General features: G+C 38.2%; 4 protein-coding genes, 1 long non-coding RNA gene and 3 pseudogenes across 9 annotated transcripts; 3 read left to right on the top strand and 5 right to left on the bottom strand.

Annotated features, from left to right (window-relative positions):
- Positions 1 to 18,698: 18,698 nt before the first annotated feature.
- Positions 18,699 to 60,167, bottom strand: ZNF570 (zinc finger protein 570). Of its 3 annotated transcripts, XM_037820236.1 has the most exons (6): positions 59,741 to 60,167; positions 58,861 to 58,944; positions 57,338 to 57,393; positions 54,982 to 55,108; positions 54,573 to 54,662; positions 18,699 to 22,509 (listed from the first exon to the last, which is right to left on the bottom strand). In XM_037820236.1, exons 4-6 carry the CDS (start codon positions 55,013 to 55,015, stop codon positions 21,155 to 21,157), a joined length of 1,479 nt encoding a protein of 492 aa, XP_037676164.1. In that variant the 5' UTR covers positions 55,016 to 55,108; positions 57,338 to 57,393; positions 58,861 to 58,944; positions 59,741 to 60,167; the 3' UTR covers positions 18,699 to 21,154. The 3 variants fall into 3 exon arrangements, with proteins under 3 accessions (XP_037676164.1, XP_037676163.1, XP_037676165.1); XM_037820235.1 differs by lacking the exon at positions 57,338 to 57,393; XM_037820237.1 differs by lacking the exons at positions 54,573 to 54,662; positions 54,982 to 55,108; positions 57,338 to 57,393; positions 58,861 to 58,944; positions 59,741 to 60,167 and adding an exon at positions 52,725 to 52,791.
- A 22,200-nt stretch (positions 60,168 to 82,367) lies between these two features.
- On the top strand, positions 82,368 to 82,616 carry LOC119521706 (DPH3 homolog). 2 transcript variants are annotated; one of them, XM_037820288.1, is made up of 2 exons: positions 82,368 to 82,471; positions 82,547 to 82,616. In XM_037820288.1, the coding sequence occupies exons 1-2, from the start codon at positions 82,368 to 82,370 to the stop codon at positions 82,614 to 82,616; spliced, it is 174 nt and encodes a 57-aa protein (XP_037676216.1). The 2 variants fall into 2 exon arrangements, with proteins under 2 accessions (XP_037676216.1, XP_037676215.1); XM_037820287.1 differs by having other exon boundaries at positions 82,368 to 82,616.
- A 9,275-nt stretch (positions 82,617 to 91,891) lies between these two features.
- On the bottom strand, positions 91,892 to 99,296 carry LOC119521710. Its single transcript, XR_005214405.1, has 3 exons — positions 97,401 to 99,296; positions 95,511 to 95,634; positions 91,892 to 92,289 (listed from the first exon to the last, which is right to left on the bottom strand). It is a non-coding gene; the product is annotated as an uncharacterized LOC119521710 (long non-coding RNA).
- LOC119521670 (zinc finger protein 569) lies at positions 98,801 to 189,365 on the top strand. Its single transcript, XM_037820217.1, has 6 exons — positions 98,801 to 99,175; positions 100,461 to 100,622; positions 129,838 to 129,895; positions 178,651 to 178,777; positions 179,037 to 179,132; positions 185,510 to 189,365. The coding sequence occupies exons 3-6, from the start codon at positions 129,881 to 129,883 to the stop codon at positions 187,330 to 187,332; spliced, it is 2,061 nt and encodes a 686-aa protein (XP_037676145.1). The 5' UTR covers positions 98,801 to 99,175; positions 100,461 to 100,622; positions 129,838 to 129,880; the 3' UTR covers positions 187,333 to 189,365.
- Positions 107,599 to 111,757, bottom strand: LOC119521182 (annotated as a pseudogene).
- Positions 156,466 to 156,955, bottom strand: LOC119521806 (annotated as a pseudogene).
- Positions 189,366 to 219,688: 30,323 nt separating the features above from the next.
- Positions 219,689 to 220,832, top strand: LOC119521699 (annotated as a pseudogene).
- Positions 220,833 to 261,377: 40,545 nt separating this feature from the next.
- ZNF527 (zinc finger protein 527) lies at positions 261,378 to 285,876 on the bottom strand. 2 transcript variants are annotated; one of them, XM_037820219.1, is made up of 5 exons: positions 285,717 to 285,876; positions 280,991 to 281,068; positions 277,356 to 277,482; positions 276,624 to 276,719; positions 261,378 to 263,569 (listed from the first exon to the last, which is right to left on the bottom strand). In XM_037820219.1, exons 1-5 carry the CDS (start codon positions 285,864 to 285,866, stop codon positions 261,996 to 261,998), a joined length of 2,025 nt encoding a protein of 674 aa, XP_037676147.1. In that variant the 5' UTR covers positions 285,867 to 285,876; the 3' UTR covers positions 261,378 to 261,995. The 2 variants fall into 2 exon arrangements, with proteins under 2 accessions (XP_037676147.1, XP_037676148.1); XM_037820220.1 differs by lacking the exon at positions 285,717 to 285,876 and having other exon boundaries at positions 277,366 to 277,482; positions 280,991 to 281,070.
- Between the last annotated feature and the right edge of the window lie 2,482 nt (positions 285,877 to 288,358).

Below are 288,358 nucleotides of genomic sequence, written 5' to 3' on the forward strand. Positions count from 1 at the left end.
TCCTTCAGGGACATCCCAGAAAGGGGCTGCAGTGCTGCAGCTGTCCACTTTTGGGTGGTGCCTGCATATCATGCAGAACCGTCTGTAAACCAGGCCCGAGTTTTCTCTTCCTCAGTCAACAGATTGTAAGGAACTCCTCAAGATGCCATAGCTATGGGCTGGGATAGAGAAGGTAAGGTGGAAGGAGTGGGGGACATGGGCATTTGGGCCATTTCCTCATGTAACTGACTTGTACCTTCAGGATCCACTCGAGCTCTATCTCGTATATACCATTTCCATTTTATGATGGAGTGCTGCTATGCACGCCCAACTTTATGGCTTGGTGGGTCGGAAAACACCCAGCTCATATAAGTCACTCAGGTCTCATGGTAACTTGGTGGCCCATGGTTAAGCATTCTATCTCTACTAAGGCCCAATAGCAGGCCAACAGCTGTTTCTCAAATGGAGAGTAGTTATCTGCAGAGGATGGTAAAGCTTTACTCCAAAATCCCAAGGGCCTTCATTGTGATTCTCTTATAGGAGCATGCCAAAGGCTCCAAACAGCATCTCTGTTTGCCGCTGACACTTCCAGCACCACTGGGTCACCTGGATCATACGGTCCAAGCAGCAGAGCAGCTTGCACAGCAGCCTGGACCTGTTGCAGACACTCATCTTGTTCTGGTCCCCACTCAAAACTAGAAGCTTTTCTGGTCACTTGGTAAATGGGCCGGAGTAGCACACCCAAATGAGGAATATGTTGTCTCCGAAATCCAAAGAGCCAACTAAGCATTCCTCTTTTTTGGTCATAGGAGGGGCCAGATGCAATAGCTTATCCTTCACCTTAGAAGGAATATCTCAACAGGCCCTCAGACAATATTACGATATAGGACTGGAGAGTTGATATAACCCTGAAGTAGCTTAGTGAATATAAACTGCTGGCCTTGCAGCTGAATGCAAACTGTTTCTGGTGGTCCTTACTAACAGCACTTGAGAAAAAAGCATTTGCCAGATCAATAACTGCATATCAGGTACCAGGGGATGTGTTGATTTGCTCAAGCAATGATACCACATCTGGAACAGCAGCTGCAATTGGAGTCACCACTTGATTAAGCTTATGATAACCCACTGTCATCCTCCAAGATCCATTTGGTGGATACCAATCAGCTTGAGTTTACTGAGGTTGGATTTATCTCCCATCCTCTGCCATGCAAATACCTTACCAACAAATCTAGAATGTTGCTACTTCTTGCTCACTAGGTCCAATCAACATGATAACATCATTATAATGGACCAGTGTGATGTCTTGTGGGAGGAAGAAATGATCAAGTTCCTTGTGGACAACATTATAACATAGGGCTGGAGAGTTGATATAACCCTGAGGTAGCACAGTGAATGTAAACTGCTGGCCTTGCCAGCTGAATGCAAACCGTTTCTTATCCTTACTAACAGCAATTGAGAAAAAAGCATTTGCCAGATCAACAGCTGCATACCAGGTACCGGGGATGTGTTGATTTGCTCAAGCAATGATACCACATCTGAAACAGCAGCTGCAGTTGGAGTCACCACCTGGTTAAGCTTATGATAATCCACTGTCATCTTCCAAGACCCATCTGTTTTCTGCACTGGCCAAACAGGAGAGTTAACTGGGGATGTGGTGGGAATCACCACCCCTGCATCCTTCAAGTCCTTAAGAGTGGCATTAATCTCTGCAATCCTCCAGAAATCCAGTATTGCTTCTGGTTTACTGTTTTGCTAGGCAGGGGCAGTTCTAGAGGCTTCCACTTGGCCTTTCCCACCATAATAGCCCTCACTCCATGAGTCAGGAAACCAATGTGAGGATTCTGCCAGTTGCTAGGAATGTCTATTCCAATTATGCATTCTGGCACTGGGGAAATAACCAAAGAATGGGTCCAGAGAGCCACTGGACCCACTGTGAGATGGACCTGAGTTAAACTCCATCAATCACCTGACCTCCATAAGCCCCAACTCTGACTGGTGGACCAGAGTGATCTTTTGGGTCTCCTGGAACCAGTGTCTAATCATCCATGAAATATCTGACCATTTCCTTTTCTCCAATGCACAGTTACCCTAGTAAAAGGCTGTAGGTCCCCCTGGGGAAGGCTGGGAGGAAGATTAATACTATAAATTTTTGGCAGTGTAACAGTGTCCTTTCCCAAGGGTACCTGGCCTTCCCTTCATTCAAGGGGCTCTGGATTGTAAACTGTCTCAAATCTGGGAATTGATTAAGGGGCTGTGACTCTCTGTTTTTGTAATTCAAGGGAGACTTTTGTACACTTGCCCTAGAATTCTTCTGCCTATATAGTTCAAACAAGAATTTAGTCAATTGCCCATCTATTTTACTACTTGGTACTCCATGATCTACTAGCCAATGCCATAAGTCTCTGTGAATCATATTATTTTGATTGCTGCTTTAAGCCTGTTTTCCATTATGGTAGCCATGCCCACGTTGTCTGTAGCAATTAACTGCAGCCACTTGGCTTCTGCCAACTCGGAACCTGATTATCTCCATTGTGTTTAAGGATTCCAGCTCAGTGACAGCAGTTCCCACAGTAATATCTGACCTACAGAGAAGGGCAACTACAGAGCTCTTCAGGGATGATGGAGCTAGTCTCACATATTTATTCCTCACAGCCCTGGTAAAAGGTGTGTCCTCTGGACATTCCAGGGGTGTGTGAGCAGGTCTTCCATGATAAATCCATTCTAACATTCCAGTCTCTCTAAGCCTTTGAATCCCCTCCTCCACATTATACCAGGGCAGTTCTGGCATTTCAACCTCCAGTAATGCCGGCCACCTTTTGATCCATGTTTCAGTCAACCACCCAAACTGTTAATGCCCTTTCTAATCCCTCGAGCTACAACATTGAATGCAGAATCTCTGCTTAGTGGGCCCATACCAGTAAATTCAGCCTGATCCAACCTTATATTCTTTCCACCATTATCCCACAACCTTAATATCTATTCCCACACATATTCCCCTGGTTTCTGTCTGTATAAGTTGGAAAACTCATACAGTTCTTTTGGAGTATTGCATACTTCCTCATTGGTCACACTTCGTACCTCACCCTTTGGGGCCTGTTGGGACTTTAGTTATAGGTCTTGAAGCAAAGACTGGTGGTGGGGGTGGGTCATGAAAAGAGTTAGAATTATCCGTCAAGGCATTTACCTCAGGACATTCTGTTGCCTTTTCATCTTTTAAAACAGGATTAATCTCTCCAGATAGAGGAGTGAGGGCTGCTTCCTCAGTAGAGGTGATTACATGATTAGCAGGCACTGAAGGGTTAATCTCTTTAGGTGGAAGATGGATAGCAGACTCCTTAGGGAAGACTGGAGGTGAGGAAGCTGTTTCCTCAGAACAGCCCTCTACAGGTAAATTTAACAATGACTCAGCAGAATCCAGGGTTCTAATGTCCTCACTGCCATTATTATCAATCCATATGTCCCCATCCCAAGTTTTGGGATCCCATTCTTTTCCAATCAATGCTTTTACTTTAACAGCAGACACCATAAGAGGTTGAGATTTTAGTTTACATTGTAAATCTGCTACTTGAACAATGAGAGTCTGCATCTGGTTTTCAGAAATCTCAAGTCTGTGGGCGCAGGAAATAAGATTTTCAGGGCACACATAGAAACTTTTACATGCCATATGGCGTTTCACTTTTAAATTTGAAGCCTTTAGCTCATCCCTTTCTCTTACAACTTTATCCAATGTATCTAAGAGCAGCCAGCCAACATCATTATACCTCTTAATTCTGCAAAACTCTGTGAAGGTGTTGAAAACACTGTCACCCAGAGCCTTGCTTTGTACAAGAGTATGATTTGGAGATTCAAACAGTGCTATTTTGCGTATCTCCTTTGCCAACACATGCCATGGACTGTCAGTGCCCTCTTGATTATTAATGGAGTCATTACTGCCTCTGAATCTAATCAGAGTAGAAAACAAATTGTAAAAGCCCATTTTAAGATTCTGTTTCTCAAGAACCACACCCAGTACCAAGTTGTATTAGTTAGGGTCTTCTAGGGAAACAGAATCAATGAGAGATATTTATGAATATAAGATTTATAAAAGTGACTCACACAACTGTGGGTATGTACAAGTCCAAATTTCATAGGGCAGTGAGCAAACTGGCAACGCCAATGAAGATGTTCGACGAACTCCTCAGGAAACGAACTGGCAACTTTGAAGAACTCCTCAGGAAATGAACTGGGATCTTAGACAAATGTGTTTGATGAATTCCTCAAGAAATGAACTGGCAACTTCGACAAACTCCTCAGGAAACACTTTGCTGGTCAGCCAAAGAAGAAGTGAAAGTCCTCTATCTGTCTCACTTAAAAGTCTTCAACTGATTGATTGGATTAAATCCAGCCAACTGCATTCTCTCATTGTGGAAGACACACCCTCTGTTGAGTCATCAGTCACAACTGCAGTCAATTGACTGATTTAATAAACCAGCCTGTTGGTTTATTAACCAGCCACAAAAGTCCTCACAGCAATGGTTAGGCCAGTGCTTGCTTGACCAGACAGCTGGGTACCATCACCTGGCCAAGTTGACACGTGAACCTAACCATCACAGTCATGGTGTATAATTCTTTAATGTGCTGCTGGATTCGATTTGTGAGTATTTTTTTCAGCAGTTTTATATCTATATTCATTAAAGGGATTGGTCAATAATTTTCTTTTCTTTGTAGCATCTTTGACTTTGGTATTAGGGTGATGTTGGCTTCATAGAATGAGTTAGGAAACTTTCCCTCCTCTTCAAATTTTTTAAGACGTTGAGCAGGATTAGTACTAGTTCTTTCTAGAATGCTTGGTAGAATTACATGTGAAGCCATCTTTTCCTGGGCTTTTCTTTTTTGGGAGCTTTTTGATGACTGAGTCAATCACTTTACTTGTGATTAGTTTGTTGAGATCATCTATTTCTTCTTGAGTCAATTTTGGTTGTTCATGCTTTCCTAGGAAGTTGTCCATTTCATCGAAGTTGTCTAGTTTATAACATATATTTCCTCATAGTATCCTCTCATTACCTCCTTTATTTCTGCAGGGTCAGTATTTATGTCCTCTTTCCCATTTATGATTGTATTTATTTTCATCAGCTCTCTTTTTTTTTTCATTAGCCTAGACAGGGTCTATCAATTTTATTGATTTTCTTGAAGACCAACTTCTGTTTATGTTGATTCTCTCTATTGTTTTCCTCTTCTCAATTTCATTTATTTCTGTTCTAATCTTTGTTATTTTTTTTCTTCTGCTTGCTTTGGGGTTTTTTCTTTATCTTGTTCCTCCAAGTGAAGAGTTAATGCCTCATTTCTTGCTCTTTTGTTCCTTTTAATATAGGATTTATGGCAATAAATTTCCCACTCAATACCACCTTTGCTGCATCCCATAAATTTTGATATGTTGTGTTTTTATTCTCATTTGCCACAATGCATTTACTAATTTCTCTTGTAATTTCTTCATTTACCCACTGGTTGTTTACAGTGTGTTTTTTATTCTCTATATATCTGTGAATTTTCTGAACTTCTGCCTGTTATTGATTTCCAACTTCATTCCATTATGGCCCAAAAAAGTGTTTTGTATAATATCTGTTCCAGTTTGAATGTATTGTGTCCCCCAAAATGCCATTATCTTTGATACAGTCTTGTGTGGGCAGGAAACGTATTGGGGTTGATTGGGTTGGAGACTTTTGATTGGATGTTTCCGTGGAGATGTGATCACTCAACTGAGGGTGAGATTTTTCACTGGAAAATTTCCATGGAGGTGTGGCCCTGCCCATTCAGCATCAGCCTTGATTAGTTTATTGGAGCACTATATAAGCTCAGAGAGAAGGAGTGAGCTTGCTACAGCCAACAGGGACACTTTGAAGAATGTATAGGAGGTGAGAGAGGAGCTGCAGATGAGGGACAGTTTGAAGATGGCCACTGAAAGCAGACTCTTGCTCCAGAGAAGCTAAGAGAGGACAAATGCCCCAAGAGCAACTAAGAATGACATTTTGAAGAGGAGCTGTGGCCTAGAGAGGAACATCCTGGAAGAAGGCCATTTTGAAACCAGAACTTGGAGCAGACACCAGCCACGTGCCTTCCCAGCTAACAGAGGTCTTCTGGACACCATTGGCCATCCCCCAGTGAAGGTACCCAATTGTTGATGCATTACCTTTGACATTTTATGGCCTTAAAACTGTAACTGTGAAACCAAATAAACCCCCTTTGTAAAAGCCAGTCCATTTCTAGTGTTTTGCATCCTGGCAGCATTAGCAAACTAGAAAAATATCAGTATTTTTAAATTTGTTGAGACTTGCTTTGTAACCTTACATGTGGACTATCACAGAGAATGATCCATGAGCAGTGTTCTATAAGTGTCTGTCATCTAATTCATTTATTGTACAATTCAACATCTCTGTTTCCTTATTGGTCCTCTATCTAGATGTTCTATCCTTTGATGAGTGCAATGTATTGAGTTCTCTATCTATCATTGTAAAGGGATTGACTTCTCCCTTCAGTGTTGCCTGTGTTTGCCTCATGTATTTTGGGGCACTTTGGGTCAGTGCATAAATATTTATGATTGTTATGTCTTCTTGATAAATTGTACCTTTTATTAATATATAGTGTTCTTCTTTGTCTAATTGTTTTACATTTGAAGTCTAATTTTTCTGATATTAATATAGCTACTCCTGCTTTTTTTCTGCTTTTGGTTTGCATGTGGTTTTCTTACATAAACTCTTTCAAAACATTGAAAAAAATGGAACACTACCTAACTCATTTTATGAAGCTAACACCAATCTAATACCAAAACCAGGCAAAGATGCTACAAAAAAGGAAAACTACAGGCCTATCTCCATAATGAATATAGATGCAAAAATTCTCAACAAAATACTTGCAAATCGAATCCAAAGACAAATAAAAAAACTCATACACCATGACCAAGTGGGGTTCATTCCAGGCAGGCAAGGATGGTTCAACATAAGAAAATCAATCAATGTATTACAATACATTAACAAATCAAGAGAAAAATCAAATGATCATCTTAATAGATGCTGAAAAAGCATTCAACGAAATCCAACATCCCTTTTTGATAAAAACACTTCAAAAGGTAGGAATTGAAGGAAACTTCCTCAATATGATAAAGAGCATATATGAAAAACCCAGAGCCAGCATAGTACTCAATGGTAAGAGACTGAAAGCCTTCCCTCTAAGACCAGGAACAAGACAAGGATGCCTGCTATCACCACTGTTATTCAACATTGTGCTGGAAGTGCTAACCAGGGCAATCCGGCAAGATAAAGAAATAAAAGGCAACCAAATTGGAAATGAAAAAGTAAAACTGTCATTGTTTTCAGATGATATGATCTTATATCTGGAACACCCTGAGAAATCAATGATACAGCTACTAGAGCTAATAAACAAATTTAGCAAATTAGCAGGATACAAAATTAATACACATAAGTCAGCAATGTTTCTATATGCTAGAAATGAACAAATTGAAGAGACACTCAATAAAAAGGTACCATTTTCAATAGCAACTAAAAAAATCAAGTACCTAGGAATAAACTTAACCCAAGATGTAAAAGAACTATACAAAGAAAACTACGTAACTCTACTAAAAGAAATAGAAGGGGAACTTAAAAGATGGAAAAATATTCCATGTTCATGGATAGGAAGTCTAAATGTCATTAAGATGTCAATTCTACCCAAACTCATCTACAGATTCAGTGCAATCCCAATCAAAATTCCAACAACCTATTTTGCAGACTTGGAAAAGCTAATAATCAAATTTATATGGAAAGGAAAGATACCTCAAATTGCTAAAGACACTCTAAAAAAGAAAAACGAAGTGGGAGGACTTACATTCTCTGACTTTTAAGATTATAAAGCCACAGTTGTCAAAACAGCATGGTACTGGCACAAAGATAAACATATTGATCAATGGAATTGAATTGAGAATTCAGAGGTAGACCCCCAGCTATGGCTGACTGATCTTTGATAAGGCTCCCAAAGCCACTTAACTGGGACATAATAGTCTTTTCAACAAATGGGGCTGGGAGAGTTGCATATCCATTTCCAAAAGAATGAAAGAGGACCCCTACCTCACACCCTACACAAAAATTAACTCAAAGTGGATCAAAGATCTCAATATAAAAGACAGTACCATAAAACTCCTAGAAGATAATGTAGGGAAACATCTTCAAGACCTTGTATTAGGCGGCCACTTCCTAGACTTTACACCCAAAGCACAAGCAACAAAAGAAAAAACAGATAAATGGGAACTCCTCAAGCTTAGAAGTTTCTGCACCTCAAAGGAATTTTTCCAAAAGGTAAAGAGGCAGCCAAATCAATTGGAAAAAATTTTTGGAAACCATGTATCTGACAGAAGACTGATATCTTGCATATATAAAGAAATCCCACAACTCAAAGACAAGAGTACAGACAGCCCAATTATAAAATTGGCAAAAGATATGAAAAGATAGTTCTCTGAAGAGGAAATACAAATGGCCAAGAAACACATGAAAAATTGTTCAGCTTCACTAGTTATTAGAGAGATGCAAATTAAGACCACAATGAGATACCATCTCACACCAATTAGAATGGCTGCCATTAAACAAACAGGAAACTACAAATGCTGGAGAGGATGTGGAGAAATTGGAACTCTTATTCATTGTTGGTGGGACTGTATAATGGTTCAGCCACTCTGGAAGTCAGTCTGGCAGTTCCTTAGAAAACTAAATATAGAGTTACCCTTCAATCCAGCAATTGCACTTCTTGGTATATACCTGGAAGATCTGAAAGTAGTGACACGAACAGATATCTGCACGCTAATGTTCATAACAGCATTATTCACAATTGCCAAGAGATGGAAACAATCCAAATGTCCTTCAACAGATGAATGGATAAATAAAATGTGGTATATGTACACAATGGAATACTATGTGGCAGTAAGAAGGAACAATGTTGTGAAACATATGACAACACGGATGAACCTTGAAGACACAATGCTGAGCGAAATAAGCCAGGCACAAAAAGAGAAATATTATATGCTACCACTAATGTGAACATTGAAAAATGTAAAACAAATGGTTTATAATGTAGAACGTAGGGGAACTAGCGATAGAGAGCAATTTAAGGAAGGGGGAATGATAACCCAATAAGAACAGATAAGTTATTGTGGGTAAAGTTAACGTTCTGGGAATGCCCAGGAAAGACTATTGTCTGTTAATTTCTGATGGGCATGGTAGGAACAAGTTCACAGAAATGTTGCTATATTAGGTTATTTTCTTGGAGTAGAGTAGGAACATGTTGTAGTAACATGTATAAAGTAGTTATCTTAGGTTAGTTGTCTTTTTCTTACTCTCTTGTTATGGTCTCTTTGAAATGTTTTTTTATTGTATGTTTTAAAATTTTTTTTTTTTTATATAGTTGATTTTAAAAAAAAAGCTAAAAAAAAAACAATGAAAAAATATGCAGAGCCCCGTTGAGCTGGTGGACAATGCAGGGGTATTGGCCTGCCCTACCTCGAGGGTTGCTAACATGCCCACAGACATAGGGGACTGGTGGTTTGATGAGCTGAGCCCTCTACCACAGGACTTGCCCTTGAGAAGACTGTTGCTGCAAAGGAGAGGCTAGGCCTCCCTAAAATTGTGCCTAAGAGCCTCCTCCTGAATACCTCTTTGTTTCTCAGATGTGGCCCTCTCTCTAGCTAAGCCAACTTGGCAGGTGAAATCACTGCCCTCCCCCCTTCATGGGATCAGACACCCAGGGGAGTGAATCTCACTGGCAATGTGGAATATGACTCCAGGGGAGGAATATAGACCCAGCAACATGGGATGGAGAACATCTTCTTCACCAAAAGGGGAAAGCTTCAGTGGGAGAGAGATTCCAAAAGGAGCCGAGAGGTCACTCTGGTGGGCACTCTGATGCACAATATAGACAGCCCTTTTTAGGTTCTAATGAATTGGAATAGCTGGCAGTAAATACCTGAAACTATCAAACTACAACCCAGAACCCATGAATCTTGAAGACGATTGTAAAGAAATGTAGCTTAAGAGGGGTGACAATGTGATTGGGAAAGCCATATGGACCACACTCCCCTTTGTCTAGTTTATGGATGGATAAGTAGAAAAATGGGGGAAGAAAAAAAAGGCACTCAGTGTTCTTTTTTACTTTAATTGTTCTTTTCCATTTTAATTTATATTCTTATTATTTTTGTGTGTGTGCAATGAAAATGTCAAAAATTAATTTTGGTGATGAATGCACAACTGTATAATGGTACTGTAAACAACTGAATGTTTTGTATGACTGCATGGTATGTAAATATATCTCAATAAAAATGAATTTTTAAAAAAGTTTACATAGAGGCAGGGAAAGAACCATAAAAACAAGAGGTGAAGAAGTCTGATGTGCTAAACAGAAGGTATGTTAGAGGTATAGAATAAGTTGAATGGAACACCAAAGAACAGATAGAGAACAAGACAACCAACAAGACAAGCCTAGGTAAAAGAGTAAAAACAAGCTACTTAATAAACTAATCAAGAAAATCATATGCCTGGACAACTAAAAAATAATGATCCATACTAGGAAACATAAAAATATGGACCAGGCAAAGGAAAAACTAACAGTTCAACTTGAGATACAGGAATTGAAACAACTAATTAAATATGTTCAACCAAATCTCCTAATCCAAATCAATGAGCTGAAGGAAAATGGGGCAAAAGAGATGAAGAACATAAAGAAGACACGGGATAAACATAAAGAAGAATTCATAAGCTTGGAAAAAAAAAATAAATGGCAGAACTTTGACAATGAAAGGCACAATAGAAGAGATGAAAAACACAATGGAGACATACAATAGTAGATCTGAAGAGACAGAAGAAGGGATCAGTGAATTGGAGGACAGGATATTTGAAAGCATACACACAAAAGAACATATAGGGAAAAGAATGGAATAATATGAGCAGGGTCTTAGGGAACTGAATGACAACATGAAGAGCACAAAAATATGTGTTATGGGTGTCCTAGTAGAAGAAGAGAAGGGAAAAGGGGCAGAAAGAATAAGAGAAGAAATAATCACTGAAAATTTCCCAAATCTTATGAGACATAAAATTACAGATTTAAGAAGTACACTGTACCCCAAACAGAAAAGATCCCAATAGAACTACTCTAAGACACTTACTGATCAGATTGTCCAATGTCAAAGACAAAGAATTCTGAAAGCAGCAAGAGAAAAGTGAACCATCACATACAAGGGAAGCTTGATAAGGCTACATACATATTTCTCTGCAGATACCATGGAGGTGAGAAGGAAGTGGTATGATATATTTAAGATACTGAAAGAGAAAAACTACCAACCAAGAATTCCATATGCAACAAAGCTGTCCTTCAAAAATGAGGGAGAGATTAAAGTATTTTCAGACAAATCAACACCAAGAGTTTGTGAATAAAACACAGGTGCTACAACAAGTACTAAAGGAGTGCTACAGGCTGATAGGAAAAGACAGGAGAGAGGGATCTGGAGAATAGTGTAGCAATGAAGACTATCAGGAAGGGTAAAAGGAGAGAGAAAAATATAAGATATGGCATATAAAATCCAAAAGACAAAATGGTAGAAGAAAGTACTGCCCTTACAGTAATAACTCTAAATGCTAATGGATTACACTCCCCAGTAAAAAGAGATAGACCGGCAGAATGGATTAAAAAATGACCCATCTATATGCTCTCTACAAGAAACTCACTTTAGACACAAGGACAAACATAGACTGAAGTGTAAGGCTGGAAAAGGATATTTCACACAAATATCAATCAGAAAAGAGCAGGAGTAGCTATACTAATAAAAGACTAATTAGACTTCAAAAGTAAAACAATTTAAAGGGACAAAGAAGGACACTATATATTAATAAAAGGGTCAATTCATCAAGAAAACATAACAATCATATTTATGCACCAAACCAGAGTTCCCCAAAGCACATGAGGCAAACACTGAGAACAATGGAGCAGTAAATACCTCTACAATAACAGTCGGAGACTTCAATACACAGCTCTCGTCAATGGAGAAAACATCTAGAAAGCGATCAATAAGAAACAGAGATGCTGAATTCTACAATAAATGAACTAGAGCTGACAGACATTTATAGAACACTACACCCCATAACAGGAGGACACACATTTTTCTCAAGTGCTCATTGAAAATTCTCTGGCATAGACCACATTTTGGGTCACAAAGCAAGTGTCAACAAATTAAAAAATACTGATATTATACAAAACAGTCTCTTGGGTCATAATGGAATGAAGTTGGAAATCAATAACAGGCAGAAGGTCATAAAATTCACAAATATATGGGAGCTAAACATCACACTCTTAGACTATATGTGGGTGAAGGGAGAAATTACCAGACATTAGTAAATACTTAAAAGTAAATGACAATGAAAACACAACCTATCAAAACTTATGTGATGCAACAAAGGCAGTGCTGAGACAGAAATTTATTGCCCTAAACGCCTATATTAAAAGAGAAGAGAGCAAAAATGGAGAAATTAACTGTTCACCTGGTGAAACTGGAGAAATAACAGCAAACTAGCCCCAAAGCAAACATCAGGAAACAAATAAAGATTAGACAGAAATAAATGAATTGAGAACAGGAAAACAATAGAATCAACAAAATCAGAGGTTGGTTCTTTCAGAAAATCAATAAAATTGATGGACCCTTATCAAGGCTAAGAAAAAAAGAGAGCAGATGCAAACAAATAAAATCAGAAATGGGAAAGAGGCCGTAACTACTGACCCTGCAGAAACAAAGGAGATAATGACAAGATACTATGAGCAAATACATGCTAACAAACTAGAAAACTTAGATGAAATGTACAATTACCTAGAAAAGCATGAACCCACGTTGACTTGAGAAGAAATAGATGACCTCAACAAACAAATCACAAGTAAAGAGATTGACTCAGTCATCAAAAAGCTCCCAAAAAAGAAAAGCCCAGGACCAGAAGGCTTCACATGTAAATTCTACTAAGCATTCAGAATTATACCAATCCTGCTCAAACTCTTCAAAAAAACTCAAACTGCTCAAACTCTTCAAAAAAACTGAAGAGGAGGGAAAGCTACTTAATTCATTCTATGAAGCCATCATCACCCCAATACCAAAGTCAGACAAAGCTAGTACAAAAAACGAAAATTACAGATCACTCTTTTAATGAATATAGATGCAAAAATCCTCAATAAAATCAACAAAATACTCACAAATTGAATCCAGCAGCACATTAAAAGAATTATACCCCATAGCCAGGTGGGATTTATTCCAGGTATGCAAGGCTGGTTCAACTCAAGAAAATCAATTGACGTAATACAGCACATCAATAAATCAAAGCAGAAGAACCACATGATCATCTATATTGATAGAGAAAAGGCATTTGACAAAATTAAACATCCTTTCTTGATGAAAAAGCTTCAAAGGATAGGAATAGAAGGGAACTTTCTCAATATGATAAAGACAATATATGAAAAACCCACAGCTAACATCATACTCAATGGGGAAAGACTGAAAGCTTTCCCTCTAAGATCAGGATCAAGACAGGGATACTCACTGTCACCACTGTTATTCAAAATTCTATTGGAAGTTCCAGCAAGAGCAATTAGGCAAGAAAAAGAAATAAAAGCATCCAAACTGGAGAGGAAGAAGTAAAATTTCACTGTTTGCAGATGACAGGATCCTATATGTAGAAAATCCAGAAAAATCTAAAGCAAAGTTACTGCAGCTAATAAGTGAATACAGCAAAGTGGCAGGGTATATGGTCAACATGTAAAAAAGAGTAGTTTTCCTCTACACCAGTAATGAGTAACAGGAAGAAGAAATCAAGAAAAAACATTCCATTTACAAGAGCAACCAAAAGAATTAAGTATTTAGGAATAAATATAACCAAGGCCACAAAAGACTTACACAGAGAAAACCACAATAAACTGCTAAAAGAAATCAAATTGGACTTTAAAAAATGGAAGGACATACCGTGTTCATGAATAGGAAGAGTAAATATCATTAAGATGTCAGTTCTATCTAAACTGATTTATAGATTCAATGCAATACCAATTAAAATCCCAACAACTTATTTTGCAGAAATAGAAAAAACAATAACCAAATTTATTTGGAAGGGCACAGTGCCCTGAATGAACCAAAAATGCCTTAAGAGGAGCGAAGCATGAGGTCTCACACTACCTGACTTTGAAGCATACTACAAAGCTACAGTGGTCAAAACAGCATGGTACTGGCAGAATAGATATACTGACCATGGAATGGAATTGAGTGTTCAGAAATAGATTCTCACATCTACGGACAACTGATCTTTAATAAGGCAGTCAAGCCAAAGCAACTGGGACAGAGCAGCCTCTTCAATAAACGGTGTTTGGAGATCTGGGTATCCATACCCAAAAGAATGAAAGAGGACTCCTAGTTCACACCTTATATAAAAATTAATTTGAAATGGATCAAAGACATATTTCTAGTGCTAAGAACATAAGACTTTTAGAAGAAAATGTAGGGAAATTTCTTAAATATCTTGTGATAGGAGGTGGTTTCCTTGACCTTACACCCAAAGCATGAGCAACAAAAGAATAGATAAATGGGATCTCCTCAAAATTGAACACTTTTGTACATCAAAGGACTTTGCCAGAAAAGTAAAGGCAGCCTACACAATGGGAGACAATATTTGGAAACCACATATCAGATAAGGGTTTAATATCCCGAATATATAAAGCAATCCTACGTATCAACAACAGAAAGACAAAGAACCCAATTAAAAAATGGGCAAAAGACATGCACAGACACTTTTCTGAAGAGGAAATACAAATGGATCAAAAACATATGAAATGATGCTCAACTTCACCGGCTATTAGAGAAATTCAAATCAATACCACAATAAGATATCATCTGACACCTACCAGAATGGCCATTATCCCAAAAACAGAACATTACTAGTGATGTGGAGAAGGAAGCACACTTATTCACTGTTGGTGGGAATGTAGATTGGTGCTGCCACTCTGTAAGGCAGTGTGGTGGTTCCTCAGGAAGCTAAGCATAGATATGCCATATGATCCAGCAATTCCATTACTACATATATACTTGGAGGAACTGAAAGCTAGGAAATGAATGGACATTTGTAAACTGATGTTTACAGCGGCATTCATGTTTGTCAAGAAATGGAAACAGCCCAAATGTCCCTCAACAAACAAGTGTATAAACAAGCTGTGATATATATGCATGATGGAATATTATACAGGTGTAAGACAGAACAAAGTCACAGAACATATAATAACATGGATGAACCTTGAACACATTATGTCGAGCAAAGTTAGCCAGAAACAAAGGACAAATACTGAATGGTGTTACTAATATGAACTAACATTAATGAGCAAACTTTTAGAGGTAAAGCTGAGAATACGGGTTATCAGGAAATAGAAAGAGGGTAGAGATCGTGCGTCTGATGCTGAAGGAGTATAGAATGATCAACAAGATGGATTGTGTAGATCCAGAAATGGATAGCATAATACTGTGTGGTGGTAGCACAATATTGTAGGAACACTGAACAAAGACGTCTGTGAGTAAAGCTGAAGGAGGGCTAGGGGCACGTATGACACCAGAAGGAAAGACAGAAGATTAAGACTGGGACTGTATAACTTACTGAAACCTAGAGTGCTCACTGATTGTGACTAAATGTACAAATATAAAAATGTTTTTATATGTAGAACAAATGAATGTCAACATTGCAAGGTGTTGAAAAGGGGATGGTATTGGGGAAAAACTATAATCAAAGCAAAAGGGGGTCTACGATTAAGAGCAACATTGTAATATGCTTCCATTAAATGTAATAAAGGCAATATACCAAACCTAGATGTCTATGAGAGGGGGATATAAGAGAGGAGTATGCGATTCTTGGTAGTGGTGTTGTTGTCTGGCCTTATTATTACATTGCATTATATGGTATTTTTTCATTATCTTAAAATTTTTTTCATAGTAATGAATATGTTTAAGTGCTGATCGTGATGATGAATGCACAACTATACGATGATAATGTGAACTGATTGTACACTGTGGATGATTGTATGGTATGCGAATATATCTATAAAATTGCAGGGAAAAATATAAACAGGGATACAAGTGCTGGAGAAAACATGGAGAGAGGTTATGTACCTATTTACTGTTGGTGGGGAAGCAGAATGGTGTAGCCTGTCTTATGTTGGTTCCACAAGAAGCTGAGTATGTGGGTGCCAAAAGGTCCTGCAACCTCATTATGAGGTATATACTTGGAAGATTTGTGAGCAGGGACACGAATGGACATTTGCACACTGGTGTTTATGGAGGTAATATTCACGATTTTCAATGGATGGGGGTGGCCTAAGGGTATATCAACAGATGAACAGAATGGTGAACTGTGGTGTATGCATACAATGGAATATTGAGCAACTGTGAGGAGTGAAGCTGTGAGACACATAATGAGGTGAATGGATCTCGGGGACAGCATTTGAGTGAAGTATGCCAGAAACGAAAAGAAAAACATTATAATGCCTCACCAATATGGACTAACTACAATGTGTAAATTCTGAGAACTGAATCTTAGCACACAGCTTATCAGGGGAATGCTTATTGTTAATGGTCCCTAGATATTAATCTCTTACACCAGTCACATTTATTCCTGAGTTGTAATGATTATGTTCAAATTCTGAGATGCTGAGCTCTTGGTGTATAACCTGGTCAGTCTCTGGAACTTTGGGTATCTGTGTGACACCTGAAACTCAGAGCTAGAGCTCGGCAGCTATGAATGTTAGTATTACTGCATACAGCAACTGTTAAAAAAGCTGAAAAAGAGTCCAGACTTCAATTAGAGATATGAATGAAGCAGATCTGGTTAGAACTAATGCAAATCAGGCAAAAGGGTAAACGATAATACTGACTGTATTTTAAAACATCAATGTCTGTGTGAGATCAAAGAGATGTTTACTTGGTGCAGGATATGTATTTTGGCAGCACAATAAATAATTTGACTTGTATGGTCAGTTAATTCAAACACTGTAATTACATGGAACTTTAAATAGGAAGTGAGATTTGGTAGGTTTGTACAGGTTAGTGTGAAATACTGATACATCCTAAAGTAATTTGGGCAAAAAATAAAAACATATTTGCAGGGCCCCCCTGTGGAACCAGAGAAATGCAGAAATTTTGTCCTTCCCCACCTGAGTTATTATGGATATTCTCACAATTGTTGAGGACTAACAATTTGGTAGGTTGAGCTGTCAACCTTGGGGTTTGCCCTTTTGAAGCTTGTTACGGCAAATGAGAGGCTAAGTCTACTTACAATTTTGCCCAAGTGTCTCCGCAAGAGAACCTCTTTGCTACTCAGATGTGGCTCTGTCTCTCTCTATGCCCACCTGGCAGGTGAACTCACTGCCTTCTCCCCTATGTGGGATATGACTCCCAGGGGTGTAAATCTCCCTGGCAATGCAGGATATGACTCCCAGGAATGAGCCTGGACCTGGCCTTGTGGGGTTGAAAAAATCTTCTTGACCAAAAGGAAGAAGTAAAATGAAACAAAATAAAGTTTCAGTGGCTGAGAGATCTCAAATGGAGTCGAGAGGTCACTCTGGAGGGCATTCTTATGTGCTATATAGATATCCCTTTTTAGGCTTTAGTGTATTGGAATATCTAGAAGGAAATACCTCAAACTGCTGAACTGCAGTAGCCTTGATTCTTGAAGAGGACTGTATAACTATGTAGCTTATATGGTGTGACTGTGTGATTGTGAAAACCTTGTGGTTCACACTTCCTTTATCCAGGTTATGGATGGATTAGAAAGATGGGTACAAAAACTAAATGAAAAATAGGGTGGGATGGGGGGGGATGATTTGGGTGTTCTTTTTACTTTTATTTTTTATTCTCATTTTTCACTCTTTTTGGTTTAATGAAAATGTTCAAAAATTGATTGTGGTGATGAATACATAACTATATGATGGAACTGTGGACAGCTGATTGTACATCATGGATGACTGTATGGTGTGTGAATATATCTCAATAAAACAATTTTAAAAAAGAAAACTACAACTAAAAAATAAATCATTAAAAATAATCCTGCTGAATATTGAGTACCATCATGGTGACTGAGTTACTCTTTTTTCCTTATGCTACCTACTTGTCTGAAGTAAAACGCAATCTCTACTCACTGTTTCTTCTGTAATGACCTCACAGCATCCATTCCCCAGTTTCCTCCCCCACCCCATTTATTTTCTAAAGTAAAGACAGCTACCATTAATTATTGCTAGGCATTTAATAAATATTCTGACAAGTTCATGTAACAGTTCTATGACAGATGTAGAATTATCTCCCTTTAATAGCTGAGAAAACTGAGTTCAGGTAGTAATTGGTCCATGAATAATGTAGATTATTAGATTGGAAATAATAGGGAATTGATTAATAAATCATAGTTCATACAGAATGGAGCCCTACAAACCTTAAAAATGATAGAAAAAAAGTGTAAAAAACAGGTAATGAAACCTTCTAGGCAACCATATAGTCATTTTAAAAAACTCAAACATGGAGTGACAGTCACACCAAACTGTTAAAAGTTGTTGCTTCTGAAATTCATTGTAAGTGAGCTTCTTTCTGAAGAAAATGGTGAAAATTATAGGAACAAATGCCTGGGCTATAGTAAGGAAATGACTGACAAAATCAAGTATCATTTAAATGTTCTTTCTTTAATTATGAAAGTTTAAATATACAGAAAGGTACAGAGAATAATAATCAATGCCCATATATCCACAATCATCTTTATCAAAACATAAGAATTGGCCAGCTTTGCTTATTTTTTAAAGAATAAAATGTTAAAGATATATATATCTTCCTTGTACCCTTTCCCCAATCCCATTTTTCTCCCTCCCCAGAAGTCAACACTGTTCCAAATTTGCTGATTATTTCCATGAATGTATTTACACTATTTCTATATAGCATTTAGCCATGGGGAAAAAAAAACCCACATAGAATTGATTTGCTTGTTTTCAACCTTTACATAAATAAGTGGTATTATATAATACAAATACTGTCTAGCTCAATTTAACATTTTATTGAGATTTATCCATGTTGACACAAATATCTCTAATTCATCTGTTCTACCTTGTATTCTAACATATTCAGCCTAATAGTTATTAGATTTCTTTCAATTTTTCATTCTCAAAAACAGTGCTGGAGTGGACTTTCATGTACATCTCCCTCACATCTCTAGAGGTATATTTTTAAGTGAGGAATTGCTGGGTCAAAGAGTATTCACATCTTCAACTTTACCAGATATTGCCACATTGTTAGGAATGCAAAGTTCCTAGTGCTCCATGTCTTTCCAATAAATGGCACTATTTTAATTTTTGCCAATGTAATGCTTTTGAAATAGTTCACTGTGGCTCTATTTTGTATTTCCCTTACTACTAGTGATGTACATAGTAAATTATTTGAGCACACCAAATCTATCCTTTTTACACTGTTATGAAGTACCATCTTTATCAAAAGCAAAATTCTTACAAATAAATCAGATTCAATAATTTTCTTGCTGTTCTCAAGAATTTTCATTTCAGAGATGAATTTCAAAACAAACTTGTGAAATTAAAGGGAAAAAAAGGCCCATTCAGGAATTTTGGTTGGAATTTCAATGAATTCGTGAATTAGGAAGAACTGCCAACTGTATTACATTGAGCTTCTTCAGTCTGGGCTGTATAATGATTATTGATTTATTTTCTTATTATCTTTCAGTTTTCTGGGTTTAGAATGCCCACTGTTTTATATTACAGTATGAATTAACTGTCTCAGCCTCTAGAATTTAGTTCCACGGAGGAATGGTCTTTTTATTTCTTATTGTTGTCTCCTCTTGCCTTAACAGTGCCTGGCAAATAGTAATCAATATTCACTGAATCAATGAAAGCCTATGTTAAGATATAAATTTGCCTGTAGTTTTCCTCCCTCAATCCCTTTTTGATTTCCATTTTGCAACCACTGGATAAAAACTTTAGGAACTTTCTCCTTTTTCTATGACCTGGAATAGTTTAAATGCTTCACAATCATGAATTTGCCCACACAAATACCTGCGTCTCATGGCTATACACAGAACATGAATTTCTATGTTGGTTTTTTAGAATTGTGTGTATTTCTATTTTCTCTCTGATCTAAAAGTAAGTCCTGCATTCTTCTTAGTGAATCCTAATTTATTTCAATTGGTTTATCCAATTCATTCTCTTTAGAAACTTCCCAAAATGGTTAATTTTTGTTTTACCACTTATGTATATTTTGATTACTCACCTAGAGTACAAAGATGCCCACTTATGTTCTCAAATATTTAAGTTTTCCCCGTTCTGACCTGATGCTTCCCAGGGATGTTCCACTTTGGTCACCAAGGAATCTTGATTTGTGAGAAGTAAATGAGCTAATGTAAGTTGAGTACTTAAAACAGTGTCTGGTGCATAGTAGGCACTCCATACATGTTAGCTATTATTATGGTTATTATTATTATTATTATTGAATTATTATTATTATTATTGTATTATTATTCACTGAACATCTGCTATATGTGAAGCACTATTTGAAGTACTTTACATGCAAATTTCTCATTTAATATGCATCAATTTACAAGACTATTATTTCATTTAATACTCATTTCTATAATACAGTATTCTTTATTATCTAAATTTTAAAATTAAAGAAAATCCTGAGGTTTAGATAAGCTGAGAAAATTGCTCAAAGTTACACAACGCCACAGTAGTGGCAGAACTATGATTTTCCAGAATCTAAGCTTTTAGTATTGGGAAGTGTCAAGCTTCCAGACAGGGAGACTGGAATAAAATAGGGCTCAAAGGAATTTAAGAACTAAATAATGGAAAGCCTCAGATAATTTTAAAGGCTGTGGATATTAACCTAAGAAAAACAGCAAGCCAAAAAAGGTTTAACTGGAGACAGTGATGTGTGTGTTCTCATACTTTAAAAAAGTCAGTTTAAATACACTGTAAAAAATGGATTTAAGGAGAGCAAAAGGGGATACAGGAAGACTTGATAGAAAGCTATAGCAGTGGTCCAGAGGTGATGAATCTTAGACTAGGGTGACAACATTGGAGTTGGAGGAAAGAGGACAGATTTCAGAAATTTGAAAAGACAGTACTACAGGACTTGGTGATTGACTGGATTGGGCGGTGACAGTGACTCCCCAATATGAATTCTCTGGTGATGCGCAAGGTGTGCACGCTGCCTGAAGGTTTTCTTGCATTCCTTACATTCATAGGGTCTTTCTCCAGTATGAATTCTCTGATGTTGTGCAAGGGATCCACAGTAACTAAAGGCCTTCCCACACACATTACATTCATAAGGTTTCTCCCCAGTATGAACTCTCTGATGTTGGGTGAGGGATGAGTCATTGCTAAAAGCCTTCCCACATTTAACACATTCATAGGGTTTCTCTCCAGTATGAACTCTTTGATGTTGAGCAAGGTAGGCAATCTGGCTAAATGCTTTCCTACATTCCTGACATTTATAAGGTTTTTCTCCAGTATGAATTCTCTGATGTTGAGCAAGATGTGAATTCTGGCTGAAGGCCTTCCCACATTCTTTACATTCATAGGGTCTCTCTCCAGTATGTATTCTCTGATGTACAGTAAGGTATGCACGAAGGCTAAATGCTTTCCCACAGACATCACATTCATAAGGTTTCTCTCCAGTATGAACTCGCTGGTGTTGAGCAATGGATGACCTATTGCTAAATGCTTTCCCACATTCAATACATTCATAGGGTTTCTCTCCAGTATGAACTCTCTGATGTTGAGCAAGGTAGGCAAACTGGCTGAAGGCTTTCCTACATACCTTACATTCATAAGGTTTTTCTCCAGTGTGAACTCTCAGATGTTGAATTAGATGTGCATTCTGACTGAAGGCTTTCCTACATTCTTTACATTCATAGGGTTTCTCTCCAGTATGAATTCTCTGATGTTGAACAAGATTTGATCTCTGGCTGAAGGCTTTCCCACATTCTACACATTTATAGGGTTTCTCTCCAGTATGAATTCTTTGATGAAGAGTAAGGGATGAGCTCTGGCTGAAGACTTTTTCACAGTCATTACATTTCAGAAGTTTCTTCTCTGCATAGATACTTTTGGGTTTAAAGGCCATTAATTTTTTTTTAAAGCTTTTCTTATGTGTGTCATGTTTATGAACTTTCTCCTCTTTGGGGATTATCTGTTGTGTATGAAGCAGTATGTTATGATGGAAGCTTCCCCAAGATTTGTTATATTCTTGGTCTCTTTCATTAACAAAGGCTTCTTCACGAGTAATTATTTCTTCCTTGAAAAATGCCTTCTGATTGTTTGACTGCCTCTCAAAATGGTCCTCACATTTCCAATTTTCTCTCAAACTGGAGTACTCAAGCCCATAGCTTGTAAATTTTTCTATCTTCTGGGATGATTCATCTTCGTAAATGTCCTTCTTTGGGGTTATTTCTTTAGTCTCACACATAGATTCCCAGCCTGAAAAGTACAAGTACAAAAAGTCTCCTCTATTAGTACTGGAAGAACATTCATGAAGTGAAGTATGTGAATTTAATAGCAAAGAAAACCCACAGGAACACTGCTTTCATGGTTCTTACACGTGGAGGAACAGAAAGTGAAAATAGCTGTTGTAAAAATCCGAGAAGGAATGATTAGAATTATGACAATCAGTACGGTAAATCTCAGGGCAAGAAGGAATAATAAAGGTGGTCTGGATTCAGTTATAATTTTATGCCTGTGTTAATATTACAGGCACTGAAATAATCTCCATCCGCATAGATACTTCATTCAAGTACATTCAATGAACAAATATTTACATTACGCCAGGTTCTAGATATTTTCAATACCCAAGCAAACAAAATAAAGATCCTTACCTTCATGGACCTTATATTCTTGGGAAAGAGAAAATAAATGACAAATAAGTATATTTTATTGTACATTAAAAGGTACTAAGTGCCAAAGAAACAGAAAGAGAAAATCAGGGTAAGGGAGATCAGCAGTGTGGGGGAAGTCGAAGATAGGAATCATTAATAAATTAACATTTATGCAAAGTTTGAAGAGAATTAAGAAGTTAGTCACTTAGATATTTGCGGAAAGAACATTCTGGATAGAAGAAACACTTAGTTTAAAGGTCAAAAATCAAAGGTATGCCTGTATGTTTGAAGACAGTAGGGAAGCCAGTATAGCTGGAGAGTTCTGAGTGGTAGGAGATGAAGTCAGGGAGGACAGACAATAACCTTATAAGCCTTACAGGCCTTCTAAGGAATTTGGCTTTTACTCCCAGTGAGATGAAAAGCCACTTAAGTGTTCTGAGGAGTGATATCTGGTTGCTGTTTTATGAATATAATGGAAGATGGGGGACATGGGGAGAAGCAAAGAGACCTGTTATAGTAATCTAGGTGAGAGAAGACAGTGATTCAGATCAGAGAGATGTCAACAGAGGTATGGTGAGCGTGTAAGATTCTGGATATATTTCATAGATAGAGCCAAGAGGATATCCTGATAGCTTGAATGTGGGATGTGACAGGAAGAGAGGAGACAAGCATGCCTTCAAAGTTTGTGGTATGAGAAATGGAAGGATGATGGAGAAGGCCATGGGTACAGCAGGTTTGTGGGTAGAATGTGGAAGATGTGGAATTCAGTTTTGAACACAAACTTGAGGTGTCTTTTAGACTTTAGTCTCTGAGTAGACAGCTGGACATATGAGACTGGAGTTTAGGAGAGAGGCTTGGATTACAGATTTATAACTGGGAATTGTCATAAAATATATGGTATTTAAAGAGACTACATAACCATATCTGAGTATAAAGAGGAAAGCAGAAAAGGACTGAACCCTAGAGCATGGCAACATTACAATATTTGGGAAAAGAGAAGAAATCAGCAAAATAGATTAATAAGGAGTAAATGTAAACAAAAGGAAATCAGGGCTTAGAAAATTAATACCACAGGATAATAATTTAAAGATTAAAATTAACTTCTTATTTAATGCTTTATATTGAAAAAGGGTAAAATCCATTACCACTATAAACATGGAATTGAAAAATGTTATAAAAATAGTAACAACAGGTAATAACAGTAGGCATTAAAAAGAGTTAGGCATATGTAGTCACTTAGAAAAAAACAACCAATGAATCAGTTAAGAAAAGGCACATAATAGCATTGCAGGGTCTCTGGGAAAGATTACTATATTGTTGTACATCTAAGGTTTTTTAAATAAGAACATATTGTTTTGGTATTTTAGAATCAATTTTAAAAATTAATAGAAAGCATAAACAAAATATGTAACATTAGAAAGATGCCATTGACAATTAACAATGGCAACAACAACAAAAGGGGGAAAAACCCTAGAAATTTACAAGTGAGCAAAACCTTCAAAATTCTAAAGACCAAAAAAAAGAAGAAAAGATTTGAATAAAGGAAGATGCACAGCTTGTTTTGGAATATAAGAATCAATAATGTTAATGTAAAGCCAGTAATTATCACTAAATTCATCTATTATTACCATTTACCATTCAATGCCAATCAAAGCCTAATTGTGATTTTTAAAGAAAAAAATCCTGAAGCTGACTGAAAAAATAAACATGAAAGAACTGCCTGAAAAATTCCAAAAAAAGAATGAGGAAGGACTATAAACTTTTTTTATGAAGCAGGAGAAATGAAACAACATGGTTCTGGTACTGTAACATCATCAGTAATAGAAAATTTTGAAACAGATCAAAGAATACAAAAGCAGTCCTTCTCCTTACATTTGGGGAACCCAGAAAAGAGTACAAATGGAGGCCCACATACCATATATCTAAATACTGAAAACTTGTAAATCATGCTGGAAAACAAATACAATCTATCCTACTCTAACTTAAAATATATACTTCGATAATGACATGGAATGCCAGATTTGAATTTAGAATTCTTTGCTAATCTCCTTGTCTTTACTCTGACAACATCCTACCCCATGGGGACATCACAGTCTGCAGCCCAAGTCCTATGAATACCCTTAACACAGAGCCACCTGTTATCCAGCCATGGGCTAGTGATGCACACACTGTGCAGCAGTGACCTTCAGGAAGGTGTACCAGAAGAAGCCCATATAAATACAGGAAGCAGGCTTGGGCTGTTTTGTTAGGGAATTCTGAGTTGCAGCTACTAAGAACATGTCAAAAAGGATGGGTGCAAATTCTGGAGGAGTCTGTCCCCTTGGTCCTATCGATTTCTCACCTTGCAATGAGGGTGTCACTAGAGGTGGTACAGAGTAGGGTCCTTTAAGGCCAGGGCCCACGGCAAGAAATGCTCTTGCCTATGACTAAATAGTATTATATATAGGAATTAAGTTCAAATATTCCTTGCAATCCAAGCTCTCAGTACTCATAATCTAAAACTCGGGAACCAACTCTGAAAATGTGGTATTCTCTGCTATCCAAATTCCTGTTCTCTGAACCTAAGTGGCAAACAGACTTGAATATCAAGGTGCACTTATATATATGATAATAGAGGCATTTAAAATTGCTAAAATATGAACAGATAACGAAGAATCACCAGACATTTAATAAAATCCCGAAACATGATAGAAATAGAAAACAACCAAAAAAAAAAAAAGCAGAAAAGAAATAATCATAGAGGGAAAAGACTGGAATGTAGAGAACTAAATAAAAATAACTGATAAATTAGTATCCTCAGAAAAATTTTTAATTAATTACATTAATAAAACAAAATTCTCTGAAAAAAATCAATTAGAGAATAAGGAAGCACTTTACTAAAAACTTTAGAAATTTAAAACTTTAGTAAAGTGAAAAGTTCAGTAGGACGGTTGAACATTAAAAGTTGAAGAGGTCTCCTAGAGCTTTGAACCAGAAGAGAAAAGGTAGGGTGATTTGAAAGAAAAGGTGAGGAGAATAACAAATCAATTCAGGACCAGACTAAACAATCAATGAGAAATGCAGAGAAAAGAGAAGTGAGAAAATCATCAATAAAATAACTTCCGCAGAAGAGTAGGGACATGAGAAGCCTTACTATGTACTAAGGATGATGAATTTTAAAACAGACATATTGCTGAAAAATTTTAGAATGCCTAGGACACAAAGAAGGCTTTAAAAGTTTCTAGAAGGAAAAAAAAAATAACAGATCACCAATAAAAGATCTGATGTCTTACCATAAGCAACACCAGATGCTAAATAAAAAGCTTTTAAAATTCTGAGGGAAAATTGTTACCATTCTAGAATTCTGGATGAAATCAAATTATCAATTAGGTAAAGGGCAGTAAAAAATCATTTTCTAACATTCAATAAATGAGAATGTTTACTTCTTATACACTCTTTCCAAGGAAGTTAAGATTGTTCCAGCAAAACAAGGTGAAAAAATTAGGAAAGTAAGAAGAGGATCAGGAAATAGAGGCTATAACCTAAGAGAATGGTGACAAGAAATCCCAAGATTAATAGCTGTGCAATACACAGGAGATAAATCAATTTCTAATTGTTAGAGTAAAACAAAGAGCTCTGGGCACTATTTCTGGGACAAAAAGGAGACTCAATAGACCATTTATTTTGATTGAGACTCCGCTAGAGGTTGAGGATATGTTATGGAACATAAGGAAATAAAGAAAAAAATTGGAAAATAATACAGTTTAAATATAATAAAGTCAGAGGGCTTTGATAAGAATGTAAGAAATTTCAAGTAAGAGGCAAGAATTAGTAACAAGCTGGGGGATATTAGAAATTATAAAGGAAGCTATATGATTTTTCTGCTAACAGGAAAAAGAAAAACAATCATACTCCAGGAGAAAGAAAGAAAACTAAAAGAAAGGCACAATTCAAATATAAATCAAACTAAAATACAGGATAATTTTGAACAAGTCATGAAATGTAAGATACAAGAATCTATTTCTCATTCTTCTGGAGTGGTATACTTCATGGCATTAGAATTACAGAGAAGAAAATGTAATCCCTCTTTAATCCTTGGAATTACAGTGAACAATTTTATATAGTCATAATGGAATAATTTCAAAAATTTTAATCCATTATAGACAAAGCATGGACTATCCCATTATGCAAATGCAATCAACCATAACAGGATATGGAGAAAGAAGAAAAGTGAAAGGATGAGTAGGTGTGCTGAAAAGCTCACCTTACAAAGTCGAGAGTCAAGACACACTGTTCGTAGTTGATATATGAAATAAGGCATATGGTCTAACATTTTGAAGTTAAAAACATGAGCATTTTGGAATGTATAACTGTGTCACAGAGAAGGCTGGAGAAGGTAGAAAGGAGATGTTGTATCAGTTACTGCAGCCTTAAAACAAAATTGATGTCTCTTTGGACTTTAAAATTGTTCCTATGAAGTTTTATTTTATTTTTGTTTAATCAAATAAACAAGAGGGTTATTTTTACCATGGGGGAAAAAAAAGAACATGGCCTTTTCTAGGGTACATAACAGCTTCAAACTACAACAGTTACAAAGTAGAATGCATATGTTATCTTATCAGCTTTAATAATGTAAAAAAGTATTGTTGACAGATGGGAATATCAAAGGGAGAGGAGAAAAAGTAAATAGAATGATAGTGGTGTCCTTGTAAACTGGGAAATTAAGAGGTACTGTGTGTTGCTGAAGGAAAAAAAGATACACATTTTGCTTTCCACCTAAAGGGTAGCCACAAAGTCTAAAGTAGTATATAACTATATTAAACAGGGAGGAGAGTAGGGCAGAATAGCATGAAATAAACAGGAAATGCCTAAAAAATGAAGAGTTCAGGTGGGTTGTCTCAAAAAGAAAAATGGTAAGAGTATTTGATGTATTTGCATGTACAAATAGGAGATTTTTGAAGTTTCCCAAGAGTTTAGAGATAAATTAATGATCTGCAGATATAAAAAAATGAAGAAAACAAAACTGAGACAAATATGAACCTCAAGAAAAATTAAAAGTTGTTAAATGCTGCAGACCTCAACTGTGAATAACACTATTCATACACAGTCAATTATTATTTTGTAAACACTGAATATTTATTTGATTTATCAAGAAATGATTATATAATATTGCAGGAATGGGAATGAGGAGAGATGTGTGTGTAATTGGAAAGAGTCAATCAAAATCTAATATAAAAAATGTCCCCCTAAAAAGCACTATAAACATGGTATTTGGAGAAATGGAGGTGACTACAATAAGAAATAGCTAAGCAATAAATGGTTGCCCTTGGTAAAAGGAAATCAGGGATAGGTAGAGAAAAAGTAGAGGAACACTGTATTTCACTACCAGTTTGACATTATTTGATTTTTTTGAACTTTGCATATGTATTTCTTTAATTAAAAGTTAATTTAAATAAATTTCATTTTTAAAAGTTCCCCAGGTAATTAAAAGTATAACACCACTGGTTAAGATACACCAGAGTAGAATGGGATTGGATTTTTAAATCAGGCAGATCTCTGTTAAAATACAAACTAGCAGTGAGATGGAAAAAGATGGCGGCATAAAGAGGAGTGGAAGCTAGTTTGTCCCCCTGGAACAACTAATAAAGAAACAGGAATAATTGGTAAATAATCTGGAACAACTGCGGGGGGACAAACGTAACTTTCCACTCATCAAACACCAACCTGAATTGAGAGGAATGCCCAATTTCGCAGCATAAAATCTGTAAGTAAAAACTGTGGATACAAGCTGGAGCCAGAGAGCAGCTCTCTCCGAGCAAGTGAATATAGCACAGCTGAGCTCCAACTGGGGTTTTAATTAACAAGTGTGGACTGCTCCATACAAATTGCCAACAAGCAGAAAGAGGCTATAGGTGAAGAGTGACCTTGGAGAGCTGGAGGGTGGCTGTGGACTGGCCTTGAAGGGGGCTTTCTGTCCCTGCTTTGGCTCAGTGGACAAAGCCTCAGCCATTTTCAGTTCCCAGCACTCTGACCCAGACAAAGGTGGAGATAGCACAGGCAGAGAGAGACCACTGAAATGCTAATGACCTCTCCCTAGGGGGTCTATCTTCCCTAAGAGGAAAGGGGTAAGGCCCAGCTCTACTACCCGCTTTCCATTCAGAACCAGACCCCAGAGCCTGGGGGAAAAGAGCCACAGGCCATACCTCTTTACAACAGTCTGAAGCTATAGGCTGACAGGCACCACCTGCTGGACAGAAAAGCACAGTGACTTGAGGCCTCACAGGGTGTACCAATCTTCTGAGACACACCCTCAGGGAAACCTGATACTATCGTCTCCTGAGACTTGAGCCCATTTTAGTCTGGGAAATCCTGATTGGGGTAACCAAGGAAATTAGATGCCTAGAAAACAGAAAACTAAACCTACACTAAGAAAAATGAAATTATGGCCCAAAGGAACAAACTTACACTTCAGTTGAGATACAGGAATTTAAACTAATACTACATCAATTCAAAAAGTTTAGGGAAGATATGGCAAAAGAGATGAAGTGTATAATGAAAACACTGGGTGTACATAAGGTAGAAATTGAAAGTTCAAAAAAACAACTGGCAGAATCTGTGGAAATGAAAGGCAGAACACAAGAGATGAAAGACACAATGGAAATATACAACAGCAGATCTCAAGAGGCAGAAGAAAACAATCAGGAACTGGAGAACAAGGCACCTGAAAGCCTACATACAAAAGAACAGATAGGGAAAAGAATGGAAAAATGCGAGCAATGTCTCCAGGAACTTAAGGACAAAATGAAATGCAGGAATGTAGGTGTCATTGATGTCCCAGAAGAAGAGAAGGGAAAAGGGGCAGAAGCAATAATAGAGGAAATAATCAATGAAAATTTCCCATCTCTTATAGAAGACATAAAATTACGGATCCAAGAAGCACAGTGTACCCCAAACAAAATAGATCTGAATAGGCCTATGCCAAGACACTTAATAATCAGATTATCAAATGTCAAAGATAAAGAGAGAATCCTGAAAGCAGCAAGAGAAAAGCAATCCAACATATACAAAGGAAGCTTGATAAGACTCTGTTTGCATTTCTCAATAGAAACCATGGAGGCAAGAAGTAAGTGGGGTGATATATTTAAGATACTGAAAGAGAAAAGCCACCAACCAAAAATCCTGTATCTGGCAAAACTGTCCTTCAAATATGAGAGAGAGCTTAAAATATTCTCTGACAAACAGACAATGACAGTTTGTGAACAAGATACCTGCTCTACAGGAAACTAAAGGAAGTGCTGTAGACAGAAAGGAAAAGACAGGAGTGAGAGGTATGGAAAACAATTTTGGGAAATAGTAGCACAGCAATGTAAGTACACTGAACAAAGATGACTGTGAGTATGGTTGAAAGACGAAAGTTAGGAGCATGTGGGACACCAGAAGAAAAGAGGAAAGATAAAGACTGGGACTGTATAACTCAGTGAAACCCAGGGTGCTCAATGACTTTAATAAAAGGTACAAATATGTTTTTATATGAGGTAGAACAAATGAATGTCAACATTGCAAGGTGTTAAAAATAGGGTGGGATTGGGAGAAAAATACAATCAATGCCCACTAGAAACTATATTTAACAGAAACATTGCATTACGTTTCCTTTAATATAACAAAGGCAATATACCAAAACTAAATGCATATGGGGGCGGCGGGACATGGGGAAGGGTATGGGACTCCTGGCATTGGTGATGTTTTGACTCTTTATTCCACTTTAGTTTAATGCTATCTTTCCTTTTGTTGCTTTCTGTCATTTTTTTTTCCTCTCTCTCTCTTTTTTCTTTTTCTTTTTTCCCTCTACCTTCTTTGACTCTTCCCTCCTTCTTTGTGGAAGAAATGGAGATGTCCTTACATAGATAGTGGCGATGGTGCTGAATACATAAATACGTGACTATACAGGGAACCAACAATTGTTTACTTAGGACGGCATGTATGGTGTATGAACAAAACTGTCTTAAAAAATGGGTTGATGAAGAAACAGTGAGGACAATACATTGAGTGAAACAAGTCAGACACATAAGGACAAATATTGGAGGGTCTCACTGAGATGAACTAATTATAATATGTATACTCATAGACATGAAATATAAGTTACCAGAATACAGAATGAGGTAAAGAATGGGGAGCGGTTGCTTATTATGAGCAGAATGCTCAAGTAGGGTGAACTTAAATGTTTGGAAATGGACAGGGGTAATGGTAGCACATTGTGAGAATAACTAAGAGTGCTGAATGGTGTGTGAAGGTGGTGGAAAGGGTATGCTCAGAGTCATGTATATCACCAGAAGGAAAGCTGGGAGTTAAAAGATGGGAATGTATAAATACAAACAGTGACTCTTGTGGTAGACAATGTCCATGATTAACTGTACAAATATAAGAAATCCCTCTCATGAACTAGAACAAATTTATGACACTGTAACTAGAAGGTAATAATAGAGGGGCATATAGGAAAAATATATATACCTATTGCAAACTATGTACTACAGTTAGTAGTATTTTAACATTCTTTCATCAACAGTAACAAATGTAATATAGCAAAACTATGAATCAGTAATGGAGGGGGGTTGGTTAGGGGTATGGGAGGATGTGAATTTCCTTTTTTTGTCCTTATTTCTTTTCTGGAGTAATGAAAATGTTCTAAAAATTGAAAAAAAAATTAATTGTGGTGATGTATGCACAGCTGTATGATGGTACCAAGGGAAACCGATTGTACACTTTGGATCTCTGGATAGTTGTATGGTATGTGAACAATCTCAAAAAAAAAAAAAAAATAAAAAAATACAAACTAGTTTTTTGGCCTTAGGTGAGTCTATTCATCTACCTAAACCTTGGTTTCTTAAGCTGGTAAATGAGGGTAAAAAAATCCACCTTAAAAGTCAGTTTGAGAATTATAATAAGTCTGTCTTAGTGTCTGTTATATATACAATAAGCATTATATGTTATAACAGAGTATCACATTAAGATGTGAATGAAACTTAAAACTCACATACACACACAAATCAGTGAGAATATATTATTCAGTGAATAAATTGATATAACAATTTAGGCATATTGAAAAACATAAGCTGCATTGCTATAGCACTCCTTTATACTAATATATCTCCAGAAGATTAATGACTGGAAGGTTTTATAAGGAAACAAGGATCATACTGCAAGAATACATAAGTGAATAATCATATGAGGATGGACTTTCCTAGCCTGATGGAATTCGGTTACAAAGGAAAAGATTAAAATATTTGACTACAAATACGTTCAAGAAAACTTCTATTTGGCAAAGATACCATAAACACAAAACTAATTACCACTAACATGTAAAAGAATTATATTATTTATTTATAATTAAATATATTAAACATATGCAACAGTGAATAATAAAAAATTTCAAACATACATACAGGATATAAGCAAAGATTTAAAACAATAACCAAAGGAAAGGGTTGAGAGGCGGGTTGGTGAAGGCAAGTAAGAGAAATGGGCAGTGGGAGCTTTTAATTATGTGATACTTTGGAGACTAATTCTTTAGCATTTATTATACCAATCATAAAAAAGGAAATTGTTTTTAAAATTATGATAGATTTGTATAACACTAAACAGTTGTTACAGTAATAGAACAGTTTTAAACATAATAACATGGAGAAGCAAAGCCCCATTTTATAAAAACAATATGACTGCTACTAATAATATATAAGCATTAAAAACCCCTCAAAGAACTATATATTAAAATATTAACAGTGTGATTTCTAGGAGTTAAATTTATATGGGTATTTTCATATATTCTACACTTTTGTACTTTTAAAAATATTTGTGACATGCATGCATTTCCTTTGTAATCACATAAAGTAAGTCCAATGGAAAAAATCATAAAGTAAATCATGGACAAAAACAAAAAGTAGTGGGAGCCCTGGGCCCAGGGCCTTCCCCAAGTGCTTTGAAGACTGCACACAGCAGTTTGCCTGACCTAGGACAGCTAAGGTTTGACCTATTCTCCCTGTAAAATCAGGCCTCCAGTGCTAAATGTAATCTATAACTACCTCCTCTCTGAGACTCTCTGAGATACTGTTATCTGCAAGATAATCTATAATCCTCCCCTCCTTCCTGTTGATTACAATCAATTCCTCCTTACATTGCAAGACCCCCGCTCCTGCCTTATGCTCTTATACCCAGTGGAATGTCAAGCCCTTATCACCAGCTTATTCAGCACCGCCCCCCCCCCCCCAAAGGGCAGAGTATCTTCACACTAAGCTCTGAACCTGCTGCCACTCAGAGCAGCTTCTGAATCCATTCAGAGAAGCTCCTAAATTCAGGGCAACGTGACAATTTCCCACCCTGTAGGTAAGCCCCAAAAATAAAAGCTCATGTCGCAGAAAGTGTCCAGTGCTTTCTTTTGTCCTTTGGTTCAAAAGCCCTCTTGGGCCATGACAGAAGCACACCCACTTCCTAAGAGTAAAAGTTTTGGCCATATTCTTTCTTCCTTACCCCAGAATAAATTCCAGGTAGTTAAAAGATTCAAAGAGGAAAAAACATGATAGAAAAAAGCAAAATGATATATATATAGGTAAATGTATTTATGATGAAAAATTAAGGTTTAGAAGCATGAAAAGAAAAACTCTTAAGAACCAGATTACAGATATGATTTCCATAAGGCTCAGAGAAACAGTCAAGTTACAATTAAAAACTAATATATATATGTGTGTATGTGTATGTGTGTGTGTGTGTAACATAAGGCAAAGGAGTAAAATCCTTAAGGAAGAGATCATTCAAATAAAAATAAAGGGCAAACAGCCCATTAAAAAAAGGCAAAGGATATGAAGAGACAATTTTAAAAGAAAGAACTGGGCAATAAATGCATGTAACAACGTTCAACCTCTTAAAAATTCAAAGAAATGTGAGGGGAAAATATATTGGGATATTATATTTAATGTATCATATTATTAAAAGGTACAGAGGTACTCTTTCTTCTTCAGAGGAATAATATTAAAGGTAGCAACACAGCAGTGAGGAGCCAGAGGCTTTTAACAAGTGTGTAGGATCCCTGTCTGGCAGTATAGACTAGATACAATGACAAACCTGTCTAGTACAAAAAAAAAAAAAAAAACTTAAAATGTATAAAGTGTAGAAAACTTCTTTTTAGATTCATTGTCAAGTTGGCCAGAAATTAAACTCCCAGAATTCAAAAAGACTCCAAAGGTACATTTAGTAATTCCTGATGAGTAAGAAGAAGGTCTTGGGCACATCTAAACTGGAGTTTTTAGAAGAGAAAATACAGAGAATGGGGGAGTGGCAGTATGTGAAAAGATAATGGCTGAGAATTACCTAGAACCCATTAAAGACCAGAATCACAATAAATCCCAAACAGAGCAATTAAAAGGAAATTCACATCCAGATACATCACAGTGAAAATACAGAAGTTCAAGGACAAGGAAAAGGAAGTTCTTTAAAGTAGTGTATCTGAGAAGTTAATGATTATGATTACTGAATTAGTACATAGATGCCTTTTTTACCTTCTAGTCCAACAGTAAATACCTGAATCTACAGAAACTCACTGAACTGTAACCCAGCTGTGTTGATCTTTAGTAATGATTCTCTTTACCTTATGATTATAAAAGCCTTGTGATAACTTATTGACTGGCCTCGCTTTGTACCCCCTTATCCTGTTCTATAACTTTAAAGTCTTGTGATCACAAGATAGCCCTTTAAATATTTATTAATGAAGGAAGTCGAGTCAGCTCAGAACTCACACACCCTAATTCCTAAGTTATCTCACTAGACAAAACTAGATTTAACTAAAATTGGCTCGCCTGACAAGTACAGTAGCTTAAACTTTAACCTATAAGTGACTATACTTCATTACAATATTAAAAATCATGCCCATCATCATACTTAGGCCACAATTTTTCTTACATACATTCTGTCACTAGGCATGTAATCAATCTGCACATGCTTAATAATTAGATGATCTCTAATTTCATCATCTCAAGCCATTATACCCATTATCCTAAAACCTACCTATCTTTTGATACTACAAAACTATCAGAGTTACTGCAATTTGGGGAGACAGATTTCAGGCTAACAGGGCATCTGTTCTCCTTGCTTTACATGGCAATAAACTCTCCCTTTGAAACTTCAGTGTCATAGATTGGCTGTTACACACATCAGGCAGACAACTCCACATTTGATTGGCAACAGTAGCAAGGAAGAAAATATTAATAAAAACCTATTTCTCAACAGCAGCAACAGAAGCCAGAAATGTATGAAATGATATTTACAAAGTGCTTATAAAAGTAATAACCATCAACCTATGATTATATGTATGGAAAGGTTCTTATACACATGAAAGCAAAACAAATGAACAAAACAATCAATGACAAAACAGTTTATATGAATACTATTCCTAAGGAATTTATAAAAGATTTACTTCTGGAAAAATTATGAGATGCAGAAAAGAATGGTGCACAAAGATAAACAGGTAGGTAAATCTAAACAATGACCAAATAGAATAACAATCTAATTTTATAACTTTAAACAAACAATACTTTATGGGATTAAAAGAAACAAGAAAACTGAAATAAATGGAGTCAAAACATTCTAACATTATTGTATTTCTAAGGTGATTAGAAATGTTAAAAGTTCTAAGGTAACCAGTAAAAGAACAGAAATAAGTTGTATAACTTTCAAATTAGGAAATGGAAAAAAGTTAAGGAATAAGAAAAAAATGAAAAAGAATTCATAAAAGAAAAAGAGATGGTGGAAATAAATCCAACTCTACTAGTAATAACAAAAAATATAAATAACCACCATCACCTAGTTGAAAGATGAAGATTAAACTGGACTAAAAAATATTTATCTATATATTGTTTACAAGAGAAATACATAGAAAGTAAGAGAGTAAATGAGAAGAAAAATATGCCAGGTAAATAATAACAAAAGAAGGCTGACATAGCTTTATCAATATGAAGTAAAATATTTAAGGGAAGAAGCATTACTAAGGTTTAATGATAATAATATAAGAATTCACTGGCAAGACAAAATAATTCTGAAAACACCTGACCTAAAAAAATACCTTCAAAATATAAAGACTGTGTTGTCAGATTTATAAGAAAAAAATGTATGTATTCACCTTTATAGAAGATTTTAACATGTCTCTCAATAATTGATTATTCAATGAGATTTTTAAAAAGCTGTAAGGATGCAGAAGATTTGACCAACACAATTAATTTAATCCAATAATCACATACCAAATATTGTTCTCAAAAAACAGAAAATACATATTATTTTTAAGGACAAATAGAATATTTACCAAAATTGAGTACCAAGACATAAAACAAGTCTCAAAAAACTGCAAAGAATACATATTAAAGAGAGTACCTTCTCTAACTATGATGCAATGATTTAGAAATCATTAACAAAAATCTTCCAAATAATTGATGGGTCCAGAAGAAATCAATGAGAAAACCAGAAAATGCATAGAGCTACATGATAACAAAAAGACTACGTACCAAAACATGTGGATTACTGCTAACATATCCTTAAATGCTTATAATAAAAAAGAAAGCCTGAAAACCAATGAAGTATGCATCTAACTTTAAAAGTTAAAAACAAAATAGGAAAAATAAATTTAAATGGATGAAATAATAAAGAAAAAATACTTAATTTTAAAAAGATAAATTTGAGAGGATCAGTTAAATAAAAAGTATCTGAAAACACTAAAAAATGTATAATGCTAGGCAAGATTTGTTTCTCCTTTTTTAGTAGGAAAAAGGAATTAACTTATGCAGACATTAGATGACAGACGATGATGGACAACTTCATTCAATAAATCTGAAGTTATGTGAAAGGAATAATTCTTAGGAAAATATACCTTAGGGGAAAAATATCATAAGACTACAGGATAAATGCAATACCTAGGGTCTTATATCATAAAAGAAATTGAATCATTATTTTAAATTGTTTTCACAGAGAAAATATCAGTCCTGGGTGGACAAAGTTCTAACAAACATTCAAAACACAAATAATTCCAATTTTGCAGAAATTCTTCTAAAGTAGTTAAAAGAGAAATACTAACAAATTTTATAAGACTAGCATGACCTCAATGCCAAATCTGATAAGAAGAGTAGATAAAGGGGAAAGAGAAGGCCAAACTCATGGATAAATATAGATTTAAAAAAAAACAAAACTAAATGAAATACTGGTGTGCCGGTTTGTATATGTTATGTCCCCCAGAAAAAGTCATATTCTTTAATGCACTCTTGTGGGGGCATATTGATTAATCTTTTTGATTAGAGTATGACCTCTTGATTAAATGTTTCCATGGTGATTTGACCCCGCCCATTCAGGGTAGGTCTTGATTAGTTTACTGGAGTCCTTTAAAGGGAACTCACACAGAGAGCAGAAAGGTGAAAATGCCCTGGGATATGCTGAGCCAGGAGACCCAGATGCTTGCTGATGCTTTGAGATGCTAGACCAGAGTTTGCTCTGGAGAAGCAAATAGAAGAAAAAAACACTCCAAGAGATGCTTGCTGATGCTTAGAGATACTTGGAGATGCAGACAGAAGGATGTTTGGAGATGCCAAGCTAAGAGAAACCCAGAGACATTTCGAAGAAAGCCATTTCAAAACTAGAACCCCAGAGCAAAGCATCAGCAGACACTAGCCATGTGCCTTTCCAGCTAACAGAAGTTTTCCAGATGCCATTGGCCTTCCTTTGGTGAAAGTATACTCACATTGATGCCTTAATTTGGATACTTTCACGGCCTTAGGACTGTAAATTTGTAACCAAATAAACCCCCTTTATAAAAACCAGTCCATTTCCAGTACTTGGCATAATGGTAGCATTAGCAAACCAGAACAACTGGTAAATAGCAACCAGCAATGAATGGAAAAGGTAAAAGAGATGGATTTATCCAGGAATGCAAGGCTGGCTCAAAATTAGAAAATGTAGTATGTAATTCACCATATTAACAGATGAAAAACTAAAAACTACCAAATCGATAGATGCGGAAAACATCTGTTGAAACTCAAAAGCCATTCAGAAGCAAAACTCTAGTGAATAGGAAAGAAAGGGTATCTATCAAAACCTTTTAAAATCACAATTGTTAATAATGTATTAAAAGCATGAGACCAGAATAAACAAGAATGCCTGTTATCAACCATTTTGGCTCATACTACACTGGAGATCCAAGATAGGGCAATAAAACAAAGATATTAAGGTATAAGAATTAAAAATGAAGAAACTGCCATTATTAACATATATGTCTGCCCACAAAGAAAGTTCAAAGAAATCTACAAATTATTAGAATTAACAGGAGAGCTTGGCAAGGTTGGTGGATATAAGACCAAGATATAAAACTTAACTTCAACTCTATGTATAAGAAACAAACATAAAATATAGATAGCATTTAATATAGCAACAAAACTAAGGTGCCTAGGAATTATCTAACAGAAGATATTCATGGCCATTATGGAGAAAATTATAAAATGTTATTGACAGAAATAAAGACCCTAAGTAAATGGAGAGATATAACATGTTAAGGAACAGAAAAGCCTCAAAACGCTCAGAATGAAATTAATAAGTGTAAATGCCCACATTAAAAAAGATCTCAAGTCAACAATCTAACTTCATATATTGAGAAAAGAGAAATGGAAAACAAACTAAACTGAAAGTGGGAGGAAGTAAATAATAAAGATTAGAGCAGAGATAAATGAAATAGAGAACAGAAAACCAATAGAGGATCAATGAAACTAAAAGTTGGTTCTTTGAAATATCACTAAAATTGACAAACCTTTAGCTAGACTGACAAAGAAAATGACAGAGAAGACACAACCAAATCAGAAATGGAAGAGGGAACATTAATAATGACCTTACAGAAATAAAAAGAACTGTCACATGAACAACTGCATGCCAACAAACTAGATAATCTGGATGAACTGGAAAAATTCCTCAAAACATCAAGTACCAAAACTGAATCAAGAATAAACAGAAGATCTCAACGAATCAGTAAAAAGTGAAGATATTGAATCAGTAATCAAAAACCTTCCAAGAAAAAGTAAACTCTAGGACCAGATGGATTTACATAGGAATTTTACCACATATACACAGAAAAATTAACACAAATCCTCCTCAAACTTTCTAAAAATCTGAAGAGGAGGGAACCCTTGCTAATTCATTCTATGTGGCCAGAAGCACCCTGGCACTAAAACCAGATAAACACATCACAAGAAAAGAAAATTACACACCAATATTCCTTATGTATAGAGATGTAAACATACTAAATGAAATACTCACAAACCAAATCCAACAGCACACTAAATGGATTATATGCTCAAATGTATACCCATATACCCAACTGAGATTTATCCCAGGAATGCAAGTGTCCCCGTCTGGATGTATTATGTCCCCCAAAACACCATGTTCTTTGATACAATCTTGTGGGGCAGACGTATTAGTGTTGATTAGGTTGGACTCCTTTGATTGTTTCCATGGAGATGTGACTCAATCAACTGTGGGCGAGACTTTTTGGTTAGATAATTTCCATGGAGGTGTTACCCCACTCGTCCAGGGTATGTCTGAATTAAATCAGTGGAGCCATATAAAAGAGCTCACAAACAGAAGGATCTCAGAGCTGCAGCTGAGAGACACATTTTGAAGACGGCCACTGAAAGCTGACATTTTGGAGAACACCATTTTGAAAAGCAACCTGGGAGCAAGCATTTGCCATCCACGTGCCTTCAGAGCTAACAGAGGTTTTCTGGATGCCACTGACCATCCTTCAACAAGGTACCCTATTGTCAATGCCTTACCTTGAACACTTTATGGCTTTAAGACCATAACTCTGTAACCAAATAAACCCCCTTTATAAAAGCCAGTCCATTTCTGGTATTTTGCATAATGGGCAGCATTATCAAACCAGAACAGTAAGTGTAGTTCAAATAAAGAAAATCAAACCATATAATAAACCACATTAATAGAATGAAGGATGAAACAACTAACACATGATCATCTCAATGTATCCAGAAAAGACATATGACAAAATCCAGCACTTTTCATAAAAACACTCAGAAAACCAGGCATAGGAGGAAACTTCCCCAACATGATAAATGTCCTCAGGCAACCTCATACTAAACAGTGGAGAGACTGAAAGCTTTACCCCTAAGATCAGGAACAAGACAGGATGCCCATTTTCACTACTGTGTTAAACGTTGTACTGAAAGTTCTAGCCAGAATGATTAGGCAAGAAAAAGAAATAAAAGTTATCTGAATGGGAAACAAAGAAGTACAATTATCTTCATTAGGAGACAGCATGGTCCTATATATAGAAAATCCCAAAGAATTCACAAGTAAGCAACTAGTGTTAATAAAAAGATTCATCAAAGTTACAGGGTACAAGATCAACACCTAAAAATCAGTTGTGTTTCTTTACACAACAATGAACAATTCAAAAAAGAAATCAAGTTAACAATCCATGTACAATAGCACCTGTTCTGGTTTGCTAATACTGCCATTATGCAAAACACCAAAAATGGACTGGCTTTTATATTGCAGACCATAATCTTTTGCAGAGCAACTTTTCATATGCTGAAATGTCTATTCAAGTCCTTGACCCATTAAAAAAATTTTTTTTTCTTTCTGTTGTTGAGTGGTAAGAGTTCTTTACGTATTTTGGATTTTAAACCTTTATCAGATATATGATTTATAACTGTTTTCTCTCCTTCTGTAGGTTGTCTTTTCACTTTCTTGCTAATGTTCTTTGATGCACAAAAGTTTTTAATACTGATAGAATCCAATTTATCTATTTTTTTCTTCTGATGCTCATGTTTTTGGTGTCATATTAAGAATCCATTGCTAAATCAAATGTCATGAGATTTTTTTCCCTATGTTTTATCTTTACAATTAGATCCCTTTGGAGTTGTTTTTATATGTGGTGTGAGGTTGGGCTCCAACTTCATTCTTTTGCATGCGTAAATCCAGTTTCCCCAGCACCCTCTGTTGAAGAGAATATTCTTTCCCTATTTTGTGGACTTAGCACTCTTGTCAAAAAATCAGTTAGCCATAGTTGTGTGGATTTATTTCTGAACCCTATTCTCTATTCCATATTCCTATTTGTCTATCCTTATGACAGTATCACACTGTGTTTGTTTTGTTTTGGTTTAATGCAATTCTATTGAGATATACTCATACACTATATAATCCATCTAATCCACAATCAGTGGCACATAAGTATCATAATATAGTTGTGCATTCATTGCCACATCAATTTGCGAACACTTTCATTATTCCAAAATAAAGAAAAAATTTTTTTAATTTAAAAAAGAAAATTAAAAAGAGTACCCAAACCATTCCATACCCTTTTCCCCCCTATTATTTATATATATTTTTGTCATTATTTTATTACTAATCTGCCCATACACTGGTTAAAGGGACTGTCACTCACCAGGTTTTCACTATCATATGGTCACACGATAAAAGCTATATAGTTATACAATTATCACCAAAAATCAAGTCTACTGGATTACTGTTCAACAGACTCAGGTGTTTCCTTCTAACTATTCTAATATACTAGAAACTAAAAAGGAATACCTGTATAATGTATAAGAATAACCTCCAGATTGACCCTTGACTCTATTTGAGATCTCTCAGCCACTGGAACTTTATTTTCTTTAATTTTTTCCCCCTTTTGGTCAAGATGGCATTCTCAATCCCATGATGCCAGGGCCCCTGTGAGTCATGTCCCATGTAGGGGGAAGGTAGTAACTTTATTTGTAGTGTTGGCTGAGAGAAAGTGGCAACATCTTGAGCAACAAAAGAGTTTCTGGGGCGAGGGGGTGACTCTTAGGTATAATTACAAGGAGGCTTAGCTTCTCCTGTTCAAGAATAAGTTTCATAAGAGCAAGCCCCAAGATTGAGGGCTTGACTTATTAAATTGGGATTTCCTAATGCTTGCAGCAATATCAGGAATTCCCCAGGTGAGGAAATCTAATATTTCAACATGTTTCCCCAGTCCTTCAATGGGACTTTGCAAATACTTTTTATTTTCTGCCTGAAGTACTCTGAGTACCACACTGTTTTGATTTCTGTATCTTTCTAGTAAGTTTTTAAATCAGTATGTATATATCATCCAACTTTGTTCTTCTTTTTCAAGATTGTTTTGGCTATACAGGGCCCCTTGCAATTCCAAATCAATTTGAGGGTTGGCTTTTCTAGTTCTGCAAAAATGGCTGCTAGAATTTTGATAAGGATTGTGTTGAATCTGTGGGTCACCCTGGGTAGTACTGACATCTTGACACTGTCTTCCAATCTATGAACAAGAGGTGTCTTTCCATTTAATTAGGTCTTTAATTTCTTTCAACATTGTTTTTTAGTTTTCAGTGTGAAAGTCTTTCACCTCCTTGGTTCAATGTATTCCTAGATATTTTATTTTTTTTACATGCTGTACCAGTTTGGATACATTATGTCCCCCAAAACGCCATTATCTTGGATGCCATCTTGTGGGGGCAGATGTATTAGTGTTGATTAGGTTGGAACCTATTGATTGAGTGTTTCCATGGAAATGTGACTCAATAAACTATGGGCAAGACCTTTGATTGGATAATTTACATGGAGATGTTACACCACCCATTCAGGATGGGTGTTAATTGGATCATGGGGAGTCATATAAAGGAGTTCACAAACAGAATGACCTCAGAGCAACTGAGAGTGACATTTTGAAGAAGAGCTGCAGCTAAGAGACATTTTGAAGATGGTCATTGAAAGCTGATGTTTTGGAGAACACCATTTTGAAATGTAACCTGGGAGCAAGCAGACACCAGCCACGTGCCTTCCCAGCTAACAGAGGTTTTCTGGATTCCAGAGGCCATCCTCCAGTGAAGGTACCTGATTGCTGATGTGTTACCTTCGACACTTTATGGCCTTAAGACTGTAACTATGTAACCAAATAAACCCCCTTTTATAAAAGCCAATCCATCTCTGGTGTTTTGCATTCCTGCAGCATTAGCAAACTAGAACAACAAGCATATTCTTAAAGACAAAACACTGATTACAGGTTTCAAGGGGCTTAGGAAGGAGGGAATAGGGAGTTATTGCTTAATGGGTCATGGAAAAGTTTTGGAAATAGATGTAGTGACAGTAGCACAACACTGTGAATGTCATTAATGCCACTGAATTATACACTTAAAAACAGCTAAAATGGCAACATTCATGTTGTATGTGTTACTACAATAGAATTAAATTTTAAAAAACCTACCAACTTTTTATGTTTTCTGGTAGAACTTGACAAGGTGACCCTAAACCTTATTTACAAGGCCAAAGAGCACACAAGTAACTCTGAAGAATATAAACAAGGTATAGGAACTTGCCTTAACAATAGTCAATCTTACAATAAAGTATTTTTATTAAGATAGTGCAATGCTGGCATAATGAAATAAAATACAGACCAATGGAATGGAATATAGCTCAAAATCAGACCCATGAATATACTAAACTCTTCCAGTTTGCTGAAGCTGCCATTATGCAAAAACACCAGAAATGGATTGGCTTTTATAAAGGGATTTATTAGGTTACAGATTTACAGTTCTAAGGCCAAAAAGATGTCCAAACTAAGGCATCAGCAAGAGGATACTTTCACTGAAAAAAGGCCAATGGTGTCTGGAACACGTCTGTCAGCTGGGAAGGCATGTGGCTGGTGTCTGCTGGTCCTTTGCTCCCAGGTTGCATTTCAAAATGGCTTTCTCCAAAATGTCTCTGGGATTCTGTCTCTCTTAGCTTCTCTCAGTTCTCCTGGGGCATTTCTCTCTAAGCATCTGGAAGTCCTCTCTTAGCTTCTCCATGGCAAACATGGCTTCATCTCTTAGCTTAGCATCTCCAAATGTCTTTCTGTCTGCATCTCCCAGCGTCTCCAAGGGTCAGCATCTGTGTCGGCTCTTCAGCTCTCTTAAGTACTCCAGTGAACTAATCAAGACCCACGCTGAATGGGTGGGGTCCAAACCTCCATGGAAGTAATTTAATCAAAGGTCTCACCCACAGTTGGGTGAGTCACATCTGCATGGAAACACTCAATCAAAAGGTTCCACCCTAATCAAAAGACTAATAAGTCTGCCCCCACAAGACTGCATTAAAGAACATGGCTTTTGTGGGGGACATAATAGATACAAACTAGCATATAAACCTATATATATTTAGAGGTATTAATGAAGAACAGTGAGCAAAGAGAGATAATTCATTCAATAAATATATGAGACTCATGTTTTACCATAAGACTAAAGAGGTGGCTCCTTGGATTCTACAAGCTGAGAGACTGGTATCCATTGGGGTTTCCACTGCCCACGCTCCACCCTGAGGCCAGCAGACAAACCAGTTGTCTGGGCAAATTCTTGGCTAGAGAAGAGGAGCCTTACAGTCCAGCAGCCTAGAGCCTTTCCATGAGGCTCCTGGCTCCACTGATTTCACAAACTGAAAGACTGAAGTGAGAGATTAATCTCCACTGCTGTTCCTGTCACACACACCCCACTCCCGAGAATCATGGATGTAGTGCGGTCCTAGGCAAGCTGTTGGCCAGTGAGGTTGGCCCTCTCAGTCCCGCAGCCTAGAGCCTTTCCACATGGCAGCTCAGGAGCCCATGGCTTCATTAGCTCTACAAACTCAAGAGACTGTGGGGAGAGATTAATCAGCACTGGGGGACTGGCACCCATCCCTGAACCCCAAGACCAGCAGATCTGTGCACATCTAGCTCTCATCCAGCTGGCTGCAGAGGGCTAGAAGAGACAGGGAGCCCCTCCCTTCAGGCTCCCTCTGGGTCTCACAGCTTTGAACCTATCTGTACAGAAGCCCAAGGCGCTCATACTTCCACTATTTCCACAAACAGAGAAGCTGCAGAAAATGACTGAGATCCACTGCAGCCCCAGATGTCCTTCCCCCACCCCTGAGACCAACAGCCTGGAGTGTGCCTGAGTCTCGCCAAGTGCGCTACAGCAGTCTGAGAGAGACAGGGAGGCCCCTGTCTCAGCTGTTGGCTGGTGAAATAAAACAGTGGGAGCCACAGCCTTGGTCCTCTCTGGACAGGTACACAGAGCACCATGGGGCCTTTATCCCCACTCACTGTAGAAACAGAGGGATCAGAGGGATAAAAAATAAACTTACCTAGTAGGACCCATCTTCTGGGAAGACTGGGAAAGTACAGTCTGAGAAGCTACTTTCCTGACCCTTTCTCTAGGGCCCTTTGGTAGGGGTCTGCACCCCCTGCATGGGACAGTGGCCCTGGTTTGGCTATGAAATATTGATGAACCTAGAGCCAAAGGAAGCTTTCAACATGAACTGAATCAACAAAAAAATCTTAGATGAGATTTTCAAAACAACTTTCAAAATAATCCTGTCAAGATAATCAGATGCCTGGAAACCAACAAAATAGTACAAGACACATGAAGAAACAAGACACGGCCAAACCAAATGATCAAATTAAAAAGTCAGGAAATACAGAATTTGGAACAACCAATCAAAGACGGTCAAACAAATCTCCTAAATAATTTCAATGAGATGATTAAAGAGATAATGGTTATTAAGAAGTACTAGGAGACCATAAATAATTTGAAAGATTACGTATAAAAATAACATCTTACAGAAAATGAAAGATACATTAGATGAAATAAAACATATACTAGAGACACACAACTGCAGATTTGAAGAGGCAGAAGAAAGGATATGCAAATGAGAGGACAGAGCAACCGAAATCAAACATGCAAAAGAACGAATGGAGAAAAGAATGGAAAAATTTGAGATAGGTCTCAGGGAAATGACTGACAACATGAAGCACACAAATATATGCATTACAGGTGCCAAAGAAGAAGACAAAGGTAGAGGGCCAGGAAGAATATTTGAGGACATGATGGCAAAAATATTCTCAACACTTATAATTTATAAAAGATATAAATTTGCAAATCCAAGAAGCCCAATGTACTCCAAATAGAATAAATCTGAACAGACCTCCACTCCAAGACACATACTAATCAGACTGTCAAATGCCAAAAGGAGAGAATCCTGAAAGCAGCAAGAGAAAAGTGATTCACTGCATACAAGCAAAGCCACATAAGGCTCAGCGCAGACTTCTCATCTGACACTAAGGAGGTCAGAAGGCCTCCATGATATATTTAAGATACTGAAAAAGAAAAATTGCCAGCCAAGAATTCTTTATCCAGCAAAGCTGTCCTTCAAAAGTGAGGGAGAGCTTAAAATATTCACAGATAAACAAAAGCTGAGAAAATCTGTTAACAAGAGACTTGCCATACAAGAAATACTAAAGGGAGTTCTGTGAGCTGGAAAAAAAAAAAAAAGACAAGAGAGAGGCTTGGAGGAGAGTATAGAAATGATGACTATCAGTAAGGGTAACTAAAAGCTAAAAAGAGAATATAGATCTGACAAAGGATAAAATGGTCAAAATAAGATGGCTTTTAGAGTAATATCACTGACAATTAATGGAGTAAACTCCCCAATCAAAGACACACATTGGCATAATGGATTTAAATATATGGTCCAACTATATGCTGTTTGCAAGAGACACATTTTATACCCAAAGATACAAACAGGCTGAAAGTGAAAGGATGAAAAAAGATACTCCATGCAAACAGTATCAAAAACAGCTGGAGTAACTGTATATCAGACAAAATAGACTTCAAATGCAAAAATGTTTTAAGGGACAAAGAAGGACACTATATACTAATAAAAGGGGCAATTCACCAAGAAGAGTAACAATCATAAATATATATATTTTTAATCAAGGTGCCCCAAAGTACATGAGGCAAACACTGGCAAAACTGAAGGGAGTAATGGATGTCTATACAACAATAGTGGGAGATTTCAACAAACCATTCTCTTCAATAGACAGAACATCTATAGATAGGACCAATAAGGACACAGAGAACCTCAATAATATGATAAATGAACTAGATCTAACAGACATATATAGAATATTGCACCCCAAAACAGGAGTATATACATTCTTCTCAAGTATTCATGGAATATTCTTCAAGATAGACCATATACTGGGGCACAAAACATCCTAATACATTTAAAAGGATTTAAATAATACAAAGCACTTTCTCAGATCACAACGGAATGAAGCTGGAAATCAATAACAACTGAAGAATCAGAAATTTCACAAATACATGGAGGTTAACACATTCTTAAACAATCAATGGGTCAAAGAAGAAATTGCAGGAGATATCAATAAATAACCTGAGATGAATGAAAATAAGAACACAACATATCAAAAGCTATGGGATGCAGTGACGGCAGTGCTGAGAGGGAAATTTATAGCCCCAAATGTCTACATTAAAAAGGTAGAAAGAACTAAAAACAAAGAAACCAAAGACCAACTGAACAACTGGAGAAACTAAAGGAAAAAAAATAAAAAAACAAACAAACAGTAAACTAATCCTAAAGCATGCAGGAAGAAAGAAATAACAAAGATTAGAGCCAAAATCAATGAAATGGAGAACAAAAGAACAGAGAGAATCAACAAAACCAAAAGTTGGTTCTTTGAGAAGATCAATAAAGCTGACAAACCTTTAGCTAGACTGACAAAGACAAAATAGAAAAGATGCAAAGAACAAAATCAGAAATGAGAGGTGGTCATTACCACAGACCCCAAAGAAATAAAAGAGATCATAAGAGGATACTATGAACAACTGTATGCCAACAAATTAGACAACTTAGGTAAAACTGACAATTTCCTAGAAACACATGAACAATGTACACTGACTCTGGAAGAAACAGAAGACCTCAACAAACCAATCACAAGAGATTGACCCAGTCATCAAAAATCTTCCAACAAAGAAAAGCCCAGGTCCAGATGCCTTTGCAGGTGAATTTTACCAGCATTAATACTATTCCTGCTCCAACTCTTCCAAAAAATTGAAAAGGGAACAGAAACTCATTCCATGAAGCCAGTATCACTCTAATACCAAAGCCTGCTAAAGTTACTACAAGAAAAGAAAACTATAGAATAATCTCTCTAATGAAAATAGATGCAAAAATTCTCAACAAAATACTTCCAAATTGAATCCAGCAGCAAATTAAAGGAATTATACAACATGAACAAGTGGGTTTTATTCCAGGTATTCAAGGGTGGTTCAACACAAGAAAATCAATTAATGAAATACACTACATCAATAAATCAAAAGGGAAAACCACATGATTGATTGATACAGAAAATGCATTTGACAAAATTCAGCATTGTTTCTTGATAAAAACATTTCAGAAGATAGGAATGGAAGGAAACTTCCTCAATATGATAAAGGGCATATATGAAAAACCCATAGCTAACACTGTGCTCAATGGTGAGAGAAGTTCTAGTTAGAGCAATTAGGCAAGAAAAAGAAATAAAAGGCATCCAAATCAGAAAGGAAGAAGTAAAACTTTCATTATTTGCACACGACATGATCTGTATCTAGAAACTCCCAAAAAAATTTACAACAAAGCTACTTGAGCTAATAAACAAGTTCAGCAAGGTGGCAAAATACAAGAGCAACATGCAAAAATAAGTAGGGTTTCCCTTGATTTTGAGGCTTGTTTGGGTGAAACTTATGGTTGTAAAGGGAAGGCTAAGCCCACCTATAATTATGCTTGGGGTCACCCCCAGAGAACCTCTTTTGTTGCTCAAATGTGGACTTTCTCTCTCTAAGCATAACTCTGCAAATAAAATCATCATTCCCCCCAACGTGCGGCAGGACCCCCCAGATGAATGAGTCTTCCTGGCAATGTGGGACACAGATTCCGTGAATGTCCCTGGCATCAAGGGACTGAGAATGCCTTTTTGACCACAAGGGAGAAAAGAAAGGCAATAAAACAAGATTTCAGTGGCTAAGAGAGATATAGATGCAAACAGAATCAAGAGGCTGTCCTGGAGTTTACTCTTATGCAAGCTTCTCCTAGATATGCCAAATGACCACGGTATGATAAGCCCAAGTCAACAGCAGTCCTGAAAACCCTAAAGAATACCGGGACCCCTATCTGAGACTCTATAAGGTTTCACTCACTAAGTTTACTCTTAGAAACTTAAATTCTTCAGAGAACTCCTATGCCAGCTAAGTCCCAAAACCCAGAGACAATATCCTCTTCAAGAACATCAATTAGATGTGTCCCCTTTTCTCAAAAAGTTGGCACCCCTTTTTAACATGAAAAACATAGGGTGATTACTGCCTAGACATCCCCGAAGATCAGGAAAGTGATTAAACTAGAGGAAGGAATAGCAATAGACAAGGTGGAATTTAACAAAAGATTATGAATACTGAATTTTTAGATAAATTTTCTTTTTCTTAGTTGCTGAGGTATTAGAATAGCTAGAAGGAAAGAACTGAAATGGTAGAACTGTAACACATAGCATCCTTTGAAATGTGCTTTACAGCTACTTGTTAAATTATAATTTGAAAGCTATCACCTTTTTGAATATATGTTATATTTCACAATAAGGAATAACTGAAACTGTGGAACTGTAACCTATAATATTCTTTGAAATTTGTTCTCTAACTACTTGTTAAATTTCACTTGGAAAGTTATCACTTCTATGTATATATGTTATTGTGTCCATTTGGATATAATATGTCCCCACACATTCAATGCAATATCAATCAAAATTCCAACAGCCTACTTTACGGAAATGATAAAGCTAATTATCAAATTTATTTAGATAGGTAAGGGGCCTCAAATAGCCAAAAACATCTTAAATAAGAAGAATGAAGTAGGAGGACTCATGCTTCCTGACTTTAAAGCTTATTATAAAGCCACAGTGGTCAAAACACTGCATGGTACTGGCATAAAGACAGACATATTGATCAACAGAATCAAACTGAGAGTTCAGAAATAGATCCTCAGATCTATGGTCAATTGGTTTTTGACAAGGCCCCCAAGTCCACTCAAACTGGGACAGAACAGTCTCTTCAATAAATGTGTTGGGAGAACTGAAAATCCATATCTGAAAGAATGAAAGAGGACCCCTGTCTCACAAGCCATACAAAAATTAATTCAAAATGGATCAAAGACCTGAATATAAGAACCAGTACCATAAAACTCCTAGAAGAAAATACAGGGAAATATCTTCAAGATCTAGTAATAGGAGGTAGTTTCCTAGACCTTACAGCCAAAGCAAAAAAAAATCATGCAAAGAAAAAAATAAATAAATGGGACCTCCTCAAAACTGAATACTTCTGTGCTTCAGAGGACTTTGTCAAAAGAATAAAAATGCAGCAAACTCAATGTGAGAAAATATTTGGAAACCAAATATCTGATAAGAGTTCATAACCAGAATATATAAAGAAATACTACAACTCAACAATAAAAAGATGAACGCCAAATTTAAAAATGGGCAAAAGACATAAATAGACATTTTTTCCAAAGAGGAAATACAGATGGCTAAAAAGCACATGAAAAGATGCTCAAATTCACTAGCTATTAGGAAAATGCAGATCAAAACTACAATCAGATATCATCTCACACCTACAAGAATGGCTGATATTAAACAAACAGTAAACTACAAATGTTGGAGAGGATGTGATGAAATAGGAGCACTTACTCACTGCTTATGGGAATGTAAAATGTTACAGCTGCTGTGGACAACAGTTTGTGGGTTCCTCAGGAAGCTAAGTATAGAGTCGCCTTTTGATATGGAAATCCCGCTACTCGGGATAAGCCCAGAAGATTTGAAAGCAGGGTCGCAAACATACATTTGCACACCATTGTTCATAGCAGCATTATTTACAATTGCCAAAAAACGGAAACAACCCAAATATGCTTCAGCAGATGAATGGATAAACAATAAACGTGGTATACACATATGATGGAATATTATTCAGCAGTAAGAAGGAATGAAGGCCCGAAGCATGCGACAATATTGATGAACTTGGGGAACATTACGTTAAGTGAAATAAGTCAAACACAAAAGGAAAATATTGTATGATCTCACCGAAATGAACTAATTATATTATGTAAACTCATAGACATATAATATAGAATAAGGTTACCAGTATATAGAATGAGGCTAAAGAATGTGGAGCAGTTGCTTAATATTGGCAGAACGTTTAACTATGTTGAACTTAAATGTCTGGAAACAGATAAAGGTGATGGTAGCATGTTATTGTGAGAATAATTAATATTACTGAATGGTGTACAAATGTGGTGGAAAGGGAAAGTTTAGAATCATGTATTTCACCAGAAGAAAAGTTGGAGATTAAAACATAGGACTGCATAATACAGTGAATTTTGCGGTGGACTATGTGATTAACTGTCCAAATATAAAAAATATTAAAAAATTCTTTCATGAACCAGAACAAATGTACAACAAGGAGTTAATAACAGAGGAGTAAATGAGAAAAAAATGTACCTATTGCAAACTATGGACTAGAGTTCACAATAATATTTTAATATTCTTTCATCAACAGTATCAAATGTACTACACCAACACTATGGGTCAACAACGGGGGGGATAAGGGTATGGGAGTGTGCCCAATCGGATATATTGTGTCCCCCCAAAAGCCATATTCTTTAATGCAATCTTGTGGGAGCAGATTTATTAATCTTTCTGATTAGGGTGTGATGTCTTGATTGAATGTTTCCATGGAGATTTGACCCCACCCAATCAGGACAGGACTTGATTAGCTTACTGGAGTCCTTTAAAGAGAGCGCACAGACAGAAGGAGCTCAGAGCAGGTGAGAGGGACATTCTGGAGAGCAGTTGAGAGAGACTTCTGGAAAGACACTTGCTGATGCTTTGAGATGCTAGCCCAGAGTTTGTTCCAGAGAAGCTAAGAAAAGACAAAACACCCCGAGAGAACCTGGGAGAGACTTTTGGAGAAACACTTGGGAGCTGACAGAGATGTTCAGAGATGCTTGGAGTTGCGGACAGAAGGCTGTTTGGAGATGCTAAACTAAGGACATACAGGAGCTGAAAGGAGCTGAAATACAACCCAGGACAAACAGACGCCAGCCATGTGCCTTCCCAGCCGACAGAGGTGTTCCAGACACATCGACCAATCTTCAGTAAAGGTATCATTGTGTTGATGATGTTTGACACTTAGAACTATAAATCTGTAACTGAATAAATCCCCTTTATAAAATCCAATCCATTTCTGGTATTTGCATAATGGCAGCATTAGTAAACCGGAACAGGGAGGATTTGGGTTTTATTTTTTATTCTTATTTATTTTCTGGAGTAATGAAAATGTTCTAAAATTGATCATGGGGATGTATGCACAACTATGTGATGATAATGTGAGCCACTGATTGTACATCTGGATGGTTTGTATGGTGCGTGAATATATCACAATAAAATTACAAAAAATAAAAGTTGGCAAAGGGCGGATGGGTAAAGGAACAGGGCATGTGTGAAAAAAAAAAGATTAAAGAAATATAATTCTTACTTCAAATAATCCTCAAAATCAATTCCAGCTGGATTATAGACCTAAACATTAAAGGAAAATCTTTAAAATCTTCATAATACAATTTGGGAATATCTATATGACCTTGGAGTATAGAAAGATTTCTTAAAACAAAATATCAAAACATAAACTAAGAAGGAAAAAATTGAAAAATTCAACTCCATTAAAATATAATACACACAAACACACTTACATATATATACCCAGAAGTCCTATTAATTATTAAAGAAAAGACAACCTACCCCAAAATGGGGAAAGGACTTGAAAAGGCACTTTGCAAAAGAACAAACCCAAACAGCTAATTTAACATGAAAAGCTGTTCAATTTTTGTTAGTAATCATGAAATACAGATCACAATTAAAAGGAGGCAATATTTCATACTCACTGAGCTGGCAAAGATTTAAAAAATCTGTCAATTCTCAGTGTGGAGCAATGGGTACTTTCACACACAACTGTTGGAAATGTAAATTGGTAAAAGCACCTTACAAATTTATTAGATATAGCATTATCTAATAAATCCTGTTTTTTTTTTCTTTACATGAATTTCTTTACAGTCACATATAAAAAGGTTCATAACAGTAATATTTATAATAGCAAAAAATTTAAACAATTCAAATGGAGAATGGATAATTGAGAACTGTTGTAGAGAACTGTGGTCTACAGAACAGAATATATTAAATAAGGAGTGAAATAAAAATTAATGAACCCTAGCTACAAAAAATCAATATAGATGAACCTCAGGAACATAATTTGAATGGAAAAAAAAAGATGTTGAATTACATGCACAATATATTTCCATCCATATAAAGTTGAAACTATGCAAATATAAATACTTTGTTTAGGGATCCCTATATATGTGACACAACTACAAAGAAAAGCCAGGAAATGATAATCAAAATCATAGGATAATAGTTACCCCAGTGAGGGGTGGAGGATGAGCCATGGGTAGGGAGTGATGTTATCATCAGGGAGGGGCCCCCAAGGGCCCAAAATGGCATTGACAATTTTCTTTCTTAAGCTAAGAAGTAGGTAAATGGATTTTGTTCTATTATTATTTAAGCTGCATATATATCTTAATATATGTGTGTGATTTCTTTACTACTAATAATAAATAAAATATAACCATATACCCTTTGGCATTACAGTTCCACATCAAAAATTTTTCTTAGGAAATGAACAAGCATATGAAAGATTGAGGAAAGGTAGTGGACTGGGGTGCAGGGTGGTGGGGATAAGCTGGGGAGTGCTGTTGAAAGAGATGTTTACAATGACTCTGAGTTTTCTGAAGTTTAGACTTCCATTTAATCCCTCCTACACCACAAAACTGAACTCTTCATTTCTTCTCCCTCAAATGTTTTCCTACTTCCGACCTCTGTGTTTTTGATAAAGACCATTATCTTCCCAGTTACCCAGATTTCTTTTCTCTCATCTCCTTCTCTGAGCTTTCTTTCAGTTTTTTCTTCTTATGTACCATTTATTGCTACATACCATCTCTGCTACTAGCCTGTCAATTCTTTAATTACTCATACACATGTATAACACCCTAGCATTTCACAAGTATTTTGTTCAAAGTACAAATTCAATAAATGTTGGTTAAAGGAATGAAAGAGTGAATGAACTGATGATTCAGAGAAAAACATGGCATTTGGAGGTAAAATAATAAAAACATGAATAACATCAATAATAGCAGCTAACATCTATTGCATTCTTATTACGTGAGAGAATTTGTTCAAAGCGCTTGGTAAGTATTTCCCGTTTTACAGATGATAAAACAAAAGCACAGAGAGGTTAAATAACTTGTCCAAATTTGAACATGGTAATTCTGTTACAGTTGTTCTTGGAGCTCAAAAGTTTATCAGATAAACCCTTAACTTCTCTAAAAAAGAAAAAAAAATGTTTCAATGAAAAAAAATTTTATCAGATTAGGAAAAGGTTTTTTAAAGACTTGAAGAGGCTTATGAAACTGAGAAGGAGGGAAACTCAGACAATAGATAAATGAGTTATTAGAAAGAAGGGGGCAATAGATAAATGAGTTATTAGAAAGAAGGGGGCAAAGTGTGAGAGAGAGACAGCAAATAACAGCAAATTCGGGAGAATACCCTAAAAGGCACCAAGCCTCTACTACAGCATTTGAGAACATGCCAAAAAAAGAAAAGTGAAGAGGTGATACTTTTAAGTCAAGTTGAGCAGACATCTGCAAAGATATTTGCCTGCCTGTTTCTTTTTCACTTACCTGAGCCTTTTGATGGTTCTCTCTTCACCATCCAGGGCTCTTTCCCTTGCTCCAACAATAATATCACACTTGGCTTAGAAAAGCAAAGTCCTGCATACATGGAAAGAAAGAATTTAGTCATGCTGTAGAAATCCTAGAGCCCATACCCCATCTTTTGATTATCAAGGGACAGGGAGTTTATAGTAAAGCAGAGAAAATTATGTAAAGGACATGTATTAGGATAGGGAAGATGAAGATTAATAATAGACCTATCCAGTGCCAATTCCACAATATTAAATTCCACATCTCTTTGGCACAGGAAGCAGACATTCACTCAAGCACTGCAATGCTAACCCAAAAGTCACAATGGTGGTAGAAAAGGGCCCCTGCTGGGCAAATGCTGAATTTTGCAAGGGGACGATATCCTTACCTAGTGACACTAAGATCCTGTAGTTTTCCAGCATCACATTACTGTATAGACGCCTTTGAGAAGAATCCAGACAATCCCACTCCTCTTGGGAGAAGTCTATGGCCACATCTCTGAAAGTCACCAACTCCTGAAATGAAATAAGTAAAACAAAATAACCTCATCTCTTAACCATGCTCATCTTACTCACTCTGCCCCAGGCACACTGATCTCTCCCTGATATTACATCCTCAAATATGTCAAGTATGTTCCCCATCAGGGTCTTTGAAATTCTTATATCATAATATATAAGATAGCAATACCCCTACCCCAGGTCCCTATTTCCCTAACCCTGCTTTATTTTTCCCTATAGCACTTATTTATTTATTGTCTGCCCCACATGTCCACTAAAATATAAACCCCATGAGAGCAGATTATTTTTGTGTGTTGGTTATTGCTATATCCTAGTTACCAGAACAGTATCTGGCACAAATGAGGCATTCAAATATTTGTTGAATAAATTAAATTAATGAATGAATGATCTGAAAAGTTCAAAAAAGTACAAGGGGATCAAAAAATGACACCAGAAAGTGCTTGCTGTATCTCTGAAAATTATGCTAGACCAAGAAGAGCAAATCATCAATTCCATTTATAACTCAAACACTTTGATCCAAGAGTACCTACAATTTTATGCAAAGAAAGGGGTGCCCCACCTATAATGCTGCTTCAGTCCACCGGGGCCAGGCAAAGTTCTTATAAAACTTGGAGCTATGCTGTGATTCAGTTGGATTCCAGGTTTCTATAACACATCCACCTGCTGATGAAACTAGCACACATTTTCATGTGTTTGCGTGTGTGTATATTTTGTTATTTTTTTTTTCTTTTTTACAAATTTAAAGGAGGTGAAACTGTCAAGGGAATAGAAGATAAGCCTTTTTTTTTTCATTTGATACAATTTTGTCTTAGTTAAGGAAACTGTCTCTACAGAAGTAAAATTCTTCAAGTGATTTTCAACACTAAGTAACCCTTTTCCTTATTTAATTATATGAAATAGTAGGTGAATCTTTCTTTCCTTGTCCCAACAGTAACATTACTCAGATATTTTAGAAATGCTCTCCTGTTAACACTTTGGGTTGTATGGTACATATGTTCCCCAAAATGTTTTCCTATGCTTAAATAGATATATATATAGTAAATATAAAAATATATAATATATAAATATTTACATATGTATCCATGTGACATACATTTTTTTACTGGTTCTTTGATTAAGTTAATTTATACAGTCAACAAAAATAATTACAATGTCAAATAAAGAGCTTAAATTCTAATCTTAAAATATATGATCCCTAATAAACAACAATAATACTTGGTTTCAAAATCCATTCATAATTATAATAAAACCAGTCTGAAGCATAGCAACATTTATTTCCCTCTGCCTTTTTGCCCTTACAGAAATATGGCTCCCAGATGAGAGGACTACTTCCCCTGAAGCCCTGTCATGTGGTAAATGTCTGATTTCCCATATTACTTATACCATAGCACGTGGGGGTGAAACAGGTGATCTCTTTGCTCCTCACACTTGTTTCCAGATCATTTCCCCTGCCTTCTCCCTAAAAGGCATTTAATTTTAAATCTCATGAAATCAGACTATATCAATTACTCTCCCTCCTTTAGATTTCTACCAATTCCTGGTAGATACTAATTCTCTGCCATTCCTACAGCCCTGGCTCACTGTCATTTTCCCCAATGCTACTTCTATCAAATTCTGTGGTCATTTTAATATCCATCTAAATGATCTTCCCAACAACTTGGCCTCACAGTTCTCTGATCCCTTTTTCCTCCAATAATCTTGTTCTTACACTTCTAAAGTCATTCACTCCCATGGCATGCCCCAGACCTTGACATTACCAGTTAAGTTCCAAACCCTCCATATCAGTATCAATTATCCTACTCTGACTCCCCCTGCTCATATTCCAACTTTTGTCCTCTGGTGCCCAATTAGAACAATTCTTTGTTCCCACCACAACCTACAATCCACTGACCTTACCATGTTTTCACTGTTCCTCATCCCCACATAATACAATCATTTCTTACAATCACCCCATGCGTACACCTTCAACTTCCGAGCCCCTCTCACTTCACTGTGTTCACTTGGTAAAATCAGACATCTCTCAGCCTCCTCGGTGTGTCTGTACCTTGCAAAGCTGAATTTTTCTGAAGAAAATCATATCAACCACGCTGATAGGATCTTATTTTAAAGTCATGATCACTAACCTTAAGCAGGCCAAAATGCTGCTTATGTGATACATCTCCCTAGTCCATTCATTTTCCCAATCTCCTAAAGGTCCATGGAATACTTTCCCCCATTTCCTCATACCTCTATATCGTCTCTCCCAAGCTCGTTCTCAGCTGGTGATCCTGCTTTCTGTTTCACTAAGAAAACAAAAGGCATTCGAAGAAAATTTCCACAAATTCCCACAATATCTACACATCTACCTACATCTGTGCCCATAGACTCTAATTTGCCCTTATTATGAATGAACAGCCTACTTGCCTAGCAAGGGCTATCCCTTCCTCTTGTACACTAGATTTCAGCATCTCTCACCTACTCAAGCACATGGTTCCAGCAATTCCTTCCTCTCTCCTCTTCATCTTCAAATTTCTCTTGCATTACATCTTTAATATCAGCCTATGGACATACTCTCATTTTTATAAAATCTTGCCGACAACACTTACCTCTTAAGTTACCACCCATTTCTCTCCTTTCCTTACAGATAAACTATTTGAAAATCTTATCCACTCTGTTATTTCTATTCCATCTCTGGAATAGGAAAGACATAAATTGACTTAGGTGTTAACAGGATCACTCTGGCTGCTCCTTTAAGAATAGACTAAAAGAGGGCAAGGATAGAAGTAGAAAGAGCAGCTAGAAGAGGATGGCAATAATCCAGGTGAGAGATGACAGCTCAGACCAGAATTGAAGCAGTGTGTAGTGGTAAAAAGTGGTCAGATTCTGGATGTATTTTGAAGGTAGAAGAAACAGAACTTTCTCATGGAAAATTTTCAGCTTGAGACAGAGAAGTATGTAAGAGTTTCCTAATTGGCTTCCTCGTTATCATCCTTGTCCCCTTCAGTTTATTCTCAATAGCAGCCAGAGTGATCCTATTGAACTGAAAATTAGATCACGTCACTCCTAAGTCCCTCAAACCACCAATGGCTCATTTCACTCAGTTTTGAGATGTTTGAGTTTGAGGTATGTATTATGCAACCAAATGGAGATTCTGAGCAGGTAGTCAGATATACAAGTCTGGAGTTCAGGAGAGAGGTCCTGGCTATACACATGAGTTTAACAGTTGTTGGCATATAGACAGTATTTAAAACCATGAAGCAGGATGAGATCACCAAAGAAGTGAATATAGACAAGAGAGAAGAGAATTAAGGACTAAGCCCTGCATATCCAATGTTAATAGATGCTTAATAAAAAATTGTTGAATGAATGAATATTTGGACAGATACTAGAATGAAGCAGTTGGCCTGTATCTGTGTCTGGGGGAAAAGCATTCCAGGTAGAGGGAATAGCAAGTTCAAGGCCATGAATTCAGAATATACTCAATTCACTACAAGGAAGCCAGTGTAGCTGGAAGTGAATAAATGAGTTACAGACAGGGTGAGAGAAACTGGATGAGGTGACAGGGTTGATCAGTACCAGATTATGTAGGCCCTGAAGGCCAAGACAAGTACTTCAGCATTTTTCCTGAATGGGGTGGGAAGCCATTGGAGGGTTTTGAGAAGTTACATGATTAGTTACCTAGAGAAGTTTCAGCAGAAGTAAAGTTAATGTTTGCTTGTTTTGAAAAGCAGGAAGGTATTTCAGGGAAAAGAGAGAAAACACCAACTCACCTGGTACATGGTTTTAAAAAGTCCAACAGCCATTCCTTCCTCCTCCTGGTTCTTCTCTTGGGAAATGGCAGTGTCCTTAGATGACTGCGAGGGGGAAGAGAACACGGGGAAACTAGGTTTTCTTTACAGCAAACAGAATTACCAGCCTAGAATTTCTAGGTTTCTCTTTCTCTTTAACACTTCTCTTAAATAGAGAGTGTAATGGAGACCTGGGAACTTGTTTGCATGCAATTTAACCCTTCTTAAATCACATCTTATGTTTTAACAACACAGTTTCCTCTAGATTTTACAGGTAAAGGCTCTGAGGAACCTAGTCGTTTATGTAAAGACATACTAGTAATAACAGCATCAAGATCAAATAAAGGTCAGCTTGACTCGCCACTAGATCAGTGGTTCTGAAACTTGGCGGCATACTGGCATCACTTGGCTAGCTTTAAAAGACACTGGGTGACACATAGTCTCAGTCTCCCCATAAACCCACAGTATTAAAAACTGCATCACCAATCACTGCCTTATATACACTACAGTCAGAGGCCATGGGTATGGGCACAGTCTCGCACGGTCACCCTCTCCCATACCCCAGCCTCAAACATTAGGGTAGCACAACCGACCATCTCACTCACACACCCCAGTCACAGAAGCCGCGGGTACAGGCACACTGAGAGGACCCTCCACAACCACCCTTCCCCTAGCCCCACTCCGAGGTTCCAACCGCCGTCTCACTCGCACCCACAGTCACACGGATGCGAAGTGTACAGGCACATCGGATGACATCCTCACACTGTACGGTACCAACCACCGTCTCACACGTAGAGTCACTGAGGCCGCGGGGACATGCGTCCAAGTGACTCACAGGCCCCACCTCAGCCCACTCCTTTACCTGCAAAACTGAATTCCGGGAAGATCCGTTCCCGCCCGACTGCTCGGGGATAGCTCCAAACGGGCCTCACCACCTGCCCTCAGAGTCGGGCGGAACCCAGCCGGGGGCCCGGAAACAAGCGCCTCAGCTGCCTTGGACTCGGGAAGACACAAAGGGCCGCCAGCCCGGTGCCCGCGGGGACCGATGGGAAATGTAGTCCGGAGGAGGAAAAGCTGCTACACCGTCCTAACTCCGCTCCGGGTTCTTAACACCGCCCCCTCCGCTCTCTCCGCCCTCGGGTCCGCCCCGGCTTCTTTCTGGCCTTGCAGAACGGAGCCCAGAACCCCCGATGCCTCTCGGATCCGAGCCGGGTTCGGCCACGAGGACTGAGCCAACCCCTGCACAAGACAGCGCTGGAGCGAAGTGCGCAGGCACCAGCGCTCGGCCAGCCTTCCTTAGCAACTCCCGCAGGGAACTTAGGGCCGCGGGGTTACCCGCAGCGGGGGAGTGGACGGCCACGCGCTAGCGCACGCGCTTCGACACAAAGGGGTGCGGGGCGACTTCCTAGAATAGCGCCGGCGTACCCGAAAAAAGTTGTGGGTAGAGTGCGCAGGCGCATTAGGTTGTCTCCCAGTCCCGTATACTTCCAGGGCGTTCTTGCTTCTGGGGTGGTTACCTTGGATACGGAAGGGGAAGGGTTAGGCTAGAGAATGTCACCTTTTGCCTGTGGTTCTTGTATTTGTGATTTGGTGATGGTGGGTATGGTTGTGTTCCTACTTCCAAAAATGGCTCTTCTACCAGGTATCTTCAAAATTCCTTGCTCCCTACGTTCAGATACAAATGTCACAGATTCAAAGAGGCCTTTCTTGATCACACCTTTCCCCTGGCACTCCGTAGTTACTTGATCTGACATTCCAATTTCTTCATAGCATTTACCGTTTTAAAACTCACAGTATTTATATTTTAATTTCTTATTTGTTTATCATCTCCCTCCCTACAAGATTCCGTAACCTTAGACTGATTTTGTGAGTGGTGCATGATCCTCAGATTCTGTCATTGTGTGTGTTTCTGTGAGTGCGTGTAAAACTCTGTGTGTTGGGAGTGGGTGTGCTCTGTGTCTGTGACCATGTGTGTGATTTTGTTACTGAGTGTCTGGCATTTTTTGACCTGTGAGACTGGGCTAGGATAGAAAGGGACTGATTGTTGGAGAGTGGAATAGAAATGTGATGTGACGGAGTGTGTGACAGACTGTGACTAAGAGGATTAGATTAATGGATGTGGGTTTGTCTGTGGAATTCTGCCCTGTGCCCTTACTGTGTGCCAGATGCTGTTTTAGGTGCTGGGGTAGACACAGAGAAAAAAGACAAAAAAAGTAAATGGAATATTGTTAGTGAGCTGAAGGGCAACTTCAAGAGGCTTAATGTATGTGTAACTGGATGCTAGATGGAAATCTGGATCTAAACAAAGGAATGAAGAACACAAAAATGGTAACAGAGTAAACATATAAGCATTCTTCTTATTATTTATCTTTGCTAAAAAATAAATTACTGTTTAAACAAAAATAATACTATAGTGAAGGGTTTGTAACATATAGAGAGGCAAAATGTATGACAACAACAGAACAAAGTCTGGAAGGGGAGAAGTAAATGTAAATAACTATTGTAAGGTGCCTATTTCTATGTGAAGTAACATAATACTACTGGAATATACACTGTGATAAATAAAATATGTATATTATAAGATGTAAAATAACTACTTAACTAACAAAACAAAAAATTATAGCTAAAAATCCAACAAAGCAGAAAACATGGTATCATAAAAAGTACTCATACAAAAGAAGTCAGAAAGAGAAGAAAGGAACAAAGAATAAGTGGGAAATAAATAAGAAGACAGAAGGTTTATTTCAATAATCAGATTAAATATAAATGATCCAAATATCCCAATTGAGAGGGAAAGAGTGGAGACTGGATGAAAATGCAAGACTTGATTATATGCTGCCTATGAGAAATTCACTTTAAAAACACGAGTAGGTTAAAAGTAAGATGGAAAAAGATATATCATGCTAATACTAATCAAGAGAAAGCTGGAGTAGCCATATTAATATCATACAAAGTAGATTCCAGAACAAAGAATATTACAGGGATAAAGAAGGTCACTTCATAATAATAAAGAGGTCAATTTTTCAAGAGGAAGTAATCCTAAATTTTTATACAACTAATAACAGTATCAAAATGCATAAACAAAAACTGATAGAACTGCAACAAGAAAGAGCTAAATCCACAATTCTAAATTAGAGATTCCAGTGCCACTCTCAATAACTGCTAGAATGAGAAGACGGAAAGCCAATTGGAAAATGTAAGAGTTGAAAATGCTATCATTTGACCTAATGGATACTTTATATCACTTCATTCAACAACAGCAGAATATTCATTGTTTTCAAGTGTACATGGAACATATACTGATAGACCATACTCTGAGTGACAAAACAAACCTCTTTCCACAATGGAATTAAATGAGAAATCAATAACTAAATGATATCTGAAAAATTCCCCGCTATTGGAAACACATACATTCAATGCTCTGAGTATGCCATGGATTAAAGAAGAAATCAAAGAGAGATTATGAAGTATTTTGAACTGAATGAAGATGAAAACTCAATATATAAAATTATGGTATTAGAGGGAAATTTATAGCACTAAATGCCAATATTAGCAGAAAAGAAAGTCAAATCAATGACTTCATCTTCCACTTTAAGAAACTAAAAAAATAGGTTCATCAAAAACCTCCCTACAGGAGGCGGGCCAAGATGGCAGACTGGTGAGCTTTAAGTTTTAGTTACTCCTCCAGGAAAGTAGGTAAAAAGCCAGGAACTGCGTGGACTGGACACCACAGAGCAATCTGTCTTTGGGCATACTTCATACAACACTCATGAAAATGTCGAACTGCTGAGATCAGCGAAATCTGTAAGTTTTTGCGGCCAGGGGACCCGCGCCCCTCCCTGCCAGGCTCAGTCCCGTGGGAGGAGGGGCTGCCAGCTCCGGGAAGGAGAAGGGAGAACTGCAGTGGTAGCCCTTCTCGGAAACTCATTCTACTGATCCATACTCCAACCATAGACAGACTGAGACCAGACACCAGAGAATCTGAGAGCTGCCAGCCCAGCAGAGAGGAGACAGGCATAGAAAAAAAAAAAAAAACACGAAAAACTCCAAAATAAAAGCAGAGGATTTTTGGAGTTCTGGTGAACACAGAAAGGGGAAGGGCGGAGCTCAGGCCTTGAGGCGCATATGCAAATCCCGAAGAAAAGCTGATCTCTCTGCCCTGTGGACCTTTCCTTAATGGCCCTGGTTGCTTTGTCTATTAGCATTTCAATAACCCATTAGATCTCTGAGGAGGGCCCTTTTTTTTTTTTTTTTTTTTAATCCTTTTTTCTTTTTCTAAAACAATTACTCTAAGAAGCCCAATACAGAAAGCTTCAAAGAATTGCAATTTGGGCACGTCAAGTCAAGAGCAGAACTAAGAGACCTCTGAGACAAAACGCAATAATCCAGTGGCTGAGAAAATTCACTAAACACCACAACTTCCCAAGAAAAGGGGGGTGTCCGCTCACAGCCACCATCCTGGTGGACAGGAAACACTCCTGCCCATCGCCAGCCCCATAGCCCAGAGCTGCCCCAGACAACCCAGTGTGACGAAAGTGCTTCAAATAACAGGCACACACCACAAAACTGGGCGTGGACATTAGCCTTCCCTGCAACCGCAGCTGATTGTCCCAGAGTTGGGAAGGTGGAGCAGTGTGAATTAACAAAGCCCCATTCAGCCATCATTTGAGCAGACTGGGAGCCTCCCTACACAGCCCAGCAGCCCAGAACCGCCCTGGGGGGACGGCACTCACCTGTGACATAGCACAGTCATCCCTCAACAGAGGACCCGGGGTGCACAGCCTGGAAGAGGGGCCCACTTGCAAGTCTCAGGAGCCATACGCCAATACCAAGGACTTCTGGGTCAGTGGCAGAGACAAACTGTGGCAGGACTGAACTGAAGGATTAGACTATTGCAGCAGCTTTAAAACTCTAGGATCATCAGGGAGATTTGATTGTTAGGGCCACCCCCCCTCCCCGACTGCCCAGAAACACGCCCCACATACACGGCAGGCAACACCAACTACACACGCAAGCTTGGTACACCAATTGGGCCCCACAAGACTCACTCCCCCACTCACCAAAAAGGCTAAGCAGGGGAGAACTGGCTTGTGGAGAACAGGTGGCTCGTGGACACCACCTGCTGGTTAGTTAGAGAAAGTGTACTCAACGAAGCTGTAGATCTGATAAATTAGAGATAAGGACTTCAATAGGTCTACAAACCCTAAAAGAACCCTATCAAGTTCAGCAAATGCCACAAGGCCAAAAACAACAGAAAATTCTAAAGCATATGAAAAAACCAGACGATATGGATAACCCAAGCCCAAGCACCCAAATCAAAAGACCAGAAGAGACACAGCACCTAGAGCAGCTACTCAAAGAACTAAAGATGAACAATGAGACCATAGTACGGGATATGAAGGAAATCAAGAAGACTCTAGAAGAGCATAAAGAAGACATTGCAAGACTAAATAAAAAAATGGATGATCTTATGGAAATTAAAGAAACTGTTGACCAAATTAAAAAGATTCTGGACACTCATAGTACAAGACTAGAGGAAGTTGAACAACGAATCAGTGACCTGGAAGATGACAGAATGGAAAATGAAAGCATAAAAGAAAAAATGGGGAAAAAAATTGAAAAAATCGAAATGGACCTCAGGGATATGATAGATAATATGAAACGTCCAAATATAAGACTCATTGGTGTCCCAGAAGGGGAAGAAAAGGGTAAAGGTCTAGGAAGAGTATTCAAAGAAATTGTTGGGGAAAACTTCCCAAATCTTCAAAACAACATAAATACACAAATCATAAATGCTCAGCGAACTCCAAATAGAATAAATCCAAATAAACCCACTCCGAGACATATACTGATCACACTGTCAAACACAGAAGAGAAGGAGCAAGTTCTGAAAGCAGCAAGAGAAAAGCAATTCACCACATACAAAGGAAACAGCATAAGACTAAGTAGTGACTACTCAGCAGCCACCATGGAGGCAAGAAGGCAGTGGCACGATATATTTAAAATTCTGAGTGAGAAAAATTTCCAGCCAAGAATACTTTATCCAGCAAAGCTCTCCTTCAAATTTGAGGGAGAGCTTAAATTTTTCACAGACAAACAAATGCCGAGAGAATTTGCTAACAAGAGACCTGCCCTACTGGAGATACTCAAGGGAACCCTACAGACAGAGAAACAAAGACAGGAAAGAGAGACTTGGAGAAAGGTTCAGTACTAAAGAGATTCGGTATGGGTACAATAAAGGATATTAGTAGAGAGAGGGAAAAATATGGCAAACATAAACCAAAGGATAAGATGGCCGATTCAAGAAATGCCTTCACGGTTTTAACGTTGAATGTAAATGGATTAAACTCCCCAATTAAAAGGTATAGATTAGCAGAATGGATCAAAAAAAATGAACCATCAATATGTTGCATACAAGAGACTCATCTTAGACACAGGGACACAAAGAAACTGAAAGTGAAAGGATGGAAAAAAATATTTCATGCAAGCTACAGCCAAAAGAAAGCAGGTGTAGCAATATTAATCTCAGATAAAATAGACTTCAAATGCAGGGATGTTTTGAGAGACAAAGAAGGCCACTACATACTAATAAAAGGGGCAATTCAGCAAGAAGAAATAACAATCGTAAACGTCTATGCACCCAATCAAGGTGCCACAAAATACATGAGAGAAACACTGGCAAAACTAAAGGAAGCAATTGATGTTTCCACAATAATTGTGGGAGACTTCAACACATCACTCTCTCCTATAGATAGATCAACCAGACAGAAGACCAATAAGGAAATTGAAAACCTAAACAATCTGATAAATGAATTAGATTTAACAGACATATACAGGACATTACATCCCAAATCACCAGGATACACATACTTTTCTAGTGCTCATGGAACTTTCTCCAGAATAGATCATATGCTGCGACATAAAACAAGCCTCAATAAATTTAAAAAGATTGAAATTATTCAAAGCACATTCTCTGACCACAATGGAATACAATTAGAAGTCAATAACCATCAGAGACTTAGAAAATCCACAAATACCTGGAGGTTAAACAACACACTCCTAAACAATCAGTGGGTTAAAGAAGAAATAGCAAGAGAAATTGCTAAATATATAGAGACGAATGAAAATGAGAACACAACATACCAAAACCTATGGGATGCAGCAAAAGCAGTGCTAAGGGGGAAATTTATAGCACTAAATGCATATATTAAAAAGGAAGAAAGAGCCAAAATCAAAGAACTAATGGATCAACTGAAGAAGCTAGAAAATGAACAGCAAACCAATCCTAAACCAAGTAGAAGAAAAGAAATCACAAGGAGTAAAGCAGAAATAAATGACATAGAGAATAAAAAAACAATAGAGAGGATAAATATCACCAAAAGTTGGTTCTTTGAGAAGATCAACAAGATTGACAAGCCCCTAGCTAGACTGACAAAATCAAAAAGAGAGAAGACCCATATCAACAAAATAATGAATGAAAAAGGTGACATAACTGCAGATCCTGAAGAAATTAAAAAAATTATAAGAGGATATTATGAACAACTGTATGGCAACAAACTGGATAATGTAGAAGAAATGGACAATTTCCTGGAAACATATGAACAACCTAGACTGACCAGAGAAGAAATAGAAGACCTCAACCAACCCATCACAAGCAAAGAGATCCAATCAGTCATCAAAAATCTTCCCACAAATAAATGCCCAGGGCCAGATGGCTTCACAGGGGAATTCTACCAAACTTTCCAGAAAGAACTGACACCAATCTTACTCAAACTCTTTCAAAACATTGAAGAAAATGGAACACTACCTAACTCATTTTATGAAGCTAATATCAGTCTAATACCAAAACCAGGCAAAGGTGCTACAAAAAAGGAAAACTACCGGCCAATCTCCCTAATGAATATAGATGCAAAAATCCTCAACAAAATACTTGCAAATCGAATCCAAAGACACATTAAAAAAATCATACACCATGACAAAGTGGGGTTCATTCCAGGCACGCAAGGATGGTTCAACATAAGAAAAACAATCAATGTATTACAACACATTAAAAACTCGAAAGGGAAAAATCAATTGATCATCTCAATAGATGCTGAAAAAGCATTTGACAAAATCCAACATCCCTTTTTGATAAAAACACTTCAAAAGGTAGGAATTGAAGGAAACTTCCTCAACATGATAAAGAGCATATATGAAAAACCCACAGCCAGCATAGTACTCAATGGTGAGAGACTGAAAGCCTTCCCTCTAAGATCAGGAACAAGACAAGGATGCCCGCTGTCACCACTGTTATTCAACATTGTGCTGGAAGTGCTAGCCAGGGCAATCCGGCAACACAAAGAAATAAAAGGCATCCAAATTGGAAAAGAAGAAGTAAAACTGTCATTGTTTGCAGATGATATGATCTTATATCTAGAAAACCCTGAGAAATCAACGATACACCTACTAGAGCTAATAAACAAATTTAGCAAAGTAGCGGGATACAAGATTAATGCACATAAGTCAGTAATGTTTCTATATGCTAGAAATGAACAAACTGAAGAGACACTCAAGAAAAAGATACCATTTTCAATAGCAACTAAAAAAATCAAGTACCTAGGAATCAACTTAACCAAAGATGTAAAAGACCTATACAAAGAAAACTACATAACTCTACTAAAAGAAATAGAAGGGGACCTTAAAAGATGGAAAAATATTCCATGTTCATGGATAGGAACGCTAAATGTCATTAAGATGTCAATTCTACCCAAACTCATCTACAGATTCAATGCAATCCCAATCAAAATTCCAACAACCTACTTTGCAGACTTGGAAAAGCTATTTATCAAATTTATTTGGAAAGGGAAGATGCCTCGAATTGCTAAAGACACTCTAAAAAAGAAAAACGAAGTGGGAGGACTTACACTCCCTGACTTTGAAGCTTATTATAAAGCCACAGTTGCCAAAACAGCATGGTACTGGCACAAAGATAGACATATAGATCAATGGAATCGAATTGAGAATTCAGAGATATACCCTCAGATCTATGGCCGACTGATTTTTGATAAGGCCCCCAAAGTCACTGAACTGAGTCATAATGGTCTTTTCAACAAATGGGGCTGGGAGAGTTGGATATCCATATCCAAAAGAATGAAAGAGGACCCCTACCTCACCCCCTACACAAAAATTAACTCAAAATGGACCAAAGATCTCAATATAAAAGAAAGTACCATAAAACTCCTAGAAGATAATGTAGGAAAACATCTTCAAGACCTTGTATTAGGCGGCCACTTCCTAGACTTTACACCCAAAGCACAAGCAACAAAAGAGAAAATAGATAAATGGGAACTCCTCAAGCTTAGTAGTTTCTGCACCTCAAAGGAATTTCTCAAAAAGGTAAAGAGGCAGCCAACTCAATGGGAAAAAATTTTTGGAAACCATGTATCTGACAAAAGACTGATATCTTGCATATATAAAGAAATCCTACAACTCAATGACAATAGTACAGACAGCCCAATTATAAAATGGGCAAAAGATATGAAAAGACAGTTCTCTGAAGAGGAAATACAAATGGCCAAGAAACACATGAAAAAATGTTCAGCTTCACTAGCTATTAGAGAGATGCAAATTAAGAGCACAATGAGATACCATCTAACACCGGTTAGAATGGCTGCCATTAAACAAACAGGAAACTACAAATGCTGGAGGGGATGTGGAGAAATTGGAACTCTTATTCATTGTTGGTGGGACTGTATAATGGTTCAGCCACTCTGGAAGTCAGTCTGGCAGTTCCTTAGAAAACTAGATATAGAGCTACCATTCGATCCAGCGATTGCACTTCTCGGTATATACCCGGAAGATCGGAAAGCAGTGACACGAACAGATATCTGCACGCCAATGTTCATAGCAGCATTATTCACAATTGCCAAGAGATGGAAACAACCCAAATGTCCTTCAACAGATGAGTGGATACATAAAATGTGGTATATACACACGATGGAATACTACGCGGCAGTAAGAAGGAACGATCTCGTGAAACATATGACAACATGGATGAACCTTGAAGACGGAATGCTAAGCGAAATAAGCCAGGCACAAAAAGAGAAATATTATATGCTACCACTAATGTGAACTTTGAAAAATGTAAAACAAATGGTTTATAATGTAGAATGTAGGGGAACTAGCAGTAGAGAGCAATTAAGGAAGGGGGAACAATAATCCAAGAAGAACAGATAAGCTATTTAACGTTCTGGGGATGCCCAGAAATGACTATGGTCTGTTAATTTCTGATGGATATAGTAGGAACAAGTTCACAGAAAGGTTGCTGTATTATGTAACTTTCTTGGGGTAAAGTAGGAACATGTTGGAAGTTAAGCAGTTATCTTAGGTTAGTTGTCTTTTTCTTACTCCCTTGTTATGGTCTCTTTGAAATGTTCTTTTATTGTATGTTTGTTTTGTTTTTAAATTTTTTTTTCATACAGTTGATTTAAAAAAGAAGGGAAAGTTAAAAAAAAAAAAAAAAGAAAAACAAGGAAAAAAAAAAAGATGTAGTGCCCCCTTGAGGAGCCTGTGGAGAATGCAGGGGTATTCGCCTACCCCACCTCGATGGTTGCTAACATGACCACAGACATAGGGGACTGGTGGTTTGATGGGTTGATCCCTCTACCATAAGTTTTACCCTTGGGAAGACGGTTGATGCAAAGGAGAGGCTAGACCTCCCTATATTTGTGCCTAAGAGTCTCCTCCTGAATGCCTCTTTGTTGCTCAGATGTGGCCCTCTCTCTCTGGCTAAGCCAACTTGAAAGGTGAAATCACTGCCCTCCCCCCTACGTGGGATCAGACACCCAGGGGAGTGAATCTCCCTGGCAACGTGGAATATGACTCCCGGGGAGGAATGTAGACCCGGCATCGTGGGACGGAGAACATCTTCTTGACCAAAAGGGGGATGTGAAAGGAAATGAAATAAGCTTCAGTGGCAGAGAGATTCCAAAACGAGCCGAGAGGTCACTCTGGTGGGCACTCTTACGCACACTTTAGACAACCCTTTTTAGGTTCTAAAGAATTGGGGTAGCTGGTGGTGGATACCTGAAACTATCAAACTACAACCCAGAACCCATGAATCTCGAAGACAGTTGTATAAAAATGTGGCTTATGAGGGGTGACAATGGGATTGGGAAAGCCATAAGGACCACACTCCACTTTGTCTAGTTTATGGATGGATGAATAGAAAAATAGGGGAAGGAAACAAACAGACAAAGGTACCCAGTGTTCTTTTTTACTTCAATTGCTCTTTTTCACTCTAATTATTATTCTTGTTATTTTTGTGTGTGTGCTAATGAAGGTGCCAGGGATTGATTTAGGTGATGAATGTACAACTATGTAATGGTACTGTAAACAATCGAAAGTACAATTTGTTTTGTATGACTGCATGGTATGTGAATATATCTCAATAAAATGATGATTAAAAAAAAAAAACCTCCCTTCAAAGAAAAGCCAAGGATGGGGTGACTCCACAGGCAAATTTTACCAAACATTCCAAGAATAATTAACACCATTCCTGGTCAAAAAATTGAAGAAGAGGGAACACTACCTAGCTCATTACATAAAGCCAACATCTTGAAGATACTTTAAGAAAACTACAGATAAATCTCCCTAATGAATATGATGCAAACATTCTCAACAAAATATTTGCAAATTGAATCTAACAGCACATTTAAAAAATTATATATCAAGACCAAGTGGGTTTTATTGCAGGTATACAAGGGTGGTTCAACACAAGAAAATCAACTAATGTAATAAAACACATTAAGACAAATCAAAAGGGAAAAACACACATGATAATTTCGATTGACACATAAAAGGCTTTTGACAAAACCCAGCATCCTTTCTTGATAAAAACCCTTTAAAATGTAGGAATTGAAGGAAACTTCCTCAACACGATAAAGGGCATATATGAAAAACTCAGAGCTAACATTGTACTCAGTGGTGAGAGACTGAAAACCTTCCCTATAAGATTGGGAATGAGACAAGGATGCCCACTGTCACCACTCTTACTCAGCATTGTGCTAGAAGTTCTAGCTAGTGCAATTAGGCAAGAAAAAGAAATAAAAGATATCCTAATTAGAAAGGAAGAAGTAAAACTCTCATTATTTTCAGATGACATGATCCTATTTTTGGAACCCCCCCCCCAAATATGATAAAGCTACTTGAACAAATAAATGAATTCAGCAAAGTGGCAGAATACAAGATCAACATGCAAAAATCAGTGGTGTTTCTATACACTAGTAATGCACTATCTGAGGAGGTAACTAAGAAAAAAATTCCATTCACAATAGCAACTAAAGGAGTCAAGTATCTAGGAATAAACTTAACCAAGGATGTAAAGTACATATACACACAAAACTACAAAACATTCCTAAAAGGTATCAAAGAAGACCTAAATGATTGGAAAGACATCCTGTATTGTCATGGATTGGAAGAGCAATGTCATTAAGATGTCAATTCTCCCTAATTGATTTGTAGAATCAATATAATATCAATCAAAATTCCAACAACCTGCTCTGTAGAATTGGAAAAGCTAGTTATCAGATTGATCTGGAAGGGAAGGGGGCCTTGAATAGCCAAAAATATCTTGACTAAGAAGAATTAAGTGGAGGACACAGGCTTCCTGACTTTAAAGCATATTATAAAGCCACATTGTTCAAAACACTGCATGGTACTGGCGTAAAGACAGACATATTGATCAATGGAATCAAGTTGAGAGTTCATGTCTATGGTCAGTTGATTTTTGGCAAGGTCCCCAAATCCACTCTACTTAGGACAGAACAGTTTCGTCAATACATGTTATTGGGAGAACTGGATATCCATATCTGAAAGAATGAAGAGGGCCCCCTATCTCACACACTAAGCAAAAATTAATTAAAAATGGATCAAAGAACTAAATATAAGAACCAGGACCATAAAACTCCTAGAAGAAAATATAGGGAATCATCTTCCCTATAGAGATAAGAGGTACCTTCTAAGACCTTATACCCAAAGCATAAGCAATGAAATAAAAAATAGATAAATGGGACCTCCTCAAAATTGAATACTTTTGTGCTTCAAAGTACATTGTCAAAAGGGTGAAAAGGCAGCCAGCTCAATGGGAGGAAATATTTCGTGACCAAATATCTGATAAGTGTTTGATATTCAGAATATATAAAGATATCCTACAACTCAACAATAAAAAGACAAAACCCAATTATAAAATGGGAAAAGGTCATGAGTAGACATTTTCCCAAAGAGGAAATACAAATGGCTAAAAAGCACATGAAAAGATGCTCAGCTTCAATAGCTATTAGGGAAATGCAAAGCAAAACCACAACAAGATATCATCTCACACCTACTAGAATAGCCACTACTAAACCAACAGGAAACTATAAGTATTGGAGAGGATGTGGTGAAATAGGAGCACTTATTCACTGCTGGTGGGAATGTAAAATGGTACAGCCACTGTGGAAGACTGTTTGGCAGTTCCTCAGTAAACTAAGTGTTGAGTTGCCCTATGACCCAGCAATTCTGTTACTCCATATATATCCAGAAGATATAAAAGCAAGGGCACAAACAGATTGGCTTTTATAAAGGGGGTTTATTTGGTTACACAGTTACGGTCTTAAGGCCATAAAGTGTCCAAGGTAATGCATCAGCAATCAGGTACCTTCACTGGAGGATCGCCCGTGGTGTCCGGAAAACCTCTGTTAGCTGGGAAGCACATGGCTGGTGTCTGCTCCGAAGTTCTGGTTTCAAAATGGCTTTGTCCCAAGACGTTCCTCTCTAGGCCGCAGTTCCTCAAAAATGTCACTCTTAGTTGCACTTGGGGTATATGTCCTCTCTTAGCTTCTCCAGAGCAAGAGTCTGCTTTCAACGGCCGTCTTCAAACTGTCTCATCTGCAGCTCCTGTGCTTTCTTCAAAGTGTCCCTCTTGGCTGTAGCAAGCTCTCTCCTTCTGTCTGATCTTATATAGTGCACAAGTAATTAAATTCAGACCCACCCAATGGGCGGGCCAACACCTCCATGGAAATTATCCGATCAGAGTCATCACCCACATTTGGGTGGGGCGCATCTCCATGGAAACACTCAAAGAATTACAATCTAATTAACACTGATAGGTCTGCCCACACAAGATTACATCAAACATAATGGCGTTGGGGGGGCATAATACATTCAAACTTGCACAAGACCCAAGACTGAAAGTGAAAGGTTGGAAAAAGATAGTTCATGCAAACAGCAACCAGAAAAAAGTGGAAGTAGCTATATTAATATCAGACAAATTAGACTTCAAATGTAAAACAACTAAAAAAGACAAAGAAGGACACTATATATTAATAAAAGGGACAATTCATCAGGAAAAAATATCAATCATAAGTATTTATGCACCGAGTCAGAGTTCCCCCAAAAAACATGAGGCAAACATGGACAACAATGAAGGGAGAATTAGATACCTCTACAGAAATAGTTGGAGACTTCAATACACCACTGTCATCAATGAATAGAACATCTAGACAGAGGGTCAATAAGGAAACAGTGTTGTTGAATTGTACAATAAATGAACTAGGCTTGGCAGAAATTTATAGGACATTACACGCAACAACAGTAAGACACATATTTTTCTGAAGTGCTTGTAGATCATTCTTTAGGATAGACCACATATTGGGGCACAAAGCAAGTCTCAACGAATTTCAGAATATTGATATTATACAAAACACTTAGATCATAATGGAATGAAGTTGGAAATCAATAACAGGCAGAAGATTGGAAAATTCACGAATATATGGAGGTTAAACAACACAATCTTAGACAACCAGTGGTTAAAGGAAGAAATTACAAGAGAAATTAGTAAATACTTCAAGACAAATAACAAGGAAAACATAACATATCAAAACTTATGTGATGCAGCAAAGGCAGTGCTGAGAGGGAAATTAATTGCCCTAAACACCTATATTAAAAGAGAAGAAAGAGCAAAAATTGAGGAATTAACTGTTCACCTGGAGGAACTAGATAAAGAACAGCAAACTGACTCCAAGCAAACAGAAGGAAGGAAATAACAAAGATCAGAGCAGAAATGGATAAAATTGAGAACAGGAAAACAATTGAGAATCATTAATGTCAGAAGTTGGTTCTTTCAGAAAATCAATAAAATCTTAGCTAGGCTAAAAACAAAACAACAAAAAAAATAGATGCTATAAATACAACCAGAAATGGGAAAAGGGACATAACCTCTGACCCCACAGAAATAAAGGAGATAATGAGATGATACTATGAGCAACTATATGCTAATAAACTAGAAAACTTACATGAAATGGACAGCTTCCTAGAAAAGCATAAACAACCAACACTGACTTGAGAAGAAATAGACAACCTCAAAAAGCCAATCACAAGTAAAGAGATTGAGTCAGTCATCAAAAACTCCCAATAAAAGTAAAGTCCAGGACTGGAGAGCTTCACATGTGAATTCTACCAAGCATTCAAGAAAGAATTAGTACCAATCCTGTTCAAACTCTTAAAAAAAAATTGAAGAGGAAGGAAAGCTACCTAACACATTCTATGAAGCCAACATCACCCTATCAAAGTCTGAGAAAGATACTACAGAAAAGGAAAATTATAGATCAATCCTGTGCTGGTTTGAATGTATTATGTCCCCCAGAAAAAGCCATATTCTTTGATGCACTCTTGTGGGGCAGACATATTATTGGGGATTAAGTTGGAACATTTGGATTAGGTTGTTTGCATGGAAATACGCCCCACCCAAATGTAGGTGATAATTCTGATGAGATATTCCCATAGAGACATGGCCCCACCCATTCAGGGTGGGCCTTGATCAGTGGAGCCATATAAATGAGCTGACAAACAGAAGGAACACAGTGTGGCTGAGAGTGACATTTTGAAGAGGAGCTACAGCCAAGAGGGACACTTTGAAGAAAGCAAAGGAGCTGCAGATGAGAAACATTTTGAAGACAGCCATTGAAAGCAGACTCTTGCTCCAGAGAAGCTAAGGGAGGACAAATACCCCAAGTGCAACTAAGACTGACATTTTTGAGGAACTGCAGCCTAGAGAGGAACATCCTGGGAGAAAGCCATTTTGAAACCAGAACTTTGGAGCAGACGCCAGCCACATGCTTTCCCAGCTAACAGAGGTTTTCTGGACACCATTGGCCATCCTCCAGTGAAGGTACCCAATTGCTAATGTGTTACCTTGGATGCTTTATGGCCTTAAGACTGTAACTGTGTAACCAAATAAACCCCCGTTTATAAAAGTCAATCCATCCCTGGTGTTTTGCATTCCAGCAGCATTAGCAAACTAGAACAAATCTCTTTAATGAGTATAGATAAAAAATCCTCAACATAATATTTGCAAATAAAATAAAGCAGCACATTAAGAGAATTATATGCCATGACTAGGTGGGATTTATTCCAGGTATTCAAAGCTGGTTCAACACAAGAAAATCAGTTAATGTAATACACCACATCAATAAATCAAAGCAGAAGAATCACATGACAAACTTGATCACTGCAGAAAAGGTATTTGACAAAATGTAACATTTTTTCTTGATGAAAACACTTCAAATGATAGGAATAGAAGGGAACTTTTTCAATATGATAAAGGAAATATATGAAAAACTCACAGGTAACATCATACTCAATATTGAAACACTGAAAGCTTTTCCTGTAAGATCAGGAACAAGACAGGGATGCTCACTGTCGCCACTGTTATTCAACATTGTGCTGGAAGTTCTAGCTAGAGCAGTTAAGCAAGAAAAAAAGTCATCCAAATTGGAGAATAAGTAAAACTTTCACTGCTTGCAGATGACATGATCCTATATAGAGAAAAATATACAGCAAATGTATTAGAGCTAATAAATGAATACAGCAAAGTGGCAGGCCACAAGATCAACACACAAAAATCAGCAGTGTTCCTATAAACCAGTAATGAGAAACATGAGGAGAAAATCAAGAAAAAATTTTATTTACAATAACAGACAAAGAATCAAGTATTTATGAATAAACTTAACCTAGCCACAAAAAGCTGTACACAGAAAAATATAAGAAACTGATAAAAGAAATCAAACAGGACCTAAAAAAAATGGAAGAACATACCATGTTCATGGACTGGGAAACTAAATATAGTTAAGATGTCAATTATACCTAAACTAATTTATAAATTCAATGCAATACCAATTAAAAACCCAACAAGTTACTTTGCAGAAATAGAAATCCAATAAAAATTTTATTTGGAAGAGCAGCGTACCCTGAATAGACAAAAATATTTTGAGAAAGAGGAATGAAGTAGGAGGTCTCACACTACCTGACTTTAAAGCATATTACAAAGCTACAGTGGTCAAAACAGCCTGGTGCTGGCATAAAGATAGATATACTGACCACTGGAATCAAATTGATTATTCCAAAATAGACCCTCTCATCTATGGACAATTGATCTTTGATAAGGAAGTCAAGTCAAAGCAACTGGGAAGAGCAGGCTCTTCAATAAATGGGTTTTGAAAACTGGATTTCCATATCCAAAAGAATGAAAGAGGACTCCTATCTCACACCTTATACAGAAATTAATTCAAAATGGATCAAAGACCTAAACATTATCACTAAGACTATAAGACATTTAGAAGAAAATGTAGGGGAAGATATTAAAGATCTTGCGATAGGAGATGGTTCCCTAGACCATGTACCCAACATGTGAGCAATCAAAGAAGAAATGGATAAATGGGATCTCCTCAAAATTAAGCATTTTTGTACATCTAAGGACTTTGTCAGAAAGGTAAAAAGGAAGCCTACACTATGGGAGACAATATTTGGCAGCCACGTATCAGATAAGGGCTTGTTATCCAGAATATATAAGGGGATCCTACAACTCAATACAGAAAGACAAACAACCCAATTTAAAAATGGGCAAAAGACATGGACAGACACTTTTCTGAAGAGGAAATACAAATGGCTCAAAAGTACATGAAAAGATGCTCAACTTCACTGGCTATTAGGGAAATGCAAATCAAAACCTCAATGAGACAGCATCTCATACCTGCTAGAATGGCCATGATAAAAAAAAAATAGAAAATTACAAGTGCTGGAGAGGGTGTGGAGAAAGTGGCACACTTATTCACACTTATTCACTGTTAGTGGGAATGTAGAATGGTGCAGTCATTCTGGAAGGCAGTGTGGCACTTCCTTAGGAAGCTAAGTATAGAATTGCCATATGATCCAGAAATTTCAACACTGGGTGTAAACTCAGAGGAACTGAAAGCTAAGACATGAATGGACATTTGTAAATGGATGTTTATAGTGGTATTATTCACAATTGCCAAGAGATGGAAACTGCCCAAATGTCCGTGTATGGACAAGTCAATAAACAAACTGTGGTATATACATATGATGGGATGCTACACAGCTGTAAGACAGAACAAAATCATGGAATCTTTAGGACATTATGTTGAGCAAAGTTAGCCAGAAACAAAATGACAAATACTGTATTGTCTCACTAATATGAACTAATATTAATGAGCAAACTTTGAGAATTAAAAGCTGGTAACACAGGTTATCAGGAGACAGGAAAAGGGTAGAGATCAGGCATTTGATGCTGAAGGAGTATGTTGACCAATCGGTCAACAGAATTGATTGTATAGATACAGAAATGTATAGCAAAATACTGTGTGATGGTAGCGTAATATTGTAAATACCCTGAACAAAGATGTCTGTGAGTCAACTTGAAAGAAGAAGGCTAGTGGCATGTATGACACCAGAAGGAAAGAGAGACAATAAAGTCTGGGGCTGTATAACTTAGTGAAACCTAGAGTGGTCAGTGATGGTGACTAAATGTGTAAATATCAAAATGATTTTACATGTGGGGTAACAAATGAATGTGAACTTTGCAAGGCACTGGAAAAAGGATGGTATTGGTGAAAAAAGCTATAATCAATGCAAGTGGAATCTATGGCTAACAGTAACATTGTAATATGCTCCCATTAAATATAACAAAGGCAATATATCAAAGTTAAATGTCTATGAGAGGGAAATATAAGGGACCAGTATGGGATTGTTGGAAGTGGTGTTGTTGTCTGACCTTATTATTTTTTTATTTTTATTATTCTTTTTTCAATTTGTTTTTGAGTAATGAATATGTTCTGTTGCTGACAGGGTGACGCTGAAATGAAACACAGACACAAAGTTAAGATTTAAGGGAGCAGGGGACCCACAGCATTGTATGCCAAGTGGGTGCTGATGTACCCGTGCTCCAGTTATTTATGCATTTGTTACACAAAGCTAGACTACACTATGTGATCAAAAGCATTCAGGGTCTCTCAGATATTAATCTTTACATCCTGCTGCAGATAAGAAGGAACAATCTGGGGTCAATGGTTAATGCTGCTGTCATAGTCACAAGACACACATCTTTACAAGGTGTGCCTGCACAGCGTTCCATGCAGGCTTGTGGCCCAGCATTCCAGGCCACCACCCCAGACATGGTCTAAGTGACATGAAAGGCTTGGTTCCCCACAGTGTTCAAGTGCTGATTGTGGTGATGAATGCACAATTATATGATGATTCTGTGAACAATTGATCGTACACTGTGGATGATTGAATGGTATGTTACTATATCTCTCTAAAATTACAGGGAAAAAATAAACAGAAGGATACCACTGCTGGAGAAAACATGGAAAGAGGAATGTACCTTTTCACAGTTGATGGGGAAGTAGAATGGTGTATCTTATCTGGAGGACAATGTGGTGGTTTCAAAGAAACTGAGTATGTGGGTGCCACAAAGTCCTGCAGCCTCGTTATTGGGTATACACTTGGAAGATCTGAGAGCAGGAACATGAATGGATATTTGCACACTGGTGTTTATGGTGGCAGCAATCACAATTTGCAATAGATGAGGGTGGCCTAAGGGTACATCAACTGATGAACAGAATGGTGAACTGTGGGTTATGCATAAAATAGAAAATTGAGCAACTACAAGAAAGAATGAAGTTGTGAGACAAGCAACTAGGTGAATGGATTTTGAGGACAGCATTTTGAGTGAAGTATTCCAGAAATGAAAAGACAAACATTATAACACCTCACTAATATGGACTAACTGTGATATGTACATTCTGAGAATTGACTCTTAGAGCACAGGTTATCAGGGGAATTTATTGTAAAGGTCCCTACATTGCAAGCTTTTACAGCAGTCGCATGCATGCATTCCTGAGTTGTAATGCTTAAGTACAAATTCTGAGATGCTGAGCTTTTTGTGTATAACTGGTCAGTCCCTGGAACATTGTGTGACACCTGAAATTCAGAGCTAGAGCTTGAGGTTATGAATGTCAGTATTACCCCATATGGCAATTGTTAAAAAAGTTGAAAAATAGTTCAGACTTCAATTAGAGATATGAATGAAGCAGATCTGGTTAGGACTAAGGCAAATTAGGCCAAACGGTGATTTAAAACTTCAATCTCTGTGTGAGACAAGGAACGAGATGCTTATCTGGTGCAGGATCTATATTTTTTGTAGCACACTAAATAATTTAACTTGTATGGTCAGTTTATTCAAACACCATAAATACAATGAACTGAATAAGATGTGAGTTTTGGTAGGTTTATACAGGTTAGGGTAATTTGGGCAGAGAATAAAAATGTATTTGCAGGGCCCTCCTGAGGAATTGGGGGGAAATGCAGAAATGCTGGACTTCCCCACCTGGGTTTTCACTGATAGTCTCATAAGCATTGAGGACTACCAGTTTAGTAGGCTGAGCGCTCGATCTGGGGCCTTTCCTGTATGAAGCACATTACTGCAAAGGAGAGGATAAGCCTACTCAAAATTGTGCCTGTCTCCCCCAGTGAACCTCTTTGTTGCTCAGTTGTGGCCTCTCTCTAAGCAAACTTGGCAGGTAAACTCACTGCCCTTCCCCCATGTGTGGGACCTGACTCCCAGTTGTGTAAATCCTCCTGGCAATGTGGGACATGACTCCTGGCAATGAGTCTGGATGTGGCATCATGGGATTGAGAAAATTTTCTTGACAAAAAGGGGAAAGAGAAATGAAACAAAATAAAGTTTCAGTGGCTGACAGATTTCAAATGGAGTCAAGAGGTCACTGTGCAGGGTATTCTTATGCACTAATGTAGATATCACTTTTTAGTTTTTAGTGTGTTGGAATGGCTAGAGGAAAATGCCTAAAGCTGTCAAACTGCAATCCAGTAGCTTTGATTCTTAAAGATGATTATATAACTATATAGTTTACATTGTGTGAATGTGTGATTGTGAAAACCTTTTGGCTCATATACCCTTTATTCAGTGCATGAACAGATGAGTAGAAAATGGGGACAAAAATTAAATGAAAAACAGGGTGGCATGGGGAGATGGAATGTTTTATGTGTCCTTTTCTCACTTTCATATTTATTTTTTTGAGTAAGGAAAATGTTCAAAAATTGTGATGAATACACAACTATATGATGGTACTGTGAACAACTGATTGTACACTGTGGATGACTGTAGGGTATGTGAATATATTTCAATAAAACTGTATAAAAATATAGAGTGTGAAGCTTAACAGAAATAAAAAGAAACAAATTTAACATTATAAAATGACTTTCACACACCTCTCTCAGCAATGGCAAACAAAAATATCACAAAGGATATAAAAGATCTGAACAAGGATATAAAAGATTTGAACAATGCAAATAAACAACTTGACTTCACTGACTAATACACAACATGCAAAATACAATAGAATTCACATTCATTTCAAGACCACACAGAATATTTTACAAACAAAAACCTCAACTAATTTCTTTTTTTTTATTTAAATCAATTCTTTTTTTTTCTTTTTTTAATCTTCATTTTATTGAGATATATTCACATACCACGCAGTCATACAAAACAAATTGTACATTCGATTGTTCACAGTACCATTACATAGTTGTACATTCATCACCTAAATCAATCCCTGACACCTTCATTAGCACACACACAAAAATAATAAGAATAATAATTAAAGTGAAAAAGAGCAATTGAAGTAAAAAAGAACACTGGGTACCTTTGTCTGTTTGTTTCTCAACTAATTTCAAATGATTGAAAACATTTGGAGTGTTCTTTGCGCACAATGAAATTGTGATAGAAGTAAATAATAAAAAATTGTAGGTAGAGAACTGCCTGGAAATTAAGCAACACAATTATAAATAATTCATGTGTCAAAGAAGTTAATAAAACAAAAATTTAAAAATATGTTGAACTGAATAGTAATAAAAATGTGAAATTAAAAAACTGATAGAGCTCAGCTAAATCAATATTAAGAGGGATTATAGCTGTAAATGCACATATTAGAAAAGGAATGATTAGAAAGTAAGAGATGATTCTTAATGCTTAAGATTTCATCTCAAGTAGCTGGAGGTGGAAGTGGGGAGAAAAAGTAAAACAGAAGGAACTATTTATAATGATAAGAGCTGAACTCAACAAAATAAAAAAGAAAAATATAATATAAAAATTAGCCAAGTGTGCTGTTTTGAATGTGGTGCCCCCCAAAACACCATTATCTTTGATGTAGTCTTGTGTGGGCAGACATGTTAGTGTTGATTAAATGGTAATTTTTTGATTGAGTATTTCCATGGAGATGTGACCCAACCAACAGTAAGTGATAACTCTGATTAGATAATTTCCACAGAGGTGTGGCCCTGCCAAAAGGGACATTTTGAAGAATGCACAGAAGCTGAGAGTAGCTGCAGAAGAGAGACAGTTTGAAGATGGCCATTGAAAGCAGACTCTTGCTCCGGAGAAGCTAAGAGAGGACAAACACCCCAAGAGCAACTAAGAAACTGCAGCCTAGAGAGGAACACCCTGGGAGAAAGCCATTTTGAAACCAGAACTTGGAGCAGACGCCAGCCACATGCCTTCCCAGCTAACAGAGGTTTTCTGGACACCATTGGCCATTCTCCAGTGAAGGTACCCTTTGTTGATGAACAATTTGTGGCCTTAAGAATGTAACTGTGTAACCAAATAAACCCCCTTTGTAAAAACCAATCCATTTCTAGTGTTTTGCATTCCAGCAGCATGAGCAAACTAGAACACCAAGCCAGAATCTGGTGAATTGAAAAAGATTAATGGAATGAATCACACACTAGACATATGAAGAATTTAAAAACTGACATCACTGTAGATCCTACAGACATCCAAAAGAGAGTAAGTGGAAATTAAGAACTTTACACAAGTTAATTTGATGAATTGGATAAAATATATAAATTCCTGGAAAAATACAAGTTACAAAAACCTGCAGACAAATAGAAAATCTGAAAACTCTTATTATAGTGAAGTAATCGAATCTGTTATTTAAAGAACAAAAAATCTTCTGGCAGAGGAATGCTACTAACCAGCAGGCTTTATCTGTAAACTAGTGCAAACCTCATCCCACACACAAAAATTAATTCTATATAGAGACCCAAGGAAGTGGTGTTGGACTGTGGGGGTAACAGCCCTTTGGCTGACCCCAGGGACAATGGTGGTGTTTCACAATGAGGTGGAGATTGAGGACTTCCAGTATGAGGAGGACTTGGAGATGTATTTATACCCCTGCCCATGCAGGGATACCTTTTCCATCACCAAGGAAGATTTGGAGAATGGAGAAGACATGGCAACATGTCCTAGCTGTTTTCTCATTACAAAAGTGATTTATTACAAAGATCAGTTTATGTGTGGAGAAAAATTCCCAGCACCTTCCACCAACAAAGAATTAGTTAAATGCTGAAGAAGGCTTTAAGAATCCAGATCTGGAACAGTTGAGAATGAGCCAAAATGGAAAAATCCAATGCAAAGCTACAGACCTCTTCCCAAGGACAACCTTTTTGTGGTTTGTTGTTCTGTTACAGAGTGTGGATTCATTCCAACAACTTCTATGTTCAACTTCAGTTAAAGAAGCAATCCACAACATGACATACCTGAATTTCATGCATAAAACTTTGAATTGCAAGTGTTCTTAATTTTCCAACCAATTTTTTAATAATATAACTTCAAATCAGTACATTTTCCCCTCAGTTTCATTATTTTTATATCTTAAACCTAATTACTTCAGTATCTGATAAAAGAATCATTTCCCTGAAAAGTTCTTGGCATTCTTTGACAAAAAAGTGATTGTATTTTTTTACTTGGTTATTAAGATTATTAACATTAGACCTTCCTTTGAAATTTGACACAAAATTTTGCGAAAAAAATTGCTAGCTAAGCTTTGCTAATCTTCTCAATCTTTTCAGTCATTGTCAGGATGTTCATATTTTGTTAAGCATGCCTTTTCTGCTATGCTTCATGCATGGAGCGCTAATTGTGGTGTTAAAGAGAAAATACAAAGCTAAAAGTTAGTGAATAAGAAAGAAAAGTAAAAAGTTACATGGTAAATGGTCAAAGAATATTGAGTTTTCTTTTCAATATTCTGTATGTTCCTTGAAAATCAGGATAAGATTAAAAAGACAAGCAGCCAAGGGAAGCAAAATTGGTAACAGCGTGAGAGGAGCCAAACATGTCAACTTTAGTAAATGAGATGCTTGAATGATTTTGCAAGATAAGAGCAAATAACATTTCTATATCTGGGTTTTGTTTTGTTTGTTTTTAGAAAAGGCTAATGAAATTGTACTCCAGATGGGGGTTAATGTCCAGTCTTGATGGCTGGAGGCAATGCTGTATTACTGTGTCATGCCATATTCCTAAAAGATGAAGCCTCTACAATGGCTTAATTTGCTGAAGATGAGCTTGAAAACTGAAGGTCTGTTCTGAATAAATATGCCTATGGGGGCACATCTAGTGTGCCATTATCTGCAACCAAACCAGATATGCAATCTTACTGAGATGTTTGCCCTGGAGAAAAATAAATGTGTAAAGATAGGCCATTAGTCTTCTGTGCCAGTTTGGATGTATTATGTCCCCCAAAATGTCATTATCTTTGATGCAGTCTTGTGTGGACAAGAAAACATACTGGTGTTGATTGAGTTGGAGACTTTTGATTAAATGTTTCTGTGGAGATGGGATCACTCAACTGTGGGCAATATCTTTCATTGGATAATTTCCATGGAGGTGTGGCTCCACCCATTCAGCATGGGCCTTGATTAGTTTACTGGAGTACTATAAAAGCTCAGACAGAAGGAGCAAGCTTGCTACAGCCAAGAGAGACACCTTGAAGAATGCACAAGAGCTGAGAGAGGAAATGCAGTTTACACAGACATTTTGGAGTTGGCCTATGAGAGCAGACTTTTGCTCTCAAGAAGCTAAGAGAGGTCAAATGCCCCAAGAGCAACTGAGAGTGACATTTTGGAGAGAAGCTGAAGCCTAGAGAGGAACATCCTGGGAGAAAGTCATTTTGAAACTAGAACTCTGGAGCAGATGCCAGCCACATACCTTCCCAGCTAACAGAGGCTTTCGCCATCCTCCAGTGAAGGTACCCGATTGTTGATGCATTACCTTGGTCACTTTATGGCCTTAAGACTGTAACTGTGTAACCAAATAAACCCCCTTTTATAAAAGCCAATCCATCTCTGGTGTTTTGCATTCTGGCAGCATTAGCAAACTAGAACAGATTTTGGTACCAGAGAGGTGGGGTGCTGGTGATGCTGTGTTTGCAAATACGAAACCTGTTGGAATGGCTTTTTAAATGGATAAGGGGAAGATTCTGGAAGAATTGTGAGGAGCTTGGTAGAAAAGGCCTAAACTGCTTTGAAAAGACTGTGGAAATATGGACTCTAAAGATACTTCCGATGAGGCCTTGAGCAGAAATGATGAATGTGATGTTGTAAACTGGAAGAAAGGTGATCCTTGTTTTAAAGTGGCAGAGAATTTGGCAAAATTGAGTCCTGGTGTCAGATAGAAGACAGAGTTTGAAAGTGACAAGCTGGCATACTTGGTTGATGAAATTTTGTAACTAGAAGTTGTAGATATAGCAAGGCTTCTCCTTGCAGCTTATAGTGAAATGCAAGCAGAGACAGATAAACTTAAAACTGAACTCTTGGGCTCAAAGAAACCAGAAACTGATGGTTTGGAAAATTCCAGGCTTCCAGAGGGTGGAACCCCAGAAGCTACAGCCCAATGTGAGGATTTAACGAAACATGGAACACAACTGCCATTCCAGTACAAGCTGAAATTGGAGATGGAATTATCCAGAAAGTATTTGTGGAAAGTCCTATTGTCTGACAGCTTTGACCCCTGTGTGCTTCATGCAAAGCCAACAGAATTTTTGTGAAATCTTTATGGACAGAGATGCTGCTGGTCTAGACCAGAGGAAACAACAGACAGGGAACATATTGAAGGAAAAATTTCTTCAAAGGAAGAGCAATGGTGGTTGAGGTCTGGAGTCAAGAGGTCCCAGGCTGGGAAAGCAGAGTGGCCTGCATGCATGGAAAGGGTGACTTTGCTCCTGAAGCCAAGGGTGGGTCTTCCACCTCAATGTTCAGGAAAGGTGTTGCCACCTCAGGCCCCAAGGAGGATGGAGCACATTCCCAGGGGACTGGGTAGAGCCTGACTGCCACCCCACTGTCCTGAAGGGGTTGAGCATGTGCCCCAGAGATGGAAGAGATTCTGGATGCTGCCCCGTTGTTTGAGGAGGGTGAGGCCAAAAAGGTGGTCTCCCCAATGTGTGGATATGTTGGAGCACTCCCCCCAGAATTTGGAGAGAAAAGGGCTGCCATGTAGGCCCTTGGAATGTGTTTGAAAGCTGCTCTCTCAAGCCCCAAGGATGCAACATCATTCTATTAATGACTCTCAGACTTTGAAATCTAATGGAGTTTGCCCTGTGAGTTTTAGGAACTGTTTTGGTCCTCTTAACCCTGTTTTCCTTTCAGTTTCTCCTTATGGCAATGGGAATGGTTACCCTATGACTGTCCCTCCTTTGAATATTAGGAGTACATAATGTTTTCTAAGTTTCACAGGTCCACAGATAGATGGGAATTTTGTATTAGGACAGATCATGCCTGTAACTGATTTTGATGGGATCTTATTGTTGCTGAAATGATTTAATGTTTTGTGATACTGTAATGGAATGAGTGTATTTGTTTATGGCAAGATCATGTCATTTTGGGGTCCAGGGGGTGGAATGTGCTGGTTTGGAGGTATTATGTCCCCCAAAATGTCATTATCTTTGATGCAGTCTTGTGTGGACAGGAAACATATTGGTGTTGATTTAGTTGGAGACTTCTGATTGGATGTTTCTGTGGAGATGTGATCACTCAACTGTGGGCAATATCTTTCATTGGATAATTTCCATGGAAGTGTGGCTCCACTCATTCAGCATGGACCTTGATTAGTTTACTGGAGTACTATATAAGCTCAGACAGAAGGAGCGAGCTTGCTACAGCCAAGAGAGACACCTTGAAGAATGCACAGGAGCTGAGAGAGGAACTGCAGTTTACAGAGACATTTTGGAGTTGGCCTATGAGAGCAGACTTTTGCTCTGGAGAAGCTAAGAGAGGATAAATGCCCCAAGAAGCTGAAGCCTAGAGAGGAACATCCTGGGAGAAAGCCATTTTGAAACCAGAACTCTGGAGCAGATGCCAGCCACGTGCCTTCCCAGCTAACAGAGGTTTTCTGGACACCATTGGCCATCCTCCAGTGAAGGTACCTGATTGTTGATGTGTTACCTTCAACACTTTATGGCCTTAAGACTATGACTGTGTAACCAAATAAACCCCTTTTATAAAAGCCAATCCATCTCTGGTGTTTTGCATTCTGGCAGCATTAGCAAACTAAAACATCTTCCTTTGCTGCAGTGCTGAGAAGTAGCACATAATTAGAATTAATTATATGGAAATTCAAAATTTCCCTTTTTATATGCAACTTTCCTGCATAACCATAAACTTGAAAAAATGAACTGATATCTGGCAGGTTGTTTGGGAAATGGGTCCTAAGAGAAAACTGACTTGATAGAATTTGAATATTCCATTACTGATTGATAAAATATGCTACACACACTCACTGGGGGGAGGGTTAAATTAAAACAAGTGCATAGCCTTTTGCCTGGCTAGGTGCCAGGCATTAGCTATGGCTATGTGCAGCATGGTTGTGTGCAACCATTAGGCTGAGACACAATAAATCACCATGGTACATCATGTGAATATGCCATACATGGCATATTCTTGATGTGCTGAGAAATCTCATTGCTATGTGGGATACTGACACCCCTGAAGTAATCCACAACTGCTTTTCAAAAGCTGATCTCAACCAGTGACTGTTCAAATGAACAGAGCAGGATACATGATAACTCTAACTGAAATGAGCTGCCCCAAACTCAAATGAGGGTGTATCTTAGAAGATTGACAGACTTTCCTGTGAGGTCTCTAGCTGTTGTGCTTTTCCTAACCTGCCCAGCAGGTGGTACCTGTCAGCTTGTCACTCCCCACTGGTATAAAGAGGTGTGGCCCCTTTAATTTTCAGGATAAGCTGTTTCTGGATTGATTGTTTTCCCCTAGGCCTTGGGGTCTGAGTTCTGAAGGGATGGCAGGCACTTGAGCTGGGCCCCACCTTCTTCCTCTTAGGGAAGATATGCTCCCTTGGGTATTGTCTTCTGCATTTGAATAGCTCTTTGTCTCTCTGACTCTGCCAACTCCACCCCTGTCTGGGTCATAGCACTGCAAACTGAAAATGGCCAAGGCTCTCTCCACACAGCCACTGAGGTTGAGGAGAGAAAAAGGGAGAGAAAGCCCCCTTTCAGAGACAGTCTACAGCCCACCCCACCCCCAGCTTTGCTTGTCAGACAGAGACAGCAACCTGGGCTCCTTTTCTGGGGCACGGGTGCCCTCCAGCTCTCTAAGGTCAGTCTCTAAAAGTCTCCATATTTTTTTCCTTTTTTAATTAATTTTTTTTTTTCTCTCCATCAGCCTCACCTCCTTTCCACTGGGAGTGACCTCAGGGTTCTTTGCTGCTTGTTAGGGGTTTGTCTATGTTAGTAGCTTGTATTCAGCAGTCCACATTTGTTAATTAAAGCCCGAATTGGAGCTAGGCTGAGCTATATTTGTTGGCTCCATGAATGCTGCTTTCTCCCACAGTGAGGTCTTGCAGCTCAGCCTGCCATGGTGGGGGAGGGGGCTCCTGGCATGGTTCCACAGTTCTTACTTACAGATTTTATGCTGTGATCTCAGCCATTCCACCCAATCCAGGTTGGTGTATGATGTGTGGACAGTCACAGTTGTCTCCCAGCAGCTGTTCCAGATTATGTACTAGTTGTTCATGGTTGTTTATTATTTGCTCCAGGGGACTAACTAAACTCCACACATCTCTATGCCACCATCTTGCCCCTCTCTCCACTGTCTCTATACTCTTAATTGAGTGGGAGGTTACTTGATGAAGCCCAAACTGACTGAATCATGATCTAATAAGGCTCAGGCTTTTTATAACAGAGATCATAGGTTTGAGGAGTAAAGAGAGGAACCCAATATCTAATGAAATTTAATGTGTGACCATGGGAATCAGAAGTTCCACTCTTAGGTATATATCCTACAGACATTCATGCAATGTTCATCCAAAGAATGCTCTAGAATATTCATGACAGCATAATTAATAATGGCCCCCAAATGGAAGCTATCTAAATGATAAATTAATGAATACCATTGAATTATGCCTTTTGGGATCCACATTATTGTCTCTGGGCTTAGCCTTTTGCTTTCTTTTGGCTAAGGGGATTTTAAAAAACATGGTGAAATTGGAGGCTTGAGAAAAACTTACATATTAGGGTTTTCCTCTTAGATTGCAACTGCTATCCCATGAAGAAGCTAATCTAGTCTTCTAAAGTGTGAGAGGAAGTTAACAGAGGCACCACAGTAAAGTCCAGTGTGAATTGCCAGAAATGAGTGACACCATCGTAAATTGTCTAGGCTGTGTCAAGCTGTCAGATGATGACAATCACATGAGTTTTCCCAGGTGAGACCAGCAGAGCTATTCATCTAAGTCCAGTCCAAATTTCCGTTATACATAAACTTAAACAGAGAAATGATAGTTTTCTAAACCACTGAGTTTTAAAGTGGCTATGCAGCAATAGATACTTTGTACCTAGAAGAAGGGAACCACCATTACAAAAAAAAATGAAATAATGTGGCATTGGTTTTGGGACTAGATGCTTGGCAAAAGATAGAAAAGTGGCAAAAATTGTGTTGACGAGGGCTGAAGGAGTGGTGATGAAACTGCTTTCAGAGACTGGAATGATATTGATAAAGGTTTTGTGGTAGAGAAAAATTGGCAAATTGTCATCTGCAGTAACTTGGAAGATATAAAATAAACTTAACCTGTAAATCTGGCTAAAAATATTTATAGGCAGAATGTTAAAGTGAGAATTGGCTTCTGTGCCACTTTGAATTATTATGTCACCCACAAAAGCCATGTTCTTTTAATCCAACCTTGTGAGTGCAGACCTACTGTGGATGGGATTTTTTGATTAGGTTGTTTCCATGGAGACGTGACCCACCCAACTGTGGGAGACACTTTTTATTGAATTATTTCCATGGAGATGTGGCCCTGACCATTCAGGATGAGTCTTGATTAGTTTACTGGAGTCCTTAAGAGAACTCATGGGCTGACACAGATCCAGACACTTGGAGATGCAAACAGAAAGATGTTTGGAGATGCTAAGCTAAAAGATGAAGCCTAGAGCTTGCCCCGGAGAAGCTAAGAGAGGACCCTCAGATGCTTAGAGAGAAATGCCCTGGGAGAACAAGGGAGGATGCACAGAGGCTGAGAGAGAGAGAAGGTAAGAGAGACAGAAGCCCAGAGACATTTTGGAGAAAGCCATGTTGAAACCAGAACTCAGGAGCAAAGGACCAGCAGATGCCAGTCACATACATTCCCAGCTGACAGAGGTGTTCTGGACACCACTGGCTTTTCTTCAATGAGTCCTCTTGTTGATGCCTTGGTCTGGACACTTTTATGGCCTTAGAACTGTAAATTTGTAACCTAATATATTCCCTTTATAAAAGCCAGTCAGTTTCTGATATTTTGCATAACAGCAGCTTTAGCAAACTGAAACAGCTTCTCTTGACACAGACAGGAAAAGAGATGGGCTAAAGAGAGAACTGATAAGTTCACAAGTGTATTTTAGAGGAAATGTAGACGTGCCAGGGCATGCAGGATTATCTTAGGTTAGTTGTCTTTTTCTTACTCCCTTGTTATTGTCTCTTTGAAATGTTCTTTTATTGTATGTTTTTTTTCTTTAATTATTTATTTTTTTATTTTTTTATTTTTCATACAGTTGATTAAAAAAAAAAAAGTTAAGAAAAAAATATGTAGTGCCCCCTTGAGGAGCCTGTGGAGAATGCAGGGGTATTGGCCTACCCCACCTCCATGGTTGCTAACATGACCACAGACATAGGGGACTGGTGGTTTGATGGGCTGAGCCCTCTACCACAGGATTTACCCTTGGGAAGACGGTTGCTGCAAAGGAGAGGCTAGGCCTCCCTATAATTGTGCCTAAGAGCCTCCTCCCGAATGCCTCTTTGTTGCTCAGATGTGGCCCTCTCTCTCTACCTAAGCCAACTTGAAAGGTGAAATCACTGCCCTCCCCTCTACGTGGGATCAGACACCCAGGGGAGTGAATCTCCCTGGCAACGTGGAATATGACTCCCGGGGAGGAATGTAGACCCGGCATCATGGGATGGAGAACATCTTCCTGAACAAAAGGGGGATGTGAAAGGAAATGAAATAAGCTTCAGTGGCAGAGAGATTCCAAAAGGAGCCGAGAGGTCACTCTGGTGGGCACTCTTATGCACAATTTAGACAACCCTTTTTAGGTTCTAAAGAATTGGGGTAGCTGGTGGTAGATACCTGAAACTATCAAACTACAACCCAGAACCCATGAATCTCGAAGACAATTGTATAAAAATGTAGCTTATGAGGGGTGACAATGGGATTGGGAAAGCCATAAGGACCACACTCCCCTTTGTCTAGTTTATGGATGGATGAGTAGAAAAATAGGGGAAGGAAACAAACAGACAGACAGACAAAGGCACTCAGTGTTCTTTTTTACTTTAATTGCTCTTTTTCACTTTAATTATTATTCTTGTTATTTTTGTGTGTGTGCTAATGAAGGTGCCAGGGATTGATTTAGGTGATGAATGTACAACTATGTAATGGTACTGTGAACAATCGAATGTACGATTTGTTTTGTATGACTGCGTGGTATGTGAATATATCTCAATAAAATGAAGATTAAAAAAAAAAAGAAAATGAATTCTTTTTCAAACTTTCATTTCTTCCAGTTAACAAAAGTAAGAAAAAGCATTAGAGTAAAGATCAGATAAGGAATGTGGTTCTAAGAAGATTCTTTATGACTTCAGAAAGATTTAAACCATCCAGATAAAAGAACTTCTAAGAATCTTAAAGTTGTGTTTCCATAGCACCCTAACATTCTGTCCAAATTAAAGAGAGGTCTGAGTAAAAAACAATTACAAATGTGGCTTTGTGAGTATGAGGTGAAAACTAATCAGATTCAGAGGAAACTGCTTTTAAGAGTGTTGTGCCAGCTTGGGTAGACTCACAAATCTCTGTAATTTCTCCTGTTTAATATCTTAGTGATCTGATTTATTGACCAAATCTCCATAAACTTCAATACTATAAGAGTTCAGTCAGAAAAGCACAACTACACACATACACAGATACTCACACATATATATTTTGCCAATGTATACCATTACTCCAAGTAGGATGGTCAGGCCCATCTGGATTAATGATTGCATCTATCCCTCCCTAAACCCCGGGAGATAGCCGAAGAGGTCCCACATAGAATCTGTGTATACACTTTGCAGCCAGTTGGCTTGCTGTTGGATTTTAGTCATCTCCTGTTCCACGTCTCTTGAGATATTAATCCACCTATAGCAGGAGGTGTTAGCAATAGTTCATATCCCTCCTTGTTGTGCTTGGAGGAAGTCTAAGGCAGTGTGATTATCAAACACTACTTTGGCTAGAGAATCTAATGATTTTTGCTGATCCTGAAGGGCTCATGCTGTGAACTCAGCAATATCAGCCAAGTTGGCTAACAGATAGTATATCATGTGTTCTCTGGTGTTTACTCCCAGCCAGGGCAATAATGATGTATCAAAAGAGATGAATCCAGAATCATAGACACCTCCCCACCAAACAAATCATGCTTTGATTTAGATAATAAATTGGAATGATGACTGAGCTATTTGTCAGTTGTATTTTATCGGGAGTTGTTACATCCTGACAGCTTCTTCAGGGGTGTGGAGAAGAATTTATCTTTGTGACAAGGTGTAATGAAGGACTTTTTTATGTTAGTTCAAATGTGAAGCAGGGAAAATCAGCTCTTTGAATGTCAATCCGAACTTGACAAAGAAGGGAGAGGGAGCAAGGGGTCAGATGGAAGATCTAGCAGTCGGTCAGGTTCCCTGCTGCCATGATGGCCTGGGTCAGCTGGATGAAGGTATTTTTCTTCCAGGTTTCTCCTGGCCAAATCTGTAAAGAACAGGAGGAGAGAGTAGTAATTAGTCCTAATAGGGCTGTTGTGCAAACAACCTTTTGTGAGAGACACTTTTCTCAGCCTATTTGCAGTAAACTTATCTTCTCCCTCTAAGGCCAACCAGGCTATCTGCCCCTTAACCTGAGCTATAACTTCACTTCTTTCACATCAATTTGAGTGCCTTACTCAATCTTCTGGACCACTTCCACCCCTTCCTGATAAATGGGAATTGTCAGGACTCCTCGAAGGTATCCCATGACCATTCCCAAAAGAGACTGGTTGCCCAACCAGGGGTAGGACTCGCTCACTAACCTCTAGTATGTATGTGTGTCAGGACACGCAGGTCTAGCTCACTGGATTGTTACCCCATGTGTGTTAAACACTTTAGGCCCGCTTTTGTCATCCCACCCCTCCTCCTGCTGGTCCTAACTGCCCACCATCCTGGGCATAGTGTGGAGGGTGGAATGGGGTAGAAAGCAGGATGATCCACTGACAATGGCTGAAAAGGAGAGTCCCAAATGCTATGTCCTTGGTCCCCCTTTTGGGGCTAATTGTCATCTTGTTGGGTATAAGGGTGGACATACAGCAAAACCTGAGTTCCTTGCCTACCCTCAACTTCTCCCTATGCTAGGAAGCAGGAAAAGGCCATATTACCCTTCTGGGGGAATTCCTGAGTTTAGCTTCTAGAGGACCTAGTCAGAGTATAAATGCTGAAGCTCTTTTTTTTCAGGCAGCCATTAAAGTTCTCCACAATGCCAACTGCTTGTGGGTGGTGGGTGATGTGGATGTTCCATCTAATTCCATGAGTCTGGGCCCATTGTTGAGTGTATTGTGTAGGAAAGTTAGATCTTTGGTCAGAGAAGATGCTGTCTGGGTACCACAAGGGGTAGCAGAGCTGACTTTCCAAGGTATCCTATGTATGTACCACATCCACATGCAAACTGGAAAGTCAAGGCCATAGCCTTAATAGGTGTCTACCACAACTGAGGCATAGGACACACCTTGGAATGGTGGGAGAGGGCCAATATAGTCCACTTGCTATAAATGGCCCAGTGAAGCCCGTCTGGGAATAACCCATAAATGACCTTTTTGGGCTTTGGCCTATAGTTGACATCTCTCACACAGGTAAATGGCAGATTGGGCTTCTTTTAACAAGAGAGGTACTCTGTGTTCCTGGGCCCATAATTTCACGGTGTTGGAATTTCCATGTCCAGTTCAGTGGTGGCTCCATTCAGCAGCAGAAGCAGCCATGGGAAATTCAGCTATTTCACGGATGTCATCTAGGTTTAGTTTATTATCCTCATCATCCACACAGGGCTCATCCTCTGACAAGAAGGGTCTCCAGCCTTCTTGGGTGTGAAAAGCATCTTGGGGCATCCTTCATTGGCTAGGTCATCCCAATGATGTTTATCATGATATGGGCCCTTGCCAGGTGCATCAACATGGGTAACACAGATGTTGTCTTTTTACATTGCCCATTGTTTTTTTTTTTTTTTTTTTTTTTTTTTTTTTTTTTTTTTTTTTTTTTAATCATCATTTTATTGAGATATATTCACATACCACGCAGTCATACAAAACAAATTGTACTTTCGATTGTTTACAGTACCATTACATAGTTGTACATTCATCACCTAAATCAATCCCTGACACCTTCATTAGCACACACACAAAAATAACAAGAATAATAATTAGAGTGAAAAAGAGCAATTGAAGTAAAAAAGAACACTGGGTACCTTTGTCAGTCTGTTTCCCTCCCCTACTTTTCTACACATCCATCCATAAACTAGACAAAGTGGTGTTTGGTCCTTATGGCTTTCCCAATCCCATTGTCACCCCTCATAAGCTACATTTTTATACAACTGTCTTCGAGATTCATGGGTTCTGGGTTGTAGTTTGATAGTTTCAGGTATCCACCACCAGCTACCCCAATTCTTTAGAACCTAAAAAGGGTTGTCTAAAGTGTGCATAAGAGTGCCCACCAGAGTGACCTCTCGGCTCCTTTTGGAATCTCTCTGCCACTGAAGCTTATTTCATTTCCTTTCACATCCCCCTTTTGGTCAAGAAGATGTTCTCCGTCCCACGGTGCCAGGTCTACATTCCTCCCTGGGAGTCATATTCCACGTTGCCAGGGAGATTCACTTCCCTGGGTGTCTGATCCCACGTAGGGGGGAGCATTGCCCATTGTTTTTAAGCGTCCCTTCCCCACAGCATGGAACCTTGTTCAGTCGTGTTCCCTCCATGAACTTGACCAGACTGCTAAGCCACTGGAGATGGCCCATGAGTCAGTAAACAGGTACAAAGGGATTCTTGGGTCTGAGTGTTCCAGGGTTAAGAAGACCACTCGCAGTTCAGCTCATTGGACACTTTTACCAGTGCCAAATGTGGTATGCAGTTTGCCTGAGACAAGAGAGACAGTGGCTACTGCCCGATGGACACCTGATGGCTCAACATGGCCAATCTATCAGTGAACCAATGCTGAGCATCTGGTGGGAATTCTTGAGTCAGAGTTCCCAAGATGCCAATGCAGGGAGTGAAGGGCCCTCATCTGATGTTGCAACAGGATTATGGCTGAGGGAGACCTTTGCTACTCGCTCACGTGAGTATGGCACTCCCTGGGGGCCCCAGGTGAGTGCAATCTTGAATATACCACTTTTATTTAATGACATTCTGTTGTTGGGCACCATCTGGGTGTGTGTTTTGATTACCCAGGAACCAGGACATGATGAACATTTTTGGCCTCAGGAGGACCTGAGAACTCTCTGTGATCCTTTCCATTTCCACCACAACCCAACAGCATGCCAGAAGTTGCCTCTCAAAGAGGAAGTAGTGCTGGGCTGCATCTGGGAACTTCTTGATCCCAAAACCCAGGGAACTGTAAATTACTGTTACTCCCTTCGTCTGCCAGGGGGACCGGTCAGTGTGGGTCCAGGTGGCAGAAACATATAGCTCAAATGGAGATCCAGGCTCTAAAGATCCCAGAGGGAGGGCAGTGAAATGGTCACTTTGCTTCCTGCAAGGCCTGCTCTCCACTGCTTCCCAGTAGAAAGTACTTGTTTTCCATGTCACCCAATAATAGGGGTGCCAGAAGAATAACAAGTTGAGGAATATACTAGTTCCAGTATGCAAATAGCACAATATCTGGACCACAGATGCCAAAGGGGGCACTTCTGCATTTAAGCCCTGATAGTTCTGTCATGTTCCACTCACCTTTTTTACTGGCCACACTGGGCTATTACAGGCAGAGATAGCTGATTGGATGGTGCCCGCAGATAGAAGGTCCTTTATGATGAATTCATAACATCCTTTTCCCCACCAGGGTGGTGTATTGCTGCTGTTAGACAATGTAGAGAGAAGATGGGAGCACTGGTGGTTTGCGGTCTGTCATTTATCCAACCATGATGGCCAAACATTGTTGGATGTGGGAGCATATCCCTGCAGTCACCGCTGGGATGTGCAGCAGTGCAGAATAAATTTCTATAATGCATTACCCAGAGGGAAACATGACCACAGGGGAATCTGAGGTGCCAAAGGGACCAACCCACAAGGTAGCAGTAACTTCTGATCTCCATATCCATGTAGAATGTTCAAAACCTTCCAATGCTATTAGTCACCCTCTCCCCTCTATTTCTCCTGGAATGATGGTGATCCGGGTGCCTGTATCTGAAAGTGCCATAAAGGTTTTTTCACTGCCCCTAAATTGTACACACACTAGAGCACATGGCCTTTGATTCCTGGGGGGAGATTGGGGCCCTTGGCCCCACTCCGAGGACATTTTCAATTCAATCAAGTCTGGGTCAAGAGGTCCCTCCCAGGGGCCAGATTCCTCAGTTGGGGGCAAAGGGAGAGGTGGGAGATCTTCAGGAACCTCAACCTCTTCTACTGCCTTTATTTGGGGATTGTGGGTTGGAGATCAGGAAAGATTGTCCCTTTCGAGCCCATGGCCCTCCTTCTAGTTTATATTTTTCCCAAAGTTTTCCATTAGAGATCCCATCTATGGTGTCATTTGGGACTCCTTGCTCTAACAGCCACAAGAACATAGCTCAGTGAGTGGGGACCCTGAGAGGAAGGGGCTTAAAATGGGAACCTCTACCCCAGCATGGAGGGTATGATAAGCCTACTCAAATGCATCTCCCAGTGGAAGCCCTGGAGTGAGGAAGAGAACAAGCTTGTCACCCTACTCAGAAGGCCGCTTTCTCATAAAATCATCAATGTCCTTCCACAAAAAGGGAATCTGATGAGGGGCTAAATCCCTCCTGTGGGGGTGGACCATCCATGTGCCATAGAGTGCCTGCAGCTACACCATCAGCTGCACCCTCCCCACACCTCACCTCCTCTTACCTTAATTCCAACTGACTAAAAGTTTGTAAGAGGATGGGGTTGGAAGTAAGGCAGCCAAGATTCCTCTATTCAGCCTGGTTGATCATGGTGGTAGTGATGCCCTCATCATAAAGTTGGGACAGCCACAAAAAGAGATCCTTTCCAGGCTTCTGTCCATATCTATCTTTCATATCCCATATCTCTTTTTCTATAAAAGCTTTCTCATCTTCAGCTGAGCTGAATAATGACCAGCCTCAACCTATGCTAACATCAAGATCAGTCTGGGCGGCCTGGGTGCAGTACACCTGGTTCCAGAATGAGAACAAAGGTAAGTAGCCATGAGCCAGGGGAGTGTACACTGGTGCCGTGGAAGCCCCAATCTCACTGATCTCAGCATGGAACCAGCTAGCCAATTCCCTGGTATTCATAGGGGGGATTCTCAAAGTCCCATTTATTGCTGTCACCTTCCCAGAGGACAGAGACAGCTTGTCCTAGGTCCCCCAGCTGTGGGTCAGTATCTCTACCCAGGCTGGTAAGGTGGGGGTGACCCCTCAGTTTAGTTCACAAGGCCATGAGTCCTGTGTTGCCTAAGACTCTCCTGTACAAAAGAAATGCAAGAGCAATGAAAAGAAAGGCCAAAAAATCAACCCACTTCATACTTCCCTGTGCACCATGCTCGCTGTGCCAAAATCTGTGGAGCAAGTTGCTATAAGGTGTGTCATGGGAACATGAGCTCAGTCACAACAAAAACTTTTAGCAAATGATCACTTTATTACTCACATAGCACAAAGAGTCCAAAAGAGCAGGGGAAGAGATCCCATTCTGGCTGGTCTCTCGGGGAGGCCAAACTGCCCAGGTCAGTTTTGGTATATGGTAGTTCTCCACACCTCACTTCGTGTTGGACAGGAGAGACTCTGTGCTGTTTGAGGGTTGAATATGATAAATAAAATCTAGTAGGCCAAATATGGAGGTGTTCATGCGAAGACCCACATCAACAAATCAAAAACCTAAGTTTTTATTTCTTGTAAATGCCCAGCTTGCCCAGAAAACCAGATTTAAATATAGCCAATCAGTTATTGTCAGCTAACTTCCTCATTCTTATGCCATCTAACGTCCTCATTCCTATGCCACATAACTTCCTCATTCCTTAGCAACTACCTGCACAAACCATATTAGGAAACATAGTCTGCATTAACAAATAAAAATTCTCTCCCAGTGTTCTGGCTTATTCTGCCTGTAACAATCCATTACACTCCTTGTTCATTGGAACTCCTCTCTACCTCATGGCAATTGGAGTCTCCGCATTTCATAAATTGAGTCAACTACACTCTCTGAGATCTAACCAAAATTTGCTGGTTTTAATTTTAACAGGTATTTACACATTCCAGGGGGAGGGGGCCTTGCCACTCAGCAAAAAGCATATATCAAGCAACCTTTGTGCAGAGTTCCCATCCTGATACGCAACTGGGGCTTATTCCTGGTTTTGAATTCAAGGAGGTCAAGCCATTCCATTAGACTGATGTCTCTCCCAGGCTGCAAAATGGAAACATATCGAAACTTGTGCACACAATAGAAAGGAGGGAGTTAGGTGAGGGCTGGGAGAGGGCCACTGAAGCGCTGTCACTGACTTTCCGGCACAAAGACACGGAAAAGTTAAGTAACTAGTCCTTCACATCAAGACCAAAAAACACTTTTCACAGTCATAATCGAGGAGTCCAGAAACAAATAATCCAAGCACACTGTATCTGAAAAAGCCGCAGCGTCAGAGTCGTCACAAGAACACACAACGCGACCATGGCCACACAAACGGTAGCAAATTTTCTCACGACCTCAAAAGTCACTGGATTTAGAGTCTCTCCACCCCAAGGGACTCCCGACCCAAAATTCCATGTAGAAGTCTCCCACACGGTCACACAACGCCGTTCTTTCCTTTTCTGAGGGCTGTCTGGAGCCATACGTTGGGGCTGGCACTGTCCATTCCGCCACGGGACCCTGATCTTTCCTTACTTCACGCCGCTGAAGCCCAGTCCCGGGCACAACCTGACTCAGACGGAACTACTGCTTCTAAGTGGTGCTTTCTTCACGGAACAGGGGTCTCAGGGACCGCGAAGCTCCAGCCTACCGCGAGGAGGAAGCACCTTGTAGTAAGAAATAGGCTTCAGCCGCGGAGGCCTCTGGGAAATGTGGTCCAGAGCAGGAAAGCAAAGGGCCTATTCACATTCTTCTCAGCACCAAGTTGCACTCCCAGGCTCTGCGTGCCGGACTGAAGAGAGGGCGCTCAAGCAGGATCTTAAGCTGAGCCCCTTGGCGCGTCTGGACGCACTTAAACACCACTGGTGACTGTTTTCCCTAGTTGCAAGCAAGAAGGCCAGCTCCGTCCTGGTGAACCGCGGGGCACTTGGGGAAGTGTTGTCCATCGTCTAACGGACCGGGGCTCGGATTGCTGTCAGCCCCAGTCTGCACTGACCTCAGTGGCGCTCCTCCCTTAGCCGAAACTGGTCGTTCCACTTGGGCTGTGTTATGTGGAATCGGGACCTGTGTCCACGGGCTCGGTGGTGAGTCCTTGGGAAGCCGCTAGCTTTGAGACCCGGACCCTTTGTGCGGGGTTGGCACTGCCAAGCCGGTGCCAGTGTTGTTGGAGGAGAACGCCAGGTGACTTGTATCCACGTCGGTAGCTCCCTGAGGCCGTGGGAGTGGTGTGTGAGTGACAGTGAGCGTGTTGCCATGGTGTGGCGTGCTGTGACTGTATTTGCCAAACATAGCTGTGACATGTGGCCGTGAGATCGTGTATGTGAGCGTATTTTGTGGATGCGCTTTTCCTTTTTGAAGTTTCAATATGAACATGGGTCATTGTGCATGATTATGGGAGCGTTGAGTGAATGATAAACTCTGTGAATGGAAGGTGGAGTAGAGCATGGTTATGAGGGTCGATTGCGGAAGTGCATCAGTGTTGCATTTCTTCGGTTATGGTATTGAAAATATGTTCCTTTATGAGACATCAATAACCCGAACACGTTATTTTAAGATTAATTTTTAATTTTTATTTGAGGGGATTAGCTACGTGGTTTTGCATGCATACTAAAATAATCATGCTTCTTGCCCCTCTCCATCACAAAATACAGGGAAGATCAAAGAAAACAAAGATCATTCATAATTCTAACAGCCATGTAACCATTGTCAAAATTTTACTTCCCATCTTTTCCCCCCTTCCTCTGCGAATATATATGCATGATTCATCTATTCTTATATATATGCACTTAATGACTTCAAAAGACACCATACTTACTGTTCTATAATCTACGTTTCTCAGGTAACAATAAACCATTCATATTTTTACATTTAGATAATTACATCTCTGTCATTATTTTAAAGTTTTTCATACGATATCTTTAATGCATTTACCTCTGTTGTGGGGTAATTTGACTCTTTCCAACTTCTTTCCATTATAAACAATGTGTTTATCTGCCACTGTTTGACACATGCTATAATGTGCTTTTCTAAATTTTGGGGGGTGGGGGGCTAGAAAGTGGAAATGATGGGTCAAAATATATGCCCTTATTAAAGGCTCCCTGAATCTGTCCAACTTTTCTCCTGTAAGGTTTCATTAATTTACAGTGTTATTGGCATAGTATAAGACTGTCTATAACCTTATACTCATGATAATAATGGAAATAATAAATATTAGTAATCTATAACTTAAGAGGTATAAAATAATTTATTTTAATTTGCAGTTGTTTGCTTAAAACTGATGTCAAACATTTTTATAGTTTGTGAATTATCTGTTGATATAATTTCCCTATATTTCTAAAGTAGTGTTTTATTTTCAAATTTATTTTTCAGAGTTCTTCACGTATTAAGGATTCATTCATTGATCCATTCACCATTTATTGAACACTGTGCAACAGGCACAATTCTAGTTGCTTGGCATATAGTAGTGAACAAAAGAGACTGACTCCCTGCTACCATGGTACTTACGTTATTGTGGGTCAGATAACAAACAAGGTAAGTAAGTAAGATCTAAAGTATATTAGAAAGTGGAAAATACTAAGGAGAAAAAGTAAAGCAGGAGGATATATAGGATTGGGGATGAGAGTAGGAATTTTTGATTGGGTAGCCAGGAATGGCATCCTGAAAAGGTAGCGGTAAAGATATGAAGGAAGTAAAGGAGCTATCCATGTGTATGGGTGAAGAAAGTTTTTTTAGGTAAAAGGCCTTAAAGGAGTAATGTGCCTATTAAAGTGAAGAGCTTGGGGTGACTGAAATAGAGTAAATGACCAGGGTGGGGGCAGAAAGGAATAGTGGGAGATGAGCTAAGAGAGGTATTTGGGAGGCCAGGGGTGTTGAGGGCAGATCAGGGTGGGCCTTGTGAACTAAAGATTTTGGCTTTTACTTTAAGCAAGATGGAAAGTTGCTGGACAGTTTCGAGCAACAGAGGGATAGTATTATCTTCTTACATTTTAATAGGATTGCTTTGGCTGCTCTGATGAGAATGGACAGGAGAAGAGGAAGGGGGTAAGGGGGTGGCAGAGCAGATGCACATAAGAACAGAAGCAGAGAAATTAGAAAATTATTGCAGTAATCTAGGGAAAAGATTTTGGTGACATAAACCAGAATATTAACAATGCCAAGAAGTAGTCATGTATTGAATATCATTTGAAGGAAGAGCTGACATGATTTGTTAACAGAATAGTTGTAGAGTGTGAGTGTGAAAAGATGAGACAATATTTTTTGTCTAAGCAACTTGAAGAATGGAGTTGTCATTATCTGAGAAGGAAAAGAATGTAGGAAAATCTGACTCAGCAAAAGGGAATAGTCAGATTTCAATTTGGAATATGTGAAGTGTGAGATTCCCATTGGATAGTCAAGTGGAGACACCAAGTCAACAGTGAGGTATATGAATTTGAAGTTCAGAAGAGAGATCTGGGCTGGAGACATACATTTGGGAATTATCAACATATAGATAGCAATTAAAGCCACAAGTCTGAATGAAATCACTTAGCTGAGAGGGTCAAGATAGAAAAAGAGAGAGGAAAGACTGAACTCTAGGTCACTCCAACTTTAAAAAGTCTAGTAAATGAGGAGAAACCAACAAAAGAGACTGAAAAGTTAGCTAGAAAGATTGGAGGAAAACTAGGTGGGTGTGGTAGCTTGGAAGCCAAGGGAAGAATGTGTTTTAATGAGAATTGTGTCAGAGGCTGCTGATAGGCCAAGTAAAATGAGGGCTAAGAAAGGGACATTGAATTTATCAATATGAAAGTCACTGGTGACCCTGAAGAGCAGTTTCAGTGATGCACGGGGCCAAAGAGAAAGCTGGACAAGAAAAATTATAGATAGCAAGTATAGACAACTCTTTAAGAAGTTTTGGTGATCTAAATGGAAGGGGTGAAATGGAGCCATAAATGGAGTTAAGAGTTATGCAATCACGCTGGTAATATACTGATTGAAAGAAACTTGATGATGCAAGAGAGAAAGGGGAGAATTACTATAGATATGTCCATATGTAAGTAGCCAAAATAAATAGGATCTAATGTACAAATGGCAGAGTTGGCCTTAGCTTGGAGTATTACCACAGTAGTAACAGGAGAGATATGGGTAGATAGGCAGATATGTTGGTGAGAGCTTGTGAATATTCTCTTCTGATTGCTTCAACTTTATAGTAAAAATAGGCCACAAGAAAGTCAGCTGAGATTGAGGTTAGTGGAAGAGGTGTTGGGAGTTTGAGGAGAGAGGAAAAGAATTTTCAAATGATCACTTAGGAGAGCGGGACAGAAAATACAGTAGTGAAGTATGGTATAATTTCCAGGCAGCATTGAAAACCCACTTGATGTTAGTGTTCAAGAATTTAAAGCAAGCGCAGTCAGGGTGGCTATATGATTTCTTGCTGCCAGGTTCATCTTCTGCACAGCTGCAGCCACAGACAGTATGGAAGAAGGGTTGGTTTTAATCACTGTTGGTTTCACCAAGCAAGTGGTAATTATATGAGACAGAAGCATGGAAATCTTAAGTTTGCAAGGATTAATTGTATTGATGGACCACGAATTTTAGGCCACATAACTAGAAAAGTGAGGATAGTAAAACAGTGAGGAAGAGTGAGAAATTGGTAGACTCTAGAAATTGAAGTTCCCGATGTGGAAATTGAGATACTTGTGGAGTTGAGATACTAGAGGAAGCAGAGTGGAGAGACAGGATGGTTTTTTTTCCCTTTGGTTGTCAGATGTTTTTAAATGCGAACAATCCCTTTTCCTATCACCAGACTGGTTTTAGCAAACAAGGATGGTTATTAGCTAATTCCATTATTTTAGTAGAGGTTACAAAATGGTGCTATTCTGTCATTACTTCTTCACTTACTAGCTGGAATATTTTCCTAAAGAAAAAGTTCCCCTGATCAAAATTTCCCTCATTTCATTACTCTCAGGTACAGTTTATACAAGAAAGGCAGAATATATTGATTCCCTTTATAGATTTTCAGGCTATTGAATTGATTCCCTTACATCTCCCAGTGAGCAGGAATTTGTTGTTCTTATTTCCATTATAAACTCATGGATTTTAACATATTTGATGTGTTTCAAACCATTGCAGTTATTTTCTTTTTAAAGCTAAATCGTCCCATCTCTGGGCATTTCCAGAATATAACTTCTGAATCCTTTTCACACGTCCCTAGTAGTCTTTGAGAAAGGGTCCTCCAATTTCTGCTATGATAGGATATTCTAGAATCGTTTTGAACAATTCCTGTCCTAGGCATGGAATCATTCATTTCTGAATGATGCCTTCCTTCCTTTTAGTTGGAAATGGTTTTTTTGATTCCACAATCCCAGTGCTTATTGCCACTGGCATGGTCATGCTTTCTAGGCTTTTTTCTGTGGACAGAGCTAGGAAATATATTCTTTTTATTTTTTAATAGCCTTATCAAGATATCATTCATATACCGTACAATTTAGACATTTATACAATTCACTGTTTTTTGTTTTTAAAGTATGTTCACAAGGTTATGCAGCAAGTATGGTAACCATTATGCTAACATAATCTAATTTGAGAGCATTTTTGTTCTCGCTAAAAGAAACCCTTTACCCATTAGCAGACATTCCCCATTTCTTCCTCCCCCTTGCCCATCTTAAGCAACCATTAATCTGCTGGCTATCTATAAGTGTGCCATTCTGGACATTTCATATAAATGGAATCATCCAGTGTGGTCTTATGAGTCTGGCTTCTATCACATACCATAATGTTTTCAAGGGTCATTCATTTGTAGCATGAATCAGAACTTCAAACTTTTTTATGGCGGAATGATATTTCATTGTGTGTATATAGCACATTTTGTTTATCCATCATCTGTTGGTAGACACTTGGGTGGTTTCCCTCTTTTGGCAATCATGAATAATGCTGCTGTGAAGATCAGTGTACAAGTATCTGAGTTCCTGCCTTTTGTTTTTTTGAGTATATATCTAGAAATAGAATTGCTGGGTCATATGGCAATTCTGTTTAACTTTTTGAGAACTGTCAAACTTTTCCACTTTACATTCCCACTGGTGGTGCATGAGTGTTGCAATTACTTAACATCCTTGCCAACACTTATTTTCCATTTTTTAATAATGGCCATCATCGTGGGTGTGAAGTGGTACCTCACTGTGGTTTTGATATGCTTTTCCCTAATGACTAATGATGTTGAGCATCTTTTCATGTGTATATTAGCCATTTGTAGATCTTTTGAGACATTTCTATTCAAGTCCGTTGCCCTTTTTAAAATTGGGTTGTGTCTTTTTGTTGTTGAGTTGTAGGAGTTCTTTATATATTCTGGATATTAAACTCTTATCAGATATGATTTCCAAATATTTTCTCCCATTCTGTACATTGTCTTTTCATTTTCTTAATAATGTCCTTTGATGCCCAAAAGTCATAGATCTTGTTGGTATATAGGATTGTTCAAGTCTTCTATTTACTTATTGCCTTTCTGTCAAGATGTTCTGTCCATTGTTGAGAGTGTTTATATTGAAGTCTCCAACTATTATCTTAGGACTGTCTGTTTCTTCCTTCAAGTCTGTCAGTATTTGCTTCATAGATTTTAGGGCTCTGTTCTTAGGTGTGTATACGTCTATAATTATTATATATTCTTGAAGAATTGACCCTTTTAGCAATATGGAATGTTCTTTGTCTCTGTTAACAGTTTTTTGCTTAAAGTGTATTTTTTTCTTGAATTGTATAGCCATCCAAGCTCTCTTTTTTTCCCTTGAAATTTTATTGAGATACAGTCACATACCATACAATAATCCAAAATATACAATCATTTGTTCACAGTATCATCATATAGTTGTGCATTCATCACCAAAATAAATTCTTGAACATTTTCATTACTACAAAAGAAGTAATAACAATAAAAATGACAATAAGAATAAAAATAAAAGTAAAGAAGAACACCCAAAACAACGCTCCCCCATTAGTCCTTTACTTTTTTGTCCCCATTTTTCCACCCATTGTCCATACACTGGATAAAGGGAGTGTGAGCTACAAGGTTTTCACAGTCACATGGTCACACTGTATAAGCTATATAGTTGTACAATCATCTTTAAGGATCAAGGATACTAGGTTGCAGTTTCAGGATTCCCTTCTAGCTATTCTAATACACTAAAAACTACAAAGGTATATTTATATCCCTTTATATAAGAATTAACTCCAGAATGACCTCTCAACTCCATTTGAAATCTCTCAGCCACTGAAACTTTATTTTGTTTAATTTCTCTTCCCTCTTTTGATCAAGAAGGCTTTCTGAGTCCCACAATGCTGGGTCCAGACTCATTCCCAGGAGTCATGTCCCACATTGCCAGGGAGATATATATCCCTGGGAGCCATGACCCACGTAGGGGAGAGGGTAGCGAATCCACCTTCTGAGTTGGCTGAGAGAGAGAGGCCACATCTGTGCAACAAAAGAGATTCTCTGGGAGTGACTCTTAGGCACAACTGTAAGTAGGCTTAGCCTCTCCCTTGCAGGCTTCATAAGGGCAAGCCCCAAGATTGAGGGCTCAGCCTACTAGATTGGTAGTCCCCAATGTTTGCGAGAATATAAGGAATTCCCCAGGTGGGTAAGTTTAATATTTCCACATTTTTCCCCAGTCCCTCAAGAGGGCTTTTAAAATATGTTCTTATTCTTTGCCCAAATAACACTGGGATTTATCAGAGCTTCACACTACCCTGTATAAACAAACCAGATCTCACTCCTTATTCAAGGTTCCATGTAATTATGGTATTTGAATAAACTGACCATACAAATTAAATTATACAGCATGCTACAGAAAAGAAAGACTTTCCATAAAATAAACACCTTTTCCTTTGGTCTCACACAGAAATTGAAGTTTTAAAACACAGTCAATTTCATCCTTTACCCGTTAGTCTGATTTACCTTAGTCCTAACCAAGGTCATTTCATTCATATCTCTAATTGAACTCTGATCTCTTTCTCAGCTTCTTTAACATTGGCTATATGGGATACTGTTGACATTCATAGCTACCAACTCTAGCTCTGAGTCTCAGGTGTTACACAGATTCCCAAAGTTCCAGGGACTGACCAGGTTTTACACAAGAGCTCACCCAGCTTTCTTTTGGTCACTATTTGCATAAATATTTTTTCCCATCCTTTTATTTTCACCATATTTATGTCTTTGGATATAAAGTGAAGCTCTTGGAAACAATATATAATTGGGTATTTTTTTTAGCCATTCTGTCAATCTCTGTCTTTTAATTAAAGAATTTAATCCATTTATATTTAAAGTAATTACTGGAAAGGCAGGACTTACTCCAGCCTTTTTACCATTTGTGGGTTTTTTTTTTTTTATGTCTTATACATTCTGAATCTCATTTCCTCCTTTGTTGTCTTCTTTTTGGTTTAGTTCAATTTTTTTATTAAACTTTTTTTTATTGCATTCTCATTTCCTTTTCTGTATTTAAAAAAGTAGTTTCTTTGTGGTTACCATGGGGTTTGCATTTAACATGTTAAATGTATAACAATCAAAATGAACTGATGAAAACATAACTTCAGTAGCATACACAATCTCTACTCCTATGCCCACGATCCCCCCAATTATATTGTTCTTGTCACATACTTCATCTTTATACTTGTGTGCCCAATAACCCAGATTTATGGTTTTTGTCACTTATGTTTTAGATCATGTAAAAAACTAAGTGGAGTTACAAACCAAAAATATAATAATACTGGTATTTATATTTACCATGCGGATACCTTTATCATGGCTCTTTATTTCTTCACACAACTTCAAGTTAGTGTTTACTGTCCTTCCTTTCATCCTGAAGGACTCCTTTTAGCATTTCTTGCAGGGCAGGTCTCATGGTGACAAACTCTCTCAGCTTTTGTGTATGTAGGAATGTCTTGACTTCTTTTCTTTTTTTTCCTGCATGGAATCACGTTATTGAACTGTACTAGTTATTGCAGTCAGATTAAGTCACATTTAAAAGCAGACCAACCAGTTGCACTGAATCTAATTATATTTCATTACGTAATTTTAATCACTATCCAGTAAACTGGCAAATCCAATCAAAGCATTAGCCTTTAATTAAAAAATTAAAAGGAAATATTCAAATAATAGCCAAACAATTACATAATGATGCACAATTACCTAGAATTGCAATTAAAAAGTACTTAACTGAAGAGGGAGATAAAAAAAGAAGGCGAAAAAAAGCAATGGAAAAAAACCACACAAATCTTTTTTTAAAAAAGCTCCAGCAATATAATACATGAAGGAACAAAGGACAATAACCTCAAAAAGCAGGTTTCTCTAACTCTAGAAATGCAGTCTGTGGCAGAAATTTTAAAAACACAGTAGCTGTAGCAGAAGAGTAAAAAAATCTCTGCCATTAATATTCACTTCCAGCTGCTTTAATAGCACTTGTGGCCACATCACACTTTGATTGGATGTAGTGTAGTGTTGTCTCCAGCAAGCCTTTCATGGAGAGGCAGCCTATTGAGCAGTCTTTCACTGTGTGTGCTGGCTCACCATGTGATTCTGCAGCTTAGTCTGAAAGAAGACCCTCTGTGGTCACTGTGAGCAGTCATAGGTCTTATCTTCTTGCCCATGCATGGTAAAAATGTGTTGCTACAACTTGTTGACTTTGCTGAAGACTGTGAAACACACAGGGCGTTTGAAGGTGCCACCAGTGCTCTCAAAATTGTGCTTGATGAGGTGACTGAGGAGCTTTGCTGGGGAGTCGAATATCTACCTGCACAGCCTACACTTGTGGTTGATGCATTCCTCAGTCATGTGGTTGGCAATATAGATTTGGATCTCTCATTCTTGAAGGTCATCTGCATTGGTATGTCTTTTTCTGGGGCACTGGAGATATCTGAGTACCTTTCCGGGGCCCACTCCTCTCTGGTGTGTGGTCTCTGTTGTTCACCTACACGTGGCTTTCTAGGCTTTCAGTATTCCTGAACTTGACACTGCACTCAGGGCAGTGGAGGATAGCACATGACCAGTCGGTGGGCTCTGGCAGGAACAGGCCACCCACCTGTCTGTTGGCCATGCGGCCAGAACAGAGGCCATAGGGGTGTCTGTTTACCTCAAGCTTCACCAGCTCCTGCTTGCCACGAAACTCCTCGGGGCACAAGGTGCACTCAGAACTTCTGCAACCCCTGGCCTTCCTTGGGGAAGGATGCCTCTGAGCTTCCTGCCAGCTTCTGCACGTGGAAGGTGAAGTGGATCTTGAGCATAAGAGTGGAGATACTGTCTGTATGCAGACCACACAGCAGAAGCCTGAGTAAGTTGTACAGGTTGGGGTGCATCTGGCAGTGCTGGATGAACAACTCCTCACTCTTCAGGGGCATCTTGCAGATTCAGCAGGTGCCTGTGACCAGGCTCTTGCTGGGTCACTTTGTGCTTGGTGAGTGTCAGCAATGAAAGGAAGGGCTTGCTGTAGATGGGGCTCGTTTAGTGCTTGGCAGGGTTATGGTGCATCTACAGGTGCTCCGGAACCTGACATCCTAGAAGAAAGTCCAAAGCAAGTGTTGCACTTGTGGCTGCCCATGATGAGCTGGTCTTCTTGTGTGAGCTGTTATATTTGCCTGGCTGGATATTGTGGTCCTGTAGCTGGTGGTTCTGCAGCAGCACCTCCATGGTATAGGTTACCCCACAGATGTCATAGTTGTACATGGATTCTAATGTACCCATATTGTATTTGCTGGCCTTGCGGCTGTTGGGCCCCTCAGGATTCTTCAGCAGTATGCCTTGCAGCTAAACTGGCTCACCTTCTTGAGGGCAGCAGGCCATGCCATTCTCTGTGGCAGCATCCAATACACAGGGCTTTTCCTGCAAGTTCTTCTCCAGCAGGATGATGGCATAGAAGGCCTTGCTGCAGAACTTGCAGTTGTACTTCTTGCTGTGTTTCTTGATGTAGCACTGCAGCTCTGCCTCAGTGCTGAAGGTCTCCACACAGAAGATGCACTTGTGGGTCTTGGCTGGGTTGCCCAGGTAGCTGTGAACCTTCAGACATGCACCTGCAGGTTAGCCTCCTTGTGGAAGTTACAGGCTGTGCATTGGTACATCTTTTTCTTGTTGTTGTGCTTCACCACCAGGTGCACCTGGATGGACACTTTGGAGTCAAAGACCTCCTGGCATAGCATGCAGTGGTATGGCATGAAGGTGTGCATATCCAGCAAGTGCTTTTGCAGGTTGTCCACTGATAAGAACTGCTTATCACAGCTCTTGAACACATAGTGGGTTGACTTTGTCATGTAGTGTACTGTCAGGTGTTTCAGGAGGGACTCCTGGGAGTCAAAGTCTTCTTTGCACTGCAGACATGCCTGCTTCTGCAGGCATAGCCCCAGGTGCAGCGTCAGGTGGGTCTGGAAGATTTTCAGTCAGAGAACTTGAAGTTGTGCTGATTGCAGAAATACCATTGGAGATGGAGTTGGTGCTCAGTGAGAGGTGCTTCCGCTTTATGGGAGTCACCTCCACATCAGACTAGATGGGGCTCTGCTTCACCTTGGACTTCTTGTTTTGGTCCAGTGGATTGTGCTTGTGGTTCTCCTTGATAAGCCTGATGAGTCAGGATGGAGCCAGAGTTGGGCAAGTTGGTGGAGTAGGAGCAGGAGTAGATCTCCACAGATGATGTGAGCTGTATGACAAGGGACTTGAGCTTGGCATTGCCTATGCTGCAGTGGTGCTATTGGAAGTGCTCAGTGATGGAGGACTCAGTGAAGAAGCCCAAGGAGCTTCAAATGCTCAATATCCAAGTGTGGCTTCTCCTCCAGAAGAAGGCATTGCTGCCATCAGGCGAGTTGGCGTTGGGTTTGCCGTGGAAGATATAGATGTGCTACCATAGGCACTTGATATTGCAGAACATCTTGGGGCAGTAGCTGAAGTGGAAGGCAGAAATATTGCTGAACTGCATCATGGGGTAAGCATGGCTCTTGTGCAGGTTGTAGAGTGTGGAGTCCAGGCAGATCTAGTTTGTGTGGTTCTGCTGGGGCTTACCCACATGGATGATCTTGAGGTGGCTCTCCAGTACGGCCAGGCTGTGAAAGTACCAATTGGATCAGCTGTAGACAACTTTGGAGCAGCCCTCCCTGTAATCCCACATCTTCTTTTGCCCCTGCAGCAGCTTCAGAGTGGAGTATGGGATGGACCCTTGCTCCATGAGGTGCTGAAGTTGGGTGTGATGCTGCTCATGGAGGCCACACAGCCCAGTACGGGGTCAGGGCTGGGGCTATGATTGCTGGAATCAGGATGCCAGTGGCTGTCCAGGTGGCATACGGCTACATCATTCCACTCTCTGCCTCCATTTTACCATCACCTTCTCCTCCAGGCATGTCTGTCTAATCTCCCTCTGACTCTTTCTTATAAGGATACCTGTGAAGGCATTCAGGACTCACCCAGATATTCAGGCTATCTCCTCATCTAAAGAGCCTTAACTTAATCACATCTGGAAAGACCCTTTTTTTCCAAATAAGGTAACATTTACAGGTTCCACATACCTTTGTGAGTGCCATTCAGCCCACTACAGCAGGTGTAAAGAAAACATGGTCTATCCAAGAAATGACAGGTAAAGGGAAGAAAAAAAAGTCAATGAAGGCAGTACCATTTTCTGCCTAATTTGAATACTCCTTGCCTTTTTATTTCTTCAACTTAGCCTTCTACTCCTGGTCTGTTTTATTTCCTGAACTTAACCTTTTTACTCTGAACCTAGAGTGGAGTAGAACTGAAGAAAACTGCTTGGGGCGCATGGGGTTCTTGTGCTTGTTAGCATGGGCTTGGTGGATGAGAGGGAGCAGCATGTTCTCATTACCAGACTTTGGGGCAGTGAATGCATTGCAGGCCCTCAGAGATCTGGAGATGGCACATGAGCACGTGCTTCTTGCAGCTAGGAGAATGCACATAAAGTTGTCCTTCTTGGTCACCTTCTCCGACTTGGTCAGGTGCTCCTTTTTGTGGGCCTGCATGTGGCTCTGTAGAGAACTGGTGGAGGAGAAGCCACACTCGCAGATGGAGCACTTAAAGGGCTTGTTGGAGCTGTGGGTCTTCAGGTGGATTTTCAGGTGGCCACTGCAGGAGAAGGCTGCCTTGCACTCATGACATTGGTACTTTTTGTCACCCATGTGCAACTCGATGTGCTTGTTGTGACTCTGCTTGTGCTTGAAGAGGTGGCTGCAATAGGTGCACTTGAATGGCGGCTTGTTGCTGTGGATTTGCTCATGCCTTTTCAACTGGCGCAGGTGGATGAAGGACTTCGCAGCATTTGCAAGGGAACTGTAGGCCCATGCCCTCTTCCTCTTGCCCAAGCCTGAGATGCCACCCTTCTTTGATCATCTCCATGTATGACACAAAATTCTTTCTTGAGGGAGATGAAGCACCCAGGAGAACTCTGGGTTGTTATTACCATCTCCAGAACAGTGGTCCAGGCAGATCTAGCTTGTGTGGTTCTGTGAGGTCCACCAGAGACGTGAAGTCCTGCAGAGAGTGATTGCAGGTGTATATTGACTCATCCTCCATGTCTTCATCCTTCTCATTTCTCTCCCCTTGTCATGCTGTTCCTGTATTCCAGCACCTGGCTGGTTTTCTGATCACACTTTGGCTCTCCTTCTAGGCCTTCTGAAGCTGTCTCAGAGGAATTCCAGGCCACTGAGAAGTCGGAGGCCATCCCCTCTCTGGTTTTTACGAATCACAGCTTCACCTGCTTCTGCCCCCCCCCCCATAGCTTTCCCCCCCTTCTCCCTTGCAGACCTCTCAGAAACTTTTCTTTTGCAGCAGGGTCTACAGCTGCTGGGAATGGATCAGAGGTCTGGGGTGGCCTCTTGGGGTGTGGGCAGTGCCAGGCCCTTGCCTGTTGCAGTGCAGCAGCCAGGGGCTCCCAGTCCCAGCAACAGGGAGTCTGGGGGCCACTTGGTGGAGCTGAGTAATGAAAGAAAAAGAAAAAAAGTCACCTCTTTCTCCTACCCACATCTGCTGGCACCCTTACCCTCTTCCTCCTTCTCTCCCCATCTCATTTTTTAAATACAGTTTTATTGAGATATATTCACACACCCTACAACCATCCACAGTATACAATCAACTATTCACAGTACCACCATATAGTTGTGCATTCATCACCAGAATCAACTTTTGAACATTTTTCTTACTCCAAAAATAAATAAATACATAAAAAATAAAAGTAAAAAAGAACACCCAAAACATTCCATCTCCCCATCCCACTCTATTTTTCATTTAGTTTTATCCCCATTTTTCTACTCATCTGTCCATACACTGGACAAAGGGAGTGTGAGCCACAAAGTTTTAACAATTACATCATTACACCATGTAAGCTACATAGTTATATAATCGTCTTCAAGAATCAAGGCTACTGGGTTGCAGTTCGACAGTTTCAAGTATTTCCTTCTAGCTATTCCAGTACACTAAAAACTAAAAACGGATATCTATATAGAACATAAGAATGCCCTACAGAGTGATCTCTCAACTCCATTTGAAATCTCTCAGCCACTGAAAGATTTTTTTTTCATTTCACTTCCCCCTTTTGGTCAAGAAGAATTTTTCAATCCTGCATTGCTGTGTCCAGGCTCATCCCCAGGAGCCATATCCCACGTTGCCAGGGAGATTTACACCCCTGGGAGTCAAGTCCCACCTAGTGGGGATGGCAGTGAGTTCACCTGCCTCATGGGCTTAGAGAGGGTGAGAGGGCCACATCTGAGCAATAAAGAGGTTCTCTGGGGGAGACTCTTAGGCACAATTATAAGTAGGCTCAGCCTCTCTTTTGCAGCAACAAGCTTCACAAGGGCACGCCCCAAGATCAAGGGCCAATCTTACCAAGCTCTCAGTCCTCAACGTTTGCAAGAACATGAGTAACAACCCAGGTGGGGAAGTCCAATATTTCTGCATTCTTCCCCAGTTACCCAGGATTTCTTGCAAATATATCCTCATTCTCTGCCCAAATTACTTTGGGATCTATCAGAATTTCACACTAACCTGTACAAACCTACCAGATCTCACTTTCTATTCAAAGTTCCATGTAATTTTGGTGCTTGAATAAACTGACCATACAAGTGAAATTATATAGCATGCTACAGAAAATAAAGATTTTTCCATCAAATAAACATCTCTTCCTTTGGTCTCATACAGAAGTTGAAGTTTTAAAACACAATCAATATAGTCCTTTACCCTTTGGTCTGATTTGCCTTAGTCCTAACCAGATCCACTTCATTCATATCTCTAATTGAGGGCCGAACTCTTATTCAGCTTTTTAAACAATTGCCATATGAGGTAATACTGACATTCATAGCTGTCAAGCTCTAGCTCTGAGTTTCAGGTATCACACAGATACCCAAAGTTCCAGAGACCTACCAGGTTATACATAGGAGCTTAGCATCTTAGAATGCACAGCTAACCATTATAACTCGGGAATAGATGTGACTGCTGTAAAAGCTTACAATCTAGGGACCATTACAGTAAGTGTTCCCCTGATAAGCTGTGCTCTAAGATTCAATTCTCAGAGTTTGCATAATGTAGTTAGTCCATATTAGTGAGGCATTATAAGGTTTGTCTTTTTGTTTTGGGTATACTTCACTCAAAATGCTGTCTTCAAGATCCATTCACCTAGTTGTGTGTCTCACAACTTCATTCCTTCTTGTAGCTGCTCAATATTCCATTGTATGCTTACACTACACTTCACTGTTCTGTTCATCAGTCGATGTACCCTCAGGCCAGCTCCATCCATTGCAAATCGTGGATACTGCCACCATAAACACCAGTGTGCAAATGTTCATTTGTGTCCCCACTCTCAGATTCTCCAAGTATATACCCCATAATGAGGTTGCAGGACCTTATGGCACCCACATACTTAGCTTCTTGTGGAACAACCACACTGTCCTCCAGATAGGCTACTTCATTCTACTTCCCCACCAACAGTAAAAAGGTACATCCCTCTTGCCATATTTTCTTCAGCACTTAAATCCCTCTGTTTACATTTTTCCCTGCAATTTTATACAGATATATTCACATACCATACAATCATCCACAGTGTACAATCAGTTGTTCACAGTATCATCATATAGTTGTGCATTCATCACTACAATCTGCACCTGAACATATTATTTCAAAAAAATTTAAGAATAATAAAAAAGATAAAAAAATTTTTAAATACCGTAAAATACAATATAATAATGAGGTCAGACAATGACACCACTACCAAGAATCCCATACCCCTTGTTTATATCCCCCTCTCATAGACATTTAGGTTTGGTATATTGCCTTTGTTATGTTTAATGGAAGCTTATTACAATGTTACTGTTAACTATAGACTCAAGTTTGCTTTGATTATATTTTTCCTCAATACCATCCCTTTTTCAATACATTGCAAGGCTGACATTCATTTGTTCTCCCACATGTAACAACATTTTTATATTTGTACGTTTAATCACCATCATTACCCGTTGAACATTCTATGCTCCTTCAGCATCAAGTACCCAATCTCTACCCTCTTTCTATCTGCTGACAACCTGTGTTCTCAGCTTTTGACTCTCAAAGTTTGCTTGTTAATGTTAGTTCATATTAGTGAGACCATTCAATATTTGTTCTTTTGTTTCTGGCTAACTTTGCTCAATATAATGTCCTCAAGGTTCATCTATGTTATTATATGTTCTATGATTTTGTTCTGTTTTACAGCTGTATGATATTCCATCGTGTGTATATACCATAGTTTGTTTATCCACTCTTCCGTTGATGGACATTTGGCAATCAAGAATAATGCCACTATAAACATCAATTTACAAATGTCTGTTCGTGTCTTAGCTTTCATTTCCTCTGAGTATATACCTAGTAATGGAATTGCTGTATCATATGGCAATTTTATACTTAGCCTCCTCAGGAACCGCCACACTGCCTTCCAGAGTGGCTGCACCATTTTACATCCCCAGCAACAGTGAATAAGTGTGTCTCTTTCTCCACATCCTGTCCAGCACTTGTAATTTTCTGTTTTATTGATAATGGCCATTCTAGTAGGTGTGAGATGATATCTCATCGTGGTTTTGATTTGTGTTTCCCTAATAGCCAGTGAAGTCAAGCTTCTTTTCATGTGTTTTTGAGCCATTTGTATTTCCTCTTCAGAAAAGTGTCTATCCATGTCCTTTACCCATTTTTAATTGAGTTGTTTTTCTATTGTTGAGTTCTAGGATCTCTTTATATATTTTAGATATTAAACCCTTATCTGATATTTAGTTTCCAAATATTGTCTCCCATTGCGTAGGCTGCATTTCATTTTTCTGACAAAGTCCTTTGATATAAAATAGTGTTTCATTTTGTGGAGATCTAATTATCTATTTCTTCTTCAATTGCTCTCACTTTGGGTGTAATGTCTAGGAAGCCACCTTCTATCACAGGATCTTTAAGATATTTCCCTACATTTTCTTCTGAAAGTCTTATGGTCTTAGCACTAATGTTTAGGTGTTTGAAGCATTTTGAGTTAATTTTTGTATAAGGTATGATATAGGAGTCCTCTTTCATTCTTTTGGATATGGATATCCAGTTCTCCAAACACCATTTATTGAAGAGGCTGCTCTGTCCCAGTTGCATTGGCTTGACTGCCTTCTCAAAGATCAATTATCTGTAGATGAGAGGGTCTATTTCTGAACACTCAATTTGATTCCATTAGTTGGTGTTCTAGTTTGCTAATGCTGCCGGAATGCAAAACACCAGAAATGGATTGGCTTTTTTTTTTTTTTTTTTTGGTATTTTTTTTTATTTTGAAATAAATTCAAAGTTATAGGAACAGTTGCAAAAACAATACTGACCCCATACACAGAATTCCGTCATACCCTGACCCCTCTCCCCTGATAGCTCAATCCACCAACTTTAACGTGCTATCACATTGCTATTTCTTTCCCTCCCTATCTATCATCCATCATCTATTGCTCTGTCTTCTGAACATATGAGAGATAGCTGCACACATCCTTGAACATACACTATAATTCACGTATACACTTCCCATGAACAAGAACATTCTTTTATGCGGTCCCATTAAGTGCAGCTAAGAAGTACAAGAGATTCAACAATGATACAAAGCTTACATTCTTTTTTTTTTTTAATCTTCATTTTATTGAGATATATTCACATACCACGCAGTCATACAAAACAAATCGCACATTCGATTGTTCACAGTACCATTACATAGTTGTACATTCATCACCTAAATCAATCCCTGACACCTTCATTAGCACACACACACAAATAACAAGAATAATAATTAGAGTGAAAAAGAGCAATTGAAGTAAAAAAGAACACTGGGTACCTTTGTCTGTTTGTTTCCTTCCCCTATTTTTCTACTCATCCATCCATAAACTAGACAAAGTGGAGTGTGGTCCTTATGGCTTTCCCAATCCCACTGTCACCCCTCATAAGCTACATTTTTATATAACTGTCTTTGAGATTCATGGGTTCTGGGTTGTAGTTTGATAGTTTCAGGTATCCACCATCAGCTACCCCAATTCTTTAGAACCTAAAAAGGGTTGTCTAAAGTGTGCGTAAGAGTGCCCACCAGAGTGACCTCTCGGCTCCTTTTGGAATCTCTCTTCTACTGAAGCTTATTTCATTTCCTTTCACATCCCCCTTTTGGTCAAGAAGATGTTCTCCGTCCCACGATGCCAGGTCTACATTCCTCCCTGGGAGTCATATTCCACGTTGCCAGGGAGATTCACTCCCCTGGGTGTCTGATCCCACGTAGAGGGGAGGGCAGTGATTTCACCTTTCAAGTTGGCTTAGGTAGAGAGAGAGGGCCACATCTGAGCAACAAAGAGGCATTTGGGAGGAGGCTCTTAGGCACAATTATACGGAGGCCTAGCCTCTCCTTTGCAGCAACCGTCTTCCCAAGGGTAAAACCTATGGTAGAGGGCTCAACCCATCAAACCACCAGTCCCCTATGTCTGTGGTCATGTTAGCAACCATCGAGGTGGGGTAGGCAAATACCCCTGCATTCTCCACAGGCTCCTCAAGGGGGCACTACATCTTTTTTTCCTTGTTTTTCTTTTCTTTTTTTTTTTTTAACTTTCCCTTCTTTTTTAAATCAACTGTATGAAAAAAAAAGTTAAAAAGAAAACAAACATACAATAAAAGAACATTTCAAAGAGACCATAACAAGGGAGTAAGAAAAAGACAACTAACCTAAGATAACTGCTTAACTTCCAACATGTTCCTACTTTACCCCAAGAAAGTTACCTAATATAGCCACATTTCTGTGAACTTGTTCCTACTATATCCATCAGAAATTAACAGACCATAGTCATTCCTGGGCATCCCCAGAACGTTAAATAGCTTATCTGTTCTTCTTGGATTATTGTTCCCCCTTCCTTAATTGCTCTCTATTGCTAGTTCCCCTACATTCTACATTATAAACCATTTGTTTTACATTTTTCAAAGTTCACATTAGTGGTAGCATATAATATTTCTCTTTTTGTGCCTGGCTTATTTCGCTCAGCATTATGTCTTCAAGGTTCATCCATGTTGTCATATGTTTCACGAGTTCGTTCCTTCTTACTGCCGCGTAGTATTCCATCGTGTGTATATACCACATTTTATTTATCCACTCATCTGTTGAAGGACATTTGGGTTGTTTCCATCTCTTGGCAATTGTGAATAATGCTGCTATGAACATTAGCGTGCAGATATCTGTTCGTGTCACTGCTTTCCGACCTTCCGGGTATATACCGAGAAGTGCAATCGCTGGATCAAATGGTAACTCTATATCTAGTTTTCTAAGGAACTGCCAGACTGACTTCCAGAGTGGCTGAACCATTATACAGTCCCACCAACAATGAATAAGAGTTCCAATTTCTCCACATCCCCTCCAGCATTTGTAGTTTCCTGTTTGTTTAATGGCAGCCATTCTAATCGGTGTTAGATGGTATCTCATGGTGGTCTTAATTTGCATCTCTCTAATAGCTAGTGAAGCTGAACATTTTTTCATGTGTTTCTTGGCCATTTGTATTTCCTCTTCAGAGAACTGTCTTTTCATGTCCTTTGCCCATTTTATAATTGGGCTGTCTGTACTATTGTCATTGAGTTGTAGGATTTCTTTATATATGCAAGATATCAGTCTTTTGTCAGATACATGGTTTCCAAAAATTTTTTCCCATTGAGTTGGCTGCCTCTTTACCTTTTTGAGAAATTCCTTTGAGGTGCAGAAACTTCTAAGCTTGAGGAGTTCCCATTTATCTGTTTTCTCTTTTGTTGCTTGTGCTTTGGGTGTAAAGTCTAGGAAGTGGCCGCCTAATACAAGGTCTTGAAGATGTTTTCCTACATTATCTTCTAGGAGTTTTATGGTACTTTCTTTTATATTGAGATCTTTGGTCCATTTTGAGTTAATTTTTGTGTAGGGGGTGAGGTAGGGGTCCTCTTTCATTCTTTTGGATATGGATATCCAACTCTCCCAGCCCCATTTGTTGAAAAGACCATTATGACTCAGTTCAGTGACTTTGGGGGGCCTTATCAAAGATCAGTCGGCCATAGATCTGAGGGTCTATCTCTGAATTCTCAATTCGATTCCATTGATCTATATGTCTATCTTTGTGCCTGTACCATGCTGTTTTGGCAACTGTGGCTTTATAATAAGCTTCAAAGTCAGGGAGTGTAAGTCCTCCCACTTCGTTTTTCTTTTTTAGAGTGTCTTTAGCAATTCGAGGCATCTTCCCTTTCCAAATAAATTTGATAACTAGCTTTTCCAAGTCTGCAAAGTAGGTTGTTGGAATTTTGATTGGGATTGCATTGAATCTGTAGATGAGTTTGGGTAGAATTGACATCTTAATGACATTTAGCCTTCCTATCCATGAACATGGAATATTTTTCCATCTTTTAAGGTCCCCTTCTATTTCTTTTAGTAGAGTTATGTAGTTTTCTTTGTATAGGTCTTTTACATGTTTGGTTAAGTTGATTCCTAGGTGCTTGATTTTTTTAGTTGCTATTGAAAATGGTATCTTTTTCTTGAGTGTCTCTTCAGTTTGTTCATTTCTAGCATATAGAAACATTACTGACTTACGTGCATTAATCTTGTATCCCGCTACTTTGCTAAATTTGTTTATTAGCTCTAGTAGGTGTATCGTTGATTTCTCAGGGTTTTCTAGATATAAGATCATATCATCTGCAAACAATGACAGTTTTACTTCTTCTTTTCCAATTTGGATGCCTTTTATTTCTTTGTCTTGCTGGATTGCCCTGGCTAGCATTTCCAGCACAATGTTGAATAACAGTGGTGACAGCGGGCATCCTTGTCTTGTTCCTGATCTTAGAGGGAAGGCTTTCAGTCTCTCACCATTGAGTACTATGCTGGCTGTGGGTTTTTCATATATGCTCTTTATCATGTTGAGGAAGTTTCCTTCAATTCCTACCTTTTGAAGTGTTTTTATTAAAAAGGGATGTTGGATTTTGTCAAATGCTTTTTCAGCATCTATTGAGATGATCAATTGATTTTTCCGTTTTGAATTTTTAATGTGCTGTAATACATTGATTGTTTTTCTTATGTTGAACCATCCTTGCATGCCTGGAATGAACCCCACTTGGTCATGGTGTATGATTTTTTTAATGTGTCTTTGGATTTGATTTGCAAGTATTTTGTTGAGGATTGTTGCATCTCCCTTCATTAGGGAGATTGGCCTGTAGTTTTCCTTTTTTGTAGCATCTTTGCCTGGTTTTGGTATTAGATTGATGTTAGCTTCATAAAATGAGTTAGGTAGTGTTCCATTTTCTTCAATGTTTTGAAAGAGTTTGAGTAAGATTGGTGTCAGTTCTTTCTGGAAAGTTTGGTAGAATTCCCCTGTGAAGCCATCTGGCCCTGGGCATTTATTTGTGGGAAGATTTTTGATGACTCATTGGATCTCTTTGCTTGTGATGGGTTGGTTGAGGTCTTCTATTTCTTCTCTGGTCAGTCTAGGTTGTTCATATGTTTCCAGGAAATTGTCCATTTCCTCTACATTATCCAGTTTGTTGCCATACAGTTGTTCATAGTATCCTCTTAAAATTTTTTTAATTTCTCCAGGATCTGCAGTTATGTCACCTTTTTCATTCATTATTTTGTTTATATGGGTCTTCTCTCTTTTTGATTTTGTCAGTCTAGCTAGGGGCTTGTCAATCTTGTTGATCTTCTCAAAGAACCAACTTTTGGTGATATTTATCCTCTGTTGTTTTTTTGTTCTCTGTGTCATTTATTTCTGCTTTAATCCTTGTTATTTCTTTTCTTCTACTTGGTTTAGGATTGGTTTGCTGTTCATTTTCTAGCTTCTTCAGTTGATCCATTAATTCTTTGATTTTGGCTCTTTCTTCCTTTTTAATATATGCGTTTAGTGCTATAAATTTCCCACTTAGCACTGCTTTTGCTGCATCCCATAGGTTTTGGTATGTTGTGTTCTCATTTTCATTCGTCTCTATATATTTAGCAATTCCTCTTGCTATTTCTTCGTTAACCCACTGATTGTTTATGAGTGTGTTGTTTAACCTCCAGGTATTTGTGAATTTTCTAAGTCTCTGATGGTTATTGACTTCTAATTGTATTCCATTATGGTCAGAGAATGTGCTTTGAATAATTTCAATCTTTTTAAATTTATTGAGGCTTGTTTTATGTCCCAGCATATGATCTATTCTGGAGAAAGTTCCATGAGCACTAGAAAAGTATGTGTATCCTGGTGATTTGGGATGTAATGTCCTGTATATGTCTGTTAAATCTAATTCATTTATCAGATTGTTTAGGTTTTCAATTTCCTTATTGGTCTTCTGTCTGGTTGATCTATCTATAGGAGAGAGTGATGTGTTGAAGTCTCCCACAATTATTGTGGAAACATCAATTGCTTCCTTTAGTTTTGCCAGTGTTTCTCTCATGTATTTTGTGGCACCTTGACTGGGTGCATAGACATTTACGATTGTTATTTCTTCTTGCTGAATTGCCCCTTTTATTAGTATGTAGTGGCCTTCTTTGTCTCTCAAAACATCCCTGCATTTAAAGTCTATTTTATCTGAGATTAATATTGCTACACCTGCTTTCTTTTGGCTGTAGCTTGCATGAAATATTTTTTCCATCCTTTCACTTTCAGTTTCTTTGTGTCCCTGTGTCTAAGATGAGTCTCTTGTATGCAACATATTGATGGTTCATTTTTTTTTTATCCATTCTGCCAATCTATATCTTTTAATTGGGGAGTTTAATCCATTTACATTCAACGTTATAACCGTGAAGGCATTTCTTGAATCAGCCATCTTATCCTTTGGTTTATGTTTGTCATATTTTTCCCCTCTGTCTATTAATATCCTTTATTGTACCCATACCGAATCTCTTTAGTACTGAACCTTTCTCCAAGTCTCTCTGTCCTTTATTTGTTTCTCTGTCTGTAGGGCTCCCTTTAGTTTCTCCAGTAGGGCAGGTCTCTTGTTAGCAAATTCTCTCAGCATTTGTTTGTCTGTGAAAAATTGAAGCTCTCCCTCAAATTTGAAGGAGAGCTTTGCTGGATAAAGTATTCTTGGTTGGAAATTTTTCTCACTCAGAATTTTAAATATATCGTGCCACTGCCTTCTCGCCTCCATAGTGGCTGCTGAGTAGTCACTACTTAGTCTTATGCTGTTTCCTTTGTATGTGGTGAATTGCTTTTCTCTTGCTGCTTTTAGAACTTGTTCCTTCTCTTCTGTGTTTGACAGTGTGATCAGAATATGTCTCGGAGTGGGTTTATTTGGATTTATTCTATTTGGAGTTCGCTGAGCATTTATGATTTGTGTACTTATGTTGTTTAGAAGATTTGGGAAGTTTTCCCCAACAATTTCTTTGAATAGTCTTCCTAGACCTTTACCCTTTTCTTCCCCTTCTGGAACACCAATGAGTCTTATATTCGGACGTTTCATATTATCTATCATATCCCTGAGGTCCATTTCGATTTTTTCAATTTTTTTCCCATTCTTTCTTTTATGCTTTCATTTTCCAATCTGTCATCTTCCAGGTCTGTGATTTGTTGTTCAACTTCCTCTACTCTTGTACTATGAGTGTCCAGAATCTTTTTAATTTGGTCAACAGTTTCTTTAATTTCCATAAGATCATCCATTTTTTTATTTAGTCTTGCAATGTCTTCTTTATGCTCTTCTAGGGTCTTCTTGATATCCTTTATATCCCGTACTATGGTCTCATTGTTCATCTTTAGTTCTTTGAGTAGCTGCTCTAGGTGCTGTGTCTCTTCTGGTATTTTGATTTGGGTTCTTGGGCTTGGGTTATCCATATCGTCTGGTTTTTTCATATGCTTTAGAATTTTCTGTTGTTTTTGGCCTCGTGGCATTTGCTGAACTTGATAGGGTTCTTTTAGGATTTGTAGACCAATTGAAGTTCTTATCTCTAATTTATCAGATCTGCAGCTTCGTGGAGTACACTTTCTCTAACTAACCAGCAGGTGGCGACCACGAGCCACCTGTTCTCCACAAGCCAGTTCTCCCCTGATTAGCCTTTTTGGTGAGTGGGGGAGTGAGTCTTGTGGGGTCCAATTGGTGTACCAAGCTTGCGTGTGTAGTTGGTGTTGCCTGCCCTTTATGTGGGGCGTGTTTCTGGGCAGTCAGGGAGGGGGGGTGGCTCTAACAATCAAATCTCCCTGTTGATCCTAGAGTTTTAAAGCTGCTGCAATAGTCTAATCCTTCAGTTCAGTCCTGCCACAGTTTGTCTCTGCCACTGACCCACAAGTCCTTGGTATTGGCGTATGGCTCCTGAGGCTTGCAAGTGGGCCCCTCTTCCAGGCTGTGCACCCCCTGGTCCTCTGTTGAGGGATGACTGTGCTATGTCACAGGTGAGTGCCGTCCCCCCAGGGCGGTTCTGGGCTGCTGGGCTGTGTAGGGAGGCTCCCAGTATGCTGAAATGATGGCTGAATGGGGCTTTGTTAATTCACACTGATCCACCTTCCCAACTCTGGGACAATCAGCTGAGGTTGCAGGGAAGGCTAATGTCCACGCCCAGTTTTGTGGTGTGTGCCTGTTATTTGAAGCACTTCCGTCACACTGGGTTGTCTGGGGCAGCTCTGGGCTATGGGGCTGGCGATCAGCAGGAGTGTTTCCTGTCCACCAGGATGATGGCTATGAGCAGACACCCCCCTTTTCTTGGGAAGTTGTGGTGTTTAGTGAATTTTCTCAGCCACTGGATTATTGCCTTTTGTCTCAGAGCTGTCTTAGTTCTGCTCTTGTCTTGACCTGCCCAAATTGCAAGTCTTTGAAGCTTTCTCTGTTGGGCTTCTTAGAGTAATTGTTTTAGAAAAAGAAAAAAGGATTAAAAGAAAAAAAAAAAAAAAGGGCCCTCCTCACAGATGTAATGGGTTATTGAAATGCTAAGAGACAAAGCAATTAGGGCCATTAAGGAAAGGTCCACAGGGCAGAGAGATCAGCTTTTCTTCGGGATTTGCATGTGAGCCTGAGGGCCTGAGCTCTGCCCTTCCCCTTTCTATGTTCACCAGAACTCCAAAAATCCTCCACTTTTATTTTGGAGTTTTTTGTGCTGTTTTTTTCTATGTCTGTCTCCTCTCTGCTGGGCTGGCTGCTCTCAGATTCTCTGGTGTCTGGTCTCAGTCTATCTATGGTTGGAGTTTGGATCAGTAGAATGAGTTTCCGATAAGGGCTGCCACTGCAGTTCTCCCTTCTCCTTCCTGGAGCTGACAGCCCCTCCTCCCACGGGACTGAGCCTGGCAGGGAGGGGCACGGGTCCCCTGGCCGCAAAAACTTACAGATTTCGCTGATCTCAGCAGTTCCACATTTTCATGAGTGTTGTATGAAGTATGCCCAAAGTCAGATTGCTCTGTGGTGTCCAGTCCACGCAGTTCCTGGCTTTCTACCTCCTTTCCTGGAGGAGTAACTAAAACATATAGCTCACCAGTCCGCCATCTTGCCCCGCCTCTCCAAAGCTTACATTCTATATTTCCTTTTCCTTATGTTTCAACTATGTCCCTTTGAGCCACCTGTCCTCTAACCTCCAATCCCATCCAAGTTCATCCTTGGCATTCAATTTTCATCTATTTAGATTGTCTTTTTTTTTTTTTTTTTTTTTCAATTGTGGAGAAATATATACAGCCTAAATCTTCCCCCTCCCTAGCCTTCCATTAGTGGGATTAATCACATTTAGAATGTTGTAATGCTCTTTCCCATCATCCATTACTAGAAATTTCCCTTCACCTCAAACAGCAACCCTACACTCATTTCTTAACTCCCCATTGCCCCTTCCCCCATTTCTCTTAACCCAAACTCTACTTTTCATCTCTATGGTTATATTCTCTGATAATTTCTTTGTGTTTACTGTGGGGCTTAAAATTAACCTCTTAAATCCATATCAATCTTGTTTTTCTTTGATACCACCTTCACTTCAATAGGACACATAAAGTATGTTCCTATATTCCTCCATTCCCCTACCTTTATATAGTTGTCTAAAATTACATATTTTACATTGCGTTCAAAACCACTGATTTGTCCTTAGAGTTTGTGTATTTTATAGCCTGTAGGAAGTAAACAGTGGAGTTACAGTTCAAAAATTTTTGACTTCTATTTGTATTCCATTGTGCTTGGAGAATGTGCTTTGAGTATATTCAATTTTTTTTTTTTAATTTCTTGAGGCTTGTTTTATGTCCCAGCTTATGGTCCTTCTGGAGAAAGATCGGTGATCACTGGAGAAAAATAAGTGTCCTGGTGATTTGGGATGTAAGGTACTATATATGTCTGTTAAAATTCTCTTTATCTCTTTCTCCTTTCTTTGTTTCTCTGTTGGTAGGGCTTCCTTTAGAATCTGAAGTAGGGCAGGTCTTTTATTAGCAAAGTCTCTCAGCATTTGTTTGTCTGTGAAAAATTTAAGCTCTCCCTCAAATCTGAAGGAGAGTTTTGCTGGCTAAAGTATTCGTGGTTGAAAATTTTTCTCTCTCAGAATTTTAAATATGTCATGCCACTGCCTTCTCACCTCCATGGTTTCTACTGAGAAATCCACACATAATCTTATCAAGCTTCCCTTGTATATGATGGATCACTTTTCTCTTGCTGCTTTCAGGATTCTCTCTTTGTCTTTGATGTTTGATAATATGATTATTAAGTGTCTTGGTATAGGTCTATTCAGATGTATTCTGTTTGGGGTACCCTTCACTTCTTGGATCTATAATTTTATGTTTTTCAAAAGAGATGGAAATTTTCAGTGATTATTTCTTCCATTATTGTTTCTTCCCCTTTTCCCTTCTCTTCTCCTTCTGGGGCAACCATGACACATACATTCATGTGCTTCATGTTGTCATTCAATTCCCTGAGATGTTGCTCATATGTTTCCATTCTTTTCCCTATCTGTTCATTTGTGTATAGTTTTTCAGGTGTCCTGTTCTCCAGTTCATGAATGTTTTCTTCTGCCTCTTGAAGTCTGCAGTTGTATGTCTCCATTGTGTTTTTCATCTCTTGAATTGTTCCTTTCATTTCCATGGGTTCTGCCAATTGTTTTTTCAAACTTTCGAGTTCTTCCTTATGTTCGCCCAATGTTTTCTTTATATCCTTCATCTCTTTTGCCATATCTTCCTTCGACTCATTGAATTGTTTTTTGAATTGATTTAGCATATTTATTTGAAGGTCTTTAATTAGTTGTTTCTATTCCTGTATCTTAGTTGATGTGTAAGTTTGTTCCTTTGACTGGGCCATATCTTCATTTTTCCTAGTGTGATTTGTAGTTTTCTGTTGTCTAGGCATATGATTTCCTTGATTACACCAATCAGATTTTCACAGACCAGAATGCACTCAGGTCTCAGGAGGAGGCCATATTCAGCATCAGGTTTCCCTGAGGGTGCATCCTAGAAGACTGACAGACTTTCCTATGAGGCCTGTAGACTCTGTGCTTTTCCTATCCTGCCCAGCAGGTGGTGCCTGTCAGCCCGTTGCTCCCCACTGGTGTAAAGAGGTGTGGTCCCTTTAATTCTCAACAAACCCTGTCCTGGCCAGAGACCAAGGGTATCAGAAGCCAAGCTTAAGTTGTTTCTATTTGATAGTTTGTTTTCTCCCAGGCCCTGGGGTCTGAGTTCTGAAGGAGGGTAGCCCCTTGAGCTGGGCTCTGTCCTCCTCCTCTTAGGGAAGATACACCCCCTATGGAGTTATCTTCTTCACTTGAATTACTCTCTTGTCTCTCTGACTCTATCAACTCCACCCCTGCCTGGGTCAGCACTGGGAATTGAAAATGCCTGAGGCTTTCTCCTCTGAGCCACTCAGATTGAGAGAGAATAAAAGGAGAAAGAAAGTCCCTTTTCAGAGCCAGTTCCTGGCCCCCCAGTTTTGCTGATCAGCCAGAGCAAGTACCCAGTCCTTTGTACTCCTTTTCTTGGGACACAGCCATCTTCCAGTACTCTAAGCTCAGCCATCTCTGAAAGCCTCTGTATTTTTTTCCATTAGCCCCACTTCCTCTCCACTGGGAGCAACCTCAGGGTACTTTGCTGCTTGTTAGGGGTTTGTCTGTGCTTGTAACTTGTATTCAGCTGTCCACATTTGTAAATTAAAACCACAGTTGGAGCTTGGAGGAGCTACACTCCCTTGCTCCTGGCAGGGGGTGCTTCTTACTCCCACAGTGAAGTTTTGCAGCTTAGCCTGCCATGCCAGTGAGGGAGGGGCACCAGTTACACAGTTTTTACTTACAGCTTTTATGCTGAAGTCTTAGGCATTCCTCCCATTCCAGGCTGGTGTACGATGTGTGAACATTCACGGTTGTCCCCCAACAGTTGTTCCAGACTATTTACTAGTTGCCCCTGGCTATTTACTAGTTGCTCTAGAGGGCTAACTAAATTCCACACCTCTCTATGCTGCTACCTTGCCTTTCCCCCTGTGTGGTTCCTTTTAACTGACATCCTGGAAAAGGCAAAATGCTGAGCGACAGAAAACAAATCAATGGTTGCCAATGACTGGGTGTGGGGAAGGCATTGACTACAAAGGACTAGTACGCTGGAAATTTTATGTTGATGAAACTCTTCTGTATGTCATTTTGGTGATGGATACATGACCTTATATTTGTCAAAAATGATAAAATTATACAGAACTAACAGTGAATTTTACTGTTTGTAAATTTTTAGAAATTCAACCAGGATGTTGGTAGAACCCACGATAGAATGCACAATGGGATACATGTATCTAGCTGTGTTGGGAATGTATGGCATAACCTCAGTGAAGGTAGTGGGAAGGAAAGGCACTGACTTAAGTAACTTTGTACAACAGTGTTTTACCTAGACACTATATGGCTAAAGCCAAAATGACTATACAAATACTGTACTCTAGTTGGTAAAATTTTTCTCACAGGAGGGATGGTTAGGAATTCTGAACCTACTTTATCTCTGTACTAGGGTTGTATATGTTGAGAGCCAGTTATTTTTGATGTTGGAGAAAGAAGTTACAAATAAAGAAAGGAGGAATGCCAAAATGGACCCTCTGGTGTTGGACTGAAGTTGGAGATTTTAGTTTGAACTCATGTTAATTTTAATTTGTTTACAGATAGGTAGATTCAGAAATAAATATACATATATGAGTTTTTACATAGGAGGGTGTGCCATAATTTTAGAAGAGAACTGAGTTTGCTCAGAGATGAGGTGAGGTAGAGAGAGAAATAGATGCGGGGAGGGAGATGAAAGGACATAGTAGTAGAGGGTGGTAAGGAATCAATAGCTATACCTGAGAATATCCAGTTATCTATCCTCAAAATGCACGTATCACCCCCCTTTTTTACTTCTCCCCATTGTATCATTCAAGATTTGTGTTCCTATACCATTTTTACACTAAACTTGGGTTGCTTAGAAATAATAATAGTGATAATAATAATAATAATAATAACTATTGGCTGAATCTAATAGTGTCTTAATCAATATAAGCATTTATTATCTCACTTAGCAGGAGAACTATAGGTAGATTACATATTATTTCAGTGATTTACTTATATTATCAAACCTAGGCTCTTTCGATCTTTTGGTTCCATCATCTTTGATCACTTTTTGTTCTCATGCTTGCCACTTCAAGGTTACACTCGATTGCCACATATCCTGGCATGAAATCCATGTCCAAGTCAGGAAGTTGGGGTTGATTTTTTCTGTAATGTGTGTCCTTTTTCTTTCTTACCAGAAAACAAACATTTTTTCCATAACACCCCCCTCCTCCAGTAGGTATCTTAACTCTTAATGGCCAATACTGTGTCATGTGATAACTCTAAGCTGCAAAGGATGCTGGCAAAGGGAATGGGATCCCCTCATTGACATAGATCAGTCATGATTCATCCCCTGGGATAAGGCACACTGCCACTGTGATAATATTGGGGGTCAGTTTTCAAGGAATAAGCTGGGGACAATGGCTACTTTTAGGCAATAACTGTGTCTGCCACATCTGGCCTCTAGGAATGTGCTGATTCTCCATCCTTAGCAGAGTGACAAATTCCCCTTATAGAATTTCACAGTGCTGGTGTGGGGACCATCTTCTTCTGTCCTTTTAAAGGTTGATTATAGTGGTTCTAAGAAAGTGGGACTCTCAGGATCACAGTGTTTATTAGTGGCAGAGAGAGGACTAAAAGGCAAATCTCTTTGCTCCCAGGTCACAGCTCTTTCCCACTATAATTCATCTGGCCTAAAGTTTCTTTTAAAAGATCCTTTATACTTGTGACTGACACAGTCTGTCAGTCCAGTGTATGGACAGATGAGTAAGAAAACAAAGACAAAAAAAATAAATAATAGGGGGGAATAAGGAGTATGGGATATTTTTGACATTCTTTTTTTATTTTTATTCTTTTTTTGAGTAATGAAAAAACTCAAAAATTGTAGTGAAGAATGCACAAGTGTATGATGATACCATGAACCACTGACTGTACACTTTGGATGATTATCTAGTATGTGAATATATCTCAAAAAAATTGCACTTTAGAAAAAAGGGAAAAAAAGATCCTTTAGGAAAAATCTTCAAATGAGTTGTAAGAATCAATTGAAATGTTCCAACAACAAGAACAGGCCAGTAACGCATATTTTTTCCAAATTAAATCTGGAGAATGTGCTGTCCATGGTGTGGGGGAGGATATCCGTGTCTTCATTATGTGCAGTATCTAAGAAACTCTAAGGCCATTTCTCCCCAGTCCTAATTCCTATTCCCAGAGGTAGCCATTTTTGTTTCTTGACTGTGACTTCTTGTATTACTTCCATTTTTCTAAATCACATGCTTGCCCCACTATTACTTGATACTTTTCAGTTTTGGATTTTTTTTGTTGTGGAAAATAAGGATTTAACTCTCTACCACCAATATGTCCAACACACACACACACACTCCCCCTCATTCATTCCTCAAAAATATAACTATCATTTTTGTCAAATTCCCATTCAATTTCTACTTAATTGTTTTCTTTTTAAAATTGCTCAATTCATTAAAATACTTCAGGTGTTCTGTCACTTTCGTAATTTCCTTGGAGATATGCTTTCATGAAGCTTTATGTCTTTCTGCTCCATTGTGAACCGTTTATTCTCTGATATAGAGCTGATAATAAATTAATGGGACATGTCCCACATATGCACTCCTATTCTTATCTACCTTAAGCCTGAGCTTCATATGATCATACCAGTCATCCTTATACCTAATACTACCTCTTTGGTAAGAACATTCTTGCCCTTTCTAATGAATCCAAATATTATTCTGCTAAAGGGTAGCCTTTAAAATACCTTGTGGGTGGAGGTTTCTGAAACCACAAAGTAAGCCTGGTTTAATGACTTTTATTCTCTTCCCCAGCTCGGTCTCCTCAGGTTCTGCCCCTTCCCAGGAAGAAGAGGAAATGACTGATTCCCAGGTACATTTTAAGTAGTATATTTGCTTCCTGCCTTATTCTAGAATGCAGTTAAGGGGATTGCAGTAAACATAAAGTAAATTGGACCAATATATTTAGATAAAAATTATTTTCAGAGAAAATAGAGTTGGAAAATTAAAACCAAGAATATGTTAAAATATGGTTATACAGAAACGAGTTCATTTGGAGAGATTAAAGTTGGGTTTCAAATGTGAATCTCATTGTTGTAGGTAAAGTAAAGCAGAGAAGAAATTCATTACATAATTTGCATTGTATATAAAGGATAAAAATAAACATTTCTTAGCAGGAGTAAGTTTTCCTTGGCACCTAGGTCAATAAAAATGTGATGTGACTTCTTATAGCTGATAAATCCAGCTTTTTTCATGGTCTGTTTTGATCAAGGATGAAATGAAGAATAGCAGTCAAAATAGTCCAATATTTGAAAGAAAAAAAATGAACATCAACAGAAAACAGAATAAATTATAGTATTTCATATAATAGAATTTTAAAAACAATAAAAAAGAACAGACTACTGCTGTTACCAAAGCAGATTACTGCTGTAACAACATGGATAAATCTCACATACATGTGGAGGGAAAGAAGCCAGAAACAAGTGTATATACTATATGATTCTATAAGTATGAAGTTCATAAATATAGAAAATTAATCAAGTTAAACATTTAGGATTAGGGTATTTTACATTACTCAAAGCATGTCATACCTCAATTTGTTTTTATAAAAAAGGGAAAGCTAGAATATCTAAAGAAATAGATGTAATGTGTGTCTTTCAAATGATTCTATGTCTTTCAATTCATTACAGATTGAGTCACCATATAAAGTAATAATTTCTAGAAAAATGATATAATTCTAGCCCATTAAAATGTGAAGCAGGAAGTATGTTTTTTTTGTTTGCTGCTTTATATCCAGTCCCTGGAACAACGTCTGATACACATGATGTTTCGTGGATATTTTTGGTTTTAATTTACTGAATCCACAGTTCCCTATTTCTACTTTCAGTCTTAGAAAAAGTGATGTTCTGCCTGTTCTTTAAGGGTAATTCATTTTCCACAAAATATAATACTTTTCACATCTCCTTTGAAGTCTTTCTCATTCGGATTTACACTCTTAGATATTAAACATATCTTGCTTTACTACCTTTTCACTCCCAGCTCAAAGCTTTGCCATACTGAGAAATACCTTTCTTTGACCACATGTCCCTATGTAGTGGCTTCTCTGGCTTCTTCCTCAGACAAGCTCAGTAAATTTTCATGGTGAACACACCTGTATAATCAGCATAAGAATCACATCAAGAAATAGAACATTAGCCCAGTACTCTAGACAACCCCTTCTAAAACTTTCCAAGTCATTACTCTCATCCCTTGGGTAATCAGCATTCACTTTTGTCTCCATAGATTATTTCTGCCTATTTTTAAAGTTCATACTATCCTACGTGGATACTCTATGTCTAGCTTCTCTTACTTAACATATTTGTGGAATTCATCCATGTTGAATTGTTAGGTGTAGTTTTAGTTTGATTCACACTCTTAGGCTGTTAATGGGCTTGCAGGTAGTTTTTATATTGGAGCAACTATAAATACTGCTGCTATGAACTTTCTTGTAAATACCTTTGGTTGCATGAATGTAATGTTCTTTTTGGATACACCAAAAGTAGAATTGCTGGATAAAAACTTATGCATAAATTCAACTTTTAATGATACTAGCAGTTTTACAAAGTGGTTGTCCAAAATTGCACTGTAACAGTGTATGAGATTCCCAGTTGCTCCAAGACAGCCTTCTTGAATATATTTTCTATACTTGCTTGCTTTTTTAGAATAACATTAAATTTGTAGATGATAAAAGAGAAACTCTACTAAATTTGAGTACATAAAATTTAAGTTTTCCTTTTTGATACAATCACCATAAATAAATTGATATAACTTGGAAACAATTTTAGTAATAAATATGGCAGATCTAATTTAATATTTAAATATATGTTTACAAACTAACAACTAGAATAAAATGCAGTAGAAAACTGCATACAAGACAGGAAGAAGCAATTTAAAATTGAGAAACATCAAGAAAGAACAAATGGCCAATAAAAATTAAAAATAATAAAATCAATTTCTAATGTTTATCAAAGTTTAACATGGATTACCTTATAAAGAATCCAAGAGGTAGGTACTTTTATTATTTCCTCTCCTTTTTTCTATTGAATGAGAAAATCAAAGCATAGAAATATTAAGATATTTGCTGAAGCTTATATATAAAGGATATCGTAGAACCGGGATTCAATCCCAGGCAGTATCACTCTGGATCCTGTGATCTTATCCACTATCCTGTATGGACTCAGCCTTACTTATGATTACTGAGATGCAAATTAAATGAATTATTATTTTTTTACCATCAGATTGTTCCTCTTTAAAAAAGATTAATCATATCTTGAATCTGATCATTGGCCAACATTTCCATGCATCGTATTGTAACCAGGACACATCATCTCTTACCAACTGCTTACTAACCTACTTACATCCACTCTTTTTTTTAAATAATTTTTTTAATTGAGATTGTTCACAAACCATACAATTATCCAAAGATCCAAAGTGTACAATCAATTGCCCATGGTACCATCATAGAGTTGTGCATCCATCACCACAATTAATTTTTTTTTCAATTTTTAGAACATTTTCATTACTCCAGAAAAGAAATAAAAACAAAAAAAAGGAAACTCAAATCCTCCCATACCCCTAACCACCCCCCCTCCATTACTGATTCATAATATTGGTAGAGTACATTTGTTACTGTTGATGAAAGAATGTTAAAATACTACTAACTGTAGTATATAGTTTGCAATAGGTATATGTTTTTTTCCTATATGCCCCTCTATTATTAACTTCTAGTTATAGTGTCATACATTTGCTCTAGTTCATGAGAGAGATTTCCAATATTTGTACAGTTAATCTTGTCTACCACAAGATTCACTGTTTTATACATTCCCATCTTTTAACTTCCAACTTTCCTGCTGGTGACTTATGTGACTCTGAGCTTCTCCTTTCCACCACATTCACAGGCCGTTCAGCACTGTTAGTCATTCTCACAACGTGCTACCATCACCTCTGTCCATTTCCAATGTTTAAGTTCACCCTAGTTGAACATTCTGCTCGTAATGAGCATCTGCTCCCCATTCTTTAGCCCCATTCTATATCCTGGTAACTTATATTTCATGTCTATGATTTTACATATTATAACTAGTTCATATTGTTGAGACCCTGCAATATTTGTCCTTATGTGTCTGTCTTATTTCACTCAATATAGTGCTCTCAAGTTTTCTTCATCAACCCCCTTTTTAAAGACTGTTTTTGTTCACACACCATACTTTCCATCCTAATTAAACAATCAGTGGTTCCATGTATAGTCATGCATTTATGTATTCACCACCATCACCACTATCTATATGAGGACATCTCCATTTCTTCCACAAAGAAGGAGGAAGAGTCAAAGAAGGTAGAGAGACAAAAGAAAAAAAAGACAGAGAGGAAAAAAGCATGACTGTTAGGAAATGACAAAAGGAAAGATAGCATTAAACCAAAGTAGAATAAAAAGTCAGACATCACCAATGCCAAGAGTCCCATACCCCTCCCCTATATCCCCCCCCCTCATAGGCATTTAGCTTTGGTAATATTGCCTTTGTTACATTAAAGGAAGCATAATACAATGTTTCTGTTAATTATAGTCTCTAGTTTGCATTGATTGTATTTTTCCCCCAATACCACCCTATTTTTTTTTTTATAATCACCTTTCTGATTACCTCTTTATTTCTTTATGCCTCTTCAACCCATTGTCTAGTGTCTTATCCTTTCAGTCCGAAGAAATCCCTTCATCGTTGCTTGTAGGCAGGTTGAGTGGTGGTGAACTCCCTCAGTTTTTGTTTATCTGGGAATGTCTTGATCTCTCCCTTTTTTTTTTTTTTTCATTTTTATTGAGATTGTTCAGATACCATACAATTATCCAAAGATCCAAAGTGTACAATCACTTGCCCCTGGGTACCCTCATACAGCTGTGCATCCATCACACTTAATTTTTGTTCAATTTTTAGAAACTTTTCATTACTCCAGACAAGAAATAAAGTGAAAGATGAAAAAAGAAAAAAAGAAAAGGAAACTCTAATCCTCCCCATCCCTAACCAACCCCCCTCAATTGTTGACTCCTAGTATTGATATAGTACGTTTGTTACTGTTTAAGAAAAAATGTTGAAATACTACTAACTGTAGTATATAGTTTGTAATAGGTATATAGTTCTTCCCTATATGCCCCTCTATTATTAACTTCTAATTGTATTGTCATACATTTGTTCTGGTTCATGAAGTGATTTCTAGTATTTGTACAGTTGATCATGGACATTGCCCACCATAGGATTCAGTTTTATACATTCCCATCTTTTGACCTCCAACTTTCCTTCTGGTGACATATATGACTCTGAGCTTCCCCTTTCCACCTCATTCACACACCATTCAGCGCTGTTAGTTAGTCTCACATCTTGCTACCAACACCCCTGTTCATTTCCAAACATTTAAGTTCATCCTAATTGAACATTCTGCTATACTAAGCAACCACTCCCCATTCTTAAGCCTCGTCCTATATCTTGGTACCTTATATTTCATGTCTATGAGTTTACATATTGTAATTAGTTCCTATCAGTGAGACCCTGCAATAATTGTCCTAATGTGTCTGGCTTATTTCACTCAGTATATTGCCCTCGAGGTTTTGTCATCAACCCATTTTTTTTAAATATGGTTTTGTTCACTCACCATACATTCCATCCCAAGTAAATAATCGATGGTTTTCTGCATGGTCATACATTTATGTGTTCACCACCTTCACCACTATCTATATAAGGGCATCTACATTTCTTCCCCAAGGCAGGAGGGAGAGTCAAAGAAGGTAGAGAGGCAAAAGAAAGAGGGAAAAAAAAATGACAGCTAGGAAGTAGCAAAAGGAAAAATAACCTTAAATCAAAGTAGAATAAAGAATCAGACAATACCACCAATGTCAAGTGTCTAACATGCCTCCCCTATCCCCCCCTCTTATCTGCATTCACCTTGGTATATCACCTTTGTTACATTAAAGGAAGCATAATACAATGATTCTATTAGTTACAGTCTCTAGTTTATGCTGATTGCATCCCTCCCCCAATGCCTCCCCATTTTCAACACCTTGCAAGGTTGACATTTGCTTGTTCTCCCTCGTAAAAGAACATATTTGTACATTTTATCACACTTGCTGAATACTCTATATTTCACCAAGTTACATAGTCCCAGTCTTTATCTTTCCTCCTTTCTTGTGGTGTCTCACATGCTCCCCACCTTCCTCTCTCATCCATATTCATAGTTATCTAGGGCAGGTGTCTTGTTTACAAAGTCTCTCATTGTCTGTTTGTCAGAAAATATTTTGAGCTCTTCCTCATATTTGAAGGACAGCTTTGCTGGATATAGGATTCTTGGTTGGCGGTTTTTCTCTTTCAGTACCTTAAATATATCACACCACTTCCTTCTTGCCTCCATGGTTTCTGCTGAGAGATCCACACATAGTCTTATTAAGCTTCCTTTGTATGTAATGGATTGCTTTTCTCTTGCTGCTTTCAGGATTCTCTCTTTGTCTTTGACGTTTGATAATCTGATTATTAAGTGTCTTGGCGTAGGCCTATTCATATCTCTTCTGTTTGGAGTACACTGCACTTCTTGGATCTGTAATTTTATGTCTTTCATAAGAGATGGGAAATTTTCATTAATTATTTCCTCTATTATTGCTTCTGCCCCCTTCCCCTTCTCTTCTCCTTCTGGGACATCAATGATATGTACATTATTGTACTTTGTTTCATCCTTGAGTTCCCAGAGACGTTGTTCATATTTTTTCATTCTTTTCTCCATCTGCTCCTTTGCGTGTAGGCTTTCAGGTGTTTTGTTCTCCAGTTCCCGAATGTTTTCTTCTGCCTGTTGAGATCTGCTGTTGTATGTTTCCATTGTGTCTTTCATCTCTTGTGTTGTGCCTGTCATTTCCATATATTCTACTGGTTGTTTTTTTGAACTTTTGATTTCTGCCGTATACATGCTCAGTGCTTCCTTTACAGCCTCTATCTCTTTTGCAATATCTTCTCTAAACTTTTTGATTTGATTTAGCATTAGTTTAAATTCCTGTATCTCAGTTGAAGTGTACATTTGTTCCTTTGACTGGGCCATAACTTTGTTTTTCTTAGTGTAGGTTGTAATTTTCTGTTGTCTAGGCATGGTTTCTTTGGTTATCCAAATCATGTTTTCCCAGACCAGAACAGGCTCAGGTCCCAGAGGGAAGAAATATTCAGTATCTGGTTTCCCTGAGGGTGTGTCTTAGAAAATTGCTCCACCCTTTGATGCCTCAGGTCACTGTGCTTTTCTGCCCAGCAGGTGATGCCTGTTAGCCTATAATTCTTGCCTGATGTGAGGAGGTATGGCCGTGTTCCCCCAGGCTCTGGGGTCTGGTTCTGAATGGAAAGGGCCACACCCCTTTCCTCCTAGAGAAGACAGAGCCCCCAGGTGGAGGTCATTAGCATTTCAATGGTCTCACTCTCTGCTTGTGCTGTCTCCACCCTTCCCCAAGTCACAGCCCTGGAAACTGAATATGACTGGGGCTTTCTCCACTGAGCCGAAAAAGAAACAGATAGTCCCCTTCAGACCCAGTCCAAGGCGACCCTCTGGCTCTCCAAGGACAGTCGTCACCCAAAGCCTCTGTTTTTGGGGGATGCATACCTGTAGTGAGCAGTTCACACTCGCTACTTAAAACCCAAGTTGGAGTTCAGCTGAGCTATATTCGCTTGCTGGGAGAGAGCTTCTCTCTGGCACCAGGAGGCTTTGCAGCTCGGGCTGTGGGGGAGGGGGTCTCACGACTTGGATCTGCAGGTTTTACTTACAGATTTTATGCTGTGTTCTCGGGCATTCCTCCCAATTCAGGTTGGTGTATGATGAGTGGATGGTCTCGTTTGTCCCCCTGCAGTTATTCTGGATTATTTACTAGTTGTTTCTGGTTTTTTGTAGTTGTTCCAGGGGGACTACTTAGCTTCCACTCCTCTCTATGCCGCCATCTTGCCCTGCCTCCTACCACCCTATTTTTAACACCTTGCAATGTGATATTCATTTGTTCTACCTCATGTAAAAACATATTTGTACCTTTTACCACAATCATTGAGCACCCTAGATTTCAGGGTTATATAGTTCCAGTCTACTTTCCTCTTTCCTTCTGGTGTCCTACCTGCTCCTAACCTTCTTCTTTCACTATACTCACAGTCGTCTTTGTTCAGTGTACTTACATTGCTGTGTTACTATCTCCCAAAACTGTGTTCCAAGCCTCTCACTCCTGTCTTTTCCTTTCTGTCTGCAGTGCTTTCTTTAGTGTTTCCCGTAGAGCAGGTATCTTGTTCACAAACTCTGTCATAGTCTGTTTGTCAGAGAATATTTTAAGCTCTCCCTCATAATTGAAGGACAGTTTTGCCAGATATAGGATTCTTGGTTGGTGGTTTTTCTCTTTCAGTATCTTAAATATATCACCCCACTTCCTTCTTGCCTCCATGGTTTCTATTGAGAAATCTGCACATAGTCTTATCAAGCTTCTTTTGTATGTGATGGATCGCTTTTCTCTTGCTGCTTTCAGGATTCTCTTTGTCTTTGATATTTCATAATCTGATTATTAAGTGTCTTGGCATAGGCCTGTTCAGATCTATTCTGTTTGGGGTACACTGTACCTCTTGGATCTGTAATTTTATGTCTTTCATAAGAGATGGGTAATTTTCATTGATTATTTCCTCTGTTGTTGCTTCTGCCCCTTTTCCCTTCTCTTCTCCTTCTAGGACACCCATGACATGTACAGTCTGCATTTTGTGTTGTCATTCAATTCCCTGAGATGTTGCTCATATTTTTCCATTCTTTTCTCTATCTGTTCTTTTGTGTGTAGGCTTTCAGGTGTCTTGTTCTCCAGTTCCCGAGTGTTTTCTTCTGCCTCTTGAGATCTGCTGTTGTATGTATCCATTGTGTCTTTCATCTCTTGTGTTGTGCCTTTCATTTCCATAGATTCTGCCAGTTGTTTTTTCAAACTTTCGATTTCTACCTTATGTACGCCCAGTGTTTTCATTATACACTTCATCTCTTTTGCCTATCTTCTCTAATCTTTTTGAATTGATTTAGCATTAGTTGTTTCAATTCCTTTATCTCAGTTGAAGTGTAAGTTTGTTCCTTTGGGCTATAACTTCGTTTTCTTAGTGTAGGTTGTAGTTTTCTGTTGTCTAGGCATCTGGTTTCCTTGGTTACCCCAATCAGGTTTTCCTAGACCAGAACAGGCTCGGTTCCGAGAAGGAGGAAGTAATATCAAGTCTTAGAAGATTGATACACCCTGTGAGGCCTCAAGCCACTGTGCTTTTCTGCCCAGCATATGGCGCTTGTCAGCCTGTCACTCCAGACTGTTGTAAGGAGGTGTGGCCCATGGCTGTTTTCCCCCAGGCTCTGGGGTCTGGTTCTGAATGGAAGGTGGGTAGTGGAGCTTGGCACCACCTCTTTCCTCTTAGGGAAAATATACCCCCTGGGGAGATATCATTTGCATTTGAATAGTCTCTCTGCCTTTGGTATCTCCACCCTTGTCTGGGTCAGAGAGCTGAGAACTGAAAATGGCTGAGGCTTTCTCCACTGAGCCGAAAAAGGGACAGAAAGCCCCCCTTCAGAGCTAGTCTGCAGCCACCCTCAGTTTCACCCATTGGCCAGAGACAGCACCTGGTCCTCTGGGCTCCCCCTCCCTCCCAGAGAGGTCCTCCAGCTGTCCAAGGTCAGTCATCACCAAAAGCCCCTGTCTGCTAGTTGGGGATTCATAGCTTCCATTGAGCAGTCAATGTTTGTTAATTAAAACTTCAGTTGGAGATGGGCTGAGGTATATTTGCTTGTTCAGAGAATGCTGCTCTCTAGCACAGTTTGGGCTGCTGTCGGGGAGGGGCTCCCAGCTCAGGTCTGCAGTTTTTACTTACAGATTTTATGCTCTGATCTTGGGCATTCCTCCCAATCTGGGCTGGTGTATGATATGTGGACAGTCACGTTTGTCCCCCAGCAGTTATTCCAGATTATTTACTAGTTGTTCCTGGTTGTTTATTGGTTGTTCCAGGGGGACTAACTAGCTTCTAATCCTCTCTATGCTGCCATCTTCAGTAAGTCCCTTATAATACTTGCATCCATTCTTGACCATCTAGTTGATTCTCCATGGAGCAACCTAAGTGATAATTTAAAATCTAAGGCATTGGAGGCGGGGCAAGATGGAGGACTGGTGAGCTGTAAGTTTTAGTTACTCCTCCAGGAAAGTAGGTAAAAAGCCAGGAACTGTGTGGACTGGACACCACAGAGCAATCTGTCTTTGGGCATACTTCATACAACACTCATGAAAATGTCGAACTGCTGAGATCAGCGAAATCTGTAAGTTTTTGCGGCCAGGGGACCCGCGCCCCTCCCTGCCAGGCTCAGTCCCGGGGGAGGAGGGGCTGTCAGCTCCGGGAAGGAGAAGGGAGAACTGCAGTGGTTGCTCTTATCGGAAACTCATTCTACTGATCCAGACTCCAACCATAGATAGACTGAGACCAGACACCAGAGAATCTGAGAGCTGCCAGCCCAGCAGAGAGGAGACAGGCATAGAAAAAAAAAAAAAATAACACGAAAAACTCCAAAATAAAAGCAGAGGATTTTTGGAGTTCTGGTGAACACAGAAAGGGGAAGGGCGGAGCTCAGGCCTTGAGGCGCATATGCAAATCCCGAAGAAAAGCTGATCTCTCTGCCCTGTGGACCTTTCCTTAATGGCCCTGGTTGCTTTGTCTATTAGCATTTCAATAACCCATTAGATCTCTGAGGAGGGCCCTTTTTTTTTTTTTTTTTAATCCTTTTTTCTTTTTCTAAAACAATTACTCTAAGAAGCCCAATATAGAAAGCTTCAAAGAATTGCAATTTGGGCATGTCAAGTCAAGAGCAGAACTAAGAGAGCTCTGAGACAAAAGGCAATAATCCACTGGCTGAGAAAATTCACTAAACACCACAACTTCCCAAGAAAGGGGGGTGTCCGCTCACAGCCACCATCCTGGTGGACAGGAAACACTCCTGCCCATCGCCAGCCCCATAGCCCAGAGCTGCCCCAGACAACCCAGTGTGACGGAAGTGCTTCAAATAACAGGCACACACCACAAAACTGGGCGTGGACATTAGCCTTCCCTGCAACCTCAGCTGATTGTCCCAGAGCTGGGAAGGTGGAGCAGTGTGAATTAACAAAGCCCCATTCAGCCATCATTTCAGCAGACTGGGAGCCTCCCTACAGAGCCCAGCAGCCCAGAACTGCCCTGGGGTGACGGCACTCACCTGTGACATAGTACAGTCATCCCTCAACAGAGGACCCGGGGTGCACAGCCTGGAAGAGGAGCCCACTTGCAAGTCTTAGGAGCCATACACCAATACCAAAGACTTGTGGGTCAGTGGCAGAGACAAACTGTGGCAGGACTGAACTGAAGGATTAGACTATTGCAGCACCTTTAAAACTCTAGGATCATCAGGGATATTTGATTGTTAGGGCCACCCCCCCTCCCCGACTGCCCAGAAACACGCCCCACATACAGGGCAGGCAACACCAACTACACACACAAGCTTGGTACACCAATTGGGCCCCACAAGACTCACTCCCCCACTCACCAAAAAGGCTAAGCAGGGGAGAACTGGCTCGTGGAGAACAGGGGGCTCGTGGACGCCACCTGCTGGTTGGTTAGAGAAAGTGTACTCCACAAAGCTGTAGATCTGATAAATTAGAGATAAGGACTTCAATAGGTCTACAAACCCTAAAAGAACCCTATCAAGTTCAGCAAATGCCACGAGGCCAAAAACAACAGAAAATTATAAAGCATATGAAAAAACCAGACGATTTGGATAACCCAAGCCCAAGCACCCAAATCAAAAGACCAGAAGAGACACAGCACCTAGAGCAGCTACTCAAAGAACTAAAGATGAACAATGAGACCATAGTATGGGATATGAAGGAAATCAAGAAGACTCTAGAGGAGCATAAAGAAGACATTGCAAGACTAAATAAAAAAATGGATGATCTTATGGAAATTAAAGAAACTGTTGACCAAATTAAAAAGATTCTGGACACTCATAGTACAAGTCTAGAGGAAGTTGAATAACGAATCAGTGACCTGGAAGATGACAGAATGGAAAATGAAAGCATAAAAGAAAGAATGGGGAAAAAAATTGAAAAAATCGAAATGGACCTCAGGGATATGATAGATAATATGAAACGTCCGAATATAAGACTCATTGGTGTCCCAGAAGGGGAAGAAAAGGGTAAAGGTCTAGGAAGAGTATTCAAAGAAATTGTTGGGGAAAACTTCCCAAATCTTCTAAACAACATAAATACACAAATCATAAATGCTCAGCGAACTCCAAATAGAATAAATCCAAATAAACCCACTCCGAGACATATTCTGATCACACTGTCAAACACAGAAGAGAAGGAGCAAGTTCTGAAAGCAGCAAGAGAAAAGCAATTCACCACATACAAAGGAAACAGCATAAGACTAAGTAGTGACTACTCAGCAGCCACCATGGAGGCAAGAAGGCAGTGGCACGATATATTTAAACTTCTGAGTGAGAAAAATTTCCAGCCAAGAATACTTTATCCAGCAAAGCTCTCCTTCAAATTTGAGGGAGAGCTTAAATTTTTCACAGACAAACAAATGCTGAGAGAATTTGCTAACAAGAGACCTGCCCTACTGGAGATACTCAAGGGAGCCCTACAGACAGAGAAACAAAGACAGGACAGAGAGACTTGGAGAAAGGTTCAGTACTAAAGAGATTCGGTATGGGTACAATAAAGGATATTAATAGAGAGAGGGAAAAATATGGCAAACATAAACCAAAGGATAAGATGGCCGATTCAAGAAATGCCTTCACGGTTTTAACATTGAATGTAAATGGATTAAACTCCCCAATTAAAAGATACAGATTCGCAGAATGGATCAAAAAAATGAACCATCAATATGTTGCATACAAGAGACTCATCTTAGACACAGGGACACAAAGAAACTGAAAGTGAAAGGATGGAAAAAAATATTTCATGCAAGCTACAGCCAAAAGAAAGCAGGTGTAGCAATATTAATCTCAGATAAAATAGACTTCAAATGCAGGGATGTTTTGAGAGACAAAGAAGGCCACTACATACTAATAAAAGGGGCAATTCAGCAAGAAGAAATAACAATCGTAAATGTCTATGCACCCAATCAAGGTGCCACCAAATACATGAGAGAAACACTGGAAAAACTAAAGGAAGCAATTGATGTTTCCACAATAATTGTGGGAGACTTCAACACATCACTCTCTCCTATAGATAGATCAACCAGACAGAAGACCAATAAGGAAATTGAAAACCTAAACAATCTGATAAATGAATTAGATTTAACAGACATATACAGGACATTACATCCCAAATCACCAGGATACACATACTTTTCTAGTGCTCATGGAACTTTCTCCAGAATAGATCATATGCTGGGACATAAAACAAGCCTCAATAAATTTAAAAAGATTGAAATTATTCAAAGCACATTCTCTGACCACAATGGAATACAATTAGAAGTCAATAACCACCAGAGACTTAGAAAATTCACAAATACCTGGAGGTTAAACAACACACTCCTAAACAATCAGTGGGTTAAAGAAGAAATGGCAAGAGAAATTGCTAAATATATAGAGACAAATGAAAATGAGAACACAACATACCAAAACCTATGGGATGCAGCAAAAGCAGTGCTAAGGGGGAAATTTATAGCACTAAACGCATATATTACAAAGGAAGAAAGAGCCAAAATCAAAGAACTAATGGATCAACTGAAGAAGCTAGAAAATGAACAGCAAACCAATCCTAAACCAAGTACAAGAAAAGAAACAACAAGGATTAAAGCAGAAATAAATGACACAGAGAACAAAAAAACAATAGAGAGGATAAATATCACCAAAAGTTGGTTCTTTGAGAAGATCAACAAGATTGACAAGCCCCTAGCTAGACTGACAAAATCAAAAAGAGAGAAGACCCATATAAACAAAATAATGAATGAAAAAGGTGACATAACTGCAGATCCTGAAGAAATTAAAAAAATTATAAGAGGATATTATGAACAACTGTATGGCAACAAACTGGATAATGTAGAAGAAATGGACAATTTCCTGGAAACATATGAACAACCTAGACTGACCAGAGAAGAAATAGAAGAACTCAACCAACCCATCACAAGCAAAGAGATCCAATCAGTCATCAAAAATCTTCCCACAAATAAATGCCCAGGGCCAGATGGCTTCACAGGGGAATTCTACCAAACTTTCCAGAAAGAACTGACACCAATCTTACTCAAACTCTTTCAAAACATTGAAAAAAATGGAAGACTACCTAACTCATTTTATGAAGCTAACATCAATCTAATACCAAAACCAGGCAAAGATGCTACAAAAAAGGAAAACTACCGGCCAATCTCCCTAATGAATATAGATGCAAAAATCCTCAACAAAATACTTGCAAATCGAATCCAAAGACACATTAAAAAAATCATACACCATGACCAAGTGGGGTTCATTCCAGGCATGCAAGGATGGTTCAACATCAGAAAAACAATCATTGTATTACAACACATTAAAAACTCGAAAGGGAAAAATCAATTGATCATCTCAATAGATGCTGAAAAAGCATTTGACAAAATCCAACATCCGTTTTTGATAAAAACACTTCAAAAGGTAGGAATTGAAGGAAACTTCCTCAACATGATAAAGAGCATATATGAAAAACCCACAGCCAGCATAGTACTCAATGGTGAGAGACTGAAAGCCTTCCCTCTAAGATCAGGAACAAGACAAGGATGCCCGCTGTCACCACTGTTATTCAACATTGTGCTGGAAGTGCTAGCCAGGGCAATCCGGCAAGGCAAAGAAATAAAAGGCATCCAAATTGGAAAAGAAGAAGTAAAACTGTCATTGTTTCAGATGATATGATCTTATATCTAGAAAACCCTGAGAAATCGACGATACAGCTACTAGAGCTAATAAACAAATTTAGCAAAGTAGCGGGATACAAGATTAATGCACATAAGTCAGTAATGTTTCTATATGCTAGAAATGAACAAACTGAAGAGACACTCAAGAAAAAGATACCATTTTCAATAGCAACTAAAAAAATCAAGTACCTAGGAATAAACTTAACCAAAGATGTAAAAGACCTATACAAAGAAAACTACATAACTCTACTAAAAGAAATAGAAGGGGACCTTAAAAGATGGAAAAATATTCCATGTTCATGGATAGGAAGACTAAATGTCATTAAGATGTCAATTCTACCCAAACTCATCTACAGATTCAATGCAATCCCAATCAAAATTCCAACAACCTACTTTGCAGACTTGGAAAAGCTAGTTATCAAATTTATTTGGAAAGGGAAGATGCCTCGAATTGCTAAAGACACTTTAAAAAAGAAAAACGAAGTGGGAGGACTTACACTCCCTGACTTTGAAGCTTATTATAAAGCCACAGTTGCCAAAACAGCATGGTACTGGCACAAAGATAGACATATAGATCAATGGAATCGAATTGAGAATTCAGAGATAGACCCTCAGATCTATGGCCGACTGATCTTTGATAAGGCCCCCAAAGTCACCGAACTGAGCCATAATGGTCTTTTCAACAAATGGGGCTGGGAGAGTTGGATATCCATATCCAAAAGAATGAAAGAGGACCCCTACCTCACCCCCTACACAAAAATTAACTCAAAATGGACCAAAGATCTCAATATAAAAGAAAGTACCATAAAACTCCTAGAAGATAATGTAGGAAAACATCTTCAAGACCTTGTATTAGGAGGCCACTTCCTAGACTTTACACCCAAAGCACAAGCAACAAAGAGAAAATAGATAAATGGGAACTCCTCAAGCTTAGAAGTTTCTGCACCTCAAAGGAATTTCTCAAAAAGGTAAAGAGGCAGCCAACTCAATGGGAAAAAATTTTTGGAAACCATGTATCTGACAAAAGACTGATATCTTGCATATACAAAGAAATCCTACAACTCAATGACAATAGTACAGACAGCCCAATTATAAAATGGGCAAAAGATATGAAAAGACAGTTTTCTGAAGAGGAAATACAAATGGCCAAGAAACACATGAAAAAATGTTCAGCTTCACTAGCTATTAGAGAGATGCAAATTAAGACCACAATGAGATACCATCTAACACCGGTTAGAATGGCTGCCATTAAACAAACAGGAAACTACAAATGCTGGAGGGGATGTGGAGAAATTGGAACTCTTATTCATTGTTGGTGGGACTGTATAATGGTTCAGCCACTCTGGAAGTCAGTCTGGCAGTTCCTTAGAAAACTAGAGATAGAGCTACCATTCGATCCAGCGATTGCACTTCTCGGGATATACCCGGAAGATCGGAAAGCAGTGACACGAACAGATATCTGCACGCCAATGTTCATAGCAGCATTATTCACAATTGCCAAGAGATGGAAACAACCCCAAATGTCCATCAACAGATGAGTGGATAAATAAAATGTGGTATATACACACGATGGAATACTACGCGGCAGTAAGAAGGAACGATCTGGTGAAACATATGACAACATGGATGAACCTTGAAGACATAATGCTGAGCGAAATAAGCCAGGCACAAAAGAGAAATATTATATGCTACCACTAATGTGAACTTTGAAAAATGTAAAACAAATGGTTTATAATGTAGAATGTAGGGGAACTAGCAGTAGAGAGCAATTAAGGAAGGGGGAACAATAATCCAAGAAGAACAGATAAGCTATTTAACGTTCTGGGGATGCCCAGAAATGACTATGGTCTGTTAATTTCTGATGGATGTAGTAGGAACAAGTTCACTGAAATGTTGCTATAGTATGTAACTTTCTTGGGGTAAAGTAGGAACATGTTGGAAGTTAAGCAGTTATCTTAGGTTAGTTGTCTTTTTCTTACTCCCTTGCTATGGTCTCTTTGAAATGTTCTTTTATTGTATGTTTGTTTTCTTTTTAACTTTTTTTTTCATACAGTTGATTTGAAAAAAGAAGGGAAAGTTAAAAAAAAAAAAAAAAAGAAAAAAGACAAACAAGGAAAAAAAAAAAACAAAAAAACGATGTAGTGCCCCCTTGAGGAGCCTGTGGAGAATGCAGGGGTATTCGCCTACCCCACCTCCATGGTTGCTAACATGACCACAGACATAGGGGACTGGTGGTTTGATGGGTTGAGCCCTCTACCATAAGTTTTACCCTTGGGAAGACGGTTGCTGCAAAGGAGAGGCTAGGCCTCCCTGTATTTGTGCCTAAGAGTCTCCTCCTGAATGCCTCTTTGTTGCTCAGATGTGGCCCTCTCTCTCTGGCTAAGCCAACTTGAAAGGTGAAATCACTGCCCTCCCCCCTACGTGGGATCAGACACCCAGGGAAGTGAATCTCCCTGGCAACGTGGAATATGACTCCCGGGGAGGAATGTAGACCCGGCATCGTGGGATGGAGAACATCTTCTTGACCAAAAGGGGGATGTGAAAGGAAATGAAATAAGCTTCAGTGGCAGAGAGATTCCAAAACGAGCCGAGAGATCACTCTGGTGGGCACTCTTACGCACACTTTAGACAACCTTTTTTAGGTTCTAAAGAATTGGGGTAGCTGGTGGTGGATACCTGAAACTATTAAACTACAACCCAGAACCCATGAATCTCGAAGACAGTTGTATAAAAATGTAGCTTATGAGGGGTGACAGTGGGATGGGAATGCCATAAGGACCAAACTCCACTTTGTCTAGTTTATGGATCGATGTGTAGAAAAGTAGGGGAAGCAAACAAACAGACAAAGGTACCTAGTGTTCTTTTTTACTTCAATTGCTCTTTTTCACTCTAATTATTATTCTTGTTATTTTTGTGTGTGTGCTAATGAAGGTGTCAGGGATTGATTTAGGTGATGAATGTACAACTATGTAATGGTACTGTAAACAATCGAAAGTACAATTTGTTTTGTATGACTGCGTGGTATGTGAATATATCTCAATAAAATGATGATTAAAAAAAAAAAAAAAAAAAAAAAAAAAAAAAAAAAAAAAAAAAGAAAGTACCATAAAACTCCTAGAAGATAATGTAGGAAAACATCTTCAAGACCTTGTATTAGGCGGCCACTTCCTAGACTTTACACCCAAAGCACAAGCAACAAAAGAGAAAATAGATAAATGGGAACTCCTCAAGCTTAGAAGTTTCTGCACCTCAAAGGAATTTCTCAAAAAGGTAAAGAGGCAGCCAACTCAATGGGAAAAAATTTTTGGAAACCATGTATCTGACAAAAGACTGATATCTTGCATATACAAAGAAATCCTACAACTCAATGACAATAGTACAGACAGCCCAATTATAAAATGGGCAAAAGATATGAAAAGACAGTTCTCTGAAGAGGAAATACAAATGGCCAAGAAACACATGAAAAAATGTTCAGCTTCACTAGCTATTAGAGAGATGCAAATTAGGACCACAAGTAGATACCATCTAACACCGGTTAGAATGGCTGCCATTAAACAAACAGGAAACTACAAATGCTGGAGGGGATGTGGAGAGATTGGAACTCTTATTCATTGTTGGTGGGACTGTATAATGGTTCAGCCACTCTGGAAGTCAGTCTGGCAGTTCCTTAGAAAACTAGATATAGAGCTACCATTCGATCCAGCGATTGCACTTCTCGGTATATACCCGGAAGATCGGAAAGCAGTGACACGAACAGATATGTGCACGCCAATGTTCATAGCAGCATTATTCACAATTGCCAAGAGATGGAAACAACCCAAATGTCCTTCAACAGATGAGTGGATAAATAAAATGTGGTATATACAACGATGGAATACTACGCGGCAGTAAGAAGGAACGATCTCGTGAAACATATGACAACATGGATGAACCTTGAAGACATAATGCTGAGCGAAATCAGCCAGGCACAAAAAGAGAAATATTATATGCTACCACTAATGTGAACTTTGAAAAATGTAAAACAAATGGTTTATAATGTAGAATGTAGGGGAACTAGCAGTAGAGAGCAATTAAGGAAGGGGGAACAATAATCCAAGAAGAACAGATAAGCTATTTAACGTTCTGGGGATGCCCAGAAATGACTATGGTCTGTTAATTTCTGATGGATATAGTAGGAACAAGTTCACAGAAATGTTGCTATATTATGTAACTTTCTTGGGGTAAAGTAGGAACATGTTGGAAGTTAAGCAGTTATCTTAGGTTAGTTGTCTTTTTCTTACTCCCTTGTTATGGTCTCTTTGAAATGTTCTTTTATTGTATGTTTGTTTTCTTTTTAACTTTTTTTTTCATACAGTTGATTTAAAAAAGAAGGGAAAGTTAAAAAAAAAAAAAAAAGAAAAGAAAAACAAGGAAAAAAAAAAAGATGTAGTGCCCCCTTGAGGAGCCTGTGGAGAATGCAGGGGTATTCGCCTACCCCACCTCCATGGTTGCTAACATGACCACAGACATAGGGGACTGGTGGTTGGATGGGTTGAGCCCTCTACCATAAGTTTTACCCTTGGGAAGACGGTTGCTGCAAAGGAGAGGCTAGGCCTCCCTATATTTGTGCCTAAGAGTCTCCTCCTGAATGCCTCTTTGTTGCTCAGATGTGGCCCTCTCTCTCTGGGTAAGCCAACTTGAAAGGTGAAATCACTGCCCTCCCCCCTACGTGGGATCAGACACCCAGGGGAGTGAATCTCCCTGGCAACGTGGAATATGACTCCCGGGGAGGAATGTAGACCCGGCATCATGGGACAGAGAACATCTTCTTGACCAAAAGGGGGATGTGAAAGGAAATGAAATAAGCTTCAGTGGCAGAGAGATTCCAAAACGAGCCGACAGATCACTCTGGTGGGCACTCTTACGCACACTTTAGACAACCCTTTTTAGGTTCTAAAGAATTGGGGTAGCTGGTGGTGGATACCTGAAACTATCAAACTACAACCCAGAACCCATGAATCTCGAAGACAGTTGTATAAAAATGTAGCTTATGAGGGGTGACAATGGGATTGGGAAAGCCATAAGGACCAAACTCCACTTTGTCTAGTTTATGGATGGATGTGTAGAAAAGTAGGGGAAGGAAACAAACAGACAAAGGTACCCAGTGTTCTTTTTTACTTCAATTGCTCTTTTTCACTCTAATTATTATTCTTGTTATTTTTGTGTGTGTGCTAATGAAGGTGTCAGGGATTGATTTAGGTGATGAATGTACAACTATGTAATGGTACTGTAAACAATCGAAAGTACAATTTGTTTTGTATGACTGCGTGGTATGTGAATATATCTCAATAAAATGATGATAAAAAAAAAACACACGATAAAACAAACCCTGCAAAAAAAAAAAAATAGATGGGGGCGATGAATGCAGTTATGTGATGGTACTGTGAACAGTTGATTGTACACCATGGATGACTGTATGGTATGTGAATATATCTCAATAAAACTGAATTAAAAAAAAAAAGTGGTGTGACTAAAAGGACTGGATGAGTAAGTAAATAAATGAATATAAAATCCTGAAAAAAAAAATCTAAGGCATTAACTTCCTTGTTAAAACCATCTAATGGAATAAAATCCAACTTCCTTTCTGTCCTTTACAAGAACCCTTCATAATATAACTTCTGCCTGTGTCTGCCATTATCTTGTGCTACACTCTGTTATTCACTATGTTTCAGCCACACTAGCTTTTCCCCCATTTTTGAACAGATCAAGTTTATCCCTGCCTCAGGAACCTTGAACATGCTATTAAATGCTCTTACCTTGATGTGCCAATTTGGATGTATTAAGTATCCCCAAATACTATGTTCTTTATCGCAATCTTGTGGGAGGCAGATATATTCGTGTTGATTAGATTGGAATCTTTGGATTAGGTTGTTTCCATGGAGGTGTGGCCCCACCCATTCAGTGTGGGTTGTAATTAAATCACTGGAGTCCTATAAGAGCACACTGACAGAAGGAGCTCACTGCTGCAGCCAAGGGAGACATTTTGGAGATGGCCGTTGAAAGCAAACTTTTGCTGATGCTCTGGAGAAGCTAAGAGAGGACAAAAGACCCCAAGAGCAACATCCTGAGGAATGCACAGGAGCTGATAGAGGAGCTGGAACACAACCCAGGATCGGCAGATGCCGGTCACATGCCTTCCCAGCTAACAGAGGTTTTCTGGATGCCACTGCCCTTCCTATGGTGAAGGTATACTCATGTTGATTCCTTAATTCAGACATTTTCATTACTTTCATAACTGTAAATTTGTAGCCAAATAAACCCCCTTTATAAAAGCCAGTCCATTTCTGGTATTTTGCCTGACGACAGCATTAGCAAACTGGAACACCTAGATATTGATATGATCGGGTCCTTCTCATCATTCAGGTCTCAGCTGAAACGTCACATTCTTCAAGGTCTTCTTTGATCACTGGATTCAGAGCAGATCATCTTGGCCTCTCTGACCTTCATTGTGTTTTCTTAATAGCATTTATCATTATTTTATTTTGTTTATTCGCTTGTTTATGTTTTAATTTCTGTCTCCCCTAAGTAGAATATAAGCTAAGTAGACTATAAGTTAGTAAGATAAAGCAAGAACTTTATCTTATTAACTGCTATATTCTTAGTACTGGGTATGTTATAGTAACTCAGTAACTTATTACTGAAATTTTAAAAATGTAACTATAAATGGATGGTGGTGAGGGTGGCACAACACCATTAATGTGATTAATTTCTCTGAAATGTAAGCTTGGGTGTAGTTGAGAAGGGAAAGTCCATCTTGTATTTATGTTTCTACAATTTAAAATGGAGAGAGAGAGATTGAGAGACAGAGAGAGAGAGAGAGAGAGAGAAACTAAAGAGACAGTAACAACTAAATACAATACATGATCCTGGAGTGGACCTAATAATGGAGAAGAAAATGCCCAAAAGGACATTGGGAAATATGGAAAAGTTGGAATGATGACTTTAACTTTTTATCGGAGTAAAATTTCCTGAACTTGATAACTCTACTTCAGGTGGTTGCATAAGTGAATATCCCTGTTCTTAGGAAAAGTATATGGAAGTGTTCAAGAAGCCTTATGTATACAACCTACTCTCAAATCTTTAGAAAATAAATGTATAGATAAATAGCTAGACAGTTAGATAGATAACAGATGAACAGACAGGCAGAGTGATATGGAAAATGTGGCAAAATGTTAAAAGTTGGTGAATCTGGGTAGCTGGGTGAGGTGGTATGTAGGAATTCCCTGTATAAGTTTTTTAAAAATTACTTTTGCATCTGTTCTGTAAGTTTGAAATTATTTCAAAATAAAAAGTTTATTAAAGAAAAAACAACTGCAGGGCTCAAATAAGAATTATATTCTTATGTTCTTCAGTGGCAGGTAATACTCATAATGAAAAACCTTAAGCACAAGACCCTAAAATAGCCTCTGAGCTATGAAAAAAAGGTTGTCATTTAAAACTTACTGTTTTAACATGTTGCAGAAGTAGAAGAGATGAGATTTAGGAGGTTTTGCCGAGACTAAATCAAAAGAACTTATTGATAAATCATACCTAGACGTTGAGAAAGAGGTAGGAATCAAAATTTATTGCCACAGTTCCATTTTTAGAAAAAAAAAAGTAGCTTGTGTTGCCTTTAACCAAAATGGGAAAGTTAGTTGCAGAAATTGCTGGATAACCTTCTTACCCTGAGTTGGGAGGGACCTTCTTGGATACTTTTTTTTCCCTGGAGAATTAGCATATTAATTTAATTTACACTAAGGTATGTATGACAGACACCAGAACCTTCTTGAAAGCAGATTTTTGTAGGTAGATGTTTTTGTTTCTTTGGCTGCTCAAGCAAATACTATGAAATGGATTGGGTTAAATGATGGAAATTTATTAGCTTACGGTTTTGAAGCTAAAAGGAAGTCCAAATCAAGGGGTCATCAAGTTGATGCTTTCTTCCTGAAGACTGATGTTCCAGGGCTGGCTGCTGGTGATCCGTAGTCCGTGCTGCCTCTGTCACATGTCAGTGCTACTCTGTCACATGTCAGCCACTCCAGGCCTCTCCATTCTCTTTCATGTTCCATTGAATTTCAGCTTCTGGCTGCTCCCTGTGGCTTTCTCTCCATCTGTCCAAATTTCACTCCACTTGTAAAGGACTCCAGTAACAGTATTAAGACCCATCCTGATTGAGATGCATCACACCTTAACTGAAGTCAACTCATCAAAAGGTCCTACTTACAATGGGTTCACACCCACAGGAATGGATTAACTTTCAAAACATGTTTTTCTGGGGTACATAAAGCTCCAAGCACCACAGAAGACTGGCATTGGAAGGTAAGGTGAGGCCAAGAACTAAGTGCCTTGTGTTGGTTCGGAGTCAGTCAAGAATCCACACAATGCAGCGAGTCAGTTTTAAATAGAAAGTTTAAGATTTATTAGATGAAAAGCAGGTGGGAGCCAGTGAAAAGAAAAAAAATGGCTCCTGTCCTCTATCTGAGAGCTGCATTTTTTAAAGAAAAAAACCATGTTGGGAGGGAAGGGTGTCTGCTGGGTGGTGTCCTGTGCCTTGATTGGGTGATGGCTTATCAACATTTGAGCTAATTGGTTGCTAGGGTTATGAGACACTACTCTTCTTTGAAGTGCAGCTATACTAGCTATCTGGAGGGAGCAGGCCTTTTCTGCATGCCTATGGTCGTTCATCTTATGGACATATCTGATCTTGCTTTATCCGCCTTTTGGGGGTTGAGGCGCTACCGTGACTGGAATTTCTAAAACAGCCTTCAACCCGTATTTTATGGCGCATTGGGTTTCTGTGAGATAAACTGCAGGGCCCCTGGGTCAGAAATTCCTTCTATATGTTAGATTCTTTTCTGGGATTTGACACCTTGCAAGCATGTTTTACTTAATAGAGTACCTACAGTACCTTGTATAAGTACTCAGCAAATGCTGTTTGCTGTTTTTGACAGGATGTCCAAAACACTAAAGATGAATTTTGCCCAATGCCAGTGATCTTCTTCCATTAAATTTTGTGATTATAAATTCTGTAGAGAAATTTGACATTGTCCAAAAGTCATTTACCTCCTCACATTCAAGTCATACATACACCATATTTTATTGTCTCCTTAGCTTTATGTATTCAATAATTTCATATGCATCAAGGTAACAGAATTACCCATACTACATTGAAATGTGTTTAAAAATATAGTTTCTTTATTTTGTAAATTTGTTCTGATATGCTTTGTGAGTTCTATTTGATTGATGGGATGGTGGGGGAAAAGCTAGTTTTAATGCAATCTGGCTCAAAACTTAATCCATTCAGCAAATTGTTCCTTTGAGTTATTCAGATTCCTCCTTATAACCCTGCCCTCTCTTAAGGTGTGTCTGAGATATGGAGGAAGATCTATATAGCTTTGGAAGGAAGGAGTGCCCCGTGATTCTCCTTGGTTGGGTGTTTGCTGGTGTCCACCAAATCTGGTTCAGCTTGCTCTTTTTTCTCTGGGCATTCTGTGACTGATGGATTTGTGGTATTCTTTACAGCTTGACTGTGGCCCAAGAGCCTCTCCCTGTCAACTGGCTGCCTCTTGGCTCTTGCTGGTTCTGTAGACCTCTCTGAGTCTCCATCTTATGCTGTAAATGCTGCCTGGCTTCTATATACCTTCAGCCTGTGGGGTCACCGTCCCTCCTGGAAAGGTCCTATCGCTCCCTACCCAGGGTCTGTTCTGTGGGAACTGAAGGCTACTTAGAAGTCCTTCTTCAGCTTGGTCATGGCAGTCTCCCTCTTAATTCACTGCCTCTCCACAACTCCACATAAGTGCCCTAGATTGCAGGGAATTCTGAGCGTGCATTTAACTATCTACCTCCCTATATCCATGCTCTTTCTTCTTTTTTCCCAGGCTTCCAAGGGGGAGGAGAGTTTTCTTCTTCCATCTTTTCCTCTGCCTTTCCTATTTCAATAAAGCTACAATGGAGAAAGGGTATGAGGCATGAAGAAACATAATAAGGAACCATACATTGGAAAGTATTTCAAAACTGGTATACTGGTTAATATGTTTGGTATCCATGAGTACCAATGAGAGGCCTGAGGTTATGTAACATAAAGCCATGGAAGGTCTCGAGATATTCTTGATGACAAATGCATCCATCCAGAAGTAAGAAAATTAGCTCCTGAAGGAAGAATTTCACATCTCTTTGTTCTTCTGTTGCCATATTTAGTCCCCATTGCAAATAAAACGCTGTCTTCACCAGAAACATAGAGCAAAGTGTCTAAGAAAATGAAATTCATTCAATTGACAAGTACATATGAAGCTTTCTATATGTTCTGCATTCTGCTTACTGCTTTACTGGAATTCTTCATTTTTTTTCACATGGATTTGAATTAATGTTTGGTGTCATTTCTTTTCAGCCTGAAGAACTTCCTTATTAATTAATTCTTATGAGGTCAGTCTTTCAGTAATGAATTCTTAGTTTTTGTTATCTGGAAATGCATTTTACCATCTTTTATTTGTTTTTTTTGAAGTGAAATTCATATAACAAAATTTACCATTTTAAAAGAGCTATTCAGTGTTATGTGGTATAATCACAATGGTGTACAACCACCACTTGTATCTAGTTCCAAAACATTTTCATCATCCCCAAAATAAAATCCTATACCCATTAAGCAGTTTCTCCCCATTCCCTCCCCTCCTTTCAGCCCCTGGCAACCATCAATCTGCATTCTGTCTCTATGAATTTACCTACTCTGGATAATTCATAAATATGGAATTGTCCAATATGTGACCTTTTGTGTCTGGGCTTTTTCAGTTAGCATAATAACCTTCATTAAAAAAATAACTTTGTTAGATAAAAAAATCTTGCTTAACTGGTTTTTCTTTCAGTATTTTGAATATGCTGTCCCATTGCTGGTTGGCCTTCATTGTTTCTGATGAGCAGCCAGCTATTAGTTTTTACTGTGGTCTCTTGTAGACAATGAATTTTCTCTTGCTGCTTTCAAGATTTTTTTCTTTTTCTTTGACTTTCAACATTTTGAGTATGATGTGTCTGGGTATGGATCTCTTTGCAGTTATCCTTTTGGTTTGTTGGTCTCCTTGGATAAGTGTAGTGATGTTTTTCATCAAATTTATGAAATTTACAGTCATTATTTCTTCATAAATTTTTTATGTCCTTTTCTCTCCTCTCCTTTTGGTACTCCCATTCTGCATATATTGATGTACTAATTGCTTTCCCACATTTATCTGTGGCTATGTTCATTTTTCTTAATTCTTTTTTCCTTCCCTTCTTCATATTGCATAAATTCTATTGATCTAACTTTTATTTTGTTGATTCATTCTTCTGCCAACCCAAACCATCATGCAGCTCTGAGAAAAGTTGCAGCCAGGTCAATATGGAGTTGCTGAGCAAAGCTTTTGAATCCTGCATCAGTTAGAAGTGGTATAGATTCTCATATCCTCACTGTGCGCAGCCTTTGGCTGGGAGTAGCCAGGGGGTAGCATGGCCTCAGCAGGAACATACTAGTACGGAAAAGGTGGAGAACATGCAGGCTGTTCTCTAACTATGCTTCTCATAGGAGGTTCTCTTGAAGGGGATCTGAGCAACACACTTCCATGGCTTCCACAAAAGTAGAAATTTAAAATGCTCTATTCCTGACATGAACATTTTAAACTAAGATTATAGTTGACCTCCTGTGACAGAAATCCCAGAAAGCAGTTGCTTAAGCAGGACATAAATTTATTTCTCCCCCATGTAGAAGTTTGAGTGTCCTGTAGCTCAAAGAGACTGGGAACAAGGCTCTCTATTTCGTTGCTATATCATTCTCAATGGTTGGCTTCTACCTAATTATCCCAAATGGCTGCATTTACCCTAGCCATCACATTTACTTTCCAGCCCCTCCTACATTCATCTCGTTTTCCAGAACTGTGTCATATAAAATACCTAGCTTCCAAGGAGGCAAAGATTTATATTTATTCCAGGAGGCCATGTGCCTGGCCAAAAAATTGGGAAGAAGAGAAGAATAGGTATCGGCACGTAAGAGTAACAATCTGTTCTATGGTATTGCACTGTTCAAGATTTCTAATTTTTTTCTTAGACTAATGTTGGTTTCATTATTCATTTCATTGAGATTTTTAATATTTCAACCACAGAGATATACCACTTTAAATGTAAGGTGTCAATATTTATTCCTGGTGGTGGATGTTTATTTTTCATTACTAAACTTATCAAACTTAATTAACATTTGCCTTATAGATTATTTATACTTAAAATATCAACTTTTAAATGTGGAGATTTATGTATATAAATTCTAAATTTCTCATTTAAAGATTATTTCTTTAGTGAATTAATCTCCCATTTAGTGAATATTTTTTCTTCAAGTATTTTCCTCAAATTTATTTTATTGATTTCTTTTTGGATTCCTTCACTCATGAGCTGGGTACAATTAGGATTTTCTTGCAAAATCTGTGGTATATTTTTTCCTGTTTAGGTTTTATGCACAGGGAGTGGGGGCCTAGTATTTCTTGGCAGCCACTATCCTCATGTTAGCCAGGATGTTGCTTAGCATCTCTCTTTCTCTTGGGGTGAATATGTGTCTTCACCCTTTTCTTTATGAACTCGAGGGCCTGATTGTCCTTGGAGACTTTGGACAACTCCATGGTGCACTGCTCATACAGGGTGTGACCATGCATCTCTTGGATGTTGTCCTTCATGAATTTGGTATGTGTGATGAGGCACTCACAGCAGCAGTGCTGCCTTGGCTTGCTCACATTCTTGGTCACCTTATAGCCTTTGTTGAGGCCTATGTCCAAGGGATAGCAAAGATCTATGGCTGCTGCTCTTCAACGGCTGCCACAGCAGAAAGGCTATGGCATTGGTTTGTGTCATTCATTTAATAGTTTAGTGAGCTGGCTTCTTGAGGGAAATATAGTTTCCTGAAGAGAGATCTGGGACTGAGGCAGGACCAGTGAGAACACATCTTACATGCTCCTGTCTTTTACCATGATTGGTTAAGGCATTATACTAAGACCAGCTTTCAACATCACATTTTCTCTTCAGCTTCCTTGGACAAATGATTTATCCAGGATTATTTTTGTCTTTCTCCCAGTTAAGGGGAAGTCCAAAGAGCCCCCTGAGTTTCAGGGTTTTATTGCCCTGGCACTTTCCCTTTTTCTTCTTAACCTGTTTATTTCAAATGTCTTGAAATGGTTCCAGTGAGGATTTCCCATCAGCCCCACAGGCTACTCTGAACCCATAGGGTTAGTGGATGTTGATCTTCATGGGCACCTTTTAGGAACTAGATAAATTCGTAGAAATGTTAATTATGAATTAGCTCCTGGTGATTTCCTTCTATCTCCCCCCAACTTTGGTAGAAATTCTTCAAAGAGTAGGAATAATGTTTAGCTCCCTTCATTTCCATTGCTGTTGAAGATTTTTTCTTATGTTCATATGCATTTGGCCGTTCAAAATTTTAACTAGGAAAGGTTAGTTAGATTTCTATATTCAAGTCACATTGCTTGAAATGACAAAAAAATTGTCACTTGCATCACATTTCTGAAACTCATTCTATTTCTTTCTTTTTTATTTTTGTATTGTGTTAATATATTTACAATATAAAATTTCTCATTTTAACCACTTACAATTATACAATTCAGTAGTATCAGTTACATTCACAATGTTGTGATACCCTCACCACCATTCATTACCAAAATTTTCCAATATCCTGAACTCTGTACCGATTAAGCAATACCCCATACACCCTACAAGTCCCTGGCAATCTGTAATCTACTTCCTGTCTCTATGAGTTTGCATATGCTAGGATTTCATATAAGCTGAATCATACAATCTATCTCCTTTTGTGTTTGGCTTATTTCACTCAACTTGATGTTTTCAAGGTTCATCCATGTTGTAAAATGTCATTCTTCACTGCTTTTTCTAGTTTGCTAATGCTGCTGGAAAGCAAAACACCAGAGATGGATTGGCTTTTATAAAGGGGGTTTATTTGGTTACAAAGTTACAGTCTTAAGACCATAAAGTGTCCAAGGTAATGCGTCAGCAATCAGGTACCTTCACTGGAGGATGGCCAGTGGTGTCCGGAAAACCTCTGTTAGCTGGGAAGGCACGTGGCTGGCGTCTGCTTCAAAGTTCTGGTTTCAAAATGGCTTTCTCCCAGGACGTTCCTCTCTAGGCTGCAGTTCCTCAAAAATGTCACTGTTAGTTGCTATTGGGGTGTTTGTCCTCTCTTAGCTTCTCCAGAGCAAGAGTCTGCTTTCAACGGCCATCTTCAAACTGTCTCTCATCTGCAGTTACTGTCTCAGCTTCTGTGCATTCTTCAAAGTGTCCCTCTTGGCTGTGGCTCCTCTTCATAATGTCATTCACAGCTGCACTGAGTTCCTTCTGTTTGTCAGCTCATTTATATGGCTCCAGTGATTTAATTTAGACCCACCCTAAATGGGTGGGGTAACAACTCTATGGAAATTATCCAATCAGAGTCATCACCCACAGTTAAGTGGGACACATCTCCATGGAAATACTCAAAGAATTACAATCTAATTAGCACTGATTGGTCTGCCCACACAAGATTACATCAAAGATAATGGCATTTGGGAGGACATAATACATTCAAACGGGCACAATTTGTTCTGTTGTATGTCTGTACCACATTTTTTTTTATCAGTTCATCTGTTGATGGACACTTAAGTTGTTTACATCTTTTAGCTATTGTGAATAATGCTGTCATGAACATTGGTGTACAAATCTGTTTGAGTCTCTGCTTTCAGTTCTTTGGGGGATATATCTAGAAGTGGAATTGCTGGGTCATATGATAATTCCATATTTAACTTTCTGGGGACCCACCAAACTATTTCTCATAGCAGATGTACCATTTTACATTCCCACTAACCTAATGTCTATTGATATTGAACATTTATTCATGTGATTATTAGCCATTTGTATATCTTAAAGAAGAGGAGATTCATACATTCAAATCATTTGCCATTTTTTAATTGGCAGTTTGTTTTTTCTTGTTGCATTGTAGTTTTTAAATATATTTTTGATTGTAAACCCTTATCAGATTTATGGTTTTCAAATATATTTGATAATGTCCTTTGATGCACAAAAGCTTTTAATTTTGATGAAGTTCAATTTATCTATTTTTTCTTTTGTTTCTTGTGCTTTTGATGTAAAATATAAGAATCCATTGCCCAATAAAAGTTCTTGAAGATATTCCCCTGTTTTCTTTCAAGAATTTTATAGGTTTGGCTCTTTAGGGCATTCATCCATTTTGAGTTAATTTTTGTGTATGGTGTGAAGTATGGGTCTACTTTCATTATTTTGTGTTCTTTTGCATTCATTCCCAGCACCATTTGTAGATGAGCCTATCTTATCCACTGACTATACTTCAAACCCTTGTCAATAATCTTTTGGCCATAGATCTGTGGGTATATCTCTGAATTGTCAATTCTGTTCCATTAGTCTATATGTCTGTCCTTATGCCAGTACCACACTCTTTTTTTTTTTATTTTTACCTGAATTTTTTCCTATTTATTTTTTTATTGAGATTGTTCACATACCATACAATTATCCAAATATCCAAAGTGTACAATCAGTTGCCCATGGTACCATCATACAGCTGTGTATTCATCATCACAATTAATTCTTTTTTCAATTTTTAGAACATTTTGGTTACTCCAGAAAAGAAATAAAGACAAAAAAAAAAAAGGAAACTCAGATCCTCCCATACCCCTAACCACCCCCCCTCTCCATTATTGATTCGTAGTTTTGGTATAGTATATTTGTTACTGTTGATGAAAGAATGTTAAAATACTACTAACTGTAGTATATAGTTTGCAATAGGTATATTTTTTTTCCTATATGCCCCTCTATTATTAACTTCTACTTATAGTATCATACATTTGTTCTAGTTCATGAGAGAGATTTCTGATATTTGTACGGTTAATCACAGACATTGTCCACCACAAGATTCACTGTTTCATATACTCCCATCTTTTAACCTCCAGCTTTCTTTCTGGTGACATACGTGACTCTAAGCTTCCCCTTTCCACCACCTTCACACACCATTCAGCCCTGTTAATTATTCTCACAACATGCTACCATCACCTCTGTCCATTTCCAAGTGTTTGGGTTTACCCTAGTTGAACGCTCTGCTCATAATAGGCAACCATTCCCCATTCTTTAGCCTCATCCTATAACCTGGTAACTTATATTTCATGTCTGTAAGTTTACATATTATAATTAGTTCATATCAGTGAGACTCTGCAACATTTGTCTGTATGTGTCTGTCTTATTTCACTCAATATAGTGCCCTCAAGGTTTCCTCATCACCTCATTTTTTTTAATAAATTTTATTTTGAAATAAATTCAAACTTACAGTAACAGTTGCAAAAATAGTACAAACCCCATACATAGAACTCCAGCATACCCCGACCCCCTCCCCCAATACCCCGATCCACCACCTTTAACATCCTGTCACACCACCATTTCTTTCTTTCCCTCCCTCTCTCTCTCCCTCCCTTCCTCTCTATCATCCATCATCTATTGCTCTGTCCTCTGAACGTATGAGAGCAAGCTGCACGTATCTTTGAACAAACAATATAATTCACATATACCTTGCCCATGGACAAGAACATTCTTTTATGCAATCCCATTAAGCGCAGCTAAGAAGTTCAAGAAATTCAACATTGATACAAAGCTTACATTCTATATTTCCTTTTTTTTTTCTTATATCCCATCTGTATCCCTTTGAGCCTCCTCTCCTCCATCCTCAGATCCCATCTAGGATCATTCTTGGCATTTAATTGTCATCTATTTAGACTGTCTTATTTTTTTCAATTGTGGAAACATATATATATAGCCTAAATCTTCCCATTCCACCCCCTCCCTAGCATAACATTAGTGGGATTAATCACATTTAGAATGTTGCAATGCTATCACCTTCCCACCATCCATTTCTAGAAGTTTCCCTTCACCCCAAACAGAAACCCTACACTCATTTCTTAACTCCCCATTGCCCCTTCCCCCACTTCTCTTAACCTATACTCTGCTTTTCATCTTTATGGTCATATTCTCTGATACTTTCTTTGTGTTTACTGTGGGGCTTAAATTTAACATTTTAAGTCTATAACAATCTTGTTTTTCTTTGATATCAACTTGACTTCAATATGACACATAAACTATGTTCCTATACTCCATCATTCCCCCATCTTTATGTAGTTCTTGTCAAAAATTACATACTTTACATTGAGTCCAACACCACTGATTTATCATTACAGTTTATGTATTTTAGATCCTGTAGGAAGTAAATAGTGGAGTTACAAATCAAAAATACAGTAGTATTGGTATTTATATTTACCATGTGATCTTTACTGGAAATCTTTATTTCTTCATGTAGTGTCAGTCAATTGTTTAGTGTCCCTTCCTTTCAGCCTGCACAACTCCCTTTAGCATTTCTTTTTTTTTTTTTTTTTTTAATCATCATTTTATTGAGATATATTCACATACCACGCAGTCATACAAAACAAATTGTACTTTCGATTGTTTACAGTACCATTACATCGTTGTACATTCATCACCTAAATCAATCCCTGACACCTTCATTAGCACACACACAAAAATAACAAGAATAATAATTAGAGTGAGAAAGAGCAATTGAAGTAAAAAAGAACACTGGATACCTTTGTCTGTTTGTTTCCTTCCCCTACTTTTCTACACATCCTTCCATAAACTAGACAAAGTGGTGTTTGGTCCTTATGGCTTTCCCAATCCCATTGTCACCCCTCATAAGCTACATTTTTATACAACTGTCTTCGAGATTCATGGGTTCTGGGTTGTAGTTTGATAGTTTCAGGTATCCACCACCAGCTACCCCAATTCTTTAGAACCTAAAAAGGGTTGTCTAAAGTGTGCATAAGAGTGCCCACCAGAGTGACCTCTCGGCTCCTTTTGGAATCTCTCTGCCACTGAAGCTTATTTCATTTCCTTTCACATCCCCCTTTTGGTCAAGAAGATGTTCTCCGTCCCACGGTGCCAGGTCTACATTCCTCCCTGGGAGTCATATTCCACGTTGCCAGGGAGATTCACTTCCCTGGGTGTCTGATCCCACGTAGGGGGGAGGGCAGTGATTTCACCTTTCAAGTTGGCTTAGCCAGAGAGAGAGGGCCACATCTGAGCAACAAAGAGGCATTCAGGAGGAGACTCTTAGGCACAAATACAGGGAGGCCTAGCCTCTCCTTTGCAGCAACCGTCTTCCCAAGGGTAAAACTTATGGTAGAGGGCTCAACCCATCAAACCACCAGTCCCCTATGTCTGTGGTCATGTTAGCAACCATGGAGGTGGGGTAGGCGAATACCCCTGCATTCTCCACAGGCTCCTCAAGGGGGCACTACATCTTTTTTTTTTTTTTTTTCCCTTGTTTGTCTTTTTTCTTTTTCTTTTTTTTTTTTTTTAACTTTCCCTTCTTTTTTCAAATCACCTGTATGAAAAAAAAAGTTAAAAAGAAAAAAAACATACAATAAAAGAGCATTTCAAAGAGACCATAGCAAGGGAGTAAGAAAAAGACAACTAACCTAAGATAACTGCTTAACTTCCAACATGTTCCTACTTTACCCCAAGAAAGTTACATAATATAGCAACATTTCAGTGAACTTGTTCCTACTACAACCATCAGAAATTAACAGACCATAGTCATTTCTGGGCATCCCCAGAACGTTAAATAGCTTATCTGTTCTTCTTGGATTATTGTTCCCCCTTCCTTAATTGCTCTCTACTGCTAGTTCCCCTACATTCTACATTATAAACCATTTGTTTTACATTTTTCAAAGTTCACATTAGTGGTAGCATATAATATTTCTCTTTTTGTGCCTGGCTTATTTCGCTCAGCATTATGTCTTCAAGGTTCATCCATGTTGTCATATGTTTCACCAGATCGTTCCTTCTTACTGCCGCGTAGTATTCCATCGTGTGTATATACCACATTTTATTTATCCACTCATCTGTTGAAGGACATTTGGGTTGTTTCCATCTCTTGGCAATTGTGAATAATGCTGCTATGAACATTGACGTGCAGATATCTGTTCGTGTCACTGCTTTCCGATCTTCCGGGTATATCCCGAGAAGTGCAATCGCTGGATCGAATGGTAGCTCTATATCTAGTTTTCTAAGGAACTGCCAGACTGACTTCCAGAGTGGCTGAACCATTATACAGTCCCACCAACAATGAATAAGAGTTCCAATTTCTCCACATCCCCTCCAGCATTTGTAGTTTCCTGTTTGTTTAATGGCAGCCATTCTAACCGGTGTTAGATGGTATCTCATTGTGGTCTTAATTTGCATCTCTCTAATAGCTAGTGAAGCTGAACATTTTTTCATGTGTTTCTTGGCCATTTGTATTTCCTCTTCAGAGAACTGTCTTTTCATATCTTTTGCCCATTTTATAATTGGGCTGTCTGTACTATTGTCATTGAGTTGTAGGATTTCTTTGTATATGCAAGATATCAGTCTTTTGTCAGATACATGGTTTCCAAAAATATTTTCCCATTGAGTTGGCTGCCTCTTTACCTTTTTGAGAAATTCCTTTGAGGTGCAGAAACTTCTAAGCTTGAGGAGTTCCCATTTATCTATTTTCTCTTTTGTTGCTTGTGCTTTGGGTGTAAAGTCTAGGAAGTGGCCTCCTAATACAAGGTCTTGAAGATGTTTTCCTACATTATCTTCTAGGAGTTTTGTGGTACTTTCTTTTATATTGAGATCTTTGGTCCATTTTGAGTTAATTTTTGTGTAGGGGGTGAGGTAGGGGTCCTCTTTCATTCTTTTGGATATGGATATCCAACTCTCCCAGCCCCATTTGTTGAAAAGACCATTATGGCTCAGTTCGGTGACTTTGGGGGCCTTATCAAAGATCAGTCGGCCATAGATCTGAGGGTCTATCTCTGAATTCTCAATTCGATTCCATTGATCTATATGTCTATCTTTGTGCCAGTACCATGCTGTTTTGGCAACTGTGGCTTTATAATAAGCTTCAAAGTCAGGGAGTGTAAGTCCTCCCACTTCGTTTTTCTTTTTTAGAGTGTCTTTAGCAATTCGAGGCATCTTCCCTTTCCAAATAAATTTGATAACTAGCTTTTCCAAGTCTGCAAAGTAGGTTGTTGGAATTTTGATTGGGATTGCATTGAATCTGTAGATGAGTTTGGGTAGAATTGACATCTTAATGACATTTAGCCTTCCTATCCATGAACATGGAATATTTTTCCATCTTTTAAGGTCCCCTTCTATTTCTTTTAGTAGAGTTATGTAGTTTTCTTTGTATAGGTCTTTTACATCTTTGGTTAAGTTTATTCCTAGGTACTTGATTTTTTTAGTTGCTATTGAAAATGGTATCTTTTTCTTGAGTGTCTCTTCAGTTTGTTCATTTCTAGCATATAGAAACATTACTGACTTATGTGCATTAATCTTGTATCCCGCTACTTTGCCAAATTTGTTTATTAGCTCTAGTAGGTGTATCGTTGATTTCTCAGGGTTTTCTAGATATAAGATCATATCATCTGCAAACAATGACAGTTTTACTTCTTCTTTTCCAATTTGGATGCCTTTTATTTCTTTGTCTTGCCGGATTGCCCTGGCTAGCACTTACAGCACAATGTTGAATAACAGTGGTGACAGCGGGCATCCTTGTCTTGTTCCTGATCTTAGAGGGAAGGCTTTCAGTCTCTCACCATTGAGTACTATGCTGGCTGTGGGTTTTTCATATATGCTCTTTATCATGTTGAGGAAGTTTCCTTCAATTCCTACCTTTTGAAGTGTTTTTATCAAAAAGGGATGTTGGATTTTGTCAAATGCTTTTTCAGCATCTATTGAGATGATCAATTGATTTTTCCCTTTCGAGTTTTTAATGTGTTGTAATACATTGATTGTTTTTCTGATGTTGAACCATCCTTGCATGCCTGGAATGAACCCCACTTGGTCATGGTGTATGATTTTTTTAATGTGTCTTTGGATTCGATTTGCAAGTATTTTGTTGAGGATTTTTGCATCTATATTCATTAGGGAGATTGGCCGGTAGTTTTCCTTTTTTGTAGCATCTTTGCCTGGTTTTGGTATTAGATTGATGTTAGCTTCATAAAATGAGTTAGGTAGTGTTCCATTTTTTTCAATGTTTTGAAAGAGTTTGAGTAAGATTGGTGTCAGTTCTTTCTGGAAAGTTTGGTAGAATTCCCCTGTGAAGCCATCTGGCCCTGGGCATTTATTTGTGGGAAGATTTTTGATGACTGATTGGATCTCTTTGCTTGTGATGGGTTGGTTGAGGTCTTCTATTTCTTCTCTGGTCAGTCTAGGTTGTTCATATGTTTCCAGGAAATTGTCCATTTCTTCTACATTATCCAGTTTGTTGCCATACAGTTGTTCATAATATCCTCTTATAATTTTTTTAATTTCTTCAGGATCTGCAGTTATGTTACCTTTTTCATTCATTATTTTGTTTATATGGGTCTTCTCTCTTTTTGATTTTGTCAGTCTAGCTAGGGGCTTGTCAATCTTGTTGATCTTCTCAAAGAACCAACTTTTGGTGATATTTATCCTTTCTATTGTTTTTTTGTTCTCTATGTCATTTATTTCTGCTTTAATCCTTGTTATTTCTTTTCTTCTACTTGGTTTAGGATTGGTTTGCTGTTCATTTTCTAGCTTCTTCAGTTGATCCATTAGTTCTTTGATTTTGGCTCTTTCTTCCTTTTTAATATATGCGTTTAGTGCTATAAATTTCCCCCTTAGCACTGCTTTTGCTGCATCCCATAGGTTTTGGTATGTTGTGTTCTCATTTTCATTCGTCTCTATATATTTAGCAATTTCTCTTGCTATTTCTTCTTTAACCCACATATTGTTTAGGAGTGTGTTGTTTAACCTCCAGGTATTTGTGAATTTTCTAAGTCTCTGATGGTTATTGACTTCTAATTGTATTCCATTGTGGTCAGAGAATGTGCTTTGAATAATTTCAATCTTTTTAAATTTATTGAGGCTTGTTTTATGTCCCAGCATATGATCTATTCTGGAGAAAGTTCCGTGAGCACTAGAAAAGTATGTGTATCCTGGTGATTTGGGATGTAATGTCCTGTAGATGTCTGTTAAATCTAATTCGTTTATCAGATTGTTTAGGTTTTCAATTTCCTTATTGGTCTTCTGTCTGGTTGATCTATCTATAGGAGAGAGTGATGTGTTGAAGTCTCCCACAATTATTGTGGAAACATCAATTGCTTCCTTTAGTTTTGCCAATGTTTCTCTCATGTATTTTGTGGCACCTTGATTGGGTGCATAGACATTTACGATTGTTATTTCTTCTTGCTGAATTGCCCCTTTTATTAGTATGTAGTGGCCTTCTTTGTCTCTCAAAACATCCCTGCATTTGAAGTCTATTTTATCTGAGATTAATATTGCTACACCTGCTTTCTTTTGGCTGTAGCTTGCATGAAATATTTTTTTCCATCCTTTCACTTTCAATTTCTTTGTGTCCCTGTGTCTAAGATGAGTCTCTTGTATGCAACATATTGATGGTTCATTTTTTTTGATCCATTCTGCGAATCTATATCTTTTAATTGGGGAGTTTAATCCATTTACATTCAACGTTAAAACCGTGAAGGCATTTCTTGAATCGGCCATCTTATCCTTTGGATTATGTTTGCCATATTTTTCCGTCTCTCTATTAATATCCTTTATTGTACCCATACCGAATCTCTTTAGTACTGAACCTTTCTCCAAGTCTCTCTGTCCTGTCTTTGTTTCTCTGTCTGTAGGGCTCCCTTTAGTATCTCCAGTAGGGCAGGTCTCCTGTCAGCAAATTCTCTCAGCATTTCTTTGTCTGTGAAAAATTTAAGCTCTCCCTCAAATTTGAAGGAGAGCTTTGCTGGATAAAGTATTCTTGGCTGGAAATTCCTCTCTCTCAGAATTTTAAATATATCGTGCCACTGCCTTCTCGCCTCCATGGTGGCTGCTGAGTAGTCACTACTTAGTCTTATGCTGTTTCCTTTGTATGTGGTGAATTGCTTTTCTCTTGCTGCTTTCAGAACTTGCTCCTTCTCTTCTATGTTTGACAGTGTGATCAGTATATGTCTCGGAGTGGGTTTTTTTGGATTTATTCTATTTGGAGTTCGCTGAGCATTTATGATTTGTGTATTTATGTTGTTTAGAAGATTTGGGAAGTTTTCCCCAACAATTTCTTTGAATACTCTTCCTAGACCTTTACCCTTTTCTTCCCCTTCTGGGACACCAATGAGTCTTATATTCGGACGTTTCATATTATCTATCATATCCCTGAGGTCCATTTCGAGTTTTTCAATATTTTTCCCCATTCTTTCTTTTATGCTTTCATTTTCCATTCTGTCATCTTCCAGGTCACTGATTCGTTGTTCAACTTCCTCTAGTCTTGTACTATGAGTGTCCAGAATCTTTTTAATTTGGTCAACAGTTTCTTTAATTTCCATAAGATCATCCATTTTTTTATTTAGTCTTGCAATGTCTTCTTTATGCTCTTCTAGGGTCTTCTTGATTTCCTTCATATCCCGTACTAGGGTCTCATTGTTCATCTTTAGTTCTTTGAGTAGCTGCTCTAGGTGTGTCTCTTCTGGTCTTTTGATTTGGGTGCTTGGGCTTGGGTTATCCATATCGTCTGGTTTTTTCATATGCTTTATAATTTTCTGTTGTTTTTGGCCTCGTGGCATTTGCTGACCTTGATAGGGTTCTTTTAGGGTTTGTAGACCAGTTGAAGTCCTTATCTCTAATTTATCAGATCTACAGCTTCGTGGAGTACACTTTCTCTAACTAACCAGCAGGTGGCGTCCACGAGCCACCTGTTCTCCACAAGCCAGATCTCCCTTGCTTAGCCTTTTTGGTGAGTGGGGGAGTGAGTCTTGTGGGGCCCAATTGGTGTCCCAAGCTTGCGTGTGTAGTTGGTGTTGCCTGCCCTGTATGTGGGGTGTGTTTCTGGGCAGTCGGGGAGGGGGGGTGGCCCTAACAATCAAATCTCCCTGATGATCCTAGAGTTTTAAAGCTACTGCAATAGTCTAATCCTTCAGTTCAGTCCTGCCACAGTTTGTCTCTGCCACTGACCCACAAGTCTTTGGTATTGGCGTATGGCTCCTGAGACTTGCAAGTGGGCCCCTCTTCCAGGCTGTGCACCCCGGGTCCTCTGTTGAGGGATGACTGTGCTATGTCACAGGTGAGTGCCGTCCCCCCAGGGCAGTTCTGGGCTGCTGGGCTGTGTTGGGAGGCTCCCAGTCTGCTCAAATGATGGCTGAATGGGGCTCTGTTAATTCACACTGCTCCCCCTTCCCAGCTCTGGGACATTCAGCTGAGGTTGCAGGGAAGGCTAATGTCCACGCCCAGTTTTGTGGTGTGTGCCTGTTATTTGAAGCACTTCCGTCACACTGGGTTGTCTGGGGCAGCTCTGGGCTATGGGGCTGGCGATGGGCAGGAGTGTTTCCTGTCCACCAGGATGGTGGCTGTGAGCGGACACCCCCCTTTTCTTGGGAAGTTGTGTTGTTTAGTGAATTTTCTCAGCCACTGGATTATTGCCTTTTGTCTCAGAGCTCTCTTAGTTCTGCTCTTGACTTGACGTGCCCAAATTTCAATTCTTTGAAGCTTTCTGTATTGAGCTTCTTAGAGTAATTGTTTTAGAAAAAGCAAAAAGGATTTAAAAAAAAAAAAAATAAAAAAATAAAAAACCGGCCCCGGCCCTCCTCAGAGATCTAATGGGTTATTGAAATGCTAATAGACAAAGCAACCAGGGCCATTAAGGAAAGGTCCCCAGGGCAGAGAGATCAGCCTTGCTTCGGGATTTGCATATGCGCCTCAAGGCCTGATCTCCGCCCTTCCCCTTTCTGTGTTCACCAGAACTCCAAAAATCCTCTGCTTTTACTTTGGAGCTTCTCGTGTTGTTTTCCTTCTATGCCCGTCTCCTCTCTGCTGGGCTGGCTGCTCTCAGAGTCTCTGGTGTCTGGCCTCAGTCTATCTATGGTTGGAGTTTGAATCAGTAGAATGAGTTTCCGATAAGAGCAGCCACTGCAATTCTCCCTTCTCCTTCCTGGAGCTGATAGCCCCTCCTCCCCCGGGACTGAGCCTGGCAGGGAGGGGCGCGGGTCCCCTGGCCGCAAAAACTTACAGATTTCGCTGATCTCAGCAGTTCCACGTTTTCATGAGTGTTGTATGAAGTATGCCCAAAGACAGATTGCTCTGTGGTGTCCAGTCCACGCAGTTCCTGGCTTTTTACCTACTTTCCTGGAGGAGTAACTAAAACATACAGCTCACCAGTCTGCCATCTTGCCCCGCCTCCCCTTTAGCATTTCTTATAGGACTGATCTACTGGTGATGAAGTCCCTCAGCTTTTGATTATCCAGAAATGTTTTCATCTCCCCCTCATTTTTACCCTCCAGGTGTTTGTAAGTTCTCCAAGTCTCTGATGGTTATTGACTTCTATTTGTATTCCATTGTGGTCAGAGAATGTGCCTTGAACAAATTCATTTTTTTTTAATTTATTGAGGCTTGTTTTTATGTCCCAGCATATGGTCCCTTCTGGAGAAAGATCTGTGATCACTGGAAAAGAATGTGTGTCCCGGTGACCTGGGATGTAATATTCTATATATGTCTGTTAAAATTCTCTATATCTCTCTCTCCTTTCTTTGTTTCTTTGTCAATAGGGCTCCCTTTAGTATCTGAAGTAGGGCAGGTCTTTTATTAGCAAAATCTCTCAGCATTTGTTTGTGAAAAATTTAAGGTCTCCCTCAAATTTGAAAGAGAGTTTTGCTGGATAAAGTATTCTTGGTTGGAAATTTTTCTCTCTCAGAATTTTAAATATGTCATGCCACTGCCTTCTCGCCTCCATGGTGGCCGCTGAGTAGTCACTACTTAGTCTTATGTTGCTTATGAATTGCTTTCCTCTTGCTACTTTCAGAACTTGCTCCTTCTCTTCAATATTTGACAGTCTGATCAGAATATGTCTTGGAGTGGTTTTATTTGGATTTATTCTATTTGGAGTTCGCTGGGCATTTATGCTTTGTGTATTTACATTGTCTAGAAGGTTGGGGAAATTTTCCCCAACAATTTCTTTGAATACTCTTTCTAGACCTTTACCCTTCTCTTCCCCTTCTGGGACACCAATGAGTCTTAAATTTGGACATTTTATTTTATGTATTGTATCCCTGAGATCGTTTTTATTTTTTTTTATTTTTTCCCCATTCTTTCTTTTGTTCTTTCATTTTCTGTTCTGTGGTCCTCGAGGAGGCTGAGTTGTTGTTCAGCTTCCTCTAACCTTGTATTATGAGTATCCAGAGTCTTTTTAATTTGGCCTACAGCTTCTTTAATTTCCATAAGATCTTCTATTTTTTATTTACTCTTGCAATTCCTTCTTTGTACTCTTCTAGGGTCTTCTTTATGTCCTTTATATCCTGTGCCATGCTCTTCTTCATGTCCTTTATATCCTGTGCCATGCTCTCGTTGCCTGTCTGTAGTTCTTTGACTAATTGTGCCAAGTACTGTGTGTCTTCTGATCTTTTGATTTGGGTGTTTGGGTTTGGGTTCTCCATATTGTCTGGTTTTATCATATGCTTTAAGATTTTCTGTTGTTTTTGGCGTCTTGACATTTGCTTTACTTGAGCTCTAATTTGTCAGAACTGCGGCTTGGTGGTGTAGACTTCTCTAACTAACCAGCAGCTAGCATCCATGAGTCACCTATTCCCCTTAAGTCATTTCTCCCCAACTTTGTCTTTGTGGTGTGTGGGGATCTGATTCTTGTGGGATTCAATTGGTGCACTAAATTTGGGTGTGTTGCTGGTGCTGTCCACCCTGAATGTGGGGCGTGTGTCTGGGTGGTTAGGGAGGCAGGGCAGCTTTAATAATCAAACCTCCCCGGTGTTCCCAGAGATTTAAGGCTGTTGCAAGAGTCTAAGCCTTCATTTCAGTCTTGCCACAGATTGTCTCTGCCACTGACCCAGAAGTCCTTGGTATTGGCGTAGGTTCCCTGGGATTTCTGAGCAGGTCCCCCTTCCCTGCTGTGCTCTTCCAGGACCTCTGCTGAGGGAGGGCCGTACCACATCACAAGTGTGTGCTGGCCTCCAGGGAAGCCCTGGGATGCCAGGCTGTGCAAGGGCACTCCCAGCCCGCTTCAAAGATGGTTGAATGGTACGTGTTAACTTCCCCCTTTTTGCACAGCTCTGCCCTCCCAGTTCCAGGACAATCAGCTGTGGGTGTATTAAAGGCCACTTTCCACGGCCGATATTGTGTGTGCGCGGTGCTGCAGGGAAGACTCCCCATCACAATGGGTTTCTTGGCACGGCTCTGGGCTATGGGTCCGGCCCCAGGCAGGAGTGTCCCCAGCCCGCTGGGGAGATGGCTGCAAGTGGTGCGGTTTTTTCTCCTTTTGGCTCCCCTTTGCTCCCCTGGCCCTGAGACAATCAGCAACAGGTGTGGGAAGGGGTATCCTCCACGCCAGACAGCGAGGCATTAGCCTAGCCTGCTCCTGCTGTGCTTCGCTGGGCAGCTCTCCCCATCGTAGCTGCAGCTGCTCCTGGGCTTTTTTTTTTTTATTATTATTAGAGAACTAGTCCATCTCCAAACACCAACCCACAATTTCCCCACACCGCAGTGCAGCCGAGGGACTTTCAACTGACTCACTCACTCATTTCAGAATGCAGACTCCTGGTTTCACCAAATGCATGGTCCCTGTAGATTTACCAGACCTTGTCTGGCTGGTGCTATGCTGGAACTGGTGTTTGGGTCACTTCCTGTTTTTTATCTAGTATTTTTCATGGAGGTGTTTTTTTGCCCTGTCTCACCTAGCCGCCATCTTAGGTTCCACCTCATTTTGTTTTAAGATGGGTTTTTTTCACACACCATACATTCCATCCTAAGTAAACAATCATTGGTTCCCTGTATAGTCATGTATTTATGTATTCAGCACCATAACCACTATCTATATAAAGACATCTCTATTTCTTCCTCAAAGGAAGAAGAGTCAAAGAAGGTAGAGGGACAACGGGAAAAGAAAAGAAAGAGAGAGAGAAAAAAACATGACAGCTAGAAAGCAACACAAGGAAAGATAGCATTAAACTAAAGTAGAATAAAGAGTCAGACAACATTACTAATGCCAGGAGTCCCATACCCTTCCCCTATGCCCCCCCCCCCAACATACATTTAGCTTTGGTATATTGCCTTTGTTATATTAAAGGAAGCATAATACAATGTTTCTGTTAATTATAGTCTCTCATTTGTATTGATTGTATTTTCCCCCCAATCCCACCCTATTTTTAACACCTTGCAATGTGGACATTCATTTGTTCTACATCACGTAAAAACATATTTGTAACTTTTATTACAATCGTTGAGCATGCTAGGTTTCACTGAGTTAGACAGTCCCAGTCTTTATCTTTCATCTTTCATTCTGGTGTCCCGCATGGTCCTAACCTTCCTCTTTCAACCATGCTCACAGTCATCTTTGTTCAGTGTACTTACATTGCTGTGCTACTATCTCCCAAAATTGTTTTCCAAACCTCTTACTCCTGTCTTTCCTTTATGTCTGCAGTGCTTTCTTTAGTGTTTCCTGTAGAGCCAGGTATCTTGTTCACAAACTGTCATTATTTGTCAGAGAATATTTTAAGCTCTCCCTCATATTTGAAGGACAGTTCTGATGGATATAGGATTTTTGGTTGGTGGTTTTTCTCTTTCAGTATCTCAAATATATCACCCTACTTCCTTCTTGCCTCCATGGTTTCTATTGAGAAATCCGCACATAGCCTTTTCAAGCTTCCTTTGTATGTAGTGGATCGCTTTTCTCTTGCTGCTTTCAGGATTCTCTCTTTATCTTTGATGTTTGATAATCTGATTATTAAGTGTCTTGGCTAGACCTATTCAGATCAATTCTGTTTGGGTTACGCTGTGCTTCTTGGATCTGTAATTTTATGTCTTTCATAAGAGATGGGAAATTTTCATTGATTATTTCCTCTGTTATTGCTTCTGCCCCTTTTCCCTTCTCTTCTCCTTCTGGGACACCAATGACATGTATGTTCCTGATCTTCATTTGTCCTTAAGTTCCCAGAGACATTGCCCATATTTTTCCATTCTTTTCTCTATCTCTTCTTTTGTGTGTAGGCTTTCAGGTGCCTTATTCTTCAGTTCCTGAGTGTTTTCTTCTGCCTTTTGAGATCTGCTGTTGTATGTTTCCATTGTGTCTTTCATCTCTTGTGTTGTACCTTGCATTTCCATAGATTCTGCCAGCTGGTTTTTCAAACTTTCAATTTCTACCTTATGTACGCCCAGTGTTTTCATTATGTGCTTCATCTCTTTTGCCATATCCTCCCTAAACTTTTTGAATTGGCTTAGTATTAGTTGTTTAAATTCCTGTATCTCAGTTGAAGTGTATGTTTGTTCCTTTGACTGGGCCATAACTTCATTTTCTTAGTGTAGGTTGTAGTTTTCTGTTGTCTAGGCATGGTTTCCTTGGTTACTCCAATCAGGTTTTCCCAGACCAGAATGGGCTTAGGTCTTGGAAAGAAGGAATAGTATCCAGTTTCCCTGAGGGTGTCTTAGATGATTGGTACACCTTGTGAGGCCTCAAGACACTATGCTTTTCTGCCCAGCAGGTGGCACCTGCAGCTTGTAGCACCAGGGTGTTATAAGGAATTGTGGCCCATGGCTATTTTCCCCCAGGCTCTGGGGTCTGGTTCTGAATGGATGGCGGGTAGTAGAGCTGGGCTCCACCCATTTCTTCTTCGGGAAGATAGAACCCCTAGGAAGAAGTCATTAGCATTTGAATGGACTCTCTCTGCCTGTGCTATCTCCACCCTTGTCTGGGTCAGAGCACTGGGAACTGAAAATGGCTGAGGCTTTGTCCACTGAGCCAAAACAGGGAAAGAAAGCCCCCTCCAGAGCCAGTCTGCAGCCACCCTCCTGTTCTCCAAGGTCAGTTTTCGCCCAGAGCCTCTGTCTGCGTGTTGGGGATTTGTATTGAGCAGTCCATGCTTGTTAATTAACACCCCAGTTGGAGCTCAGCTGAGCTATATTTGCTTGCTTGGAGAGAACTGCTCTCTAGCTCCATGATGCTTTGCATCTCTTGCCATGGGGGAAGGGGGCTCCCGGCTTGGATCCACAGTTTTTACTTACAGATTTTATGCTGCAATCTCAGGCATTCCTCCCAATTCATGTTGGTATATGATGAGTGGACAGTTACATTTGTCCCTCTGCAGCTATTCCGGATTATTTACTAGTTGTTCCTGGTTGTTTATTAGTTGTTCCAGGGGGGACTAACTAGCTTCTACTCCTCTCTATGCCACCATCTTTGATCAGGTCCACAGTTTCTACTTACAGATTTAAACTGTGATCTCAGGCATTCCTCCCAGTTCAGGTTGGTGTATGATGAGTGGATGGTCACATTTGTCCCCCTGCAGTTATTCCAGATTATTTACTACTTGTTCCTGGTTGTTTATTAGTTGTTCCACAGAGACAAACTAGCTTCCACTCCTCTCTATGCCACCATCTTCTCCCATCTCCCTAGAATGAATATTGATGGAGGTTTTCTCAAATTTGATAACAGTCTCAGACTTGGTACTGCAGCTGGTGGACCCACTGGTCTGCAATGCAGCTCCACTTCATGCCCTGCACCAGCATGGTCACCTGGGCAAGGGTCTGTACCACACTGTTTTGATTGCTGTAGCTTTGTAATAAGTTTTGATATTGGGAAGTGTGAGTTCTCCAATTTTGTTCATTATGATTGTTATGACTTTTGGGGGGCCCTTTCAATTCTGTATGAGTTTGATGATTGGCTTTTCCATTTCTGCCAAGATTTTGACCAGGATTACATCAAATCTGTAAATCACTTTGGGTAAATTGGCATCTATGGTGGTTTGGAGTTGTATATACCCCAGAAAAACATGTTGTTAAAGTTAATACATTCCTGTGGGTATGGACTCATTGTTAGTAGAATATTTTGATGAGGCTACTTCAGTTAAGGTGTGACCCACCTCAATCATGATGGGCCTTAATCATATTACTGGAGCCCTTTATAAACAAAATGAATACAGAGAGAGAGAGAGCAAGAGAGAGAGCATGTGAGAGAGTAAGTGTGTGCCTGTGCACACACCATGAAAGCCAGAAGCTGAAAACAATAAAACCCAGAAGAGAAGGAAGAGACCACCAGACACCATTATGTGCCTTGCCATATGGTAGAGGAGCCAAGGATCACTGGCAGCTGGTCTTCAGGAAGAAAGCATGGCCTTGATGATGCCTTGATTTGAACATTTTCTCAGCCTCAAAGCCAAGCTAATAAATTCTCATTGTTCAAGCTGAGCCATTTCATATTATTTTCTTTAAAGAGTCTAGGAAACTAAAACAGCATCATAGCAATATAAAGTCTTCTAATTCATGAAAACAGGATGTCTTACATTTATTGAGGTCTTGAATTTCTTTCAGTAGCAATTTTTTCTCCAACTGAGTGAAATAACAGCTTTCATTGACTTCTATGGTGTTTTCCTGGGCTGAAATCTCACTTTCCTTAAAACATTTCACTTAGAAGTCTTCAGCAGCAATTTTGTAGTTTTCCATGTACAAGTCTTTTACCTTCTTAGTTAAATATATCTTTAGATATTTTATTCATTTAGATGCTATTATGAATTGAATTGTTTTCTTGATTTCCTTTTTGTATTGTTCATTGCTGGTGTATAGACACACAACTGATTTGTGCTTGTTTATCTTATATTCTTCTACTTTGCTGAATTCATTTATTATCTCTAGTGGATTTCTTATATATTCTTTGTTATGTTCTCTATATAGGATCATGTCATCTGTGCATACAGATAGTTTTACTTCTTCATTTCCAATTTTGTAATTCCTTTTCTTGCCTAATTGCTATGGATAGGATTTCCAGTACAGTGTTTAATACCAGTGGTGGTGAAAGCAGTCATCCTTGTTTTCTTCCTGATCTTAGAGGAAAGTTTTCAGTCTTTCACCACTGAGTATGATGTTAGCTATAGGATTTATATACCCTTTGTCATGCTGATGAAATTTCTTTATTTTCCTAGTCCTGAGAGTTTTCATCTTTGACCTATTGGTTGTTAAGAGCATATTATTTAATTTCCACATCTTTGTGAAATTTCCAGTTCTCCCTGTATTATTTCTAGCCTCATTCCATTATGGAATACAGAGAAGATACTTTATATGACTTCATATTTTTCAAATTTATTGAGACTTCTCCTGTGCCCTAACATATGGTCTATCCTGGATAATGATCCCTGTACACTTGTTAAGGGTGTGTGTTCTGCTGTTGTTGAGCAGTGTTCTGTATATATCTTATAGGTCTAGTTGTTCAATTCTTCTTTTTCCTACTGTTTTCAAATTGCTTTTCCCTTGATTAGGCACTAACCCATTTTCTGCAGACTTTTCACTGTTTTCCAGGGCTCTGACAAAGATGGTCTGCCAATTTTTACTTGCTTAAAAATTTGGTAGGGGGATGGATCCCTGTAGCATCTCACTCTGCCATCTTGCTGATATCACCCTCTGTAGCTTTCTTTTTTAATGCATTTTTTATTGTGAACTTTAACATATATACATAACAGTGATAACTTTCAAAGTATGATCTAACAAGTAGAGAACAAATTTCAAAGAATGTCATGGGTCACAGTTCCACAACTTCAGCTATTTCCATTATTGTAAAATATACATTCAAAAAGGTGTTAACTTTCAGTGTACAGCTGAACAAGCAGTTATATAGGTAATTTCAAAAATTGTTATGGGTTACAGTTCCACAGTTTCAGTTCTTTCCTTGTTATGCAATATAGGGTATATACAGAAAGGTGAAGACTTTCAAAGCACAATTCAATGAGAAGCTATAGAGCAAATTTCAAAGGATGTTATAGGTTACAGTTCCACCATGTCATTTACCTCCTTCCAGCTATTCCAATGCACCAACTTTATATAGATATAGATATAGATATAGATATAGATAGATAGATAGATAGATAGATATAAAGTTTTAGTATTCATAGGCCTTTGCTAAATTTTATCTTGTTACTACCCCATCCTCTCACTTAATCTCTTTCTCCATCTTCAGGGGGTATAGGTAGTGAACACCCTAACCTGTTCATATTGAAAGGGGGTATTGACAGCATGGGGAAGGGGGCTGCATCTGATTGTTGTTCTTAAAGAAGCTGTTGCCTCTGGGTTTTAGGCCTTGTCTGCCATAGGAACACTCTGGTGGATTTAAGTTTCTGAGAGATAAAACTTAGTGAGTGAATCTTCTACAGAATCTCAGTAGGGACCTAGGTATTTGGGGAGAACTTTTGGTAAGAGTATGGCATACTGTGGTCATTTGGGATGTTTAGCTGGAGTTTGCATAAGAGAAACCTCCAGGATAGCCTCTTGACTCTATTTGGGATCTCTCAGCCACTGTGATTTCAGTTTGTTACCTTTCTTTTTGCCCCCTTTTGGTCAAGTATGCATTTTCAATCCCTTGCTGCCAGGGCCAGGCTCATTCCTGGGAGTCATGTCCTGTGTCACCTGGGAAACTAATTCCCCCTGGGAGTCATGCCCCTCATGAGGGGGAGGTTAATGAATTTATTTGCTGAGTTAGGGTTAGAGAAAGGCCACATCTGAGCAACAAAAGAAGCTCCCTGGTGGTGCCTCTTAGGCATAATTATAGGAGGGCTCACCTCCCATTGACAACCCTAAGTTTCACAAGAGCAAACCTCAAGTCAAGAGCTTGATTTATTAAGCAGTGCATTCCTAATTTCACTTAATGTATATTCTATCCCAAGATAAATGATCAGTTTCTTACATTATCTGCATTTAGTTGTACAACCATCATCACTCTCAACTTTAAACAATTATTATAGCCTAATGCATCCCAGAGCTCTTATCAGCTGCTAATTATTCATCCCTAGTATTAGTGTAGTGTTGGTAAGATACTCCTGTTAAATATAGTCTTTAATATTTAATGGGTAGTTTTTCCATATACCACTCTACTGTTAACCCTCTGTACCTCTGTAGCTTTCTTGATAATGTTTTCTCATAGTTCTGGTTCTAATTCTAGTTCTGACCATCAAAAATTCTTTATCAGGGAATATTTGTTTGTTTGTGTCTATAGGATTCTGTCTGTGGCTTCTTTTCTTTTCAATATATACATGCTCTTCCAGCAATTAGATTCTGTTTCCATAGCTGCTGATGTATAGGCCGGTGATCAATAAATCCTCACTGCCATTCTGAGTTCCTCCTGTCCTTGTGAGCATTAGGTCAAGGTACAGAATCAATGGGTATCTCCAGTTGGGTGTCCTATTATACCTCAAATTTTACATATCATCCTTTCCTTCCTTCTGATCCCATCCAAATCCTGCTTTCAGTTTTTCCTGTCTCAATCACAGGCACATAATTAAGTCTCCATCCAGTTGACTTGAGTAAATTTTATTTTTCCATTTTTTCCATTCAGTATAAATTGGTGCCCAAGATCTCCCCTCTAACCAAGGCAGTTATTAATGATATGTGACTGCTAAGTAAATGAATAAATACGAACTGACAGGGTGTTGCTAATATGTTTTTTCTCTTAGACAATAAAAATAGGTAAAGTTTTTACCACCTCTTCTGAGTTCTGCAGAACAAGGCTCAATATATTTTGTCCATACCATCTAAGATAGATGGCTTCAGACTGACTAGGCATGTGTTGTTACAGGAAACAGTGACATTCAAAGATGTGGCTATTGACTTCACCCAGGAGGAGTGGCAGCGACTGGACCCTGCTCAGAGGAACCTGTACCGGAACGTGATGCTAGAAAACTATAACAACTTAATCACAGTGGGTAAGTGCAGTTTCTCGGGTAACTTCTCCAATATTTCTGAAATGTGCAGAATCTTTAAATATTAGAGCAAATTTAGCCTCGTGATGCCTTTGCTCAATAAGGGTCATCCTTGGTTATGTTTCAGGGGGCAGCATCCCCAGAAGCCACACTTTTCTCGTTCTCCTGAAAGCCTGGTTTCCATGGGGCCAGCCTCAATGGTCAGGTAGTTCTTTGTTTCCAGTATTTATCCCCAAATCTTAATGTCACTTGTCTTTGACAGGCTTTCCATTCACCAAACCTGATGTGATTTTCAAGCTGGAACAAGAAGAAGAACCATGGGTGGTGGAAGAAAAAGTGTTAAGGAGACACTGTCCAGGTCAGTGAGAGGGAATCATCAGTGACAATTAGTGTGAATTCTTTATAAACCTAAGCTGATATTTCTAGACACTGTTTCCAAGTTCTTTCCTCAATATTTACACTGGTTGGCCTTCTTACCTGGATGCTAGGTACCAACTTTTCCTAATTCGTTTCCAGCCTTACTTTGATAATCATTCTAACAATTATTAGCATCTGCAGTCTCTCTCTGCCTACCTTTTTACATAGGATCATTTCATTTTGCATTCAGACATTTACAGATTTGTAGTCAGTTGTTCAAATAAATTTGTTGACATTTGCAGTCCTTTACTTTCTATTTTCTTTTCTTCCTTCCTTGTAAATATCTTAGTATTGTATTTTATGTACACAGTAACACTTCTCATTGTATTTTTAGATTTTGCTCTCATACTTCAGTAATGGCCACAAATCATTTACTTCAATAAAAGTTTGAAAGTCAGTGCTGCTTTTCTGTTAGCTCCCATTTTCTGCATCATTTGTCATGTGTATGTACTTGTGAGTGTGTGATATGTAAAAATATGCATGTACATATATATCACCTATATGCACACATACACATATATTAATATACATATATGTTCATATAGATTTAGTTGATATAGAATTGGAATTGCTGGTCAATGGATAGGTGTAGCTCTAATTTGATAGATATTGTCAAGTCTTTTATGCCTTCTAAGGAGATTTTAACAGTTTATATTTCTACTAACAGTTTCTGCTTACATAGACTATTAGCATCTAAAATTTTTGCCAATCTCATGGTGAATATTGGTTATTGCAGTTTGAATTTTCATTTCCTTTATTATGAGTGAGGGTAAGTATCTTTTCATGTGTTTACAATCTATATTTCTTTTATTTGTTGAATTCTTTTTTTGCCTTTTACTTTTTTGCATTCTTAATTTGTATGAATTCTTAACATATGAAGGTGATTAGCCCTTTATCTATTGTATGTTTTTCTAGTATTTTTTTCCCAATTGGGTCATTCCTCATTGAAGTGTTTTTTGTCACCTTGACTTTTCTTAATGTTCATGTAAACAAAATAACAATATTTTCTTATAGGGAGATTATCACATGACTTTTTCCTTTAATGTATATGAGTGAATTATATTTACACATCCCTTAACAATGACTCATCCTTACATTTCTGCTGTGAACCTAAATAATTGTTCCAACTTTCTCTGGCTTTAATGTCAATGTTGTGTTGGTTTCATGACTAGAATTTGGAAGCTTTTCTTCATATTCTGGAACACTTACATAGCATTGGTGTTTTGGTAAATCTTGTTGAACTGTCTAGACATTGTGCATTCATGAGAGAAGCTTCTTTGACAACTATTTTCATTGTTCCTTTTATAACTGTTCTATTTAGATGCTTTGTCTCTTTTGCATTAGTTTTTGATAATAGGTTGTGTTTTTCAGAAAATTATCTCATTTAATCCAGGTTTTCAAATTAATTTTCCCAGAATTGAACAAAATAATTTCCATTAGTATTTAAATTTTCTCTCTGTGAAAATTTACCACACATTGATGTTCCACAGTCTTCTGATATATTTAAGAATTTGTTTCATCTGTGTTTTCAGATCTGTTGGTATAAAATTGTTCTTATTATTCTCTTCATATTTTTGTCTTCCATTAGTTCTGCAAAATTCTCTCCATTATCACATCAAATATTGCCTCTCCTCCATTCTGTCTACACTCTACTTCTGGAATTCCTTTTAGATAGGCTAGACCTTCTCATTCCCACCCCCCGTATCTCTTTCATTTTTTTTGCTATTTTTTACCTGTCTTTCTGTGCTGCCTTCTGAGTGGTTTAGATATGTCTTCCAGTGTACTAATTCTCTCCCCAGCTGTGTTTATTCATCTGTTTAACCCATCCACTTTTTAAATTCAATTTTATTGGGATATATACATTTTCAATTCATCCAAAGTATACAACCAATGGCTCACAGTATCATCACATACATAGTTGTGTATTCATCATCACAATTTTAGAACATTTTCATTACTCCAAAAGAAAAAATCAAACCCAAACATCCTATACCCCTTGTTCCCCTCATCATTGACCCCTAGCATTGGTATGGTACATTTTTTACTTTTGATGAAAGGACATTAAAATACTACTGTTAATTTTAGTCCATAGTTTGCAATAGGTGCATTTTTTCACATGTAACACTTTATTAACTCCTTGTAATAGTTTTGTACATTTGTTCTAGTTGATGGAAGAATTTTTTTATACTTCTGTTAGTCACAGTCATTGTACATCACAAGATTTATTCTGTTATACAGTCCCATGCTTTAACCTCTGACCTTCCTTCTGGTGACATATGACTCTAAGCTTCCCCTATCAATCATATTCATACACCATTCAGCACTGTTAATTTTACTCACAATAATTCTCCAGCTGTGTTTATTCATCTGTTTAACCCATCCACTTAAAAAATAATTCAGTTGTGTTTCTAGAATTCCTTTCCTTTTTTTCTTTCTTTTTCTGTTTTTTGTTTTCAAATATTTCTGATCATTCTCAGTAATTTCTTGTGGCTTGTTCAGCTTTGTGTTTTTATTCTCTCCTTCTTAATACATACTATACATAGTTCTTCTCTATTCTCTATATGATGATTCCAATATTTTAAGTCCTCAGGTGTAAATTTATTTCTTGTTTTTGCTGACTCTCAGTTATCTTACTTGCTTCCTCATATGCTTGATGATTGCCAATTGTGAATTCAGTTTTTTTTTCCTAATTTGTGAGACTCCTGGTGTCCTAAGTTGGGATTGCTTTTTTCTGAAGATGATTTGCATGTGCTTCTGGAGGTACACCACCAAGTGAAGATCTGGATTTTTGTGGAAGCTTCAGTAGAGCTCTTCTTCAGTAATGCTGACCTGAGGCATATACTTCACTTAGCAGGGCTTTTGTTTATAGGGGCACTCCTCCAGCTTGCATGCTAATTCTCTCTCCAAGCTCTGATTTTACCTAACAGTTATTTGTTTTGATCTGTTATTTTGAGGGTGTGGGGATTTGGAGGTGGGTGGGTATAGAGGACTGGGGTATTCTTGGAGATTTCTACTAATTCCTATGAGCCCTGTGGTGCATCAGAATTTCTGTTTTATCCATTATTTCATTGTTTTGCAATGTGAAATTACTATAATTTTTAAAGTAACCACCCCAGCTAGTCTCATTTATGGCTGCTTCCAGAGTGTTATTTCTGTTGTAGTTTTATTTTTCTCTTCATTTTTTTCCTTGGTTCTGCCAGTTCATTTTTTAACCCTTTTTGTTTTCTTATTGATTCATCCTCATGTATTTATTTTCTATTTTGAGCTCTTGATTTTTTAGATGCTATTTTCATTAAGTGTTTTGAATTCATAGAAGACATTTAGTCAATATTTTCATCTACTGTATCAGTTTTTCCAGCTTGTAATTTTTGGTCTGCTTTCCATATGTCATATTTCTTTTCTCGTTTTCTTTTATAATAGTTTTTTATAGATCTGATTCCTGATTCCAGTGTCTTCTTTATTGCTCACTTTTGAGTGTGGACAATTCTTCTTTGGCCTACTATTTTTAGAAGGCTACTGTTGGGGAGGAAAAAGGAGTGCTCTGATCTAGAACACAGGTCAGCAAACAATGGAACACAGCCGTGCGCATTCATTTAGATCTTGGCTATGGCTGCTTTCATATTGAAATGGCACAGTTGAATAGTTCCTGTAGAGTCTATATGGTCCACAAAGCATAAAATATTTATTATCTGGCCCTTTCAGAAAAAGTTTGCCAATCATTAATCTGTAGAAATACCTCCCTTGTTCATATTGATGCCATTTATTTTACATGGTTGTATGTATATGAGTATGTTTAGGCTTTATTTCTTCCCATCCAAAAAAGAAATGCAGCTGCAAGTCTTCTTGTAACTCAATCTCCCACCCTCACCCCAACAGACTTTTTCTTGAAACAGTAATATGTCAGAGTATTTCCTGTTCAGTTTTGGCTTCTCTGACATGTATTGGTTTCTGTCAAGTCTCTGGTCTGTACTCCCAAACTTAATTGTTGTAACCATGTGTTACTTAATTAACCCAACGTATGATACCTATTTTGACACTGTCTACTGCTTGCTGCACCCTACATCAGCATTTATCTTGGAATTCTTCTCCTGTTCCATTCTTCACTGTATTTGTCAACACTGATTCATTTATTATAATTGGGGATACAGCCACCTCCTAGGATCAGTGAAGAAGCAATGATTTTTCTTGCTCTTTGTTGGGAGAGAGGAAAAGAGACTTCTTTATTCCACCATCTTAAAACATGAGCTCTTTTCTGTAACACTAGATATTTTGATCTTGCCCTTGGAATTCTTTTTCACTTCTGCCTGGATAATACCTTGCTGCTCTGGTCTTACCTTCTTTTTCAGCACCTTTTGCTTTTTCCCTCTCCCTGTAACTGAGGTGACCCAAGAACTTAGCATTAAACCTACTTTTCTACATTTATGACCTGCAACCAAGTCTCTTAAGTTTATCTGCTTACAAGAGAGTTTCACAGGAATTTTTACTCACTTCATTCTCAGTCTGGTGAAGAGAAAAAAATCTCTATGTCTCCATTTCAGAGTTAAGCAGCAATTGGGGACTGAATGTCTTGCCCTTTAATATGTAGACTTTCACTTATTGTCCCTATGTTTGAGCCAGTTCCTTTACCCTGTATTCTCTGCCTGGTGTTCCTGAGTTTAGAGCCTTTGTCCAGAGAATAATCTCCCATCTCGTATAGGATAGTGAAGGAGTAGGCACCTCACTGCAGAATGCAGATATCTAAAAGCTTTCTGTATAGACATCCCATCAGTCCTCTTGTTTTTAGCCCCCCAGCTCATTCCCACCTTTCATGGTACATTTGTTCTTTCATTCTTGAGCCCTTCTTTTGTTATGCAGTATGAATTGGGTTGTTGTTCTTTGGCATCTTCCTTGAGGCACTTAGATTTCATCTTTCTCAATTCTGCTGTTGGGTACTGGTTCTTCTTTCCAACTGATAAAAATATCTTTACATCTGCAATCCATATTTTCTCTTCTCTTGTATTCTTTGTTTTGGTACAGGTATACCTTTTTATTTCTTTATCTCATATTAGGATAGTTGGGGGGGGGATCAGAGATAAACTCAGGTATTTATCATACTATATTTACCTTCAATTCCCCAGTCTTTTTCTCCTCTGCTCGCTATCCTTACTCCCTACTCAGTCATCCTAGCTGGGCTTTTCCAGTTTTATGTTATAGTATTTTCATCCAGTTGTCTATGCTCATTTTATTGATTCCTGAAGTGTTCAGAACAATTTTATTTATTATAAATATTACTTTTTTGAATACATAATACATGCTCATAGTATAAAATTTTTAAAGTGCAAAGGGGTTCTATGTTAGAAAGTAATTCCATCCATCCATCCATTCCTATTTTATGAAGTGTTTTATAGAAAACGGAGAATTTTATTGGACAACTTTTCAGTATCTATGGAAATGATCACTTGATTTTTCACTTTTGACTTATTAATACATTTACTAACAGTAATAAATTTTCTAATATTGAACCATACTTGTATTCCTGGAAAATAGTCTACTCAGGTATGATATACTTTATATTTAATGTGCTTCTGGGTTATTTTGATATTTTATATAGAATTTTTACTGTTAGTATTCATAAATGAAATTAGAGTGTGTAGTTTTATAGTGCATCATTTTATCAAATTTTGGTATTAATACTATATTTGTTTTGCAGACAAAAAAACTGAGAATTCTTTTATTTTCTTTTGTAACATTTTGCACAGCAATGGAGTTGTCTCTTAAATGTTAGAATTTCCTTGTGACTCTCTCATGGCCTAGTGATTATCTTTTTTACCATGGTGCTTTTCAAGTTTTTCTATTTATTTCCTGGAAATTGGTCTACATCTTCTAGACTCAGTTTTGGTAATTCACATTTTCCAGAAAATTATGCATGTCAGTTTATAAAAACATATTTCAAGAAAGTCCTGCTAAACGGTCTGTTAAATTTTTTAATTCCTTTCTTTTTGTTGTTTTTTTCCCTCTATTACATTTCTCCTTATTCTATTTGTATGCAGTCTCTATTTTATTTACCTAATAGCTTATCCATTTTCTTTTGAATCCCACTTAAATGCTGTCAAAGCTGTTTGTAGTCATAAAAATCTGCCTCTATGCATATTTCCTTTTGTGGAATGTCCTTCTCAAAGCCAAGGAAATAGGAATTTTATGTACTTGGAATTTTTTTAAATAATGGGAGAGTAGGATTAAAACAAAGAATCCATCCTATGATAGTATATTTTTAAAATGTTCTTGATATTATAATATTGGAAAAATTCACAAGTGATATTTATTTGCAATCTGTTTTAGGAGAAGTATGGGGAATTGATGAGCATCAGAAAAACCAGGAAAGACTTTTGAGGCAAATTGAAGATAAATTCAAGGAAACACTGACTGAGGAAAAAGTCAATGAATGTCATAAGAAATTTGCAAATACATTTCCTCTGAACTCTGTCTTTGTTCCTTCCAGACACAACCTCTATGAATATGACTTATTTGGAAAGTGTTCAGAATATAATTTAGACAGTTATTATAATGAGAGAAGCTATATAAGGAGGGAATATTGTAAACATAATGATCCTGGGAAATCATTTTACAATAGTTCATCCTATCATGTAGTAACCCCATTTAAGTGTAATCATTGTGGGAAAGGCTTCAGCCAGACATTGGACCTTATCAGACACCTGAGAATTCATACTGGAGAGAAACCTTATGAATGTAATAAATGTAGGAAAGCCTTCAGCCACAAGGAAAAACTGATTAAACATCATAAAATTCATAGTAGGGAGCAGTCTTATAAATGTAATGAATGTGGGAAAGTTTTCATTAAAATGTCAAATCTCATTAGACATCAGAGAATTCATACTGGGGAGAAACCCTATGCATGTAAAGAATGTGGGAAATCCTTCAGCCAGAAATCAAATCTTATTGATCATGAAAAAATTCATACTGGAGAGAAACCTTATGAATGTAATGAATGTGGGAAAGCATTCAGCCAGAAGCAAAGCCTCATTGCACATCAGAAAGTTCATACTGGGGATAAACCTTATGCATGTAATGAATGTGGTAAAGCTTTCCCTCGAATCGCATCCCTTGCTCTTCATATGAGAAGTCATACAGGAGAAAAACCTTATAAATGTGACAAATGTGGAAAAGCCTTCTCTCAGTTCTCAATGCTTATTATACATGTGAGAATTCATACAGGTGAGAAACCTTATGAGTGTAATGAATGTGGAAAAGCCTTCTCTCAAAGCTCAGCCCTTACTGTGCATATGAGAAGTCATACTGGTGAGAAACCCTATGAATGTAAGGAGTGTAAGAAAGCCTTCAGCCACAAGAAGAACTTCATTACACACCAGAAAATTCATACTAGAGAAAAACCTTATGAATGTAATGAATGTGGGAAAGCCTTCATTCAGATGTCAAATCTTGTTAGACATCAGAGAATTCATACTGGAGAAAAACCCTATATATGTAAGGAATGTGGCAAAGCCTTTAGCCAGAAATCAAATCTCATTGCTCATGAGAAAATTCATTCTGGAGAGAAGCCTTATGAATGTAATGAGTGTGGTAAAGCCTTCAGCCAAAAGCAGAACTTTATCACACATCAGAAAGTTCACACTGGAGAGAAACCTTATGATTGTAACGAATGTGGGAAAGCCTTCTCTCAAATTGCTTCCCTTACACTTCATCTGAGAAGTCACACAGGGGAAAAGCCTTACGAATGTGATAAATGTGGGAAAGCATTCTCTCAGTGTTCATTGCTTAATTTACATATGAGAAGCCATACTGGTGAGAAGCCCTATGCATGTAATGAATGTGGAAAAGCATTCTCTCAAAGAACTTCTCTTATTGTGCACATGAGAGGTCATACAGGTGAAAAACCCTATGAATGTAATAAGTGTGGAAAGGCTTTTTCCCAAAGCTCATCTCTTACTATACATATACGAGGTCATACAGGTGAGAAACCCTTTGACTGTAGTAAATGTGGAAAAGCCTTCTCTCAAATCTCATCTCTTACTCTACATATGAGAAAACATACAGGCGAGAAGCCTTATCATTGTAATGAATGTGGCAAGGCTTTTAGCCAAAAGTCTCACCTTGTTAGACACCAGAGAATTCATACACATTAGAAACCCTATGAATATTGTGAATGTGGGAAACCTTAAGAAGGAATTAACACCTCACTGCACATTACATAATTGGTTTTTAGAATGGAAAATTATGAATGTGGAGGATTCTGGAGTAGTCACATATTTATGCAACATCAGAAAATTCATACCAAGGTGACACAATGTTGGTATAATGAAAAAGTTGGTCATCAAAAACCTGTATCATACATCTAACTTACTGATATTTAATCAGAATTTTCATTAAATTCTGTGACAAGGTATCTGCTGTCAGCACTACTTATCAACATAATTCTTGAGCTCCTAGCCAATGTATTAAACAAGAAAAAGATTGGAAAAAAGAGGAAATAATATAAATAAATTTTTATATGAGGACTAGTTCACTAGAAAATGTGTTGATATAAAATATTTAAGAATAAACACAACAATGGATTACAATACATTTATATATAAAGGTATAAAACATGTTTGGTCACAAAAGAACACTTGAAAAAATGGAGAGAAATAAAATTATATCTGAAAAGACATAATATAAAACCATGAGCTCTCCCCCAACTCTCTAAGTTTAATGTACTTCCACTCAAAAGTTTTCACAAGTTAATATTTCTTAAAAGAACTTCAAAAACAGATTCAAAATTTTATCAGAGATACAGGTAGAGTAGCACAAATAGCTGAAACAATTTTCTAAAAAATGGAAGACCCACTCTACCAGGTGTCATCACATTCTTTAAGGCTGAGATCATTTAAATGATGTGTCACTGATGTATTAAATTCCCATGGACTTTTGTATGGAAACAAATAGGGGAGTCATACAAAAGTCCATGGAAGTTTTATGTATGATAGTGCTAGCAAAATCATTGGTGGAAAGGATAACCTATTCAATAGATAGAAGATTCACATGAGAAAAAATTATCTCTCTATATTCAAAAATAAAATCCAAATGGATCAAAGACCAGAATACAAAAGGCAAAAATCTAAAACTATGATGAAAATAAAATGGAACATATTTATTACCTTAAAGTGACAATTTATTTTAAAACACAAACATGTAAAAATCAATTTTATATATATATATATATTGGCCTCAGAGGAACTCATATATGTGCAGAAGGAGATATACATCACTATGTTCACTGCATCATGGTTTGTATTTGTGCTAGATTGGATATAACATAAATCTCCACCAACAGAAGGGTCAGTAAAATTATTTCTATGGTAATGATAGAATACTATACAGTATTTAGAAATAAGGTACAAAATCCACACAGAATTACATAGATAGATTGCAATACACATTATAAAGAGAAAAAAAAGCAAAATGCACAATGAAACATGCTATAACATTTGTATAAATTTAATAAATTTAACAATGCAAAGAACATTACTGTATATTGATCATGGATCCATATATAACATTGTTCCCTTTTAGGAAGTGGGAAAGGTTTGGAGAAAATTGTTATATTTACCTGTAATATTTCTTTAATAAAAGAATGAAAGCGAATATAAGAGTGGTAACAATTCTGATGCCAAAATTTTGGGTTTGTTATATTCTTTCTTGCCTTTCTGTATTTTTCTAATTTCTCTAAAATAACATACAAGTTGGTGGGGAAAATCTAGGTTTATAGAAGCAATTTTAAAATGTATTTTTTTCTTGGTCAGATACTAACATTTATAGAAAACGCTTTAATAATACACAAACCAAGTCTGATTTAAGGTAATATTTTGTTTACTCTCTCATAATGTTAATGGGGATAATGAAAATGAGTTGTTTATAGCACTATTTGAGGCCAGCTTTAAATATTTAAATAGTTTTGTCCCAAACATAAGTGCTTTCCCTATTTGAAAGCAGTGAGGAAATGAAAGAATTATTTTATTGTGGGAAAATTTACTCTCTATTTGGAAAAGAACAAAAACATCCCACCCACAGCATTTTGGGTTGGTTTCAGGTTAAAGAGAAGTGACCATTCAGACTGACTGCAAAATTTAATTTATTAGTGTTCTACTATGTCAAGCCAAGGATAGTTACCAGCATCAGAGCAGGAGCAGTTTCAATATATCTCAACACATTTTTATTTGGTTTCTGGATCCTTAGATGGGAATGCAGATGCTGATGATTTTATTTGTCCCCAGTGGATGTGAAAAGTTCACTTCTTCCTGTACCAAAACTATTTTATATATAGGGCTTTCAGATGTTTATGGTGAATCAAATTGCCTTTTCTTGAATAGCCTATTTGTATATTTTGTCTGTTCTTCTTTCCTATTAGCAATTTTCAAAGAATTTTATTTAGAAAGAATTATAGATTATAGGAAGTTGCAGAAATAGTACATAGAGGTCTGTGTACTCTACACTCAGTTTTCCCCAATAGTAACATCTTACAAAACTATGGTGCAATATCAAATTATATTTGATATTATAGTACAATATCAAAGTTAAATAAGTATCCCTATTTTATGAAGGGTTTTTAATGGACAATAAATGTTGAGATGTCATTGTAAATGGAATTGGTTTCTTACCTTCCTCTTAAGATTGTTCATTGCTAGTGTATAGAAACACAATTGATTGTTGCATGTTGATCATGTACCTGCCATTTCGCTGAAAGCCTTCAATCAATAACTCTGGTAGTTTTCTTGTGGATTCCCATGGATCTTCTATATATAAGATTATATCATCTGCAAATAGATGAATTTTACTTCTTCCCAATTTGGATACCTTTTATTTATTTTTCTTACCTAATTGCTCTGACTAGAACTTACAGTACAATATTGAAGAGTAGCAGTGAAAACCATCCTTGTCCCAGATGTTTAAGGGAAAGGCTTTAGTTTTTCATTATTGAATATGGTATTAGCTGAGGGTTTTTCATAAGTGGACTTTGCATGTTAAGAAAGTTCCCTTCTATTCATAGTTTTCTGTGTATTTTTATCAGGAAAGGATGCTGGATTTTATCAAATGCCTTTTCTTCATCTTTTGAAATAAGCAAGTAGCTTTATTCCTTTGTTCCAATTATACGGTGCATTACATTGATTTTCTTATGTTGAACCACTCTTGCATTTCTGGTATAAACCACACATGGTGATATTGGAAATATTTTTAATATGCTTTTGCATTCTGTTTGCAAGTATTTTGTTCAGGATTATTGCATCTATATTCATAAGAGAAATTGGTCTATAACTTTCTTATGTCTTTGTCTTTGGTATCAGAGTAATGCTGGTCTCATAGAATGAATTAGGCAGTGTTTACTCCTCTTGAATTCTTTGGATGAGCTTGATATGGATTGGTATTAATTCTTCTTTAAAGGTTTGATAGAAATCACCAGTGAAGCCATTGGGTCCTGGACTTTTGTTAGGTACAATTCAAACAAAATGTGATTGATAAAAATGTTTTTGTATATTAATTCATTCTCTTAATTTGTTATTGCTCCGTTGAGATCCTCTGTTTCTTCTTCAGTCAGTTTAGGTAATTTATATATTTCTAGGAATTTTTCCATTTCATCTAAATTATCTAGTTTATTGTCATAAAATTATTCATAATATTCTCTCATAATTCTCTTTAATTCTATTTATTTGAGATCTTTCTGCTTTTTTAATATGAGTGTTCATAAATATAAATTTTCCCCTAAATATTGCCTTCACAGCAGCCCTTAAGTTTTGGTATGTTACACGTTCATTTTCATCCATCTTTAAGTATTTTCTAATTTCCTTCCTTGTAATATCTTCTTTAGCCCATTGGTTATTTAGGAGTCTGTGGTTTAATTTCCACGTATTTGTAAATTTTCCTGTTTTCCTTCTGTTATTAATTTCTAGCTTCACTCCATTGTGGTCAGGAAAGTTACTTGCTATAATTTCAGTATTTTGAACTTTATTGAGAACTTCTCTTATGGTCTATCCTGGAGAATTATTCATGTGCACTTGAAAAGAATGTGTAGTCTACTGTTGTTGGATGAAATATTCTTTATATGTATGTTAGATCTAGTTGGCTTGTAGTGTTGTTCATGTCCTCTGTTTCCTCTTTGAGCCTGTGTCTAGATGGTCTATGGAAAATGATGTGTTGAAATATCCAACTATTGAAATCTAGAGGTTTATCAGTAAAATTTCCCCCAGATCATAACTTAAATTAAGGGGCAAATCAGAAGGAAAAAACAAATATTATTGCTGTATTTGGTTAAATTTAGAATGCCGTCAGTTATAAGGTACACCGTTATTTTATGTATCAAGATGAAGGGGAAAAAATGTTGCCAATTAAACTATGACATCTCCTTGACTATAAGATCCATTCTGATCTCAGAGATATCAAAATGTGAAAAATATTAGTTTTAAAGTCAATATGGTATTGTTTTAAAAAGTTACTGAGAAGTACCAGAGAAGAAGCTTTGAGAGGCTCTTTTGTGTCACTTTGGCTCTGTCTTCTGAATAGAAAGGCAACAATCATGTAGATTAATGAATGCATCAATTTTTAAAAAAATCAATATGAATGGAAAGTGTGTTGCACTGAACCTGTAGTAGGTATTAAGAGAGGTTACATTCCTTAGGTATTTGGGTTTTCCTTGATCTAGATACTGATCCTTTTAATTTCAGAATAAATTTTCATGTTTTTGGTTTTTTTAAATAGATATTCACCTTTGTTTTATGTCACAATTATCCTGATCTTTTAGACTTTAATAGGAATGCTTTCTTAGTGCTTAGTAGCAGCTTGGCCTTGGGACAGCCAAGGAGATTGACACATTCTAACTAGACCCATCTGGGAATGGCCATTGCCCATGGATAGTAGTGGCAACCTGGCATTTTCTTCTGTGTTTAGACCATTTTCTTTCCCTATTCATTTCCCTTGCTTTCCCAGAAATTGCCGTGAGTGCCACAGTGATAAAGAGCCTGTGGAGTGCTGAGATGTACCCCTGAAGTCTGAGGCATCACTCATTGCTTGAGACTTCCCTACCCAGTTCTTCATAATTACTACTTCTTGTCTAGGTATAGGACTTGAAATGTAGGCACTAAAAATTCAGACTATACTACTTCAAAATCAGTTTCCAAAGCCCACAGGGGAAACCTTATAGCCACTAACAAAGGTGAAATTTTAGTTCATTTTATCATTTATTACCAGAGTAAAGAAACCCATGATGATTGTGAAATAGTTTATATACTTATCATTTTCTTAAATAACAGCAATCTAATGTTTTAAGTGTAGCAGGAGAAGGGGATACAAGGTAAAAAGCAGAGAGGAGGTGAATTACTAATTTGGTTGAGGTCGTTTTGAAGTCAATAAAAGGTGATTTCCTTTCTCAGCTTTGATTCTAAATCAATTGCTTTTATTATTTTAATTGCATTTTTAAAATGGTTAACACATCTATATGGTGCAAAATTCAAAAGGATGTACTGAGGAAAATAAGTTGAAGAGTTGCGCTTCTCCCCCATTTGTGTATTTATTCAGTTATTTATTTTTATCTGAACAGGGTTCATGGATTTTATCCTTTGTGTTATAATCAAATAATATCATTATTATGACTTCATTTAAAAAATAAATCTTTGACCCACTCAGAATTCATTCCAGTATAAGGTATGAGGTAAGAACTTGTCCCAATACCATTTACCAAATATTCCATCTTTCTCACTGACTGAAAATGCTGTCTTTAAAAAATATTAAACTCCTGCATGCATTGGTTTATTCCATAGCTAATGGCACACATTAAATTATCCCAGTCAATGCTATTTTTTAGGATATATTAGGGCTAGTGCCTCTTCATTACCTTTTGTTTTCCTCCAAACACTGAGTTTTATTGCTAGTATGTTTATTTCATGTGAATTTATAATCAACTTTCTCAAGTTCCAAAATATTACTAAAGTTTTGCCCAGTTCCTTTTAAAGGCTACTTAAATGCCTTAATAGTACTCTAGATTCTCTTGGCCCTGGATCTTCTACTGTGCCCAAACTTAAAAGATTACACGTTCTCTGAATCTCATTTCTCCCTGTTTCCTTAACTGATATTCTCACTTCATACCTTTCTGACTGCTAAGGAAGAATACACTTACCATCCCTCTCAATTTCTCCCTTACCACTTAAACCTTCCTTCTGCCTTCTACATGTCTACTCCAGTTCTCACACATCCTGATCTTGCTCTGATTGCTATCATCCTTTTCACTTCTGAATCCCTTGTAATATGATTTATCTTTCTACAGAATCTGCTTTAGAGATTTCTCTTGCTTTCTTGACCAACTAAGGACTCTTTCCCATCTGCATTCCATTGTTTGATTATGTTAACCTTCCCCTTTCATTTACACTTTCTCTTTCTTGACTTCTGTTTTATTTTCCTAGGCTGCTCAAAGCAGATACCATGAAATGGGTTGGCTTAAATGATGTGAATTTATTGGCTTACAGTTTTGAGGCTGTGAAAATGTCCAACTCAAGGCATCATCAGGGCCATGCTTTCTTCCCAAAAGCTGGCTGCTGGCGATCCTCAGCTCCTTTGCCACATAGTAAGGCATACGGTGGTGTCTGCTTGTCTCTCCCTTCTTTTCTGAGTTTCAGTGCTTTCAGCTTATTGCTTCTCTCTCTCTCTCTCTCTCACTCACTCTCTCTCTCATGTGTATTCATTCCACTTATAAAGAACTCCAATAATAGGACTAAGACTCATCCTGAATGAGGTGGGTCACACCTTAACTGAAATTACTTCATCAAAAGATCCTACTTGCCATGTGTTTACAAAATTCAAAAATAGTTGAAGTTAAGGCAGTTGATTATAACAAGAAAGGATCTAAGAATGGATCCTTGGGAAACAAGACTTTCTGGAAGTAATCATTTTAGTATCTTCTCCATTTCCATTTGGTGACTAATCTCTCTCAATTCTGCATTCTACACAGGAGTGGTTTAAATTCAAGAACATATTTTTCTGGGGTACATATAGCTTCAAGCCACCACAATTTCCGTTGGTATAAATGTTGTAGTTCTCTTTCTTCCTTTCTTCTTACCTTTTCCTTTTATCTTTTGCTGAATCCTCTCTTGTTCTTACTATGTAACTGTGAATTTCATAGGGCCTAAGTCCTTTTGTTCTCTTTCCCTGAGATCTAGTAACTCTCAACTCTGTCTTTCTATGTAATTTCTTCCATGATCTCCAGTCTCATCTCCGGAAGACTACAAAAGATTTCTAACTGGACAACCTTTCCATTACCTCAAACTCAGTAACTTTGGCCCTTATGTTCTATATCTGCCAACCTGCAACTTCTCCCTATATCAAAAACGAGGTATCCCCCTTCTTTTACATCTTGTAAAGTATGCACGTTATTGTTTTCTTTCTAATTAGTAAAGTCACAATCATTGTTTCAAAACTTGTAAAATACAGAGAAATTTAAAGAAAATAAAATACTACATAATCAACCAATTATTTTGGCTTATGTCTTTCCAATCCTTAATGAATGTATACCATATACCCCCCTTCATAACACAAAAAGTAGGGCTCAAAGACAAATTGCATAAAATGCAGGATGGCATTATTGAATGTTTAATAAATGCTAGCTAACTTGCAGTCTACCTATAGTCTTCAAATCTAGCCCTCTTGGAGTGGTGCCACCTAGTGGTAGAGGTTTACCTCCCTGGTTTAAATATTAAGGAGGATGATTCTGGGTTTTGTGGCTGACTGGGATTTCCAGAGATTAAACCTAGGGATGATAGAATCTATCCTTTATGGCTCTGTTCCATTTCTCTGCCAGATCTTGCTTTCCTTCCCCTGTACATCTAACTTCATCCCAAGAAAAGTTTAATCCACTGCCGCTTTTCAACAGAGTCTGAGTAAAGGACAGAAGCCAATCACCAATAGTATTATATCTGAATTCACAATGTTATGAGGTGTTGTGTTAGGGAGATTTACTGTATCTGATAAATGTAGATCAACATACCAAATTAGAATTACGAAAGTAATGATTTTTATATCTTGCTTTCTCACCTGCCCCCGTGAAGCATTTCTCACCTGTACTCCTGCTTCTACCCCCTCCTGTTTCCTCATAAACGAATTCTGAATTTTCCCTTTATTTCCTGTGTCCTCTTCCTCTCCATTTCCAAACTTGTCAGCCGTCTTCTGTTAATAATAATAAAATATTAGCCACTAGCTTGTGCTCCCTCTTCTGCCTCTGCAGTCTGTCTTCAGCTCCCACTCTCACCCCATTCCACTGGATCTCTTCTGGCAAAGGATACTAATGGCCATATTCACTTTCATCTTTTCAGTCTTAAGTCCACTTAAACTCTCTGCTTGAGCATTTGATGCTGCTTTTTATGAAATCTCTCTTTGGGCTCTCTTGGCACTTCTCTTAGATGCTTAACCTCCACTTCTCAGTTTCTTCTTTTGATGTTTCTCAGGGTTTTGCAGCAGCCTCCTTCTTATTCATCACATTTTTCTCAGTTGATCTCTTTCACTTCTATGGTTTCCACTACCACATCCACCCTTACTTCCAGCACTGCATATCCAACTACTTAATGGACATCTCCACCATATTTTTCCCTCAGACATCTCAAACTCAATTTGACCAGAACCAAACTTATCTTCTTTTCAGGAGATCTAGCTGGAAATTTGGAAGTTATCAAAATTCAAAGATAGTTGAAGTTAGGGCAGTTGATTATAACAAGAAAGGATCTAAGAATGGATCCTTGGGAAACAAGACTTTCTGGAAGTAATTATTTTGGTATCTTCTCCATTTCCATTTGGTGACTAATCCCTCTCCATTTTGCATTTATCATACATCTTGAATCAGCCCACTCTTCCCCATCCTTACTGTTCTCTGACTTAGTTTGCACTGCCTTGTTTACTGTGATAGCTTTATTTTCTGTCTTCAGCCTCTAGGCCTCCAATCCATTTTCCTCACCATCCACTAGAGTGATCATTCTGAAAATTGATTTGACTATACCATTCCTTTGTGAAAAACCTCTCATCTTTCCATTACTCTCTGGATAAAGCCCAAAATCCTTAGCACACAAAGTCCTTGGTTATTTAGTCTCTGCTTCTCTCTAGTCTAATCTCTGTGGACTCTCTGCATTGCACATTATACTGCATCTGTACCAAAATTCTTTATGCCTATTAACCTCATATTCTCTCTCACTTCTGGGTCTTTGCAGAAGTTATTCCTTTTGCCTAAAACTCCCCTTGATATTTGAGTGTTTATATAACTTTCTCAGGAAAACTACCCCCAGTGTAGATTAGATGCCCCTCCTCTGAGCACCCATGGCTCCCAGTTCTTTTATCAAAGCTCTTATAGTGAACTGGGTTTTGTGATCTTTTTTCCCCCCTAGAGATATAAACTTTTCAAAGGCAGGAATTAAGACAGAATTATCTCAGTATCCCCACTGTCCACTACAGAGCCTAGAAAAACAAGCCTTCATAAATGTAAATTGGATTTTGAAAAACAGAAAAAATATGAGAACATGGATCATGTCTGTTTTGTTCAGTCATCAGCTCTCTATCCAGGGCCTAGCACTTAGTAAATACTTACTAAATATTTCCCTAATGAGGGAATGAACAGTAAGCCTTTATCTCTTTTTCTTTCTTTCTTTCCCCATAACTTTATTAGGCACTAGTAAAACACAAAACACTCTGCCACCATGATAAATAGAGGCCCACCAGACAGATCTGGGAGGGCAGAGACCAGTTCATGTTTCAGGCAATGAAACAGCTTTCCAGAAGCAATGCAGATGCCTGGGATTAGGTCTGCCTTTGTAATCGGAGGCCTAGGTTTGAACCCAGCTCCATAACTCACAAATGTTTGACTTTGAGACACCTTTCCTTTAAAATAGGAATAATATTACCAACCTCATAAGGCTGATAGGAGAATTACAGATTTTTTTTTAAATGAATACATGTCAGAGGTTATATTTACCTCATTAATTGATGGGGGATCTGGGAAGACATTACAACTGGCTCAAAAGAGAATTTGAAAAACAGACATACACAGGCCATTGAGAATGCTGAAACAAACATGCCAGTAGATGCAAAACTGGTTAATGGCCAATAAGGCAATAAAATATGTTTGTAGATCATCTGTTCTACAGCAGGGAAATCAACTTTATCTCTACCAGTCAAAATTTATTTGCATTTCTCTGGACAGAAATTTGCACTACTATGGGTAAGAAATATGTGCACTGCTATTTGTTTTCTAGGATTTAAATTGTATCTCCACAGAGTGGTAAAGTAACCTAGTCTATCAAAGATAATCAAAGGTAACAACTCCATAAAATCCTCCTCGGAGTTTTCATTAGAAAAGGCCCATATCACCACTGAAAGAAAACCAGGAATCCTGGTTTCTTCCTCACCAAGGAATCCCAAGATTCCTCTTGAGCACAAAAGAGACTATTTTTGTTATATTCAGCGTGCTGATTTACACAGGTACAGCAAGGATACATTTAACCGTTTTGAGTTTGCTCTGGAGATCTAGAGCCATGTGGTATTGAGTAGTTATTAAGGCCAAAGAAATAACTTCTGTTCAGAAGTTTTCATAAGGAGTCGTGGGTTGATATTTTAAAAGCCTCTATAATTTACTATCCCAAGGCTAGAAATGCTATGCTCTCCACCAGATTTCACCTCTAGTACCTATAAACTTGATAGATTTCTTTCTTCTCAAGGTTCTCTCTGAGGTTCCTGGCCTGCCAGGAAGAGCCCTTTCTTGCCACCTGTGATGTCGGGGAATCTATTCACTTACCTCTAGTTAGTTCTTGTTCTGCTGGATCTTGGGTCAGCAGTCTGCTTTAAGGAAGTCATCTGCTTCTTGACTTAAAAAATGAGTCCTGGAAATCCTGACTCAGTCTCCTGTTATGGTCTGAAAATTGTCTAAATAATATCAGCTAGGAAGCCTCTACTCAAGAGATTATTCTTTAAAAGTGGTTCAAGGTACCCGGTATAGTCCTTCCCACAAGGCTCTGAGATTGTCTATCTTTGTTGAAGAAAAATATCTGTCCTGTGGCTTATAGAAGAGCTTTCGGGCAAGTGTCAGAGTAAAACAAAAACTATCTTTGATAATAAATATTGAATGACTGATAAATTTATTTCAGTAACCAATAACATCAGAATGGAGAAGAGAGAAATTTTCTACTGGGGTAAAGTACATAACTATTTCATAAGAGTTTGATTAGTTTTTCTTTTAGGGTAAAAACATATTATGGATGCAAGAGTATTGACAAATTTCTAGGGTCTTCCACTAAATTGTATAATATCTGAAACTTTTATAGTAATATTTTACCTATATAAATGTAACCCAGGGAAGGCCGAGTATCTCTGACTTGAGTGGAAATTTTAAAATTCTGAATTCTCAATTGTGCTCAGTGAAAGTTTTAAAAAATGCAAAAACAGTATCTGAAGAATTTTTTTATATCTTCTTAAAATGTGATGCTCAGAAAAATACTAGCTCAGAAAAATACTGATGGCTGGTTCCCATCCCCAGACATTCTGATTTCTTTGGTATGGGTGTGTAACATGTACATCAGAACTTTTTAAAACTCTGCAGGTGGTTCTTATGTGTATCAAAGTTTGGAAACTACTGTTTTAAAATATAATTTTCAAAAATGTAAAATTATGATTTTTATACAAATATAAAATGGGCACATCTCAAAGATTTTATTTAAGCCATTAATTAATGAGGGAGCCATTAAGGTGTTACTATCAGTCCCAGAGGTGCTGCTTTAATAGTAAATTCTTAACAACGGACCTCAAAAGATATAGCAACAGCTAAAAAGAGCTATTTCTATTTGCTCTACTGCAGTTGAAGTGAATAAACTAAAATATTGGGGAATTGGGGAAGCAGCCATTGTGTGACCTGCCACCCCCCAGGGCTTGCCCTGGGCCCAGAACCCTCCATTTCTGGAGGCTGGGCATCAATCTTGTGGCTACTGTGGATGCTGGGTGCATGTGTGACCTTCAGAGGGGTGAGAGTTGCCTGGATAGGGAATCCTCAAATTTCATCTGCCAGTAATCTGCACTCATTTATTATACTTAGTATAAAGTAGGGGTCGTCTACCCATTCTCTTAATGTGGACTCTAGAGCCACACTTCCTGGGTTTGGATCCTATAAAGGCAATTTACTGCCCATATGTCCTTATGCAAATGTTTTAATTTCTCTCTGCCTTAAGTTAAGCCACTTGTAAAAAAATAGGGCTGAATAATAGTACTTCCCTCATAGCATTGTTGTGAGGATTAAATGAGTTAATAGGTGCAAAGCACTTAGAATAGTGACTGGCATACAGTAAGTGCTCAAATAAGGTTTTTTTTGTTGTTGTTGGTCTTTTGGAGAATCAGTATATGTAATGATTAAAAACATGGATTCCCAAAACAAACTACCTGGGTTCAAATCCCAGCTCTGTCACCAATGAGTGAACTAGAAGTAAATTACCTAGCCTTTCTGTGCCTCAGTGTTCTGATCTGTAAAGTGGGGGTAAAAATAGTACCAACCTTTTGGGGTTGTGGTGAGGATTAAATGTGTGTGTGTGTGTGTGTGTGTGTGTGTGTGTGTGTGTGTGTCATGTAGAACAGAACCAGGCTTAGAGTAAGCATTCATAAGCATTAGCTATTATTTATAGTTTGTTCTACTGCATTGATTCCCATTTTATAGAAGAAGAGAATGAGGTTCAGAACTGTTAAATAATTTGCCCATAGCGACACAATGAATAAATATCAGATCTAGCATTCCAAGCAGGGCTAGTTGGTTCCCAAGTCCATGTCCTTTTACTTCTCTGGAACCACCTTTGGAGGCTGGGCTTCCTGTAAAGAGAGAGATTTGAGATGCAGAGAGAAATTTGACTCTCGCTCCTTAAGGTTATATTTTCAATGGGAGAAGTGGGCTTTAGAAAATCAATAAGACCACAATCACAGGGGCAAATCTAGATTTTCTGGGGCCTGATGCTTATAAAATTGGGAGAGGTAGTCTCTAAGGGAATACAAAATTGTGATTAGCAAATGTCAAATGCTCACAGCCACTCCAAGGCCATTCTACTCCAGAAATTATAAATACAAAAGGTACTTGGTCTCTTGGGAAGAGCCATGCAAGTAAAGGGCCCTAAAGCATAAGCTTCATTAGTCTCCTGATAAGTCCACCCTACCTCGGTATGAGTTCCATATCCTTGGAAAGAGCTCCCCCAATTACCTATTGCCTTGTAACAAACCACTCCAAAACTTAGTGACTTAGGTCTCACCCCAATCAAGTTGACAGAGTGAAATGCTTCAGGGCTCCATTCCCCTACAGAAGCTTTGAACAACCAGCAAGAACTTGCAAAAATATCTTTCTCAAAGCTCCAGAAAACAGTTAAAGGACTGTAGGGAGGGCACTGAATCAAGAAAAAGGCAACTTAAAAGTGGTAGGATCTCATGGCACTCTGATGGCCCTTCTCCTATCCCTCACTGGCTTGGCATTGAACTGGTCCATGCTCCCAGCGTGGATCTCTGGTCCCTGTTCCAGAGGGAGCAGCGTAACCCTTGTGCACACACTGGGAGCATGTATGTCTGGCCCAGTCTTTCTGGTTTTGGCCTGAAAGACTTGCCATTCTAGAACTTGTCCTGAATGTAGAAGACAGCTCACAGAACTCTCCTACAGAATTCTATGGGCAAGCAGACAGGTCACAAGGGATTTCTGACTGTAGGACATACATTACAATGCCCAGGGAAGAGGGGACATTCATATATGTGTAAATGGAGGAATTACTAGGGCCACATGCTCATGCCCGAGTCAATTAACACATGCAAAAAGGACCAGGATAGCCTCTATGCTTTGGCCTGGAGCTATTCTCTAAATTCATTGTATGAAGGAGAGCACTTGGCATAGGTCAATCTTCAAAGACTGGAAAAGGTGTTTGCTTTTTCTTTCTTTATTTTTTTCTTTGATAGCTCCTGAAATTCATGGAAACCTCCATCATAACACTAGCTGGGTACAAGCTTAGGGAACAGATGCCTCAGAGTCTAACTTTCAGCAATAACACATTAAAATATCAAAATGACTAGGTTTCAACAAAAGGTTGCAAAATATACAAGGAAATAGGAAGTGATGACCCAAACAATGGGTAAGATTAAAGCATTAGAAACTATCAATGAGGAAGATCAAAGACTTTTTAAAAAATGGCCCTATAGAAGAGGAGGAGGCAATGTGGCCACCAGAAACTGGAAGAGGCAAGGAATGGGTTCTTTCTGAGGTCTCCTAGAGGGGGTGCACCCCTGCCCACATCTTGATTTCAAGCCCAATGGTAGTAGTGATTTCCAACTTCTGGTCCCCGGAACTGTGAGGAAATAAAATTCCATTGTTTTTAAGCAAAAAGAAAAAAAATCCTAAATATACTCAAAGAGCTAAAGGAAAACATGGGCAAAGAAATAAAGGAAATTAGGAAAATGATAGATGAACACAAAGATAATATCAGTAGAGTTGGAAACTATGAAAATAAAACAAACAGAGATTAAGATCACAGTAACAGAAATTTAAAATTTCCTAGAGGGGTTTAACAGCAGATTGGAGCTGGGAGAAGAATGAAAACTTGAAGATAAGACCATTGAAACCATTCACTCTCAGGAGCAGAAAGAAGAAAGGATGAAGAAAAATAAACAGGACCTGAAGAACCAGTGTGGCACTGTCAAGCATAATGATATGCACATTGTGGGAGTCCCAGAAGGAGAGGAAAGAGAAAGGGGCAGAGACAGTATTTGAAAGAAATAATGACTGCAAACTTCCCAAATCTAATAAAAGACATGAATATACACATCCAAGTTGCTCAATGAGCTCCAAGCAGGATAAACCCAAATAGATATAAAGCATAGCATATTATAATCAAACTGTAAAATGCCAAGAATAAAGAGAATTCTGAAAGCCAAAGAGGGCAGCAACATATCACATACAAGGGAGTCTCGATAAGATTAAATGCCAATTTCTCTTTGGAAACCATGGAGGCAAGAAGGCAGTAAGAAGGTGTATTTATAGTGCTGAAAGCAAAAAACTGCCAACTAAGAATTCTATATTCAGCAAAACTGTCTTTCAAACATAAGGGGGGAGGGATTAAGACATTCCAAGAAAAACAAAAACACCACTAGACTGGCCTTTTTTTTTTTTTTAATGAGATAGGTGTTCATTTATTATTTGTCTGTGTGTGTATCACTGCATTTTTGCAGCTGTATTTGCTTTTTTTATATGTATATATATTTTTTATTGAGATTGCTCACATATCATACAACTATCCAAAGATCCAAAGTGTACAATCAGTTGTCCATTGTACCATCATACAGCTGAACATCCATCACCACAATAAATTCTTTTTTCAATTTTTAGAACATTTTCATTACTCCAGAAAAGAAATAAAGATAAAAAAAGGAGACTCAAATCCTCCCATACTCGTAACCCCCCACCCATTATTGATTCATAGTTTTAGTACAGTACATTTGTTACTGTTGATGAAAGAATGTTAAAATACTACTAACTGTAGTACATAGTTTGCAATAGGTATATATTTTTCCTATATGCCTCTCTATTATTAACTTCTAGTTATAGTGTCATACATTTGTTCTAGCTTGTGAGAGAGATTTCTAATATTTGTATAGTTAATCACGGACATTGTCCACCACAAGATTCACTGTTTTATACATTCCCATCTTTTAACCTCCAATTTTCCTTCTGGTGACATACATGAGTCTGAGCTTACCTTTCCACCACCTTCACACATCTTTCAGCACTGTTGGTTATTCTCACAACATGCTACCATCACCCCTGTTCATTTCCAAATGTTTAAGTTCACCCTAGTTGAACATTCTGCCCATAATAAGCAAACATTACCCCTTCTTTAGCATCATTCTACATCCTGGTAACTTATATTTCATGTGTATGAGTTTACATATTATAATTAGTTGATATCAGTGAGATCCTGCAATATTTGCCTTTATGTGTCTGTCTAATTTCACTCGATATAGTACCTTCAAGATTTCTTCATCAACCCCTTCCTTTTAAGATGGTTTTGTTCAGACACCATATATTCCGTCCTAAGTAAACATTCGTTGGTTCTCTGTATAGTCACGTATTTATTTGTTCAGCACCATCACTACTATCTCTATAAGGACATCTCCATTTCTTCCCCAAAGAGGAGGAAGAGTCAAAGAAGGCAGAGAGACAAAAGAAAAAGAAAAAAAACAAAGAAAGAAAACAACAGCAACAACAACAAAAAACATGACAGCTAGAAAGCAACAAAAGGAAAGATAGCATTAACCTAAAGTAGGATAAAGAGTCAGACAACATCATCAATGCCAGGAGTCCCATATCCTTCCCCTATTCTACCCCCCTTATATGTATTTAGCTTTGGTATATTGCCTTTGTTATATTAAAGGAAGCATAATACAATGTTTCTGTTAATTATAGTCTCTAGTTTTCATTGATTATATTTTCCCCCCAGTCTCACCCTATTTTTAACACCTTGCAATGCGGGCATTCATTTGTTCTCCTTCATGTAAAAACATATTTGTACCTTTTATTACAGTCATTGAGCACCCTAGGTTTCCCTGAGTTACACAGTCCCAGTCTTTATCCTTTGTCTTTTGTTGGTGTCCCACATGGTCCCAACCTTCCTCTTTCAGCCATACACACAGTCATCTTTGTTCAGTGTATTTACACTGCTGTGCTACTATCTCCCAAAATTGTTGTCCAAGCCTCTCACTCCTGTCTTTTCCTTTCTGTCTGCAGTGCTTCCTTTAGTGTTTCCTATACAGCAGGTATCTTGTTCACAAACTCTGTCATTGTCTGTTTGTCTGAGAATATCTTAAGCTCTCCCTCATATTTGAAGGACAGTTTTGCCAGATATAGGATTCTTGGTTGATGGTTTTTCTCTTTCAGTATCTTAAATATATCACCCCACTTCCTTCTTGCCTCCATGGTTTCTACTGAGAAATCCACACATAGTCTTTTCAAGCTACCTTTGTATGTGATGGATTGCTTTTCTCTTGCTGCTTTCAGGATTCTCTCTTTATCTTTGATGTCTGATAATCTGATTATTAAGTGTCTTGGCATGGGCCTATTCATTTATTCTGTTTGGGGTACACTGTGCTTCTTGGATCCGTAATTTTATGTCTTTCATCAGAGATGGGAAATTTTCATTGATTATTTCCTCTATTATTGCTTCTGCCCCTTTTCCCTTCTATTCTCCTTTGGGGACACCAGTGACATATACATTCCAGATTTTCATTTTGTCCTTAAGTTCCTGGAGACATTGTTCATATTTTTCCATTTTTTTCTCTATCTCTTCTTTTGTGTGTAGGCTTTCAGGTGCCTTGTTCTCCAGTTCCTGAGTATTTTTTTCTGCCTCTTGAGATCTGCTGTTGTATGTTTCCATTGTGTCTTTCATCTCTTGTGTTGTGCCTTTCATTTCCATAGATTCTGCCAGTTGGTTTCTCAAACTTTCAATTTCTACGTTATGTATGCCCAGTGTTTTCATTATATCGCCCATCTCTTTTGCCATATCCTCCCTAAACTTTTTTAATTGACTTAGTATTAGTTGTTTAAGTTCCTGTATCTCAGTTGAAATGTAAGTTTGTTCCTTTGACTGGGCCATAACTTAGTTTTTCTTAGTGTAGGTTGTAGTTTTCTGTTGTCTAGGCATGGTTTTCTTGGTTACCCCAATCACATTTTCCAAAATGGGCTCCAGACCCAGAAGGAAAAACTATTCAGTATCCAGTTTCCCTGAGGGTGTGTCTTAGAAGATTGATGCACCCTGTGAGGCCTTGGGTCACTGTGCTGCTCTGCCCAGCAGGTGGCACCTGTCAGCCTGTAGCTCCAGACTGGTGTAAGGAGGTGTGGCTCATGGCTGTTTTCCCTCAGACTCTGGGGTCTGGTTCTGAATGGAAGGTGGGTAGTAGAGCTGGGCCCCCACCCCTTTCCTCTTAGGGAAGACAAAGCCCCTAGGGAGAGGTCATTAGCATTTCAATGGCCTCTCTCTGCCTGTAGTCTCTCCACCTTTGTTTGGGGCAGAGAGCTGGGAACTGAAAACGGCTGAGGCTTTCTCCACTGAGCCGAAACAGGAACAGAAAGACCCCTTCAGGGCCAGTCTGACTCTCCAAGGTCAGTCTTCACCCAAATCCTCTTTCTGTTTGTTGGGGATTCGTATGGAGCAGTACACAATTGTTAATTAAAACTCCATTTGGAGCTCAGCTGTGCTATATTCACTCACTCAGAGAGAATTGCTCTCTGTCTCCATGAGGCTTTGCAGCTCAGGCCATGGGGGGAGGGGGCTCCTGGCTTGAATCCGCAGTTTTTACTTACAGATTTTATGCTGTAATCTTGGGCATTCCTCCCAGTTCAGGTTGGTGTATGATGAGTGGACAGTCATGTTTGTCCTCCTGCAGTTATACTGGATTATTTACTAGCTGTTCCTGGTTGCTTATTAGCTGTTCCAGGGGGACTAACTAGCTTCCATTCCTCTCTGTGCTGCCATATTAGTTCTCCTTTAGACTGGCATTTTAAGAAAGGCTACAGAGAGCTGTGGACATTGAAAGGAAAGGAAAATAGTCAATATATTGAAGCCACATGATAAAGATCTCTGGTGAGGGTAATGACATGGGTAAATATAAATGCCAGTACTATTGTATTATTGGTTTGTAACTCCACTTTTTTTTCCCTACAGGATGTAAAAGGCAAATCCATAAAATATAATGATGAATCAGTGATTTGTGATAAGAACTACATAAAGGTGGGGGGGTGGAGGGATATAGGAACATAATTTGTGCGTACTATCGAAGTTAAGTTGGCATCAAAGTAAATGAGATTGTTACAGATTTAGGATGTTAAATTTGAGCCCTATAGTAAAGACAAAGAAAATATTAGAGAAAATGGAAGCCCATAGAGACAAAAATTAGAGTACTGATTGCCAGGGGTGGGGGGCAGGGACAACGGAGAGTAAATGCATGATGGGTGTAGATTTTCTGTTTGGGAAAATGGGAAAGTTTTAGTAATGGAAGGTGGTGAGTGTACCACAATATTGTGTATGTGATTAATCTCATTGAATGGTATGCTTGAGAGTGGTTCAGGTGGGAAAATTTATTTTGTAGATATGTTCCAACAATTTAAAAAGAGAAGAAAAGGAAAAGAACAATGAAATAGATAATGACAATTAAATGCAATACATGATCCTGGATGGGATCTATCAAGGGAGGAGGAAAAGCTCTATGGGACGTTATTTTGATGATTAAAAAAATTGGAATATATATTGTAAGCTTTATATCAATGTTAATTTTCTTGAACTTGATAACTGCACTTAAGCTGATTACATAAACGAATATTCTTATTCTTAGGAAAGGTACATGGCAGTTTCACTTGTTCAAGGGGGAGTTTACATACTAAACTCTAGTGCTCAGAAAATGGAGAGAGAGAGAGAGAGAGGCAGATAGAATGATATGTATGGCAAATGTGGTGAAGTGTTAAAATTGGTGTATCGGGGGGATAGGGTATTTGGAGTTCTCTGTTTGGGGTTTGCATTACTTTTTTAATTGTCCTGTAAGTTTGAAAGTATTTCACAATAAAATGTTTTAAAAAGTTATATATATAGAAAAAAACTTAGTGACTTAAAACAACAATTTATTATTATTAGTGTGTTTCTTCCGCTGGCTGACTGGGTATTTTCATTTGGGTCTCTTATGTAGTTGTAGTCAGCTATCAGATGGGGCTCTGTTTCTGAACACTTAACTAATCTAGAACATCCAAGATGTCTCACTCATATGCCTAGCAGTTGATAATATCTGGCTAGGAGCTCATCTGGGGCTATTACAAGAGCACCCATATATGGCCTCAGTGTGGCTTTGCCTTCGTATGGTGGCTGGGTTCCAAGGTGGAGCATCTCAAGAGTATTTCAAGAGACAGGCAGAAGTCACAGAACATCACTTCCACATTGTATCAGTCAAGCAAGTCACTAGGACCCGCCGAGATTCAAGAGGAGGGGAATTAGATATGTGCTCCCAATAGGTTGTCAAACAATTTGTGGCTGTCTTTAGTCTGCCATAGGAATTCTGTTGGTACTAAGATAGTCAAAACTCCAGAGCAGGCAAATGACAGAGAAAGGTTGTCAAGGGGTTCCATCTCCTGCAGGAGGAAGACAGGACTTGGGAGGTGCCCTGTAGAGGAAAATCTCTGTATTAAGGACTGAAAGCTCGGAAGTAAAAAGAATGAAGACGCTGCCCTTCCAGGATAAGAGAGAAAAGTGCTACTTCACTGATGCATCTTGGAGTAATGGGGGTTGTGGGGAGAAACTCCTTGAATTCCTGGCCTGAGCCAAAATTTCCGTCATCCAGGCTTGCCTTCCCCTTCCAGGTTCCCTGAGCGCAATCATCTGTCAAAGACTCAAGAGGAGAGCATATTGTTCATGGCCTGCCACCTTCTTAGATCCATGGGTCTGAGAATTTAGTTTCAGATCTCTTAAGGCCCTTTCTCATCAATGTAGTATTGCGGTTGAGAACATAGGTTGGAAGTCAACTTGATAAGTGGATTTGCTACCTGGTTACTGTGTCTCTTCAAGAATTAATAAACGTTAATTATCATTATCCTCGTCACACCTGAGATGCAGTACAAATCACAGCACCCTTGAGCGAACGGGTGGCAGCCTCTTTAAGCATCTACTCTCCCTAGTGATGTAAAAAAAAAAGATTTCTTTTATCTGAGACACATGAGTAATTGTGAGATTAAGTGAGAGAAAGGGTAGGGGTGGGGAGTGTTATAGGCAACTACTTCACTTTTCTCATTTAATGTACACAAGGACCAAGTGATACTGTTTTTCACCCCATTTTACATGTGAAAGAGCTGAGGTGCTAAGAGGTAAAGTTAGTTGCTCACAGTCAAATAGCTCTTCTAGTGAACACTGAATAAATAATTATTAGCCACCTACTATGTGCAAGATACAGTTCTAAGTGTTGGGAATAAAACCAACCCTCAGTACTCATGTTCTAATGGGGACACAAGTGATAAATAAGTTAATAGTGATAGCTATGAAAAAATATGCATGATAAAAGTGCATAGGGGAGGCCCGCCCCAGACGCTGCTCCCTTGGGAACTGAAGAGGCTAAATTCCTCTTGGAATGCATCGCAGAACCAGGTTCCTGGTGATGATTGCCACATTCACTCGCTCAGTCCACCCACCAGCCTGTTGTCCACCACCTCTGCACCCCACAAGCCTGCCCCTCTCCTCTGCCAGGAACTTGCCACTACCAACACTATGCCCTACCCATATACAGTGCTGACCCTGGTGCAGAAAAAGGAGCAATCTGACATTGCTCAACACATTGTGGCTCTTGACAAGGGCATCTCAGCTTCAGATGATTCCACTGGAAGCATTGCCAAGCAACTGCAGTCCATTGGCCCTGAGAACACTGAGGAGAACCAGCTCATCTACCACCAGCTGCTACTGACCAGAGATGACCTGGTGAACCCTGTATTAGGGTTATCATCCTTTTCTATGAGACACTTTACCAGGAGTAATTAAAGAAACCTCACAGAATTTTGAGTGTATGTAATGTAATATGGACAAAGTTGCCAGAACAGCTATTGCTGTAGTAACTAAACATTGTTAATATTGTTGCTGTTAAAAATGAGATGGCCTGTAGACCAAGTGGTTCATGTCTCTTGACTTAAAACCCAGGACATCATAATAGAGGTGAGCCCCAGTATGTAAGTATGACTTGGGCATTTTCTGTGATCCTGTGATAGGGTGGATCTTTGCCAAGATTTGTTGGCTTCCCTCTTTATCTATAAAGTGAATGGGGTTCCCATGGAGGTTTCTAAGATGGAGATTTTTTTGTACAACAAGGTAAGCTGTTTTCTTTGGCTCTAGGTCTCCTTTCCTTAGGTACATACTTCTCTAGGAAAGGAGCCAGGTGTTATTAAGGATGGTTCATGTAAGAAAACAATCACAGCCCAAGTGACTCTCCCTTCCTAAAATTCCATCTTGTTTTCAGGACTTGAAAGCGTGTGTGTATGTGTGTGTGTTTCCTGAAACAACCTGCTGTGTCCACTCAGGGAGCTGACTTGCAGTTCTCTCATTTCACAGACTGTTGAGGACTTCTCTCTACCCACCATGAACACATTTACTCAGCAAATCAGATTTATTAGTAACTGGGCCAAGTCTAGGGACATAAAGCACGTTCAGAAGGGCAGTAATGATAAACCTGATGAGATCAGCTTGGAGTAGATGATGCAAATGGTTGATGTGGACTGAAAACAAAAAAGAGTCATCTGGGAATGATCCCAAGGAATATTTCCAAGCAAGTCCTGTTTTCTCACACTTAATGGATTGATAAAAGAATGTTAGCTATGCAGACAAGAGGGAGGCAGGAGGCATCCGCTATTGCTTGGGTAAAGCCTCATTTCCCTTAAGTTTTTGGTAAAATAATTTTAAATTTTTTCACCTCTGACCAAGAAAAATTCATTCTTAATCAGGCTACAAATGTTTTCAGCTTCATCTCATAGTCATGAATGCTTTGAATTAATGCTTTAGATTTTGTAAAGCTCTTTCTGATTAAATCTTCCTGCTGCCCTTAGAATTATCATAATTATCCCCATGTGACAGAAGAAACTCCTGCCTCTGTATGATATCTTGAATACACATAACCACATTACTAAATGTAAGTTATCTGCCAATCTTCTAATTTAGCTAAATTATTTTACTCTGAAGAGTAACTCACTTTTCACCAGGATTTCCTTATCTCCTTCCCACATCCAAATATTGTTCATCCCATCTTAAGAATAATTGTTACCATTTCTTGAGGGCAGTTATGTGCTTATCTCTTATATGTATTATCCAATTTAACCCTCCCAGCAACCCCATCTTACAGCTAATGAAACTGGGGCTTAGAGATGTAATTTTGCCCAAGATCAGACAGAAAGGAAATAGCAAAACTGGGAGTCAACTTCAGATATAGTTGGTGCCAAAGTAGATTTGCTTTATTATAAAAATGTTCTTAAGACTCAGTAAAACTTCAATATCATAAGTAATGACTGAGGATCTGCTGTTTGCAGGGCACTGTATCCACAAGATTTAAATTAAAAATTTCCAAAAAGATTGTCTGTATGATTAATTCCATAGATATCTCTGCTAGAGATGTGCGTCTACCATTGTTTGTATAAATAGGTATTTAAACATGCTTTTAATACTGTTTGTTCTTTTCATGATAAATGCTACATTCTCAAAAAAGAAAATCTGGCAATTATAAAAATAGTATTGGTAACAACTATTTTTTGTTCCTCCTGGTATTCTACATCATGTGTGCAATTTAATCTTATCAAAAATACACTATGAGGTTAGAGTTATTGCCTTTCTTTTACAAATGAAGAACTGGAGTCCAACGGAGGATAATTCTGTTCCTCAGCTTTCATCTCTGCCTTGTCTTTCAGTTATCTCCCACTTTTTATGCTTGTTGACTTTACAATATTCCGAGATTTACTTCTCATTTCATTTGCATGCCCACCCCACTGCCCTTCTCATCTGTGCCAATGTCTCCAATTTTCTTGTTGTGGGTGTGGACTTTTGGCTTATAATACAGAGTTACGATTTTAAGAATGGTATTTTTAGGACTTCTGTATAAAGATAGTGGATCCACCACTGTTCTATTTCCTCTGCCTCCTTAAATCACATAAAAATGAAAATAAAGAAATCAACTCACATGGACAACTCTCTTAAGGAGAAAACAGTGGATGAAAGATTTCAATAGTTCTGCTATATAACACTTGTTTTGAAAATGCTTATTTGTTCTAACACAATTGATATAATAGGGAACAATCTGAGCATAACACAAATTTTAGTTTGCTTATGTGTAAGCCTCTTTGGCAACCCAGGAATGTTTTTCTTGGAGGCCATTAAGACATTTCTTTGAAATGTGAACAAGGAGAGTATTGTTTCCCTCTCTCTGTGGAAGTTTTGCTCCAAGTTGTAACTTCCTGCTTACCAAAAAGAAAGAGAAGCTTTATTTTTCCTTTTGATAAAGACATATGTATTAAATGGATTGTTTCTGCCAGCCTATATAAAAGGGTGATACATTCTTTTTTCCTTTGCAGTCTCTGTAGCAGATTGCCTGTGATACTTATCAGTCTAGTTTAATGCTTATTCAATAATAAAACTGTCTTCTTTCTTTCCCATATTTTGTGAAGGGGAATTTCTGTGTTGTCAGGCAATTTTAGTTTTAATTATATTTCCCCAACAATACCCAGAATTAAAAACTCTATTTCCCAGCCCCACTTGCAGCTAGAGGGTGGCTCATGTGACACAGTTCTGGCTAATGAGACAGAGTCTGAGGGTGTCTAGGAGTGTTTTGCTTTCTTAATAAAGGCATCACCTCTCTCCTGTATTATTGCTCCATCCTGTCTGAAACATGGATGTGAAGTCGAAGATGGAGCAATTTCTTTAGCATGCTTCAGAAGCACCTGGAGGACTTCTAAAAAGAGTTTGCTGTGCCCTACTCCTTGTTGGATTCAGCAGGTCTGGAGTGAAGCTTGAGATTTTGCATTTCTAAGTTCCCAAGTAAAACTGATATTGGTCATAGGACTTCAGAATATAATAAACTCAAGGTTTAGGCCAGAAAAAAAATTCACTCATTCCACGCCACTGTTAGAAAAAGAGAAAGATTAATGTTTTCAGAAAAGGGGAAAAATAATTTGTTTTCGAGTAAAATTATGTCCAATGGCGGCAGTCCATAGTCCACATCCAAATCCCAATAGGGATCACCACCCCTGCTTTTTTCAGCCTTTCTTGTGGCAGACATTTTGAATCCTTGGTGACATCAAAACTCAAGTTTCTCCTGCCTTATTTCACATACAAAGGCCAAATTTCTTCCCAATTTACTTACAGAAGCATTTATAAAAACTGAAAACAAGGAGGATTTCTAAATACAGAAGTGGTAAATTTTATATATCTTCCGGGCAAATATGAACTATTTTTTTAAATGGGATATATGGATCTTGGAAGTACCATGCTTAAGAGCAATAAAAACAGTTGACTAAAAGTCTCATCTGTTTCCCAAGAAAATAATTTTGAAGAGTATTTATGTATAATAGTTAACACTTTTACATGACTCAAAATTCAAGGTAAATAAAAATAATTTAAGGAAGTCTCATTTCCCACCCCAATCTCCCACCCAGGTCCTGTCTCCCCATTTGTAACCATTGTTACTGGTTTCTTGTTGTCCATTTGTCAGTTTACCAGGGCTGCTATGACAAATACCATATATACTGGTTGGCTTAACAACAGGAATTTGTCTCATGCTTTCAGAGGCTAGAAGTCCAGAGTCAAAGCACTGGCAAGACCATGTTTTCAGTCTGAAGTCTATGGTGTTCTCATGCTGGATTGCCACAATCCTGGGAGTTCTTTGACTGGTATTACTGCTTTAGTACAGATTAAGGCCCACCTGATCTAGTTGGGCAACACCTAAATAGGATCTGTGGTGGTTTGAAGCTTTATGTACCCTAGAAAAACATGTCCTTAAAATTAATCCATTCTTGTTGGTGTAAACCCATTGTAAGTAGGATCTTCTGATGAGGATACTTCAGTTAAGATGTGACTCACCTTATTCAGGATAGGACTTAATCCTATTACCAGAGACCTTTATAAATGGAATGACTAGAGAGGGAGATAGAAAGCCTCAGAAGCAAGAAGTTGAAAGCAATGAAACCCAGAAGAGAAGGGAGAGACCAGCAGACACTGACATGGGCCTTGCCATGTGGCAAAGGAGCCAAGGATCACACAGCTGGTCTTTGGGAAGAAAACATCGCCTTGATGATGCCTTGATTTGGACATTTTCATGACCTCAAAACTGTAAGCTAATAAATTCCCATTGTTTAAGCCAACCCATTTCATGGTATCTGCTTTGAGCAGCCTAGGATCTTAGAAGATCCTATTCACAAATGAATGCATACCTTAACTGATAACACATCTTCAAAGTGTCCTATTTAATCAATGGGTTCACATCTACAGGAATGCAGATTAAGAACATGCCTTTTGTTGGGGTACATAATCCAACCTACCACACCATCTATAGGCTTTTTCTTTTCTTTTCTTTAATGCACATACAAGCCGAAACATATTCTCATTCTCTCTCTCTCTCTCTCTTTTTTTTTTAACCGGTAGTAACAAAGTATGTGTACCGTTCTACATCTTGGTGTTTCACATTGGAGATTTTTTCACATCAATGCATAATGCGTTTTCTCATTTTTTTTTCCTACCTGTATAGTGAAGGATTTTTTTTTTACACACAGGTGACTAGATTTTAATGTTCTGTGCATATGATTTTCCTCTAGAGTGTCCCATAACCAGATTGCCTGAGCTGAAAAAAACAGATGTCTCTTTGATTCTTCCCTAGAAGTTCCTACAGCATGTTGGTTCAAAATAATCCTATTTTCTTCTGTATTGTATCATCGGTATAAATATCAGTTCTGCATGTATTCCCCCTAGAATGTCGTGTTTCAGTTCCTCTTATCCATCTCAGTCATAGCTTCTTTTGACACTACAAAATATTCTGTTTCTTCAGAAACTGATACCAGTTTCTCACAACTAAGGTCTCATCTCCCTACATACATGCAGAGAAGACGGTACCAATACATTATGGTATTTATCAAGTTATATTCACCTGCATAACCTAACTGGAGACTAATTCTTTTCACTTGAAAAAATCTACCAGACTCTGAGCTCCTCTTCCTGTGTATTCATGGTTTATCATGGCTGTTCCTCTAGGTTCTCTAAAAGTCTCATCTTTTACCTCTAAGCTTTAGACAGATGGCTCATATATTATTTTATGACCACTTAAAATATTTACAACTCCTCCATAAAAATGATATTGATCATTTTTCATATTTTTTTACAATATTTTAAATGTCAAAGTAGTATATGAATAATCCCAACCAAAAGTGTTCTTACATTACTGACTTATCTAATTACTTCTAAATCTGCTATTTTCATAAGAAAGTCCTGGGTATACAATACTCCTTTATATAATAAACTCTTCTACCTGAAGCTTGTAAATAAAGATTAACTTCCATCATGTACAGAGCAATCTATTTGATAAAATGTTTTTATTAAAAGTTTTCTTTTCCCATAACTGCTTTTTCAACAGTTGTTCTTTCAAACCTATCCAAAACATCTCGCATCATGGGGTTTCTCTCTAATATGAATTATCTGGTGTGGTGAGAGAAATGAACACCAAATGAAGGCCTACCCACATTTAGGATTTATCTCCAGTACAATTCTCTGATGTAAATCATTCTCACATTCTTTAAATTCATTCATTTTTTTAAAAATAACAGCTTTATTGAGATATAATTCATATAATTCTCATAAAGAGTACAATCCAGTGGTTTTAAGTTGTCTTAGTTTTCCAGAGCTGCTATCACAAATACTACAAACTGGTTTTGGCTTAATGTCAATAATTTATTGGCTCATGGTTTCAAGGCTAATTCATTCATTCATTCATTTTTCAAAAAATATTTTAAGTATTTTAAGGCAATGTTCCAAGACATTGGGTATATACTGATGAACAGCAAACATTTGTTCGGTTTTTCTTCATTAAGAGTTTCCTATCATTGGTGGCTGACTTTCCATAGTCAATGTGTTCATAGTATTTCTCTCCACCATAAATTTGTTTGATGTCTAACAAGATATCTGTGGTGGGGGAAGACTTTGAGACATTGTTGATATTCATAAGGTCTTTTTCTTATAATGAACTCTCTGATGTTCTTTAAGACAAGAAAAATGACTACTTTGCTATATTCATCACATTCATAACTACTCTTTCCAGGATGAATTTTTTAATGCTTAATATGAGATGACGAAAGGATTTTCTACATTCATTGTATTTATGGGGATTATTTCTTGTATGGATTTTTTTTAATTAATAGCAAGATGTCTCAGACATCTTTGCTACATTCTTTGCTTTCATATGATTTTTCTCCTGTATGAATTTCTGATGTTAATAAGAATGTTGGGTGAAAGGTTTTCTACATTCATTGGGTTTCTTTCCAGAATGAATTCTCTGGTGTCTAGAAAGTTGTGTACTCTGGATGTAAGCTTTATTACATTCCTTACATTCATAGGACTTTTCTACAGTATGAATTCTTGGATGTTCAGCAAGTAATGAGTGGTGGAAAAAGCCCTTCTCACATTTATTTATGAGGTTTAACTCCAGTATGAGCTATCTGATATTTTGTAAAGTTTCTCCTCTGGCTGAAGACTTTCCTGCATTCATTATATTCATGGGGTTTATTTCCAGTCTGAGTGAGCTGGTATTCAATAAGGTTTCCCTTTTGGCTGAAAGCTTTACCACATTCTTTATATTCATAAGGTTTCTCTCCTGTACAAAACTGGTAATGATGCACAAGGTTTGTATGGTATCTAAGGCTTTCTCACACTCATTGCATTTATAAGAATCTCTCTTCTGTGTGAATTCGCTGACACTGAGTGAAGAATGAACCATGTCTAAAGGCCTTCCCACATTCATTACATTTATGAATTCTTTGATGTTTTGTAAGTGATGAGTGATAATTACAGATTACTCCTCAATAATTACACTCATAAAGTTTCTTCCCTGTGTGAAATTTCTGATGAAAAAAAAGGGATAAGTGCTGGTGAAAGGCTTTTCCACAGGCCTTACATTTCAAAGGCTTCCTCCTTTCCTATACTTTCTTGTATTTTATTAGTTGAATTTTTTATACCTTTCTCATTTGTATAATTTTCACGTGCTTTCTCGTCTGAGAGAATTCCTGATTGCATAAAAATTTTTTTTTTGAAATGAAAGCTTTTCACATTTTTGTTGTATTCATTGCCCCCTTCTTTGGTGGGAATTTCTTTCTGGGTGATTTAGCTTGCTTCAATTGTTTTACCTTCAGATTTTCCTGTTGGAAATGATGTTTGCATTCCCAAAGTCTTCTGAAATAGGAGCACTCAAGACCATGGCTTTCAAATCTTTCTTTTATTTCTCACTGGGATGATTTTTCTTTATAAATGTTCTGGTTTAAGGATAACTCCTCGATCCTTTCAGATTGAGGATCTGAAAGATCAAAAAAAGCAAAATTGTTTTCCTAATGTGGAAGAAAGGAATTTGTCATAGAAATGCATTAAATAGAAACTAAAACCCATGAAAAATGTCTCTAAAAGTATTCAAATATGACTGAAATTTAAAAAGTAAGGAGAAAAGAGAATGAGTATAGTTTATACAGAGGTGCAGGATATGATAAGGAAATAAATTAAGTGAATGGAATCAGGATGAGTACAAAGGGAATTATAACTTAAAGATAAGGAAGTGGAAAAAGTAATATGAACCATAATGACTTCATGTCTGTAATTATGTAACAGACTGTGGAGTTGCCTCCCTGTTTCTGATCCGCAATTAATATTACAACCTGAAGTTGTTGTTGACTCTTTTAAATATTTGAATTACTAAAATTTAATTTAAAAACAATAACAGTCCTTCAGTGTATGATGAGACAGCTTACCAAAAAGGAAATATAAGTGGTCTATAAACATGACAAAGAACACTTCACTCTTACATTTAAAGGAACATAAAGCAAAATAAGATAATCTTTTTCATCTAAAAGATGGGAAAAGATTTTAAAACTTAATAAAATGGACATGATCACTATTATTGGTGAATGTGCAAAACTGTTGGCAAAAGTGCAAAAGTATAGTCTTTTGGTGGACAATGTGGCAATATCTAACTGTGGATCAAAGGGTTAACAGACCCCTTTTCCTGATGCATGAGAATCTGTTCTTTGGTAAAACTGTCTAGCTCCGTTCAGCAGGCCAGCTGATAAGGGCAAAAATATCAACTATGTTATCTAGCAGCAGTGCTTATAATAAAAGTGGTCCAATTAGTACACTACACCTGACTGGGAGAAATCATAACTGAACTATAAATACCTGATAGGAAATCATAACTCTTGGCTTTCCTGAGTGCAGTGACATTCCTTGTGGGGAACCTGGAAGGTATGCTTATGAATGGTTATAAAAGATAATGAATCATGTAGGACATGAGGCTATAAGCCAAAGCAACTCCCATACCTGCCCAATGTGGATCACATTTCCTTGTATTCTGTCCCCTGAAGAGATGACAGTTCCCGTAAATCAAAGTGAACTGCTTCAGAAACTGCTGCAAGAGCTCCTGTTGAAAAGATTGCTGCCTTCTTGGCAAGCTGTGCTTCCTGCCCTACATCAAACTCTAAATAGACTGATGCCAAATGTGAGCCATAGTGGTCTTGTGAGACTCGATGTTTAGCTGACCCTAAGAAGACCACCTGGTAGGATTAGCAAGAAGATAATTTCAATACACTGCAAGTTAACCTAAACAAGTCTCCTACGAATTTACCATATAAAGAGACATGGAATTGTTTGTAAGAGCAAAGCCCAGAAATGAACTAAATGTTTATCAATTGGGAAATGGTCAAATAAAGTGTGGTAAATCCATACAATGAAATATCATGCAACCATTAAAAAGAATTTTTATTGTTGAAATGGAAAAAATTCTGATACATTATTAGGATAGAAAATAAGGGAAATTATTATGTGTATATTCTGTCACATTTGTATACATTTTAAAGATATATATTAATTATATATGTGTATTGAAAGTAGTTGCCTTTGATGTAAAGGTTTAAAGGACCAGGGTGACGGCAGAAGAGAGACTTCTGCTTTTTATTTTGTAATCTTCTGTGCTGTTTGATTTTTCTATAAGCACACATTTTAAAAACTCTTTCTCAACTGTTTCTCCAATTGTTACTGGTACCCCAAAACCTAGAGATGTCCCCAGTTCCCTCTAAAGACCAGGATTTGAGACTTGATTTTCCTTACAGACAGAATACTGGTTTGTCATCTTTAACAAAGAGAAAATGGTTCTGAAAAACAACATCTTATCTGTCACTCACTCTAACAATGTTCTTTCAATTGAGTTTTAAAGTTCAGCTTTGGAATACAAATGATTTTTATTTAAATTACATGATCTTGCTTACTTGGTATAATTTGTTATTGTTTGGTTTGGTTTGGTTTGGCTTGTCTGCCCAGAACCTTTTTTGGATACCACTCTTTCCTCTTTTCTGCCCTCACAGTTCCAGCAGGGCTGAGGCTGTCATCACCACCATCCTCCCTCAACCAGATTTAGGAATGGGCATACTTCCTGCAGCCTCAGTGACTGTTTACAGAATGGCCTGGGACCAAACCAGGGTAATGTGCACATGGCTGGCTCCCTTATCTCCTTCAGGGTTTTGCTTAAATGTTATCTTCTCAGTGATACTCAACTTAAAATGTCAACTCTCCCCATACTTTCTATTCTCCCTTCCCTACATTATTTTTCTTCTTAGCACTTGTTCTAGTTTGCTAATGCTGCCGGAATGCAAAACACCAGAGATGGATTGGCTTTTATAAAAGGGGGTTTATTTGGTTACAAAGTTACAGTCTGAAGGCCATAAAGTGTCCAAGGTAACACATCAGCAATCAGGTACCTTCACTGGAGGATGGCCAGTGGTGTCTGGAAAACCTCTGTTAGCTGGGAAGGCACATGGCTGGCATCTGCTCCAAAGTTCTAGTTTCGAAATGGCTTTCTCCCAGGACTTCCTCTCTAGGCCACAGCTCCTCTTCAAAATGTCACTCTCGGTTGCTCCTGGGGCATTTGTCCTCACTTAGCTTCTCCAGAGCAAGAGTCTTGCTTCCAACGGCTGTCTTCAAAATGTCTCTCATCTGCAGCTCCTGTGCTTTCTTCAAAGTGTCCCTCTTGGCTGTAGCAGCTTGCTCCTTCTGTCTGATCTTATATAGTGCTCCAGTAATTTAATTCAGACCCACCCTGAATGGGCGGGCCAACACTTCCATGGAAATTATCCAATCAGAGACATTACCCACAGGTGGGTGGGGCACATCTCCATGGAAACACTCAAAGAATTACAATCTAATTAACGCTGATAGGTCTGCCCACACAAGATTACATCAGCAATAATGGCGTTTGGGGGACATAATACATTCAAACTGGCACAGCACTGATCTTTATCTAACATGAATATCTCTTAGTTATTTATCTTGTTTATTGTCTTTCTCAATCCACTAAAATGTAAGCTCCATGGAGGCTGAGATTTTTGGCTGTTTTGTTAACTACCATATCCTCAGGTTCCAGGATACCACTTGGTATATAGAAGGTTCTCAGTAAATATCTGTTGAATAATTGAGCGCATGAATAAATGAACAGTGAGTGACACACAAGATAGTTCCTAGCAACATGTTCTTGGATATTTAATAATATATAGAACCACATATAGAACACAAGTGAATTAAAAAAAACTGATACCTCACTGAGTCTGGCATAAAATCAAGATGTCTCTGAGCAGCATATCTTATAAAATTAGTATTTAACAAAAGAAATCATGCAACAAATGCAGGGTGAGGAGGTGGGAGAACTAAAAACAAAGTTTTTCAATTTGCACACTTTTTGCCATTTGAAAAAAATTAACATGATTACGTATTACTATGAAAATTTAAATTTCTTTAAAGTAAACATTTAAAACATGGGGAAGAAAGGGATTATCATAAACGAGGCTGTGAAAATATTTTAGAAAAAAATTAGTTTTCCATTATACAGCCAATTAGTCTTCTAGTATACAAAAAGTTAATATAAAAAATTGAACTTGAGTCACGCACAGGGCATGTGGCGGTGCTGCTCAGGCCACTGGGAGCTCTGGCCGATGGGAGCTCGAAACGCCGGGGACTCTCCAAGGAAAAGTGCAGCACTGCAGGAGCCTGCAGCCAGAGCAGCCCGGGAGCAGCAGCCGCCATGGCATTGTCAATGCCACTAAACCGGCTAAAGGAGGAGGACAAATTGCCCATCATCAAGCTCTTCACCAAGGCTGGTAGTGATAGTGAAAGCATAGGAAACTGTCCCTTTTCCCAGAGGCTCTTCATGATTCTTTGGCTCAGATGAGTTGTGTTTAGTGTTATGACCGATCATTGACCTAAAAGGAAAGCCTGCAGACCTGCAGAACTTGGCTCCCGGGACCCACCTACCATTTATAACTTTCAACAGTGAAGTCAAAGCAGATGTAAATAAGATTGAGGAATTTCTTGAAAAAGTCTTATGCCCTCCCAAGTGCTTAAAGCTTTCAGCAAAGCACCCAGAGTCCAATACTGCTGGATTGGACATCTATGCCAAATTCTCTGCATGTAACAAGAATTCAAGGCCAGGGGGCTAAGGAAACACTGGAGAGGGGTCTCTTGAAAATACTGCAGAAACTGGTTGAATATCTGAATTCTCCCCTCCCTGATGAAATTGATGAGAATAGTATGGAGGATATTAAATTTTCTAAGTGAAAATTTCTGGATGGCAATGAAATGACATTAGCTGATTGCAACCTGCTCCTAAACTGCACATTGTCAAGGTGATGGCCAAGAAGAATCACAATTTTGATATCCCAAAAGAAATGACTGGCATCTAGAGATACTTAACTAATGCTTATGTTAGGGATGAGTTCACCAGTACCTGTCCCAGTGATAAGGAGGGTGAAATAGCATATAGAGATGTAGCCACAAGACTCACCAAGTAAAATGGCACTTACGAGAGAACTGTCTTCACATCTTCCCCAAACAGAATAAGCTTCTCCAACAGACTGCTCCTCTTCCTATAACATAGAAATTTTATTTTGCATGAACATACAGTTATTCAAGATTAGGATAAAGGATAGGCAAGGTAGAGTAGTTATCTCAAAATATATACTCCCAAGCAGTATTATTTTTAAATTCTCTTACCCTGCCTACCTCCCCTATGTATATTCCCCTATCCTCTAGTTTGGACACAGTCCATCCCAAACTTTTCATTTTAGAGGTAGTTTGCCAACTCTCTGGAGCCCTCACCATACACTGTGTATTGAGGGCAGAACTTTTGAGGTGCAGTGTTTAACTGTTAAAATGGTAGCCATGACTTCGTTGTCTGCCCCAAACTGGTGCATAACACATGGTACAAGGAATATTTATGTATTTTTTGCAATTTTATAATAGTAAAAGCATTTGAAAGGAATGCTACTGTATCACAAATATGCTGTTCCAATTTAATCTATCCTGGATATGTACTAAAGGATAGTACCACTGACGAAGAGAGCCTTTAACAAATAGTCACTACAGATTTTGCTAGTTTGCTTTGTAGATGGATTTTTATTTTTGTCTAAAAGCATTTATCATTTCTACCAATTGAACATCTGATACTATGTGGAAGTTCAAAGTTTAGAGGGAAGGGATGGTAGTCTCAAGTTCTTCAGCGTTTTATCTTTATGAGAGAAACTGATAATCTATCTAAATCTGTTATTTGTTATACGTAATTTGCCCAGTGCCATTCATTTGGAACATTATTGCTTTCTTCCAGTTTGTCTTTATTTTAAAAAGTTCCTTTTTTGAATAAACATAGACCCTTGTTTGTAGGTCTTTTGAGAAACACTACATATACGAATATTAAGTTGATTTAGCTCTAGCAATACAATGATTAGTAATGTAAAAACTAACATTTATACAGAAATTAACCTAAGGCATGTGGGATGGGTTTGTCAAAGTATTAAGTAAAATTTTGTTTCTAAAGTACATTTAATGTAGATAATTTTTGTAAAGAATGCATTATCCATCCTATATTAAAGGCAAGATAAACCACACAGATTACCAACTTTCCTATTCTACCCCATTTACTGTTAGACTTTGGGTAGAGAATCATTCACTCCTTTTGTACTAAATTATAGTTGTTGTGTTGAATGTGTATTTACTTCAATTTTGCCTGATCTCAATCAATGTACTTCCATGAGTTGTTTTTTCCACAGCCATGTTGAGAAATAGCACTCTGCATGAATTTTGTTTTTTGTTTTTTAAATTGAAGTCCCATATCAGGAACTATTTGTGCTCAAACAAGGGAGGAGGAACTTAGTGAAAATAAAACAGAAGTTTGCTATTTATTTATTCATTTGCATTTTTTAATGAAATTTCTAAATACTGTGCCAAAGACTATGGTAGTGACTATAATACATTTTTGGTAATTTTTATATCTAACTTATTTAAGAACTGCTATTTCTCATATGTTGTTTTTGAAAAATTTAAGTATATTGCTTTAAAATGGCAATGTTTTCCTCCCTTTATATACAAACATTTAGTAAGCACTGGCTTTATGGAAGCAGCCAGACTTTTATAAGCCTATTCCATTTTTTACTTATCAGTAAGAAGGTTGGTATAGAAAGATGATAGGAAAAGGTCCATATTGTATCCATTTGGCTCAGGAAGTTTCCTTTGTCTTTCCTTTCTTAGAACTCCTGATTGCTGATCACAAATTTTGGCATTTTTGAAATTAGATATTTGATGATGATTTACCTGGTTCCAGGAAAAAGTACTATCAGGTGCTTTCACCCAGATTATTGAGGAATTACATTTTAGTTGCTTCTGTGGGTAAAAGTGTTACATCTACATCAGTAGAGAGGCAGGAATGATCACTTTTTACCTACTTTTAAAAGAGCGGCAACTTAGAATTCAAATGATGTTGAATCTTGCTGAATAACTTAAAGTATAAAAAAAAAAATTGAGAGACGTACCTGTTCTTTCTACTGAATGGTGGACTAAGTGGTACCAAGTGGGGGACTAATGGAGGAAAGAGCTACATTCCTCAAAATATACTGATGAAAAACACATTCTGCAACTCAATTGTGAAGTATTTTCACCTTGGATATTTATTCTCATCATTGTCTTTTTTGTTTGTTTTATATATTTTTATTGTGAAATTTAACATATGTATGTAACAGTGACAACTTCCAAAGTAAGATTTAACAAGTAGTTAGAGAGCAAATTTCAAAGAATGTTATGGATTACAGTTCCACAGTTTATTTCCTTATTGTAAAATATAACATGTATACAGAAAGGTGCTAACATTCAAAGTAAAATTTAATGAGTAGCTATAGAGGAAATTTCAAAGAATGTTATGGGTTATAGTTCCAGTTATTTCCAGTTATTTTCAGTTATTTTCTTCTAGCTATTCTATTAATATATATATAAAAATATATATTTATATAAAGATTCAGTATTCATAATCCTTTGTTAAATACTATCTTGTTTCATGCCACCCCTTCTTCTCATTTAAACATTTTCTTGATCTTCAGAAGTGTCTAGGCAGAGACAACCCCAATTTGTTCCTATTGAAAAGGGGTGTCAACATTATGGAGAAGGAAGCTGTATTTGATTGTTGTTCTTAAAGAGGCTGTTGTCTCTGGGTTTTAGGCCTTGTCTGGCATAGAGAACACTCTGGTGGATTTAAGTTTCTGAGAGATAAACTTAGTGAGTGAAACTTTTATAGAATCTCATATAGGGACCTAGGTATCTCAGGACTCCTGTTGGTTAGGGCTTGGCATACGGTGGCCATTTGGGACATCTAGCCAAAGCTTGCATAAGAGAAACCTCCAGCATAGCCTCTCAACTCTATTTGAAATCTCCCAGTCACTGTAATCTTATTTTGTTACCATTCTTTTCCCCTTTTTGGTCAAGAAGGTATGTTCAATGCCTCAATGCCAGGGCCAAGTGCATTCCTGGGAATTGTGTCCCATGTTGCCAGGGAGATTCACTCCCCTGGGAGTCATGTCCCATGTTGGGGGCGGGGGGAGTTAATGAATCCATTTGCTGATTTGAGCTTAGAGAGAGAAAGGCCACAAATAAGCAACAAAAGAGGCTCTCTGGAGATGCCTCCTAGGCATAATTATAGGAAGGCTTAGCCTCACTTCTACAACCAGAAGTTTCACAAGAGCAAGCCTCAAGATTGAGGACTTGACTCATTAAGTATGGGGTTCCTAATTTCACATAGCATATATTAGGCCCAAGATAAACAATAAGTATTTCACATTATCTTCACTTAGTTGTACAATAATCATCACTCTCAATTTTAAATAATTATCACAACACAAAACATCCCAGAGACCTTATCAGCTGCTAATTATTCATCACTAGTATTAGTATTGTGCTGGTAAGATATTCCTATTGAATATAGTCTATAATATGTAATGGGTAGTTTTCACATATACTACTCTGTTGTTAACTCTTTATACTAGTGTCATATCTTAGAAGTATATAATGCAACATTTATTTACATTTGTGGTGATTTCTGTTGATTACATGCCTTTAAACAACCACTTTCAATCACGTTCACTTTCAATACAGCACTGATACGTATAATCCTATTAACGAACCGTCATCACACCTGTCCATTCCCATACGTTTCAGTTCACCCTCATTATCATGTCTGTACATATTATGTTATCATTCCCTCTTCACTAGCTTCTGTCTATCTCTAGGTCCCCTATATTTTACATTATAAGACACTGATTTTAAATTGTTCAGGGAGTTCACATTAGTGGTAACATATAATATCTCTCCTTTGTATCTGGCTTATTTCACTCAGCATTATGTCTTCAAGGTTCACCCATGTTGTCATATGTTCCAGGACCTTGTTCCTTCTTACTGCTGCATAGAATTCCTTCATATGTTTATACCACATTTGGTTGTCCATTCATCTGTTGAAGGACACTTGGGTTGTTTCCACCTCTTGGCAATTGTGAACAATGCTGCTATGAACATCAGTTTCCAAATATCTGTCCATGTCACTGCTTCCAGATCCTCTGGGTATATACTGAGAAGTAAAATTGCCAGATTGTAGGGTAACTCGGTATCTAGTTTTCTGAGGAACTGTCAAACTGTCTTCCACAGCAGCTGTACCATTATACAGCCCCACCAGCAAAGAATAAGAGTTCCAATATCTCCACATCCTCTCCAGCATTTGTAGTTTCCTGTTTATTTAATGGCAGTCATTCTTATTGGTGTGAGATGATATCTTATTGTGGTCTTGACTTGCATTTCCCTAATAGCTGGCAAATATGAACATTTTTGCATGTGTTTTTTAGCCATTTGTTTTTCCTCTTCAGAAAACTGTCTTTTTATATCTTTTTGACCATTTTATAATTGAGCTGTTTGTATTATTGTCAGTGAGTTGTAAGATTTCTTTATATATGCAGGATACCAGTCTCTTATCAGATATGGTTTCCAAATACTTTCTCCCATTGTGTTAGCTGCCTCTTTACCTTTTTAAACAAATTCCTTTGAGGTACAGAAGTTTTGTCTTTGAGGAGTTCCCATTTATCTATTTTTTCTTTCATTGATTGTACTTTGGGTGTCAGATCTAAGAAGCCACCTCCTACTACCAGGTCTTGAAGATGTATTGTATTAGTTAGGGTTCTCTAGGGAAACAGAATCAATGAGAGATATCTACGAATATAAGATTTATAAAAGTGACTCATGCAACTCTGGGTATGCACGAGTCCAAATTCCATAGGGCAGTCAGCAAACTGGCAACTCCAATGAAGATGTTTGATGAATTCCTCAGGAAATGAACTGGGATTTTCAATGAATGTGTTCAGTGAACTCCTCAGGAAACAAACTGGCAACTTTGATGAACTCCTCAGGAAATGCTTTTCTGGTCAGCCAAAGAAGAAGTTAAGGTCCCCTATCTGTCTCGCTTAAAAGTCTTCAACTGATTGATTGGATTAAATCCAGCCAACTGCATTCTCTCACTGTGGAAGAAATGCCCTTCATTGACGTCGTCAGTCACAGCTGCAGCCAATTGACTGAGGATTTAATAAACCAGCCTGTTGGTTTATTAACCAGCCACAAACATCCTCACAGCAATTGTTAGGCCAGTGCTTGCTTGACCAGACAGCTGGGTACTATCACCTGGCCAAGTTGACACAGAAACCTAACCATCACAATTATCTTCTAGGAGTACTGTCTCTTAATTTGAGTTACTTGATCCAGTTTGAGTTAATTTTTGTATAGAGTGTGAGGTAGGGGTCCTCCTTCATTATTTTGGATATGGGTATCAAGTTCTCCCAGCCCCATTTATTGAAGAGACTGTTCTGTCCCAGCTTAGTGGATTTGGGGGCCTTATCAAAACATCAGTCAACCATAGATCTGGGGGTCTATTTCTGCACCCTTGATTCAATTCCAATGATCAATATATCTATCTTTGTGCCAATACCATGCTGTTTGGACTACTGTGGCTTTATAGTAGGCTTCAAAGTGAGGAAGTGTAAATCCTCCCACTTCGTTCTTCTTTCTTAGAATGTTTTTGGTAATTCAAGGCCCCTATCCCTTCCAAATAAATTTGATAATAAGCTTTTCCAAGTCTGCAAAGTAAGATGTTACAAATTTTGATTGGAATTGCATTGAATCTGTAGATCAATCTGTGTAGAATTCATATCTTAACGACCTTTAGCCTTCCTGTCCACAAACATGGAATATCTTTCCAGCTATTTAGGTACTCTGATTTCTTTTAGTAAGGTTTTGTAATTTTCCGTGTAGAGGTCTTTTAAGTCCTGGGTTATGTTTATTTTTAGGTACTTGAGTTTTTTAGTTGCTATTGTGAATGGAGTTTTTTCTTGAGTGTCTCTTCAGTTAGGTCATTTCTGGTATACAGGAACATTACTGACTTTTGTGCATTAATCTTGTATCCTGCCGTTTTGCCAAATTTGTTTATTAGCTCAAGTAGCTGACTTCTCAGGATTTTCCAAATATACGAACTTATCATCTGCAAATAACGACAGTTTTACTTCTTCCTTTCCAATTTGGATACCTTTTATTTCTTTGTCTTGCCAGATTGCTCTGGCTAGAACTTCTGGCACAATGTTGAATAAAAGTGGTGACAGCAGGCATCCTTGTCTCATTCCCAATCTTAGGGGGAAGGCTTTCAGTCTCTCACCATTGAATACTATGCTGGCTGTCAGTTTTTCATATATGCCCTTTATTATATGGAGGAAGTTTCCTTCAATTCCTACCTTTTGAAGTGATTTTATCAAAAATAGATACTGAATCTTCTCAAATGCTTTTTCAGAATCTATTGAGATGATCATTTTATTTTCCCCTTTTTATTTGTTAATGTGTTTTATTACATTGATTTTCTTATGTTGAACCACCTTTGCATGCCTGGGATGAACCCCACTTGTTCATGATGTTTGAATCTTTTAATGTGTTTTTGGATTCTGTTTGGAAGTATTTTGTTGAGAAGTTTTGCATCTTATTCATTAGGGAGATTGGTCTGTGGTTTTCATTTCTTATAGCATCTTTATCTGGTTTTGGTATTAGAGTGATACTAGCTTCATAAAATAAGTTAGGTTGTGTTGCATTTTCTTCAATTTTTTGAAAGAGTTTCAGCAAGAATGGTATTAGTTCTTTTTGGAATATTTGGAAAAAATCCCCTGTGAAGCCATCAGGCCCTAAGTTTTTATTTGTAGGAAGCTTTTGATGACTGATTGGATCTCTTACTTGTGATTTGATTGTTGAGGTCCTCTGTTTCTTCTTGGGTCAGTCTAGGCTGTTCATGTGTTTCCAGGAAATTATCTATTTCATCTAAATTGTCTAGTTTGTTGGCATACAGTTCTTTATAGTATCCTCTTATGTTTTTTAAATTTCTTTGGGATCCACAGTAATATCCCCTCTCTCATTTACGATTATGTTTATTTGGGTCTTCTCTCTTTTTCACTTTGTCAGTCTAGCTAAGTGTTTGTCAATCTTGTTGATCTTCTCAAAGAACAAACTTTTGGTTCTATTTATTCTCTTCATTGTTTTTTGTTTTTTTTTTCTGTTCTCCATATCATTTATTTCTGCTTTAATCCTTGTTATTTCTTTTCTTCTACTTGCTTTAGGGTTAGTTTGCTGATCATTCTCTAGCTTCTTCAGTTGTTCTGTTAGTTCTTTGATTTTAACTCTTTCTTCTTATAATGTATGTATTTAGAGCTATAAATTTCCCCCTCTGCACCACCTTCACTTATCCCATAGGTTTTGATATGTTGTGTTCTTGTTTTCACTCATCTCTAGATATTTATCAATTTCCCTTGCAATTTCTGCTTTGACCCACTGATTGTTAGGAGTGTGTTGTTTAATGTCCACATATTTGTGTGTTTTCTGGTTCTTTGATGGTTATTGACTTCTAGTTGCATTCCATTATGGTCAGAGAATGTGCTTTGAATAATTTCAATCGTTTTAAATTTATTGAGGCTTGTTTTAAGCCCCAGCATATGATCTAAATTGGAGAACATTCCATGAGCACTAGAACAGAATGTATATCTTGGTAATTTGGGATGTGATGCTGTATATATGTCTCTTAAATCTATTTCGTTTACCACATTGTTTAGGTTCTCAGTTTCCTCATTGGCCCTCTGGTTTTTCTATCTCTAGAAGACAGTGTTATTGAAGTCTTCGATGATTACTGAAGAAACATCTATTGCTTTCTTCAGTTTTGTTAATGTTTGTCTCATGTACTTTGGGGCAGCTTGATTGGATGCATAAATACTTATTATTATTACTTCTTGAATTGTCCCTTTTATAAGTATATAGTGTCCTTCTTTGTCTCTTGTGACATTTTGCATTTAAAGTCTATTTTATCTAAAAATGCTACCCCTGCTTTCTTTTTACTGTAGCTGGCATGAAATACTTTTTTTCCATCCTTTCACTTTCAATCTCTTTGTGTTGCTGGGTCTAAGATGAGTCTATTGTAAATAGCATATTGATGGTTCATAGTTTTTAATCCATTCTGCCAATCTGTATCTTTTAATTGGGGAGTTGAATCCATTCACATTCAATGTTATTACTGTGAAGGCAGTTCTTGAGTCAACCATCTTATGTTTGGTTTTTATTTGTCAGATCTGTTTTTCCCCCAGCTCTCATTTGTTTTCCCTTTAAGTTTCCCATACTAACACTTGTCAGTTCTGTGCCTTTCTACAGACCTCTCTCTCCTTTCTAAATTTTTCTCAGCCAGTAGAACTCCCTTTAATATTTCTTGCAAGGCAGGTCTCTTGTTAAATTCTCTCAGCATTTGTGTGTGAAAATTTTAAACTCTCCATCAATTTTTTTTTTAATCTTCATTTTATTGAGATATATTCACATACCACGCAGTCATACAAAACAAATCGTACTTTCGATTGTTTACAGTACCATTACATAGTGGTACATTCATCACCCAAATCAATCCCTGGCACCTTCATTAGCACACACACAAAAATAACAAGAATAATAATTAGAGTGAAAAAGAGCAATTGAAATAAAAAAGAACACTGGGTACCTTTGTCTGTTTGTTTCCTTCCCCTATTTTTCTACTCATCCATACATAAACTAGACAAAGTGGAGTGTGGTCCTTATGGCTTTCCCAATCCCATTGTCACCCCTCATAAGCTACACTTCCATACAACTGTCCTCGAGACTCATGGGTCCTGGGCCGTAGCTTGATAGTTTCAGGTATCCACCACCAGCTACCCCAATTCTTTAGAACCTAAAAAGGGTTGTCTAAAGTGTGCATAAGAGTGCCCACCAGAGTGACCTCTCGGCTCCTTTTGGAATCTCTCTGCCACTGAAGCTTATTTCATTTCCTTTCACATCCCCCTTTTGGTCAAGAAGATGTTCTCCGTCCCACGATGCCAGGTCTACATTCCTCCCCGTCTCCCTCAATTTTGAAGGAGAGGTTTGCTGGATAAAAATTCTTGGCTGGCAATTTTTCTCTTTCAGAATCTTAAATATGTCATACTACTGCCTTCTCTCCTTCATGGTGTCTTCTGAGTAGTCAGAACTTAGTCTTATGTTGTTTCCCTTGTTTGTGGTGAATTGCTTGTCTCATGCTGCTTTCAGAACTTTCTCCTTCTCTTTGGCATTTGACATTTTGATCAGTATATGTTTCAGAGTGGGTTTAGATATATTCTATTTGGAGTTCATTGGGCATCTTTGATTTGCATAGTTATGTCATTTAGAAGGGTTCAGAAGTTTTCTCCAACTATGTCTTGAAAGACTTTTCCTAGCCCTTTTCTCTTCTTCTGGGACACCACTGATTCTTATATTTGTGCACTTCATGTTGTCCACCATTTCCCTGAGATCCTTTTCAAATTTTTAAAATTTTTTTTCACCATTTGTTCTTTTGTGTGTTTCCATTCATTGTTCCATCCTCTAGTTCATGTATCCTTTCTTCTGCCTCTTCAAATCTACTGATGTGTTTCTAGTATATTTTTAATTTGATCAAAGTATCTTTTATTTCCATAAGATCTGCTATGTTTTATTTACTCTTCCAAATTCTTCTTTATGTTCTTCTAGCATCTTCTTGAGGTCCTTTATGTCTATAGCCATCTTGTTGAATTTATTTGGCAGATTTGTGTGTGCTTCTTTAATTAATTGCCCCAAATTTTGTGTCTCTTCAGGATTTTTAATTTGTTTACTTGGCTTGTCCATATCCTCTTGGTTCTTCAGGAGCTTTATGATTTTCTGTCAGCTTCAGGGCATTTTCTTATCTTGGTAAGATTATTTGGGGAAATACAGGATCATTTGAGCATTTATATATAATTTGGCAGACCTACAGCTTGGTGGAGTGCAATTTCCCTATCCTACCAGCAGATAGTGCTCTTGAGCCACCTCTTACTTTCATGCCAGCTCCCCACCCTCCAACTTTGTCTGTGCACTGGGTATGGTCCAAACTTGGTGGAAATCCAACCAGCACATCAGTTTTCTGTTTGCACTTGGAACTGCCAGCCCTGTGGGAGGTGGCAGGCCCCGCACACTTCAGAAGGGAGTCCACCCCAGGGCAAAGTTGTCCCAGGAATTCCTGGGGCTGCAAGTGGATCATGCTGGGGCTGTGGAGCTACATGTCTCACCTTCCAGCTCAAATGCACCCCAGTCCCTGTCCACCGTGTGCCCATGATTCCCTGGGTTTACAGAGGGGCACCTGGCATTTCCATGCAGCACCCTTGCCTCTCAGTTGTGCATATGGCAGATGTCCATGGAGGAAGAGTGAGTATGGTCACCACAAGTCCACTGAATCCTGAGTTCCCTCATGGGAACTCTTGGCCACAGGGCTGTGAAGGGTTATCTCTCCAGCCAACTGCTGAGATAGTACACAGGGTTTTGAAAGCTACTTGTTCTGTGCTTGGTAGCTGGCTGTAGCCTCCAGTCCCTGGTGCAGGAGCTCTCAGCTGTGGAGCTGTGATGGGTTATTTCCCCAGCCAACTGCTGAGATGTGTGCACAGGGTGTGGAAATCTCCCTCCCATGATCATCAGCCATCTCCAGCCGTCCTTCCCCAGCAGCAGTCCAGGCCGAACACACTCACTGGTTCTTACAAATTCAGTGTCTCTGCCTCTCCAGCTAGGTCCTCACTATGTGATGTAGAAGTCCCTGCCTGGCTGGTGGCACTCTGGAACTGGTGTTATGGAGTGCTTTCTACCATGGAAGAGAATTTTGCTCTGCCTCTCCTAATCTGCCCTCTTCATCTTCCCAGAAAGCTTGTCTTTGTCTTTTAAAGTCTATATCCAGTGATTACATTTATCTACCTAGCTGGATGACTGAAGAAGGTGTTTGTGTTTATTGTCACACTTGGCTGGTCTAATGATATTGACAAAGACAGAATTTTTTCTGTAGAAAGATTTTATTCCTTTATCAGGGAAGTTAGTAAAATTAAATTGATAATAGCACATGGATAGAAGCTAAAGAGAAGGCTTATTCTACAACATGCTTTTACCCCATCATATGTTTTTAGAAACACCATAGCTTAAAATCTTGGGAGATTTTGGACATAAACATTTTCCTGGTGATTTCATGTAGTGTATGGTTGACATAAAGGAAATAATCTGATAGTGTTTCCATAGCTATCGAATCATTTTCCCCTTTATTCCACTTCAATGAAGAGATGAGAGCCTGAATGGGAAGTCTCACTACTTTCTAAGGATTTTGGGAAATTTTTGTATTTGACAGGTAGAAAACTCACCAAGTTATCTTTATTTTTTAATGTAGATGCAAATTTTCTATACATTTCTGTTATCTTTTACTAGTATTGTTAACTTTTATGATAAAATTGAAATGAGATTTTATTTCTTGGTAACTTTGCCCTTCACAACTTTTCTTTAACTGCTTGAGCAATCTGTATACAATTATGAGATTTCTGATATTTTTTCTTACAACGTACTGATCCATTTGAATTTAGGCATTATTATTTTATCTCTGTTGGGTTTTAAATCTCTCCAGAGTTGCACAAAGATAGTGTTTATTTCTGTGCATTAAAAAATCCATTTAGAAAATTTCTTCAGAGTTAAAAAGAAAGGAAATAGAAATGTATTTCTTCATGCACATTTCATTAAGTTTATTGATACTAATTTCTTACACTGGATATTATCATTGTTTGATTCTAAGAGAGGAAGGCATTCATTATTGATATACAATATGGGCCTTTATAGTCTATGCTTTACAAGTTATCAAGATTGGACCACCATAATTATATTTTTATCACGGAAAAAATGTTCAATTCCCTGAGCCATAATGTTAAGCAGAAATGAACTATTATCTTTAAGATTGCTTGAAAAGGCAAATGTAAGCTTATTAAAGAATGACTGTATTTTTCTTTTCTCTCTCTTGGAAACCATACACCAGTATATTGCTGGCTACTATTGTATTAAAAAATAAAGTATATTTTCACTATCAAAAAAACATGAACCTAAGACAAACTAAAAAAAAAAAAGAATTATAATTTAAGTTGAAATTTTATGTAATTTTTAAAAAGGTCCTAATCAAAATCAAAGTGTATATGAAAAAATTGAGAAAATATTTCCAAACTCTAAACACTAATATTAAAGATATAAACAGAAAACTAAAATATACAAGTAGCAAATAAATATTCATCTTCACTAGTATTAAAAGAAATACAAATTAAAATTAAACAATAAGTTTTGTTAATGTAACAATCTTACATTATTAATTATCAAAAGAAAGTTTTTAATAATACCCAATACCAATTAAGATGAAAACAGAATTAATACTGTCATATGTTCCCATGATATTGGTATTCAAGTTAACCGGATAAATCTTCTGAAAAGCAATGTGAGATTGTGATTCAAGAGGCTGAAATATTCTCATTTCCTTCTGAAAAGCAATTTCACTCCTGGGGTTCAATTCTAAGCAGAATCTGATATATATATAAAGATTGTACAAGGAGGGTTTTTGTTTTTGTTTTTTTAAAAAATAGCATAAAAGTAAGAATCAATACTATAGACATTCAAAACTTAGCCACATGAAAAAAAAATAATGCTATGTGAGAAAAAGTAGGATATAAAAACTGTATGGTTCCATGATAAGTAATATATAAACTGTGAACAAGAAATTATTTTAAAGGGGAACAAATAGTATGGTAAAAAGATAAAAAGAATATGGCTTTATAATAATTTATCCTCTTTAAAAACATTCTGAAATTGAGTTCATCTATAACTTAAAAATCCATATGTATTTTTCTATATCTCTTCCCTGAGATCTCAAATTTAAAAGAACTTCCCCACACCTCCTTGTGAAGTGAATTCTTCCCATTCTATTCTACCTACATTTTGTTAAAATAAGAACACCTATCTGGGTTTTCCTTCTTTTCCAGTCTGTACAGCTTAGGACATGAATGGGAATTCCCCCTTGACTTCTAGGATCCTGGACTGCAGGCTTTCTCACTACTATGCCTCTGATCTCACCTTCTCTGGTGTCTCTTGCTCCTAAATGAAGACCTGGTCTCTCTTCCCAACTCTCACCATAGATGACCACATCCCTCCCACTGGCTCTAATTCCCTTTCCTTTGTGGTTGACTCTACAACTACATTTCTGCTCTCATTTCTTTTTGAGATCCAGTTTCACATTTCCAGCTCCCACCTATTCCTGAGCTCCAGACTCATTATTCACATGCCTGTTCAACATTTCTATCTCAGTGTCCAGAACCAGTCTCTGATTTTACTCACAAATTACCTCTTCCTCATCTCAATAAAGAACAGAAAACGTGAATGGGGGGCGGGGCAAGATGGCGGAGTGGTGAGGAGCAGAATTTCGTCTCTCCCCTAGAGCAGCTGGCAATTACCCAAGAACTACATGAAACAGTGTTTTCGGGGTCTCCAGTAACCAGTCACACATTGGACACAAGTTTGGAATTGGAGGAAAAGCTGAGATCGCAGCGAACATTGTAAGTTCCCCGGACCAGGGGTCTGGGGCCCCTCCCCACCCAGACCTCACAGACTGTCTTGCTGCCGGCTCCCTGAAAGGGGGGAAAAAACACCAAAAAACAGCAATCTGCTGAGGGCAAGAAGGGAGGCTCAACCCAGCCTCAACTGCAGAATTAATTAACAAATTAAATAACTAACTTTGGGAGCTGGGGCGCTAAAGAAGGGCTGGGCTCCGAGAAGTGGGGGCACGTAAAAGCGGGCACCCATTCCCAGACTCCAAAAAAGCCATTTTTTTTCCCCCTACATTTTGTCCCTTCTGGCTTCTCACTGATCCCTTATCTTTTTGCATTTCAATAGCCCCCGGCAAGGGTGGAACTGAAGCGGTTGGAGAGTAATTATCAGACAATCGCCCAAAGCATATCTTTAAATGCCCTATTCTGACACTGACAAAACTTCCAGGCTGGGGAAAGACTTTTAAAAGAGACTCTTTTTTTTTTTTTTTTTTTTTTTTCCTTTTTTCTTTTTCTTGATTTCTTTTCTACTTTTTTTTTTTTTTTAAATCTATAAGTAATATATGTGGTTATTTTCTATCGAAAAGCCCAGGTTGAGGGACTAGGCTGGGCTTGGGGGGAGACAGAGTACCCACAGTGTCTTTGAATTCCTTATTCACTACTGAAGGCCTCCACCCCCGTCTTTAATTGGCAACTCAAGGAATCTACCTGGAGAGGCCCCAAAGAGGAGAGAGGAGAAGGGAATAGTGCCCCTGAGAGACAACTGGAGTTCTGAGGATTGGGAGAGTGGAGGGAGGCCCAGCTCAACTGGCAGTCCTCCTTCTGGGAACTCAGACCCCAGGGGCTGGAATTCAGATTCCGGCTTCAGACAGCCACGCCCCTGACAGGATCAGAGTCACCAGGAGAACTAAAGTCCCCATACCTCCTTACACTGGTGGGGGAGCTGCGGGCTGGCCAGCGCCACCTGCTGGACAGGAGAGGAAAAGCACCAATTCTAAAGGCCTCATAGGAGGGTCTCATTCTCAGGAAAACTCCATACCCTCCCAATGAGACCTGGGCCTCACTAGACTGGGAAAATCTGACTAGGGTCGACCATACATGAGGAGACCCACTCACAAAAAGGTTGCAAAGAGGCAGAGCAAGAAACAGAAAAAACAAGAGGGGGAAAATTCTGATCAACTAAATAGAACTTAAGTTAGAGGTCTAGAATAAGTTGAACTGAATAACAGAGGCCAGAGAACAAAGCCAACCAACAAGAAAACCACTAGGTAAAAGACAGAAAACAAGCTCCAAAATAAACTAATCAAGAGAATCAGATGCCTAGACAGCTTAAGATAACAAGCCATACCAGGAAACACGAAAACATGGACCAGCCAAAGGAACAAACTAACAGCTCAGCTGAGACACAGGAGTGGAGGCAACTAATGCTAAATAAATTTGATGAAATGAAGGAAGATATAGCAAATAAAGAACAGCTTCATCCTCTTAGTTGCACTGGCCAAAATCTTTATTCCTTTGTTTCTCATATGCATTGCAATTTAATCTATCAGCAAATCCCTTTGGCTCTACTTTCTAAATATATCCAGGATCTCACCATTTCTCAGTACCTCTATTGCCTGGATCCAAAGCACTATTATCTGCCACCTGGATTATTTAAATAGTCTTACTGTAGGTCTCTCTACTCCCAGTGTTGCACCACAATATACTGTTCTCCATATAGCAGCTAGAATGAACCTGTAAAAAACTAAGTCAGATCAAGTCACTCCTCCCCTTAAAACCCTCCCTTGGCTTCCCATCTCACTTAGAATAAAAGCAACAATTCTAACAATGGCCTTCATAATTTGACCTCATCTTCTATTAACTTTTTCTTCACTCACTGTAGTCCAGCCATAATGGCCTCTATACTGACTCTTAAAAATGTTAAGCATGTTGCTGCCTTGAGACCTTTACACTTGCCATTCTCTCTTCTCGGAATTCTCATTCCCAAGATATCATAATGGCACACTCCCCAACTTTTATAGGCCTCTGCTCGTATTTCTCCTTATCAGAGAATACATTCTAGGCTGCCCTATATTAAACAGCACTTCCACACCCCCAGAGCTCTCTCTATCCCCCTTAACTTAATTTAACTTTTTTCACAGCACTTATTATTATCTAATATACTATATATTTATGTATTCATTAGTTTATTGTCCCCCCAACAAGAATGTAATCTCCATGAAGGAAGATCGTTTGTCTATTTTTTCATTGCTCTAACACAAGGCCTAGATTAATGTCTGGAATATAATGGCATCTCAATGAATATCTGTTGAATGAATTTCCAACTTAGAAGTCTACCTTCGTAATCCAAGCTATTAAATGTCACACACATCTCATTATTTTGTCTTATACAATGAACTCATTCTCAAAAAATCTGATAATGCTACCACTACCTTCATTTTCTAATTAAACTTGGAAAATTATCCCTCTGAAGTTCCTTACAGCAGTTTCTATTTTCTTCTCTTCCATACCATACAACTATACAGTACTGTATATTGTGGATGAATATAAGGTTGGCACTATTATAATCAATGGTATATCCATTCATCTGCTCCAACCCAATACTGAATCAGAACCTCAATAAATGTTGGATAAAGGAATGGCTCAATAAATAAATATAATTATAAATCAATTAAAGAGGAATCAGAAGAGGAAATGAATGACTGAGGGGAGCTAAAGAGAATGGCAGAGTAAAGGAAAGTATTTGTGTGTGGGGGGGGGTGTGGGATGGACTTATGCAAATATGAATGTAAAAGGAAAGAGTTGGAAATATGATCCAGAATAAAGGTGAAAAGATTATCACAAGAGAGGGTACAATGTAATATACATCTTTCCAGGCCTACGGAAGATTATAATATGAAGTGCAAATTTTAAATAAGTGGAGATGAAGGTAGGGTTACTGTTATGAAGAAAAGACTCAATTTTCAGGTCTGGAGCCATTGTGGGGCTCAAACATCTTTAGAATATAAATGGAATGGAACATGGAATGGAGCAGCTGAGCTTCCATAGACAGTGGCTTCTCCCTGCTTGTCTCCACCTACTCACCTTGATACAGGCTTCTTGTCTTCTTTCTTTCCACTATCCACAATTATTTTACTTCCTCCAATAAGGAAATCACATTTGGCTTAAATATAAAAAAAACCTGCATTCTATCTGAGACACCTGAAACTCAGAGCTAGAGCTCGGCAGATATGAATGTCAGTATTAGTGCATACAGCCAATGTCAAAAAAAAAAAAAAAAAAAGCTGAAAAATAGCCCAGACTTCGATTAGTGACATGAATGAAGCAGGTCTGGTTAAGACCAGGGCAAGCCAGGCCAAAGGGTAAAGGTTGAAACTGACTGTGTTTTAAAACTTCAACTTCCATATGAGACCAAGGGAATAGATATCTATTTGGTACAGGATCTAAATTTTCTAAACGCTACAACTCTACAGTCGATTTGTTCAAACACCACAATTGCATGGAACTTTGAATAGGAAGTGAGATACGGTAGGTTAGTATAGGCTGGAGTGAAATAGTGACACATCCCAGAGTAATTTGGGCAGATAATAAAAAATATATTTACAGCCTCCCCCTCCCCAGCCCCGAGGATCTGGGGGAAGGTGCGGATGTGTTGGACATCCTCACCTGTACTGGTGTTGATGTTCTCACAAACATTGGGACTGGCGGTTTGATGTGCTGAGCCCTCGATCATGGGACATGCCCTTATGAAGCTCGTTACTGCAAAGGAGAGTCTAAACTTGCATATAATTGTGCCTAAGAGTCTCCCCCTGAGTACCTCTTTGTTGCTCAGATGTGGCCCTCTCTCTCTCTAACTGAGCCATCTTGACAGGTGAACTCGCTGCCCTCCCCCCTACATGGGACCCGACTCCCAGGGCTGTAAATCTCCCTGGCAATGCAGGATATGACTCCTGGGGATGAATGTGGACTCGGCATTGTGGGACTGAGAGTATCTTCTTGACCAAAAGGGGGATGCAAAATGAGACGGAATAGTTTCAGTGGCTGAGAGATTTCAAATGGAGTCGAGAGGTCACTCTGGTGGACATTCTTATGCACTATATAGATAACACCTCTTAGGTTTTAATGTATTATAGCTAGAAGTAAATACCTGAAACTACCAAACTCCAACCCAGCAGTCTGGACTCCTGAAGACAATTATATAATAATGTAGATTACAAGGGGTGACAGTGTGATTGTGAAGACCTTGTGGATCACACCCCCTTTATCTAGTGTATGGATGAGTAGAAAAATGGGGATAAAAACTAAAGGACAAATGGGGTGGGATGGGGGGGATGATTTGGGTGTTCTTTTTTCACTTTTATTTTTTATTCTTGTTCTGGTTCTTTCTGATGTAAGGAAAATGTTCAGAGATAGATTGTGGTAATGAACGCATAACTATGTTATCATACTGTGGACAGTTGATTGTATACCATGGATGATTGTATGATATGTGAATGTATTTCAATAAAACTGAATTTAATTAAAAAAAAAAAAAAACCTGCATTCAAGGAAAAAAACGATATGGCTGAACCAAGCATAGCCAACCAAGAATTCAGACCTACTCCATTAATCATCAGAAAAAAAGACATTAAGGAGGGCTGGAGGAAATTGTAAGGATGGTAACACATGGGAAAGACGAAACTTCAAGGACAGCTAGTCATTTCTAACTCTAGACAGCTGAAACAGAGTGTTTTTATGTCTCCAAGAAAACTCTCCAAGATATATACTATGGAGGATTACCACTTCTTATAATGGCTCCACAAAATCCTATAAAAACACCTAAAATTTTCAAAAACTGGAAATCTGGATAAAATGCAAATAATATCCTCTAAATGCATGGCTGAACTTGCAATAAAGTAAACAATATTCCTCAAATTGCAGAAGAAACAGAAAACCAAAGTGTTGAGCAAGTACTAAAGACAGAGCTGCCATGAGAGTTTGTTGGTTGCAAGAACCTAGAACTTTGAGTTTTAAAGTCACCCAGCAGATGATGACAACGCCTTGGGACAGTACAAAGTGGAGAGTTGCAAATGAGACCCTTTACACAAAGGTGTATCCCAGTGAAAGAGCAGACAAGAAAAAAATTCTCCATTGGCCGAGGAAGACAACAGGAAAACCTATCTGTCCCAGCCTGGGCTTTGAGAAGGAAAAGTCTCCCCTGCTAATTCATGAGCAAAGACTTGCTGTCATGCTGATTTGGGAACTGAATTTATACCATTTTGTGTTCCAGCAAGTAGTCTTGGGTTGTGGCTTCTGGGGACACGCAGCAGAAGCAATTGCTGATTTTTTCTGAACAAACATACCTTCAGCCTAGATCTTACAAGAGTCCCACAAATTACAATCATTTGAATAATATTTTTGCAATCCCAGATTACAAAACATGAGGAAATGCAAAATAAATCTACAATGGGATCTCATTTCATACACGTCAGATTGGCAAAAGTTAAAAAAGCCTAACAATAATAAAGGTTGGTGAGGACAAGGAGAAAGGGGAAAAAGAGAACTTATATATTGCTAGTGGGAATGTTAACTGGCAATGTTAATAAAGATAAGGACTCCAATACCCTAATGTTCCAGAAGTTCTACTTCTAGGTATGAACCAAAAATGAATTTTTTCCCATATATAGCAGTGTTTATAGCAGCATTGTTTGTAATGTCTATCATTGGGAGTATGGAGAATAATATATAGTATAATCATATAATGAATACTATACAGCAGTGAAAATATATGAACCAATAAACTACATATATCAAGCATGGATGAATTGTATAATGAATATTTTGAGCAAAAATAAGCAAGCTGCAGAAGAATATATAGGATATTATATTTAAATAAATTTCAAAAACAGGCAGAACTGTACTACTATATTTCAATAATTCTAAGGTATTATCAATCAAGACATATCATTATTTCCTCTGCCAGCAAAAAAAGAATGCTACCATCTAAAATATGGCACATTATCAACTATAAGATGCACCCTGGTTGAGTAATACAACGAGGGTGCATCTTATAAAGCATCCATTCAATGAGGAAAAAAATTTAACCATACTGTAAAGAATATTTAATGATACATTAAGATGATGAACATAAACTATAAATTATAAAAACAATGGAGAGAGTCATAGAGTAACTTTCCAAGCCAACCAAATGTTAGAATGCTACAATGTACATCTTAGCTTCAGTGAAATCTGGCAAATATTGTTTAGAGATACATGGATAGAGAGTAAAACTTTAAGTAAATGCATGAAAACAATACCTTTCAAATCCATTATAGTGGCTACCTCTACAGAAAAAAAAGGATGGCATAGGGAGGGTCAACGTGGTCAATGAGAGTTTTTTAAAACACAAGGTGCAAAATATGTGTAAAAAATTAAGAAGAAAAATACTTATGTATGTGCTTACTTGTATGTAGATTACCTCTGGAAAGATACATAAGAAATTGTCCTCACTAACTGATTCTAGATGGTTGGGGAATCAGTGTGAAAAGAGAGCATTTTCACTTTATACCACTTTGTGCATTTTGAATTTTGAATCGCATGAATGCCTTATCTACCCACAAAGGAAAATAAAATGGGAGAAAAAGATAAGGCTTAAACTGTCTTTTGAGAATATGTTATCTAGAGGCTCAAAAGATGCAGCCTGGGGATAGGTGGGCAGCTTCCGCACAACAGCAAGGAAATTTCCTACCAAACTGGACTAGGCTGAGATAGTTCTCCAACATGACATCCCCGTACAGTCTGCTGAGCAGGGTTCACGCAGCCCTACTCTTCACAGGCAAAGCTGAAGGCCATATAGCTGAAGGTCACCAGCCCCTGAAATGACAAACATATCCAAGCTCACCAAGAGCCAGGTCCCCAACAATCTTACAGAAAGGAAGAATGGATGGAGGTGATACAATATCCACAGAATTTTCAAGAACCAATACTAACCTAATGGTGAAACATCCATTCAGTGCAGTGAAAAAAATTTAATCACACTGTAAATAATATTTAATGACACATTAAGATGATGAATATAAACCATAAATTTAAAAAAAAAAAACGGAGAGTCATAGAGTGAGGCAGGCAGAGAAAAAAAAAGAGACAGAGAAGGCAGAGATGGAGAAAGAACAAACGAGAAGAAGCTCAGAGAGACCTGCACACACAAAGAGCAAGAGAGAATGAGAGATGTGCAGACAGCAGGAACCAGAGAGCAGGAGAAACCCTGACAGAATGAGACACTAAGAGAGACACACACATACAAGAGAGACAACACACAGACTAACACCTAGAGGCAAAGCCACATGAGAGAGCCACACAAAATTCCAGAGACAAATTTAAACACACACACAAACGAAACCAAAGACATTCACAGAGACTCGTAAACCTAGAGATACACGCTCAGAGGGAGAGACACCCAGGGACACACTCACTCGGATATATATACAAACACACAGAAACACATGTAAAGAAAGAGGAATAGACACACATACATGGATAGTCACTCAAACACACACACTTACATACAGAAAAGAGAGAGAGAAAGACAGAGATACAAACCCACACAGAGTCAAACAGAGATATAAATACAGAGAGAAAAAACACACACATGCAGAGAGAGACCCAAAGAGAGAGCAACCCACTCAATAAAAGGCCCATAGAGATACCCATGCAGAAAGACACCTAGAGAGAGATCCATGCAGAAGAACTAAAGAGCTATACACCCAAAGACACGCTCAGCCTCCAAAGCACTCTAGAAGGCAGACAGAGACAGAGATGCATAGGGAAAGTGATTGGGAAACTATTTCCCAAAATCTTAATAGTGATTGTCTCTGGATTATATTACTCTAGGTAATTTTTAATGCATTTTTTCACGGCGAACTTTAACATATACATATATGATCCAACAAGCTGTTGGAGAACAAATTTCACAGAATGTCATGGGTCACAGCCCCACAACCTCAGCCACTTCCATTATTGTAAAATATAACATACATATAGAAAGGTGTCAACCTTCGATGTACAGCTCAACAAGCAGTTATATAGGTAATCTCAAAAATCGCTATGGGCCACAGCTCCACAGTCTCAGTTCTTTCCTTATTATGTAATACAGGATATATACAGGAAGGTGAAGACTTTCAAAGCACAATTCATCAAGTACCTATACAGCAAACTTCAAAGGATGCCATAGGGTACAGTTCCTATGTCATCTACCTTCCTCCAGCCGTTCCAACACCCCAGCATCCAAAAATGTATCTATATATTTATATAAAGTTTCAGTATTCATAGACCTCTGTTAAATCTTACCTTGTTTGTCACTACCCCTTTCTTTTACTTAATATCTTTCTCCATCTTCAGGGGTATCTAGGCAGTGAGCACCCTAACTTATTCATATTGGAAAGGGGTGTCAACAGTATAGAGAAGGGGGCTGCATCTGATTGTTTCTTAAAGAGCCACAATCCTCCTCCTTTGCCCAATCCTTCTCCCTTTGCCATGGATCAAAGTAAAATCCCCAAAAGCACCACTGTGTTTTTGTTGAGTAGCTGGTCTTTGTCCCTGTCCTGGTTTGCTAATGCTGCGGAACGCAAAACACCAGAGATGGATTGGCTTTTATAAAAGGGGTTTATTTGGTTACACAGTTACAGTCTTAAGTCCATAAAGTGTCCAAGGTAACACATCAGTAATCGAGTACCTTCACTGGAGGATGGCCAATGGCATCCAGAAAACCTCTGTTAGCTGGGAAGGCACGTGGCTGGCGTCTGCTCCAAAGTTCTGGTTTCAAAATGGCTTTCTCCCGGGATGTTCCTCTCTAGCAAGCTTGCTCCTCTTCAAAACATCACTCATAGCTGCACTGAGTTCCATCTCTTTGAGTCAGCACATTTATATGGCTCCACTGATCAAGGCCCACCCTGAATGGGTGGGGCCATGCCTCCATGGAAATATCCTATCATCTACAGTTGGGTGGGACGCATCTCCATGCAATTCAAGTGTTCCAACTTAATCCCCACTATTCTGTCTGCCCCACAAGATTGCATCAAAGAATATGGCTTTTTCTGGGGAACATAATACATTCAAACCGGCACAGGCCCCCATCCCACCTTCTAATGGCCCCATGTTCCTGTGGTTGCTGCACTCTACTTGGGCTATGGTGTGTCCTGCGAGCACATGAGGGGACTTTCCTGGCCACACCCTCTTCCCTTTTGTTGACAAGTGGTTTCATTTTGTGCCAAAACCATGCCTACTGGAGGATGCTCTCCAAACACCAGCATCTTCTCATCCAACCAATCCCACTTTGAGTCTAACATTATCAGAATAAAGACTGAAGGGAATCAAATAGCCATCACTAAGTTCTTTAACCAAGCCCCAGAGTTTCTCCCGATGGGTTCAGATCTATCGAACTGGACATGCAGTGACGAAAAGAGCCATGACAATACCTCCCTCTCCTGAACTCCCACCAGGGGCTGTCCGGACTTGTTAGCACCCTTATCACACTCTTTACCTTACAATGATTTCTGTAAATGTTTTATCTACAGAGCTAGACTCTTGCAATCTCAGAGGAGAGTCCATACTTTATTCATATTTTTATTTTCCACCACTTTTTTTTTATTCACCACCACTATCAAGTAATGAGTACAGACACTTGCACATAGTATACATTTAATAAATACCTAATTTTTCTGACCCAACAATCTCAATTTTAAGAATTTATACTACTTCTAATACAACTACTACTTGGCAATACTTACAGAACATTTATTACATATCAGGCAGTATCCTAAACATTTATATACATTCACTTATTTATTGTTAACATATCATTTTCATTTAAAAATGCTTCCAGGTGGTTATATAATTATTATTATTATTACCACTTACTGGTGAGGTAACTGAGGCTCACAAAGGAGTTAAATAACTTGCCCTCCCTCCCCAAAGTCACACAGATAATGACAGCGGCTGGATTTGAACTCAGGCAGTCTAGTTCCAGAGTCTGTGGTCTTAAGCAGAACACTATATGGCCTCTTGAAATCTTCAAGGTAATATCTAGAAAATCACACAAAGATATAACCACAAGGATGTCTACTGGACATAATGCCAGTTATTTTCAAACCTTAATATCCATTTATAGGTTCACTAAATTATGGTACATCCATGAAATGGCAAATCATCAACTGTTAATATTGACATATGTCTAGAACAAGATCTTGAATAAAGACAGAAAGCTGGAGAATAATGTTTAATTGGGTTCACAGACAGAAACACATGGAAAAGAAGTCTGGAAATACATACAATAAATATTAATAGTGGTTATCTATCATTTTCATTTCACAATTCCTGTTTGTCTGCAATAAGCCTATATCAGGTGATTGAACTCTGTGTTGAAAGGGAGGTTCCTGACAGCCAAACACAATTCCAGCTAATCCTGATAAAATGTGGAGGCACTTTGGCATACCAGTTAAAACTGCACAACCAATGTGACAATAGCATTAAAAGTTTACAATTCATTTGGCCTGCCTCTTTTAGGAAGGGGATTCTTGACAGACTTTTAATCAGGGGGGAATGCTCCCATTAATTCACATATTACACACAAAGTGAGACTTGTTAATTGTTTCACATTCCTTTCAAATTTGCATAATTTAAAACTGCATAAAATACATCTATACCATATTACTTGCAAAATCTGGGAAGAAATAAGCTCTTTCCTTTTCATAAACAATTAAACCCATTTTGATTGGTTGCCTTTGGAGGAGGCTGAGGATGAATGCTTGCAAGACAATGGGGTAGGAAAAATCAGTCTCAGGAGACTGCTATGCTTCTGTTATCTAGATTTATGTGGAACTGGAACATTCACACCTTGTGAAATAGCAGAGATAAAGCAAATGACATGGTGTGATGTGCCATGTAGGTGCTTCACAAATGTGACTCCTCTGAACTTTCCCAAAAAATCACTGTGATGATTTGAAGGTTTTATGGATTCCAGAAAAGATAATGTTCTTAAAGCCAATCCATTCCTGTGGGTATAAACCTACTGTGCTGGGACTGTGCTAGTTTGGAGCTGTTATGTACCCCAGAAAAGGTCATGTTCTTTTAATCCATCCTTGTGGGTGGGACCTTTTGGTTAGCTTATTTCAATTGAGATATGACCCAGCCCATTCAAGGTGGGTCTTAATCCCTTACTGGAGTCCTTTATGAGAGGAAAAAAAGCAGAAAACCCAAAAGAACTCAGAGAGAGAAACACCCAGAGAGAGCTAAAGGAGAATAGCCATGGACATGCTAAGAGAGGACCCATAGACACTTAGAGAGAAAGCCACTGGAATCAGAAGCTGAAAGCAGTGGAACCCAGAGAGAAGGATGAACAGATACCGGCTATGTGCCTTCCCGTGTGACAGAGGTGTCCCAGATGCCAGTGGCCTTCTTCAGAGAAGGTATCCTCCTATTGATGCTTACTTTGGGCATTTTCATAGCCTAAGAACTGTAAATTCTAACTTAATAAATCCCATTGTAAAAGCCAATACATTTCTGGTACATTGCATTTCGGCAGCTTTAGCAAACTGAAACAGGGAACTTTTGATTAGGTTGTTTCAGTTGAGGCATGCCCCAGGTGGGTTGTAATCCTTTTACTGAGAATGAAATAGACAGAAAGAACAGAAGCTGAGAGAGAAAGTCACAGAAACAGAGGAAAAGCCACTGAAGCCAGAAACTGGAAGCTATAAAACCTGGAAGAGAAAGAAGAGACCAGCAGAGATCATGTGCCTTGCCATCTGACAGAGGAGTCCAGGTATTATCTGATAAGCCTTGATTTGGACATTTTCACAGCCTCAGAACTGTAATTTAATAAATCTCCATTGTTAAAAGCCAGTCCTTTTCTGGTATATTACATTTCAGCAACTTTAGTAAACTAAAACAATCACCAATTAAAAAATAATGTATGTGTATATATTTATTTTTCAGGATCTTTAAAAATATTTATATTTTTTTCACAAATGCTATTTAAACACAATTTCATGTCTGGAGTATTCTGGTTCATCATAAATATTGCCTAACATTTTTCCTTATGACTATTTTACTTATTTTTTTTGAAAATTATTATGATAAATAGGAAAAAAGTTAATTATCTGCATATGTTTTTTAACATTTTTATTGTGAAAATTTTCAAATATACAAAAGGAGAGAGCAATGAACAAGCACCTACCCATCATGTTTGTTTAATGATTGTTTACATAGTGCTATATTTGATTTATTCATTTTTTTGCTGATCTACTTTAAATTACAGATATGATAACATGCCAGCTCTAGTTATTTCGGGTTACATCTCCAAAGAATGGCATTTTCCTCTATAATCACAATACTATCATCACACCTAATAAAATTAACAGTAAGTCTATAAAATCATCCAGTATCTGGTTTATATTCAATTTTACCCAATTGTTGGACAATTAAATATGATTTATGGCTGTAAAAAGTTCTAGACAAGCACAAATCATAAATTACTTAGTCATGCATTTGTTGAGGGGTGCTAATTTGGGGCAAGATTATTGCCTGGATTCTAGCCTGGGGGTTCGTAACACTTCGGAGGTTACATACTCTTTGAGAGTACGATTCAAAGTTTGAAACTGATCCCTATTAAAATATACCTAGGTCCCCATATGCAACCCCCTACATACTACTTCTGGGAGTTCAAGGACCTCTGGGAAACTGTCCAGGGAGCCCTGCTCCTTCCTTGGGACCTGCAAATGTCCACTGGATCATACTATACCCAGTCAATCCTCTGATGAACAGAGAACTAGCAGGGCTGATCCAGAGTTGCAAAGACATGGTCCTTACCCAACCCTGCATCAAAACTTTAAGCTGGGCCCTTCAGGGAAAACAGTGAACCCTGTTTTCCATCTCCTAGAAATTCCCTGCCAAAACCACTGCCCTCTTTACCCACACCTCTATGCTAATGCTTCAGTTACAAACCTTCTTTTAAATGACTCCTAATGCAGTTCACCCCTGTCAGGTCTCAAGACTGTCTCTTCTCTAAGCTTCAAAACTCCTTTTTATGAAGTAGGTAATGTTACTGTATTTTATCAAATCTAAGATAACATCAATTGAAAAAAATGCATCCCAATTTCAAAAATGTTCAAATGTGAAGAGAATGTGTCTCAGCCTTACAGCCTTACACTGATATAAGGACAGAGACAGCTGCTGCCCCAATCACCCTCTAAACTGATCTATTCGAACCCTAGGATCTACGCAACCCTCCAGCCCCCAATGTCCCATAATCCTGAAACTGAAGTTTTAATATCAGATCTAGCAGGGGGCTTCCAAGGCCTTGCTCCATCCCTGAGCTTTGTCTTTCTAGCTGGCCAGAGCCTGTGCCTGATAGGCTGGTAAATATTTAGGATGACATCACAGGCTGTAAGGCTTTCTAATTCCCTCCAGGGCAAACCTTTCTGCCCAGTCAGGATGTGCAGAACACTGAGGCTCTGAATATGTGGAATAATACCCTGAATAAATTTGTAAGAGAGGGTAGGGAGAGCAGGGACAATAAAAGTGGGAATTGAGCTGTTAGAGATCATATTTTTGGCCGTCTCACTCCTTGGGATGGGAGGAACTGAGGTCCTGGGAAACCTATTAGGATACCGAACTTAAGACAAAATGCTGTGCATAAGTCATGAAAAACCAGATGATGTTTGAAGGAGGAATGATACCAACTCACCTAGGCCATGGCTTTAAGGCTTAAGAGTTGTAAACTTTCCTCAAGTTCCTCTGGTGCAGATAACAGATTCTAGCAGTCTGGAGAATAGAGACAGAAGGCTCCAGCCCTGTCTCACAGCTTCTATACACACTCAGAAACTCATTCTTGCTTCCTGTTCTGGTTTGCTAATGCTGCTGGAATGCAAATCACCAGAGATGGATTGGCTTTTATAAAGGGGGTTTATCTGGTTACACAGTTCCAAAGTAAGGGGGTACCTTCACTGAAGAATGGCCAATGGCATCCGAAAAACCTCTGTTAGATGGGAAGGCAGGTGGCTGGCGTCTGCTCCAGAGTTCTGGTTTCAAAATGGCTTTCTCCCAGGACGTTCCTCTCTAGGCTTCAGCTTCTCTTCAAAATGTCACTCTCAGTTATTCTTGGGGCGTTTGTCCTCTCTTAGCTTCTCCAGAGCAAAAGTCTGCTTCAAAGGCCGTCTCCTAAATGTCTCTGTAAGCTTCAGCTCCTCTCTCAGCTCCTGTGCATTCTTCAAAGTGTCCCTCTTGGCTGTAGCAAGCTCGCTCCTTCTGTCTGAGCTTTTATAGTGCTCCAGTGAACTAATCAAGGCCCATGCTGAATGGGTGGGGCCACGCCTCCATGGAAATTATCTAATCAGAGTTATCACCCACAGTTGGGTGAGGCACATCTCCATGGAAACACAAATCAAAGAATGACAATCTAATCAACACTAATACGTCTGCCCACACAAGATTACATCAAAGATAATGGCATTTACAGGGACATAATACATTTAAACCGGCACACTTCCTTCCTAGGCCCCATGAAGATTCCTCACCCCAAAGCTGGGGTGAGTCCCTCAGACACCAAGGATGCATCCTGCATCCCTGCCAAAGTTGTTGCACTGGGGGCTCATTTTGCCACAGAATTTGCCTTAGGTTCCAGGGGATGAATTTCACAACTTTGTTTCTCCTGAACAGGTAGTGTGCGCCCCAGAGATGCTCAAAGACTTTGTGCTTAAATGGCCTTAATAATTCTAATAACAATGACATGAACAATAATAACAGCAGTTAGGCAAGGACTTTACATATTATCTCATTTGATCCTCAAAAAACAAAAAATAAAAAATAATACAAAAGTGCAATGTATAAGCATCTTTTCCCATTTTACAGATGATGGAAATATGCTGAGAAGTTATGGTGATTTGCCCAAGGTCACACAGCTTATAAGTGATGGAGCTCAGAGCATAAATCCGGTTTCTCACAAAAATTAGCACTCTTCATTTAAGACAGTGTGGCCTTGAGGAGAAAATACTCACACTGTCTTCTCTTAAGGTTGTAAGGAGTTAGTTATATTTGTGCATCTCATTACTAGACCAAGTCTGCAATTCAGGAGAAAGTCTCTGGCTTGGAACTTTCAACCTGAGACTTAAATTCCTATCTTCTCCTAGAGATCATTTTTCCAGAGGTAGCTGAAGCTTTCCAGGTAAGAGAAGAAAAAGCAGGAGTGACTCATAGCTGTAGACATCAGAGACCCTGGAAAATTAAAATGTCCCAGGAGTGCTATTAGTCATATTCCACTTATGTGTATTGATATCTCTGCCTGTGCCCATCTTCAGGTTAGGTACTGCGGGGAAGGAAATACAGAGAGGAAAGTCCAGGCAACCACAGGAGACAGATTTCCAGACTCCCTAGACTTCTTTAGCAAAGTCAGCCACTATTTCCAGAAGAGGAAGAAAATGCTCCTACTGGCAAACACCAAGCAATCACTGGGTGATACCAAGGATGACCCAAGTGGCAGCCACTCAAAATTCCAGTCATACACTAACACTCACATGGTACAGCATCTCATCAACCTGGTGACAGTGCCACAGTCACACAGCCCACAATAATCTCACTTTAGACAGACACACACACACAGAGCAACAAAGACACACACCATCACACCTAAACACACCCTCCCCAGAATCGAACCAAATCGTACTTCCCAGCTCAGTGTGAGAAAGGCAAGACAGAATCAAGACGCAGTGGCCCCTGGGAAATGTAATTTGGAGGTGGTGGGGAGGGGGGAAGGGTTGCTGGAAACTCCCCGGAGTGGAGGATTTGGGGGCTCGGTAGCTCAGGAGGCAGAGGCCAGCATTCTGGGTGATGTTACTGGCCATGGGGCAAGTCTGATACTCCCCAGAGCCAAGATACCTCCCAGTCCTGAGGTCCAGTGGTGTGATCTGGGGCTGGGACCACAAGAGCTGCTCCTGAACAGAGCAGGGGAACCTGGTGGGGAAGGGATTATGGCAGGGGTACTGAAGTCAGAGGTGGAAAGGAACACACTCCCTACAGTGGGGGAGGCAGGGTTCAAAGGGTCCTCTGTCCACCAGCACAGGACAAGGGTGCTGTTGTCTGGAAGCCCCAGAAGCTGCAGCCTCTCCTGGGAGAAGGAGAGTGGGGTGATGCTTGTCCAGTGATGACCAATAAGTCAAGGATCCAAGTATCCTGCAGTTTGCCTCACAGCATCGCAACTGGGCTCAGGGGCTGGAAGACAAACTTTGGAGGCTTGATTTTCCTGGTGTCACTGTTTGCCTCAGACCAGCCAGAGGAGGAGAAAAAGACTTTCGAGGGCTGTGGAAACAATGAAAATATCTGTCTTAGTAGGAAGTCTTGTTTCTAGCTGGGAAGGGAACTCTGAGGAAATGCTCACTTTTCCAGGACAACCCATGACATGGGTACAGCCTGATGGAGCGGGTATCTTGAGTGGCTGCCACGATCAGGGCCCTCCAATTTTCATCCCAGATGCCTCGTAAGGTAAAGCAATGGCTTCCTGCGGCCAAAACCCTATATATACTCAACTTTTCTTCGGAGTCAGGATAGTCAGTATGTATCTTGGGACAAGAAAAGACTAACTACCTGGATGCACATGGGAGAAAGGATTCCTCCCTTGATGATGCTGAGGAGCAGAGGCTACAAAAGGGACCAAGAAGAAATGGTCCAAGTCGTGGTGCTTCCCAACCTCCCTTATGGCACCAGTGGAAAATGGTAATATTTGTATGGTACGTTGGAGTTGTGTAAGTTAGGGAATAGGTTAAGTTCATATATTAAAGACATCAAAATACAGTGGCCTTAGTAAATATGTTTATGTTCCCCTTGTGTAAGAGTCTAGGGGTGAGAGACCAGGGTTGGTGGGATGGCTCTGCCTTCATCAGCAAGTGGTCTCCATCTTTAGGACCAAGGGGTATGTTAAAATTCTCAGCATCTCACAGCCAATAGGGCCGAGGAAGGGCAGAAGAAGCAGGGACGGTGCTTTTTAGGGTTGCACCCAGAAATGATGAACACACCTTTGGCTCATATCTCATTGGTTGGATCTTAAACATATGGTTACATCTAGCTGTACAATATTGCTTAGAAATTGCACTTCTAATTGGACAGCTATGATCATGTGAGAAGTTATGAGTTTTATTGTTTAAGAAGGAGAAAACTAATGTCTCAGCCCTATAGGAACAGCCTGGATGCTAGAGGTACCAGATTTCAAACTATTCCCCTCCTTATCCCAAAGGCTAAGGCATACTGGCTGGGGCACCATGGTATAAGAGATAAAAGAAGAATTAAGAGAGAGTGATAATGCAAGATTTGAGATATATTAAGAATAAGGGCTACATGTATTTCTGCTCAAGATGGAGTAACAGAAACCAAATTTACCTGCCTACCTAAAACAATTTTAAAAATTGAACAAAATATATGAGTTAATGGTTTTTTAAAAAACAGAGGAGAGTTATTCATGAGAGAAGAAAATCAAATGAGATTAGCCGTATGACTGGCCCAGCTTCTTGCCTTAAGAGTTACCAGGCTGTGGTGTAGGGAGGAGGAACCAAGGCAAAGTCCAGGAATATCTATGCATTTAGAGATGGAGCTGGAAGTCCAAGGAATCCAAGATAGCTAGAGCTTACAAGGCAGAGTACTAGAGGGGAGAGAGCTGCACTGAGACAAAGGTCCCAAGATCTACAGAGAGTCTGCCACAAGTCTTTAGCTGACTAATAATCAGCACATGGATGGGAAGTTAACTACCCAAGGCCAGAGAAAGAACTACATCAAAGTATTAGAGGGAAAAATACCCAGAACTCACAAAAGGCCAGTAATAGTTCCTGTTCCCACCAGCCAGAATGGAAAACTTCAGAATTCATTGTGTCCCAGGTAAACAACTAGGGAGGATTTTGCCTCTGTACTGCAGCAAAATTAGCCATAGAAAAAAATGGTCCTCTTATACCACCTAACAAAGCTTAAAAGCAACCCCTGAAAGAGCCAGACTGCTTCCAACCAACTTAATTGGTTCCTGGAATAAAGCTAAAGAATATATGTGTGTGTGTGTGTGTGTGTGTGTGTGTGTGTGTGTGCATGTGAAGGATATAAAGAAAGCACTGGGCAAACAAAAGGTAGAAACCAAAAGTTTGAAAACAACAACTGGCAGAATTTATGGGAATGAAAGGCATAACGAGATGAAAAACACAATGGAGACATACAACAGCAGATTTCAAGAAGCAGAAAAAAACACTCAGGAACTGGAGAACAAGACATGTGAAAGCCTACACACAGAAGAACAGATAGGGAAAAGAATGAGAAAATATGAGCTAAGTCTCAGGGAACTGAATGACACATGAAGCACATGAATGTACATGTCATGGGTGTCCCAGAAAGAGAAGAGAAGGAAAAGGGAGCAGAAGCAATAATAGAGAAAATAATCAATGAAAATTTCCCATCTCTTTTGAAAGACATAAAATTACAGATCCAAGAAGTGCAGTGTACTCCAAACAGAATAGATCTGAATAGGCCTACACCAAGACACTTAATAATCAGATTATCAAATGTCAAAGACAAAGAGAGAATCCTGAAAGCAGCAAGAGAAAAGCAATCCATCACATACAAAGGTAGCTTGAAAAGACTATGTGCAGATATCTCAGTGGAAACAATGGGGGCAAGAAGAAGTGGTGTGATATATTTAAGATACTGAAAAAGTAAAACTGCCAACCAAGAATCCTATATCCAGCAAAACTGTCCTTCAAACATAGCAGAGTTTAAAATAGTCTCTGACAAGTAGACAATGAGAGAATTTGTGAACAAGATACCTGCTCTACCAGAAATACTAAAGGGAACACTATAGACAGATAGGAAAAGACAGGAGTAAGAGGTTTGGAACACAATTTTGGGTGATGGTAGCACAACAATGTAAGTACACTGAACAAAGATGACTGTGAGTATGGTTGAAAGTTAGGAGCATGTGGGACACCAGAATGAAAGAGGAAGGATAAAGACCGCAACTGTATACCTCAGTGAAACCTGGAGTGCTCAACAACTGTGATAAAACGTACAAATATGTTTTTACATGAGGGAGAACAAATGAATGTCAACCTTGCGAGGTGTTAAAAATGGGGTGGTATTGGGGAAAAAATACAAGCAATGCAAACTAGAGCCTACAGTTAACAGAAACATTGTATTATGCTTCCTTTAATGTAACAAAGGCAATATACCAAAGCTAAATGCCTATAAGAGGGAAGTAAAGGAGGGGAATAGCACTCTTGGCATTGGTGGTGTTGTCTGACTCTTTTATTGTACTTGTGTATAATTCTGTCTTTCCTTTTGTTGCTTTTTAGCTGTAATTTTTTTCTTTCTTTTTCTTTTTCTTTTGTCTCTCTACCTTCTTTCACTCTTCCTCCTTCTTTGTGGAAGAAACAGAGATGTCCTTATATAAATAGTGGTGATAGGTGGTGAATACATATCTATGTGATCATCCAGGGAACCATCTATTGTTTACTTAGGATGGAATGTATGGTGGGTGAACAAAACCATCTTAAAAAAAGGTTGATGAAGAAACCTTGAGGGCACCATATTGAATGAAGTAAGTCAGACACATAAGGACAAATATTGCATATTGCAGGGTCTTACTGATATGAACTAATTATAATATGTAAACTCATAGACATGAAATGTAAGTTACTAGGATATAGACTGAGGCTAAAGAATGGGGAGCGGTTGCTTATTATGAGCAGAATGTTTAACTAGGTTGAACTTAAGTGTTTGGAAATGACAGAGGTGACAGTAGCACGTTATTGTGAGAATAACAGTGCTGAATGGTGTGTGAATGTGGTGGAAAGGGGAAACTTAGAGTCACGTATGTCACCAGAAGGAAAGTTGGAGGTTAAAATATGGAATGTATAAAACAGTGAATCTTGTGGTGGACAATGTCCGTGATTAATTGTACAAATATTAGAATAATATCTCTTTCAAGAACTAGAACAAATGTATGACACTATAACTAGAAGTTAATAATAGAGGGTTATATAGGTGAAAATATACCCATTGCAAACTACTACAGTTAGTAGTATTTTAACATTCTTCATCAACAGTAACAAATGTACTATACCAATACTATGAGTCAATAATGGAGGGAGGTGTTTAGGGGTATGGGGAGATTTGAGTTTCCTTTTTTGTCTTTATTTCTTTCTGGAGTAATGAAAATATCCTAAAAATTGAAAAAAAAATTAATCGTGGTGATGGATGTACAGCTGTATGATGGTACCATGGGCAATTGATTGTGCACTTTGGATCTTTGGATAGTTGTATGGTATGTGAACAATCTCAACACAATTGAATTCTTTTAAAAAAGTAAAATGTTGGGAAAAGATACACCAGGATAATGCTAAATAAAAGAAGTTTTATTACAAACTACAGTAGTCAAAACAGCATGGTACTGGCATATAGATAGATATATTGATTGATGGAATGGAACAGAATTCAGAAGTAGACACTCACACCTATTGTCTATTGGTTTTTAACAAGGCTGCCAAGTCCACGTAACTGGGACAGAACAGACTCTTGAACAAATGGTGCTGGAGAACTGGCTATCCATATCCAAAAGAGGACCCATATCTCATACCATATACAAAAATTAACTCAAAATGGAGCAAAGACCTACATATAAAAGACAGGGCCATAAATCTCCTAGAAGAAAATATAGGGAAGCATCCTCAAGATCTGTGGTAGGCAGTGGTTTCTTAGACCTTATACCCAACACACAGGCAATGAAGAAAAAAATAGATAAAAGAACCTCCTCAAAATTGAATCCTTTTGTGCTTCAGAGGACTTGGTCAAGATGGTGACAAAGCAGTCTATTTAATGGGAGGAATATTTGGAAAGCACATATTTGATAAAGGATTAATATCCAGAATATATAAAGAAATCCTTCAATTCAACAATAAAAAGACAAACAACCCAATTTAAAAATGGGCAAAAGACCTGAATAGATGTTTTTGCAAAGAAGAAATACAAATGACTAAAAAGCACATGAAAAGATGCTCAACTTCAATAGCTATTAGAGAAATGCAAATCAAAACCATGAGGTATCATTTCACACCTACTAGAGTGACCAGTATTAAATAGAAAACTACAAGGGTTAGGGAGGATGTGGAGAAATAGGAACACCTATTCACTGCTAGTGGGAATATAAAATGGTACAGCTGCTGTGGATGGCAGCTTGATAATTCTTCAGAAAGCTAAGTATAGAACTGACATATAATCTGGCAATCCTGCTACCCAGAAGTGACAGCAGGGACATGAACAGACATTTGCACACTGATGTTCATAGTGGCCTTATTCACAATTGCCAAAAGATGGAGGCAACCCATGTCCATCAACTGAAGAACGAATAAATAAAATATGGTATAGACATACAATGGAAACATATTCAGCTGTAAGAAGGAATGAAGTCCTGATGCAAGTGATAACATGAATGAACCTGGAGGACATTATGTTGAGTGAAAAAAGCCAGAAAAAGCAGGACAAATATGGCATGATCTCACGATTATGAATTTAAAAATGAGAAAACTTGTGGAATTATTACCTAGAATACAGGCTACCAGAAGATAGAATGAGGATACAAAATGGGGAACTGATGCTTAATTTGTGCAGAGTTTTAAAATAAGGTTGATTGTAAATGTTTGGAAATGGATAGAGGTGATGATACTACATCATCTTGTATATAAATAACAGCCCTGAATCATGTGTGTGATTGTCATTGAAAGGGGAAGTTTAGGGTCGTGTATATCACTAGAAGGAAAGCAAAAGGATGAAATAAGAGACTGTATAACCTAGTGAACTCCATTGTGGATGAAGGTGGTTCATAGTACAACTACGACAATGTTCTTGCATGAATTAGAACAAATGTATGTCACAACTACAAGGTGTTAATAATAGGGTGATGTATGGGAAAAATGAACCTATTGCAAATTATAGACTATAGTTAATAGTAATATCTTAATGTTCTTCCATCAGACTTAACAAATGTACCACACCAAAGCTAAGTGTCAATAATAAGGGATATAAGGGGTAGGGTTTTTTCTTTTTGTAGCTATTAAAATGTTCTAAAATTGGTTGTGGCAATGAAAGCATGGCTCTGTGATTATACTGATAGACACTGATTTTACACTTTTGATGAACTATATGGTGGGTGAATAAAAATGTGTTGGGGAAAAAAAAAAAAGCTTGAGTAGATAGCAGACAAGGTAGACTTGGGAGCAAGGAATATTACCAGGATCAAAAAAGGTAATTTCATAATAATAAGGGGATTAATTAATCAAGAGAAGATAACAATCCTGGACATTGATTCACTTAATAAAAACTTGAAAATACACAAGCAAAAACCTATAGAACCTGTGAGAGAAATAGAAAAATTCACAATTATAGCCGGGGTATTCAAAACCTCTCTCTCAATGACTGATCAAACAAGTAGATAGAAACAGTAAACTTGAACAACATAATCAACCAACTTTGCAGCCAACAAGATAGGTGCATACAGAACATTTTTCAAGGTAGAATATATTCTGGGGGCATAAAATAAGTCTAAATAAATTTACAACTATTCAAATAATAAAAGTATGTCCTTTGACCACAACAGAATTAAACTACAAATCAATAACAGACATCTGTAAAATCTCCAAATATGTGTAAATTACATAACATATTCCTAAATAATCCTTGGTTCAATGAAGAGATCAAAAGGGGGATTATGTGTTTGAAAAAGAATAAAAATGAAAACACAACATATTGCAATTTGTAGGATGCACCTAAATCAGTGATGATTGGGAAATGTATAGAACTAAAATGCCTCTGCTATAAAGACAGGTCCCAAATCAGTGACTTCAGCTTCCCACCTTAAGAAATCAGAAAAAGAGCAAATTAAACATAAAGTAAGCAGACAAAAGGAAATAATAATCTAAGTAGAAACTAATGAATTAGAAAACAGAAAAGCAGTAGAGAAAAAAATGAATGAAATCAAAAGCTAGTGCTTAGAAAAGATCAATAAAATACATAAACCTTTTGCCAGGCTGATCAGAAAGAAAGAATGGAGAGAAGAAGAGAGAGAGAGAAATTACAAATTATCAATATCAGGAATGGAAAAGGTGACATCACTACAGATAATGCATATTTTAATGAATAATAAGGGAATTTATGCCAACAAATTAAAAAACATAGATGAAACAGAAAAATTCCTTGAAAGACAGACTACCAGTATTCACACAAGATGAAATAGATAAGCTGAACAGATTTTTACCTATTAGTGAAACTGAATTTGTAATTATAAGCCTTCCCACATATAGAATATTATTCAGCCCTAAGCAAGAATGAATGCAATATGGAATAAACTTGAAAACATGATGAGTGAAATAAGCAAGGCACATTAAGGGCAAATACTATATGATCTCACTTAAATGAAATATCTAGAAATAGCAAAGCTTTAGAGACAAAGCAGATTAGAGGTTACCAGGGGATGAGAGGAGGGGAGAGGAGCAAGTTCTTGCTTGGATGGTAAATTTTGAAAATATTTAAATAAAATTAATTTTCAAAAGGTTACAGATGACTGAGGCTGAAAGTATTAAAATCAATCTTTCAAGTTTCCTCAGTAAAACAGCTGACATCCACACGAAGTCTGACTCCAAAGCCCTTGCTTGTCCCACTAAACAAAAGAGCTGATACTTCCACTGTTCTTTCTGGAAGGATATGTGAGAAAACATCACACAAATGCTTGAAGAAAGCAGTCCAGGAAGGTGATTATTTTCATGTCATTGAAGTTCCCTTTCCTGTTTTCAACGAATCTACTCCCCTCCAGCATTTAATCTATTGTCTCCCTCTCTTGAGCTTTGTGAATAAAGTAGAAAGTCTTAGTAAGATACAGCAACTTCATATGTAACCTAAGTAGGAACTAGAAATCAATAGAAAACCACATTCTAAAAAAGGAAACATGAAAAGGGGCCCGATTATAACAGCAGCAATTTTACCCAAACTCATATGTTAGTTCTAGTATCCAAATATAGTCTCTACTAAAATGGACCAGGACTCTAAAGAAAATAATAAACCACACAAAGTTTTGCATTATATTTGCTCAGGAAAACCTGTCCAAAATAACTTTAAGAAGAAAGAAACCCTTTTGTAGGAGGAAGAGATTAAATGGAATTTTAATGCACTTGAAGCAGCTTACATTTGCACTGGATTCATTTACATCAATTTAGACAATTTTAAATTATCATTAATTTTCAAATGTTAATTGTTTCTACTTAGATTATTATCAGAACAATGTTTCAAAAATCCTGAAACAAATTAAGTTTCTAAAGAATAATTAATGTATACTTTTTATTAAAGTGAGCTCTACTGTGAAGTTGAGCCATCTCTTTTTCCTGGGGTACCAAGAATTATAGAATACTGAAAATATAGTATATATGGAAATGCAATATTAATTTAGACTTATTCTTAGCTCCCAAATCTAGCTAACAAGGTATTTCACTGAGAAAAAGTATTTCCTTTCTTTAACAGGAAATTCCTATTTCTCATTTCATATCATCTTTCAGATATATATGCTTGTTTTCTCCCTCCCACAATTCCTTAGAAGATAGCTAAATTCATGACTTTGAACAGGTAACATTCAGGGTAGGTCTGGAACATCCTATTATTATCAGAAAATAAGGATGCTTGCAAAGATGTTCGGAACAGTGCTGAAAGGTCAAAAGAACTAGCTCACAGGAGCCCCCAGTGGCTAATTTCTGACATTTTGAGCACCAAAAATATTTGTTATAACTAATTGAAATTTAAGACTGTAAAGGCCATGAATTCATGAGACTTGAAAGAAAAATGTTAATAAAAATACACAAATACATAGGTGTAATAAAATAGAATGAATTTAGTAAGTACAACATGTAAATATTTATATATGTGGATTTCCTTTACATTAGAAGACGACACGTGTGTGTGTGCACGTCTGTGTGCATATGTATATGTAAATGGTTAGATAGATAAGATATAGATTGATAGATAAGTAGATAGAGCCCTCTTTTCTTCCAGGTCTTTACTCAAAGTCAGCTTTAAAAGAGGTCCTCCCTGTCCACATGATCTAAAATTTCAATCTAGCCCACCACTCCTTCCTACATGTTTTTCTCCTTAGAATTTACTCTTACATATTATATATTTTACTTATACATCTTTTTTATTGTCTGTCTTCTGCATTAGAAATTGGCTCTCTGAAGGCAGGACTTTTGTCTTAGTTAACTAGTGTATCTCCACTGCCTACATTAGAACAAAATCTAGCAAAAACAAAACAAAAAAACAAAAGCCTTTTAATGGACAAACATATCTTCTGCTTAATCAAGAATGATTAAAGAAAACTCTTATATATGACAAGCAAAACTTGCACAAACTATACCAAGACAGAAAGATGTGTTCCAGCATAATAACCAGATTAAAAAAGGAGCCCAACAGTTAATCAGCATTGATCACACACCCACAAACCAAGTGGAAAGGGTTTCAACAGTGTGCTCTTAATGAATTAGCCCATGTCCTAAAGAAAAGTAAACACACAAACTCAAACCCTTATTTATTAGGACATGAAATCTCTAGATGGTCCTACTAACTCTAAGATATTAAGAAAACATAAGTTTTCAATAATGCTAAAAGATCAGGTCAATAAATCACAATAAGACAATGGTTTGTATATTTGCAGCTAAATAAAATTTAGCACCTCAACGTGAAGGGAAATGCTAGATTGCAAATACAAACAGCTTCGTTAAAGACATGGGTGTAAAAGATTATCAACGTTACAAGTGAAGCTTAACTGTAAAAACAGAAAATCGACCAGTGGCTTGGGTTTATGTCACCTTGGAGGAAGAAACCAGGTGCCATACTTTCATTCAGGGAGCTTTCTGAAATGTGTTATTACTAAACCCTTAGAAGTATTAAAATAAGTATTCCTATACACCCAGGAAATGTAAGACAAAATAAATGACATAAATTTAGCTTATGATTCTAATATATTTTAGATATATAAATAAAAGTTTGGCAGTGTTTTATAATCATTATATTTCTGTTCAAACTTTGAAGTATTGAGAAAAAAATCAGTCATACTAAATCTGTACCTTAATTGTTTTAAGGGAATTTGTTTTATCGAAACTTGAGAAAAGTCATTTTCAGATTTTATTAGTTTAAATTGACTATTAAATAAATTATTTTAGTAGCCATTGTTTTGTACCATGCACATATCTAGATCCTTCATTCTTTCTTAATTCATTTATTCTGATGTTTCTATAGATGCAATCCAGACAATGCCTAAGATTCTAACTGGTTCTAATTGTTCAAGGTGACTAAGTTTCCATATCACCAAAGTTTACCTCCCTACATTTGTTCAGATAATACAGGAATATATTGCCCCATACCTTCATGGTTCTCATTACTCTGAAGAATGGCAATGATTTATTCTCTCAAGATTTTAGGCTCCAAGTGCCTTACTTTTACCATTAGTTGAAAATGGCTGATCTTTTCTGTCTTCCAGGAATGTCTTTGTCTAAAAATTCAAGTTCCAAAGAAGTCACCTATGAATTTCTTAAACCAAGTTTTCAGACCACCCATAAAATACCTCATTTACAATTCTATTTTATTACAGTCTATGAGACAATATGATTGAACCCATATTGAAAGCAGAAAATCAAATAATTCCTTTAAAATGAAGAAAAGCCATTCATTAAACCAATGGATCCATTATTCTCTTACTTTGCCATTCTCTTTAAATGCCTACGGTAAGGTACTGCTCAAATAATTTTAACTCCTTAAAGGAAAGCTTGTATTACTAGATGAGTTTTCAAAAATTCATCCTTATTGTGAAACAAACCAATAAAAATGAAGTTAATTTTTATCAATAAATATGTAATATTATTTTGGCTTTATGAAGACTTAACTCACATATACTTGTTATATCATAAGGTTTCTTTTCAGGATAATTACATCATGTAAAAGATTAAGGCTTTCTCACAGTGTACAACAATCAGTCAAGACTAATTACAAGAAGCAAAACTCCAATTCAACTTAACTTAAACAAAAAAGGGAATTTATTGACTCAAAAAAATGAAAAGGTAAAGGATGGTATAGACTTCAGGCATGATGGATCCAGGAGATCAAACAACCTCATCAGACTTATACCTCTCATCTCCATTTTCCTTTGGTTGGTTTTGTTTTTTGGAAGGCTTTCTTCATGTGGCGGCAAAAAAGGTACTGGTGAGTTTTTAACCTTACTTAATCCTCAAAGCTAGCAAGTCTACAAGAAATAAAAATGAATCTCTCTCTTACTGCCCATTAAAATACCCCAGCGGACTCTATTGGCCCAGACAGTCCCACATGCCAGTCCCTTATTAGTCACAAGGTTATAGAAAATAACTGGTCATCCTGTGACCAATCCATTATTCTCCCTGATTAAGTTTCATCAGAATGCTATGCAGTGTGGATGGGTTAATTCTCAAATGGGATATAGAACAGATAAAAAAACAACAGATGTCTATTACTGAGGCTATTTTAAATAAGGGGTGCTTATGGACTGAAGGCTTTCCCATATATACTACATTCATTGTATTAACACAAAAAATTTTCACAGCCATTCAATAAAGACTGAGTGGTGATTAAATGTTTTCTTCCCTCTGTCTGTTATAATCAGAGAGTTTCTCTATTATGAATTCTCTGATGTCGTCTAAGGGCTGAAGCACAGCTAAAATTATTTCCACATTCATTACACTTATAGGGTTTTTCTCCAACATGAATCCTCTGGTGTAGCCTAAGGGACAAGATCTGGTGAAAAGCCTTCCCACATTCATTACATACATAGGGTTTCTCTCCAGTATGAATTCTCTGATGTTGATCAAGGTATGAGCCACAGCTGAAGGCCTTCCCACATTTATTACATTCATAGGGTTTCTCTCCTGCATGACTTCTCTTATGGTGAATTAGAACTAAAGCATCACTGAAGGCTTTTCCACATTTACTACATTCAAATGGTCTCTCTCCAGTATGAATTCTATGATGTCGATTAAGTTGGGAGTCAGTCCTGAAAAACTTCCCACATTTGATGCACTCATAGGGCTTTTCTCCAGTATGAATTCTCTGATGTTGATTAAGGTGTGAACGATAGCCAAAGGTCTTCCCACATTCATTACATTTGAAGGGTTTCTCTCCTGTATGAATTCTTTGATGCAGAGTAAGGGCTATGCGTCTGCTGAAGGCTTTTCCACATTGATTACATTCATAGGGCTTCTCTCCAGTGTGAATTCTCTGATGTTGATTAAGGTGTGCACTCTGTCGGAATGCCTTGTTACATTCCTTACATTCATATGGTTTCTCTCCCGTGTGAATTCTCTGATGTTCAACAAGGAAGGCATAACGGCTAAAGGCCTTCCCACATTCACTACATGTAAAAGGTTTCTCTCCAGTGTGGATTCTCTGATGTTGAGCAAGGTGTGCACTCTGTCGGAAGGCTTTGTTACATTCCTTACATTCATAAGGTTTATCTCCAATATGAGTTCTCTGATGTTCAATGAGAAAGAAGTCATGGCTGAAAGCTTTTCCACAGTCATTGCATGCATATGATTTCTGTCTGCTCTGAATTCTCTGAGGCTGAGTAAAGAATGTGTAACAGCTAAAGGCATCATCACAATCATTGTATCCATGGGGTAATTTTCTAAAATGAGTTGTCTGATGCTGAGTAATTAATGAGTGGAAACCTAAGAGATTTGAAAAATCATTACTTTCATAAGGTTTCTCAGCAGGAGGAATTCCTATATCTTTAGCAAGATGTCTACTTTGGTTGAAATTGTCTTCATATTCATTACCTATCAAAGATTCCTTCTCAGCATGGAGTCTTCTACGTTCAATTATGATGGAATTTGGGGGGAAGATTTTTTCATAAATATCAAATTTATGTACTTGCTCTTCTGTGGGAACTCTCTGTTGTGTTAAAAGTGATTTCAGTTGGATGCTTCTCTGAGAATTATTATATCCATTGTCTCTTTTCCCAGTAGAGAATTCCTTTAAAGTTGTCACTTGCCTGAAATGCCTCTCTTGATTTCCTTGATGTCTCTTAAATTCACTCTCATATTTCCAGACTTCTCTGAAACTGGAGCACTCAAGGCCATGACTTGTAAACCTTTCCATTATCATCCCCTGGGATATTTCTTCTTCATTAGTATACCATTTTGGAGACAATTCCTTGATTTCACACCAAGACTCCCAGTCTGAAAAATATCAAGAAAGCAAATGTCTCCTTTTTTTCCTTTGCTGAAGAGAAAGAAAACTGTTACAGAAGAAATTGGAGAATTTTACTCAGGGGAAGGAGAAAGGAAAAATACATAATTGTGATATATCTCAAATATAGCCATACAATATGAACAAAATATAAAGAAAACATAGAGTGAAGAGGGCTGATAGAGGAAGGTATATATTTTGGTGATGGAAAGGGGGTAATAGAAGAAATAGGTAAAATGGAGGGAGGGAATCAAGATGCAGATAAAGATAAAGGCCAAGAAGATAAGGAATTGAGAATGCATGATTAGATCATAATCAGAGTTTCCCTCTACTCTTTAAAGACTCCAGTCCATCTACACTACTATTCATAAGACTGAAAGCTCCCTGAGGGCAGTGATTAATGTCTACTTTTTTTTTCTTACTGTTACATCTAGTGCCTAGCACAATAGCAGCATTTTGTTGAATGAATGCTGCCAAATTAATCTTCTCAAATAATCTATTCACTAATGCTACTCAACAACTTCTAAGATTTTTTCAGGTTCCAGAGAAAAATTACTGTTTTTTTTTTTTTTTCCTCAGTGTCTAGAAGACACTGGAAGTCACTTTTTCTCATCAATGAGAGAAAAATAATACCTATAGAGCAAATACATGATACTATAAGGAGAAGGTATTCATTAAAGTAAGGCAGAAAGAAAACTTTTTAAAAAGATTATCTCAAAAAGAGGGAAGGTGAGAAAGTCTTTTCCATGTCCATCCACAATAATCAGCCAATGTATTCAATGTCGACTGAAACTCTTATGTACCTCATGCTTACAGGAAATAAAAAAGTCTGAGAAACAAGTTCTTCCTCCTTTTTTAATCTCTGAAGAGAGAGATAAAATTTCTGGGCCAATGATTCAATATAGTGCATAATTAAGGACTAGCTAATGTGATACAGGCTATCAGTAGTACAAAATGTCAGGAAAAAAAAGATCAAAACTCACTAGCTTAGTTAAGGAACACTTCCTAGAGAACATGAGCTTGGTTTCAAGGCTATAATCAGACTTCTAAATTTAGTGATTATTTCAATTACAGAGCCATTCTGATGTTTTGATGTCCTTCGAGGTTATTAACTGCATGCATTACCATTTCTGGGATACAGAATTTCTTATAACAATTTCCCATCTGTTGGAAAAAAAAAAAACTGCTTCCAACCTAGGTCAGTGCAAAGTTGAAAAGCAAAGAACAGATTATGCACCTGTAAATTTCTTCCTTCCAATATACCCTCCACACAAGAAAAGCCTCCAACCCTACCCCCTCCTATATTCAGCCATGGTTTTTCTCTTACTGAGGCCCACAGTTGACAGGGCTTTGTTTACTTGTCCTCAGTTAGGTCCATACTGTAATTCATTCTTTCTGCAGAAGCATAAGTACTTCTTTTCCCTCACCCACTCTCCTGGGATCTCCTGTCCAGTATCATCAACCAGGGCCACTATATTCCCTCTTATCAAGAATATCTTTTTTTCTATACTCCAGGCAAATGGCAGCAGCTTTATATAATAATTAATGTAATGCTGAGTAAGAGATCCAATGGGAAAAGACTATAGACATTTTCCAACATGGAGGGATTCTGAGGTGCCTGAAACTCCAACAACATACTGGATTGAGTCAACCCAGAGGGCAAAAGTCAAATTGCAAGTGGTAAGACAGTGGAAGAGAATGTGAAGTAAAGGCAGTAAGTGGATGTAGATGACTCTCACACCTTTAAATCTAATAGAGTTTGCTCTGCACGTTTTCTGAACTGGGGAGAGGGGGGAATTTGGAGTGAGTGCTAAAGGGGAAAGGTTTCTTTCTGGAGTGATGGAAATTTTCTATAACTGGATTGTAGAGTAGGTTGCACAAACTTTTGAATATATGAAAATCCACTAAATTGCATATTTTAAAATGGTTAATTTTATGTTATGTAAATTATCTCTCAATAAAAAGTTATGAAATTATTTTTAAAAAGATTTAAATAAACATAAATATATGTTGTACCAAAATAAGTAAATAATGCATGCAAGCTTGTTTACCTGAAGTTATTTTATAGCAGATCAATTTCAATCAGAATTCCATGAAGATTTTTATTTCTGAACTTACAGAATTTTAAAAGGATACTTGGGGAAAAAAATGGTCAAGAATATCAAAGAAAATTCTGAAGGAAAAAAAGAAGCTTTCAGGACCAAGAACATGACCTAAACCCTGGCATTTTTCTCCTTTTCTCCATCAAAATCCCTCTAAAAGGATTCAACCAAGTGACTTGTAAAGATTTCTATTCTGGGAAGAAACTGGAAGAGAGAATCAAAAATGCATCTAAAGCTTAAAAAATTTATTGGATACCAAAGAGAAAAGAATGAAGAGGAGCATGAATCCCTACTCTGACCACACATGACTGAAATAAAATTCATGTAGAGAATACTGGAAAAATTTCCATATACATCTTCTGGATTGTGTGAGAATTACAGGTGAGGACCAGCATCAGGGCTATTCTTCAACGCTTTTCCTTTATTCTTTTAAACAGAAATAATATTTGCTATAAAATATTCAAAAAAATTTTTAAATGTTTAAAGTAGAAAGTAAAGTCACCCAAGATATCCCACTGACCACTACTGCCTTATGGATTTACAGGCAAAAATCTTAGATATTAAAAATTGAATCCTGCAGTACACTAAATGAATAATACACATGACCAAGGAAGGTTTAATCCAAAATGCAAAAACAGTTCAGCAATAGGAAATCCTTTACTACAAATTGTTATAGAATTTCTCTTTTATGAGTTGTTAGAGAAAAAAAACAATCATCTTGATAGATGCAAAAGCCTCTCCTAATTAAATGAATGAATATATATATATATTCAAACATAAGGCTAAGAATAGAATAAAATAGGCATGTTTAATATGAAACAATTGAAACAGTGCCATGATGTCAGAAGGAAGAAAAACTGACTATAATTATTCAACACAGATAAGGAAACTGCAGTTGATACTGTAAAATTTAAAAAGAGAAAAGATAAAGGGTGCCATAAATACTGGGAAGAAAACTGTATGCCTTTCCCTCCTAGGCTGATAGGAAGCTGCATCTCCCAGCCTCCCTTGTAGACATGTGACTGAATTCTGACCAATCAGAATCATTTGATACATGCCACCCATGCCATTTTCAGGTCTGGCCCATAAAAACCTCCTGAGAGAGACTCCATTCATCTTTCTCATGCTCTCTCTCTCTCTCTCTCTCTCAATGTGTGTGTGTGTGTGTGTGTGTGTGTGTGTGTCTCAATCTCTCTCAATCTGTCTCCCATCCCCCCACCTCTCTCTCTGTCCCTCATTCCTTCTTTACCTCCCTCCCCAGGCTTCAGAGGACCCAGCAAAGGAAGTAGATGAAGGCAATAAATGAAAGGAGTCTGGCTACCTGAATAATAACATAAGCGGAGGTCCCTGATAACCTCACACTGGACTGTGCCATGTGCAAAAAATAATCTTTACTGTGTTCATACATTTAAGACTTTGGGGTGCTTTGTTAAAGCAATTAGCTTACCTTGACTAATAAACTCAAAAAATTTTTGAAGCACTACTACAATAGGAGAATACAATAAGCTGGCTAGATAAAATGATAAATATACGCAAATTAATACCTTTTGTATCTACCAATAATAACCAGTCAGAACATCTAAAGGGAAATAAAACTATTTAGTAGGAAAATAGTATAGCTCAGGCTCAGGAATAGACATACAGATTGAAGGAACAAAAAATAGAGGACAGAAATGAGATTTACACAAATGTAAGAACTTGGCATATAATGGAGATGGCATTGTAATCAACAGGGAAAAAAGATTAATTAATAAACAGCGTTGGAAAAACTCCATGTGAAAAAAAAAACTCATATATCATATGTAAAAATTAAATTCCACATGGAGCACAGGCCTAAAAGTGAAAAACAAAACTTTAAAACTTTTAAAAAATAATGTAGGGGACTATTTTTAAAACCCCAGGTTAGGAAAAGATTTAGTAAACAAGATTATAATAAAGCACAAACTAATGGAAAAGATGGATGTATCTGACATTAACACTAAAACTTCCATGTGGGAGAAGACTTCACAAATTTAAAGGCAAGGGACAGTATGGGAAAGATCATCTAAAACACATATTACAGAAAAATGATTACAGCCCAGATTATATAAAGTTTTACAAATCAATAAAAAAATAAAAATAAAAATAACCTAACCCCCAAAATTGGTTAAAAAGATGACAGGTAATTCACAGAAGAGAAAAAATGAATGAACAATACACTTATGGAAAGATGCTCGCTATTACTAGCAAATTAAAAAATCACATGACAGCATTTCTTCTTCCTCGTAATGGCAAAAATTTAAGTTGGACAATATCAAGGGTAATATAAAAAATTTAAGATGGAGAATATCAAGAGAATAAAGAAATAGGAAATCTCAGGCAATGCTGGTAGAAGTATAAACTGGTGCAATCACTTTAAGGACAATTTGAGTATCTAGCAAAATAAAAATGTGCATTCCTAAGCACCAGCAGTTTTACTTCTAGATATAAATCCTTGAGAAATTCTTATACATGAAGCTGTGCATGGAAACATACTGTGCTACTATGTGAGATAACAAAAAGTGGAAACAACCTGAATGACCACTGGTAGGAAAATGGTTAATTAAAATGTGGGAAATTCAAACATGGAATACTATACAATAGTTTAAAAGGAATGAAAATATATTATAGGTAGACTTACCAAGGATAAATCTCAAAAGCAATGTTAAGTAATAAAAGCAAATTACAGGCAATAGTTCATTTTTTAAATTAATGTAGAGAATACCACCTATGAAATAAATTTTTTTTCACAGACTCATAAACATTTACAAAAATGTTTAAAAATGAAGGATATACACTGAATTCATGACTGCTTGCTGCTGAGAGTAAGAGGTAGATGAGGGAAAGAGAACTGAGAATGGGAGACAAAGAAAACTTCTAATTAATCACAATGACTTATCTCTTTTATCAAAAAAGAAAAATATGCCAAAATATTAACAATGGTCAATCCTGGTTGGTATTTGAACATTTATTATATTATTCTCTGTACTTTACTGTGTCTTTAACTTTATCAAGAGAAAAGATTTTTCCTGAAATAAAAACAAATCTCAAACACACATACAAGGAAAACGTGACCCAAAAGGGTCAAGACTGTGACATACGCTATTAAAATGACTTTAAAATTAAAGAATTATTTGGGTGACCAGAAAAAAACATAAAGATATATATATGTATATGTATATATATATATGAAAGTTATCAAGGTAGCATCAGACTTCTCCATAGCAACATTCATCACCATAGTAGAGCAATTCTACAAGAAACTCAAGGAAAGAATGGCCAGTTCTGAACATGGAAGAACTTGGGGGGACGTTGTTTCTGTAAGTCCTTTTGAGGAAACCACTAGAGGACAAACTTCAGTCAATCAAGAACTGTCTAGCAAAAGGATTGGTGGTAAACGCTGAATATATTTAACCACAGAACTAAGACTACATGAAATCTTGGGCTAAGTGTGACAGAACAGTATGTAAACATAATATGCTCTGACAACGTAAAACAGCAAACAACTAACAAAATGTGGGAAAAGAGGGGAAAGATTAAGAGGAGTGTAAAAAAAGCCACTGTTGATTTATCTGTAACAATTAAAACTCAAAGGATAGCTTTTAAAACTAACCATCAAGTAGAAGTATAATTAATCAGTAGTAAAAAGGTACAATTATAAAAGATAACACATTTTCAGGTGATGGAAAAGTTTTGGTAATGGATGGTGGTGATGGAAGCACAACATTGTGAATGTAGTGAACACCACTGACTTATGTATTTGAATATGGTTAAAAGAGGAAATTTTAGGTTATATATATCTTACTAGAAGAAAAATTTTGAAAAAAACCATAGGATTGTACAAAACAAAGACTGAAACCTAATGTAAACTATGGACTATAGTTAATAGTATAATTATAATAATATTGGTTCATCAATTGTGAAAAGGTACCACACTAATGCAAAGTGTTAATAAAAGGTAATTCTGTGGGGGGGGGGGATATGCAAACTATGTAGTTTTACATGATTTTTCTGTAAACCTACAACCTCTCTAATAAAATTTTTTAAAAAGATAATACAATTGACTAAAATGAGGTGGTAGAAAAGAGGAAAGGGAAGAAATGACAACCTGTTTTATTAATGTTTATAGGAGAGAATGAGTAGATACGGTTTACAGCAAAAAAAAAACAAAAAAACAAAACACTATAATCATGAAGGTAAGCACTAAAACAAAAAGAAAAATCTTCCTACTATAAAAACTCCAATATTATATGACAAAAAAGGCAAGAGAAACTGATATGTGAAAGTCTTTTTAAAAAATAATAAAAACAGAAAAATAACATAAAACAATATACAAAACTAAGTCCAACTGTATCAACTGATGTAACTAAACTTAATTCACCTATTAAAATGAAAAAAATATTCAGATAGGTTCCCAAAGCAAAATTCAATTACATATCGCATATAAGCCCCACACCTAAAACAAAGTGATTCAAAAAGTTGAAAAAAAAGGATGGGTAAAGGTCCATAAATACAAACCAGGTACTTTCATACATTGCTGGTAGGAAAGTAAACTGGTACAATCTTTCTAGAGGTGAATTTGGCAATTCCTAACAAAACTACACATGTATTTACCCAGCAATCCCACATCTAGGAATCTAAAGAAACAATCCCAACAATACAAAAATAAATATGTACCAGGTTATTCACTGAAGTATTGTTTGTAATTGTAAAATATTGCAAACAACCTAAATGCACACATATTGGAGAGTGGTTGAAAAAACTGTGATATATCCACATAATGGCGTATTATGCAGCTATTTAAAAGAATGAGGAAGATCTCAGTGAACTAATATAGAGTAATTTCTAGTACACACAATTAAATAAATAAAGCAAAGTGCATGGCATCTATAGTATTCTACTCTGTGTGTAAGAAAAAAAGGAGATACAAGAAAATACATGTAATCTACTCATTTGTGCAAAATAAACATAAGTATAAACCCAAAATTATAGAGATGGGTAAGCTACAAAGGGTGGAAAGGAGTGGAAAGAAGCAGGAAATAGGGACAGTAAAATAGGTATAAGGAGGAAGTAACACTTCTCTGAGGGTATCTTTTTGTAAATCTCTGACTTGTAGTACCATAATAATGTTTCAGATACTCCCCAACACAAAACAACAATTTAAACCGGCCAGGCTTTCCACTGATGTTATGCAGATCGCAGACACACTGCAGAGTATAACAGTAGCAGCATCCCACCATGAAGTGTAAGGTAGCAACTCTGAAGGGTCCCAGTATGATTAGCCAAGGACTCAGCCAAGCAAGAGGTTTTAAAGAACTGAAACCTGGAGAACAGTGATCAGCAAGGCACTTTAGAGATGGTAGCAGCCACTCAGCCCAAGAAGACATATCCTCAGGCTGGTCAGCCATGCTGCAGCAGGGGCTGAATCTGAAGTACCACAGACTCCGGGCCACCATCAATTTAGACTCTGAGAACCTAAGCGGCTTTAACATCTGGAATAACAGCTTGGCTGAAACATGCTCCACTTGTGCTGAATAGCAGGCCGTTCTTACCAACAAAGCCACAAAATATATTTGACAACTATTTTTCTAGGGCAGTCATGTTTAGTATTATCCATTAGATTCATGAGTTTTCTAACACTGTTCCATGCCAAACTGTCAAGAGCTTCTGAAATGTACAGTTTTAAAATGTATTTAAAGGTAAATACATTTTTAGTGGGTTGTAATTTTGGAGGTGGAACAGAGTATTTTAAGCTGGAAACTGTTAATTCCAATCCCTCCTGAATGTACCCATGCAATGTCCACAACAATAAAATAATGTCTTTGTAAACAAAATAAAACAACAACTAGGATGTGTTAGAAACCCAAATGTAATGCAAAAAGTAACAAGTGAGTCTAAAAGAACTAACCTAAGTAACTTTGGGAAACAGTAATTTGACTGATTACTATGAGACTAAAGACAAAAAGAACTGAAATATACACAAATACTGTAATCTGCTTAGTAAATTTGTTACTCACAGAGATATAGGTTGGCAATTCTGAAACAATTTTATGTGTATGCTAGTATTGAGAAAATAAGTAAATATACTGTAGAAAATGAGACACAGATTTCTCACATTCAGAAAAAGAAATTATAAATCAGTAAAGGAGAAAGACTACAATGAACCCTGTGGCGCGGGACTGGATTCAGAGTTATCAATATAAACTCATAGTTTTTTTCTAAAGGTTCAGAAATAAATATGTGTGTGTGATATGTAAGTTAGTATACATAAATATATTTCCTAGATCTGTCTGTGAGGGCTAGAAACCAAAGCATCCCGGTAGCAAAGAACACACCTAGCATGCAGACACTGGTTTCTAAACACCATTCCCCAATAAAAGAAACCATGGCTTCTTAGAGAAGTGGTTGACTCTAGGATTGGGGCAAGAAAAATACAAGATGAACCTGGAACACCTTGTGGTGCTAGTAGAAAGTGCTCATAAAAAGGATGAGGGCATGTCAAATGGTCAAAGAAACCAACTTGAAGGAGATCCCAATGGCCAAAGCCAGAACATTTTGAGCATCAAATAAAAAATGATTTATTGGGTTTTAACCCATAGAAAACAAAAATCAGTAAGTCCATAAATAATAAATAAATAACTGAATACATACATAAATAGGGGAGAAGGGACAGCTCTTCCTTATAGAACAATTCCAATTAATATATGTAGGGAAAAGAAGGAAATAGAAGATCATTGTCAGGTTAACACCGCAGCAATAACTGCTGTAGATAAGATCCACCAATGGATGCTAAATTTAGTGGGCAAAATTTTTAGAAGAAACTGAGTATCTGCCAAATCCCAAAGAATCTCCCCCAAGATATCTATTAATTACAAATGGAAAATTCCTAACTTACAGTGGAGAAACATAGCAGACACTACCTGAACCAGTAATCAAGGATAAATATCATCAATAACAGGACATACCACCATCATGAATTTCTTGATATAACGCACTGAGGGGATACAACATTGCTTTTGTGGCATTCTTCTCAAACTGCATAACTTCAATCTAATCACAAGAAAACATTAGACAAACCCAGATTGAGAGGCATTCTATAAAATAACGAATCAATACTCTTCAAAAGTGTCAAGGTATGAAAGATAAGGAAAGGCTGAAGAACAGTCACAGATTGGAGGACATTAAGGAGACACAACAATTAAAAGCAAACATGACATGCTGGATTGGATTCTGGAATGGAAAAAGGACATTAGTGGAAAAACTGGTAAAATCGGAATAAGGTATTTAGTCTAGTATTGTACCAGTGTTAATTTCTGTTTTTAATAATTGTCCAATGGTTAGGTAAGATATTAACATTAGGAAAAGCTGGGTAAAGGGTATATGGGAACCCTCTGCACTAGTTTTGTAACTTTTTTTCAGAGTAAAAATTATTCCAAAATAAAAAGTTAAAAAAAAAAAAGCAGGTGTCACAATCTTAACAAGGTAGAATCTGAACTAAAAAGTATTACATATGACCAAAATGTATACTTTATAATTTTTAAAGAATACAATTCATAATGAAGATATGTTAGAATTAGCTATAACTAAATATCATAGTAGCAATTGTGATAAAGCAGAAATTATAAGAAATAGCAGGAAAAACAGGCAGAAATAAAATTGTGATAGGAAGCTTTAATTCATTTCTTTCAAACCAAGATATATCAAGTGGACAAAAAAATAAATAAGGAGACATGATCTATATAATATAATTAGTATGATAGATCTCAATGTAATATAGTAAAGAATACACATTCTTTTCAAGGGCCTTTGGAACATTCCACACACAAAAAGATTGCAAAGAAAATGACAATAAATTCCAAAAAGAAGGAATAGTTCAGAAAACATTCTTTCATTACAATGCAATAAAACAGAAATTCTCAACAAAATGAAAAAACAAAATATGGTCCTTTCCCCTAGAAATTTAAAATCTATTGTGTCAAAGAGAAAATACAAATGACACTCCAAAACTGGTTAGTAACAAGAAAACAAAAAATAACAAGCATCAAAAGTTTTAAGATTCATCTAAAGCAATAATCAAAGGAAAATTCAAAGCCTTAAATACATGTATCAGAAAAAACAAAAAAAAAAAAGAATAAAACATTAAAATTAATGTTAGAATGAGAATACTGACAACAACAACAAAAAAAACAAAAGGAAAACAGAAGAAATAATTATTAAAGATAAAAACATAAATTAATGAGTTAGAAAACAGAAAAACATTAGAAATAGTAAACAACACTAAAGTTGATTCTTTAAAAAAAACAAGCCACTGGATAACCTAATCAAGAAAAATAAGGGAGAAAAAAAAGAGGAACAGTGAAAAATTTAAAATCAGGGAAGAATCACAGAAACAGAGAAAGTTAAAAGAATCATTAAAAAAACTACCTTATTCCCCTCTATGGATATAAAAACATGTTTGAAATGAATAATTTTCTAGGAAAATAAGATTTACCAAAAGAGATAGAAAATCTGAACAGACCAATTTCTATTGGCTAAACAGTGAATGTTAGAGTTACCTCCTGAAAAAATATCAGGCCCAGACATTTTCACAAGGGTTTCACCAAAGCTTGAAAATTCAGATAATTCCAAAATTATTTAAACTCTATAGGATACAGAAAAAGAAGAAAAACCTCCAAGCTCTCATGAAGAAAATATAACATTGACAACTAAACCTGCAAAGATTTCACAAAAAAATAAAAGTGTAACAATTTCACTTATGAATATCAATGCAAAATAATTGGATAAAAAGGTTACTGGAGGGTAGCAGGAATTTTCATTATATAATCTTTTACATCTTTTATGCTTTTTGATTTTTTATTCACGTGATATGTTATGGATTGAATCAGGTCCTCCACAAAGACATGTTCAAGTCCTAACCCCTGGTCCTGTGGATGTGAATCCATTTGTAAACAGGATCTTTGAAGATGCTATTAGTTAAGGGGAGGCCAAATTGAATCAAGGTGGGCTGTAAGCCAACATGACTGAAGTCCATATAAGCAGAGGAAATTGGACACAGTAGTAGGAAGAGTGAGGAGGAGACAAAAAGAAAGATTGCCAGGACAGAGGCAGAGACTGAGACATGGTGCCAGCAAGCCATCACCAGAATGCTATAGATTTCAGAGAAAGCATGGCCTGCCAATACCTTGATTTTAGACTTCTAGCCTCTGAAACTATAACACAATAAATTCCTGTTTAAGCCAACCAGGTTGTGGTATTTATCATAGCAGTTCTGGCAAACTAAGACATGATGTATTATCTATAAGAAAATAAATAAATAAAATCGATTTTTAACAAAGGAAAAAAAAAGGACCAGTCCAGGAGGTTCCAATATCTTAAAAAATCAGAATTCCAGAAAGAGATGGAGAAAATCCACAACACGAAATCATCAAAGAAATTATTCAAAATATTTTCTTAGGACTAAAGGCCATGAGTTTCCCAACTGAAAGGGCCTATAAAATAGAGTATACCAGATGAAAGTTGATACACACAAAGATATGCTACAGTGAAATTTCAGAAAACTGGGGACATTCAAAGAGAAAAACTTTCAAAGAGAAAAAACAGGTTTCACATAAAAGACCAATTAATAAGAATGGCATTGACTTTGCAACAGCAATGTAGAAAGTCAGAAGAGACAGCGGATCATTACTACAACAATGCCAATGAAAAATGATTTCCCACCTAGAATACTGTATCTGCCAAACTATCATTGATGTATAAGGGTAGAATAATGATTTTCAGATATCTAAGATTACAAAATATTTACCTCCCATGCCACTCTTTCTCAGGAAGTTGCTAAAAGATGTGCACCAACAAAATATGAGAACAAACCATTAAATAGGAAGGTTTGGGTACAAGAAACAGTAAATTCAACAAAGGAGCAAGTTAAAGAAAATTTTCAGGGTGATGGAGAAAGAAAATCCCAAACAAGAGCTCTATGCAAATAGATGAAAAGGACCATTTGTCCAGAGGGAGGCATATCTGAAGACCCTAGAGGTTTCTCCCACAAAATGAAATTAATAGATTACCTAAAATGTCCAAATATCTTGACAGATTTAGACAATTGATGGGGATCTGGGAATTAAATTAGGGATATGTACATAGAAGAATCAGCAAAGAAACAAACAGGCAAAAAAAAAGAAAGAAAAAAAAACCCAGATAATTATTAACTCCAGAGAACATAAAGTTTACAGAAAAAGTAATTTTGATATGTGTACAGCATAGCTATAACTAGCACTTAATAGCATAATAACGTAAACACTGAAGACTAATTCAATTCAATCAAAATTATGATACTGGTAAGAGCGAAATGAAAGTGTGTGTGTGTATGAGCGCCAATGTTGTACTGAGGATAAGAAGGTGGAAAATCCTTATTTCCTTAGTGAGAAGATACTAGATAAGGACTAAAACTGAAAAAAACAATCAAGAAGTATTGATACAAATATGTTTTTTAGAGACAAGTAGCTGTAAAAGAAAAGAAAGTGGATCCCTCTAAGGAGGGGAAAACTGAGAAGCAGGGCAAGAGACTACTACCATTTTTTAGCGAATAAGTCTTACAGAACTACTTGATTCTTTAAACAATGTGCATGATAACTTGGGATTAGTTTGATAAAAATTAAAACTCTGAAAAGAAATCTAGAAATGTATGCAATTCTGACCATAAAGGGGAAAGAAGAGCTGGGAAGGTCTGAGATTCAGGGTACAGGTAGATGTCTATCAAATATAATCTTATAGAAATAGGGAAGAAAAACCCAAGGGAGTATGTGAGGTTTCTAGGGAAAATCATGCTAAAAAGATTTGGGTTCCCTTCTCAAACCCAAGGTAATCTCAAGACCACTTGGGCTGGCACCTTATAACAGCCCTCCTTGCCCAGTTCCCTGTCGCTCACCTGCACACTGACCATATGACATCTCTCTCTCCATCATCCAAGGTTCCTTTCCTTGCTCCAGTAAGGAGATCATGTTGGGCTTAGAAATGGAGAGTCCTGTTTATAGGGAAAGAAAAATGGTAGTGAGAGAGACAGGCAGATAGACAGACAAATCAACACGCTACAGACTGGGACTCAGCCCCAATCCCTTGGCCACCTTGGCAAGAAAGTGATTACAGGAAGGATCAGAGAATAGAGTGATGCTTGCATGAAGGATGAGGAAGATAAAGCTTTTCCATTGCAGTGGTTCTCAAAGTATGGTCTCTAGAGCAGCAGCAGCAGTGTCACCTAGGAATTGTAAATTCTCAGGCCCCACCTTCAGATTCACCTAATGAATCTGAAAACACAGTGGTTCTCAAACTTTAACAAGCATTAGAATCATATGGAAGGCTTATTAAAACCCAGACTGCTGGGACTCACACCGAGTTTCTGACTGTGCAGGTCTACAGTGGGTCCCCATAATTTGCATCTTAACAAATCCCCAGGTCACACTGATGCTGCCATTCCAAACCACAATTCTACAACTAATGGAGCTACTTATTTCCAACTCTATGAAACTACTCCATATAATTTCCTGGGAACAGGAAATAGAAATCCAGTTAAGAACTTTAGAGAAGCCCTAAATATTCCCAATGAAGGAAGCAAAAACACTCTAGAGGGAAGTTTTGAATTATAGGGGGGAAAAATCCTTACCCAGCCATACCAAGTTCCTGTAGTTCTCCAACATGACATCTCTGTATAAATCCCTCTGAGATGGGTCCAGCCATTCCCACTCCTCTTGGGAAAAGTCTACAGCCACATCCCAGAAGGTCACCAACCCCTGAAATAAAAAGATGTTTGCCAAGCACCCAGACTGCCATACGGTCCTAGCAAAAATGATTAATTCTGCCCGAATTCAAAGCTCTAAGTGTTCCAAGGAAAACTGAAAGAACAATTAGATGACCAAGTTTGTCAGATACTTTAAGAGAAAGAGAAATATTAGACACAGACTCACCCCTTGAAAATTTTACAGTTTTGAGAAAGAAAACAGACACATATAATAGGAAAAAATTAGCTTATAACATGAAACAATATATGAGCAAAGGCTAAGTTGTATATTACATGCACTAAGTATAAAGAAATTCTTATACAGAGAATTGCTTTATACTCCCCAAACTGCGGTATCAGTAGGGCACAGTAGAAAAGGCAGGCCTTGAATTAGGCTTTAACAAAAGGGTATGGTCTGAAACTTAGACTCTAAAAGGAAGGAGAAACTTCCAAGAATCCTGAAGAAATAATAAAGTATATGTAAAGAGATTTAGGTAGAATTTTCAATGGAAGTTTATATGAAAAACCTGAAAAACTTTAGATGTCCAAAAATAGAGGAGTTTACACTATACCACTGAACTGTAATCTGCATGAGGAGAAGGATATATGCTTTATAAAGTGACGTATATTCAGTGTCTATTACAAAAGCTGTAATTTAGTAAACAGTAAATATCTGCCACTCATTGATGAAATGGGGACTTTTCCTATAACATATTCATATGAAGGAAGAGTATACACATGCTCAAAAATGATGGAGTTCCAATTTTTAGAGCAAGGTCTCAATTTTTATCAAAAATAATAAAATGTCAAATATGGTTATTCTACATAGTGAAATAATGGCTGAATATGGCTGGAGAAAAAAATTACACAACTACAAAGTGTCATATAACTTCCAGTGCCTCTCTTCTTTGTGTCCTCAAAGGCTGACATATTAGCTGCAGCAATGAACCCCTTGCCCCACCCCATTTTCAATTGGGTTTAGCCACAGGCAAGAGATGGGAGAGAGGCAAGTGAGGTCAGATGTTTGTTTCCTTGGCTCCCTCTCTGCTGCACCACCCTAGGTGGTCTTTCTCCCTCAAACAAAGGTCATAATGACTGTCAGTGTCCCTCTCCACTCAGCTTCCTGTCTGCCTCTGGTTTCAGGCCTACAGTTAGAAAGGACCCTCTGCTGTTATGAGGCCCAGGGTGTAGCACTACCATTTGTGGTTTCTCCATATCCTGGTCATATCTTAATAAGTAGTCTCCTTTGAGTTTCTTGCTTGAACTCTGGACTAATACACATGGAGATCCAATGTGATTCTAGGATATGACCAGAGATCCCACAAAAGCACTGCTAGGCAACTTGATTACCCTTCCCTAGTAAGTGTACTCTCCCACTCCACCAGATAACTATTTCACATCTTCTCTTTCTCAAACTACCAATTCCTCCCCTTCTCACTTTGAGCTGTTTGCTCTTTCTTCCACTGAGGACACAGGAACACTGAGGCAAAGAACTTATTTTCCTGCCACTATATCTATATACTTACCTGCATCTGTATTCATATAGTTTGTCTTCCTTCTGCTACTATGGATGAAACTGTGGGTTCCTATCTCAGACCGCCCCCTCTATTTTTCCACTCAGGAACACTGCCACCCCTGTCTCTTGTATTATCAAATTTTCTCACTTTACCAGATCATTCCTAGAAGCATACAAACATGCAGTATCTTCCACCAAATAAAAAAATGAACAAATAAAATCCCTTCCATGATCTCACTGTAACTACTGTCCCACTTCTTTAGCCCCCTTAACAAAACTCTTCAAAAGAGTTGCCTGAATCAGTGGTGTTCAACAGAAATATTGTGAGCCACACATGTAATTTTAAATTTTCAACATTAAAAGTAGATGGATAAATGGAAATAAGTGAAATTAATTTAATAATATATTTAACCTAATGTATTTAAAATGTTACATTTCAACATGTAATCAATACAAAAATTATTAATGAAATACTTTATATTTTTTTGTACTAAATCTTCAAAATCCAATGTATATTTTACACTTATAGCATATCTTAATTTATAGTAGTCACATGTGGCTAGTGTTATTGTATTGGACCACACACGTCTAGACTTACTGTCCCCATTCTCATCTCCCTCACCTTCCATTCTCTCTTTAACCCACTGCAATGATGCTTTCATTCCATCCACTCAGTGAAGTAGTTCTTGTCAAGGGTAACAGTAATTTCCATGTTGCCAAATCCAGTAGTCAGTGCTCAGCCTTCATTGTCTTCAGTCTCTCTCAGCAGAATTTATCTCAGTTTTCTTCTTTGAAACACTTTCTACTCTTGGTTTCTAGAGCTCACACTCTCCTGGTTTTCCTCCTACCTCAGCTGTTATTTCTTTTCAGTCTCCTTTTCTGGTTCCTCCTCGTCTTATTAGCCACTAAATGTTGAATGCCCCAAGTTCATCCCTTGGGCTGTCTTCTCTGTCTACACTCACCACAACCCTGCCCTCAAGATAATCTCATCAAATACACTGATGACTCCCAAATTCACATCTCTAGTCCTGACCTCATCTTTAAACTCCAGATATTTAGTCAACATTCTATTTTGGTGTCCAATAGGTTTCTTCTTAGTAGGTCCAAAACTCTATTCTTGATTTCCATTCCTACTCCGATCCTGTCTTTCTGTCTCAGTAAATGGCATAAACGTTTATGCAGTTTCCCAGCCAAAAAAATTTTTGTAGACATCCTTGAATTCTTTCTTCTTCTCACACCCCACAACCAATTCATGATCAAATTCCATAATTTCTAACTCCAAAATACATCCATCTAACTAGCTCCATTGCCACCATTATGGTCCAAGCCACTATTAACTCCCATTTGACTTACTGCAATAGTATTTTGACTGGCCTCCCTGCTTCGACCCTTGCTCCCCTTCTACCTATTCTCTTTTTAAAGCATATATCAAATCATGTTACAAACACTCCAGTGGTTCCCTTCATACTTAGAACAAAATCCCAAAAGGTCTTGTTGTAACTTCCAAAGGCCTATATAATTTTGTCCCCAGCTACCCTTCTCATCTCACAGTACTCATTTTCCCTCCAAGGACACTGGCCTTGTTAGACTTGGAACACATCAAATATGCTCCAGTCTCAGGAACTTTGTCCTTGCTATTTTTTCTACTTGTAAAAACTCTTCCCCAGATCTCCACAAAACTTACTCCCTACTTTCACTGAGGTCTTTGCTTAAATGTCACTTCCTCAAAGGCATTCACTGACCTCCCTATTTAATAGGACATTCCACAGTCACACTCCATCGCTTATTGTACTCATCTCCAACATGACAAATCACAATCCACGTAAAGAGAATATTTCTGTTCTATCACACATTTGAGCAAAACACTGAACAAAAAGGACAATAGATGTCTTGTAGAAGTACTATACAAACAAAAGATACTGGGCTATTTGTGACTCTCCCTGTGGTCTCGAGTCCTGAAAAACAAGGTGGAATTTCTGGAAACAAAGTGAAAGTATCAACTCACCTGAGACACAGCTTTACAAAGTCCAACAGCCATTCTTCCTTCCTTCATCAGCTTGCTTTCTTGAAGAAGAACAAAGTCCTGAAAAGGGAGAGTTAAGAAATTAGAAATGCTGGTCCCAGATTTACAATGATAGAAGTAGTTCCTGTTTATGGACCCAACACTCTCATTCCATGGGAGGAAACATGGCTCAGCTCCACCCCTTCTAAGATCTAAGTAAAACCCACAGTAATTTGGGCAGAGAATAAAAATGTATTTGCAAAACCCCTGAGAGACTCGGGGAAAATGCGGAAATATTAAACTTCCCCACCTGGGGAATTACTGATATTCTCACAAGCATTGGGGACTACCAATTTAGAAGGCTGAGCCCTCAACCTTGGGGCTTGCCGTCATGAAGCTTGTTACTACAAAGGAGAGGCTAAGGCTACTTATAATTGTGCCTAAGAGTCACCCCCAAAGACCCTCTTTTGTTGCTCAGATGTTGTCTCTCTCCCTAAGCTAACCTGGCAGGTAAACTCACTGCCCCTCTCCCCTTCATGGGACATGACTCCCAGGGGTATAAATCTCCCTGGCAAAGTGGGACATGACTCTCAGGGATGAATATGGACCCAGCATGAGGGGATTGAGAAAGTCTTCTTGACCAAAAGGGGGAAGAGAAATGAAACAATATAAAGTTTCTGTCACTGAGAGATTTCAAATAGAGTCAAGAAGTCATTCTGGAGGTTATTCTTATGCATTATATAGATATCCCTTTTTAATTCTTGGTGTATTGGAATAACTAGAAGGATATTTCTGAAACTGTTGAACTGCAACCCAGTAGCCTTAATTTTTGAAGACAATTGTATAACTATGTAGCTTACACAGTATGACTGTGTGATTAAGAAAACTGCGTCGCTCACACTCCCTTTATCCAGTGTATGGACAGATGAATAGAAAAATGATAACAAAAATTAAATGAATAATGGGGGGAGGAGGGGGTTGGGATTTTTTGGGTGTTCTTCTTTACCTGTATTTTTATTCATGTTTTTGCTATTTTTTTTTTTTTTTGGAGTAATGAAAATGTTCAAAATTTGATTTTGGTGATGAATGCAAAACTATATGATGGTTCTGTGAACAACTGATTGTACACTGCAGATGACTGTACTTTATGTGAATATATCTCAATAAAACTGAATTTAAAAAAAAAAAAGATCTAAGAAAGAGGCCAACGCTGAAGTAAACCCCTAATGTCTTGACTGGTATTAAGGACATACAGATTAAACAATCCAAAAGTCCACCCAGTGGCCAAAATGGCTGTTTATGATTTGGCCTCTGGTTGCCCCTCCGACCTCATTTCCTATCCTTCTCCCCCTTGTTCACCCCACTCCAGGAACACAGGTCTTCTCACTGTTCTCAAACACTGTGCATACTCGCCATTGCATTTGCTGTTCCCTCTGCTGGAATCTCTTCTCCCAAATATTAGCATGGCTCACTCTCTTCACTCCTACCTGTGCTCAAACTTCACTACATCAGAGGGTCTTCGGTGAACGACCTAAGTAAAAGAGAACCCCTCTTCCCCAGTTACTCTTTTTCCTTACTCTGATTTATTTTTCTTCTTAGCATTTATTACCATCTGACATGTTACTTTTTTTTTTCCTGTTTTTAGTATGTCTTCCCCACAAGACTAAGTGGTATCTAAGACACAGTGGTATTTGTTCGGCTGTCTGTTGTATCTCCAGTGCTAGAAAAATGCCAGAACCACTGTAGGTGCTCAAAAAATATTTGATAAATAAATCTTTCTGCGCCTCCTGTAACATAAGTAGCCACATTATACATGTTGTATATCTGTCATTATCCTATTTAATTCTCATAACACTGTAAAGGTAGGTTAAAAAGCTTAAACAACTAACCCAAAGTTACAAGAGTCCAACCAAGGTGTGACTGAAAAACTGGTCCTCTTTCAAGAGGCCATGATATCTGAATGGGAAATAGTCTACAAAGCCTGAGGAGTCAATGCCAAAATATTTCTTGGAGGAGCATCTTCAGAGCTGGCAGTTGTTACCTTTTTTACTCCACAGAAATGCAGCTTGAGGAAAAAGGGGCCAAATTTTAATCTTAAACCAACAACAAATGGTGCAGGCTGGAATAAGTTCCTTGTGCTCTCAGAGCCCAAATTCTTCATTCTGAAAATGGGAATAATTGTGTCTAACCCAAAATTCAGATAAACTCCCTAATTCTAGGCTACTCTGTACACTGGCCAACTCAAGTCTCTAGAAAAGTTATTTCCTTAGTGAAGTACAGCTTCAACTTGTCCATAAAGGTCTTTGCAACCTGAGAGAAGAATTCGTGCAGTCTACTGGGCATCTGGGAAGAAGGAGCCCTAAGTAGCACCAGCATAAAGGAAATTTTCTTAAATTTTCTATTTGCAAATAGTTGTGCATCCCTTGGTTAATATGTTTCCAAGTTTGAGAAGAGTCATCAGTTTCTAAAAGGTATAATGGAAAAGACTTGGGTTTTATAGCACCCAGAATCAGGTTGACTCTCCATTCCTTCCCTTATTGGCTACACATGTGACCTTGGGCAAGTTAATCCATCCCTCAGAATCTTTCTGTCCTCGCTGTCAAGATTGCATGAGCCAGAATCTGGCATAGAGTAGCGCCACCCTCATTCCCACTTCAATTCTAGGTACACATTTGGAAAGATGAAAACATTTTTCCTTATTGACTGAGAAATAACAACAGAAAATTTAGCTCAACTGGTATGTCAGAAATAGAGCCCTGAATCCAGCCTCTCAGAGCACCAAACATGGAAAAGTTTTGACAAGGACAAAATCTCAAACTCACTGGCCTAAGTAGAGGAAGACCTGGCTTTCAGGCTGGGCTTTCCTCTTGCAGGGGCAGCTAAATTGAGGATGGTCTCACTATAGGGTCTTTCAAACTGGGTCGTGTTACTCACAAGGGGACTGAAAGAAAAGATCCAGATTAAGTCCATATAAATTCTAGGTCCTTAAGGTTCCTGGTCCAACACCTGGGACAATCCCCAGAACCCAGGTCTTCTATTCTTCACTCTTACAATGTAAGAAAGATCAAGGGAGCTCAGCAATTAAGAGCAAGGTCTCTGGAGACCAAATGCCTGTGTTCAAGTCCTGGTTCTGTCATTTATTAACTGTGTGAACTTGGGGAACTAATTTTCATTTTTCTGTGCCTCAGTTTCTTCATTTGTAAAATGGGAACTTATCTCCATTTTATCTACTTATTTCCATATCATACTATCTCAGAGAATTTTTATAAGGAATTAATACACATAAAACTCAAAGAAAGTACCTGACATACATACAAACATCAGCTTTTAAAATTATTATTATTATTATTACCTTATCCATTACCCACACTGTACCAGCATTCCCCCCATCCCATCCCTTCTTCTCTCTTCTTTGCTGTCCCTTGGAATTGAGAACTTCAACCCCAGCCACCAAGAACTCTCCTTCATGTTAGGGTTCTACAATCTCAGCCTGGCCCACACTGAGTTCCCTAGGAGGACTCCCCCACAGGACTGATTCCTCCATCCTGGGTTTCCTCTTCTCTCTGGTTCCTTCTCAGGAGTGTAATTTGAGGGCAACTTCCAGATCTAAAATTCTCATTCCTTTACCACAGGGGCCACAGTTGTTAAAGCTCGAAATAGACACACATACAGTTACACACAGAGACATGAGGTTTCTCCTAAGGGCAGTCTTAGTTTTGCCCCAATTCAGGAAAATATTCTTACATCCAAGAAGGCCACATGGTTCCAGGTGGTACAGATGGCACAGATGGCACAGTGTTCACACACTCACATAGAGAATTATGCATAATCACATATATATAATCATAATATATTTACGTCACAACAAATATAATCATAAGGACTATATATAATCATTTATAGTCATACAAAATTCTATGTGCTTGATGACACACAACCATACACACAAAGACCATTAAGTCATACATAACATATATACACACATATACAAAGTCAATGCAGACACCCACATGCTCACATACTTCTGGTGGTCACACAAACACCAGGTGACCAAACCACACAATCAAGCCCACAATTTCATATACACATACAAATCCTCACCCAATCACACATATACACATGGTTACACAATCACACTCATAGCCCCCCACACACAGTTACATTAACACAGAGAGAGAGATGTTCATACCCAATTACTCCAATGGACAGTCACACATAATCACACTCAAAGTGACATGCCACATACAAGATCACACATTCTGTCACAACCTCTCACACAAAATCATTCCTGTAGAGGCAGATGGTCATGGTCACACACAATCACATATGCTCCCACACATACTGAAAGTATACCTAAGGAGACAAGCAAACACATCCAATGTCACACTCACAGTCTCCCACACATCCAAAGACAATAACAGTTATACATCCAGAGACCGACAATCGTACACATTATATGTGTGTGTGTGTATACACACACATATATATTCACATAATTTCATCCGCAGACACACGGCCAGTGTCACATACAGTCACACAGCAGTACGGAAACACACAAGATCACATTCTGTCACACCCGAAGCCTCTGACATAGTTACGCACACAGAGCCCTACACATGGTGACACTCTCACGCACACAGTCTCCTGGCAGCTGCCGCCGGGTCCCTGCCGCTCGGCCCCAAGGCCGACCCGGGCCTCTAGCTCTTGCCCACGGCCCAGCCCAACTCACCTCCCCGCGCCGGGGGCAGGGGAATTGGGTCCCGCGACCCCAGACCCGCGACGTCGCTCCCAGAATCCCCCGCGGGGCGGGGCCTGCGGCGCGCGGGTCCGCAGGTTCGGCGGGAGACGCACGGGCGCCCGCGATCTGGGCGAGAAACATTACACTCGCTTCGGAACACGCGAACCACGAGCCCCACAACGCTTTGCGCGGGTCTTTTCCGAACTACGTTGCCCAAGGGGCGCCGCGGCTGGCTTTCGCTTCGCGCCTGCGCAGAGGGCGGCCAGGGTAAGTGCTGGCTGCCGCGGCTGGCTGGGCTGCAGGGCTTTCACACCTTGGGCGACGATGGAAGCGCGAGTGACCGTGGAACACTGTGCGTGAGGCTGCGTGTGTGCGTTACTGGGATTGAACGCTTGTGTGGAGAGTTTGTGTGTAACTCGCTGTATACTTTTGTGCTTCTGCATCATGGGGATGAAGGTTCTTGTCAGTGCAGCGAGCTTCGGTATTTCAAATCACGGGGACTGTTTTGCGATAGATTATGGATGTGTCACGTTGAGAATGTGAGAGTGATTGTAGGTGTGTGAGAAAGACTGGCTGACTTTCGAAGTGACCGTTACTGTAATTGTGATCTTGCCCTCGGTGCTGCAGGTTACCTACGACTGGTGGTGGAACTTCATTCCTTTTTTGTGTGGGTTTGCCTTTAGGGTTGAGTCATGGGAGAAGAGTTCTTGCGTGTCCGTGTATCTGTCTATCTCCTGTTCTGTCTTCCCCCCCCCCCCACACACACACACCTCCCCTTCCGTGGAGCGAGGTCAGTATCGTTCTCATTTTGATACCCATTTTCTACTTGCACCTAATGTGATGTGGGGCTTGTAAGGGTAATTATATTCCATTTGTAAAGGAGGCTCATTTGCCTCAAAGGCCTTTGTAATCTGGTAGCTGGTAGCTCTGGGGTTCCTCTTGCAGCTGTTTCCACCATTCACTTTGCAACTTCAGTTAGGGCCTACCTTCATGAAAACTGCCCACATTAGAAGGACAGAAATGTGAATCCCTAAATGAAAGTTCCAAGCAAAGCAGCATCCTTCCTTATCCCCAGACCCTAGTGCAGAATATAACTTAAGATCTAGGAAGTGTACTCAAATCAGGATCCTAGTAAGTAGGTGATTTTTAGAAGCAAGGAAAAGTTTGAAAATGGGAATCCATCCTTGGAAGATACACCCTCTGTTACCCCCCAACAGAGAGCCCTCTAATAGCTAAAGCTAAAGAGTCTTGGACAAAAGGAGCCTAGCTACTAGGGCTAGATTGATTTGCTATTTACTATGTGAAATCGGGCATCGTTACCTTCAGAACAACCAAGCGATTGTTTTGTTAAGGCTCTACAAACAATCCTTCCTCATTTAATAGCTGAGTTCATTTAATAGCTGAGTTCCTGTCCACATGCTTGGGTTGGTCCACTCTTCTGGCCCAAGATCTCTTATCCTTCCATGGTTCTGCCCTTGAAGTCATCCTTCCTTTAATTTGTCCCTTCTCCATCCCCTCTAGTCCAGACTGGCAGTGGTTCCATTTAAACAAATTTCACAATATATTTGTTGGCTTGTAATGCAAGCCTATAGGGGTCAAAGTCATCAGACAATAGGACTTTGCATAAATCCTTTCTGTATAACTCCATCTCCATTCTTGGCTTGTACTGAAATGGCTGGCTGGTTCCAGGTTTCATTAAATCCTCATATGGCACACTTTCCTTTGGGGTCTCATTTTCTGGAAGAGCAGAATTTTCCAGACTATCAATTTATGGTTTGTTTGTACCCAAGATTTCAGTTATCAGCATGTCTCTTCCTTCTCAGATTTTACTATAAGCTGCAAGGAGAAGCCAGGCTGCATTTTCCACATTTAGTCTGGAGATCTCTTCAGCTACATATCCCAGCTCATCACTTTCAAATGCTGCCTTCCATCTGACACCAGGCCTCAAGCTTGCCAAATTCTCTGCCACTTTAAAATAAGGATCACCTTTCTTCCAGCTGGCAATGACACATTCATCATTTCTGTTGAAGACCACATCAGAAGTATCTTTAGAGTCCATGTTTCTACCAACAGTCTCTTCAAAGCAATCTATGCCTTTTCTTTGAAATGTCTCACAATTCTTCCAAAAGCTTTCCATTATCCATTTAAAAAGTCAATCCCAACATATTTGCTACTTTGAACTCAGCAGCACCCCACTTCTCGGGTACCAAAATCTATTCTGGTTTGCTAAAGTCACCAGATTGCAAAATGGATTGGCTTTTAGAAAGAGGATTTATTAGGTTACAAATTTACAGTTCCAAGGCCATAAAATGTCCAAACTAAGGCATCAACAAGAGGACACTTTCACTGAACAAAAGTCAGTGGTGTCTGGAACACCTCTGTCAGCTGGGAAGGCATGTATGTGACTTCCATCTGCTGGCCCTTGCTGCCAGGATCTGGTTTCAAAATGGCCTTCTCCAAAATGTCTGTGGGCTTGTCTCTCTTAGCCTCTCTGTCTCTCAGCTTCTAAGCATCCATGCTTGTTCTCCCAGGGTGTTTCTCTCTAAGCATGTGGGCTTCCTCTGTTAGCTTCTCTGGGGCAAACTCTGGGCTTCATCTCTTAGCTTATCATCCAAACATCTTTCTGTCTGCAA

The sequence above is a fragment of the Choloepus didactylus genome, chromosome 27, assembly GCF_015220235.1.
Source record: "Choloepus didactylus isolate mChoDid1 chromosome 27, mChoDid1.pri, whole genome shotgun sequence".
NCBI classification, from domain to species: domain Eukaryota; kingdom Metazoa; phylum Chordata; class Mammalia; order Pilosa; family Megalonychidae; genus Choloepus; species Choloepus didactylus.

Coding starts and splice junctions, on each gene's coding strand:
- LOC119521706 (XM_037820287.1), top strand. CDS start 82,368: ATGGTGGTGTTTCACAATGAGGTGGAGATTGAGGACTTCCAGTATGAG.
- LOC119521670 (XM_037820217.1), top strand. Junction 178,778..179,036: donor TAACAACTTAATCACAGTGG/GTAAGTGCAGTT, acceptor TGTCTTTGACAG/GCTTTCCATTCACCAAACCT. Junction 179,133..185,509: donor GTTAAGGAGACACTGTCCAG/GTCAGTGAGAGG, acceptor AATCTGTTTTAG/GAGAAGTATGGGGAATTGAT.
- ZNF527 (XM_037820219.1), bottom strand. CDS start 285,866: ATGTTTCTCGCCCAGATCGCGGGCGCCCGTGCGTCTCCCGCCGAACCT. Junction 276,720..277,355: donor CAGGAACTTGGTATGGCTGG/GTAAGGATTTTT, acceptor CCCTATAAACAG/GACTCTCCATTTCTAAGCCC. Junction 263,570..276,623: donor GTCATATGGTCAGTGTGCAG/GTGAGCGACAGG, acceptor GATATTTTTCAG/ACTGGGAGTCTTGGTGTGAA.
- ZNF570 (XM_037820235.1), bottom strand. CDS start 58,893: ATGGCTGTTGGACTTTTTAAAACCATGTACCAG. Junction 55,109..58,860: donor TTTTTAAAACCATGTACCAG/GTGAGTTGGTGT, acceptor ATTTCATTTCAG/GAGTTGGTGACTTTCAGAGA. Junction 54,663..54,981: donor CAGGATCTTAGTGTCACTAG/GTAAGGATATCG, acceptor CCATGTATGCAG/GACTTTGCTTTTCTAAGCCA.